The sequence below is a fragment of the Chaetodon trifascialis genome, chromosome 15 (assembly GCF_039877785.1).
Source record: "Chaetodon trifascialis isolate fChaTrf1 chromosome 15, fChaTrf1.hap1, whole genome shotgun sequence".
NCBI lineage: Eukaryota > Metazoa > Chordata > Actinopteri > Chaetodontiformes > Chaetodontidae > Chaetodon > Chaetodon trifascialis.
This window is the reverse complement of record NC_092070.1, coordinates 17,581,820-17,852,136: the sequence shown is the minus strand read 5'-3', so window position 1 is coordinate 17,852,136 and position 270,317 is coordinate 17,581,820. Positions and strand designations below refer to the sequence as shown.

At 42.6% G+C, this 270,317-nt stretch overlaps 19 protein-coding genes across 28 annotated transcripts; 7 read left to right on the top strand and 12 right to left on the bottom strand.

Moving 5' to 3' along the window:
• Positions 1 to 5,235: 5,235 nt before the first annotated feature.
• LOC139343756 (uncharacterized) lies at positions 5,236 to 9,887 on the bottom strand. The gene is made up of 14 exons (XM_070981536.1): positions 9,806 to 9,887; positions 9,293 to 9,399; positions 8,979 to 9,107; positions 8,818 to 8,863; positions 8,673 to 8,720; positions 8,479 to 8,545; positions 8,282 to 8,380; positions 7,851 to 7,934; positions 7,693 to 7,737; positions 7,494 to 7,550; positions 7,352 to 7,408; positions 6,662 to 6,739; positions 6,269 to 6,368; positions 5,236 to 6,158 (listed from the first exon to the last, which is right to left on the bottom strand). Exons 1-14 carry the CDS (start codon positions 9,810 to 9,812, stop codon positions 6,111 to 6,113), a joined length of 972 nt encoding a protein of 323 aa, XP_070837637.1. The 5' UTR covers positions 9,813 to 9,887; the 3' UTR covers positions 5,236 to 6,110.
• A 10,837-nt stretch (positions 9,888 to 20,724) lies between these two features.
• Positions 20,725 to 37,368, bottom strand: ppap2d (phosphatidic acid phosphatase type 2D). The gene is made up of 6 exons (XM_070981807.1): positions 36,522 to 37,368; positions 24,793 to 24,950; positions 24,371 to 24,657; positions 24,175 to 24,232; positions 22,427 to 22,603; positions 20,725 to 22,232 (listed from the first exon to the last, which is right to left on the bottom strand). Exons 1-6 carry the CDS (start codon positions 36,724 to 36,726, stop codon positions 22,128 to 22,130), a joined length of 990 nt encoding a protein of 329 aa, XP_070837908.1. The 5' UTR covers positions 36,727 to 37,368; the 3' UTR covers positions 20,725 to 22,127.
• Positions 37,369 to 48,945: 11,577 nt separating this feature from the next.
• tnfsf14 (TNF superfamily member 14) lies at positions 48,946 to 51,669 on the bottom strand. Its single transcript, XM_070981803.1, has 4 exons — positions 51,440 to 51,669; positions 50,128 to 50,161; positions 49,969 to 50,043; positions 48,946 to 49,760 (listed from the first exon to the last, which is right to left on the bottom strand). Exons 1-4 carry the CDS (start codon positions 51,632 to 51,634, stop codon positions 49,372 to 49,374), a joined length of 693 nt encoding a protein of 230 aa, XP_070837904.1. The 5' UTR covers positions 51,635 to 51,669; the 3' UTR covers positions 48,946 to 49,371.
• Positions 51,670 to 54,148: 2,479 nt separating this feature from the next.
• Positions 54,149 to 58,063, top strand: LOC139343231 (transmembrane emp24 domain-containing protein 1-like). Its single transcript, XM_070980733.1, has 6 exons — positions 54,149 to 54,160; positions 55,530 to 55,537; positions 55,619 to 55,829; positions 57,101 to 57,198; positions 57,555 to 57,741; positions 57,845 to 58,063. Exons 1-6 carry the CDS (start codon positions 54,149 to 54,151, stop codon positions 58,061 to 58,063), a joined length of 735 nt encoding a protein of 244 aa, XP_070836834.1.
• A 3,926-nt stretch (positions 58,064 to 61,989) lies between these two features.
• dnm2a (dynamin 2a) lies at positions 61,990 to 87,769 on the bottom strand. 5 transcript variants are annotated; one of them, XM_070981638.1, is made up of 22 exons: positions 87,301 to 87,596; positions 80,751 to 80,824; positions 80,369 to 80,518; positions 78,957 to 79,160; positions 77,896 to 77,994; positions 77,648 to 77,808; positions 77,404 to 77,546; positions 76,714 to 76,849; positions 76,513 to 76,580; positions 75,705 to 75,843; positions 73,684 to 73,770; positions 71,748 to 71,818; positions 70,801 to 70,854; positions 70,462 to 70,513; positions 69,157 to 69,189; positions 67,024 to 67,134; positions 65,090 to 65,199; positions 64,842 to 64,953; positions 64,519 to 64,683; positions 63,501 to 63,724; positions 63,070 to 63,333; positions 61,990 to 62,763 (listed from the first exon to the last, which is right to left on the bottom strand). In XM_070981638.1, exons 1-22 carry the CDS (start codon positions 87,459 to 87,461, stop codon positions 62,691 to 62,693), a joined length of 2,691 nt encoding a protein of 896 aa, XP_070837739.1. In that variant the 5' UTR covers positions 87,462 to 87,596; the 3' UTR covers positions 61,990 to 62,690. The 5 variants fall into 5 exon arrangements, with proteins under 5 accessions (XP_070837739.1, XP_070837734.1, XP_070837736.1 ...); XM_070981633.1 differs by lacking the exons at positions 69,157 to 69,189; positions 70,801 to 70,854; positions 75,705 to 75,843 and adding exons at positions 69,366 to 69,377; positions 74,888 to 75,026 and having other exon boundaries at positions 87,301 to 87,769; XM_070981635.1 differs by lacking the exons at positions 69,157 to 69,189; positions 70,801 to 70,854 and adding an exon at positions 69,366 to 69,377 and having other exon boundaries at positions 87,301 to 87,595.
• Positions 87,770 to 87,978: 209 nt separating this feature from the next.
• Positions 87,979 to 129,722, top strand: LOC139343816 (queuine tRNA-ribosyltransferase catalytic subunit 1). Of its 3 annotated transcripts, none has more exons than XM_070981629.1 (38): positions 87,979 to 88,283; positions 88,377 to 88,445; positions 88,588 to 88,726; positions 88,840 to 89,034; positions 89,763 to 89,901; positions 90,008 to 90,083; positions 90,191 to 90,300; positions 90,778 to 90,862; positions 94,234 to 94,422; positions 103,978 to 104,057; positions 105,126 to 105,228; positions 105,473 to 105,535; positions 106,386 to 106,434; positions 106,827 to 106,886; positions 107,622 to 107,696; positions 107,910 to 107,993; positions 108,356 to 108,450; positions 109,078 to 109,258; positions 111,960 to 112,124; positions 112,681 to 112,817; positions 113,400 to 113,463; positions 114,504 to 114,612; positions 118,512 to 118,620; positions 118,844 to 118,900; positions 120,148 to 120,300; positions 120,386 to 120,639; positions 121,080 to 121,404; positions 121,495 to 121,600; positions 121,689 to 121,861; positions 122,380 to 122,451; positions 122,608 to 122,742; positions 123,756 to 123,867; positions 124,741 to 124,842; positions 124,949 to 125,032; positions 125,118 to 125,246; positions 126,136 to 126,481; positions 127,836 to 127,920; positions 128,023 to 129,722. In XM_070981629.1, the coding sequence occupies exons 8-38, from the start codon at positions 90,798 to 90,800 to the stop codon at positions 128,138 to 128,140; spliced, it is 3,879 nt and encodes a 1,292-aa protein (XP_070837730.1). In that variant the 5' UTR covers positions 87,979 to 88,283; positions 88,377 to 88,445; positions 88,588 to 88,726; positions 88,840 to 89,034; positions 89,763 to 89,901; positions 90,008 to 90,083; positions 90,191 to 90,300; positions 90,778 to 90,797; the 3' UTR covers positions 128,141 to 129,722. The 3 variants fall into 3 exon arrangements, with proteins under 3 accessions (XP_070837730.1, XP_070837732.1, XP_070837733.1); XM_070981631.1 differs by having other exon boundaries at positions 124,744 to 124,842; positions 128,023 to 129,716; XM_070981632.1 differs by lacking the exons at positions 94,234 to 94,422; positions 103,978 to 104,057; positions 105,126 to 105,228; ... (25 more) ...; positions 127,836 to 127,920; positions 128,023 to 129,722 and adding an exon at positions 92,032 to 92,692 and having other exon boundaries at positions 87,985 to 88,283.
• Positions 129,723 to 130,246: 524 nt separating this feature from the next.
• LOC139343365 (C-signal-like) lies at positions 130,247 to 133,485 on the top strand. The gene is made up of 6 exons (XM_070980991.1): positions 130,247 to 130,503; positions 130,696 to 130,750; positions 130,913 to 131,100; positions 131,243 to 131,404; positions 131,538 to 131,648; positions 133,327 to 133,485. Exons 1-6 carry the CDS (start codon positions 130,360 to 130,362, stop codon positions 133,438 to 133,440), a joined length of 774 nt encoding a protein of 257 aa, XP_070837092.1. The 5' UTR covers positions 130,247 to 130,359; the 3' UTR covers positions 133,441 to 133,485.
• A 10-nt stretch (positions 133,486 to 133,495) lies between these two features.
• LOC139343364 (E3 ubiquitin-protein ligase TRIM35-like) lies at positions 133,496 to 136,262 on the bottom strand. Its single transcript, XM_070980989.1, has 5 exons — positions 135,637 to 136,262; positions 135,345 to 135,440; positions 134,698 to 134,936; positions 134,392 to 134,567; positions 133,496 to 134,191 (listed from the first exon to the last, which is right to left on the bottom strand). The coding sequence occupies exons 1-5, from the start codon at positions 136,174 to 136,176 to the stop codon at positions 133,632 to 133,634; spliced, it is 1,611 nt and encodes a 536-aa protein (XP_070837090.1). The 5' UTR covers positions 136,177 to 136,262; the 3' UTR covers positions 133,496 to 133,631.
• A 696-nt stretch (positions 136,263 to 136,958) lies between these two features.
• On the bottom strand, positions 136,959 to 141,575 carry gipc1 (GIPC PDZ domain containing family, member 1). The gene is made up of 7 exons (XM_070981711.1): positions 141,305 to 141,575; positions 140,283 to 140,845; positions 139,990 to 140,175; positions 139,677 to 139,857; positions 139,165 to 139,277; positions 138,993 to 139,074; positions 136,959 to 138,904 (listed from the first exon to the last, which is right to left on the bottom strand). Exons 2-7 carry the CDS (start codon positions 140,580 to 140,582, stop codon positions 138,753 to 138,755), a joined length of 1,014 nt encoding a protein of 337 aa, XP_070837812.1. The 5' UTR covers positions 140,583 to 140,845; positions 141,305 to 141,575; the 3' UTR covers positions 136,959 to 138,752.
• Positions 141,576 to 143,172: 1,597 nt separating this feature from the next.
• Positions 143,173 to 147,297, bottom strand: dnajb1a (DnaJ heat shock protein family (Hsp40) member B1a). Its single transcript, XM_070980988.1, has 3 exons — positions 146,682 to 147,297; positions 145,368 to 145,948; positions 143,173 to 145,268 (listed from the first exon to the last, which is right to left on the bottom strand). The coding sequence occupies exons 1-3, from the start codon at positions 146,890 to 146,892 to the stop codon at positions 145,038 to 145,040; spliced, it is 1,023 nt and encodes a 340-aa protein (XP_070837089.1). The 5' UTR covers positions 146,893 to 147,297; the 3' UTR covers positions 143,173 to 145,037.
• Positions 147,298 to 149,177: 1,880 nt separating this feature from the next.
• On the top strand, positions 149,178 to 153,963 carry tecra (trans-2,3-enoyl-CoA reductase a). The gene is made up of 11 exons (XM_070981857.1): positions 149,178 to 149,345; positions 150,150 to 150,201; positions 150,305 to 150,349; positions 150,478 to 150,581; positions 151,729 to 151,844; positions 152,083 to 152,188; positions 152,339 to 152,411; positions 152,494 to 152,537; positions 152,658 to 152,715; positions 152,822 to 152,910; positions 153,778 to 153,963. The coding sequence occupies exons 1-11, from the start codon at positions 149,178 to 149,180 to the stop codon at positions 153,949 to 153,951; spliced, it is 1,029 nt and encodes a 342-aa protein (XP_070837958.1). The 3' UTR covers positions 153,952 to 153,963.
• Positions 153,964 to 155,046: 1,083 nt separating this feature from the next.
• samd1a (sterile alpha motif domain containing 1a) lies at positions 155,047 to 162,820 on the bottom strand. Of its 2 annotated transcripts, none has more exons than XM_070981855.1 (7): positions 162,342 to 162,820; positions 159,397 to 159,751; positions 158,875 to 159,014; positions 158,694 to 158,754; positions 157,061 to 157,142; positions 156,695 to 156,809; positions 155,047 to 156,376 (listed from the first exon to the last, which is right to left on the bottom strand). In XM_070981855.1, the coding sequence occupies exons 1-7, from the start codon at positions 162,702 to 162,704 to the stop codon at positions 156,230 to 156,232; spliced, it is 1,263 nt and encodes a 420-aa protein (XP_070837956.1). In that variant the 5' UTR covers positions 162,705 to 162,820; the 3' UTR covers positions 155,047 to 156,229. The 2 variants fall into 2 exon arrangements, with proteins under 2 accessions (XP_070837956.1, XP_070837957.1); XM_070981856.1 differs by having other exon boundaries at positions 158,875 to 159,011; positions 162,342 to 162,798.
• A 1,212-nt stretch (positions 162,821 to 164,032) lies between these two features.
• On the bottom strand, positions 164,033 to 181,058 carry prkacaa (protein kinase, cAMP-dependent, catalytic, alpha, genome duplicate a). Of its 2 annotated transcripts, none has more exons than XM_070980735.1 (10): positions 180,273 to 181,058; positions 172,530 to 172,591; positions 171,953 to 172,081; positions 171,422 to 171,520; positions 171,242 to 171,324; positions 171,033 to 171,159; positions 170,833 to 170,928; positions 170,034 to 170,156; positions 168,159 to 168,323; positions 164,033 to 167,088 (listed from the first exon to the last, which is right to left on the bottom strand). In XM_070980735.1, exons 1-10 carry the CDS (start codon positions 180,316 to 180,318, stop codon positions 166,963 to 166,965), a joined length of 1,056 nt encoding a protein of 351 aa, XP_070836836.1. In that variant the 5' UTR covers positions 180,319 to 181,058; the 3' UTR covers positions 164,033 to 166,962. The 2 variants fall into 2 exon arrangements, with proteins under 2 accessions (XP_070836836.1, XP_070836835.1); XM_070980734.1 differs by lacking the exon at positions 180,273 to 181,058 and adding an exon at positions 175,287 to 175,646.
• Positions 181,059 to 181,726: 668 nt separating this feature from the next.
• Positions 181,727 to 185,600, bottom strand: asf1ba (anti-silencing function 1Ba histone chaperone). Its single transcript, XM_070981183.1, has 4 exons — positions 185,218 to 185,600; positions 184,503 to 184,618; positions 183,162 to 183,338; positions 181,727 to 182,528 (listed from the first exon to the last, which is right to left on the bottom strand). Exons 1-4 carry the CDS (start codon positions 185,324 to 185,326, stop codon positions 182,337 to 182,339), a joined length of 594 nt encoding a protein of 197 aa, XP_070837284.1. The 5' UTR covers positions 185,327 to 185,600; the 3' UTR covers positions 181,727 to 182,336.
• Positions 185,601 to 187,207: 1,607 nt separating this feature from the next.
• On the top strand, positions 187,208 to 190,610 carry crb3a (crumbs homolog 3a). 2 transcript variants are annotated; one of them, XM_070981573.1, is made up of 5 exons: positions 187,208 to 187,428; positions 187,635 to 187,743; positions 188,066 to 188,262; positions 189,466 to 189,512; positions 189,603 to 190,610. In XM_070981573.1, exons 3-5 carry the CDS (start codon positions 188,091 to 188,093, stop codon positions 189,810 to 189,812), a joined length of 429 nt encoding a protein of 142 aa, XP_070837674.1. In that variant the 5' UTR covers positions 187,208 to 187,428; positions 187,635 to 187,743; positions 188,066 to 188,090; the 3' UTR covers positions 189,813 to 190,610. The 2 variants fall into 2 exon arrangements, with proteins under 2 accessions (XP_070837674.1, XP_070837675.1); XM_070981574.1 differs by lacking the exon at positions 187,208 to 187,428 and having other exon boundaries at positions 187,452 to 187,743.
• Positions 190,611 to 191,622: 1,012 nt separating this feature from the next.
• On the bottom strand, positions 191,623 to 194,642 carry tubb4bl (tubulin, beta 4B class IVb-like). Its single transcript, XM_070981372.1, has 4 exons — positions 194,482 to 194,642; positions 193,504 to 193,612; positions 193,104 to 193,214; positions 191,623 to 192,989 (listed from the first exon to the last, which is right to left on the bottom strand). The coding sequence occupies exons 1-4, from the start codon at positions 194,536 to 194,538 to the stop codon at positions 191,932 to 191,934; spliced, it is 1,335 nt and encodes a 444-aa protein (XP_070837473.1). The 5' UTR covers positions 194,539 to 194,642; the 3' UTR covers positions 191,623 to 191,931.
• Positions 194,643 to 196,465: 1,823 nt separating this feature from the next.
• LOC139343822 (nuclear factor 7, brain) lies at positions 196,466 to 198,520 on the top strand. Its single transcript, XM_070981642.1, has 6 exons — positions 196,466 to 196,912; positions 197,160 to 197,255; positions 197,338 to 197,568; positions 197,653 to 197,675; positions 197,746 to 197,864; positions 197,982 to 198,520. The coding sequence occupies exons 1-6, from the start codon at positions 196,520 to 196,522 to the stop codon at positions 198,518 to 198,520; spliced, it is 1,401 nt and encodes a 466-aa protein (XP_070837743.1). The 5' UTR covers positions 196,466 to 196,519.
• A 1,674-nt stretch (positions 198,521 to 200,194) lies between these two features.
• Positions 200,195 to 201,163, bottom strand: LOC139343230 (G-protein coupled receptor 183-like). Its single transcript, XM_070980732.1, has one exon. The coding sequence runs from the start codon at positions 201,161 to 201,163 to the stop codon at positions 200,195 to 200,197; it is 969 nt and encodes a 322-aa protein (XP_070836833.1).
• A 12,664-nt stretch (positions 201,164 to 213,827) lies between these two features.
• On the top strand, positions 213,828 to 249,069 carry gcgra (glucagon receptor a). Its single transcript, XM_070981761.1, has 14 exons — positions 213,828 to 214,102; positions 237,795 to 237,942; positions 238,500 to 238,596; positions 239,844 to 239,951; positions 240,080 to 240,174; positions 240,381 to 240,475; positions 240,855 to 241,047; positions 241,915 to 242,074; positions 242,224 to 242,284; positions 242,916 to 242,985; positions 244,716 to 244,804; positions 244,896 to 245,040; positions 245,859 to 245,900; positions 245,983 to 249,069. The coding sequence occupies exons 2-14, from the start codon at positions 237,889 to 237,891 to the stop codon at positions 246,346 to 246,348; spliced, it is 1,575 nt and encodes a 524-aa protein (XP_070837862.1). The 5' UTR covers positions 213,828 to 214,102; positions 237,795 to 237,888; the 3' UTR covers positions 246,349 to 249,069.
• Positions 249,070 to 270,317: the final 21,248 nt, after the last annotated feature.

Sequence of the window (270,317 nt, the reverse complement as noted above, 5' to 3'; positions counted from 1 at the left end):
CGTGAGACTCCTTTCATCCAGCTGAAATCTGTCTGACCTTTAAAAGAAAAAAAAAAACTGAGAGTTTGCCTTCTTCTACGCTGTATTTATAGGTATTTGTTATTGTTTATTTATCGGTTTTTATGTATGTTTTTGGAATATTTATTCACATTGATTTATTCATAGCTTTTTTTTTTTTTTTTTTTGACGGTCTCCCTCATAAACCTGCACCTAGTGAAAGAGTGGGAAGTGTGGACAGAACGTGAGCAGAAAATAAATGCACCCACTGCAGTGTGACATTTGGCAAGGGCCTGACTGTCCCGCTTCTGAGAGAACCCAAAGGACAGCTTTTAGCTGTGGCTCCTGGGGCTGAAAGAGAGAGAGGGTTAAAGACAGATAAGGGAGAGGGATTACAAGGATTTGCCACCATTTATTCTTGTTATTCAAATCACTAGCGTAAGTAACATTATATGGGCCGTGGAGCACGTTGAGGCTCAGAAAGAAGGCCCTAGTTTCATCACTTGAGCCATAGGGGGAAGATGTGCAATAGTGCTTGGATGGTACATGAGTTGGATTTGCAGCTGACCCTGTGTTTAGACATGAAAAGACAATATGCACATGTATTCTGCTCTGCTGCAGCGCTGGACAATGTGAAGCACGGATCTTACGGCTCAGTGGTGGGGCACCGAACCGAGGCAGCACTCACTGGTCAACTGAGGACAACTGAATGTATTTTAACAAGCAGGACTGAAGATATAACAGTTCACTCCAGGGTGGAAGTGTTAATGGGAAACACAAGACGGCCATCATCATCTTGATCCTCATCATTCTCATCACCATCATCATTAACTCCATCCCTCCCTCACTGTATTTGACATAATGTGCTGCTGCTGATCTCTACGGCTCAGCTGGGACCCGCCCCGGGGAGCAGCGCTGTTTAGACAGACGCTCCCCACGAGAGGAGGAATGTGCGTCACCTTGGGCCTGCTTCTATTTTTTTCCAGCACCTCCCAGCTCCTTTTCTTTTCCTCACTCTCCCCCATCTCATCCACATTTTTAATATCAATCTCAATGGACTCCATTAGTGCAGCACTTCTTTGAGAGTGTTAATTTGTTTTGTCAAAAGCTTTGTTTATCCCAGATTAATATCTCAATAAACAGAGGAGTGCTGTACTGCGGTAAATGATAGTGATTATATAGTTGAAGGTCTGCGGCCCATGCTGTTGGATGGCAGCTCACACAACGGGAGTTTCTCCACCATTCAAAGCCCTCCAAACCTCTGATTACAATAATAACACTGTGGGTGCTAATTTACTGCAGTGAACTCGCCCTCACTCTCTTTGCCGCTCTCCTTTTCTGTCTCTGTCTAGCTGCAAATGTTTAACACACTTCCTATTCCGTGCCGCTGGCGAGTCTGACATGCATGTGCTCCAGTGGTTAGGTGGGAAGCTGTTTAAAAGATGGGATGCCCAACCTTCGACATAGCGCTGTGTCACCCCTGCAGCTTAGTGTCAGTGGAGAGTGAGCTGTGGCACTGTTCAGTCTATCATTAGACAGCAGAGGTCCCAGCAGGCCTACAGTCCGTTTACTTGCAGTTGACCCTTTCACGCACAGACCCCCTTTTTTTTTTTGCTTACCAGAGATTTGTGTGTGGCACATATCACACCAGGAGAGATGTATGGGGAGTGGGGGCAGGATACTGGTGTGTGAGTTCAACAGCAGCAGAGGAGCAGAGGGTCATTATGTCTGCAAAGATGGGCCCAAGAGAGGACAGAGCGGGGACAACATCAGCAGAGATGTCACAGATGTCACAAATTCAGAGGCAGTGAGACAGAGAGAGGGGGCTGCTGGTGAGGCTGTGCAGGGTTGGATCTGGAGATAAGGAGATGGATGCGCTGCTTTGTTTCAGAGGGCTTTCTGTTGGTGGTTTGCAGTCCAGAGGTTATCGCTTCATCGTTGGAATTGATCAAGCCGGCATGTCAGATCTCAAGTTCATTCATAGACTAAAACAAATCTGCCTGTAGAGGAAGAGAGATGATGTGATGCTTCCTTTAAAAAATGTGAAAATGAATCCACTGCCGCATCCGCCGATTAAATCGAGATTTTTAAAGTGCTAGCAAATGCGACAGGATTTTCCTATAGAGATTTTTAAAAAGCAAATATAAACAATGGTAAAGTAGTACTATTTTGTTATTGGTCTCTTGTTACATGTCCACATGACTGCTATACAATGCTTTTAGATTAGTTTTAAGTCTATGTAGGGGTATGGCATAAGCCCAGTGAGGATTTGTGCTGAGTATGTGTCCGTGCAGCTGTGCCAGCAATTCAGCCCATCTTTGATGCACAGGGTGGGACCAACACGGGGAAGGATGGTCTTCTCCAAATGCTAAACCTGTGAAGCCCATAGAGACCCCAAAGTCCAAAACCAAAACAGAACATGTCTTTTGACACACAGGCGTATATGCCAGGAAGACGTGGATCTGCAGTTTACTCTTAACATCCATCCGCAGGATGAATCTGCAGGCATGAGTTTTTGCTTTTTCTTCCTTTTCCACCGCTGGGTGCACTGTCTCTGAGAGTGGGGAGGGGCTGGACTGTGCCTGCATGTGGCTGCACTGGTCTCCATCCCATGATCGTCCATGGGACAGGCCAGGAGATGCTGCCTTAGACATGTCTGTCCATCACCAGAGGTCGAATCGCTGGCTATAGCAGTTATGAATGGGATATTCTGAGTATCAGATAAAAGCTGTTTTAATTAGCTCAGTACAGGAGAACCTGGTCAGTATTGGATATCCTTGAAATGCTTAAATTTATGGGAATAACTTATTGGGTGCTCGTGGTTTTACGTACAGTAGCAGGCTGTAGGCACTGGTAGAAACGACATTGTGCCATGTGGGGTTCTACACAAAACACCATTTCCAGAGCTTTCTGTGACTGTTCTGTGAGGTGGATAATTTATCATGTACCACTGAGACATTTGTAAACTGGGGTTAATATAACACCTTGATTCTGTTTGCTTTGAGAAATGATATTCATATGTTTTCTTTAATTTTATTTTTTTTTCTCATGGTCATTGCTTTGACAGCTGTCTGGGCCAAAGGGGATGATTTTCTGTGAGTGTTTGCGTCATCGCAGGTCAGAGCGACCTTGTATCAGCACATATTAATAAAAAACTATTGAAAATATACACTGGTCACGCTTCAGGGTTTCTCTGGGAACGGACTGAAGGGGCTCAATTGTTGTGTGTGTGTGTGCCTGTGTGTGGTTGTGCAGCATAATTGCTCACACGCTTACGCATGTGCCAGTGTGATAAAAGCCCACAGAAATTATTATGAATCTTTGGCTGTGGCATATGCATATTAACTTCAGTATACTTGCTCGTGATTCAAAGTGAAAATGAAAAGACGTCTTTAAGCACTAATACAGGGGTCATGTTTTATTCATGGGTTGTCCTGCAGGTTACGACAGCATTGTGCTGCTCATCTGTGTACCATGGGAAGCAAGGGACTGAAGCCAAGCGACGCAGCCCCGTCCTGAGTCAGCTCCCCTTTGGACCACACACTGTATGCATATGCAGATTTGACCTGGTGGTTGGGATGATGATTCTGTCAAACACTGGTCTCTATCCAAAGCGTACTGCACAAAATGATCAAAAAGATGCAGAATAAAAGCAAACCATCAGTTCAGGCAGCAGCCCCAACACTCTTCCTTTGGACAGGGACTAGTAAGAGCTTTACACACCGAGGAAGGTTGAGGGCTGGTCCCATGCTAATCTGGAAGAAAAGCAAGGCTCCGTTTCACTACACTGACCCCAAGTCAGTATTACCGAGACAGCTACAGTGATGCTTTCAACCATCTCATACATATCTGTACGTACATGCAGACCTCTGGGCGTACTTGCTCAGCTGGATCCAGTTTTACAAAGCATCAGTCAAGGTTAATTAATCATATGGCGTGGTGTGATCCCTGATGTAATCTTTTAATAACTGCCGTGTGAATACAGCTTACTGACTTTTGAATGTGGCACTGTTTGCTTTCAGCTGTCTGTCAAGCAACAACAGTCGGCGGCCTGTAGTGCACGCTGGAGTAACCGGAGTAAACATTGTGATCAACTAGAGATCAGTTAGGGATAACACACCTGTGTGTTAGGGTTATTGCAGCCCATGTTGCTTCCCTTAAGCCTTCTTATCCCCAACGTGGGGTGATCAGTGTTCGGCTCCCGCTGAGTTTTGTTTCCTGACTGCTTATAATACTGTTGGAGTGTGATTGGTAACTAATTAGCCGATATCTAATTACAATGTGCATCTGAGCATGGAGGATTCATCCATAATTACAGTCTCTCCCACGTGCTTCTTCTCTCCATGTCATACCGTACGCTGTACATGTAAGATGACATGTGATGACTCACCCCCTACCCATCCACCCATCTGCCCAGCCCCTGCCTCGCTCATGTCCCCTCAGTGAAACTCCCTGAGAGGGGCAGCTCTGAGGCCTTGACCATTCAATCACCCTCTTTTCGCCGATGGTACACGAACACTCTCACACACTGACATGCCAAATATGAGCCGCAAACGTCACGCGCTCTCTTCCTGGTACTCAGTCCATGTGAGAGGTAAAAACAGGGGGTTTTTTTCAAGGTCACTGCACATTTAGGGAAGCGAAAATAGAATCACACATTAACCAAGACTCACAGTATCCCCACCAGATCCTAAGAGAAAAAAAGAGTATTCAATTCAGTCCTCTGCGTGTTTGTGTGTAACTGTAATTACCACCATACATCAAACCACAGGGGGAACAAATCTTTTAAGCACTGTAACATACAACACTTAAATTACCAAGAGATGTGTAATGTGTTTTATTTTAATGTACTTTATTGGTTAATAAATCAGAGTAGTACACTAGAATGCAGAGAGCTCAATCCAAACACAGACAATCAACAGTAGTAAGGTGGCTTTCATGTACTGAAACTAAATCATTTTGGTCATAGATACTGTGTGCAAATATTTGATATGCACATGTTTTGCAGGTTTAAGTACAAGTAAGAATCTTGAACTATTGCAGTCTGGAATAACTACACATTAATTGTGTCTGCATCGCACAACAAAAGCAGTAAGAGGTATAATTATGTTGCCTATGTTGGCCCACCTCATTGATGGAGGACTCACGACTGTTTACTGCCCCCTTGTGGTAGTTGATAATGCAGGTGGAGTCTTAATAATGATAATAGTCCGTAGTTCAAAAACTAGGCAGGGAAATACTGGATGGAGTTAAGAATTTATTTCAAATTAATACAGTTCATACAGTACAATTTTAGATTCCTATTATCATTATTACTATATTCAAATTGATTGATTTAAAAGCTATAGCAACGCAACTGAGTGTACAAGCAACAGAAAGAAAACCACAGAATCACAGCAAATGCTGATTGAAAAGCAACCACGCTGACCAATACAGGATAAGATCTGAGAGGGGTGCTGTGATTCAGCTGATACAAACACACATGTGGCTGGATTATGCAGCAATAATGGAGTAAAAAAAGGCAGGCATACTTATAATTCATCAGATAAAAAAACAAAAACAAAAACAAAAACATTAGGTTGAACAAAAAAAAAAGACTAATATGTGTCCTGTTATATTCAGGTATAATATAATATATATACTATATATAACACTTCAAATAATGTGTTTATCAATTCAGTACTGTATGTATTAATACTATATCTATATATATGCACACCTGTTATGCACGTTTGTACATACTCATGTATTAATATTAATACATTCATATTCAGGTGTGTCATGTATGTGGTACTTTTTCTGACATGTCTTCTGACAGGTCCACCCTTCCTTTGGTCAAGTCAAGCACTGAACACTGTGACAAGTGTTTCCCATTGTATTGATCAACATATCTATGATTGCTAACTTGAATTAATATGTTAGCTGATCCATCTGACTGACTGAGAAACAAAAGCATCACGGGATGAAAATGATTAATTTAACAAAAGTGCTGGACTTGATCCCAAAGGAACTGCCAGTAAATGTACCACATACCCAGATATTATTATTATTATTATTATTATCATATCATTACTATTATTATTATCATCATCATTATATGCTATTCTAAGTATTTATTCCTGTGTACAGTTCATGTTGAACGTTGACTCCACGTCAGTGTCCTGCGGCAAACAAAGAAAAATGCTGAATCAAACAAAAACAACATTCTGTAAAAAGAGCGTTTTAACAGAAAAAAAGATAATAAATCATATGTAAAAAGTTTCCCACTTACTGGTGCAGTAGAGCACCTGCTGACCTGGACTGGCTCAAAGTCGCGCTTGTTCACCAATGCGGCGGCTTCAGCTGTCACGTCAGAACCTCGGATGGCAGCTCTGGAGACAGAAACAACAAGGAATAGTAAGAACAACACTTAGCTTATGCTTTATGCTCGCTTTCCAAGCAGACAGCAGACGAGCTCTGAAGCTGAGATTGGCCCTTCAGATTTTGGACGTGGGTGGGTGGGGGTTGGGGGGGGGGGGGGCAGTTCATAGATTTACTCCTGACAGCTGTCCAAACAGCAGCAACAGGCGAAAAGAAACAAGGCATGAAGCAGACTGGAAATTGGAAAGCGACAGAGATTTCTCTTTGGCCACAGTTAAGAGTGACAGAGAGGCGGCAGTCTCACCGCTGATGGAGAAGCATAGCTCGTCCTTCGTCATCATCTTCATCGCAGTCACCATGAGTCCGTCCATTGGGCATTTCCCTGATGAAGGAGAGCAATTCACAGCCGTTATCAGTTAAGAGCAGAGCATAGAAAGAGTACTTCAGGTCATCTCACAAGACGATCAGCCTTGTACGTTCTGACTACTTCTCTCTCTGGTTTCTGCTTTTTTCAATGCCTCTGTTCATTTTGAGGTCAATCTATAGTCATGTGATTTTTGCTAACACTTTAGCTCAAATATTTAAGAGAGAGTAGATTTATCTCTCCCTTAGTTGTGGCTTTTTGTAGAGTTTGAGTTGGCATGCAACATAAATATCTTTATGTTTGTTTTCACTCATTAGTGCTGCTTATTTTTAATCTCACCTGCACATTGATAGACTGCACCTCATCTTTCATCATATCTTATTAGTGTATTTTGTTTTTGTTTTTTTTACATAATTATTAATTCATAATTACATTTGACACAATTAGGCTTACAATAATTATTTCATATTGAAACACTAATGAGATATGATCAACATCACATTCTCACCTCATACACTAAAATAATGCATAGACAAACAATAAACGTGATATAAAAAGGTAAAAAAATTTAAATCTCTTCAACTCTATTTAAGTGTATACTCTTGTGTAAATGTTAGACTACACACTGACCGAGAAACGTCTTTCCCTTTGTTATTGTTGACTCCTCCTGGATCATCCCCCAAGTTCCTGTGGAAGACATATACAATATTTGTTAAATACGTAATTTAAAGAATTGACAATAAACACACTGACAATCTGTCAAAACGCTCACCTGTGCATGGCTCTGTGATTAGTAGCCCTGCTGATCTCGGCAGTACTTGTGTTGCCACTGCAAAACAAACAGAAGTTGAGAATGACGCTGAATCTCTGCTGAGAAATCTCTTTACTTCCTGTCCAGTAAAAGGGACACTCCACCTAAATCTCGACAGGAAAATAGGCTTCAGGGACAAGTGAAAGTAAACAATTCTCACTTTTCAGGCGGCTGGATTTCCTCATCACTCAAGTTGCGGTCCAGACTGAGGGATTAAGCAGGTTTGTCATCAGCCGTACCACAGATTAAAGTCTAGACTTCCAGTTATTAAAAAAAAAAAAGAAAGAAACACTTTGAAGGTTTTGGCTAAAGCCTTACCTGTCAACAAACACACTTTCCAGTGTGTTATCTTGCTCAGTAAAATCCTCATGTGGATCAGGGCCAGATGGTTCTCCACGCAGCCTGCAACCATGAAGAAAGAACGAGGATGTAGACCAGTTATTATATAACACAGATATATAGCACAGATCAGTTATATAATAACTGAATGTCTATTGTCAATGAAGTAAGATCATGTTCACTTGTTTCCAAATCACTTTTTCTCCAGAGCAGCTGAAGAAAATATCTGAAACAAGTTCTGAATTTCAAGCAGGTAATTCTACCAGTGACCAGCTTCCTCCTTTAAAAGTCAGTGGTCAGATATATGTTGATATGGATTATTGAGGAGTGAACTCCATGTAACTTAAAGACAGGAGTGCATTTTTTGTGTGCTCAAATGAACAGTGGCATCTGAAAAAAGTAAGACTGACCCAGCCCCTTCCTGTCCCATCTCTGCCTGGAAAGTCCCCGGTCTTTCGCAAGAGAGCAGTTTTCTGAGCAGAGAAACTGTAGCTGTGCCAAGCTGCGTCCTGACACACAAAACAAACAAAGGTTTCTGAATCCACACAAAACACTGTGTATGTACATGCACAGATGACATTAACAACGGACTGCTGGATACACTCACTTGTAACAAAGCACCCAAATGATTACAAGGACTGCAATGAGCACCACCACACCAAATGATGCACCAACTGCACGACGGAGAATACACAGGCAAACATGTTATCATCAAAAATTAATTTGAGGTATTTTACGGCAAATTCACTGACAGCACTGCCAACAGCTACACAGTTTGACTCAGAAGAAACTTCCACTCACTGATGAGTTTCCAGGGTGTTGGTGAACCACTTGGCAACATTTTGTCTGCTAAAGAGGGAAAAAGGTGGGATAAGTCACGAGTATTTGATACGTATGTGTATATTTATGAGGGTTAACGGTCAAATACCACACCTCATTGCCTCACCTGTAATTTTATAGTCCAAACAGAACTCTCTGACGAAGTCTCTTCCCTGAAAAGCAAAGTCTACATTGTGAGACAGCACCGTAATCTTACACATTTAACATCAAAACAAATCAACTGCTGCTGATTTAATTCAAGTCCATACTGAAATAGAGGGAACTCACATGAGGAACTATGCATTTCACTTTGAGGTCCTTGCAGGCTGTCGTGATGACCGAATACTGGTCCATGCTGCTCACTTCCTTGACAAACTTGAAGGACTGACTGGTAAGCTCCGCGTGAGCAATCACAGTCTGCTGGGATGGAGATTTTTACTTTGATTGACCACAGGCACAACAAAAAACATGGACATGAAACACAGGCATCCGTCGACCTCCATGTCAAACTTGATTCCTTTGACTATGTTCTTCGGACACACATGAGAAAAGTCTACATAACAAAGCGGTCACTGCTACAGTGTTGAACTAATTCAAAATACCTGATCATCATAGACGAAGATCTCGCTCCCCTCAGGTCCCTCGTGTAAGAACTTGAATCCATTAATGGTCTTAATGTCGTTGCAAGAAGTGTTTCTCTGAAAGCACTCTATGGGATGACACAGTGGGGTCGTTAACAAAGTTTTAGGCACCAACACGTACAGAGCAACAGCCGACTATATTGACCCATAACTAATCCGGAAGCAGGGGGTTCGTTCGACTACGGGAGGTCGGTGCTTCGCTCCCTGGCCTCGGCAGTCCAAAGTATCCGTGAGCAAGATACTGAACCCCAAAAACTACTTAAGTGTATTCACTTGTACGTCACTTTGGATAAAAGCGTCTGCCAAATGACTAAATTCAACTGTGTTTCGCATTTACATGAAGACGCATGACACTTCCGGGTTCTTAAACAGAAAAAAGGTAGGAGATAAATACATATTACCAATACTCCAGCTTTTACCCAGTGATTTTCCGACACAAAACACGAGAAAAAAATAGAATTTGACTAATTTTACCGGTCATTTCGTCGAAGAAAAGCAGCGGTCAACTCAGCTGGATCCACTTCCCTTCACTTCCTCTTGGCTCGCGCTACAGTGTGACGGCCGAGGAGCGAGACCTGAAACCTGCCGGCAGGCAGTCACTCGCTCATAATTATGCATAACTGTAAATTTGAATATTATTCAAAATAATTTCACCCCCAAACAGTTGCCATGAACGTGGAAAAGAGCTGTAGGGGCTATTTTGTACCAGGCTGTAAACAACAACAAACAAACAAACAAGCGTCCTTCATCTCAGTATTGCAGTATTTATATATTTTAAATCGCTGCATGTGCTGAACTTGTGCCAAATGCTCCTGATTTGTAGTTTTACGCACCGAACACAAGGGGAGGCCCTCGTCCTACAGGTCAGAGACACATTAAACTGTCTGTGACGACCGTGAGGAGATGCAGAATCACCAGGGTTTTAATTTCAGCCAAGGTGAAATGATAACAAAGAGGAGACAACAAATAGTCTGTCTTACAAATGTGGTTCCATCATGTTCACATTTGTGTTGTGTATATCCTCCTTTATCATCTTTGGAGATGGGTGGTGGACAGATTCCTCCTTCCTGACATATTCTATCCATGAGACAACAGGGGGAAAACAGAGGCCTCTGGGTACTCAAAGAGGCCTCTGTCATTTCCCTTTCTCACACATACACACACACACACACACACACACACACACACACACACACACACACACACACACACACACACACACACACACACAAGTGCAAGGATAAAGCAGAAGCCATCATGGTGCAGCACGCTTCATTTACACTGCATCTTCTCTGGTCCACCGAGAAAACACAGACCATTGTCTGTGTCACTCAATATGGGCCCCTATCTATCTCCTCAGCATCGTTTACTTCCTTCTCTCCATCCCTCCGTCCCTCTCTGCCTCTCCTTTGCTCTTCCCTGTCTCTCTTACGCTGCAGTGGTCCACTAACATAGCAAAAAAAAAAGTGCTTCCAAAACACGCTCTCAAGTTTCCACCTTAAACGTAATTATCACATTGATGTGGGGATAGATAAAGTCACACTGAAGCCAAGCGGATTTACTCATTAGCCAATTTGGTGTGGCTAACCAGTTTAATGTTGCATCATTCTTGATTGATTCGTCACTCCTTGGCAAGACCCTTACTCAAGAAAGATGACAGCATCACAACAGACATGAACGAGAGAGTAAGTGGACTTGGCTCAGCGGCCCTGGTGGGAAGCTGTGTGGAAGTGGACTTGTCCAATCATCTGATCCATTTTCCATGGATATCAAGTGACAGTGGGAGGCTTGGATATGCTATCATCCTTCTCCATATCCACAGAGCCCCTGCATAAACAGAGGAGAGCAGCGATGACGCAGGACAGGCTGAAAGCACACACAAAGCTATGAACACACATGTCCCAGGGCCCACACTCCCACAAACACCATGCGTCTAGTGCTGTAGTCTGAAAGAAGGAGTACATTCCAAACAGTCTAAACAGGACTTTCAGGGTAAATAATTACAATTCTGCTGCTTTTGAGTCCTCTCCCCATCTGTCTCAACTCTTCCATTCTTGTTCCGTTCACAAGTGTGGCGATGAGAGATAAACAGCTCTCTTCCCGTCTCGCTGCCACCCACTCAATCCCTCATTCTCTGTCCATGTGGATGAGGGTAGTACTCTGAGAGTTTCAGAGGTAGACAGACTGGGCTCCGGTATCTGCGAGATTTGTTTGTGAACAAAAGAAGGACGGGGTAAATTAACCCCCATAAAGTTTGCACGGTGTACGAGTATGAACCGGAGTTTAAAACAAAAAGTGGGTGCACCCTTCAGGGCGTGTGAGTTGTGGAGTCAAAGCTGAGGCAAAGCAACACCCTGAGAATCCTGAGTAGCTGTGAGACAATAGTGCTGGCTGCTCAGTGCCCTGCTTGGCTCGAGTTCGCGTAGCTCCTCAACGGTTTCAAAATACACCCGGTAGAAAACCGGCCGCAACCAAAACAGCATGTACAGGCCAGGAGTGACTCTTTTAAGAAAAACAGTATCATGTTCAAACCCTGACAGTGAGTCTTTTGGACTTTCTGTACAGATAACACATATTTTCCTGTTATATTATTCAAGCAGCAAGCAGCGCCGCAGGTCTTTACGAGGCCTTTTCCCTGAACCCCAACCTTAGAAGTGATTGGACCGTGGCTAGGAAAAGCATCGAGTCACCATGGGCGCTTTCAAGTAAAATGGTAATAAGACTAATCCCTCATTCTGAGTGCAAGACCAAAGGAGAGGTGAGTTCAGAGAACGGCAAATCGTGCTGGGACTGTTACAGACACTTTGGTCTGTCCACTTGGCTCAGTGTGAAGCCTGAGACTCCCACTGGCACAGGCTGGATATCACAAAGGGACATCTACACGCTGCCAGCACAGGAAGCACACCGACACCAACACACACTGACATACTCGCTCACATAATGAGGAATATGTACAGAGTAATCACATTCATGTGCGCCTCACCCAGCTCAACACAAACTGTAAACTAATAATACGCAAACATTCAGTCGTGCTGTGGAGGTGTATTGTGCCACTTATTGTACATACCAAAAAATGAACAGCTAATAAAAGTAAATTAGCAAGGCTGAAAGACTATTACTCACGTGTGCTACGAGTGAAGGAGTCATGGGAATATCTGAATATATGAAGTCATGGGGGCCTCACACAATAAAATGTACACCCCCCCTCCCCATCTACCCTTCCTACACACATATTAAAGCCCCTTCCACAGCAACCAACTCTCCTCCTCATTTCCAAAACCACAGCTCCCCTTCACAGAGCTTGGTGAGCCTGGGCACAGCAACCTGATCCTGCTGAGAAAGTCTTTTAAAAGGAAGCAAATAAAACAACCCAATCAAAAACACCTCTCCTCCATAGAGCCAAACATGAAAGATCTGAAAGATTTCTGCTAACGCACGAGCCCCGCCTGAGGGCCTATCGGAGTTTGAATATAAAGACACGGTGAGGCCGCATCGCACGCGGCCACGTCAAAGCCCTGTGCAGTGTAGCGCACAGCAGCTCTTGTTCACATACTGCTGAGGCACATGTTGTGCAATATCACAGAGCAACTTGGACAGCTCTATTAATCTGTTTTCCAGCTCAACCTCCTGAGACGGATCTCTGTCAGAAAACAAACCTCTCTGTTTGAAGCGTGGCCTCCAGTTAAACTTGTTCAACTTCTGCCTCTCTCTGTACGAATCACTCTCCCTCTCACTCCACTTTTCTTCCCATGCCACCTCTCCCTGCCTCACTCTGCTCTTTGCTCTCCTTCACCATCGCTTTCTCCTCTGTGTTTCTTTACTTTACTCTCTTCATTTCTTTCCCCACTGTGATTCGTTGCTGGCACAAGTCTCAGTATTTGGCTCGGCGAACCCAGGGCAAGCGTGTCTTGTTACAACAGTCCAGGCCTTCTGATAAAGCCCTGCATTGTGAAGGATAATCCCTCCGAAACAATCAGGATTTTTATACTCTGCCCTGTGTTATTTCTGTAGCTTCACGCGTAAATATACACACATACAGTACGACTCAACTCACAAACACCACCGTTTGTTCCGACGCACAAACAAGCACACGTACAAGCACTGGCATGCACTGCACACTAAGTGGACTCATGAGAAAGTATGCAAGAAATTCACATTAAATTGCCCATTTGGTTAATTTTGTTTATAAGCTGCTTTCTGTGCAGTCTGCTTTCTATCCTTCACAGCAGAATCCAACACTGCCTCACCTAAAGCTACTGGACTGGACAGGGATTTCTAAATGTGGGATTTGCTGCAGCTCTAATGTCAGCTAAGTCTGAATGTCTATCACTGCCATGTTTTGTCAAGGCAGTCCCCTCTGTAGCTGTGTTACACTTGGCTGAGCCCTATTGTTAAATAAACAGAGCTTTGTGTTTGGTAGTGGTGCAGATCAGTGAGGCAATCAGGCACTCACCTGAAAAATTGGACCAAGGAGAACAGAGCAGGAGAGGAGCGCACTGCAAGAAATGTATAGTTTTATACGCTTAAAACCATCATTAAACCTGTAAAAGTAAAACTCTGCCAACAGGTCATCATCACAGCAGACGTTTTGATGGAAAACACATAACATTAACAACGGCTGCGTGACATTCAGGTGCTCCAGTTCCAAGGTCCTCCCACAACACTGGGCCTACGTTTACAGTTAGGGAAAATGCATATGTTTTCATGCGGTTTTGGAGTATTTTTCATGGAAAACGATCATTTTTAAAAACTCTGGCCAAAGTGGAGATTTGTGAAAACGGCGGTTATGTGTTGGCGTGTAAACAGGGTTAAACGGTGTTTTAGGTTCCGAAACGTCACAACATGTGACTGAAAATACTTAAGGTCATGTGAGCGACCTCGTTTACGCTCGCGCCCATTGGTTTGGCATAGTTATAATCTCAGTCTCAATGGGTCTCAATCTCATTGGAGGCGTCATTAAGGTTATTTGCTCCACCTGTGGTTTTCCTGAAGGCTGACAACTCAATCGATTAGTAGTCCCAAGTTAATGGTATTTAATTGGAATTAAATAATGGTATTTAAGTTGTGAAAACACATTATTTTTTCAATTTGAGACAAGGGTAGTGACAAGTGGATCTTTTTTCTTTCTTTCTTTTTTCTTTTTTTGCAGCGTGGAAGCTCTAGCCAAAGACAGCTGTTCAGTGTCTAGACAGGTAGATACCTCTGTGGTTCCAGGTCTGGGATTGTCTTCCTGTCACTGCCATCATTCCTCTTCTTCCAACAGGAGGTTTCCCTTCACCGCCTTTTTCACTGCCGCCATCATCTGTCACCACGACCAAGGGGAAGGAGGAACATAATTACAAGACAGGAGCAACCATAACTCAACCCCCCAAGGTTAACACTAATAACGATGGTAGCAAGCAGTCGTGACTGTCAGACTAACATTGTTGAACAATTACGCCAAATGACTGTAAACAATGCATCGTAAAAGCTGCTGGAGTCCACCTGTCGGAAAAGCGCCAGGAGAGAGATTATTTATTTTAAGAGCTACCAAGAGAAAACAGTAAAAAAAGGGAAAGACTAGCTTGGGCAACAGATTTAATAATGAGTTATTACTACTTATTAAGGATTATATCTGCTACTTACTGTACTGACTGCCCTCTATCTACCAATTACACAATCTCCCCTTGGCAAGCACTGTTACTGGATCAGCATTACACACAAATTACTCACAAGTTCACCTCATTCATAACCAGGAATTACAGGAATATTGTCAGGTCTCTGCTGTGTGCATGCTTATTAACCTATGGGAACTGAGCTATCATCACACTTACATGCATAAAAGCAAAGATGAATGGATATATATATATATATATATATATATATATATATATATATATATATATATATATATATATATATATATATATATATATACACACACACACAGCAGAAAGAGAGAGGCCTGCACTGTATTTAATGGCTTCCTTGGCTCCAACTACCACATTTCATTGGCTCTCTGATGTACTGCAGCGTTGTAAGCGTGACCTCGGCACCTCGGGTTTTTTTAATTCTCCATGTTATTCCAGCTGGTTCCCAGAGAGGCCTGTAATTAGGAGCACTGCTGCACTGATAGCACCATCCCCACTGTCACAGACACACTCATCTGCATCATGGTCTGGCACATACACCACTATACTGTCCCACACAGTACTGTACTGTAAACTCTTACACACTTACTCTTACACACACATTTATACTCTCAACAACCTCATGCACAGGGTAAATGATTAGAAACATTAGGGCAGATTTGCTATCATTTTAGCAAAACAAGGTGAAAAAAAGACTGTGACTCTTGCAGAGTAGTGGCCACTAGTGGCCATTGCAGAAAATATGAAATTAAATCTCCCTGTATTGTTTTATGTCTGTGATGAAGTGCAAGCTGGTGTCACAGTACCACAAGAAAAGAAAAGTCATCTGTAAATAAACGCAGTGATGTCAGTTATTCAGCAATATCTAAGTAATAATCTAAGTTTGCTTGTGGTAATCATTGGTGTAATGAAGTATCTTTTAGTTAAATAAAAAGTAAAAGTTCAAACACCAGACTGTGAAAATGCTCTGTTACAAGTCAAAGTCCTGCACTGAAAATGTTACTTAAGTGAAAGTGTATAATCAGGGAAATGAACTAGCACTCTTACACTGTTATATATGATTAGATTATTATTACTCATGCATGAATGTAAAAGCAGGTTTTTACAGCTGAAGTTGTGGTGGAGCCATTCCATTTTTTTTTAGCTAGTTGTGTATTAATATGCTGTTTGGTGGTTTGAGTTACAACAAAACATCATATTTTGTAAGCTCCTTGTTTGTTTTGCATGCAAAAATCTTAATTTGCAAATTAACCAAAAAGCTGTCGTGTAATTGTAGTGAAGTAACAAGTTCAGACTTTTCCTCTGAGATGCAGTGGAGTACAAGAAAGTGGCTTAAGTAAAGTACAAGTACCTCAAATTTGTACATAAGTTCAGTGCTTAAGTAAATGTACTTACCACAAAACCCCTGACAGTAATCCGTTGTTTTTCAGTATTGTTACTGTAGAATTATTTCTCCCTGCTCCTCTATGACACTTCATCCTGAGAATTTAAACTGACTACCCTTTCTATCAAACTTCCTTCCTTTTCAATTAAACGCTCACTATAGTTTTTCCACACACACACTCGTTCTCACACTCACGCACTCATCCTCTCGTTTTCTCTCATGCTGAATTTTCCACTGTGTCACACACAGCAATACCGTATTTCACACGCATACACGTAATTGTTTCTCACATAAACTTTCTGTTTTTCATACATCACCGTACTGTCCCCACACACCATTATGTTAATTCACACAACCTTATTGTCTCTCACACAAACACTGTCATTCTTTCGCTTTCTCTTTAATTTCTTTGTCATACTGGGATACATACAGTCCCACTCTTACACACAATAATCCTCTTTTATAAAGGACATCGGTATTTCTCATACAGTCCAGTGTTCTCACATTTATTACAACAGAGTGTGAAACAGTATTAGGGTATAATTGTGTGTGTGTGTGTGTGTGTGTGTGTGTGTGTGTGTGTGTGTGTGTGTGTGTGTGTATTGGGGGGTATAGTACCGTATATGTGTCATTATAATGGTATGTGTAACAGAATTTGTGATTTATGGCCTAAACGACCTCTTAAATGCACACACAGATGTGTATACAGATATGTGCATGCTCACACACAACTGAAAACAGGCATACACTGACAAAATGTTCTATACACATTGCTGTTGCTGTTTGCGCTGAGGTCATCTAAGTATCCATCTAAGTCTATGAGGTTCACTTGAGTAACAGACTGTAGTTTACTGAAGTGATGAATGGGCCGTTTTCATGAATCCACCTGCTTGTATTAACATGGGATGTGTGTCATGTCACTGTTACGTTGCCGCTACATGTGAGTGTGTATTGCAGGAGGCTCGGCTTGTTGACTTTGGAGCCCAGGATCATCCTCCACCTCCACACTGCACTCCTCGTCACTGACACCTCATGTGTCCTGACTTTTGTTTTTATTCCCATGATCTTGTTTTTGCATTCCAGTCTGCCATCAGCAAGTTATGGAACAAACACACACACACACACGCACGCACGCACGCACGCACACACACACACACACACACACACACACACACACACACACGCACACACACAGAAACAGACACACATAACAGACATCTCTCATGCTTCAGGCTGCACAATATAAACAAGGTGGTTTGGTATCTCTATTGACAATGCGTCTTGTCTAGGTCCTGGAAGATAAGCTTGTTTTATTGAAGAATGTTATGTCAAAGTCTAACTTGCTTGTTACGATTCTGAGCCAAATCTTTAACGGCCACTTTTATGGCCACGCTCACTTCTGGCTTGTTTTACAGGTGACAGAGAGAGATGAAGGCCTCAAACGGCTGAAAACGCCTCTTCAACAAAGTAGAGAAGCTGCGGGTAGCTACAGTCACCCAAGCCTAAAACATTAAGCCTGCCACTAGAATAAACATACCACACATTATGGCGCCAGGTCTTATCAGGTAACCTTTTCCATTGCATTGTACTGTTGTAACACCTCCTCACCCTTTCAAAGACAGCTATATGACCTCTAAGATGGTAAATACTGGCTTATGGGTGTGTTTTCTCCTCACTTTGCTGTATGTCATCACCAGCTATAGGAAGCTAGTGTCTTTGAGGAAATGTTCAGCCCTGAGCAGTCATAAAACCTTTGATTGTTCTTGTAAAAAGCTGACAGGAAATTACATTCGTGGAAAACAGTGTGCATCCTGTTTCTATAAATTGATGCTACTCCAAATCTTGTAACAGAGATGTTTCTGAGAATTACTCTTCCAGGGAGGTTTTTCATCAAACTCTCTTACATCTTCACACAGTGACTGACTGAACTTATTAGCAATTCATATGAGCTTCAGAGCAGACTGTGCGGCCTCGGCTGACTAGCACAGTGTGTGTGGTGCAGTACAGAGCAGTGCCTTGATTTGCTAAGTGATGCTATCCTCATCAGATAGCACAATGACACTGTCCTCATCAGATAGTATGCAGACTATCTTTTACATACGTACATATGTGCTGGACTGATAAATGAGGCATGTTCTTACTGCTGTGTATGTGAGGAGGTGCACATACACCACACATATACATTTGGCAGTGACTGAGGCCCTGCTGTCCACCTGGACTTGCTGTCAGTTCTTCACAGATCAGTTTTTTGTCTTTGCTTATTCAATGAGCCAACATGGCTCGGCACATCCTAATCCCTGGAGAGCAGAGAGAGAGAGAAGAAAGGGGAGGCAAGGAAATTTATCTAACCAGGAACATGCAAACTAATGCCTTTCACAGAGTCATATCAAGACACAATGTGCCCACTTGCTGGCCTAATGACTGCAGCTAGTGCATTCACTGACTTTCATTACTATGGGAGATTTGGAAATATGCATAGCAGTGAGGCTGGGGGAGCAAGCATGAACTTGAGCATACTAAAGAGCCCATTAATCCTTTTTAATTCTATTAAGAATTGGACTACAGCTGGATGAGAGGCCAGCAGAGTTCCAGAGACCACGTCTGTAATGCCTTGGAGACCCACAGCGAAAAAGCTCTTACTTAACCAAAAAAAAGAAAAAATCATTTCCGAGGAAATTTCTATTCCTCTTTACGTCTGAATCAATTCACAGCCTTAAGCAGCTTTTACTTAGTAGTAAACAAATACAGGCTGAATTTTGTGAGCGGTGCAGGAAGAGGTATGTTTTGCATCTCCTTAAAAAAAGGCGATTTCATCACTTCAAACAGGGGCAGAGTTTGGTAAGTGGCTGAACAGCTGTACATGCCTCGATGATGTTATCAGTATCAGACAAAAAAACACGTATGACACAAGTGTCCTTTCCTTAGACACGAAGAGATATGCAGGTGAGCTACGTGCCTTCTGCAGCACACTTATCTGCACGTTGATTCGAATCACTACTGTCAAGCATCCGCCCTGCTATTTTTGCACCTGTCCGATTTCACAAAAAAATCATAATCTCATCAAGGAATTCCCCAAAGTTAAGCGCAAGGAAAAGGGAGAAAGTGGGTTTAGTTTTCTTTCATAGCAAAGCGTGTGGACAGTAATGGCTTTCACCTGTTGTGATAAGAGTTCAAATACCCCACACTCTAAATGACAACAGTGCAGGGCTACTGTTCCTACTGTGTGCACAGCCACAGCAGTGTAAATAGTGAGGCCCTTCTGCCTGGACCTCAGTAATCTGAACATACAGAATGTGCCTCTGCTTGTCGACCCCCATTCATTTCCATTAGGGCCAAAGGGTTAGCGAGGAGGACGCCAGTCACAGTGTAAACGAGATGTCATGTTTGACAGGGTGTGTAAGCTCAGCTCAGTGAGGCAGCCAACCTCTCGCTCGGCTCAGTCACACACACGTAAACATGAGACAATAACAAGGAGCGAGGCAGGCACAGATAGACAAGAACCTGTCACACAAGCACAGGCATATACGTTCCTCAGGAATGAAACGTGTCTCCTTAGTTACAGTATTATGAAACAGAGGAGGCCTGAAAACCACGATCACATTCCTTCCCACCCTGACACCCCACGCCCATCACCCTCACTCTCCCATATCTACCACCCCATCTGCTCTGCCAACTGCTCCATTACTCCTTCCCTTCATTACTGGACCACTTTCCGTGCTCGTCTGTCCCCCTTACATCAGCGTTATGCACAAACCCATTACTGAAGCTCGTTCTCTCTCTCTCCTGTTCGCCCTCTCTGTCTGATCTGGGCTGCTTTTTATTCTCCTCCCTCAGCCTGGAAGTGGATCGCAGAGGGAAAAAAAGAAATGAAACAAAAAGCCTCAGACGCCCCAACCTGTATCTGGCTAAGCATCTCCATGGTAGCATGACCCCCTGAAACAGCTCATCATGCTCCACTGCACTCAAAAAGGAGCAGGGAAGGGGCAAAGCGAGGAAGGGGAGAGAGAGAGAGAGAGAGAGAGAGAGAGAGAGAGAGAGAGAGGGCGCTGTAATGAAGGAAACTTGAAGAGCACTGGAGTGGAAGCTTCCGAACACAAGAGGTTAAATCAATTATCATTTCAGTGTTTACCTTTTGTTTCAGTCCAGATTTCACTACCTCCTCACAGAGTCTGGCATCCTGTTTCTAAAACAACTGACTTACAAATGGCTAAATGGCGTATTTTACCAACTCTACTTGTGAGGGGCCAGAGACAACTGAGATGACATAAATATTGTGACATTGAGATGAAGTATGCTTGTGTTTGGTAGCCATCAGAGGGACTGCGGTGCCATTACTTTTCAGTTTGCAGACACTAAAAAATAATGGAGGACAGAAGAAGTTCAAAACATTCCACATTCATTTTATTGGTTTGGTTTTTTTGAGTACAGTGGTTATTTCTGCCTTACTGGCGTTCACAGACAAAACAAACAAATAACAATAACTGTGAAGACAAAAAATATAGCTTTCTGATAATATCTGTGGCTCAGTCTAGTAGTTACAACAGATACAACAGTAACTCTCCGTACCTGATCAACACAAATGTAAATACAAACACTTAACATACACGCAAAAACGGTCCAGAACTGGAACTAATACTTTTGAAATTCTGTGTGGTTTATAAAATGAAATAGCTATTTACATTCAATTTGAATAATTATCATTTCAAGAAACATAGTGTATGAGTCTGACATTAACAAAAATAAACACTGATTATTCAAACTTGTGATAAAATATATAATATTGATTATAATTAGAAGGTTCCATTATGTACGTTCAAGTGCTATTAATAAAGATGCACAGGAGGGCCGCCGGGGTCGCAGCCACGGCGGCTGTCCTGTCAGAGTGGCATAAATCAAGGTGCAGCTCAGAGAGTCCGGGGGCAAAAGTCAAAGGTTACAAAATTCAGTCAAACCTGCACCTCTGAGACACAGTGAAAGTGGTTAGTACAGAAAGGTGGCAGTGACGGGAAAGGGTCAGATTTCTCTCCATCACTACCTTGGTTACACAGAAAGAAAGATAACATTGTCTTACAGCATGAATACTGCTTCTTTTGTTGTCTTGAACAAGTTATTGTTTAGTCATAGTAATGTAGGGCAGTGTGATTAGAGCAGTGGCGCATGAGGCCGCTGAAGGTAAAGCCAGTGCTTGTTCCTTATCACTGCCAGTTCTGTCGCTTGGTACAGAGCTGTCTTTACATCTGAGGTCTGATGGTCTCAGTTCACAGCTGCTGGGTGCTGTTTTCCAAGCTGAGCAGAGGATCAAAAACAAAGAAGAGGCTGGCGTTTTCTCCTCTCTCACCCAAGACCAAAGAGTGAGCACTTCTGCCTTGAAAGCTGACTAAATGCACTGACCAAAAGTCTCCATCACAGAAGAAAACAAGTTCAAACTGGAAACTATCAACATTAGCAGCTTCTAAAAATCCTCTTGAAAAATATACATTTTTATTTTTTTTTTCATATATAAAAAAATATCTGTCTATATCTGTTACTATGCAGTTCTTTTCACTGGACGGGTCTGACTTACAGTCAAGTGTGCTTCTTGTATTTCACGTGTGTGAGTGTGTGAACATGTTAGATTACTCTGTGAATGTGTGTTTGCAATGTGTGCATCAGTATGCCCGAAAGAGCAAACATGTGTTAGATTGTATTCTTTAATCACACCTCTCTCTTAGACTGATTCCCTTTCTCAAAGACTTAAGTTCGTCTCTTATCTTCTGATTCCTGGAACGAGTCCATGTGCCTGCTAACAGACGGTTTGCTGGCTGGACAGTGGACTCTCCAGGGACATGCTGGTGGGAGACAGGTCTGGACGGGCGCAGGGCTTAAACATGGAGGAGATGTAGAAAGCCTGCAGGCACAGCCACAAGACATGTCAGGAAATACACACAGACCACACATGCTGTCAATCATTCACTGCTTATAAATGCCACAAGAGTGAGGACAATCAGGGAGAGAGCCCATTGTTAAAGGTAACTTAGACAACAGAGAGCAGAGAGAAACAAATCCTGCACAAGACAGAGATAACTGTAATTTTGGACATACCACCCAGTACGCAGTGAGCCCTCCTTGGATGAAGCCTGTGAGGACGTCAGTGGGGTGGTGACGGTAGTCTGAAATGCGGGACAGGCCAGTGTAGATGGCGATCATCACTAAGAGGAACTGTATTAATGGACGCAACAGCCGAGCTCCCCGCCACGAAAACCGCGCCTGCAGGTAGAACTGCAAGAAAGAAGGAAAATATTATGTTGTTACTGACTTGGTGACTGCAGTATGCGCAGCATGGTGCCTTTCCAACTTCTATTAAAAAAGGTGGGGCCCTTTTAATGAAGCATCCACTCAGTCTGCTGCCCAGAGGGGAAAGAGACACTTGGCATGAGTCCATTAACACTATCTTAAACCCCATTTCCTCCTTTTGTTCATCCTCATCTCCTGCACCAGCGCTGCTGTGCAGAATGGATGTTTTTGTCTGTAAAAATGGGGTCACGGGGCGAGCGTGATGCAGCTTTAAGAGGAGGCTGGAGGTCTGTCTGGACCCGTCAAACACTGGGGAGCACGTGGCCTACATTCCTGCGGTGAGGCCGACCCTCACCAGGTCCTTCTCTCCCCTCTCCTAACCCAACTGAGAGCAGGTGTCACTGTTCCTGCCTTAAACACTCGCAGCTGGCTGCGGCCCGGGTGGCATGTTGCTACAGGTTGTTTCTTCTCCAGTCTGCTCAAACACTAGCCAGCAGCGAACTTGCAGTCTGTGAGTCTGTGGTTGTGCCTTGCGGTGTGTGTGTTTGGTTGTGCAGAAACAACGGAGTGAGATGTAGGGAAGACAGAAAACAGGAGAAACACGACAGCCTTGTTTTTCTCAGACCACTTCTTCTTCTGCCCTTTTTTTCTTGTTATTCACTCTCCCCCTACTCATCTTTGTCTCTTTCTGCTCAGAGAGGAGCTGCTTTTCTTTTGAACTTCTATAGTGCACTACTGTATTTCTATTCGAGCATCCTCACTCCATCTCATTAATTTTTAATTAGCTGTACACAAAAATATATTGAAGTCACCTCCACCTATAGCTGAAGGGTTAATGGCGGGTAAAACATGAGCAGTAAGGACATTTTTTGTTGAAGAATGTGCTTTTGTCTCCCTCTAACTGTCGTTTCTCTCCCACAATGCTCCCATGACTACTGGGCAGTGCAGTGTGAGAGAAAGGAAGAGAAAGATGAAGGGCTGGGGGAGGCTGGTGGCGAGGGGGGGACCATGAGAGGGTGTCTCTCGCTGAAAGAAGCCTGTCGATCTCTCAGCAGGCATATTCAGCCCTCCACCCCCTCCTCTAAATGAGACCCACAACAAGGCCTCCTCTGTCTGTGTAGTCTCTTCATCTATTCATGTTCCCCGTGGAAAACATTCTCCCTCATTCTCCGACTCTCCCCCCTCTCTCCCCCGTCCTCACTCTCTCTCTATCTCACCAGCTCTTTCAGCTTGAAGCAGGATGCCTTTGGAGAATTGCTGCTCTCAAAGGTCTCCTCCCTCACGATCAGGCAGTGTGAATATATTTAACAGCACGTCTTGGTCTGTGTTTGCGCATGTTTAATTAGCTGATCTAGTTAATAGCTGCACAGTGTTCTTGGCCTCTAGGGATTGGTGTTGTCTCTAATAACTGAAATGAAAGTGAGAGCTGTAATATTTCCCCAACATTGTAAACACAGTACCAAATACTGTAATTACACAACACAAGCTCAGGTGACTGTGAAGGTCACATTCTGTGTCAGTGTGTGTGTGTGTGTGTGTGTGTATGTGTGACTTACTGCCAGATAGAGCATTGTGTACATTGCGAAGGAAGCATGGCCGGAAAAGAAAGACTTCCTGAAAGAGAACATCAGTAAAAGATGCCAAGTGTTACACATGGACTGCCTGAGTCGAGCGGGACACATAACTGACCTTTAGTAAACAAGCTAAATCATTTCTGAGCAAAAGCAGCTCATGCGCACACACACAACTCACCTTGCTTCCTCCACCATCTTCTGATTAGGCTGCCTGCAGGTGACCTGGGACACGTAGCTGCCCGGCGTGCAGTTGATGAACTCATAGGTGATGTTGCAGACGTGCAGGAAGTTGGGTCGCAGGCGTCCCACGCTTAGCTTGGCCATATTGGTGAGAGACTGACCCACGCAGCAACCAAACAGGAAGCTTCCCAGCTCTTTGTACAGGCACGACACGTAGAGGTTTTGAACAAAAGCCCGCGAGTGTACGCCTCGGTAACGTACCCGGTAGCATTCGCCCAGCGCAATCTGAGAGGGAAATAAGACATGAGAAACTGCACAAATACTGGAACACATGCTCCATTACACCACACTACAGTGACGAGTTAAAGAGTTAAAGTTATAACTTACTGGGCAAATACATAACAACAATCACTGTCTTACCGTTATGCCAGTGATGGCTATGCCACCAGCAATGAGTAGGCTGTCGGGGATGGCCTCGCTGTCTACGTAGGGATAGGTGATGCTGGAGTCTCCACAAAAGAAGCCTCGCCTGTACGGAGTCACCGCCTTCAACTCACACGCAAAGAATGGGATGGAGGCTGATGAGATGTAGGGGAGAGGGGAGGGGAAGCAGACAAAAAACAAAAAAATGGCTTGATGAATGTCTGTGAGCATGTGGTCTGTGCGTGAAAGATAAGAGAGAGAGCGAGATATGGAGATACTCGTGTCTCACAGGAGCACGAAGACAGCAGCTTAAAGACTGTCAGTCATCTGGTGGCACGATTTCCAGATTCCCGTTGGATGAAGCGTTCCGCACATAGCTGCATCCACCAGAGGATCAGCGAGAAGGATAGATGACAGACGGACAGACGGGGAGCTGGGCATGACAGTGGAGAATTAAGATGAGGAAGGAGGAGGAAAATATGACAGGGAACGTTACACAGAATGTTTCAGTGTGCCCAGTGTGCCATGAGAGGACAATAAACCCACTGGAGGAAGAGCAAGGTATTGTTTAATAATGACGCCTTGTTCCAGTGAAAAGCAAGCCATCTGATCTAACATTAACAACTGTCCTACATATGCGTTCACTCTGTTTCCTGGTTGGTCACTGAGTACCAGGTAAAAGTTGGTCAAGGTCTGGCATGCTTAAGCAAACACACCTCACACCTGACGGTGAAAGTTCATTGGGTAAAAGTGCAACATTTTAATGATGGCTAAAAGGGAGATGGTGTGTTTGTGTCCCCAGAAACAAGGCCTGAGCTGCACAGCTTTCACTCTGTCCAATAGCCCTGTAAAAGCCTGCCCGGCCAGCTCCATCTCTTTGTCCCCTATCCCATGTCCCCTCGTCACCCGATGGAATGCAGCGAGAACATGGGACTAATCATTAACCTCTGTGCCTCTTCCTGTCATCCCTGGCCTGCTGGTTGGTTGGAACGCGCCCAGGCCAAAACACTGCTCCTGCCAGGGAATCTCTCAGAGTACGTGACTGAGTAGTGCACAGGATACACACTCAAAATCAGGCCAAGAGGAACAAGGCATAAATACACTCAAACCCACAAACAATGGACTGCAAGCATGTCTGTAAGCATGATAAATTAACAATTACTAACTGACAAAGGGCGGGTCATAATTACATGACTTACTATGGGTAACTATGTGCACTTTGAGATTTGTTCCCATCGGCTTTGCTTCAATCTTTGCCATTATTCTGTGTTTTTGCTATCACAGCCATGCAGTCCACTAATAAAACACTCATATCGCTCATTCGGCTTCAGTGAACTGATAAACAAGGATAACAAGGTAAATAATCTATAAAACACATGGAAAGGAAGCTCTTTTGCTGAGCCACACTGCAGTCAAACATGTGTTACTGACCTCTGCACTCAAAGTCATGGTGCCCTAACAGAAAGACGAAACACAGATAAAAGCCAGCCCACTTCCATAGATCTTAGCAGGGGCCTTGGTAAGAAAGTGAGGGAGGGAAACACATTGCAGGCACAGAGCAGAGGCTGAGACGCCAAAGAAGAGAGAGAGAGAGAGAGAGAGAGAGAGAGATAGGAGACACTCTCATCTGACCCTGATCTCACTCATCGCACTCAGTCCCCACGTCAGCAGGCGTCTGCTCACACGCCGACATAAATTCAGCTCTGTCACGTACTGATATACCTCGTACAACGCACACATCCATGTGCAGGTGACAAGCAGGCGCTATCTGTTTGTTTAGACAAAGGAATTCTTCATAATGGATCCATTCATCCGCTACTTTTAAGTTGGGGCGTTGTCTGGTCAGCCTTTAAAACAAATGCCAGTTGAATCTTGTCAAACAATATTAGTGCATTTGGTACATCCTATAGTACAATCCAGAAAAAGAACCCTGCTATTAATTCAGTAGTCAAATTTTATCCTGTGAGAATCTTATAATGTTGAATTTTTTTTGCGCCATAGTTGCATTACAGTACATATCTTTCGGGGTAATAAAAGAAAACTGCTTCCTTGAAGTAATTCTGATTAGTTTATGATGGCTATTAGAGAAACACTTTGGGGATGTCCTTCTTTTTTATCTAAAGCTAGCCTTGGTCTGTTTTATGACAGTTTCCTGGTTCCTTCGTGCCACCTGCATAGTGACCTAATTGTTATCCCGTTATCTGTGTGTGTCATACCTTGGTGGAGACCTGCAGAGATACGGTCTAGTTCGTTTGTTGTTCAAACTGAGTGGGTGTGTGGATTTCCTTTCATTTGGTCATAATGCACTGCACTCATTTTACATACTGTATGTTCGTGGTCACAGTGTGTGTGTGTGCGTGTGTGTGTGTGTGTGTGTGTGTGTGTGTGTGTGTGCCAATATACTAATAACTATAATTAATAATGACATATTGACCACTGAAAATGTAAATTTACAGTCTGTGCAACCACTGCTAGTTCTCATTATGTGACAAGAAAGCAACTTTGTTCATACTGTCTTTTATGCCCAAATGTGGTTAAAGCAATGAAGGCCTGACAGCGTTTTGTAAGCCATTTTCACACAGGCTCGAACGTGCAGCACTTTCTTCTGAAATGTGTTTTTTTGATGGTATTTTGGCGTGTGATCAAATGTTGCAACATACAATACACCATTTGCTTCAGTTTTGTGGCAAATCGAGACATTTTACTGCTTTCTACACCGTCCATTAAAAGGTTTCCTCTGTGTGCTCATCAGATGCCGCAATATGCTCAGGCCTCTCTCAATAATCAATATTTCTAATCAATATTTTGCATTAAGGGAAATCTGTGGTTACAGTAGGAAGATGGACTTCTTAAGGGATCGTTTTCAACTCATATGGGGGACTAATGGGAACCATGAAATGCTGAGCCAGATAGCAACATATTTTATGACCTCAGGCCTGCCAGTACTTATGGCTCGTGTTGTTTTCTCATTTTTGCATGGAGTCCATGGACAGACTTGGAACTAATGGCCATGATCCAAAGATCACTCCACAGTGGCAAAATGTTTGCTTCTCAATAAATCTACCAAATTGACCTCAACCTGAGTTGTGTCAAAAATTCTCAATAATAAAAGATAAATAAAGCAAAAGTTCAAGAAACCACATGCAAAGTTATTCAGTGGCCTTTAAAATCCTATACAAATTACATGCTGCTTTGTAACAGTCAATCTCCATGCTTTACAACTACATTAAAACAGTTTTCACAACAGGACACAAAAACACTCCAGAGACCCTCACATCATCTGTCAGGCAGCTGTGAACAGACCTCTGCACCTGGCCAAGACATGCTCAAAAGAGAGGCAGGCCAGGAAAGCCTGTGAGGGGACCCAGAAGGAGGCGGAGGAGTGGGTCGGCTCACACAAGCAGGCCAAAATGTGCTGCTCGCTGGGCCTGACACTCAAAGCAGGAATGCTTTCAAACAGTCAAAAGGGATAGAAAGAAAGGAGGGTGGGTGGGAGAAGAGAGAGAGGGAGGGAGGGAAGGAGAAGAGGAGGAATGAGAGCAGAGGGGATATGTGCCTCACTCTGAGAAACTCTTCTGGTTCTAATTTACACATCTATGACTGCAGCCCAGAATGAGCTCACTGTGAGAGGAGAACAACAACAACCAAAAGCAAGAAATTAAAAAAGAAAAACCTATGGAGAAAGTGATTAAAGGCGGAGCCCAAAGAAAGAGGACAGATGGTAGCTATCGATCGACATGCTTTACGGTCATGTTGCTAAATATCTGCTGATCAATACAGCGCCAAACTGAAAACTGGGATAAAATGCATAGCCAGGAGGCTAGAAAATTGACAAATGGGGGTGAGGGTAGTAATGCTGGGGTGAGAGAAAACTGGAGGGATGGAGCCAAGAGAGATGCGGCAAGGGTTTCTCTGCAAAGAACAGCAGACGGAGGCGATTAGTGGTGGTTCTGGAATGTGAGGGTCAGAGATCTGGGCTCTGCTGGGACCCGCTCTGTAAACACGACCCCACCTCAACCAGCAGAATACCCCCAACACACATACAGACTCCACACACTCACATACACATAAAAACCACACTGGGATGCAAACAAACCAAAGGCCCAGCCATACAGACCAACATACAACCAAACAAACCAGCAAAAAAACCACAAGCACCTGGAAGGAAAACTAACCAACCAAATAAACCACGGCAGAGCCAAACAATCCTGACGGCACGCATTTAGGCAAAGAGCCCGTCGCAGACCTGAGTGAAGTCCTGTGGATGCTGCTGCTGTTGGACAAACAGCTTGTGTATCCTCATAGATTTGCATGATTCTCTGAAGCTTGAAGCTAAGCTAAGCCACAATAATGGCAATCTGCTTCATCACACACAATAATGTTTGACTGTACAGGCCTCATTCTATGTTTGCCCTTTGACAGAACTGGAGGACAAACAATTAGTGACCTGTCAACACAGGTCCATCTGGCCTGCAGTTCAGGACTGGGCTGGGCCTGGCCTGCAGCCCAGTGTGCTACCGCACCCTTCAGGGGTGGTCCACCCTCGCTGGGCCTCTCACCAGCTTGCATGTGCCAGTGTTTCCCAAGTAAATTTTAAGCTGCTTGTTTACCTTTAAGTCAACCTTGCAAAAAAAAATAATAAGCTGGTGAACTGAAGTGTCGTAATTTGAATCTTTGCAAGCATGATAATCCCTGGTAACAACATTACTAGAAGCAGTGTGACGGCCTCGCTAACACACTCATAAACAGCAGCATGCAGTTGGGCTGGGTGGGTTTGTGTAATTATTTGTGCAGTAATGACTTTAACTGCACAAAGCTGTCTGCATAAGCTAGCCTCGGTCTGTTCTTTCATTTAATCACTATTCAGTTTAAGTGAGGTACTTTCAGGACAAAGCCAAGCCTTTTATGTTTCACCTGATATAAAAAAGGCTTTGTTTGAAGAGGCGGTCCAGGAAGAGAGAGTATGCACCATCACACAGGCTTGAGCGCACAAAGGCACACACACACACACACACACACACACACACACACACGCACACACACACATGCACACACACAGACTGTTGTACTGTCGGGCAGGTAACACTTAAACATGAGGTGAAGTCATTCGCACCGAGGCTGTGATTATGATTGGCAACCATGAACTGCCACAAACCCAATTAAAGCGCTGTGCGTGTATGTCTGTGTGTGAGACTCCTAGAAGGTGGTTCTTCCTGTTCATCCTTGGTGGCCCAAGGATCCAGGTAGTGGAGAGGTGGGATAAGGGTGAGTGGTGCCCCCCTGGCCTGATACACACCCATTTTTTTTTCCACTATTGGTGGGATTATTCTGAGAGACTGCTCTGTTTTGTCTGCCCTGATGGCAGCACAAAGACAGTAATCAGTGAAGAACAAAGGGCTGAGGAGCCACAACAGTCCTGGAACTTTGTTAAACATCCCCCCCGGCCCCTTCTTGCCTTTTAACATTCAGGTAAAATCAGCGATTGATTGAGACTCACAAGTGACACAAACAGGGCATACAAAAAGGCCCAGGTAGATAAAAAGGCAGACAGCGGAAAGTACCTTTTGATGTGCAACATCAGCAAACTCACAAATAAAAGTGTGTGTGAGCTGAAATACAATATTCCTTATGAGCAAGGTGGTTCCAAGTTCCTGCTTTACCTTCCACCAGCACACCAGGGGGGCTCTTGCTTGCCCCCTCCACTGTTACTGTTACCGCTGGCCAGTGGAGACATGCTTCCCACAGCTGCTTCTGTTCTCTCCACACTTCACTGACCTGCTTCCTGGAGCCCGGCTCTGGAGTTCAGGGCATGAGTGGTGAGGTCTGAGGTGGGCTGTCTGTCTGCCTCTCTGATTCAGCAGGAACATAAAGGACCCGCCACTCTGGTATGTACCTTGGAAACTTTAAAGGAGTGCTCTGGTGGTTTTTGCGGTGTGAAGGCAAGGGTGTGCGCAGTGAGGTGAGGGCTTGTCTGCAATGTGAGAACGACGTTGGGTTACGGCTGAGACTCTAGAGGAGATATTTGGCACGCTGCAGCCTAATTGTGGTAACGCTGTCTGCGCACTATAGCAAGAGTCGAAGGCTGCAGGGCTGTTTTGTCAGAGAGTTTTGGTTTGCAGGGAACATACACTTGGAACAACTTCAGAGGGGAGCTTGAGAGGATGGGGGGTGGGGGGGCTCCAGCAGGTGAGATGCGACACAATGATAAAATGGTCCCAATGATGGGATGATGGGTAACCATGCTATGGCGCCAAGGGGGGCTGTCTATGTCTCCCTATGGGGGAACAGACAGAAGAGGACGAGTCATTAGTCCTGACAGACACAAAGGCGGGGCTAAAGGCTGAATTTGGATTCAGGTAGATACTTTGATGGTAAGCCTCTCCAAACCCATTCTAGCTAATGAGCATTGAGGTTTAGAGAACTACACACATCTTTATTCACTCATTACAGCTAATACCTATGGACCACCGTGGGCACTTATGAACCGCCATCAAGGAGAAGATTGCAGCTGCCTCATTAAAAGCACATTCGAAGCTATTTGCTGTCTGAACAGTTCCTATCCTTCTCAGCACTACTTCCTTACTAGGACATGAACAGACAGCTGTGGATAAGATCCCTTAGGCGCCCCTGGGTCTGACCTCTGACCCCTACTGTAGATCCTAAACCCCTTCTCTCTTTCCATGGCCCACTCTACTCTCCCACCCCAGGGCTCTTCACTCACTCGGGCTCTCACTTGCCCCTCAGCCTTCAGGCAACTGAGACATTTCTAAGATCTGAGCTGGCTCTGTTGTGCTAATGGCTGGAGGAAGATGTATTGACAGCAAAATACATGTGCCCACGGAGACTGTCTGAGGACGAGTGCAACTAATGGATTCCTGAACATCCGCAGTGCTGTCAAATGGGAAGGAGATGCATTAATACACTAACGAGAGAGAGTAAGCAAAATCACTTCTTCCACCAGCTAATGATCCGCCTGAGCCATTTTTAATGGCTCTCCATCTGTCAGCCGCAGAGTGACGCCAGTGTGTTCCATAACTTCAGCGTGTGTTTGATCAGGGCCTAAAACATGCAGCAAAACATGACCGGCGAATTTGTCAACAAACAGCACGCACATGGCAGCTGTAGTAGGGTGTCCGCATCAGCAGCCGCGATGACACATACACAAAAACACCCACACCCACACTTTTACTCCTAAGCACGCACACACACATAAATACACACACACACACAGAGGAGACAATTTAATATTCCTGGCCCTATACACACAAACATGCTGTGACGTGTCGGCCTCTTGCTGTCTCACTCACTTGGCAGCTTTCTCTGCCAAAAGAACAGAACCAAGAATCCTCTGTGATAAACCCGCCACCCGCCCAAGACACACAAGCAAACATACGACACACACACGCTCGCACACCTCGCGACATTGCTGGAACACCTTCGGTCCTAAAATAGAGTTTCTCTGAAGAAAAAGGAGGAAAAAAGGGGTCAAAAGCAGAGATAAGCTGGAAAGAGGGAGCCCTTTTAGAATCCAGATCCCTGAGGTAGATACCGGTCCTCTCGTCCCGGCATGCTGCTTCACGTCTGAACAATAACGCGCACGCAGGCACACACACACACACACACACACACACAGACTGATTCATGCTTTCTCTTTTAATAGTATACAAAACCTAGTTGTGTTTTTATGACTGAAATTTATCTAGAATATGAATCTTGTTTTTGTTTTTTGCACTATTCAAGCCCAGACTGACATCTTGTGCATTTCAAGCATGGAACTATTGCTCAATTAACCTCTACAAGAAGGTCAAGCCTAGTGATAACCATAATGTCCCTCTAAGCTATATAAGCTAATAGCGGGCTTTCAAGTGTCACTTCCAATCATTTCCCAATTACTCTCAAGAGAGTCAATAGCTGTCTTTATTGGGGTGTTGACAGAGTAAGGACCACCTGTGCAGAGGGGAAACAGCAGTGCAGGCTGGGAGGCCTGTCCCTGCATGCTCAGCAGATATGACAAACACCCGACGCCTCATGACCTCTGGGTGGCTGGACACCGGATCGTAGATGCAGCCACGGGGCGCAGATTCTGGCGGCTTTCTCCAGGTCAGAAGCCCCTCCCAGCCCCACCAGGAATGCACGCACACACTTAGACACACAAGCAAACACTTGCAATCTGCAGCTAACGTGGAACTTACTGACACTGAGCTGAACCAGAACAATCCATCTCCGTGAAGCATCCCTCATGTGCGTGTTAGAACAGCCCCATTACCAACACTGCCTTGTGTCTGGAGCACAACAATGTTAGACAAGCCAGGTGTTGAGTAAGAGTCTGATCAGGTAACGAGAGTCATAAACCTCATGTTAATTTCCCCAGTATCCACGCATTCCACTGACAGATTAAAGCTCACTCATAATACCACATCACACTAACTTTATGTGGCCTCTTTAAATGTGAAGTAAATGCTAAAGCACGTGGAGAGGCTGCGAAAACCTGAGGTCATTGTGGAATCCCTCTTCAGCTGATAACATAATTAGGATGGGATGCTTCGGGGTAAAATTCCATAGTTATAGCAGTGAATGAGCCCCTTTACGGGATGAACAATGCCAGAGGGTCAACCGTCTGAGGGGATCTGATGATGGCATTTTTAAGGGAAAATTGGGTTAGTCAGAGATAAGAGGGTTGAGCTAAAAGAAGGGCCTGATTCATTTTGCCTAAGTTATGGCATTCACTGCCCACAGATGAGTCAAGGCCAGGCCTCTGCTGATAACTGACTCGATAGTTAACAGGGAAGAGACAGGCAGGATGTAGTCAGACAGATGGGAATCTGGCAGTCATCTAATGAGCTCTATCAGTGACAAGGGGGGATGTAGCAATACATTATATTGTATTATGTCATTCAATTTTGCTCTTATTTCAGAAAACATTGTGTTGATCTGCACGTCAGCACATCTGGTTTTGCACCTAATGGGTCGGGAAGACCACGTTTTTCATGTCAAACTTTAAAACCTTACATTGTTTAATGTTTGAAAATCATAAATTGAAAACATGATCAGCCCATTAAACCAAATCAGGACTTCTGCGATTGTTCCATCCACAGCGAGAAGGTGAATTTGTTTTACTTACTACAAAAGAGTCACAAGACTAACTGACTCTAAATCCTCTCCGCTGTGTCTAGCTTGAGGCTCAGTGACTCAGTCTCAGTGTTGTAATCTACTCAGAGGGGGATAAGAGGGGTCAGGGCACGCAATTTTGTGAGAAAGCAAGTGGCGTGCTCAGTGTGTGTCTTAGGAGGAGAACTGAGAGAGACCATTTCCTCCCTTGTGCTGACTGATGCTGGGTCACTCACCACTTCCTAAGCACGAAACAAAGCTGCTGAGTGGTGTGCAGAATGAGCAGCTAATAGCATACCTGCAGGGGTTAAGAATAACACGGCAATGAAACTAACTGCCTCACACTGTCGTCTTGTCTGCAGGGTCACTTCCAACGCTTTAACTGCCAACAAGACTGAGACCTGTCAGTCTGCCTAGACGGGTTCTGCCTCTCGTGTTTGCTGTTGGTCCGAATAATCACTCACGCAGCATCGATGTTCCCGTCCCCATCATAGTCATGTGAGATGACGACATGAAACTAATGAAACTAGATTTTTCTCTCGCTCTTTGCTAAACATCACAGAGTCCAGCAGCAGGTGGCAAACTGAAACTGGGTTTCGGGTGATTTCATACTATTCCCCAGCAGACTGAAGAGAGGTGGAAAGTAATTACTCAAGTCCTGAAAGAGTCCAGTGTAGTTCTCAGGTACTGGAATTTCCAAAACACCTGTTTGGAACATTCACAGGTAAACAGGTTCATTGGTAACAGGTGACAGTGTCACTGGGTTTGAAAGGAGCATCCTAGAAAGGCTCAGTCGTTAACAAGCAAGGATGGAGCGAGGTTCATCACTTTGTGTACACATGATTATATATGTATTTACTCTTTACACAGTGTCCCTCCTTTTCTGAAATCGGGAGCTGTGCATACCTAGAAGACCGAAAGGTGACTTTTTCTGCCAAGTTCAATCTTACTATTACCATATTTCATGAACTGTGAGGGTGCAATGAGAGAAACTGTGATCATATTAAGTCTTAACTTATAAAACTGAGCCTGCCAAATGTAATGACACTGACGGTGCTCCATATTCAACCAACTCACAATTTGACTTAGTCTTACTGTATCACATAGAGGTCTCTGATATCATACATATGTGCCCACGATGGATAGCGCTAATTGTGATGAATGTGACAATTTTCATGATCTATTTTTAAAGTAAAAACACATAATATTTGCAGTCTTGCTTTTCCTCTGTTGTTGTTCTTGTACTCCTCTGTGTTGATGCTGTCTTTCCCCAATTCTACATTATAAACCCACTTTGTTTTGCACTACTGTTATCAATGCTAACATATGTTATATACTTCTCTCAACTGTGCAATAACACTATTTATCCATATTGGCACCAGTATGTTTAGAAACCTTATATTCTGTGCATAAACATAGACTTAGTATTTCTTAAGTGCAACACAACATATGACATTAGCAGTTTTTTCTCCTAAGAATATTGGCAACAGTACTTTGTGTGGCAGTAAGATTTTTATGGCATTCAGTATTTTTATAATCTGTACATAATGTACAAGTACATAGTTGTTTTTCTACTCTGTATCGTGTACACCTCTTTATCTTGACCCTTTGGTGCCACTGTTTCTGCTTTTTGTAATACTTCCTTGCTGTAATGACTTAATTTCCCCTGTGTAGGATCATCATCATCATCATCTTAAATAATAACTTTAAAACCTCTTGGGTTTTGATTTGAGCAAAAAGTTATCGCACTGTGATAGTACGTACTCTTTAAAACTGTAAATAAGATGTAAAAACAAATGAATGACAGATTACTTCACCATAAAAACAATCATTCCTTGTTCACTGTCAAATGGAATCTATTGGTAATTTCTATGTAATTATAGAGAAAGTCTCTTTCACCACTCCTTTATTCTGTCAGAGGCCCCTGAGTTGTTGCCCACGTGTTGTTACTGATGTTTCTCATTGTCCTTGAGAAAACTGCTGGTTAATGTTATTGAATTCTAAACCTGCACAACCTTCCAGCTACACTGAGTAACCCTGCAGTGAGCGCGGCTGCAGCGCGCAGTGATCAGGGGTAATGTTCGGCACGAGAACACAAGCGCGAGGCATGTTTTTATCCCCAATTCCCACGTTCTTCTCCCGGGAACTTTGGGGGTTACCATGGGAACAGATGAATTCCCGGGACAACTGTGCTCCTGCCAGCTGAGCCCCCCCACCCGCCCTCCCTCCGGCCCCCACGTGCACCGAGGGGGAACGAGCTGAAAGTTTTCTGCCTGTTTGAACAGTTTCCATTTGACTTCTGGAAAAATGCTTTGCAGCTTCGTTAACTTTAACAAATCCCCCTCCGATGTGTGTTTTTTCCAAGCGAAAAGCAGCTTCGTTTAACCTCCTTCTAACCTCTGAAAGGTCTAAAGCTGGTGTTGACATGTGCGTGCCGTCAAAGGGCGAGCTGACAGATATGTGTGGGTTCTTTAAAAATATTAAAAGTTATTGTGGATTCAAAGCTCTCAAATAGTCTGTTTACATTGTACTTGCTCAACTGCAGTCATCCCATAATAACACACAATAACCGTTTGTCTAAGGTCAAAACAATAAAATAAAAATAGGCCTATTCTTACCGACACAAAGACATATTACATCCAAACCGACAAGCATCTTCCTCTTGGTGCAAAACGAGCTTTCCTCAGGTTGGGCGAGGAAATGCTTCCCGGCGCCGTTCTCCTTCCCTTCCCCGGCGCCTCCGCTGTCAGCTAGCCGCAGCTGGAGCTCCGCGTCCCGGGGCAGCGTGTTGCTGTTGGTACCGGTGGAGTTGAACTTCTGCATGTCTTTAGCTAAACCGGTTAATGGCAACTTGTTTGAAAATGAGTTGCAATGAGTCTGTTTTGTCGTAGCTGGTCGGTGAATGATGGAAATTCCCAAACTTTTCAGTCCATCCGTCGTCTCTGCAACAAATCCATGTCAACCAAAGTTTGACAGCAGCGGACCCCGGTCAACTAACCGCCTGTTGAGGTAGGCTAACGTTAGGCGTTTGTCATCAAAACGCAAAGAAAGATGGAAGCTAAATGGAAAAGTGAGGGACCACCAACATCCGAGTCAACTTCAAGTCAGTTCAACCTTTCAGCAAACTTCTTGTGAGTGGGAGCGTGTTGTACTCTGCTCTGAAACGTCCCGAACAGAACAGCGGTCACATTTATGTAAAAGCAACGTCAATATAAAGCGGAAATAGTGGTTTAAACCTTCAAAATAAAGCTCTCTTTAATGACCGTGAGTCTCACCAGGGGTCGAGTAACCGCGAGACATTACTTTTGGTTGGAAAATCGTGTGATTTCCGGTGTTACTCATTTGGCTTAACGCAGCTGCAGTTCTAAAACAAAAAAACAAAAAACGAACAAAATCAATGTGTAAAGCTGAGGCTGGACATCAAAACATGTTCGATCCACATGTCCTGACAGCTGTATCGTGACTGGTCCTCTTCACGGCGATGTGTCCTGTCCCATTAAACAGTCCCACCCATGTGAGCACACGTCCCACCACCCTACCCTTCCCCAAAATAATAACGCAGATTCAGTAAGATTTACGTTTGAAGGAACAACAACAACAACAACAACAACAACATTTTCCACATCGCTTTTTTACTAATAATGCAATAAATCACACAGATTTCTCATTTGTGAATTCATTCCGGCTTAGCTGGACAAAAAAATGTGATCAATTAGCCTTTAGATAATATAATCATATTTATTGCACCATCTATGTCCTCAGACATGCAAGACTGCCTGGCAGTTTGATTTTTCCACACTATTGACTGCTGCTGTTTGACTGTCTGCCAATAGAAAAATACACAGGCACACAAAACTCGATCTATAGACGTGATATAATTCTCTCAGGAAGCTTATGAAACGTTTATGAAATGCATGTTGCCACACAGTTTATCAGATGAATCATTTAGCGGCATATGCCATTTGATTCCTCAGCGCTGATCTACTGTGATATTATTAATGCCTTGCTCACTGAGTGTAGAGAGAGTTTTCCTGCCACCTGGTGTAAAGACAGAAGCACAGCTGCTTCATCTCCTCTCAAAGGTTTCACACTGTTGACGCTTTGGTTGCTCTTGTTTGTTGCACATGAATATAATTAGGGTGGCAACTAATGAGTAATTTCATTGTTGATTAATTTGACAATTATTTGCTCAATTTATCAATGAATTGTTTGGTTTATGAAATGGCAGAGGATAGAAAAACATGCCCGTTATGATTTCTCAGAACCCAAGGTGACAAATGTATAATTTATGTATCATAAGAGGCAAAAAAACAGCACATGGTCTCATTTGAGAAGCTGGGACATATTAATTTTCAGAATTTTCTGCTTTAAAGGTGACTTCAACAATTTAATTGGTCATCAAAATAGTTGCTGGTTGATTTTCTATTGACTCACCAATTAGAGTCATTTAAGCTCTAAATATAATTTTCTCATTTCATATACTTGCAGAGTTACATTTAAAGCTGCTTTTTGTGCATATCTTTGCACAGCCCTTGATTTCACCTGAAATGGAAAATAGATGATTTCTCTCCCACAATAAGGATGATTGGGCCACTATTAAATGAATGAAATCAAATCAAATTCTGCAAATGACCTGGAAAATATAAAAAAGCTTTTTTCCTCCCCCTTAATTTCCTTTTTTCCACTCGTATGCTTCTTTCATTTTTATTTTATGAGCTGTATGTCAATGAGAGGGTGTAGCCCTCCTCCCATAAGGCCAAGCTTTCTTCAAAGCAGTAAAGTTCATTGATTGTCAGTCTTAAATTCTTGGATTTACAGTTCATCTAATAAATCTAAGCCTCGCTGTCTCAGCTCACTTGTCCTTTTCCAAAACTGTAAACTCCATTCTTTCCTGGCATAACTCCCACTGCAATTGCTAATGTGCAAGCAAAAGACACCACAGCTGGTGTACAGCTGCTAAAATGTGCATTGTTGCTTCCACAAATCCCAAATAAGAAAAACAATGTGACAGAGAAAAGAAAAAGGGGGAAGGGGAATTGCTTTTTTTGTTTGTTTTGTTTAGGGAATTTTCCATTTTAAATGTTCACATTGATGTATTTACACTGTCATTTCTAAAAGTGATAGGATAGCAGAGAGGTCCGAATATTAATTTGTAATGCAATATTATCCTTTTTGTCCACTTTTTCTATCATCATAACTATTATCATTATTATTATTATTATTATCTCATGTACAATACATGTTTTGCATGTGTTTATAAGCACCTGTGTGGACATGTGTCTTTACCACAGCAGTATTTTTACCTGTGGCTCATCTTTGTAGAATCCCTCGCTGATGTAATGAAAACTGACAGTGAATGCAACATGTGCTTTAGATTTATACGTGTTACAGTTGTTTATTAACTGTGATCCAAGAGTGACTAAGCATAAAGCATATTGTAAAGAGTTTTCTTTTCTTTAATATCAGGTCTTGTGCATTATTGATTTACATCCACTAGATGGCTGTAAATCTTCATTTAGTGGGCGGAAAATCAGGGAGTAAACATCAAGTGTATCAACAGCAGTTGTTGACAAGTGGTTTTAAAATGGCCTGTCTCATATGGTGTGATAACACTTTGAAAATCTTCACCATCTCTGTGTTTTGTTTTGCATTGCAGTCGCTTCCAGTCTATTCATTTACATGTGGCTGTCATCACCCCCACACGATTTTGATTTTCCTCTGTATTTGACATTATCTGCCGCAGTTTCACAGGTATCCATCCTCACCCACTCCAGTCATATTGGATCAAAGGTATTATGAGTGATTTATAACACCAGACCTCTGACATGAAACTATGATTCATTCAGTGTTGTGCTATTGGCTTTCTCTCCTTTCTTTTCTGTTCTTTAGGAAAGTATTACATCCTCTGAAAATGCAGAACTAAGCTGCATACACTGCCGAAACTATTTAATTTTCCTCTGTATTTCCGTCATGTTTGTCATCACAGGCAAAGAGACATCAGGGATTTCTGACAGTGTTTTAAACGTGCGTGTAAATGCATACTGCTGACTCTCAAAAACTACACTTCTGCTTTTCCCATTCAATTCAAATCATATGTTATGTTGGCCATTATTTAACTAAAATAATATCCTGCTGATCTGCAGTCAACCAACAAGTCTTCAGCCACTGTGGATTAAAGTCAGCACACACGTCTGGGCATGTTGTTTGCTTCATATGTTTATATGCTTATGTGTTACTTGACCACTGCCTGTCAGAAAGGTAACCTACTACAGGTATAGTCATGACTTTGAGTCATTTATTCAGGGTGATGACACATACCTGAACCAAAGCCCATCCTGTTTTGCTGCCATGAAACTTTCCCCAGGCAAAGTACAAACGGAGAAAGTGAAACCACATTTAGTGACCTCAACCAGAATTTAGATGCAAGTGGGAATTTTCAAGAAGCGCAAATAGTAAACAACATATCATGACATTTTGTAGTTCCACTTCCTGATCTCTGATCAGATAAAGGTAATCATGTTGAAATGCTGATTGTTTGATTTAATCTAAATGCGTTATTAACTGGGTATTCTTGATTTAACAGTTGAATTGAGTTGAGTACATGTTTGTACTCTGCGGAATTATGTAATAGTACTGAAACTGATTAGCTTTTACACAGTAGGGAAGTAGAGTAATTCCTTCTGGCGTGTAATGGGTTGTCAAATGTTAATGCTAATGAGCTTCACCCTTTTGTATACTGTATACTTTATTCATTTTCCATTTATTTCCTGGTCTTATTAACCTGCAAAATGTAACATTCTAAGTTAAAAGCTTCGGTAATTTAATGATGAATGAATAAATAGATTCTCGTTGAAGTATTCTAATAAATCCATACTCACACTCTGTACTTTCTCCTGCTCCGGACTAGTTTCGTGTTATCTTATTTTATTCTACCATGTTTGATATAAAGACATAGAAAAAAAGGGAAACTGGGAACAAAAACAGCAAGGCAGTGACTTTCAATTTAACAAGGATAACACCTACACCACCACCACCACCACCACCCAAACGTTCTTCGTAAAGTCAAAGTTCTTCACTCCTTTATTGTCTCCCTGATAATGATTCTTGTTCCTCTTTTTTGTGTGAGTTGTGGTGAGTAGGAGCAGAGGGCCGGCCCCAAGATGCAGATACAATCTGGGCCTGCTGTATTTGCCTGCAGTCACATACAGGGGAAAGTACCAACTGGATTACTCTCTGTTCTATAGATACTCCGGGCACGGCAGAACAAAGTCAGACAGTCAGACCAAAACATCTCATCACATACACACACTGAGCTCAGGAAGCGAACACACGCACTGCTTGGGTGCATAGCAGAGGAAACTCAGGACCTGTACAGTCCTCAGCTCTAACAACTGTCTTCTTGCGCTCCCCAGGCTCAGGCTGCTCTGAGCTCTGCCTCTGGACTAACGATGCCACAGCCTACCCAGCAGTCCCTAATCCATGTCCTCCTGCTGTGGACCACCATTCTTTCCATTATCCAGGCTGTGTTCATCACCCTCTTCTTCACATCTGGACATCGCGGCCTGGTGAGACCTCTTAAAATATCCTCAGATTTACAGATAGCTACAGCATCTCAGGTTCATGACTGATGAGTTACAAATTTTACTTTGTAAACTTGAACAACATTTTCTAGTTTTGAATGAATAGGATCAATGTCAGTACCGGTACATCATAACACCTGTGCAGTACATCTGGTCTTTCTTGTGGTTTTGGTAGTAGCTGGTGCTCACAGATGGTGAGAAAGACACCCCTGCCTGTGGTCTACAGCTGGTTACAGAGTCAAGACTCCCAAACACTGAAAGCTTCTTTAGCAGCTGTCTGATGTTCAGATAGAAAAGTTTCAATTTATATGCCAGCAGTAACACAAAGCAACACAACAAACACAACAGCAGTGAAGCATCACTGGTATCATGTGTAGGAAAAATAAATATAACATTGTAGTTGACTGCTAATGACGTGTTTACTGTTTAAATTTTTCACAGGAGAACGCTTTTGATGGACAATGCGTTCCATCCAAAATATTGATTTAACTCCAAATTTAGCAATGCCTTTTAGAGAACTTGAATGGCGTTACTACACCTACACCCTTTATTCTTTTGTTCTTCAAATCCCTCTTGTAAAATATATTATGAGCGTATCTTTTGCTTCTGTTTCTTTCTCCAGTCTCAGAACAGTAGCCCTGTAGCACAAGAGCGCACAATGCAACCCAAAGCAAACAGTACACCTTCGGTAAGATAACTACAGCTTCTGAGTTTGTGCTTCTCCTGTTGACCTCACTGTGTTGTGTTACATATTCTCTGAACGCGCATGTTCTTGTTGATTAGATGTCCATTTATTGTAACCAGGTTTGGCAGTCCCTATATTCCAGACATAGACCTATAGACCAGGCAGATCTATTTCAGAGCAGTTTTCTTCTGAGTTACTCATGTCAGACAGTCTAACCTCACGTCTTGGAGGAAGCACAGTGACGTCATTGCCACATTCGGGGAAATGCCACTAAACTAATGCGTTGTCTCTTCATTTTCCTTCAGAAGATAGTGATTGGTTTATTCTACTCTCACTTTAAGATGGAGGTGCTAATCTCTCCACCATGTTTAAAAAGCAAACGTCTGTGTAGCTGGTCTGTGCGTCACTGTGGAAACCATGCAATGTTAGAGTTTTCTATATTTTGAGATTAATTGATCTCTTCCTCTTTCAGCCTCCCCCCTCTGACTATGGGCTTCTCTTGGGGAAAGGCCAAATGATCACCTATAAGGCTACTGCAGGTAAAGTTGTCCTATTTTAAGTATTTCCTTTCTCAGAATGTGTGACAAAGACCATACAAATATTTACACAATGAGTCAGGTCACCGCTCACTAGTTGTTGGAAGTACGGATGTTGCTAACGTAATTTCAGCACACTGTTAGGTGATGCATATTTGCTTCATATGAGATTAACACTCAGCTAACACTTTTTCCGGGATTATTGTTTTTTTTTTGTGTCAGTGTTGTTCTTTTGTTAAATAAAAACAATAATAAAAACTAAAGTGGGAAAAAAAACCACTCAGCACAAACTATTCAGAACACAGTTCTAAGAAACAAAACTCTAATAGCAGCTTTCTCTGTCACCCACAGTCAATGGTGAATTTAAATGGGTGGCAAGGAATCCAAGTAACGAACTGGTCTCAGAAGACGGAAAAGATCTGCAAATAAAGAAAGATGGATATTACTTCCTAAGCCTTCAAGTGACACTGAATCCATCTAAGTGTCCGTGTAATGAAACAGTGGGACAGAAGTGCCAGGTCATTCTGAAGTGGAACAACAGCACCTTCCTGGAGGGTGGGATTCACACAAAGACATGCAGCACAGGCCTCCTCGGAAAGGCACTGGTGCTGTCTGGTGGAGGGAAACTGGTGTTCACTGTGCCAAACAATGAAATTAATGAAGCTGAATATCTTACCCATCTGGATATCATCTACATGCAAAAGCCTTAGATGAAGCTCTGATACATCACATGTCTAATTTTTAAATCTTTGGCACGCTCCAGTGCACTTGTCCAGCTCTGGAAACCCCTCTGCAGCAAACCTGCTCAGTTGCATAGATGATAGAGTGTACTTGTTGTTCTCTTGTTACCAAACAGATCTCTGTCTTTGCCTTTGGATCACCAGATCAACAAATCACTTAACTATCTTCCTGCAGTTAAAGTTGACTGAGCCACAGAGAAAGGATGAAAGGGCTGGATTGAACAGACTATCTTTTGCCCACAGGCTGGGTAAAAACCTCTCTCTGTTGCATTCTGGTCTACTTGAAAGAAAAATCCACCCTGAAACAGAATTTGCATGATTCAATTATTTTGGCCAGTAAAGGAAATATACTATATAGCAGCTGAGGATTGGTCTAAGGTTGATGTCATCACTACAGGTCTCTTTCTCTGCAGTGGTGCCTAAGAAAGACTTTTTCCAAACTTAAGATGTGTAATGCTACACGGCTACAATATGAAAAGTTGGATTATTCACATGTTTTTAGTTTTCACAATGAACCAATCTCACCGGATTGTTTAGATTGTATTTCCTCATTGAATGTATTATTCTGAAGTGCCACATCTATTGGCACAACTGTGTTATTTGCACAGCTCTCCTATTATGCTACTTGATTAATTTCTGGTTTTGAACTGTATGAACTATATATTTATGTTGCATTTATTTATTGTTTGGGCCTAAAATACATAAAGTATAAAGGTATCTAATGTATTTAACAAAATTCCATGGACAGGTCAGTGAAATACCATTAAATATATGTCACTGTGTGACAATGAATGTCATTTTGTGGCATACATATATATATTTATATATACAGTCACTGGAATGTATTTACAACTTTCTGTATTGATTATTACAATATTATGTAGCTAGAATTGTACAAGAATGACAATATGGTTTTGTAAGTGTTTAAGAAAAAAGTACAAAAATGTAAATATAACATTTTTTACACATTGTATTGTACAATTATTAAATCTTTTCACAATCTATAATAATTGAAACAAGAATCACTCACAATCACGTGAGCATTCCTTTTCCACGATCTAAATTAAAAATGAAAAGTGAGATGACTTGACAGAACCAACCTCCAAATCTCCTTCACTACTTGGATTACGCATTATGATACGTGAAATCACAACTCAAGGTGGTTTATGCGGAGAGTTTCATGTGTTAAGAGATGTTGAGAGAAATATATGGTTTTGTCGATGATTTTCAGTTGTTTTTAATGCAACGAAGAACACGCCTGATGATGTGTGTACATAATCAATATAATAATAGTAATAATAATAATAATATTAATAACTAGGGCTGTCAATCGATTAAAATATTTATATATCGCGATTAATCTCATGAATGTCATAGTTAACTCGCGATTATTCGCAAATTAATCACACATTTTTATCTATTCTAAATGTCACATTAATAATCATTTTAATTCTCTTATCAACATGGAAAAGTGGATAGGCTTGCTTTGTGCAAATGTTTTTTTTTATTGAAAACAACAACGTATAGTGTTATATTTCACACTACCATTCTCACTTTGAGCAGTCATTCACATTTTTAGTAAAATCTCACACAATTTGACACTGTAAATAAACAGATGACAAAAAAATAAATACTTGATTACAAAAAAGCCCCTTCAACAACCCTTTCTAAGGGATCAAAACAGGGAGATACAAGATAAAGTTACGAAGTGCACATCATTGTAAACTAGGACTCAGCCTATAGTGCCTATATAGCCTATATAGTTAAACCATCGCTTAAACTTTCCTTTCTTAAGTTTCCTTTGAACATACAAGCAGTCAGACTATAAAGCTATTTATTCACCAAAGACTTATCAACCCAACGTCTTATTTCTCTCCAGAATGAATGAACATTACTTGGCTATGGCTGCAGTAAGCTTGTTCTTAGTTGCGGTATCCATATGCCTCTGTCGAAAGCCAGCAATCTTGTTCGCATCCATTTCGGCGTTTCACGCTTGACATCCACACAAATTGGAAGCCTACTCTTTTACAGCTAGCAAGCAGGCAAGACGTTACTAGCAGTGGCCAGAGCATTAATCTTGTGATAAAAAAAAAAAATGACACTGTTAAAATTGCTTTGTTTTAATGTGTTAATAACGCAATATTTTTGACAGCACTAAATAAAACCTAAAACAACAATAAAATATAATAAGAATAAAAGGCAATATTTGAGGTAAACAGACACAGCTAAAAATAAATCAATAAAGATAAGATAAGGAAACAGTCAAAACTTTACTAACGTGTGTGTCCAAATTTATAACAGAGGTTTAAAGAAGACTCGTCAGTGATTCCAAACTCCCCAACAGCAGTGCATGGGGAGTGATTCATACTAAAGTGTGCTTTCAGATGGGACTAAGAGGATGAAACTGAACATAATTTCATCAGGCAGGTTGTTCCAAAGTACAGACACCTTTAGTCTTGAGCCTGGCCTGTGGAACAACCAAAAGTGGCCTTGCCTGAGAATCTAAAGCTGCTTTTTGACTCACAGAGAGTTAAAAGGTCAGCAGTATCGCAGGAGCTAGGCCTTTCTATGTTTTAAAAGTAATTAGTAAATCTTAAAATCAATTCTATGTATCAATTCTATATCTAAGACTGGGGTGATATGGTCTCCATGTTTAGTGTCACTTAACATTGTAGCTGCAGCATTTTGAGCAAGACATGAGATTGACTTTTGACTGAGGCAGATATAGAGAGAGTGGCAATAGTCTAGACAAGATGAAATAAAAGCATCTAATGTATTACCATCTCTAAATCAGTGCGAGAAATAAACATCTTGATCTTTGACACATTTCTGAGTTGAGGGAAACTCTCTTTACTGTCCTCAAAAGTCAGGTCAGGTGTCAAAAATCACTCCTAAATTTCTGTGACATCATTTTTGGATGTAAATGATCTCAAACAGGACTTTTTCAGCTTTGATTTCATTTAACTGAAGATAGTTTCATAACATCTGACATTTAATGTCTTTGAGACAGTTTCTGAGAGTATTAAATCAGTTGGGATCATTTCTTCTTGGGTGTAGATAAAATTGTGTGTCATCAGCATAGTTGATGCTAAGTCTGCTTACAACTTCTAGATCAACAAGATCTAGTATAAGCATGTAAGGGGAAAAGAGGATGGGGCCAAAATTGAGCCTTGCGATACCCCACAGGTAATGTCTGCTGTGTAATTAAACCAACTCAGCACGATTCAAGCACCATATGGAGCTAAACAGAGCAGATGAAATAACGATGAATTAGCACTGTGAGTCATTTTTGAGACCCTGAAGTGAAAGTGAGAGTTCATAAGTTAAAAGTGAGACCCCGTGGATAATGAGTCACTAATGGAAAGATGCAGAGGGGCCCTCCCTACCATATGCTTTTGAAGAATATTCCCTCTTACAGACTCTGGCAAAACAAGTTAAAAATTCTGCACCTCTCACAACCATCCAACATCATATCTACTGACCTAAATCACAATGGAGATACAACACCCAAAAGGCCACTGGAACATGATTAGTCATTAAGGGCAAGACACATATTTTCCAAGTTACTGAGGTTTCATCTGAAAGTTTTTATTTCCAAACCTCAGCCACAGACTGCCATATCAATCACCACTCACTGTATTAGCTGCTGCCACCGCAGCTTTCGATTACACTGAGGAAAGGTCCAAGATGTTTAATCCAAATGCAGACAACACCCACTCTGTCTCATGCATTAAAAGCATCTGCATGGTTTGGCTTGTTCCCTCCCTTGCTTTCCGCTGCCTAATGTCAAGGCAGAGATGGGTATCCACATTAAGAAATGTGACAGCTTCTGTGAAAACCCTCATCACCTCTTTTCATTGTTTCCACCCAAATGTCACTGAGACATGTTTTTAACGTTCACTCTTTGAATAACACACTCTGCTGTTATTTATGAGACTGCCAGTATGTGCCAGTTAGTAATCAACACAGTATAATGAATGAGTTCCCAGAATTCAAGATATGTGACATGATTTTTGCTAAAGAACAACTGTAGAACTGCAGCCACTGGACTTATACCCTGATTAAAAATCACTATCAAATATGTGCAAGCTTAAGATATGAATTTCCTGGATATCTTCATGAAACTCAGCACCAACCATGACCCTGTTCACAGATAATTCATGTCAACACTCCCCTACTACTCTACCTCATTTAAGGTCCAACACAAGGGGACAGCATTTAGCTGTGGACTATGTGCAGTATACAGCGACCACCAAAATGTCGCTCCGGGCATCAAATGTGTCTTCGTTGTTCTTCATGCCGACATTGCTGACAGTATCTTGACACATCGATATCTGACGACACAGCCCAGCTTTTGCCATAGAATATGTTGTTTTCATATAAGTGTGAACAATTAATTTGCGATTGCAGCCAGCGATAGAGTACTCTCATCCCACAGATTCTCTGTAAAAGTCATGTCTAGACAAAAAGTAAAATTGTGAGAGAAAAACCAGCATCATGAGTCCCAACCACACAGATGTTACAGCTCCCCCCTCCCTCGCTACTATTGTCTCTCACACCTCACAGGTCAGCCAGCGCTGGAAGATAGTGACTCACACGTGTTGAGATGCATTCATGAAATTACAAGGAGACTGTATAATCGCCTGAGCCATGGCCACCGATGACTTGACGGATAATATGTTTACTTAAGCATTGAGACTATATATAGTCAAATTCTGAAGTGTAATTAGTTTCAGTTCAGGGTGTTTAACCGATTCGAACAAAACTCATGAAAGCATTCTTGAGGGAAAATGAATTTGAGTTTCACTTAACCTACACACCCACCTTCACTCACACACATGCACACACGGTCCTGCTACAGTACAGTCTTGCTCTCCAGATCTGGGGTTGGAAAGTGAGTCAGGCAATCTGCTGACACCCCCTCCCTCTCAGCGGCCCCCACTACCACTTCCTCCTTAGTTTACTAATATACAACTCTGTGGGTGTTTTCATGAGCGGCTTCTTCGAACAGACAGTGCTGAAGGGAAAGTGCAAGAGTGACTGCATGAGAGATACAAAGGAGGAATAAAAAAAGGCTTCATAACGTGATGAGGCTGAATTTCGGTTTGCACACGCATACTTGTCACCATGGTGGCGAAATATAGATGATCATGTGTAGCATTACATACAGAAAATAAGTCTGCTGATTTGAACACGTAGAATACACAAATTGTCATACAAGTTACACAGCTGTACTGTAAAACTAGTATTACAGCAAAAATAGACTGTAGTTAAAGGTGGTTGTCATGTCAACTCAAAAGTACTGGGCCACTGTGGTATTAAAAAAACCCGTCAACACTTTGTGTCATGTGGTTGGAGTGAGTGGGTGAAACACTGCTACTGAGACCACTCTGCAAAGGCTCCAGAGCAGCGTCACCAGGAAGTGAACACAGCAGCTCACTTCAGCTGCAAGACGGTCTGTGGGAAAGGCCAGAGAAAAACGACACGCAAGACTTTTAAATCAATATTTCTTGATTTCATTGTTTATTTACATTGCATAAATACAGTAGAAGTAAAGCAGTGCTATCATTCATTCTGCCATGGGAGGAACAAATAAATAGTGTGCATGCAGTATGTGTCACAGCAAGAATAAAAAAAAATATGTATGCTTTTAATTTTAGCATTAACATGACATATATGTTTAAAATCTGTTTTTTTAAGGTTGTGACGAAACATTTTGTAACATTCAGAAGATTAAGTTGAAAGTAAGTGCATGTAAGAATATAAAAAGTCCCTGATGCGAAAAGGAGTTTTGTCACCACAGTCCTGACCTTTTGCTGTACAAAGAGAGTCATAAATCCCCGAAAAGATTCTCTAACATTTTGCTTCCACTTTAATTGACGCTTTCCCGAATCTTTCAGTTTCACACTGAAACATCAATGTGATATTTATATCATATATGCACCAAAAATATTCTCAAAGGATCTGTATCGCCTAACTTTTGAGCTATTGCTCACTTTCACAAAAAGGGCATCATCTCTGTGGAGGTGAAACACTCCACCCAGATAGCTGTTGGATCGCATTTTGCTTGATATTTTTTCGGGGTATTCTCTGGACATCAGAAGGGGAATACTTTTCCCAACATACAGTTTAGTTTTCAGTTCAATAGAGTGGTAAAATATTTCGGTGTCCAAGAAGGAAACCTTGGAATAGACATAGTAAAAACCTTCCTTCTGGACTAAAAGACTTCCATTTTTGTAGTCCATCTCATAGAGGAGAGGGTCTGCATCCATGCTCCACGCCATGATGTGTTTTTCATGAACGACATTTTGTCCATCTGAAAAAGAGCGATAATGTGAAGTCCGATTATCTTAGTTGTAATTTATTTTATTTTAACACAGGGTTTAAAAAGAGGAATATACTACAAAGAAGCATTTTGCTCAAACCACGATTACCCACCACACACTTTTATTAGCAATAGACATGGCTATGTATGCAATTTATGTTCTGCCTTGGTAATTAAGGGACATCAACACTAGTCTCACCTGTCAGATGTGCAACTGGTTTGGAAGGGTGAATGACGACACTGGGCCTGGTAGTAGGAGGAGTGATATCTTTACCTGTGTGAGGACCAGATATAAAGTCTCTGATGTGGATTAAGTAATTGAAGATATTCATGAGTGGAGTAAAAAGTGCTGACATACCTGCAATGATCTTAGAGAATGATGCTGAGGTGTCCTGCAATGGAAATAAAATGATTTACCTTTCAGTTGTATTTGTATATTTGTGTTGAGTGCACATGCACATGTGCAACAGATGCAGTCACCATTGGTGGATGTGCGACCAAGTTGTGAAAATAAGATGTAAAAAATTACTCTTAATCTTGTTACGTGTAAGCAAATCTTTACAAAATTCTCAACATAAGAAAATCAGAATTGTGCTTAAGGACCCTTTTTTTGTTTGTTCCTTCGTTTCCATGATGTTATCTCTCTGCAGAACAAGTAAGGCTTACTGGTAATGATCAAAAGGTAGGTCACAATCATGCTACAGGAAATAGACCACTTCCTTTTCTACACTGTCCCTTGTTTTGTCTATACTCTTGTTTGTACAGTTTCATAACAAGAAGCCATGCCCCCCCACCCCCCACCCCAAAAACCCGTGACTGCTGCCCTCACACAGAGCATCAGACGCTGACAGGAAACTGAGTCACAGTGATGCAGAAGAAAAAGTGACCATCCACCATCATGGAACACCAACTCTGCATGGCCCCCGGGAACGTCAATACAGTTCCCTGTAAATGGGCCGGACTTTAATGTACTTCTCCATCTCTACTCCACTCTCTTCCCCATAAAAGTGAAATAATTTCACTGTCAGCAGTTTTTGGAGAGAAAAAAAATCCTTTGGCTGATTGGAGTAAATGTTTGTCTTGTTTCTGCCGTGAGCGTCTGATGCCTTGGCTTCACTGCATATGCATATATTAAAAAGGTAGACAATGGTAACACCTCATGGTTCTTCATTGTATGGTATAATTATTTAATAAAACTCACAATGTTGAAATTTTATAGTTCTTATGTCACTTTCTCAAAATCAGCTCATGAAGCATGCTGTTTTCATGATGTACCTCCATAGTACAAACACTTGCGCATAAAAATATTAAAGTATAGATATGTATGACTCATTTGTTTAAAGAAAATCAGGATGCTGCTGAGAAAACCAGAATAAACCCCATTATGAATACTAACAACCAGTGTTTAAAGGAAAATTAACTGTACTTATGGACAGAAACACAACATGAGAACTTTGGGTTGAGATTGACAGAAAACAAGAAAGAGTAACCTGAAAGTGAGAGAGGAAAAGTGTAAAAGTTGAGCGAGCTCGCATGACGAAAGTGAGATTCTAAGTGGTTCAAAGGGAAATTTAAGGAAACAAAAAAGAAGTGCAGTGACTCTCACTTGACAAGAAATTGTGAAAGGTATTGTAGGTAGGTGCAGACTCAGAGATGGGGTTGATACTCACAGATCCACGTTGGTAGAGACGGTAGATGAAGCAGGCTTCAATGGCCATGCCGCACAACGCCACGCTCACCAGCAGGAAGAGCAGGGTCTGAGCTGCTGTGGCACGTCGTTGCCCCTTGCTCACCCTGGGTGGCACTTGAGGGCAAGGTGCACAGCTGTCCACCACATACACAGAGGGATATCCACCCTCGGCCATACCTACAGTGTTCTGTCTGTAAGTGAAAAAAGATTCAGTGTGGAACTATCCACCAGAAGTTGTCAGAGGTTATTGCCTCAGTGGCACGGAGACAAGTGACAGAGACGTGTGAGATGTGCAGAATGGGTGGGCTCACTCGTGGTTGGTTGAAGTGCGGATGGCTCACGAGTAGTCAGTCAAAGAACTGTTAACACGTGTCACAAAGCATATTACAAGGCTTTCAGAGATGCACCTGTCTGCGTTCAGTAACTGCAAACATCAGAATGAAAGCGCTGTTCACGTGAATGTTTTCAGCGCAGCTGCAGAGCCTGACAGTCGATCAGTTTCGAAGCCTAAAGGTAGAAGGCGACATCACTGAGCCAGAGACCAAGTACAGTGCATTTTTATCTCCCCCTCACACCCTCCCACTTCACTGTTATAGCAATGTTGAAATATCTCCATTCACACTTCCTCTCTTGCATACACTGTCTCTGTGGCTTGTCTTATAGTGTGACAGCAGCAACTATTGACCCAAATTGAGCGTCCAAATCTCAACCAGTTATCATCTGTTATCCATAAAAGTGATGCTTTGATTTGTTGTATGGCCTTTGTTCATACTGTTTCTCACATGGACTCCTCTATTAGATAAGAAGCATCCCTTTAGTTGACATGAAAAGGTCCTACTTCTAGATTTATATGACGTATTATAATATTGTGGGAGCAGAGAAGAAACAGGAGGACACAAGGCCAAATAAACTGAATGATAAGCATGACATTAAAATAAATGACAGAGCTGTTTTACCCCTGAATAGGTTATGTTATGTCTTGTAAGGCATACCATTACATTTACATCCTAATACAATCCAACGATGAAACATAATATTCATCTTTATGTTTTCATTACTGTATAATCATTTGAAAATAAGGATTGTCATGTTTTTGTTACCCTAGAATCCTCTTCTACTGAGTCTGCCATGTTGCGCTGCCATGTGGGCTACAGTAGCCCACAACTGACAAACCAAACACCAAACTCTGGCTCCAGAGACACTTTTTGCATTTTTTCCGTGAGTTTCGGGCCGTAGGTTCTCCTACCCACATTGAAGAAAGAGGAGTGAGGTGATGGGTTTACTATTATTATTCATTTTTTCCAGTTGTATACAGTGTGCCATATTTTTAACCTTAACTTTTTGACCTTTTTGAGAATCACCTCTGTCTCAAAATGTTCTTTTTTACCTGTTCATGCTTACATTTTGTACTTTGACTCAGAGTGAAACCTACTTATATGAAATCTGCATGATCTGTAACTAATCTGCACCTGTACAATATGATAATGTGGTTCTAACACATACAATCTAATCACAGCATCTCATAATGACGTTTAACCTGGATATCAATATTTGTCGGTTGAACTGCAGCAGCCATTACTATTAATTATTTGTGTGTGTCCCCACACACGCAAATGAATGTGTGCACACACACACACACACACACACACACACACACACACACACACACACACACACACACACACACACACACAGAGTCACTTATGGGGACATGAGATACACTTACATTCATTTCTTGGAGACTTACCCTAACCATAAACTCACCCTAAACTTAACTTAAACCTCACTTTATGCTAACCTTAACTTAAACTTAACCTTAGTCTAACCGTAACCTAAGTGTTCACCCTAAAATCTAAAGACTTACATTGTGGAGATTTGCATTTTGTCCCAGTGTGGTCGGCCAGTCCCCACAATGTGACACCACAACATTAGTAATACATGACTGCACACACACACACACACACACACACACACACACACACACACACACACTCACACACACACACACACACACACACACGTGTTACATAGACTTACATTCATTTTTGGGAAACTTACCCTAACCATAACCATAACCATAACCACTGCTTGCCTAACCCTAAACCTGACCCTAACCTTAACCCCAGTCTTCTATCACCCTAACCATAACCACTATTTGGCTATTCCTAACCCTATACCTGACCTAACTAACTTACCTAACCCGTAACCCTATCCTCAGTCTTCACCCTAAAATTTAATGATTTACATTAAGGGGACCTGCATTTTGTCCCCATAAGGCATGTGAGTCCCCACAATGTGACTGTGTAAACAGATTTTTGTCCCCACAACGTGATAAATACCAAGTCACACACACACACAGAGTTAACATTTCCTTCTTTCGATCCAACTTCCCAGCTTCCAGTGTAGACTCTGAGGTTCCAGATGTAAGCCAGTGACACGTTTTTTTTCCAAAGATGAAGATGTGGGCCTCTCCAGTGACTTACGTTGTGCTAAAAATGCTACATATTTTTATTCTCTTACAGTCCCTGTGCTGTTACTGAAGAAATACTCTGAAGAAGATATAAACATATACACAGTATATTCATTTTCAATACATTTAACCTGACGATTAGAGTGAATGGTAAAGACATTCATCTTCATATAGATTTTAACACTGATTCAGTTACTACTATTTTGTCTAACTGGCAACATGGATACCCAGGTAAGTAAAATTCTCTGAAGGCTGAAAACATAGGGTGTGGGAGTTGGGATTTCTCTGTCTTTTTCAGTCAATAGCATACACATTTGTTAAGTTTTTAAAGTTGGTATTGAAATATCTAAGTAAAACAAAATACAACAAAGTAACATGGAGACAGAGATGATCCTTGGGGCACGCCCATATGGTCTTATATGGTTCAGAAACTAGGAAGTTGGTCAGAACTTCTAATGCAATAACATAATTCAATTAGAAGCAACGATTCCAACATTAAATTAAGAGGTTACATGGAAAAGATAGGGCGCCCCGACCCTATCAAAGGCCTCCTGCACATCAAGTGAGACAGAAGCTGCATCTGGTTGTTTCTTTTGATTGTGGAAAATATTTAATGCCTTTCCTACATCTTGAAATCCTTGTCTCCTTCTTATTAATTTATTTTAATATTTTCCAACCAAGCAGGTTGATACAACCTCCAGCCTCTTTGCCAGAGTTGTACTTCCGAAGCATCCATCTCCTCGATCCTAATAAGTCTGTTTAAGCCTCATCAAATTTGCAGCGGCTTTATCAGCAGCGAGATTGTTTCATTGGGTTAATACCTGGACAATTTCTGATCCATTATGCCCTTTTTGAGAATCATCTCTGTCAACCATTTCAATTTTAGACTCAAAAATGTTCATTTTTACCTGTTCATGCTTACATTTTGCACTAATTTGACTTTGAGTGAAACCTACTTATATGAAATTTGTATGATCTGTATCTAATCTGCACCTGTACAATATCATAATGTGGTTCTAACACATACAGTCTAATCATAGCATCTCATAATGACTTCATCATTTCTAAATAAACAACAGGAATCAATGATCAAGTTTACATTAATTCATGCATTAAATGATCACATATCATGGATTATTTATGCATCAGTTAAGCATCCGTATTATACCCTACTTTACCCTATTTATGTCCCACTTACCCATCTCAGGTTCTTCTTGACACATCCATGATATCAAGGCTGTACAGCCTGCTTTTTTCTGCTTTTAACCCATAGCTCCCCCTACAGAATCGAAGAGGACATGACAAGTACAGACTTTGTTAGTCGGAATTAATTTTGTAGAAAAATTAAAAGTAAAAATCTGTCTAAAAGGGGATAATTTTCTTTTTAATCTAAATTTAGCCTCAGTATCTGTACAGGGCTTCAAACTCCAGGTATCATTAGGCTTGATCAGGTACTACATGATAAGCATAGTGCACCTTGTCACAGGTTCACATGTGGCTGCAGTCCAGACCGCAGAGCACTATTGGTCGACACAGACGGTGGCTCCACTTGTTCAGCTTTGATCAAGGAACCTTTAACTGTCCGGCTTTTTTTGTCCAGTCATCAGAGTACGAGAGCAAGCAACTACAGATATATAGTGGAATTGCTTTATTGTGCATGTATGAGAAAGTTGCTCCAAGTCAGTGAAGGTGGACTACATGGACTATACACTGTGAGCAGAGGATGATGAAAGTGTCTGTAGAGCTGTGTTTGCTGGCATGTTTAATTCTGACTGTAGGCTTGACTTTGGGTTGGGGGTCAAACCAAAACATAGAATTTACATTTCTATTACCTGCTGGCAGCACAGAGTGTTTTCACCAAACCACTGCAAAGAGCGACAGCATGGAAGTTGAATATCAGGTAAATTTAATTTCCTCTCTACCTTTCTCTTGTGTCTGTCTGTGCTGGACTGGTACAGTGACAGTGTAATCTTGTGTTTGCTTTGAATAGCTTTATTAAAGTTTGTCTTAACGTCTAGCTGAAAAACAAGTGAACAGGCTTTGGACTTTGGTCTTGCATGCAGAGAGATAACAAAACCACTAAAAGCACTAAAGACACCTGAGACAGGGCAAAGAGGGTGAAAAACTCAGAAAAATACCCCTAGTAATAGCCTCTTAAAACACATTGGAAAAAGACTTAACATGCATCCTGTACCAGCACGAACATGCCTTTACATGATGATGACATTGCAAATACTTATACTAAAATATATAGCTAGCATGATTGATTTCAAATTAATGACAAACACAAAATACATATTTTCACCAGGGTTTTCAAACATAGCACTAAACAGAGCAAGCTTCAAATTCAAAAGCACATTGTTCTCAAGTCTCTTATTCTCTCTCTATCTCTTATTGACATTATGATTTTATGGCCGTGACCTTTGCATTGCTTCACCTCGTTCCATCACACCACAGTTTTCATGCTACTGCTGCACCCTCCTGCAGCTGCAGTCGAGTGTAAAGTCACAGTCTTGGCTGCCTGCCTGCAACGAACTGTGCTTTCTGATCATGGCGTTTTTGTCACTGGAGCTGTTGGCACACAATAGTCCCAGAGGCCTGTATTGTCTTAAATATTCACTTAACAGGCAGTCACAACTACACCTAGTGACCTTTAAGGTTGAAGGCTGCTTCACTGACTGACTCAACGCTTGGAGATAATTGCAGCCAAAGATCATGTACACATTAACAGACTGTGAGTCATTTGTGTGTTTTTCAAAGAATGAAAAATTCTTTAATCAAACCTCTCAGGCTGATGTGTTAAAAAAAAAAAAAAACCCAACACCTTGAGAAAGTCACTGAATCCCTCTCAGCACTGTTGAAGTGTGTCTGACAATGAGCTAGAGAGATGGGACATTAGTGGGTGGTGAAATAGAGAATTTCCCTACACAGATAGCCAAACTGTCCAATTATTAACGCTATGGAATATAATGTGAACTCGGCTGTTGCTCAGCGCACTATCAGGGTTTAATTTGAATTTCAGACAGCCATTGCCCAGATAGTCCAATTAAAGCTTGAGCTGTGAGCTGCAGAGTGAAACAGTGAAGATAACAGTGGAAATGTGACTGAGTTCTGGGTAACAATGACTTGTAGGTTGCATAACTAACCCCAATCCATTTGTTTCTTTTACAGGTGCTGGCTGGGTCGGGTCTGGATGTCGGCTTCACCCTCATCTCACCCAGTGGGTACAGGCTGGTCTCTGACTTTAGGAAATCTGATGGCATTCACATGTGAGGTCACCTCGATGCTCTCCAACAACCACCTTCTGTTTCATGTGATGCTCAGTTGCTGTAGTACTTCTTATCTGTATCGAAATCGATTAACCATAAGCAAGTTTCAGGGCAGGAGTCAGGAGTTAATTCCCCAAAACACATGAAAACCTGCCAAAAAAAAAAGTCTTTATTTCAAATCAGCTCCTACCCTCCTTCTCTAAAGAGCTACTCTGTCCTGTATTATTGCAGTGCAGCAAAAACAAGTGATCACACTATTATTTTGCTGTGTCATTCTAGTGAGCAGTTTCAACCATGATACAAATGAAAGCAAATACCACCTCTTTCCAAAAATTGATATCTTGTTTTTCCTGCAGGGTGGATGCCACAGAGGGTGGAGACTACAGGTTCTGTTTCGACAACAGCTTCAGTAAACTGTCAGAGAAGATGGTGTTCTTTGAGGTGATCATTAATGGTCAGAGCGGCGCAGGTGGAGGCCAAGATGACTGGGCAGACGTGGCTGTGACAGAGAGCATGGTGGAGTACAAACTGCAGGACATCAGGGTGAGAGAGGAACAACGAAGACAGCACTTCAATTATCTGATGTCATTTCTTTTTGATGTGTACACATCCCAGCACTGACTGCCCTTCTCTTCTTCCTCTGCAGGCGACGATGGACTCTGTGTACAGGCATCTGGAGAGGAGCCGCCAGGTCCAGACTGTGCTGCGGGCATATGAGGCGAGGGACCGCTACCTTCTGGAGGACAACCTGTGGAGGGTGTCCTTCTGGTCCTGCCTCAACCTGCTTGTCATGCTCACCGTCGCCGTCACTCAAATCTACACCCTGCGACGGCTGTTTGACGACACCAAGTGGACCCGCTCGTAGCCACAACCAAACTGCTCCATGAAACTCCAGCCCAGAGAGTGCAGCACCGACCTGTATGCTTGACCCAAAACCCTTAACCGACATGTGCCTTGTGAGCTGATTTTAAAGGGGTACTTCACACTTTTGGCAAAGACTGCACTGGGAACTTTTTTACTGCAGCCAAAAAGTGCTGACTTTGATATTTTGTGAAAATGTGAACTCCACATAACACCTGGAAATCACATTTACAGTACTGTACCAACCACACACACATAGTGTATAAAGTATTCATGAATACACACATGCATGAAATTCTGATATTTTTTAATAATGTCATTGGGGAAGGTAGAAGCCACAACTGTTCTCACTGGAATGTTGTTTTATTGAATTTCAGATATATTTCCCATCAACATTTCTAACCCTAAGCTATGTTTTATCAAACCAATAGCCAACACAAACCAAGAAAGTATCAGAAACCTCACCTCCTGAGAATGTACTGTAAAAAAACATTTTTTTTTTTAAACTAAGCCTCAAGCTTAGTATAGAAAGAACCCCACATCTTAAGTCTTTATTGGGATAAAACAACATATAGTCACGCAGTCTTTAAAGTTATCTCCATGATCAATTTCTCCATCTGGAGGTTAAATAGGCAGAAAACTGTGAAGCCTTTCGGCTGAAACATTCACTTCCTTGCCATTAGTTGGACACATTGCAGTCATTTGTTTCATGCAATTTCACTTCCAAAAACATAGAGCGGGCAAAACCTATTGTGCATTTCAATCGCTACCACAATGTTTTCTCACACTGTGTTGAAACTTTCTGCGACGGCTCAGCTTCCTGAGCACTCATTAACATTTTCTGTCATAGATCATAATCCGTGGTCACGCTCCACCGCTTGAAAGGCATTTTTCTTTGTCATCACTGAGCAGACATGCTACAACAACAATAATAATAATATTAAACTTTCTCATGCTGAATAGTCTTTATGATGGCACTATATGTGGTAATTCATTCCATAAAGTTCAATTATACTGTCGCTCAAATTATTGTTTTTGTTCACATACATACTTGACAGTCTTCTGGGAGATTGTAGGCGACAGGAAATATCTGCATTCGATTTATGTCTCACATTAGATTTTACACAACTTGGTTCTGACCATCTGTGGAAATATCAAAATGTGCTGCGTTCAGAAACATTCAGTATTAAGAAAATAACTTGAGCTTGAGGTCTCAATTACTCATGATAAGTTTGTATGTTTTGCTTGTACGTAGGCCTGTAACAGCATTGTTGGAGCTTTTCTTTTTTGTTTTTTAAAGATATATAATTGTTCTGTAGTCCTGCTGTTGTCGTGGATTGAAGTCGTTTCATGTCCACCTCAGGATGGTCAAGGTCACCACTGGTTTCGACGGGGAGCCGGGCGCCTGTTCAGGAAGAATCAGCCAACATTAATCTCTTAACATGGTGACATGCACTCTGACAGGGGATACTACGAGATCCAGTCACCGGAACAGCAAGAGCATTTGTAATGAAGTAACCTGTGCTTGTGAGAAGGCTTTGAGAGATCATCCTCCACTCTCATTGGTGAATATGATTTGACACATAAACCTGGATTAATTCATTAATTAGTGTTACAGCTCAGAGCACAGAGCTGTTTTGAAAGATGCCTGGAAAATGGGATCAGAAGTTTTCTATACATTCAGGGTAAGTGCTATATATCACGACTATAAAAACATCCCCACCACCAGAATAGTTAGGTTTTATTCTTAGAGTGCTGAATCACTTTGAAGGATCTCTTCTTGTTGATAAAAACACATTAAATCTGTGATTCAACGCTGTAAGAGGAAACATCAAAAGCTAGAAGGCAGCTTACATTTAATCAATTCATACACAACAAAAGGCTGTTACTCTGACAATGCGATGATTTGTTCATCACTTTACATTTAATAAAATGTACACGCTTCGAGTTAAGTTCAGTGACCTCTGTTTGAGCAATGCGTCTCTAAAGCAGACAGCCTGCCAGTGGAGGGCTGACATAGGAACACCTGTGGCCTTATGTCAGTCAGTATTGGTTGATATGTAAAAAGCGGAGCTTAGTGAAGAGAGGAGAACCAGGAGGGGCGCTACGTTATCTGAGAGAGAAGAGGAAGTGGATCACACAGGACACAAGGAGACACCAACCACCAGAGCCAGTCCCTTTATTGTACACAACACCTCTTTATTAACTCTCCATTCTAAATCAGCTCATGTTGTTTATTCAAATCAATGAATTGCTACAGAGGCACTTGACAAGGGTTTGCAAACAAAAAGAAAAGAGATTTTCGCAGGTTGGTTTCCAACCCCTTCCACCAGATTCAGAAAGGGGAGGGAAAGAGGAGGGATGCAGGGTACATCTATTAGGCAGAGAGGCAGTATTGCCACAGTCTAATGTATTACAGGGCTTTTACAGTCTGGGCTCCTCGAGGGCAGGCTGAGGTGACAGGCATGAGGGAATTTCAAAAAACTTTGGCCAATAAGAAGTTTTATCTTTTGCATACCAGGGGTCTGTGAGTGATCTAATGTAAAGTGTCTTCAAACTGAAGACTCGGGGCTGTTTTATAAACTTATTTTACTCCTTCTGGCACTGTCACTGAAAGCCAGACCTATAGAGAATTACAGGGGGAAGAAAAAGCACACTGTCTCTAGAGTCTGTGGTTTGGAACGGTTTTGAATTTTTTTACAGTTTCTTCGTCTTGCCAGGTTGGCTAATCAAGCTATCCTCTGTTCCGAGAACAGAGGATAGTCCGGACAGCTTCTCTAGACAGAGCGTGCTTTGATACACCACAATTCCCACCACCTGCTCACCACCACTACCGATCAAACCAAAAACAGAAAACATCCTGCTTGCCCAACGTCACTCCCCGCTTGACCAGTTTTCCCCTAAACATGTTCAAGAAAAGTTGGTTTTAAATGGCCAAATACCAAAGAGCAATCAAAAGATATTCATAATCAAATAATCACAGATGTGTCGACAATGTCCAGCCCCAAGTGCCCTCCCAGCACACAGCTGATCCCTGCAGCAGAACCCCAGATAACAGTCCAGGAGAAGCAGGGGAGCAGAGTTGTACAGAGCTGATACAACCGCACCCAAAAACATCAAATGAAATGACAAATGCCCAGGTTATAAATATTGCATCAGGAGATGACCAATCTCTTTTTCCCTACATGCGAGGCTAATCTAGGAAATGACCGTGTTAGTGCTTCCTTTAATACGACAACTCGAGTTGCATTTTAACACGTTGGGCTTTGATTATAATCAATAGCATGTTGTTGTCATCAACCATGCGATTAAATGAGATATAAGTGCTAACTCCCCAGTATAGGCCAGCTATATACAATATTTTTCATGCACGGAAGCAGAGCTGATAGCAATAATAAATGTCCTGACAACTAAACCCAGAAAGAGATGTGCCAACTCCTAAATGCTTAATACCAACTTCATACTCTAAATCACAGATACAACTTTGTCTACACACCCCACTGCTTCGCCGAGTTTTATCCTCTCTGAGCGGAAACTGTACTGTGTGCTCTGCTTTACATGAATCGGCTAATCCAGAATGAACAAAGCCTACCCGAAGGCTGACAGTCTTATTGGGGTTCAGCTGAGACGAAAGGGATTCAAATTCAAGGCTTTCACGACTTGGCGGAGAGAAAGCATCCGACAGAGACAGACAGCCTTCAGTCGGGCTCTCTTCCCCTCCCGGGTTTTTGTGCATAGTGTTCTGGTAACGGACTACACCATCCTCGTTATGAGTGGCTTGTTGTAAGGCTAGATGGCTAGAAGTGCTTGGATTATAACGGTCAATGTGTCTGACATCTTTTTATCGTGGAAGGACCATTCACAGAGGGAAGGGGGGCGCTGAAGCTACTCTCTCAGTCTCATGCAACCCTGCCCCGTGACTTTTTAAGCTTTGTTTTTTTTTTTCTGCGATTAGGATTCCATTTTTAAAGCTACATTTATGACGTTCATTAAAAAGGACAAAGTCACTCAAATAAAATAACACAAGGAAAAAAAAAGTAATGGACATCACCAAAGTAACGACAGTGATAATAAGCTATTGTTTTTCAGTATGAAATCAGTTAGAAAATGATAATCCAGTAAAACATTAACAACAGGTTAAGTGTGTATATTACAGATCGAGACTCGGGGGGGCCAATCTAAAAAGGGGGGGGGGGGAGAGAGGAAAGCCAGCCTGTAACAGTTAATAAGTTATTAAATGAGCTTCTGCTGGGAACCTTGTCAGAGGGAAAACACCAGTTATTACAATAAAAAAAAGCTCCTGAACTGAATTTGATACATCATCTCGTGCTGATAAAACTTAATTGAATCCTACAGATCAGCTTGGTTTTATTTCATATTACACAATTGCCACAGCAGTCGAATGTAATATTCAAGTGGTTAAGAGCTTTCTCTCGCTCACGTGCACTGATGAAGACGGTATTAGCAGCTTATTACATTGCTTGAAGAGACATATTAATACGGCTGGATGATGCACCTTATGCACCACTATCAGTCGGCCCCTCCCCTTGAACACCCGCCCCTGGCCCTTAGTGTGCAGATACACACACCCGCACACGAACACACACACTTAGGTGGGCTTGGCCACAGGTCTAGTCTAGCAGGGAGGGCTCAGCAGGGCGGATAATGGTGGGTCGGTGAGAAGGAGCGCCTGGGGGTCTTCGGCTGCAATGAGGAGAGAAAATAGAGGAGTGAAACGTGGGACAGTGGAGAAACCAAAACAACCCGACAGAGAGATAAAGGGAGCGTGAGAGAGAAAAAAATATGAGTGAGAGGAGAATGAATGCCAAGAAAAAAATGTTAAACTGGTGGGATGACTGGTGAAAAACGACAAAGGACTCCTGTGACTCTTGAAAACAGAGGATGATGAGATGTTAATGATAAAACATTGTAATTAAAGTGCAAAAAAAAAAAAAATTACTTAATAGACACACACGGTAAAGGTCATCACATCATTACAGAAAGTCGTACCTGGGTACACCGGGTGGGACACGGGCTGGCCGGGAGGGGACCAGAGGGGCTGCACCGAAGGGGTCCAGGTTGCTGTTGTAGGCGTTGATGGGTGGGCCAGGGCGAGAGGGGATTGGTGGTGCACCAAAGGCGGGGGAGGGGTTGAGTGGAGCTCCAAAGGCAGGGGTAGGGTTCATGGGTGGTCCTGGTGTTGTGCCCCGAACAGCGGGTGGACGGCTGGGGGGCGGGGCTGCTGCAGGAGGCGGCCTGCGCTGAGGGGTTGGGCTGAGAGAAGGATATGATCAAATTAAACTGGCGTTCTAATAACAACACCTAAAGTTACCTTAGCTAAACCGAGCTGTTTGAAGCACTGACTATTACGTGCATCTATTATTTCATTCAATACCATATTCTGCAGCTGTTACAACCAAATGTTAGTTATCCCTGATCACCTGACGTCTGGGATCCAGTTGCTATTTACGGGCGGCGGTACCGGGGTGGAGATGGTATTGGCGCTGATGTCACCAATAATGTGCAGTGCCTCCTTGAGTGCGTGATACATGCGCAGCATTTCGTCTCTTCGCTGGGCCTGGTCAGCCGACTCCTCCATGAGGCTGTTCTGGTCCCCAGATGAGTAGAGGTAGGCCAGCAGCTCAGAGTGGATGAAATCCTTTGCCTGAATGGAAGTTAAGATTATTAAAACACAGTTTTGGTGGCAAATTGCAGCGATTAACACTGAGAATTTTAGGACTTGGTGCAGCAGTAGGCAGCAGTGAAATGATTAGAAGGCTCAAGGAGTGAAATGCTAAGTTAAGAAAAGAGGCGACTATTCAACCACAAAACTATTGTCGACTGGAATTATTTGATCTTTAAACAAAAGAAAATCTTTGTAAAGGAGCTGTACAGTGGTGTAAGTGTTTGTTTTGTGTGTGTGTGTGTGTGTGTGTGTGTGTGTGTGTGTGTGTGTGTGTGTGTGTGTGTGTGTAGCTGCTGGCTTGCTGGAAGCCATCAAGTGAGCTCACTAGAATAATAAAACCTAATAAAAAGGAACAGCGAAACAAGTCACAGTGAGCATGCATCATAAATTTTGTTAATGAGTGTCTTCAAGTTTATGACCTCGTGCTAACATGAAATACACGACCACTGTCGCTACTAAAATGAACAAGAAAACTCAACACCATTCTGCAGAGCTCTGTGCTGCAAAGATATTTAGACCTCATTAAAGAGCTCAGATCACAGGTTTATCAAGTGCAAACGCTTCCAAAAAACATGCCGAATTACTGATTACAATTACATTTGACTATTGTGGCGAAGCACACACACCTTCTTTTTCTGCAAATTCTCCACAAGTGAGATACAGTGCACAGTGCTGAGGTAACAGACTCAGACAGTCTGTTCATTTTAAGTCAGTTTCCGAACCTGCAGGCACTCTGTCTGTTCGTGTCTGCTGTTTAAGACTGGTGGACTCACATTGTTGATCATGAGATGCATGATGGTCTTGGGCATGAGGTCTCTGATGGATTTGTTGATGATGCCGATGTACGAATCCACCAGGTTGCGGATGGTTTCCACCTGCCGCTCCAACTGAGGGTCCATGGAGAACGTGTCTGCAGGGGCCGCCTCTTCATTCTCCGTCTAACAACAGCACACACGCACAAAAAGATGCTGTATACTTCTATCATAAACACATCTTCATAGCTGCTCTCTGTAGAAGGAGCTATGATGACACAAATTTATGGCTTTTGTTGAAACAGAAAGCACCACCCACCCACTCACCCACCCACATACTGTACCTGGTCCTTCTCCGGATAAACTCCTGCCCTGAGGAAGGATGCTTTCCAGCTGTCCACATCCTCTTGAGAATCACAGGCCAGTTCTATTTGGCGAAGATCCTTGTACACGTTCCTGTACAGATAAACAAAAGACAAACACATGTGCTTGTGAGAGCGTAGGCCTACACAGTACACAAGGCCATGCAATGCGCACCAAAACTCAAAGATAAGGCACGTGCATTCACAGTCGTCAACTCAACAACCCTGACCTCTGTTCGGTGTTGAAGATTGCGAAGATGTGCTTTGTAGACATAAAGCCCTTCTCAACATCTCTGAGCTTCAGGTTATCGAGTGGCAGCATGTACTTCTTTTCTTTCTCCTAGCACGAGAAAGACAGAAGAAACGTGTATTTCCAACTGCATAGACCTGGAATATACAACGGAAAATAGTTATATTTTCAGAAATTGAGCAATTGTATATATTTTGGTAATGGAGAAGAAAACAGAGGACAGCAGTGCTGACGCTTCTCCACCAATGAGCAGACATGATGGAATGCATTTCCTCTGCGTGGACCACCACCGGGCTGGTGAGATGAGAAATGCATGATGAGGGAGAGGAGGAGGAGAGGAAGAAAAGGAGGAGCGTGAAGGAGCTCTGGGGGGATGGGGTGCCAGCTTTCACTGCTGAGCAGAGACATCTGGAAGCATTTACGTCTGCACTAACACAGAGAGCGGCGCAGGCCCAACAGTTACATCACTCAGAGTTCCACACAATCCCCCGCCCCTACTACACACACACACACACACACACACACACACACACACACACACACACACACACACACACACACACACGCACACACACGCACACACACACGCACACACAAGGCCAGATACTTAACTGCACGTGCAAAGACAAACAAACATACACGAGCGTGAGCGAATTGAACAAACATAAATCATTGGCTTTGGGTGTGTGCAAAAACATGCGCTCGTACAGATACAACCAACTGCCCAAACCCTAAAAGATACAGGACGACTAATGGACAAGCGCCTACACACATGCACACTTGTACACACACAATCACACCCCCCCCTCCGGCCCCCGTAACCCAGTACGATTTCCTGCAAATTCCAAAGTCAGATCCCGGCTGGAACATTTCAGCCCGCCTGCCACGTCAGTTTGCCTCCACCATCCTCCCTCTCTCATTCTCTTTCTTTTCGCTTCTCTGCGTTTTCGCAAAAGGCGACCGACGTGAAAACGCACCATTTCCAGCTGGTGTCCGGGCACACTGAAGCCACTGGACTGGAGTTCATCTTTAGCAGTGAAGTGGTATCTGTAAGGGGTCTTTTTATTTCGCTGGAAGAATGGATACGACTAAGGCCTTGGGAGGAAGATCAAGCGGTGAGTAAGGCGATTAAAATGCTTTCTATGTGCTTAATATCACCACAGACAAACGCTCAATGTACAGCAGTTAAACCAGTTTTTTGAATTAAGTCTAAAATCAAATGATCTTAAAAAAAGATCATTTGATTTTAGATCATGCAAACGTTATACTCAGTATATCGACATGTCCCTTGTACTGAATATTACTCTTCAAGTCCTTGAATGAAACCTTTGAACGGATCTATAATATAAATAAACTGTAGAGCAGCAACTGTGGAGTGTCCGCTTACTGTAGTTATTTAGCTAAGAGGGAATGCATGTTCAACCGTGTATAGATTTATTTACTTGAATCAGTTAATAAGATGAAAAGTCTTGTGGTGTTTCGTCAGCATGGGTCATGATAAATCTGGCTTTTCCATGTATGTGGCTTTTTCATTTGTGCAGTTTTTTCACTGAGGTAATGTTTACTCTGTGTCCTCTGTCCTAGGTCAGCGACCTGCAGCCGCAATGACCTCGGAGTCCTTCCTCCTATCAGAGCCCTCCTCACCCCCCCGCCTGCCCAGTGTTCAGACTACCTGTTCATCAGGCTACAGCTGAACAGTAGTCTGCACATTGGTTAGGCTGGGCTGGGACGCACACACCTCCAGCCACCGTGGGTGATGACACCAAATCTCCATTTGGGATAGTTTATCCCGACAGCGCCAAATTCAGCATCTTCATCTTTATGCATTCCTGTGGTGCTGTGTCATCTTATCTTAGCTAGCCATAACCCTGTGTGTCCAGGGAAAAACAGAATTGGAACAGAAACCCCTCTCACCTCCTCATCTTTGTACCAGGACAGGGACTCAGCGGTTAGGACAAACCAGTACTCCTTGGAGCCTCCCTTCATGATGCTGATGTTGATGGTTAGCCAGCCTTTCCTGATCACCTGCACAGCGAGAAGATGTGGGAGAGAGAAAAGGGTGGTAGGGAGAGAGGGGTACCAGGAGGATGGAGGAAAACAGCTTTGTCAATCAGGCTTATGCACTGGTGACATGAGGGTCCTGTAAGTGTTGCACCATTAATACTGGTATGTGACTGACATTCATAATAAAATCTTACCTGCTTACCTGCTAGGTCCCTGTACATTTGGTTGTCTTTATTTTTTTATGTTGATATTCAACATTTTTGTGTCTGTGAGTGTAATAATACTTCAGAATAGAAGCACAGATTAAATATGAAACTTACTGAGTAAAGAGCATCAAGTGAGCAAAGGACAGTAATGTGTAGTGTGTGTACCATGGATAAATGTAAATAAAAGCATCAAAAGGTTGAAAATACTGAAAATAGATGTAGTGCTTGATCTTATTCACTCAACAGAAAAGAAATCCTTAAACCAACAAACAGGACCAGATGGTGTCCAGACCATACTAGTCCTGACACACAGTCAAAGACCAAAGGTCGACGGCGGTATGTTAGTGTCAGCAGGTCAGTAGAAACTGGACTATGTACTTGTAGTTAAAGAAAAGCAGGGTTAGTGGGGTTAACTGGACTAGGATATATGGGGGGTATGGGGAGAAGTGAGTGCAAGAGATGGGTAAAGGAGGAGAAAACGACAATGATAAAGTCTGGTTTGCTGATTTAGCAAAGTTCGTTGAGGGACAGACGTCTAAACAGCAAAAAAATCTGAAGTGGAGGGATGGAGAGGGAGGAAATGCATCACACTGAGAGGCTGAGTCGAGTGAATCACTGAGGAAAAGAAGCCATGCATTTTGAAGACGCTTTCTTTCCATCTTTTTCAAATAGACTACCATGCAATTCAAGTACAATGTGGGAAACTGCAAAAAGTGCGCTCTTGTGCTAAGGAAAGCTAAGTGGAAATGTCTATTCCAAAGTCTGGTTTGGACCTCTCTCCTGCACTCCCTCTCCATCCAGCAGAGGACTGGAGTGAGTTATGGAAAAAAAAAAAAAAAAAAAAAAGGTTCATTAGCTCCAAAGTGCCAACATAAACATTGGAGAGGAGGCAATTACATAGGAGCTAAACTGGTAGTTTGCCTTGGCGAGGAAATAAAAAGCAAAAAATCTGAAACAAGGAAATCCCCTGTGTTAAAGTCAGTTGGAAACGTTATAACCAAGTTGACGTTAAGAAAGCGGAATGATGAGATGTGAAGGTGTCACAGATGAGATGCAAGAAATGTTCGATCCATTCTTGCAAATGTAAGTGACACATGATTTTTTTTAGTGATTACAATGAAACATGCTGATTTCAATTTGTAACGACATGATGGAATAAAAGTAAAGAGATGTCAAAAAAGGAATTTTGATTTAATTTCTGAAATACATCCCAAAGCCACACCCAGTCACCATATTAAAAAACAGACCAGTTCGACCAGCCCTGAATACAGATATAACTAAAGACTTGGAGACAGGTGGGTTTTTTTTGTAGTAAAGTCAATTTGTAGTTCCAGTAGGAAAGTATTTCAACACGCACTAGAAATGAATGCAAAGAAAATATCAAAGAATGAAAAAGTTCACTGTATTCTGTGTTGCTGATTCGATCACTCCCCGCTCCCTCCCAGTTTTGTTCCCAGTGACGTTCAGGGTGATTCTCACAAGGCAAACTTTTGAGTCACCCTGCATGAGGCAGCAGCAGAGGTATAAACCTGAAGACGTGAGAACTGACGCCGTCCACGGTCAGAGGTGGAAGGTCTGTCCGCTCTTTCTCTGTGCGCCACAATCGGTTGTGGGAGAGTTCACATCTCGTAAAATATTTGGTGCACAAAGGGTAAAATGTTAGTAGCAACCCAGATGTGTACAATTAAAAAGACAATTACTGTCTTGTTAAAATGAAACCAAGAATTAAGAGAGCAAACCTGCCCTGTATTACTGTGAAGACAGTTCCAAATTATTGGTAACTGCGTGCTACTCTCAGAGGTGTAATTGATCAGTTTGATCAGTCTTAAGACTCTACCTTCTCCTCGTGGACCTCTCCCAGTCCGCCGAGCTGCAGAGGGGTAGAACAACCCGTTACGGTGAAATGTATTGACTGTTATCTCACAGCGGTTTGTCTTTTCCACCCTAACCATATTGGCTGACCTGTGTGTGATGGCCTCAGTTCTTCTGCATGGCCTACCCCTGCTGCCCCTGCCAGGGTGTGGTTTAAATCTGTGGGGTACTTACCAGAATCTCACCCTGCAGTAACAGGAAGGGGAGGGGAAATTAAAGCAAAGGTGGGGCAGTATAAAATCATAGCAAAAAGTATGAGACAGCAAGCAAGCAAAGATGAGGGAAAGATAAAAGATGGCAAGCGGACAGTTGGAAGGAGAGAGGGGGAATCAAGAAGTGAGAGAGACGGAATGAAAACGTTCAAGAGGAGGTTGAAAGGAAGAGGGTGAAATGGAGGGAGGACGGGGGGAAGGGAGCAAAAAGATGAGGAAACAGAAAGGAAGAAACCACGAGACAACCACAGGCACATGAAGAGAGGCAGGAGAGAGAGAGAGAGAGAGAGAGAGAGAGAGAGAGAGAGAGAGAGAGAGAGAGAGAGAGAGAGAGAGGGGGAGGGAGAGAGAGAGACAGAGCAAGAGAGTTACATGCAATTAGAATTACTTCAAGTATACCACAATTTGGTTATGTCATATTTGTTGCTCAGTCGATAGGGGTGGGCTCCATGCACATTCTGAATTTCAATACAAAAGATGCTTGCGATGTTAATGGGAAGGCAACAAAACAACCGTCGTAATTCTGTGATTAACTGTTGCTTTGCAGCAGAACAACATGCCTGGGTCACATGCAAACAGCAATTAATAGTAGCCGTGGAAACAAATGCTTGTTTCAGAAAAGCAGGGAAGCAGGGTCTTCTTCACGTTCGCTAAGGCCACTTTCCCCTCACTCAAACTGCAATCTCTAAAGCTGATTAGCAGGGTTATAATGTGTTTCGGGATCTTACAGACACACATTGAAATACAACATATTCAGTGAAATATCAGTCTGAATAGAACAGAAAAGGAAAACAACATTTTGGACAAAGACCAGCCGCTTCAATATGAGGATTAAGAAAGACTGGGACTGGGTACAGTCAGTAGTTAAAGTGATGTACAGTACAGCGGAGGTATCTTTGCTAGTTAGATGGGTCAGGACAGATTACGGGCTCTGGGCTAAGTCATTGCTAGGGTGAGGCATAAAATGGCTGATTAATCAACTGGTAATGGGAGGTGTCATTCAAGGGAGACTGAATCTGGGATTAGTGGAAAGGCCGGAGCTGCGTGGTGAAACGTACCTGGTTGGGTATGGCCCTCTTCTTGTTTGCAGCTGTGTTCCTCTGCTGGGCGCTGTCATTACACAAAGAGGGGCAGAAGAGATCGTAAATATTGAGACTATAAACACTTAACAGCCAAGTCCTGTTATTTCCAATATGAAGAGTCATACATTTTATCGGCTTTAGTCTTTTATGTGAATCAGCTGCCTGGTTTTGGTGTTATCGTCGCTAACATCATACTACTACGCACATACATGAAGGTGAAAGTGGGTTTTGGAGGAATTTGGAGAAAATGGAGGGTCAAGCTGTCTCTCACACACATACTGCTCACACAATCCTACATCCTTTCTGTTCGCCCACCTGTTGTTGCTGTACCCTGGGGTGCTACCATCATCCAGCCTTCTGTAGTCAAGACTGAAAGTGATGTCATGAGAACCGTTAAACAGCCCTAGCTGACCTCTGACACATTACAGCAATCCACTTGCCATGCAGAGGCTGGGCATAAACCCTCACACACACGGGGGACGGGGGGGGCTTGCTTTGTTACTCGGTCAATGGCAGAACCCACACAGAGTAGGAGAGCTTCACTCGACTGCATGCTACTGGAACTGCTGCACAGGGGACTACATGTATTTAACCATGAGCTCTGAGCCGCTTAGAGATATACATCACAAAAACCCTCGCCCCAAAAAAACCACTGAGCGCCTTGCAGTGTGCAAATGAGTTTCCAGTGCACAGCAGCAGCTACAAGTGAAAGCAGTAACACATTAACAGCGCTCTCTACAGTAAGCATTCTTTCTCATGAGTCAAACAGCCTGTGGCAGACTGCCTGTCTGTCAGTCAATCAAGCATGCTTGATTGACTTTGTCTGAAGGGGGAGTAGCATTGATGCATGCAGGGGGAGGGGGGGTAGGTGAGCAACTAATGCGGCCTTTATCATCGCCTCACCCACGGGGAGACACATGCTCTGATGTGGCAGGTTCACTAATTGGCATGCTACATCACACTGATGCACCGCAGCATACAACATGTGGCTAATTATAAGCAACACTTTGATTCAGTAGAAGTGCAGTGGTGGTGATTCTGTTAGCTTCCTGAAACAGCAGCTGGGTTCCACGTGTATTGATGGCTGAGAGTTACAGGGTTGCACCTCCTGTCCTTTATAAATCTACGGAATCACAAGTGCACCGCAGAAAAACAGGCAAGGTGTAGTTAATTGGGATCGCTACGCCTGTGCTGAGACAAGGGTCACCGGCAACAGGCTGTAAGTTGGACTAGACAAGGTGGGGAGGGGGGAGGGTACATACTTAGCAAAGCCAATGAAGTCCTCATGGTTGGTGTTGATGTAGGACAGCTCAATGTCAATCAGCAGCAGAACCTTAATTAAAGGCAGAAAATCATGATTAGATTGGAGAGGTCTCAATTAAACACCACTTGCCTTCCTATATTTCACACCTGTGAACTGAACAACCCCGACAGACATTACATCTAAAGCTAAATTTATGCATAGCTCTACCAATATAATAATGTATACCAATGTCAAGGGGACAGTACATATTTATTTTGTAAACTGCACATGTGGTGGAGTTGAGAATATGATTTCACTGCTACCAAACTTAAACTCTCATTACTCTTGGTTTGATACAGAGTTCATGTCATGTTTCAAAGGCTTCTCTACCCTTAAAACACTGAATTTCTGAAAACAACGCTTAAACTGAAGACAAAATGGTGTTAATCTAATGTTTTATTCACATCTTTGGAAGGAAGAAATACTACAGCTCAAGATTACATGAGACAGAAGTCACAGAGGTTCCATTTATGCCTTTCCCTCTAATGTCTTGGCCTCGTTGAGTGATCAAAGCTGGAAACAAACTGAATAAATTATACAATAACCACTTTTCTACTACGATTCGGAATGACACTTAGCTTTGATGTAATTATGAGAATGGATAAATAAAAGCACAAGTTGGAAAATATGTCTGTCACATTGACGGGAGATTGAGCACTCTACAATAGGCAGATATGAATCTGCCCAAAACAACTTGGTTTCATTTTAACTGATTTGATCAAACCATTGCTTGCAAAAAAGACCTGCAGAACTGAGGCCTAACAATGAAATTGATGCTATCAAACACATTTAAATGTCTTATTCAGTCTTCTCAAGTTTGCAAACCTTATCAGAAGAAGTTTATCAAATATTCTATTTAACAATTGATAATGCACAACTGGTGCTTAAGTTAGCATACGCGCAATATAAAGAAAACATTTTACACTCTGGTTATGCTGTGCTGGCAAGCACACAACTGGCTACATGTTATGCTGTCTATTTTGGCACATTATGCCCTAAAGAGGGAAAACCAATAGAACAGAAGACATGCTACTTTTATAATATCTCAAAATAAATATGTTTTTAAAAGATCTACATACCTTAACAATACAAATCAAACAAATAAAATAACGTCTGTCACTGTGTGGAACTAAATTTCAGCTTGACCTACATTTCATTTGAATGAAAGTGACATTGTGGGAGTTTCCAGCTGGTCCCGGACAAACCCAAGAAATTCTGCTCACATATTATCTGATTATGGACCCTGTTTTCCCATATTTTGTGTCCAAGTGACTAAAGGAGAAAACAAATTTTTTCAGTATTGAACAAAAGCGCTGCAGCCGGCAGCCATGAAACCGGCTGCAATGTAATCCCTGTGGGCATTTGTGCACCATCAGTGTACATCCACCATTTGTTTTTCCCCACTGACACTGAAACAGACTCCATTCACAGAAACAGTCATTTTATTAGTGTAAAATCACGTCACTGAAAAGTGTCTAAAAAATAAACGCAAGAAAACCTTTTTGGTTCATCTTTCCACTGCTCCAACAATGACCATCAACTCTGGACTGGTTGAAATAAACTCTTGGAAAGGCCTGATGTGTTTTTACTGCTCTCCATTGGAAAAAATGCAAAAGCAAAACCTATCTGACGCCTGGACGGGTCACACACAGCATGTTTTTCTGTCCTTATGTCGCAGCTGGAGGACCAGCAGATGCAGAGACGGACAATGCCAGATGACACACTATTACAGCTAACAGTAGGTGTTCATGGATCAGTGGCCAACTTCACCTTATGTTACATCTTTTCCCATTTCCCATACCCCATTTATACAATAATTTGGCAGATCTTGACATCTCAATATAATACTGGATTGTGAGGCACTGGTCCATTTAATTTACAACCTAGCAGCTCACCTGGTCCTTGGTTTTCCCTTCTCTTTCTCTGACATGGGTGGTGACAATCCTCTCAGTCTCCTCTCTCAGTCTGGGGTACGAACTGAGCTGAAAGGCAACACAAAACACAACTGCAGCACTGAACTGAGATACACACACGCGAACACACACATACACACACTTACATGTGAGCTTGAGCTTAGTAAGACTTACCAATACGTATCAGAGAGAAACACGAGTGAGAAGTGAGAATAAGTGTAGAACAAAGAAAAGGGAAAGAGGTAGTCAAGTGACATTTCAGTGTCACACATATCCAAACAACCACAAAGCAACAAACAGACTTTAAGTACACGGTGACTGTCTGCTCTGCAAGGTGATAAAGCCTGTACCATCAGCCAGGGATGACTTCATCAATAAATAATCAACAGTTTGCCACTGTATTAAGCAGCCATTTTTTAGAATATCAACGGATGAAAGCAATTTGAAGACATGTCAACAGACTGAAAATAGTCCTCTCCAGCTGATGGTAGAGTTTTAATAGTTCGTACTATTAATGAAGACTGGATGAGAAGGGAAAGTGACAGAATGGGGTGAGACAGAGGGGAAGGATGGCTGGGTTACTGTGTGCTATGCAGTCATGTCATGGTGCGCAGTGCCTTCCGCTGCCCACAAGATGGCAGAGGAGCACCGTTGCTATGGAAACGCTACCAGTCAAGCTGCCACTGCACCCGTGGGCTATTAGTATCATCTCGTCCCTGACATCACTCGCTTTCCGTCCGGTTCAGCGGAGAGCAGAGCGTCAGTCTGTCATGTGGGTCAGAGAGGCAGCATCGCCAGGCTCTGCGATGATTGACAGACCGGGCGGGGTCTGAGCAGGGAGAGAGGGAGGACGCGATGTGGAGGTGGGGGGTGGGGGGTGGGGGGGATGCTTTGATGAACTGATGCTGAGGTCAAACAGCATGTGGGAACTGACTTGTGGAAGCTGTGCTTAAAATTTCAGACGTGGTTTGGAAGTCAATGCTCAGACTGAATGATATGGAGACTTTGGGAGGGAAGTAGGGGTGGGACAATAGACACATCTGAAGCAGTGGGCATGGATGGTGTAGTAGCAAGGGTGGGGGTGGGGCTGATTTCACTGGGGTGACCATTATACTGGGATGACAGAGATAGATCAGAATCCCTTCTCTTTTCATGCCATCATCCCAGCAGGTGTGTCCCTGGTTACCTTAGCGGCACACTTCATGACGAGTGCGGTGAGCTCGGACACCACAAGGTCCACGCATTTGAGGCTGGGCTCTTTGAGTTTGAGGATCTGCTTTTTGACAATTGCCTCGAAGGCCAGGTCAGGGGTGAAGAGCCCCGTTCTGAAAGGTCATGGGGTCAGATTGCGTTTTGTTGCGGTGGTAGAGAGAGAGAGGGACAGGAAGAGATTAAGGAAAAAGAAAAAGAGGACAGCCAGGAAAAAGAAAGAGAAGAGAGGAAATAAAAAGAGAAAAGGCGTTTGTTTAGTTAGTCATTTCTGGTTGTCGACAGACAAATCAACCAGTGGAGAAGGACAAGCCACAGGTTTTTCACATCCTCTTTCCTGACAAGCCAGTTCCTCTAAAACTAGGTCAATACGGCAGAGTGAGAGACATGTCACCTCCGACTCACAGCCAAATTGCAATTTAAGACCACTTCATGTTTTTTCTGGCTATGTGCACTGAGCTGTGAAACCTGCAGCTTATCCAGGAGAGACCAGAGATGCTCAGAGAGTCCCTCAAACATCTCATATCCACGATGACACGTCACCCGTCACAACACTCCACAACACGACAGCACTGCCTGCACACGGGGCTAATCGGGCTGGGCTGGGCTGAGGGCAAACTGCACACAGTGTGTACTTTTTGAAATGCAATAACCAAACCGGTCAGCAGAGGCTTTTCTAGATATTGTCGTAAGCTGCTGGCTAATGTTCTGCGCCAGGGTACCCTCTGCCACACCCATGGCCACCCCTGCCCCGTGTCTCGGCTGGGTCGGGAGATGCTGGACACCTGCAGTACCTTGTTGGTGCACTGCCTGACTGTGTTGATGAGCTCCTGAATGACCAGATCGATACATTTGAGACAGGGTGTTTTCAGCTTAACGATCTGCTTTTTCACGATGGCCTCAAACGCCAGGTCTGGAGTGAACAGTCCCGTTCTGAGGATGCACAAAGAGACAGAGGCACAGCGACAGACAGATGGGACAGTTAACAGACATGAAGGCCAAAAAAAACAAAAACAAAAAAAACCCACAGATGATTAGGTACACACAAAGACAAACATGCGACTGAAGAGATCTGACGTCATGGACGAAGAGAATGAGACAGAAAACTAAGATACTGTCAGCCCCAACAGAGGGAGCAAAGATAAAGCTCCCACGGCCAGGTGTGAATGTGATTCAGCACACAACGACAAATGAGATGTGGAGCGTATCAGTGAAGAACACGCGACAACATCATCGCAGTGAACACACATGCGTGGAACCCAAAACCTCATGATAATTGAACGCTTCAGCAGAACGAGACAGAAAAGGAGTGTGTGGTGTTGCAGTGATGAGATAAGAGGACTGGAAAAACAGTGAGGGGAAAACTTAACAGAGGAAATACATTTCACATACAACAGGAAACACTTTTCTGAATTGGTGCCTTTAGTTTCTGAAGGCAAGGCTCGATTCTAAAAACTTGGATTACAGCATAATGACAGCTTTGACGAAAGAAGAAAAGCAAAGCAGTGGGTGTTTACACAGAAACAGAATACAGGTGTCTACTGAGCTCTGTGGGGTGCTACTTTGCGAGGCATGGCGGTTTTTTGTCTCAGCTCCACTTGCCTGACTCCGTGGACGTTCTTGATGGCGTGACTGATTTCCCGCCTCAGCTCCTTCTCGTCAAACACAATCTGGGGGACAGGGGAGAGGAGGAGCAGACACCTTCAAAAACCTTAATGCACTTCAATCATTGTGAAGACTCCTGCAGCCAAAACATACTACCAATAACACCCAATGTGTCGCTCCTCTTCACGGCACACTAACCTTGACCAGTTCAAATGGAAAGCGTTCATGGAAGATGCGGTTGATCTTGGCGCCGCCTGACAACTCATTGGTGTCCACCTGGTCCCCGGAGCCCTCAATGCACTTCTCAAAGTCCACGCCAAACTGCTGCACCATCCTGATAAGAGTCAAACACAAAGGATGTCAACTACAGCCAGAGCCTTCCTGGAGAGCCACTGCTAAAAAATACTGTTCCTTAATACCATTTCATCTGTGCAGTGATGCTACGGCTTAAAAATCGAGTTCAAGTAATTTTTATTTGAGGTCCCTCTGTTACATTAACCCACCTCATCTTAGCAGCACTGCCCTTTACTATAAAACGGTGAATGTGAGATGCTTCAGCACAGTTAACCTCAATACAAAGAATTGTTTTCTTTGCTTAATTAGAATGCTATTAATATCACAACCTCTAGGTACAAAATTAATACCATCGTGTTAAAGTAAGTGCAGGATAAATGACCATATAATACAAAAACATACATTTTACAAGTATTGTTCTCTACTGTTGAGACCACTGAGTCATAATATCTGATATATCTGCCCTCAGATGGACTTTCCATGTGTAGTGTGCATTCAATATGGCTGCCACAAGTTACACCACCTCTAAGCTGTCTACTGTAAATGCTACAAGTATACTGCACTGCTATGAAGAGCAATATCAGATGCACTCACTGCAACAAAGCCTTGGTCTTGCGCGTTGGGTCATCTGGACGGAAGTTCTTGTATTCCTCCACCTCCTTCTCCAGGGAGAGGAGCTGACTCTGCAGCTTACTGCGCAGACCAGGCAGGGTGTCCCTGATGTGGTTGGTCAATTGCTAGAGACAGACAGAGGTAGTGCGGATATTACAGAGAATCAATGGCATAGCAGAGAGGAAATAATATTTTACGGGTTAAAAACGAATAACTGATGGCAGACCTGGTTGAGTGCCTTTTGTAGATGTGGTGTTCCCATACGCTCTGCCATATGTCTATAGGCAGGGTGGGAGAGGAAGAACTTCCTCTCTGCACCCAGAGCAGCGCGAATGTCCTTCTTCCCATCGATGTCTTTCTGGCTGCGGTTCACCACACCGATGTAGCCTGCGTGCAACAACACAAGAAGTCACTCTAGAGTCAAAAATAAAGCCTGTGAATGTTGATTTGAGTGACTGTGTGTGCATATGTCACCTCTACGCAGTGGCAGCAGTTTATTTTCAAGGATGTCCTTTGCATCCGTCCCTTCGTCCATCAGGTCCAGTTTTGTTATAACGCCAATGGTGCGCATACCTGCACAAAATTAGAAAGTGTAACTACATCGATTCAAACGGATTTATTCCCTCTGACCATCTGGTTTCCTACAACATGTCAACAAATGACTGACACGCACAACATTTATGGAAGTATTTTTGATCTTTTCTGAGCAGATGCCTGCAGCTAAACAGATTAGGCAGAGACTGAATGACTGACCAGATAGCAGTGGCAGATTAAATGAGGGGTAATGGCTATCATAAGACTCTGTCTAATGTGATTTTTATGTTTCATGGGGTAGCATAAGAAAAAGTGTTGCATTGTGTTCATAGCCCTGCTCTTTTAGGACTTTTCCACTGGCACATTTGGCCGCGCCAAGTAAAACCACAGCACGTTGGTTTGCATTTCCACTGCCAGCTTAAATGCGCCGAGTTGTGCCAAGTTGCACTCGAGATGGACCATCTCCAGAGTCGGACCAAAGCGTGCCAGACAAAGCGGATACTTCATCATCCGGTCTCTGTTTTTCAAGCCAGCGGTACATGCCAAACAACTTAAGTTTCTTATTTAGTAATGAATCATGTTTGTCCCGCCAGAGAAGGCAGCATTTGATTGCCTTTAATTTAGTGGATTTGGTGATCAGTTATTTGTGAATGCACCTGAACAGTGCCTAAAGAAGCTGGATACTGTATACATTTGTGCTTTTTTATTACTGGATGTGGAAATCTTGTCCACCACTGTACTCTGTATGCTACTACTTAATGACCATCTGTGTATGACTTTCACATTGTAGCTGGCTACCAGTGCAATAGTAAAGAGCACTGAAGAGGGCGCTGTTTTTAAACGTCATCATCACAAGAGTTAATGACACCTTTGAGCAGGTGAACACGAGATGCAAATCCCGTCTGCGCTGGTGGGACGCAGACAAGAGTCCAGCCCAGTCAGCACATGTGTGTGGAAAAGGGCTGTTAGACTTCTGAACTACTAAAAAGCGACATGCGTACCCTGTGGGTCCACCTCCTTGGCAATCTTCAGAGCATCCGAGTTGGCCAGGTCAGTGTTGGCAGGGGTGACGGCCAGGATCAGACAGCTCTCCTTGGTGATGAACTGCAGCAGCATGTCCCTGATCTGGTGCTCGATGTCTATGGGCTGGTCTCCAACGGCGACCTTCGTCATTCCCGGAAGGTCGATCAGGGTCAGGTTAAGCACTGAGGCACGTGGACAGAAGTGATAATGATGGGAAATGCAAATACTCAGGATACCTGAGTGCAGAATGCAGCTATACAGCAAAACAAGCCGACATATTTTATTATGATAAAATAAAGAGCACAGTCAAGACCTGCTCAATGTGAAAAGTGCCAAGAGGTAACTTCTGTTATGACTTGTTGCTATATAAATTAAATGAACCTGACATATCTTACTAATGTATCACTCATTTATTGAAGCAATGTGTTTGCATAGCATTCATATTTGTTAACAAAGCAGGGTATCTAGTTTAATTGGAGACATCGCTGATTTGATAGCGCATTTGAATGGAAACCAAGGCCGTGATGGCGTGAGACACATAAATGTTTGTTTCTCAATGACAGTTTTGAGAAACCGCACGGCCCATTCATAGTGTTGTTACGATGTTCTTTTAAATGGTAAGCGAAGGATAATTACAGTCCTGTGTTGTTTAATGTGTCAACTTCATTTTCTACCCTTTTCATTAAAAACACCAACAGACATGAACACGATCCGTCTCAGTTGAACATGTAAAAAGGTGTTTGTGGTGGTGGGGGAGGCTGTCAGCTCGAGTCACTTGACAAGGCAGACTCTTGCTGTTGGAAATGTAGGTCTAATTTATTTTTTACTTCATAAAACACACACCCTCTGAGTTTCATTACTCACAAGTGTTAAGTTCCCGACAGAAATAAAAACGAAAATGTCAAATTTGACATTTGTGAATTCCCTGTGACATCGCCCGCAACGAGATGAATCGATGTCTGCGACAGCCGTTCAGTGACGGGGTAAAAACACATTAGAACATTAAAAAAAGTGTCTTAGCTTTTCAGTGTTTTACTGCAAACCACAAAAGGGGCAGATGTCAGCAGCAAAGAAAACTTTGACATGCTCTGCGCTTCGCATCTGGGGTGTACAATATGAATAAAATATTTCAAGACGGTATAAATAATATTATGATATATATGTTGTTATCTATGGATCTAGCCAAATGTGATGTGAATTAAATACATGATGTCAACCTACTGATTTGGTACAATATTATTACTCTAATTTAATACAACCAGAAATATTCAAATGATATTTCCTGATGGTTGACACATTTATATTGTCTCATTTTATATCTCGTCGTATAATGTGCAAATTTACTTTACATGGGCCAAATAGCACAGTGTGTTATGTATGTGTGCTTTACCGTGTGGGGAGTAAACCCTCAGGTTAATCGGGATGGGAGAGATGCCTTTGTTGGAGCCTGTTATCCTGTCGGTCTCTGCCTCGATTTCCGACCGCACTTCATCGAAGTCCACAAACTTCTTCCCTTTGCAGTGTAGGAATTCAGCATATTCTACACACGGGGTCAAAGGGACGCACACGAGGGGAGGGTGGAGGGAGGGAAAAGGATAAAGAAAAAGAGGGAGCAGGGGAGACAGATAAGGAGAGAATATCAAATTAAAGAGATGAAGGAAGCAAACCGCAGACAGTGAGCTTAGCTTGAGGCACTGTGACAGAGAGGCCATATGCATAGCAGCGATAAAAGGAGACGGGGATGTGGCTATGCACTGGAGCAGCACACTCACCTGCTTTATTGTTGACCAGCTGCAAAATGAGAGGTCTTCGGGTAACAATACCTGATCCACGTGGAAGAAAGTCCCTGAGTGAGAGAGATAGAGAAAAATAAATACCACAATTGTAGGTGGAAAAAAAGGGAAGAAAAAGAAGGAAATCAAAACAAGGGGGGACGATAAACACAGAAAGAGAGAGAGAAAAAAATAAAGGACGATGTTCAATTATTCATTATACTTAATGTCCATTTCCTCACAGCGTGACCTCTGGTAAATTGATGGGCATGGGGAAATTTCACGCCTCCAACTTGTCTCACAACAAATCAAATGTGACAGTCATCTTCTGTCATTATTAGAGCTTCACAGATCAGTTCACGCACACCCACTCTTGCCGTTGCTCTTGCTGTCATGGGGAAAACCAACCTATATTCTACACCTCAGTTCACTTTTAATTTGTGATTTTGAACAAGTCTCTCCTTACGAACAAAACCTGCAGGATGACAGAAGTCCACACGCGGTTAGAGAGGCTGTCTGTCCTGCTCCTCCTAAATCGTTTTCACCTTTGGCTGCTTAACCGTCTCAGCATCAACAGGCCACCAACAAAACATGCCACTCCATGTCATCGGCATCTTGAAGAGCTGATTTCCAACTTGAGGGGAAAGTTTGGAAAAATTGGAAAAGCTCCATGGAAATTCAGTTTGGATTTACCATCGCTTTTTTCATGAGGTCATTTTTTTTTGTTTGTTTTTTGTTCAATTGATGATGTCGCTGAACAATCAAACTGCTCCATTTACAACCTATTTAAAGGACAGGAAAGGCCCATGGTTTCAGCGGGCTACTGTCAGCTTTTGTGTGAGCCCAGACTGTGTCGATAAGAGAGATGTCCCCCATGATAACGCCTTAACCACACTAGCCTGCGCCTTGACTTTGTGCTGTGTGGACATTACAAACTTTATCATGACACTTAATGGTAGTGAACAACCCACAGTAAGTGCTACTGCCTATAGGAAGCATTGAGAGCTTTCTCACAGTTGGCTGTTTGTTCTTCTTAAAGTGACAGGGCACCTGAGGAATTTCTAACCACATAGCCAAAGTTGCTTAGTCAGCCCTCAGACTAGGCTCCTCCACCCAGTCTTCTGCACTCCCCTCCCAATTCTGAAGGCCCCTCTGCTGCTCTGCAAACATACTACATCTGGTGGCAATCACCAGCCTCAGTCCTGGAACGATCATAGCAGAACTGAGCATGTCACTAGCCCACATTCTCCTTTTCCTCCCTATTGCCAGACATACAGGCCTGAGGGGTCTATGGAGGTGCTCATGCTGCCTGCTGACTTCAGACTGGAAGCAATGTGTCAGCTGCAGAACAGGAGAAAAGAGAGGAGCTGCCACACTACATACTGCCCGCTCTTCCTAGACTGTAGTCCTGTGGTGAAACAGTGGGGAATGTTCTGGATGTTCCTTACATCAGCAAAAACCCACAGGTCTGTGGTTCAGCACTGGTGCTGTGTCATGCACATAATGTGGAGCATGCAGCCATTTGTCCACACGGCGGACAGTATAGAAAGCCCTGGATGAGGAACAGGAGCAAGGGAGGGAGGGAGTTTGAGTCAAAGAACAATGTGACTGTAGGCTGAGGGAAAAGATAAGCTAAACAGACTGGACACAGAAAATGGCAGCAAGATGCCACTGAGCTGAGAGGTCACAATAAGTGCACATGTGTGCAACTCTCAATTTTCAGCAGTCAAACACTTCCTCGTTCAGTCAACAAGTGGCCACTGGTCAAAGATTTGCACCAATACAATGAAGCAGCAATTGAGTTTAAAAGACACACAAAGAAAGTGTTTGATCAAAAAATGCTCTTGTGAAAAGACAAAACGCAAGTTCAGAATTTCAGACTTAAACCGGTCAGTCTTCATAGACAGAATGGGATAAATAGCGGTGGCATATTGAAAAGAAGCAAGAGGCCAGAATTACATTATTGATGCGCTGTAAATGATAGACGAAGCCGAGCAGATTGTGTATCATGTCATGCATTATGGATGGCCAAGCAAAGAGCATCAGTCTGTGAGCCTCCCTCCCTCTATAAAAAGAGAAAGCAAAAAGAGAGAGTAGGGCAGGGGGAGGATGGGAGAGCCAACTCCCCTCCCCCTGCCTGCCTGCCTGCCTGCCTGCCTGCCTGCCTGCCTGCCTGCCTGCCTGCCTGCCTGCCTGCCTGAATGCCTGAATGCCTGCCTGCCTGCCTGCCTGCCTGCCTGCCTGCCCCAACAGCCTCTGCCTCTTACAAACTGGCAGAGCAACCGCCACAGCTGATCCTGGTCTTCCTTGAGTCTACAGAGGCCTGGCAGAGCTCGTTTTCAAACATGGAAACCAGTGTGTGAAACTCTGAGGTCATTGTGCGCTCTCACGGGAGGGTGCAGTACACAAAAATGTGTTCGTGGTTTGGTGGGACTTATCCTGTAGGTCTCTGGTGTGGCAAGGAACGTATAATTATGGCTACCCGCATTCCCGCACCACAGTCTGTCACTGTGGGCACCATGAGGAATCACCAGGCAGCAAAGCCTTTTCAAGCACTACCGAAATCCAACTGCTTAGTGGAAAATCCCTTCGCTCTCTGTCACTTGGCTTTCTCACAAGGATGTCCACTGTGTCATACACAAGCATCCAGACTGCTGGACATTTCTGTTGAGATTTCTTTATATATTTATCCATGCCACCATCCTGGAGTAAATTGGCTGCTACGATTAGAAATGGTCGCAATGCATTTACCACCAACGCTCATCAAACAGGTTTTAATGATGCTAAAATGGTCATATTTTGGTAAAGTTGGCCGGGATTTAGAGCGAGGTTGACACATTTAATTTTGTATCAAAAAAAAGACAGTTTTCAAATTAAGATCTAGTATAGCTCTAAACTTTGGACAACTGCTCCACACTTTAAAAACTTGTTTCTCCGTCATCTACTTGCCACAGCTCTGATAACAACCTCCACCCAGGCCAGCTTGCAGTGCTAGATATGACGTCTTTAGTCTCCGCTGGGACAATCACATCACAACACAGCCAAAACAGGAGACACAGGCCTGATCATCATCTCGCAACTGAGATATAATTATGATCCAATAAGGCATGCATGAAATTGTTGACAGGCCAATAAAATAACTCAAATGAATGGAGAGAGGACATATGCTGGCTTTTCTCAGAACAGAACCATCCTGGACTAATTTCATAATGGACATTTGGACTCACAATAGAACTAGCACACTAATAACACTGATAATGGTTCCTTGATAAGTAAACCATGCAATTGAAGCAGCATGTGCAGTACCAAGGCCATGGCCTCACTGGAATGCAGCTATTATGGCTGTTATCAGTTACACCTGCATTATCTTCTTCTTTTAAGTCTCAAACACTCAATATTTGTTACCATTAATGTGCAGCAGATGCAAAGAGAACAACACATAGACAAACACTAAGGTTGGGCATTATGATGGTATATACTGCGCAATGCCCTTTCCATTGCAGAAGCCATCCTTTCTATCCCGTCTCTGCTATATATTTAGGGGAAGATCAAAAATCAGGGCTGGATTCCTGCATGATCTCACATGATCTTGCAGAACCAGCTGCCTCACAAGGTAAAGTAATTTGGGCGGCATGACCGCTTACCACATTCTCACGGGACGTGAGAGCAACACTTGGTGGCGGTAATGCATCTCTAAGCTGGTTTGCCAACTGCTGCAGAAGAAGAGTGACGAGAAAACATGGAGGAGGAGAGCGACATTATAAATATAGAGCAGGAGGCCTCCCCGTGAAGCCAAAATGAGGGAGAACAACTTCTTAGTAAAAGGGTGCAACTTCTGTTCTGTGTTCCAGGTTTTGACTGAATTTACAGGACAATTACTGTAACTTGATGGATACTGTTACCATGATACAAAATTACATGTACAGTGATAGAAAGTTTTGTCCATATCGCCCACCCCTAACACACATGCCTCTACCAAAAAAACAGAAACATTCACAAACACATGAGGTTGTTGAGCCAGAGTGATTCGATTAGCTTCTGTCCAGCAAAGAATGCAGACCAGCCACCCAATGTGATCTGGTCTCCAGTAACAAACTTAGAGCGAACAGAGGGCAAAATCACATCGACAAGATGTGTCAACACAGCGCAGTGAGAAATCTGGAACCCATCTGACCTGCCGGGGTTCAAAATCAGGACAGTGACAACTAAGAGACAGTAACTGCACAGCAATTATGGTCTAATTTCCTTTACTCTATCGGAGCCAGAAATGTAAAGCAGAAACTGAGCAAGGACAGACGTGCCTGTTATGTCAGCTTAACCTTTACCAGCTACAGAGCGTGAAGGAGTAAGTTAAGTCAATCGATTGTGACATCAGCATGGTCACACAGTCTATGATTTGAAAACTGTCTCTCAGCACTAAGTGACTCTATTTCTATTGTCTTTGGCACAAGACAAAGGAAAAGAGGAATTATTCTCATGCCTGGGGACTCAGGGATGAAGCCAGGCTTTCACACACGACATGCCAAGGAAAAACACCTCAGCCACCGGTGAAACCATAGAGCAACAATTACTGACAGCAACAGCACCTCTGCTCAGGATTCAAGTCAGCTGCAACCACAGGCGATTTACAAATACATTACTCTACAGCATGTGTAGTTTTGTTTAACATATGAATGGAAATTTTGATATTGGGTTTGCATATTGCCTGCTCCTGAGCTCAAACAAGCTCTTAGATCAACAATGAGTCACTTCAACATACGCACGCCTGTTTCTATAGTGATATGCAGCACCTCCCCAGGTGCTTTGCGACTGAAGTACGGCTCGACCTTGTAACTAGGTGTTTCACTTCTGCTGTTCCACCTTATCGGTCCTCAGGTTCATCTACACAGCAGCAACAGGCATAGAAAACAGCTGCTGTACGCTATCTTTCAGATAAACAGATAGTAAACACTAAAGTTCACCACTCATATACTTCATAAAAGCATGAGCATTTACGCGCGTCCGCCGTTGCATATCCGCAAGGTGCTTGGGTAACTTTCCAGGACGTGGATTTATGTTAGTCCTCTCAACAGCCGAAAGTGGAAGGCTTGTACACGCAGTGAAATTGAGGTCACCATGAAAAGTCTCATGTTAATTACAGCTGATATGTGGCAAGTGCTCTCACCGTGTAAAGTCCCACTCATCTGAATTAATGTGCACTGAGCGGTAGTCTAATCTGCATGTGTATTCTTGCCTGAGAGCAGTTACGACATGCTCTCGCCAGTGTGTTTATAACCAAAGGCCCGTCTGCATGCCATCTTCATAGCCAATGTACTATCTCCTCTGACTGGCCGGCCTGCATGAGTACGTTTGATTGTGTGATCTCTGTGTGGGTTGGGTTACACACACACACGCACACGCACACACTGAGTGTCTCTCAATGGGGTGGAAACCTGCTAAACAAGCTGCTATAGAACGAGGTTGTTTTGTTTCTTTATCTGCCGGGTGATCTCACTCACAGCTGATGTGGGAGAGGACAACAGGACCAGCCTGTCCAGGCGCACCGTAGTTTGACCTTCACATCATGGAGAATGGAGAAACAGCAAACCTATTTCCTTTATTTTCAGTTTTGTCAGAAACAATTACAAAAGAGGAAGATAGGAAAGGAAGTTGTGTCTGCTACAGACATGCGCTTGTGTTGTTTGAGAAATGGTCTGAATTTTGATGAAAGAGCACTTTGAGGTCAAAAGTGATGCATTATTTAAGAGGCACTGCAAAAATCCACATCTCTCAAGAAAAGAGGTGGCTAGATCGATCTGCCTCTACTGCTTTATTCCACTGGGATTCCCGATAACATGTACTCCCTAGTATGAAAGGATGATCGTACTGATTTCACAGCAATCTCTTATGTGACAAAATATACCTCCAATCAACAGCTGAGAGCTACAGACCAAATAACAATTACTGGTGAATGTAAAGCCTTTAGGACATTCTGGGTGTGGCACAGAAATGTTTACAGGTCTTAGTCATACTCAAAATATCCGGGCATAAAGAAAGAGCCTGATACAAAATACACTTAATGACAGCTTTAGAAGGCATAAATATTGTGCAAAGTATTGGAAATGATTGGAAATATTGGGAACATCGCAGTAAAGAACATACACTATCTGACTTTTCTATAAAACGCCGTTTGAAGTTTGCCTTATTCAAAGTCAGACACCCTACACTTGAGCTCTAAGTGCACAAAACTTTGTAAAAGCATTTTAAAAACAACTAGTTTTCCATGTACAAGGCGTATCTACAGGAACTTGTTTAACCTGCAGCCACTTTAAGGCAGGTTTACGAGTGCGTAACTCAAGTGCGTAACCGTCCGGTCTTGAGTTACGCACTCGTACACCTGACTTCACTGTGCGTTACGCCGTAACTCCATATTGACGTTACGCACAGGTTTGAGTAACTAGCGTATCTTACCTGCTGGACAAACACCGTTTGAGAATGTTAGACCATGCAAGAATCAGTGTAAACTATGAGATAATCGCAATGGGTAACTTAATTAATCACAATCACTCACCTGCCAACAAAATTTTCCAAGACTGAGCTTTTCCCAGCGCTCTGTCCGCCGACCACAGCAATCTGAGGAAGGTCTAAATTGCAACTCTGGCCGATGGAGCTGAAAGCGTCTTGAAGCTTGTTGATGAGGGGAATCAGGTCTTCCATGCCCCGGTTCCCCATGGCTTCGTTAGCTCTGAGAGCTCCTTCAACACAACGCAGACCAGAGACGAATGCTAGCGGCGCTAACTGTATAGATAACGTTAGCTTAGCAGCAAGGTGCTCTCGGGTTACTCTGAAGTGTTGACTTCCGCCGCTTCAAACAGCTCAGGCTTGTATTCACTCTTTGAACACTTGAGCGGTGACCGGCAATGCTACTCACACTAATATCATTTCGTGTTCTTTGAAGCGCATTAACTAAATACTCAATCAGTCGAAACGGACGGAAAACTCGCAAAACAAAACTTCCTCTACACAAACACCATCCGGTCAGGCTAGACGACATCCGATCGAAACCGGTGAGTTTAGACCCGCCTCTTGTCTGTAAAACTACGTAGTTTATTGGCTAATTTTGCTATCCCTCCGCCAAGCTGACATTCTGATTGGATATGTAAAAGGCGTGTTCGTCGCTCTAAACAAAGTTCTCATCCCTGATTGGTCAACGCGTTTGACAATTTCAACCGTTTCATGTCACATGTTCAATGCAACATGGCCGCTATCATAGAGTATGGAGCTGATACGAACACGTTAGAAAACAACCCAAACAACATGTCCTTAAAGAAAACGTTATCTTCAGCGTCTCCCCTCATTCTGCGAATTGTTGCTGAATGTCCGGTGACAAAAGCAAGAGCTTGTGATCTTATATTGCCACACTGCGCCGTCAGCACCCCGGTTTTCATGCCTGTCGGTACGCAGGGAACTCTGAAGGGAATCACTGTGGATCAGCTGGAAGGTCTTGGGTGTCAGATTTGTCTTGGAAACACGTACCACCTGGGCATGAGACCGGTACGCAATCTCAGGATTCATTTGACCTTGATAGTTGCTAACTAACTTCTCTTTTGTAAATGCATTTTCCCACTTCAACTTAACTGCCTACAGGGTCCTGATTTGATCGAGAAAGCCAATGGTTTACATGGGTTCATGAACTGGAAGAGAAATCTTTTAACTGTGAGTTAAGCTTTCCCAAATGAATGAATCACTGATGATGAAAGAGGGGAACGAAGGAGGATATGTTTTATATTCGCATCAGTGCAAGGGGCGGGTAGATCTTTGAGCTGAAGTCTTGTGTTTCACTTTCCTCTGCTTACAGGACAGCGGGGGGTTTCAGATGGTGTCTCTTGTTGAACTCTCAGAGGTCACTGAGGAAGGGGTAAAGTTCAAGTCCCCCTATGATGGCAAAGAGATCCTCCTAAGTCCTGAAAAGTCCATCAGCATACAGAACAGTCTGGGTACCCGAGGAGTAAAATAATTTAAATCAGTATAAAATAACAAAGACTTTGAAATTCCCCTCAGTTTCACAATAGCTCTAAAACCATCTTCCTGTTTCTCTGTCTATTTCCAGGGTCAGACATCATGATGCAGCTGGATGACGTGGTCAGCAGTACCGTGACAGGACCACGGGTGGAGGAGGCAATGCACAGGTCCATTCGGTGGCTGGACCGCTGCATAGCAGCCAATAAGAATCCAGACAAACAGAACCTTTTCGCCATCATCCAGGGAGGGTTGAATGCAGAGCTGCGTAAGACCTGCCTAGATGGTAAAAGATCCTGCTCTATGATGCTTGCATGCATGGAGGACTGATCATATTTGGATAGAGCCTGAGAACATGTTTAAACACTTTGAAAATGTAGTGGCTTAAATTAAACGGGGGGCGAGTCATTCTGGAGAAAGAGTGTTGAAGTTTTTGCACACAGCTCTGGCTCTGTAAATGGGAAACAAACAAAGTGGCTTGGACCGAGTCACACAACACTATTCCTGCAACAGGTGGCGTTCATGCTTGTGCAGACCGAGAAAGGAAGTGGAGACTGGGGGGAACGATTAATCTGGCACGCTAATGTGTAACAGCATTGTGAAGAAGGAGACATGACATTATCATTAATCTTTCTCCAGAGTGACTCAACCCACGTTTAATTAGAAAGCTTACACGTCATTTTTTTCCAATCCATGTGTCCATGAATTTGCTTTTACATACCGATCCGATGAGGAGGCATGTGTGAACCAAACAGATGCTTTGACGTAATAATCTTGTTCAAAGTGTCAGGATGTGAAGAGGAATACAGCAATACAAGATATTTCCCGTCAAAGTTAAAGATCATGAATATTGTGCCAAGATTTTTGGCAGCAGTCTGTACGTTGGCAAGGAAAGCAGACGTGCACCTGCACATGTTAATGTTGAGGTCTAGTTGTAAACCGGCCAGTTTGACAGTGAGACACTGATGATAAGGTTTCAAACTTGTGTTTATTTACCTTATTCCCTTCTGGTAGCAATGACTCAACGCGATGTTCCCGGGTTTGCCATCGGCGGCCTGAGTGGAGGAGAGGAGAAGGATGACTTCTGGCGGATGGTCACACTGAGCACTGATCACCTGCCACGAGAAAAGCCTCGATATCTCATGGGTGTGGGGTACGTTTGCCTGTGTGCTGAGAATATCTCCCGAGAGCTGTGCCGTTAGATGCTTTACGGTTTTATAAGGTGACATAAGAGCATGTGTGACCCTCATGTGCTGCAGGTATGCTGTGGATCTGGTGGTGTGTGTGGCTCTGGGATGTGACATGTTTGACTGCGTGTTCCCTACCCGCACTGCAGTAAGCTCTCTTCACCTCACACACGAATCGCTTTTAAATGGTCATTTAAAACTGACCAAAAACTGATTTTAGCTGTATTTCTGACAGTCGTGTTTCTTTTACCGCAGAGGTTTGGCTCTGCCTTGGTGCCTTGGGGATCTCTCCAAGTAAAACAAAAGCAGTATGCCAAGGACCTCCAGCCCATAGACCCTGACTGCCAATGTCCCACCTGCAAGAGGTAAGTCAAGAACGAGCAAAAGATCATTGCGCAAGCCTGGAGGTTTGGCTCACATGATGATTCTTGTTGTTTTACTCTTGGGTTTTCCAAAGCATTTATCCTCATCAGGACAAATATTGGCATGTATAAAGGACTGTAGTACCCAAGAAGACCACATGTAGGCTTGTTTGCCCACTTCTTTTTGGTCCAACGGAGGGACATGTTGGCGATGCAAAAGAAGCTCAATCCGTGATTTTTGTTTTGTTCTGTGTATTCCAGTGATGTGATTTCTCCGTAATAAAACACCAAAGTAGACTTACAGCTACCTTAAGTGGTTTTGAGCAGACAGTGCAGTTTGGGTGTGTTGTGAGACGAGGATGCTTAAACTGTATGGATCCCCACATACAGTGGGGCGCCCTGGTGTTTAGACATTTTGTACCATGTGATGGACATTACTGGAAGGGAGGTGCAAATAATATTGCCTGTTGTCTGTTTCAGACATAGTCGGGCTTACCTCCATGCTCTGTTCAAGAGTGACACTGCAGCTATGCATCACATCACCATCCATAACATTGCCTACCAGGTCAGTATTGGAAATGTCTGTTAACACTCAACATCATACCACAACTCAAGATTAAATCAAGACTAAATAACAACAAAAACCATTTAAACTCTTAACAAAAAAATAATCTCACCAAAATAGCAATTTTTACATGTTTTAGGTTGAACTCATTTTAACTTTCATTGTCACTGCTGTCATATTCCAGTCAATTAAAGAGAGAGAGAGAATGAATGTCAATCAAAATGCTGCTAAAAGTGCTGTTTCAGTCAAATTCAGACATAATATTGTCTGAGGATGAAATGAATGAACAGTAGATATGACCTGCTCGATAACATGTGTTTTTATTAATGTTCTTTAAAAAAGAAAAGTGAATATAATTAAAAATCTATTTATGTCAGCATAAAAAATATATTTACTCTTTCAGTCAAGCGGCTTTAAATCACTACAGTTCCATGATCATTTATTTTTTCTGATTTCCATGTTCGACACTTACTGCATGTATTGAGTGTCTTTTATCAGTTCATTAGCATCTGTATCTGCAATCCTGTCATGGAGAGATATCAACCGAAGCCACACATTTACATAATGTGTTTCAAAGTCTAATTGCTCCGACAGAAATCTGACAAAAGATGTTGAACTTAGCAAATGCATGTGACGTGAATCAGACGATGTCCTCGCCTCAGTCACGATCGTTTAATGCATCAGCACTCTCTGTATCTCAAAGTGGCACAAACTTGCCTTGATGCTGGCATTATCAAAACGATGGGGAGTCTCCTTCTGACAGATCTGTCCCAAAACATAATGTGCGCCTTAAAAAAGCATAACTGATGATGCCTGATTATGCAACATATTAATTTCTTTGTTTTTATGAGTTTTTTTTCTATTTTCCCATTGAAGCTGCTCTAGCAGGGTGGCTCTGGGATGTCCGTGTCAGTGGGCCTGTTGGGTTGTCACTCTACCACTTTGATCCAGACTGAAATGTCATGACGAATATTTAATTGCTGTGAAATATTCACCTTACCCTAAAATGCTGCCGTGATAAATAGCAGCAAGTAGACATTGGTGCTGTACACACTGACGCTGCTGACCTGCAGCTGACGCGCCGTCTAAAATGCAGAGAAGATGACTTCCCTCTGGAGGTCAATAATCACATTATTTTTCTACAATTCATCAAACATTTCTCTTCGCAGCTCACCCTGATGCGCTCTGTGCGGCAGAGCATCGTGGAAGGCCGATTCCCTGAGTTTATACAGACGTTCATGAAGCGAATGTTTCCTTCTCGTGACCTGTACCCCGGCTGGGCTGTGGACGCTCTCGCCTCCGTCAACGTTACGCTGGAGTAGAACCTGGAAGGCAGCTGTTGTGCTCTAAATGGGGGTCTAAATGTCAAACAGTGACCTAAGGATTTTATATCTTTTAAATGACTCTTTTTACGGGAGATTGTTTTCCACTCTTTGTTTATATTTATACGTGCATTGCCAGCGTTGTTTGGCGATGAGGAAAGTGGCTTTTGATCTGAAGGGATAAAGCCTGATCGTCTTATACAACAACCTGCTTTACTCAGCCTCTGCAAATTGTCCTCAGCGTGCACATTATGATAATGTGAGACTGAATGGGGTTTAAATGAGGTTTGAAACACATGAACTATCTCCTCTGATATGCTCAGACACTTTTTTGTTGTTACCATGGCTACACAGCTCGGCCCACCCACTTGAAATGAAATGTTTTGCCTTCCTGTCAGCCTTTTTTTTTTTTTTTTGTAATTTCTGGTGCCTGAGCGCATTACAGAGACATTTAATTTTTGCCAAAGGCGGAGTATTAATAAATACATTCTGGTGTTAGTTGTCGGCTAAGTGTTTGAACACATCAATGAAACTAGCTCGCTGCAGATTGTGTGCTTGTGTCCTGATGACCACCAGAGGGCGAGATAGACAAAAAACAGAGGCAGACCAACTGTGAAGCAGAGTGATATGCTGTAGAAGTTTCCTAGTAGAGTAAATATCAATCCAGCTGATTACAGTAAGATCAGGCACATGAGCAAAAATGTAGGAGGGCACAAAACACTGAACAGAATGATTCACAAAGCAAAGTCAGCACCCATCTAAGCAATATCAAATCACTCCTATCCATTGTTATTCTTCATCAATTCAATAGGCATTAATCCTTTTTGACCCTCTGAGGGACGGCTTTGTTTGGAGCTTACAGAGGTGCTCGTTTACAAAAGGCGCCATTGTGGGTGATTAATATTAATCATTGGAAGTTAATTTGAATAACACCTGTTGTCTGTGGCTTTGAGTCAACAGTCCTCTTGAGCACCACATTTGAATTTCATTACAGCTTCTGTTATGACCACAGGCTCTACTAGATTAACCCTGTGAGGTGGTGAGTGGCAGGAAAACAAATATCTCCAACAGCAGTGTAGTCACAATACAAATGGTGGGTTCGGTGCATAATAAGAGTAGATTACAAGTGCTTATACTCTTAATTATAAGTGTTTGTTAATGAGTTACAAATAGAGCTAACTAAATATTCATAGAGGGATTTATGCTTTGACAACAGTATAGTGATCTTCTGTATTTGTAAGCATAATAGCTCACTTTTAGAGGAGCCGGTTTTTTAATGTGTATTGTTTTTAAATGTATTACAAGATTATGGTTGTTTGTCACGAGAGGGATGGTTTTTTGTTTGTTTGTTTGTTTTTTTTAGGATATTTCCTGCTGAGCTCAGTTGACAAGGTGTCACGTAATAAATGTGCTCTCATGTATTATATTTCAGCAAGACTGTTCCAAACATGCCATACATGCCTCCTTAGACTGATCCAAGAGATTTACAGCCCCATAATATTCCTAGAAGCCCACTTCAACATAATAAAAAGCTGTAGCGCTCCATGCAGAAATAATAAATGTACATCAATGTTGTTTAGACTCACGAATGAATTGCGCGCAGATCTCCACAGAAGTCTGATAGCTCACGTGTAGCTTATATGTGTGACAGTTTTATTATTTTAGTGTCATTTGTGTAATTGTTGCGTTTTTTTCTTTCTGTCTTTGTTTTGGTTATGCCTGAAATGAAAAGTCGTCGCAACGGTCGATCTACGGTGTAACGGTTGGTTACTCATTTGCAGCCAGTGTGTCCATGCGTAGCTCAGGCAGGGAGGATGCTGGTGTTGAGAGAGACAACCAGTTGCTCTCCAGCTGTCACAGTAAGTGCAGCCTCCCCGACGCACCGACGGATGAACATCCTCGACCTGTTGCCGCGGCGGGAAGAAAAGTAGAGCTGCATTGTGACGGGTGCCCAAACGAAACAAGCTGATTTTTCTGTTAAGCAGGGAAGTGGAAGACGATGCCATGAGGCGTATCAAAGTGTTCGTTATTAATCTCCGTTTTGCATAGCAGAAAGAAGAGGAACGGAGTTGATCTTGGGGGTCCACCTCCTCGGTGTGGAGGTGCGGTTTGCTGTGATATCCGTCTCTGGGCTCTGTGGAGGAGGACCATGGTCGAACTGGAGAAGGAGGTGCTCCCTCTGCCCCCTCGGTACCGGTTCCGAGACCTGTTGCTCGGGGACTGGCAGACCGACGACAGGTAAGGATGCCGCTTGCATCGTTTACGCACGGCGCACTGAATCCGTTGCGCATCTGTGCGCTATGAGAGCATCATACCATCTTGTCTAAAAAGTATTCATTTGTTTTGCGTTTGCATTCCCTCCCTGTGATCTCGTATCTCAGGTGTATGAATGTGTTGGAGTATTCCACTGCCTTCTGTGCAGCTGTTGTTATGGATGCTGCAACAGGTTTACCAGTTGCCCTGTGAGCGCAGAGGCTGCTGCTGCTAATACTGCTCATACAATATTATCCCACAAAAGCAGTCTATTGATTAAACCATATGGGGAAAAAATGCTCAAAAGAGAACAAGAGAGTAAATATTTGCTCAGGAATATTTCATTTATTTTCATGTCATGCAAGTAACGTATCTTACACGCATACATTTGGAACACCAAAAAATCCTTTGCTGTCATAAAGCAGGAAGGAAATGAAGAGCGAGCACGAAAGGCAAACCTACAGTAGCCTCATTATGTTACTCCTCATGCCATGAAGCCCGAGATTTACAATGAACCGTCTGCCACCCGGACAGGCGATTCAAGTGGGTGCTCTCAGTAAATGGCAATTAACCTTTGCTTACACTCCATTTACAGGCCAGTAGATTTCACCTGCTGTATGATATGCATTGCTTAATTTGGATATTTCATTATGCTGTCTAATGGAAAACCTTAACCTCCATTTCATGCATGGTCTCTCTTGCTGCTGGGTGGAAATTAGGACCAAAACACTTTTGGACTTGAGTGGACATCTCATATCGGATAATAGGGAGGTCTTGTTTTTGAAAGCATGGAAGAGATCAATCCAAGTCCAGCCACTGGCCGGCTTCATTATAGAGCCACTGCCGCATGCTGCTATAGAGGCCTGTCAATAATGCTTATCATATCAGTGAGGTGATCTATCCAATAGCATCCAGCATTTTCCATTTTTAGTGATAAATCCTAATGTTAGACTATGTATCTGAATGAAGCCTAAGCAGGCCTGCTTACTCTGGCCGTGCTCTTACGGCTTTCTGTAATTTGTCAGCAATGCCCAAGGACTAATGTTTCCAAACCAGAGTGCAGTGTGACCTCAGTCACCTGATTGCTGAGGTTCAGTAACAGCTGCCTGTTTCTTGGAAGAAACAAAAGGGCTCCAATATAATCCAGGCTCCTCATACTGTAAAAGAGGCCAGGAAAAAAAGAAAACATTTAACAACAACTTGGATAATTTCACCAAATGAATGTAACAGAAACAAAACAGGTGTATAGTGACAGTGTGGTTGTGACTGATGTTGTTGCTTTAGAGAAGCTGCTGAGACAGTTTGAGAGGACTGTGTGCCACAGATGCTGCAATACCCTCTTAACACATGATGTGGATGAGTGCTTTCAGGGATGGTGTCGATCACTTTAAGGGCTCTAGAAGTTACCGAGGTTCAAATTAAACTTGTGTGGGCTGAGCATGTTACATTTGTTTTGTCACAGTGGGAGCTGCGATGTCCAGTGCACACACACTGTTTCACATGGTGGGAAGATCTTAATTATGAGCATTTGTATCTTACAAAGTAGAAATTTAGTCCTTTGTGTCTCTGATGTGTGTAACTGTGTCTGCCTCTCTCTCCCCAAGTGAGTGCGTGTGTCTGAGCATCCGAATGCACGCATGCTTTCATCTACAAAGGACGCTTGCGAGAGAGGGAGAGAGATTGACAGGGGTCAAGATGTTGATCTTGGCACCCTGGCAGTATTAGCCACTATAAAACAGACTGATTAGAAGGAAAGCATGAGCTGTGATTGATAGTGACGGGAAGCTTAATTATGGTGGAATCATGCTGAGTTTGTCTGCCATGGTGCATTAATCTAGGAGTAGCCTTTAATTAACAGCCCCGAAGAGCCAAACAGTCCCATTGGCCCAGGTGCACTGATAGCTCCATACAGTATCGCCGCGTCCCAGCACAAAAATACACTCGCTAATCAAAATGTCAACATGTGTATGCATAACTTATCTCCCTGACACATATGGTTCCACTCTGCTTTAGGAAAACCTACATTACTGAGCCCTATAATCCCCCTTCTGTTGCTCTCTGTGGGACTTCTCCCTGTGCTCCTCTCAGCTTGCATCCGTCTGTGCCTGATTGTGTGTGTCCATACATCGCCCTCTTTTAACATTCACACCCCCTCCATCTCTCTCCTCTGCGTCTTCGCTCTGATTGAAGCGCCATGCTTTTACCCCTTTTCAAGAGGTCTCCTCTGACCCAGTGGAATACATTTTGCTGTGCCCTCTGCAATGCTCTCATGTGAAGCAATGTGCAACGCAGACATTTTAAAGATGGATTAATTTGATAATTTATTTCACACACAGGGATCTCCTGTCCTCCTGATTGTAGTATTACTGACATCTATAGAGCCTCCTTTTTCTCTCTCTGCCTGTAGTCTTTGACAACCCAGTATTGGTTGTATCTATTTTTTGTCAGATTAGAACAAACAGATATTGAATTTGGCTCAGTTTTCTCAGTACAGATTGAAACAAGTCGTCTCTCCAGGGAAGAATTTGAATAGAGGTTCGCTGCTAATAGTTAGCTACCAATTAACAGTGTAGTTTCCATACTCCAAAACTTTAATCAAGGTTGTGTCTGATAATTGATCTGTAAGTGAATGTATGTCCTGCTGTTACAGAACTGTACCAAGGACAGAGACGCAGGAATATTTTAATGACACTGGTCTGATTACACCGATACCGTTTATGTTTTCTGGCAGTGAGTCAGAGGCTTCTGTTTTGAGGAAATGCCAGATGACTAAACAATTAAATACAGGTCTTTTGCAGGCTGATGACAAGGATTTTACCAGTCAACGGAGCTGTCTGTTTTTTTTGCCTAAGATGATATCGAGACCTAAAATGGATGAGTTCTTTTTGGCTGTTTCTTGATCTTCAGCAGTCTTTGACTTTGTGTAAATCTTAGAACAGTCCTGTTAAATTTGGAGGAAGTATGTAAGATAGCTTTCTGTCTGTGTCTATGCTCAGCACTTTTTATGAAAACAAACTTTTCACATTGTTCAAATTCTCAAAAGAGTGAATTCTGGCTTTATGTACAGCAATTACTGAGTCATAAAAGCCCATAAACGCACACGAGTCCCAGCACAACTCCACTTGCATGTATTATTTGTCAGACGTAATATGAAATACAACCGTCTCCATTGCTCGACAACAGAAAGTCTCAGCGGGAGCTTCCCTCAGAGTCCAGGATTATCATACAAATGACAGCCGTTTGTTCTCCCTTTGGCTGTCACTTCCTCCACATCTTCCACATCGCTCTGTCTACTCATGGCCAACCCTTCTCCCCGTGCTTCCACTCCTCTTGCCTCCCTCTTAATTCTTCCAGTCAAGACTTAATCTTGTAAGGCCAGCGTAGAGCATGATCCATCAATATTGTCAATGTTCATACCAGTTTAATGCTTTGGCTTCACAATGAGGTGGACACTGGTGTCCTTTAATGAGCTTTTCAGAGCTGGTGTAAGTTTCTGCCATATTATTTATAAGACAGTTTAGAAAGCTGATAGCTATCTCTATCAAGAATTGTAGAATCATAGATGTATTATGTATCATGACAGCAGAGCCAGAGCTGGCATAAAGGGAAGTTATTAGCAATACAAATGGCTGGTATGATGAGGAGAATCACCCCGTGAGAAGGTGATTTTATCAGATTTGAGGCTGGACGAAAGAGAAGGGGTGATGGGGGAGCATGCAGACCTCATAACTTCTTTCATGACTCATGTGCGTGTCCTCACAGCCACGTGGTTCTGCCAGTAAACAGCTGGAGTGAAGCTAGCTTAAAAACACCCAGTAGCTAATGGAAATTAATTGGAGGGCTCTGCATGGTCGATGGGAAGCTGAGGGCTTAGAGTGGGGTAGGCTAATGAAACCAAAGCATTTGGCCTGACGGAGATCCCTTTCTATTAATTAGAAAAAGCTTATAAAAACAACATCCTAATTAATGTTGGCAAAGAGGAAAGGTTGCCAGTAGGCCTGAGCAGGAGGAAAGGTCCATCTGAGAACAAACACGAGAGCACGGCGGAAGGAAGGAGGACTCATATGCAGTCTGAGCATGATCCTGCTACAAAGAATATTGTGCATATGATCCCCGGTGAGCATGAGCCGGCGCTCTCTTTGTGAAAAGGTTGTGTGAGAAGATATTACCTGAAGGCAACGCGAGAAGTTTAGTTTAGTTTAGTCACAGTTTATTGCGTTTAATTATTCGTTCTTTGCACTCCAGCAAACCCTGTATCCTATTGCAAGAAGTAGGTCATAAAAATATTCATATTACAAGACACATGCTAAATATATGGTAAAGCTTTCTCATTGATATTACCAACGAGTAAACGCCCAAGGATAAAGAGAGAACAGAGTCAGTGCAGGGTGTGTCCCTGGTGGTCATTTGGTCTGATGGTTCTTTTATTTTTGGAGCTTTTTTGCAACCACTGGACGTTAATAAGCTTGGTATTGAATTCCCTAACCAGCCTTTCAGTTAGAAAAGCGCTGTCAACGCTTAAGAGCCTTCCTGCTGTGGATACTAACACAGCCATGGGGCTGACTAGCATGTGTCTGAGCACTTCTGTGTTCTGTTGCTGGAAGACCCCGTGGCATCAGAGTGGGGGCAGGGAGCTGCTGTGCCACACTGTTGCGGGGGATCACAAACACAGTTGTCCGCTGATCGAAGCTCCCCAATTCCCAAAATGTGTTAGCTTAATACACCGCAGGACTTTCTAGCAGCCCCAGAGACACCAGGGACAGGCAGTAGAGATGTTTATTCTCACATTTCACTCCTTTTGTGTCGTCCTCAAAGCAGTGATTTGAAGATGACGTGGGAACAGATTGATATCTCACGTTGATTTGATCAAATGTTAAATGTCTGTGCACATCTGAGGCTAATGTAATCCTAAGAGACAGGGAGATAGAATGTCATTGGATGGCTTTTAATAGTGTTGTGCATCAGTTTAAGCCATATTTTGTTTCATGATAAAGGGATGAAAGGTATGTTTTTCCATGAATTCAACAGTTAAGGGGAATTTAAGACATTGCTGTGTTCTGCAGGTAAACAAAAGAGACCACGTGAATGTGTCAGCGCATCCCCCTCTAAGCAATAAATAGTGAATTATTATTTGAGGAAAGAATGAGGCAAGGCTGGTATACGTCAGGGAGCGGGGGGTGGGGGTGGGGGGGGGGGTGGCTGAGCATTTCCACTGATGATGTATGGAAAGTTTGAATCCATGAGAAGCCAGGCGTTGTTCAGGAAATGACTCTGAGCAACTGCTACAGTTAACACTTACTTACTGTCAGCATACTGTGGGATACATCACACATTTCTTGTAAATGACTGCTGCTGTTTTTTTCCCAGGCTCATGTGGGAGAGAGAGCGATTGTTGGAGGATAGACATACAAATGTATGTAGGCACAGTAGACAAAATAGTAGATAAATCGGTCACGACAGACTGGTTGAATTTTTGTCACACACATTAAAAAGACCAGGAGAGAAAGGGGCTCTTTAAAGGTCTCAGCCATCATTAAGTTATTATGAAAGTACTTGCTTGTTCCATTAAAGTGTTAAAATCAATTTCGTTGCAGCAGAGTGTTTTGGTTTTTTTTTATTTTGACATTCTTTTCGTCTGCGTCTCCAGTCAGCATGAACTGGTACATTGTCAGTGTTAAAAGAAAAATGTGCCTTTTACCACAAGATAACGGATCTTTCCTTGACGCAGATCTTCTCGTTTTTCATTTCTCATGTGCGTGATGGTTGTGTTTCTGGGTCAGGGACAAGCTGTCCTGTCAACCATTGGCCGGATGAAGTAGAGAACACCTTGCCTCTGTTAAGCTGTTAGTGCTGCCCCGTGGTGATGTGCAATTTATTTCCCTCTTGTCATCCCTTTGAGTTTCTCCTGCCTTCATTTGTAGCCTGTATATATTATTATTGTGTGTCACACAAGGATCCCCTATTCACCCATTCATCTCAAGCAGTACAGCATGTTGAAAACAGACTTAATGACAATCAACATGTCCCCATAAAAATGTCATAGAAACAGCTTCTTAAAAAATAGCCTGTACCTGAATTTGTATTCATATTCATGTTGGATCTTTCTCTTTTAACTGTGTGCATTCAGATCCAGCCCTTCTCTGTCCTCACAGCATGTTTTAATATCTATTATGGATTTATTTTTTCCAAACCTTTGCTCCAAATATGAATTTCCCTTTTTGCTCTCTTTCCAGTAATTAAACTGAGTAATCTTTGATGTCATTGATCTTAGCGTGAGGTTCACTGGGCATCATTTTTCACTCAGTTACCTTATTTCTGCCTTTTTCTCTCTTTCACTGGTATGAATACTATTCCTGAGTTGTGTGTGTGGAGGTTGTGATGAGCCAATACTGTGCTGCTGTGCACACATATATTTGGGTTTCTTTAGTCTCCTCAGCTGTGTCATTAGATGGCCAGTGCTGTGTCATTATGGAGCATAGGCATGGGTGGAAGCAGCAGGAAAACAAGGTTCAGCACTCTCTCAAAGATCCTCCTCCGCATGTCCCCCTCTGTCTTTCTGTCCGTCTGTCTGTGTCTATTTATCTGTCTGTATATTCGTCTGCTCTCTGTCTCCCTCTCTTTCTCTTTTTCACACTTCAGCTCTCAGAGTGTACATGCAAATGCACAAATGCAAATTGTCTCCCCAGACTCAGGTTTGAAATGCTTTGCCATGCCCCCTTTCTTCATGTTCTCTTGGTTCCAGCTGTTAAAGCTGCTGTTTTCGCTTATTAAAGCCCATGGGATGATCTTAGATGTTTGAGTCGACGTAATTAGCTTGATCAACCTGTATTTTTAATGAGGAGCAGAGTAGACAGGAAGACAGGGGGACGTCTTTGGGGTTATTATCTCATGGTGAACTTATACAGTATACTAAAATGGCGGTTTCTTAACCCAGCAACGTGTTTTTTTTTTTATTTATTCCCAAATGTTCCAAGCAACAAATACCCTATCATTTATATTCCCTGTGCTTTTTTGGAGGTCGCCTTTGGGGGCCGTGTGTGACTATTGCCCAGAGGAGCAATTGTTTTGTGCTTGTGGGTCTTTTGTTTTGAAATAATGCCCTTTATGAGTTTTTAATGTGTTTTTCTCCCCCATCTTCCCTTTAGATTAAAGATCCCGACTTTCAATCTGTCTCACACCTCAACTCTTTATTGGGCTATATTTCCACTTTATCTTCCGCCCTCTGTTGTACACTGAAGTGGAAAAGCTCTCGCTTAGAGAAACACATCAAGGGCAAAATGACCTCTGAAATTATCCTCCTCTCCTCACAGCTCCTTCTCACAGAGGTTAAAGAGGCTTTTAGGACTTTGATGAATGAAGAGATGCATGGGTAGCTGGATTTAGGAACGCTTGTCAGCGTACGTAAGACAATAACAAACACTCAATAAGATATTGGAGATTTCACAAAGCATAGAACAACACTGTGGTGGTCACACACGGATGTGCAGTGAACTAATGGATTCGGTTGTAAAAGAGAACATTAGCTTGAGCGAAAGCAAGCATTAAAGCTTTTACCATTTTGGTTTGTTATGAGGATGATAACCCGAAACTTGCCACGGTGGAGCTCTTTAGAAGACATGAGCAATGATCTCATTAGAACCAGTAGCACTTAGCTGTGGGAAATGTACATGATCAACATTTAAGTTGTTATTGAATTTCCAACCGCATGTTTTCTCATCGAAAGGGAAAACAATATCCTCATCACTTCTGTCTGCCTTCGTGTTTTAGCTGCCCACAACTTTTCCAGACCTTTGTTGAAAGGATGCAAAAATATCATCCAGCATGGAGGTCCGATTGTCTTTCTATGGTTCTTAGTCTTGAACATCATTCAAATGCAATTACTCAAATTTTGATTAGGACCCAGAAAGAAAATTGTTGTGATTAGCAGTTACATTAATTTAGCATGCATGCTTCCGTTGCATGCATTTTGTTAATTTTCCAACTCTGCTTTTTTATGTGGATGAGTATTAATATTTACCTAAGGAACAGATGATAATGATTCTCTGTGCTTCCACCGTGGTATTGACTGTTTGATTGCTCTGTGCATGACAGAACTCGTGCAGTCATATGGTCAATTAGCTCTGTACAACTCACACGCACAGACGCACACACCCGCAGACATATACACACAAAATGTTTCCTTACTTTCCCCACTGTCTATGACTGCAAATACTGCAGGGCGTCCCATCTCTCCAGCAATTCGTACAAAGTCCTTTTCTAATCAAAAGGTGCAATTACACACCCCTGGGCTTTTGCGAGCCTCTGGAGTTTCGCGTATCTGCGTGTTCCTCTGTTTGCCATCATGTGTGCAGAAGCCTTATTGTTAGCAGGCTGCTCAGGGCAAAGGGAGCCGTCAACAAGTTGCAGCGGGCTATCGGCTCCGATGGCTGAACACACTTCACAAGTACGTGTTTGCTCACATCTGCTCATGTGAGAGGGAGGGAAAAGACAACGAATCCCTTGTTGCCATAGCAACAAAGAGGAAAGTTACCCCCACCCCCAAATGTTGATGGGAAAGTGTGCCGTTGGTTCTGGTCTGTGTGTGTCTGAACATTTGGAGTGCTGCTATAGCGTCACTTTGGAACCCTGGGAAGACCCCAACCCGCCCCTGCCCCCCAACCCCAGCATCTCTTCCTCTTCCCGCAGACAGGAGAATAGATTGCAGTTGTTCTGCTTCCCTTTCATCTGTCTGTGTGTTATGAGGAGACCACCAGCGAGCCGAGCCTGGCATTTTTCATTCTCGACCTGAGTCATCCACTCTTCCCTCCATAGGATGAAAGGATTCTCACCTGAGGTGGCCAGACAGGAAATACAGTCACCTTCAGTCCCGCTGGTTATGCGTCTGTCCACGTGTAAGAGCTGTCTGAAGAATGTCTCTTTGTCATTTTCACCATATCCCCCCATGAGCGTCCATGTCAGATGTGAATGGTCTAATGATCCTAATGATCCTCTTGCAGGTGTGTATTTTAGGCCTGTGTGTGTACAGTAGGTGTGTGTTTGGCTTGTGTCCCTCTAACAGGAGGGTGCCAGAATGGAAAGGGAGAAAGAGCAGTAATTATGGCCTCCCATGTTCAGCAGAAACATCAGAGGGAAGTAATTTGTTGCTTTATATTTAATCAGTGGAGATAACGAGACGGACTGCAGCTGTCTGGGCCTATGGGCAGGCGGACAAGCAGGAACACCATTTCCTCCAAAACCCATTAGTCCTTAATGCTGCCAGACACAGTGTCTTATTTCCATACTTTTCAGTGTTCAAATAATCATTATCACCCTTTTTATCTCCAGTTTGCTCAATTCGTCCACCTTCATTCTTTTCCCTTTTATCTCCCAGCCCGCCACTTGTTTCCTCTCTTCTGTCTCTTGACTTGACCCGACAAAAGAAGTATTTCTTCTCTTCAATCACCTGCTGCATCTCCTGCGTACTCTTCCTCTTTTTTTCTTGCACCCTCCTCATGTCTATATCTCTCTCTGTCTCTGCCCACCTCTCCATCCCTCTCTTAGGGTGCAGGTAGAGTTCTATGTGAATGAGAACACTTTCAAGGAGCGCCTCAAGCTGTTCTTCATCAAAAACCAAAGATCCAGTGAGTTGCCTTTGTTTGGGATCATCCTTTCTAAGTCTGTAATTATTTAGGTGAATTTTTCTGCTGCCTGTTTCTCTTACCACTTGAGTTGTTCTTGTTTTTCGAGTGAAGAGATGTGTTTCTTTTTAGTGTGTGGTGTGGTGCCTTTCTTGCTTTGCATTTCATCACCAGCTGTTCAGTTTGTCCACTCTTTGTGACTGCCTTATATGTTGTGTAGTAATTTTGATGATCTGTGGATTCATTTATAGAAATTTCATACCTTTTATATTTATTTTCCCCTGCATGCATAAAGTTGTTTTATATATATATTCATAAAACCTTAACTTGAGGTAGATACTGGTCTATTTTTATATGTATTATATTATACATATTATATGCATACATTATATGTATATGTAGTATAAAAGTTTCTGCTCATGCTATATATTTTAAAAACAGAAGGTACAATCAACTCCAACAACAAACAAGCAAATGATTATAACAGTCACGTCACCACTGAAGTCTGATAGTAATCCACTGATGAATCACACTCGTTATAATAATCCACAGAAAGATGTTTTATCGTCTCAAATTAGCTGGCAACGTGCTAATCCTCCACGTTTTCTCTGTTATAACTCCAGAAAGACCTATAAGGAAACATGTGTAGAATATTCATTTTGTGTGGTATTGTTATATATTTATTAGTGAACCTGGACAAGCCAGTTGTTGTCAGCCAACCACTGCTGCACATGCTTTAATGAAAAGATGTGATGAATCATGTTTTGGAGAACAATTTCAGGGACTGTTGAACTTTTTGGTAGTGGTGCTAAATGGCTAATAGGATGCTATTAGCTATTTTTTTTGGTGGTTTGTTTTTATGTGTTTTCTAAAACCTTTGTGTTAGGTGCATAGAGCATTACACTACTTCAGAGAATCCAACAGAGCTTGATTGATTTATTTTTATTTTAAAACATGCATAAGGAATATTAAAAGCATTTTAATCACATTGAAAGTTAAATAACATGTGTCTTTAGAAATTCAGCTCCTGATGTTTATTCTTCACTTGATTGCCCTCTTTTTGCATTGCAGGCCTGCGAGTGCGAATGTTTAACTTTGCTCTGAAAGTGCTAAGCTGCCTCCTCTACATTGTCAGAGTTCTACTGGACAACCCGCAAGAGGGACGACAGGACTGGTGAGAGAAATAGGGATAACAGGTGCCTAATGACGTGAAACAGAGTGCGGGGGCCTGATAGCAGGAGCAAGTGCATCAGATCAATAGATAAGAGTGTGTATAGAGTATGGATGGTGGGGGAAGAGAGGGGATGGAGATGCATTCAGGGAAGTAATTTGGACTGAGCTGAGGTCAGTTTTGGTAACAGAAGCTTGACAAGAGGTTACTTTGATTGCTGATTTAGTTTTTTTTCATTGCCCTGTAGCGTGAGCGGAGTCAACTGCACCAAACAAAACACATCGTCCCGCCCTTTGAGTGAGTTTGATTGGTAAGTGTCTAATGAGGAGTGATGGCTTTGGCCTGCAGGCAAGGGCCATGAAACCACACACCCTGGAGGACTGGCATCCCCAACACCGGCCCGCTGGTCGGAAATGTTGTATAACGCAATCAATGCAACTTCACGTAACTGATGCAATTCACAATGCTGATATTGAGCATTACACATCCACATTCATTTGTCACAATCCTACTGAATGGATTACCTGTCAACATAATATGTATGTAGTGCCTGTGTAGCCTAATCAATGGCGATCTAGTGGAGATAAAGCATGTAATCTACAATAGCAGAGAGAGAGTGTACATGGACCTGAGGCTAAGCCATGTCTCCTGCTCAGGGACCGATTGATCTAATTGGTGGCTGGTGACACTGGCTAAGCTCTGGCTCCACATGAATAAGGAGCCTGACAGAGTGAGCTCAGGAAAGGGATGGGCCGCCTCCTGCTCCAGGCAGCAGACTCGTAGAAGCAAATCAGAGCGCAGGCAGGCAAGCAGCCATGATAAGCCCCAGGGTGTCTTTGGCGAAAAAAAAAAAAAAAAAAAAGAAATAATAAGACGAGCCTTTCTCTCACAATAATGCTGTAAATTTCCATTTGACTGTGTGAATATTACTTTTCTCCTACAGTATGAGCACACTGGCACCTGTGCACTGCACTGTTGTTTAATTGTAAAGAGAATAACTCAGTTTTGACATGAGCTGTGCTCGTGGTCCCTGTTGATCATCATTGTGTTCAGCAGATAAGATTTGGAGATTTTGCCTATATTTAGTGGTCTCTCTGTAATTCTCATCCCTTTTTGACACATCGCTCTCCTCTATTCTTTCCTTTTCCTCCACACTGTAGGAAACTGATCATCTGGGTGGATAGACCTCTACCGCTGTGGGCACTGCAGGTCAGATAGATTGGTACACTCCTGTGTAAACAAGGCCTCAGTCTGTTTACACACATATCTGCACATCAGGTTTATCAGCATTCTGCTCACAGCACATGATTTCAGGGCTTAGATACAAGAAATCGCAACATTTTACCTGACACGAGTATTTACACTTGCAGCATGATTAAACATATATATACGCAATCAGACACCAGACCGTCTCTTGCTTCACTTAAACCTGTTGCCTCTGAAGCTCAATCATCAGCACGCCTACTGATTCCACCCACGCTCTTCTCCTCCATCTCTGCGATTCCTAATTTCTCTCTGCCATGGTCTCTCTCTGACTATCTTCACTCCTCTCTGTGTCTGCATCTCTCAATTCCTCTATAACTCTCTCTCTCTCTTTGCAGGTCCTTGTGGCTTTCATCAGCTTTTCAGAAAGTATGTTGCTTGTGTATCTCAGCTACAAGGTGAGTTGCTCGTGGCCCCCAATGACCAATCAGAAGCCTTTTGTGATGTCCGTGGCAATGATGTTTACATGTGCGCCGTGCGTGTGTGGGCGTGCATTCATGCAATATGCTTGAGGGTAGTGTTTGTCCACTTTGCACTCCGCTGTGTATTCACCTTACTAAACTGAAGTTTCCCTTTCTTCCCTGATGCCGCTCCTTTGCTCTTGCATTTGGAAAGCACCTCAGCGGGCCTTGAAGCTTCCTCGGCACCGTCCAGTTATTGACGCATCACAAAGACTTTAGGGGAGGCCCCTGTGTTGCTGTCGTGGGGGGCTAAACCATCAACGGGTTGCTCTGCCTTTGATGTACTTGACACTATAAGCCCATAAAGGGCTCCCTCTGCAGATTACTCTGGATGTTAGAGGCCTTAGCATTTAGAGCTGACTGATTCCTGTGGACATACCCTGTGCCTGTCCACCTACACTAGTCAGATTCAGGTCAGCCATATGTAGGTGGCAAGAGACATAAAAACAGCCATGGCTGACATCTTAATTGAATGGCAAGTGATGCTGCTTTATCTCTCAGAGGGAACAAGGGAGTTTTATAACCCTTACGCATCCAGATCTATTCTATGGTGCACAAGCCAGTCGATTTGTCGCCTTCCACTTTCTGCAATCAGGCCTGTTATGTGGTAATCCCTTAAGGGCACAGTGACAATGGAGATTCCTGACCCCTGTGTGTGGTTTTTGTTTCCAGGGTAACGTTTGGGAACAAGTATTACGTGTCCCCTTCATTCTGGAGATGATCAGCGCTGTTCCCTTCATGATCACTGTGAGTGGAAGGATATGCATTACTGAGCCCTCACAGCACTCAATCACCACAGTCCCATCCATCCTCTTGAACACGTCACATGTTTAACACAGTAGTACAGAAAGGATATTACAACATGCTCATGCCCACGCAACAACCTTTCCGTGCGAGAACATGTCACGAAAAGTACCGTGACAGACTGTCAAGCTGACCAAAGCTTTCTCTTCTTGACAGGTGATTTTGCCCTCCTTCAGAAACCTCTTCATCCCTGTATTTCTCAATTGCTGGCTGGCTAAACACGCTTTGGAGAACATGATAGTGAGTGAAGGACTATCTCACCATCTACTTTTTCCATTACTTTCATCTCAACATCTCTGTTATCTTGCTGGCATGCACTTTAACTTCCACCCTGGGCTTGCTATTGAAGCATTTCACATTCCCTGCCTTCATCCGTCCTTTGACATCCAGCTAACAAAGCTTGCTTCACATTTTTAATAAACTGTCTCCCTCTCTGCTCCATATATTCTTGCACTTTGCCATTTTCATCTCCTTTTTAGTGCATTTCTATATTTCATTCATTTTTTAAATTGTCTTTTTCCTACTCTACATGTTACACTTTAGCAATACAGCACAGGGTTGTTTCCATATAAAATGTCATACCTGTGTCCATCTATCTGCAGAATGATCTCCATAGGGCGATCCAGCGGACGCATTCAGCCATGTTTAACCAGGTGGTGATTCTCATCAGCACGCTGGTCTGTCTCATGTTTACTTGGTGGGTACCCTCGCTGCTGACACTGAGGGAAAAAACAGATTAAAAACAGAGGTATTGAATGGAGGTTGGAGAGGAAGTGAAAGGTGTCACAGTCATGGACAGGGTTAGGAAAGGAGCAGAAAGAGGCTGAGATGGACGAGAGACATAACGCAATAGTGTGATATATGCAGAAAGAAATGAGATGGGAGAGTAAAAAGTGCAGCTCCCAGATCTAAGAGAGGAGGAGAGAGGAAAGACAGACAGCAGAAGGTAATTGTTAACTGTGAGAGGGAGATGGTGCTCTGAAATGACAACTGGCGATTGCCTCAGAGCGGTGGAGGATGTGTCAGCTCCCTACATATCTGCTGTGAAAGCCTGGGCTAACCCAGAAGATCCTACACACAGCATGAATTAACTCTGACCATTTCAGGGTTTGCATTTACCTGTTGAACACAACAATAGGTGCAACATGCACCTATTTACACTATATCTATATATATATATATATATGCAGAGGAGTGAAAGACAGCTCTCTGCATAAAGTGGCCTCCATAGGCACCTAATTAGGCACCTTCACTCAGCATATGAAGTCTCTGAGGGATGCTCACTTACTTTCTCCATCTTTCCCTCCATTCCGACCTCCATCAGTATCTGCGGTATCCAGCACCTCGAACGAGCGGGCAACAACCTGACCCTGTTCGACTCGCTCTACTTCTGCGTGGTCACCTTCTCCACGGTGGGCTTTGGAGATGTCACCCCCCAAATCTGGCCCTCGCAGCTGCTGGTGGTCATCATGATCTTTGTGGCGCTCATTGTGCTTCCCATCCAGGTGAGAAACAACAGCGATAAGCTCTAATGCACTCACAGAAGCTAGATTAAGCAAGAAATGTAATTAGTAATAAAGTCTGAATGTAACAAGCAACCAAAATACCACTATGTAACAGAAAGCTTTAAGCGTGAGTTTTAAGAAGTGATCCAAAAACCTTCATTGATTTGATGGAGTCAGGGAGCTCTGAAGGCAAAAACCCATCTCTACTGTGTCATATTTTATTTTCAATTTAGCTTTTGGAGCCGCCAACTGGGCTCTGCCAGACTGTCTTCCAGTTTATATAGAGGTAGAAAAACCTCAGATATACGTAGCACAGACGTGCTTTTAAAGTGATGAGAAGAATCTTAAAATCATTCCCAAAATTAATTCATGGGATAGCTTTGCAATCTGCAAAAGCAATTTGGTTTTCTTTGTTAAGCTCATTTACAGTTAAGTTGTATCTCCCAAGATTAATAATTCTCGTATCCCCCCTCCTGCACAATAATGCGATGAATGACTCATTGCATCCTACGTACATTTACAACACTATTTTTATTCAGAGAACATCGAGAGTGTCTCCTTTACTCACTCAATTCCCCAAATCCCTGTCCTGTCATTTAACCGCTCTACAGAGGGAACTTCAATAACCATTTACACACACACACACGCACACACGCACACACACACACACGCACACACTGTTTGCACAAGGACTAATAAAAACACCCTGACAAAGCATCAGTTGCATTGGACCCTCATGGTCGTTCCTCATTTTCGTGGAAACCTTTTATTCCTGAGGTAGCTTGCGTTCTTATGTGTCTCCCAAAAGATAAGTGCCAATAGGAGGAATTTCCTCTGTGTGTGTGCTGAAGGTGCAGTAAGAGGAGCGCCTCACACAATACTGCTTGACAATTCACAAATGACTCGGTTTATTGACATTCTTTTTTTTTGTTGTAAACTGGATTTCTTTTTGTGATGCTGCCGCTCATCTTTGGGAGCTTTTCTGTTTTTTAATCGCATCACATAAGCAGTAGGTGTAGGGCTGCATCCTACACACGTCTGATCAACTGGCTCCCACTGTTTTGTTTTTTCCATCAGCTGTGGCTGGGTGGTAGCAAATACCTCCACGAAAACAAAAGACACGAGCACGAAGATGCTTTCGCTGATCTTACACGAGCCGATTCATGAAGAAATGGTGATCTGTGCATCGCCAACGTGGGTGCCATGTCATCCTGCGCGCTCACTCTCCCCATCTTTCATCCATAAATACCCCTTGACATTTAGAAACTGGCCTCCCTTTGCCCCAACCCCCACCCTGTGTGTGTGTATGAGTGAGTGAGTGTGTCTGTCTGTCTGACTCTGAGCCCTGCCATGGCCAGGCTCCACAAGGGGCCACAGAGAGCATCAGGATTCAGCTCCTGCCTTTGTCTTATTGCTGCTTCTATTGGTTTTCCTGTACCTGTCCACAACACACCACAGGACATGTACCTCCTGACAAGTCATTTTGTGTAATTTTCAGCCATAAAAGCATATTGATTTGAAAATAAATTTAAAAAAGACAACAATTTAGGTAATTTCTCTTGTCTGCAATTCAGTTTCACCCGTTTGGAGGCTTGAAACAAATCACAATATTAAAATAGAGGCTTTCTCGTTACATCACAAATCTACCACAATCGGTGCCATCGAGAACTGGCTGTACACAAATGATGGCTGAGGAAAACACGATTGTCGCATGGATGTGTGTGGCCTGATGATGTTTTCCAACATTAACGAGCTGATATTATCTCCACTCGAAACTGATTAAATTTATCTGGGGAAAGATGATTACAGAGAAAAGCAGCAACACAAGTGAATTTGGCAACGTGGTTGAGGTTTATGTTGAGAAACATTTTCAGCCATTCATTAGAACTGTTTTCCTTCGTACACAGGGTGAGAATAAAAGAGAATAAAGAAAACATATATATATTTTACACTGAGCGTTAATGACATTGACAGGTGTATGGAGGGCTTGCACAGAGTGAATGGTAAGTAGCCTCTGACACTAACTGAAGTTGTAACTATAGCTACAGCTGATTATTTTTCTTTTTATTGCTATTTTGTCCAGAACTTCATAAATCAATGCCACATAAGTCTGCTTCAAAATATGATTTGAAAAATACCCCCTGCAACAAAACCATTCTGTAGTTTAATCTGTCACACAAAATATGTCCTTTCACTTTCTGGCAGATAGTCGACAAAGACTAGACGGAGGGAAATTGGTGGCCTGGCTCTGTCCAAAGGTCCAATCCAAAAAAGTGGAACACTGTAAAACTCAAATAAAAGCACTGAAACGTTTTCTGAGCTCTCTCCGTTGCAGGAGGACATTGTTTATCGTAAACATCAGCAATCAGCATCTTTTTGCAGCAGTAATCTGTGCTATGAATAAGCCAATGTGTCCACCCTGCCCTGCCTAGCATATAAAAAAAGAGCAGTTTAGCTCAGGCCTACTGTTATTTCCGTAACCTACCTCCCCTATTAATCTCTGCTATCATGTTCCATTCAACCATCACCCCGTAACAACTCTCCGCTTTTCTTAATTCCCCCAAACACTCTCCATAATCAAACAGAAACACTATACAGTACAAGGCATTGTTTTCATATACCACCTGGCACCTCCCTCTGCTCCAGCTAACTAAATCCACTTTCCATCTGTTGAGTGTGATCTGTGTTGTCCTGAATGCAGTTTGAGCAGCTGGCTTTTCTGTGGATGGAGCGGCAGAAGTCCGGGGGGAACTACAGTCGCTACAGGGCGCAGACGGAGAAACACGTGGTGCTGTGTGTCAGCTGTCTCAAGATTGACCTCCTCATGGACTTCCTCAATGAGTTCTTTGCTCACCCCCGACTACAGGTCTCTCCAAATGGTTTTAAGTAGGACAACAGAGTGCTGGGGAGGGGGACTTGCTCTGTTCGTGTGTTCTCTGTAACCCTCTTGAGGAGCCCGAGCAGCTGAGCTTAAAGATATGGATTAATTCAGCAATAGCACAGATCAAGCTGCTGTCTTATTCCTGTGTGTTTGCATCCATATTTTTACAGTATATCCTAGATGAGTGGTGCATCCTCTTCGATGATACACCAAACATTTAGGACCCTTTGACTTAAATATTATGTTGCCGATGTTAAATTAAATTTGTTAATTTGAGCTCTAACTGCTCTGTCACGTGGTCCTGTTCTTGTAAGAGAGTGTGACACGGACTCAGAAAGCTTGTTTACAAGACAGAGTTTCATGTTAGAGATTTTCTCGCCTGAAATCAAGTCCACACGGTGTGCCAAGCTCATAGTTAGGATTATGGATTGAATGTAATCAGTGAAATATTTCATATATGCTCCTCTGCTGACAAACACATGATCGGCATGACCCCTCTTCAGCCACGATACAAATTCTTTGTGTCTGTTTGTGTGTATAGGACTACTATGTGGTGATCCTTTGCCCAGCAGAGATGGATGTCCAGGTTAGGAGAGTCCTTCATGTCCCTCTGTGGGCCCAGCGAGTCATCTACCTGCAGGGCTCTGCCCTCAAAGACCAAGACCTAATGAGAGCCAAGTGAGTCACTGTGACCAGAAACGTCAGCAAAACAGGAGTCGACAACTATCTGATTTCATGGATGTATTTCGTTACATATGTACAGTACATCTATCACCCGTCTACAAATCCATCAGAAAATAATTCTGCAAAAATCAAGGCCTGAATAAATCCGGAACAGAGCTGAGACACAATGAAATGAAACACATGCATAAGCTGGAGCTCATAATTAATACCTAAATCACCTACAGCCTTGAAGTATCTGCTGTAATTACGGCTTGACTCATATTGCTTATTGTTTACCCTTGGCTTCTGATATTACAGCCACGGCACCTTAGGCTGGCTTTGTCACAGGGAAAGAAAAGGACCAAAAGCCTGTATGTTTAATCTCCCTGTCTCCTCGCCTCCTACTATCTCATCCATAAACGGCGTGGGCTTGAAAGACACATTGGTTTGTTTGTTGTTCTATTGTCCTGCTTTTTCTCTTTTGTCCTCTCCCTCAATAACATGACAACACCCTCTTTCCTGTGTCTCCTCTCCTCAATGCTTCGTCTCTCTCTCTCTCTCTCTCTCTCTCTCTCTCTCTCTCTCTCTCTCTCTCAGGATGGACGATGCTGAGGCCTGCTTCATCCTCAGTAACCGGTTTGAAGTGGACCGCATTGCTGCCGTATGTTCCCCACTGCGCCCCTGTGTCGCCATGACTGCTGAGCATCCATATATAAGACTTAATTGCCTGATAATATGTCTATAAATGTAATTTTTATAAAACCAACACAGGCACACACAAAGAAGCGCACATGCGTACAACAAAAGAAATCAATGAACCGTATCGGTGTGACGTTATAGAGCAGTGCATGTCATCAATAATCAGAATAATTCGGCAGCACAGACCATCCTTTATTTGTCATGCTGTCACAGTTTACCTGTAATTTTGTCACTAAACTTAAAGCTGTTTGTTAGCCATGCTAACACGGCATGCTTCTACAGATGGCGATGTTAGTCAGTCCACCACTTTAATCCAGACTTCAATGTCTCAACAGCTATACGATGGACCACCATGAAGTTTAACACAGACATTCACTGTCCACAGAGGAGGAATCCTCTGTCTTTTGTTGATCCTCTGTTTCATCCAGCGCCACCGCATTGTGTTTCGACAGCTATTGAATGGAATTTGGTACAGGCATTCATCCCCCTTTCAGGATACACTGCAATCACATTGGTGATCCCTTAATTTTTCCTCTAGTACCATCATCAACTTGCAGTTTATGCCAAATTACTAACATTCAGCTGTGCTTAGCAAATGTTGGCATGTAAACACACTAAATTAAAATGGTAAATATGGTCAACATCATTGTGTTAGCAGTGGCCTCACAGAGCATGGCTCTCAAGTCTTGTTTTTCCTTTGACTAAATTTTCATTAGCTGTCTCAGAGCCAGTTTTACTCAGTTCAGCCTTCACGTGTTCTATGCAGTCTCGAATACTTTTCTGTAGAAGAATGTCAGAATTGCATTACTCTGAAATGTTGCAACGGCCCTTCAATTGCTCTGTGCAGTCAGAGGTTTAAGAGGATTATTAGAGAGGAGCTACGATCTGATGCAGCTAATGATGGGCTTCTACTGCAATTTCTCTCTCTGCCGCATTTTCCCTCTCTCTCTATCTTGTTTTCACTCCATCCATCTCACTCCCCTCCGTCTCCAATTTCCTCAGGATCATCAGACCATCCTCCGAGCCTGGGCAGTGAAAGACTTCGCTCCAAATTGCCCCCTCTACGTCCAGATTCTCAAGCCAGAGAACAAGTTCCACGTCAAATTTGCAGGTGGGCAGGGAGTGCGAAATCAAATACACTGGCTGTGAGTTGAGGTGTCAGCTAAAGGTGTGTCTCTGTTTTGTTTGGATGTAGCTACTGTTGCTTGATCACATCAGGATGCAGGAAATAATGGGAAGGCAGACCTGAAAAGAATGCATTTCCCAGGCCAAATGTGGCAGGTGATTTGCTCAGTTTGTGACTGGAATTGTTTTGTCACCCGTCAGGATACATAGCAGTGTGGATGGGTTTTTAGGAAAGCATTTTTATTTGCTGCTTCAGGGTTGCATAGGAAAACACAGGAAAATGAGCTTTCCTGTCTACACTTCATTTCCTGTGCAGTTCATCAGCTGTCGAGTCTCATTTTCTACCTGAGTTTGTCTGCTTGATTTGTGAGCCTGAAAACTATCAGCGTGCCTGTGCAGCAGCTCTCCATCCTCCCAGCTCTGAAGAAGTGCTGGACAGATTGGCTTGGCTTGGCTGTAAGCCCTTTGAGGGTTTCTGTGAGTTTTTGCATTGCCTTTTGGAGAGCGTCCCTTCTTCTCCTGCTTAACAGAAGATGCCAGTCAATCATCTGTGAGTGAAAGAAGAGGAACCAAACTCTCTCTCACTCTTTCCTCTCTCTCACACATCTCTCTGCCTACAGCTCTGGAGAACGTCAAACTCATTTCTAGCTTGCCGCCCTCATCCCAGCTGTCTCTATCAATGATTAATGTTTTGCTTTGCTACCTTCGCAAAGAAAATCCCCTCCTTTTGATGAGTTTTGCTGTTGTGCTAACTTGGCAGGCGTGCTCTCCTGCAGGCAATCCTCCTTTGCCCCTGCAGCGCTGTTTAAACACCTTTAAACACAGCCAGACAGAGGCCTTTGTTATTAGTGGGGAAGGAATTGTCAGGTAGAAAGAAAAATTCATGTTCATCCAAGATAACAACTGTGTTATCAGTTAGCTCTGTGGGGTCTGTGCTGGGAGTCAGAAGCTATAACATGTGTGTGAATTGCTTTGATGTATTATCTTACACTGACATAGTGTTGGACATGTTCAAATATCTTCCTCGCTCATTTTAAAATGTGATTTAGTGTCCTTGAAATAGCCATGCCCACGTTGACGCAACAGCCGTTCAGTGTGGAATAAGAAATCGCCTGCTGGCCTATAGTGAAAAGTAAAATTCCCCTTTAAACACTCAAAACACGAGTTTGAACAAAGCAAAGTGCATAATCAGATGACTACAACGTCCTGAAGTCACCATAGGTGGACTCAGAGAGCGAATAACTGCAGTCACATGGGCATTACTGTAAAGTACGGACGCCATGTTTTGACACCACTTGGAAAACACTCACTAAGTGCTAGTGTGGGAGGCATTAATGAGCAAGAGATGCAAGATTTAATTTGATCCACAGGAATAGCTTAATAACAGCCTGGCGTATATTAGGAAGGATCTGTCGGCATGGTGCTGCAGCAGGGCAGGAAACCCTGAGGCGTTTGAATAACAAAACAGAATTGGGTGCAGAGTGTCGATTGATTATCTCCCTAGTTTATGCTTTGAACAATAATAGCCGGTCGCCCCCCTGAGTTCGGCTCATTGTAGCCGCACGGTGTTGATAGCAGCTGACGCATTCAAACAATAACGGCGTACTGATTTAATTAGCTCCACCGGTGGACCTGTGGTCAGGTTGTAATTGCACTCTTGCAAAGGGTGCAAATAACCACATCTGCACGCACACACATATCTGCACACACAGGATTACTCCTTTAATGCCAGTCTGTGAGAGAAAACAACACGCAGTCTGGGTACATGGGAGATGGTACAAAAATCCAGATCGTCTGTGACAGAACGAGAAAAGAGAGATAGCGTTTGTGTGTGTGTGCTCAGTGTGTCAAGGCTGGTAATTGGTTTCTCTCCTGGTCTGAGTCCAGGGACCTGAAGGATACAGAGCAGGATGGAGGGCTGTGGTGAACGGTAAGCAAAGAAGACGATGTGAAGTGAAGGGATCATGGTGCTGAAGAGAGGTTTAAGAAGGACATTGGAAATTGTATATTGGATTAAAAGACACCAGTTTGGTGTGTGATGACTGTCTGTGCTTTGGCAGTTAGGACTGTCAGAGACAGATAGCGAGAGGAATATGTGTGTAACAGGAGTTAATACTGTTGCTCCACAGATTCACCATCAACGTGTTCGTCTTTTCCTGCGCAGGCTTTAGATGCCCATCGCTCAGTAAAAGCCTCCGCTTCAAAAGAAGTTCACAGGCTGAATAGCAAGAGGCTGTGTGAGCTGCATTATGATGCACTGTTCTCAGCCAAAAGAACATTGGTACTTTAGCAGAAGATCCACCATTGACAGTTTTAATTGTCATGTCTCACACCTGCTCAGCTTCAGGCACACACACAGACATGACTAATTTATTAAAGACTGCGCTTACATCTCAGCTGGCCTCCTGCTACTCAGACTGGCAGCTGATTGAGTCTGATAATTCGTGTCAGGCTCTGACGTGTGTCACTTATTATTTCCTAATACAGAGCACATTGTGCTTTAAGGACCAAGCTCAACATTGTTGGTAAACAAGACGGCGCTAATATGCCTACGTGCCCATCACTGAAGATAAAGCAGTCGAGAATTACAGAGCGGGGGGAAAGGACGCTCTCTGAGCCTGAATCATTGATTGATTTACTACAAACATGAATCACTCCATTGTTTTTTCCTTTCAAAGAGGAGGATGTGTGGCCACAGGTAAACGAGAGGACTGTGGATTAATAAGGCTGTCACTGTATCACTGGCTTATTGCTGGGTCTTCCCATCATCCCCAAACACTGAGCGGTGGGCCACAGGGATGACATAAAATTGATCCCATGGGAGTACACAAGGAATGTGTTGAAGCAGGGGAAAGAGGATGGTGGAGGATCTCTCACACTGCTGTCTGTTTGACTCATTTGTGTTAGACAAATATCAAGCCACAAGACATTTTCCTACATAAAATAGACATTTTTGACGGTGTGTGTGCGTGTGTCTTTTGGTGCTAAGCAGCAGCCATTAACGGTGAAATGTATAATGCATTGCAAGTGTTTGCCGGAGCCACAGAGAGCACAACAGCTTTTATTGAGAATATTTGTCAGGAGAAAGTAGTTCCAGTGAAAAACTGTTATCATTTGGGATCATACTGAGTAACCAGGATTTAGTTTCCAGAAAGACGTGCTGCTATTTAGTTTTTTAGATGTTGTTTTTCAGTTTTTAGAATTTGCGATGGCACATTTAGTCCATTAACTGATAGTCCATTAGCAGAAAATTAACCAACAGTTTTCCTAGTTTCATATCAGTAGAAATGTTAATATTTTGAGCTTCTGGTTTGTTTGGTTGAACAAAAAGTATTTGCAGACAGATTGGAAATGTGATGGGATTTTTTTTTTTGCGTTTCACACTTTATAAACCAAATCATTAGTCACATAATGACACATCAGATATTGATGAGATTTTATCCACTAGCATTAAAATTCAGAGAGTTATATCTCCAAACCTCAGCAGGCACAACTGCAAACAGCATGACTAAATATTGCTTGTGGTAAAGTGAGATAATTTGTGATTTTTATTTGATCTAGCTGAGCATACCCTTTAAAGGATTTAATTATATTTAAACCCTGACCTCTTATGTCACTTACACCTGGATTAATGGGATGTAACATCAACCTTCTCTGCTACTCACACACACACACACACACACACACACACACACACACACACACACACACACACACACACACTGACCGAGGCCAGGGGAGTCTTTTCCAACAGCACATTAATTCACTGCAGTGTTCTTTGGTTCAGAGTTGAACGCTTTATGGAGCACAACTTGAGAGTTTGTGCTCTGCCAAGGCATGTGTGCGCCTCAGTCACTTTGTAGCTCTTGTTTCCTGTGTCTGCAGATCATGTGGTGTGTGAAGAAGAGTTTAAGTATGCCATGCTGGCTTTAAACTGCGTGTGCCCCGGTACCTCGACACTCATCACTCTTTTGATCCACTCCTCCAGAGGACAGTGAGTTCACTTGCTTCCTTTCTACCTGTCCCGCTTTCTGTTTGATTTTTTTTTTAAATCTAAAATATTGAATACATTGTACTGTACAAAGCAAATTGTCACATCGTTTTATTTATGCTTTACACAGCGAGTTCTACAGTAGATGTAATGAATAAGTGGGCTGCTTCTTGTCTCGTCACTGTCACTCAATCTTTGAGGTTTTTTTTGTTTTTTTTTTTCTCAGAACGGCACCCCAAGAGCCCTTCAAGCAACGTGTGGGAGCTTTTCAAGCCCTCAACAGGTAGGATGCATCAGATCTGTATTCACACCCAGGAATTCAGTGGCACATTTGTGCTCAGCGTTCACCCAAATCATCTGTCAACGTCCTTACTTTGCATGCTGTGCTGTGAGTCTGTGTGGAGATTTAGTAAAAGAATAAAAAATATCTTGTCATTTAGAAATTGTGCTTCGAACATTCATTTATGATGATCATTACAGTTAACTTGCGATGCTGAAAATGGCAGTATGTTTTATGGGTTTGAAGTATCTGAATTCAAATACCCAGAATAATGCACAAATCTGTACAATAGAGGCAAAACCTTAACCATGAATAAGTCCTAGTTTTCTTTGGTGGTTCATTCACAACTTTATATTTAGTTTTTTGTTCAGAGGTTTTCAGTTTGTCAAAGGAGTGAGCAGAACCAGAATGTTATCTGGGCAAATTGTTCAGTGCACAAGATTGCAGTTACTTAATTGCTTCTTTTTATCATCATGATTGAATGTAAATAAAGTTGTGCAGCTTTAATTCTGATTCTTTGTTGTTGTGGTTAAAGAGTTGACAGTAGATGTGCTCCAAAAGTAGTCCTTTTTTTCCTACAATAGGGTATCAACACAAAAAACAAACCTGCTGTCAATGTCAAATCAAAGACAAGAACAAGATTTATGTAATTAATGTTTGTATATAATAGACCAATTTTTCAATAATGGATAGGCAAGTGTGTGAAAATACATGTTATATGTCAAAGAAATATGATTCAAATACTCTGTGACTCGTGTCTGACGTGTTCAATGTTCATGTGTTTCATAAGTATGCTCCTATATCTGGTGCCATTTGGATTATTGCCTGTGACAATGCTATTTGCACTTAGTTCCTGTAAACTGCAAATTTGCCATAACACTTGTTTATATAATGCAGTCTTTGTCGCAGGCCACCCACACTCACGCTGCCCCCACAACCTTGCTTTCTTTTATCACCTCTTTAGCCTTCGTGGTTGAAGCCATATCCCCCTGAGAAAAATGTTGTCCACTTAGCTGTGTGAATGTGTACATCTGGCACCTTGTTCAGACAGACTGGGTGTCCTTGTGTACGTCTGTGTGCTGATTGAAGTATTGATCAGCAGCTCTGACAGAGATGTAAGATGTTACCTCTGCAACCTTGAGTGGAAAATCATCTGATGAAGTCCTGGTGCTGAGCTGGGTGCTTTGAGGCATGTGTTTTAAAGGTCAGTCTTTCCCCACATGGCCAATCAATCCTCTTCTCTGTCTCAGGGAGGGCGCTGCATGTTCAGCGGACCAATGGCACCGAACCTACCGGCGTTGCTCTGCCAATGAGGTGCATCACATCCGTCTGGAGGAAAGTAAATTCTTCGGGGAATACCAGGGCAAGAGTTTCACCTTTGCCTCCTTTCATGCTCACAAAAAGTAAGTCATAATGTGAAAAAGCCAAGAAATGAGAGCATGCGTCAACCTGCACAGTTCAGAGCTGACCTCGTCCCTGCGGCTGCAGGTATGGAGTATGTCTGATCGGAGTGCGCAGATTGGACACCACCAACATCTTGCTGAACCCTGGTCCCTGCCACATCATGGGGGCCTCTGACACGTGCTTTTACATCAACATCTCCAAAGAGGAGAACTCAGCTTTCGTCAGAGGCCAGAGGGAGCCATCATGGGGCGGCACAGGAGGAAATGCCAGGGGAGTGCACCAAACCATATACCATGGACTCACCCGCCTGCCAGTCCACAGTATCATCGCCAGCATGGGTCAGTCAGATGGGCACGGCACAGAGACTTTGTAACATTTACACACTGACCTTCTGTTCACAGTTTCTATGGTCAAACATGCAAACCTGTCATTAAACTGTCTTAGACAGCAGCACAGCCACAGCAGTCAGCATTATGCAGTTCTCATATCTGAAACCTATCTGGGTGATTAAAAATATTCATAGCTTTTCCAGTTGTCATGTATCTGATTATAAGTCACACTTGATAAGAGCAACTGCCAAACGAACTGAAATGTCAGATATTGTGGTTTTACAAACGCACCACCTGGTGGACAGCAATGAAACTGTCCAGCTTCCAGGTTTTCAAAGCTCTCACTACAGTGTGCATTATCAGGAATCTGTGCAAACACATGACATGTAGTGTTTGAACAGTTTGATCTCTGCTTGGATAATCACTGTGGCTGCATGGGTATGTTTCAGGCACAGTGGCCATCGACCTGCAGGACTCCAGCGACAGCAGCCCGGAAGGCCAGGAGCAGGGGAGCACTGGGCTGGGCAGCGGAAGAGGAAGCAGGAGCAGCTCCAGGACGGAGATGGGTGGCGCGAACACTTTGGCCCTGCCTGCCATGGGAGACTCAGCCGAGGAGAGGCGGCACAGCATCGCTCCCGTTCTGGAGCTGGTGGATGGTGTCAACAACCCCACCTTTGACCTGCTTGGAGACCAGTCAGAGGACGAGGGAGGGGAAGAGGGCAAGGAAGACAGTGACAAAGATGAGAGCGCCCATTGGTGGGGACGACACTGCGAGTAAGCAATGGAAGATGCTGTTTGAATTTTCCTTCATGGGTACGCTGAAGTGTGAACTTCTTCAGAGGTAATTTTTGGCTTGTGCTGCAGGTGGGTGAAGGGATATCCGCTGAACTCACCATACATTGGCAGCTCGCCCACGCTGTGCCACCTTCTTCAAGAAAAGATGCCTTTCTGCTGCCTGCGCATGGACAAGGTAAGGGATTTAAATGGCTTGCTATCTTTTATTTTTTACAAGTTCACTTTGCACGCTACGCTCCATGGCCACTCTGCTTCTCTCCTAGGCTTGTCACCACACCCTTTTTGAGGATGCACGCTCGTATGGCTTCAAAAACAAATTGATCATCGTCTCTGCAGAGAGTGCTGGGAACGGTCTGTACAACTTCATTGTGCCTCTACGGGCCTACTACCGACCCAGGAAGGAGCTCAACCCCATCGTGCTGCTGCTGGAGAGCATGTAAGGACATATCTCTGTTATTTGGTGTGATATGGTGGCCATGCTTGTGAAACAGCTTCAAACTGAAATAGGTTACATGTTAGCGTTGCTGCAAAATTGCTGCTGTGAGCACAAAAGCTAACCGACAAATCTAGAACACGGCGGTAAAATGGGTTCCTCTTTAAATAACCAGCAGAGGAGAAAAACGGAGCTATTTAAGGTCACGGTAAACATGATTTGTGAAATGCTGAATGCTTTCAGGACAGTGCGCTCCACAATCCTGTGTCATGTTCTGTGGCTGGTACACAAACGCAGTCAGGCCAAATGAGAGTGGAATCCAATAAAAAGGCAATAAATGTTGAGTCACTCCAGTGTAGTGTTGTTATTTTCAGCTTTCTCTGCAGGCAGTCTGGCTGTGTTGTATTTCTCAGGCTGAGTGAGGGGGGTTCTATCTCTGTGGGGACGTTAGCTCTTCATCATGGTCCGTACAAATCTCTGCTGGTGGAAATCTTAAAGTCTTTGTGTTTTGATTGGTTCAGACCTGAAGCAGACTTCCTGGAGGCAATCTGTTGGTTCCCCATGGTGTTCTATACTGTGGGCTCCATTGACAAGTAAGACAGGCCGAAGCCCCTGGCTGATTTAATTTTTTATCGTCCTCTTTCTGATCTTTCACTATTCCCTTAATCTCTGTTCATTTATGTGCTTTTGTGCTTCTCAAATGGCTTAGTTTGCTTTTTGATTTATTCTTGCTGCCCATCTCTCCACAGTTTGGACAGTTTGCTGCGATGTGGAGTGACTTTCGCCAACACCATGGTGGTGGTTGACAAGGAGAGCTCCATGATTGCAGAGGAGGACTACATGGCTGATGCAAAGACCATCGTCAATGTCCAGACCCTCTTTAGGTCTGCTATGCTCAAACTTGCTCTGCAGTCTCACACTATATTAAAGCAGCTCTCAAAAATGAGAAAAAAAGCAACAAAATGGGGAAAATGTTACTTAAAATAAGCAACATTTTATTAAAGTAATTAAGGACATAAAGGCTTGAAACAAGTGAAATGTTCAGACATAAAAACTGCCAGTAAGACGGTAGAGGATAAGACTTGATCCCACACTGGGAAAATGCACTTGTTATAGCATCAAGAATAAAAAGAGGTAGATAAAAGAACACGTAGAACAAATAGACAATTAAAAAAACATTCAAAATAAAATCAACTATGGAGGCTTTCTACATTATATTAAAAAAGAATAAAAAATATTGCATTGAGAAGCAATATTCACAGGATTTTGAAGAAAAATATGAATAATAAAATACAATGTCAAATTTGGGCTATTGCACAGTAAAAATATATAACCACAGTAAAAATATGTAATATTGAAAAGTTGCATAGATGTAATGGATATTAGCTTGTGTTGACTGAAATACGCTACGTTAAATGATGCTGCAGTCAAACAGTCTGGCAGCCGCTGGAATGACGACCTGTGGTGGCATCCCCTCTCACAGAGTGGAGGCAGCAGTCTGATGCTGAAGGAGCTGCTTAAGGCCCCCACTGTCTGATGAAGGGGTTGAGAGGGGTTGTCCACGATTGATGTCAGCTTGGCTAACATCCTCCTCTCATCCACCTCCCTGGTGCTGTCAGGAGGGCAGATCAGGACGGAGCCAGCCGTCATGACCAGCTTGTTCAGTCTTTTTCTGTCCCTGTCAGAGCTGCCACAGCCTCAGCAGACCACTGCATAGAAGACTGCAGATGCCACCACAGCGTCGTAAGAGCTGCTACAGCTAGCTGCCACTCTTGCGTTGCCATCTTGATATATCATGTCAGATAAGAAAAACAGCATATATTATTGATTTAAGATACTACTTAGATTTTTTTTTAACCTTTTATTCGCTCTCTGTCTGTGTGCTTCTTCTCCCCAGACTGTTCCCAGCGCTTAGTATCATCACAGAGCTCACCCACCCAGCCAACATGCGCTTCATGCAGTTCAAGGTCAAAGACCACTACTCTCTGGCCCTGTCCAAACTGGAAAAGGTGAAAACTCCATACCCTCACACCCCCACATTGTTTCTCTTTCATTTCCCTCAACCCAGACTTCAGAGGTCACGATGAAAAAACAATGAGCACTAAGACAGCAGATTGTTCAGCGTTATGAAAACCATCCTTTAGTCTTCTCTGTGGTTTCAGAAACACATTCAATGAATCACTGCTACTGTTGCTTTGTCTTGATGGAAAACTGGAAAATGAAAACTGCTTCTCTCACAACCGCTGTGAAGTTTTGCTGTGAACATTACAGCCTTGTGGTCTTTGTTCTTTTCTCCCCCATTGCTGCTTTCCTTTTTTAATTGCTGTTGTTGTTAGTGTTGCTCTCCCTGTGTCTTAATGAATTCCCCCTCTGGGCATCAATAACATTTATCAACAAATTTGTAAAAGATTAACAGAGAGAATAAAAGATTAACATTAGTGTGAGATAGCTGTTTTTGAAATTTCTAGCAGTGTTGTCTCAGCAGGAAGGATCTGTGGTGGATTTCCAACCTTTTCTTTGTTTGGGCGATGCATGTTTGCATGTGTTTCCTTGAGATTTCCTGGTTTAATCCCACCTCACACATGCACTGGGAACTGCAAATTGGCTGTGAGAATTAATGTTAGTTTGAGCAGTTCAGCCCTGAATACGCTTCCTTCAGCCCAGTTTAAGATGGACTCTATGCTTGACTAAATAAATGAGATTCTGAAGAGAAAAATACGCATGTTTTATCGGTACAGGTCTAATGACGCTCGCAGTGTCTGGATTTGAGAAATGTGCATCACATTAACTCATCTCTACAAAGACCAGTGTGATCAGGAAAGTGTGTGTGTGTGTGTTTGTTTGTTTGTTTGTGTGTGTTTGTTTGATTGTTTGATCTGCAGAAGGAAAGGGAGAAGGGGTCCAATCTGGTGTTCATGTTCCGCCTGCCCTTCGCTGCGGGGAAGGTGTTCAGTGTCAGCATGCTGGACACTCTCCTCTACCAGGTATCTCAAACACACACTCACACACACACACACACAGAACAACAAAAATGAGGCAGAACGCCCAATCTGATCTATTCCTGTTGACTTGTTTGCTGTGTTCTGCCAGTCATTTGTGAAGGACTACATGATCTCCATCACCAGACTGCTGCTGGGTTTAGACTCCATGCCTGGCTCAGGTTTCCTCTGTGCTGTAAGTAGTTAAACGGTAGCTGAATTCAGCCTATTTAGACTGTGAAGTGCCTCTGAGGCTGATTGTGGTGTTATTTGTTTTCTAGATGAAAATCACAGAGGATGACCTGTGGATCCGCACCTACGGCAGGCTCTATCAGAAGCTGTGCTCCTCCAATGGGGACATTCCCATCGGCATCTACCGGACAGAGGCACATAAGCTTCCGGTCTCTGAGGTCAGCCGCTGCTGCTAGTAGTTTTGTGGTCAAAGCGACTGGTTAAAGTCACCAGACTGGCTGGAACAGCTGAGCAAGCCATACTCTAAAGCCTTGCTAACACCCCCCAGAGGCCACAACGTTCATTACATCCCACAATACAAAGAGTTCAAAGACCAAAATACTGATGATTTGGGTATTTTTAAATCCTGCATGTAGCAGAGCTAAAAAAAATATGAAGAGAGGAAAGTATTCATTCAATCCCCCAAGAATTACATTTCCTGGATTGTTATACATAAAGAGGGCTTTTTAAAAATCTAGATGCTTTCTTAAAAAATTAATGTTATTAAAACTCACTGTCCTGCTTTCAGTTACTACAGTGTCATTATTTCTGTCATGTGAAGCATTTCAGTTAACCGGTCATTTGAATAGAGGCATCTCTCCAAATGCAAAGTCAGTGTGGTCATGTTTTAAGACTTATAAAGATACAGCCGGATCTTAGTGACATGTGTATTCATCATGTGAGACAGGTGTCAAGATAGCAAAAAAAAACAACAACAAAAAAACAATTTGCACAGTCAGAAAGACATCTACATATCAGACATGATGCTGTGACAATTTTCCCAATGTGGAACTGATATTAAGAAAAACTAGGACCATGACGATTATGTTGTTTACCCAAAAGATCCTTCATGTGTTGGACTATTCATCATATGCAACAGTGGATCTTCATCATTAATTTCTGGTATGATAAGAAAGTATTAATTCCTCTTCGTATTGAGAAAACAGAGACTGGTGAAGAGCTGATTTAATAAAAAATCTGTGTGATATCAGCATGACAATGCTGCATAAGGAAATTAAAAGTTTGTGTACGTGTGTGTGAATATGCGGTTATGTTTGTGCTTCACAGTCCCAGGTGTCCATCACGGTGGAAGACTATGAGGACACCAGAGAGCCCAGGGAGCCCCTCTTGTCCCGGACCAGTGCTCATCGTAACTCCACCTCCTCGGAGCCCGTCTCCACCTCTTCCCACTCCTCGGACCACCCCCTACTCAGGAGGAAGAGCATGCAGTGGGCCCGACGGCTGAGCAGGAAGGGGGGTCGGGGCTCCAATGCGGCCAAGGGGGGTCCGGGCAGCGCGGCAGAGAGGATCAGCCAGCAGAGACTGACGCTGTTCCGGCGCTCGGAGAGGCAAGAACTCAACGCCCTGGTGCGAACGAGGATGAAACACTTGGGTCTTTCTCCAACTGGATTCAGTGAGTCTGTCTCAGCTCGCGTACAAAAGTGTTCTGCTCTGATTTGAAGATTTGGTTGATTGTAACTGAGTACATTTACTCAAGTACTGCACTTAAGTACAGTTTGGAGGTAGATGTACTTTCATTTCACTTCAGTATTTTAAGCTACTTTATACTTCTAACTACTACTACTGCTATACTATTGTACTACTAAATATTGTACTTTTTACTCCACTACATTTATTAGACAGCGATTGTTACTTCACAAATTAAGATTTCCATAAATAAACAAATGATAAGCTTTTAAATACTGTGGTTTGTTAAAGGGTAAACCAGAGGTGTCAAGGGCTGCAACTAATTATGTTCTAAACTAAAAATGTTCATCCGTGTTTCCTAAAGTCAAAGATGACATCCTCGAATGTCTTGTTATGTCCACAACAAAGATACTCGGTTTACTGTCATAGAGGGAGAAAATATTCATATTTGAGAAGCTGGAATCAGATCATTTGACTTTTTCTCTTTAAAAAATTTCTCAAAACAATTAATTGATTATCAAAATAGTTGCTGCTCACATTTCAGATGTCTATGAGGTAAAATTATTCCATATTTAACAAAAGATTAGGAGAAATTCAAAAAATAAAAACTTGTGTAGGAGAACATTGTTTTTTCTTCTTTCTTACCCCAATAATCATCACATGACCCCTCAAATTTATCTTGGGACCCTTCAGAGGAGCTTGACCCCCATTTGGGAACTGCTGGACTGAGCGACCTAACTGCATATAAAAGCATGTATAACTAGAGGGCATATATGATGTGCAAACCTGCAAGCACAAACCTCAGTATGTGTGTATTGTGTGTGTTTACATTTCCATTGCCACACCTTAGTTTTTTTTATTTTACAGCTGGCTATGCTTTGTCACTATTGAACTTTACTACCATCTACTGGATTTCTGCTAGATTTTAAGATACATGGCATTTAATGCACCATAGCCAAATTCCCAGTCTCACAACAAGAATGAAAAATAATTTGTGTCTTCACTCCAAAATTTCTTTGGCCTGTGGTTCTCTTTTCCACCAAGTTAGATATTTTAAGTACTGTATTTTTATTTAATTAGGACTTGAATGCAGGACCTTCACCTGCAATAAAGTATTTTTACATTACTCTAATCTTACCTCAGTACTTGTTCCACTCCTGTCGTTTACATTCTGTTTGTGTTCATTCCGCTTGTGTCCATTTTTATCAAAGTTTGTCTTCCTGTTTTGTGACTCATGTAACGTAGCCTCTGTTCTGTTTGCACGGATGTTGCACAGCCTGCTGTATATCCTGTGTATGTTTTATTTCCTGCCTCACTCACCTCTTTTCTTCCTGCGTCAGATGGGATGACAGACCAGGGGAACAGACTGTCTTATATCCTCATCAATCCTTCTCCAGACACCAGACTGGAGCTACATGATGTTGTGTGAGTGCACACTGCTGAGTATAATTAATAGCGCTATAAAATGAACACAGCGTGAACTCTCCAAATGTTACAGAATTGGATTTGTCTGTGGCCCATCTGCAGGTACCTTATCAGACCAGACCCCCTCTCTCTGGTACCCAATCAGGGCAGCAACAGGAAGTGCAGCGCCGGGCTCTCAGAAAGCCACAGGTTCGATATGCAGGACAGCACCCATCTGTGAGAGACAGAAAAGACAAATATACTGTCAAAACACTGCCAGAGAGAGGAGACGCAACAACACACCCGCGAGAGAAAAGCAGGAATGAAGGAATGGTGAGATAGAAAGGAGTGCAGCCAGATGGCACACGGCCGTCGCATCTTCTCCACATTTGGTCTCGGTGGACTGAGAGGTGCCGCACATGCATGGACCTTTTCTATCACGATGGGAATGTTTTATTTATGCACCTTCCTATTTTCAAAGCGGAGAACTGTGGACACAAGTGCATTTAATGAAAAACTGTATGTATTTCTATCCGTGTATGTGCATGTTATGTACTGCATCGTGTACGTGCAGCGTGTATGTTGTGTGTACTGTATGTATGTGCGAGTGTGTGAATGGATGCGTGTGTGTGCTTATGGATCAAGAGCAAGACACTGCCAACTTCATCTGGACAGCCAAAGGAAATTTGCTGCCAAATGAAAGTCAAAGGATGATATTTTATTTTATTTTTTTTTTGTGTGTGTGTGTGCGCGTGTATGTGTGTCCTTCTCTATGTTGGCGGTGTGTTTTCTCACACTTAATGTTTGAAGTATTTGAAAGTGGCACTACAGTGCACACACCAGTGATGTTTCCTTTTTTTTTTGTCTTCATAAAGCCTTTTGGAAACTTTACACCTGTTGCTTAAACCGTCAAACACACACACATTCATTTTATGCTCACCAGCAGCGGAGGAATCCAAAGAGCTGTCTCAATAATGGGCATACTATAGGTAGGCAGCCAGCATGCATCATCAGTGCAGGGCATTCGTTCATGTTGACGTCTGAAATATCTTATTGCCTTCAGTTATATGAGTTCTCTTAGAATAAACCAGAAAGTCCCGCTCTCTCTCTCTGCTTCTATCAGTCAGTGTGAGCCGTCCTGCCACCAGCTTGCTTTTGCTGACGTGCATGTTAGAGATGCAGGGGATGGACAAAATAACAGGAACAGATACTACAATATAATGCCATCCAGTATAAAAGCCCTGCAATAAATACGGCCGTTGTGAAGCTTATAATGTAACATTTTTGAGACCGTGTCAGAGAGGTGTTCGCTCAGCTCTCAGTTTTGAAGCCAATTTATGAGCTTTACAGTTCCATATTTGCTGTATTTATTGCACACTGCAATAAATATCCACTTTTCAAGTCACTCGTTTGCTCATTAAGAATTAAACTCTATAGTATAATTAGCTTGCCAGCCAGGAGAAATCTCATTACTCTGAAAACAGATGAAAAATGTGCCAGTGGCGTGGGATCATTCTGCTTGTTTTTTCAGCCTAGTCCACTTATTTTCACAGATTTTCAGTTGTTTAAAGAAACTTGAGATTTGAATCTGTTATATTGAAGTTAATTACTTGTTAGGTCGGACATTTATGCTGTTTGTTTACCAAGGATTTGCAAGCCTCTGTAAATTCTGAATGTGCCGTTTCACATAGAAATGGTGCAGCCATGTTGTGGGAATGCTACCCAGCATCCCTGCCAACACCACTCCTGTAGCTTTAGTGCCAATATAACAGATGAAAAATATGTACATATTAAAGTCCGTCACTATAGCTTGTCAGTGCTTTATTGCTGTTTTGGTGTCAGTTTGTGCAACCAGAATCTCATTTCTCTCATTAATAATTTTAGTCATATGTTCAAACACTTTTATTTCTAATGAATGACTCAGCTGTTGGACACAGTGTGCGGTTTGTTTAGTTTACCAAGCGCACATTCCTGAGCTTGTTTTTGCTTCAATATATCAACATTGTATATGACTCACACTACATGGCTCTAATTCAACTGCTGTAATGTTCCAAAGCTCACAAAGACCACAAAGTGCTGCAGCATGTTGTGCATTAGTTAGTTTATGCATCCGTATGACTCTTCATGTTCACGCTGTTGGGTAAGTTTGTGTGGACAAAATTGAAAGCAGAGCTCTGGTCACTGGACTTTTCCATTACATTCATCACCAGGAAGTCCTTTACTGTGTGTGTATTGCTTTGCCTTTTGAGCTTTCCAAAGCCAACACAATCGACACTCCTCTGAATCTAGTGTATATAAACATTATGACATCATTCATTCAAGCCCTACACGTGCTTTACTTGCTGGACAATATACACTGCTACATGAGAACATGGGTGTGGCCAAGCTAAAGACCAAACACCCAACAAAGGCTTAATATAAGAGCCCGGATGGAGAACTGTGCAAACTGAGGCAGATGAAATGGCAGCGCAACCAGTCAACGTGCTTATCACTGGAGCCAACAGAGGCTTAGGCCTGGAAATGGTTAAGCAAATGATGGAGGCCCATCATCCAGTGAAAAAGCTGTTTGCCTGTTGCAGGGATCCAGATGGACCAACGGCTGAGGTGAGTCTTTGTCTCCTCTGTGCCTCATTGTATTTTTACTTCCTAAATTTTGGACGGAAAAAAAAAGATTTGCAAACCTCAAAGTCGCAGTGATTGATAGGACTGAGAGGAAGCGTGAATCCGAGTGATGGACAGCATGTGGGATTCTTTGCTTCCTCTGGATTCAAACTTTTCTTCTTTGTGTATTGACAGGCCTTGAGAACGCTGGCGAAGAAGCACCCTAACATGGTCGACATCACCCGTCTGGGTATGAGCTCTCTGTTCCTCTGTTACAGTCTATATTAAACTCCCTGTCCTGCTGCCGTGTCCACACCGGCCTTGACTATGAATAGCACCGTGTTGTGATCTTTATCTGACTGTCTGACTATTGACTGCCCCTGGTGCTCCACTGTCTTTCTCCCTCTGTCAGATGCCACTGACCTTAGTAACATAAAGCAGTGCAGCCAACAGGTGGGCTTTGTGGTGGGGACAGAGGGTCTCAACCTGCTGATTAACAACGCAGGGTTCCTGGACAAAAGCATCCTGCAGGAGGCCACTCCGGAGGGCATGCAGAATTCTTTCAACACCAACGTCATGGGCCCTATGTTCATCATTAAAGTAAGGAAATGGGAAAATGTCGTGTTTGAAAGCTTCAATAGTGCATTTTTTTCAGTTAAAAGGAAGGAAATCGGGTGATGCCACCTGCACATTGAACGTTTTGTTTCCTCTTGCTGACTTTCTGGCATGTGGTCATCATCAGGAGTTCCTGCCTCACCTTCGCGTAGCAGCGAAGGCCAGTAAGACGCCAGGGATGTCCAGCAGGAAAGCAGCAGTCGTCTGTATCTCCTCATCACTGGGTTCAGTGGACTCTGTCAAAGCATCATACTCCTCCTTCCCTGCCATCTCCTACCGCATCAGCAAGGCAAGCGACAACCTGCGAACAGGGTGACCTGCGACTCAAAGGCTTCATCTCGCATTTGTCAAGCGACACTGTTCACCCACCGCCTCACCAATCGCCCCGTCCCCTCATTGTCCTCCCTCTTTTCTCCCCTCAGGCTGGTCTGAACATGCTGGCAGCGTGTGCTGCAGAGGAGCTGAAGACGGATGAGATCCTGTTTTCTTTGCTGCACCCTGGCTGGGTGCGCACCGACATGGGTGGAGAGGAGGTGAGTCAGCAGTTTTCACTGACCTCACCGGTCCAGTCATAAAGGAGACAATAAAACAATTGCAGGGGAACCAAAGTCGGCTCTGAATGATGAGTTCACGTCAGCACAATATTAACATCATGTACGATTTCACACACAGTCGTTTTGAGATCTTTTTACAAGTAGGCTTCGTTCGCATCGCAGGTTTTCAGCTCACAGGTTTTGCTCAGAGCTGATTTTTAGGTTAAAGTCCTTGCAGTCCTAATGCGCATCTGATACCACTTTGAGCAAGTAATCCACCTGCAGTAATCCAGATACTCAGAACAACGCCAGAGCTGGATTATCAAGTTTAGACAGGTACCTGTTACAAAACACATCATGAAACTCATTTTTGCAAATCATCGTTATACAGCACAGAATCACGTTCATAAAGTTTTCTTTTACAGATTCAAAACCAGTTCACCAGGATGTAGCAGAACTACTCCCACAGCTGCACACATCTGCCTGACGTGCTCATTCTGCTTTGTGAAGTAACCGCTGGGGGATGCTTACGCAGAAGCATAAACAGAAAAGTTTGGTCAACTTAGATTAAATCTGCTGCAGCCTGCTGGTGTCATCACACAGCTTCAGCGTTTCACTGGCAGGATAACTGCTTTAGACTATTGATCCTTGTAAAACGGAGAGCATTGCCTTGTTTTATTCAAGCATTTAACTTCTTTAAAGTTAGTTTCAAGCCTTTAAAGTGTGCAATTTCTTTTTTTCACCAGGACCCTGAACAGCCATCTCTTCTCATATATTCTTGTATTGATGCATCATTTTAAAGAAGTTTGCAGCACGATTGCAGACGTGCTCCATGCTTTCACTTGCAAACACAGAGTGATCATTTCTGATGAGACTGTTCAGACTGAGGCCACAAATCAGATGTGGATCACATATGAAAGTGATGCAGGTCAGGCCGGCTAATCACGGAAGTTCACGAAAGGTTGTGCTTGCAATTATGAAGTCATGATTTAATTATTTCATTATCTCGAGATAGCAGAGCTCAGTTTCTCACGATCAAGGGTTAATTTATCTTGTTATCTCAAACACACAAAAGGCCATTCCTCCTGCTCTTACTCATAAAGGTTATTAGAGATCAGGAGTGCCATGCCAGCACGCATTAACGGTAGCACATCTGCTTTAAATTGACCACAGTACGTAAGCCATAATGTAAATATCCTCATATCAAATATCTTCTATCTATCTTAACTCTTATCTATCTTATGAAGCGGGTTTCTTGAGATAAGATGATCTCAATATCTCGAGAAGTTGGCCTTCTCCACATAAGGGGATAAATTAACCTGTTACCACATGACAATGAGCTTTATTATCTCGTGATAATTCAATAATTATGATAATTATTTGTCTTTATCATTAATTACTGATAACAGCATTGAATAAATAATTGCAAGCACAACTGTTCTTGGCTTTCGTAGGAAAAGGCAGATTATTTTTATTGTTTTATACTGACACTGAAAAGTTCTAGGTCACATTTGACGGGGGGATAAAGCAGATCTGAACCACTTACATCACTTTGAATGTGACTGAAGCTGTAGAGTCTATAACAGGTCCATCGGTGGAATGGATTAGCTGTCGTTTTCTTAACTCAGTGAGGAGAACTGATCCTTCCTGTTAACTCTGTGTTATTTCCGGCCACCAGGGGGAGATTGACGCTCCGGAGAGTGTGCAGGGGATGCTTGGCGTGATGGCTTCCCTGACGGAGAAGCAGAGCGGAGCCTTCCTGGATTATAAAGGCAAAAACATCCCCTGGTAGCTTCAAACACCCACGCTGTGCTTTTTAAACTGCAGTCAGTCACTAAATGAATAAACCAATACCTGTCAAATGCTTGTATCGTGCTCTTCTTACATACAAACACGCACTGACACCATCTGCTTAAATAACTGAATCACAATGGGTGATTTCTTACATTTGAAAGACTTTAATGCGTCCTCTGTGAGGTCAAATCACCACGAGGCGCTGTTCCACACAGCCACCTTGGCGGGGCAGATCTTAAGCGGGTTGGGGTTGTTGCCGTTGATGTTGGCTCCAGGGCAGAAGAAGGGGTACATCTTCTCAGTGAAGAAGTCGGTGAAGGTGTAGATGGGCATCATGCTGACAGGATTGGAGAAGGCCACCTCTCCGGAGTCGTAGTCCAGCTGCACCCTGACTCGGGTCAGCTCTCCCTCCAGGTGCAGCGGGGTGCTGGGCCTCGTCATGGCCGAGTACTCGCCTTCGTAGTGCGAGATCATCCAGAAGCCGCCCTCGGGACAGCCCGAGATGCGGCCTTTCCTGTCGATGGACTCCTTGACCACGCCGAGCATCCAGTCCGCGTTGCCGCCCACCTCCACCTCCCATGCGTGGCGGCCCGAAGTGAAGCCCTCTGAGCCCAGCACGAACACAAAGTGGCCGAAACGTTCGGGATTGGCCGGCAGCTGCTGGAGGGATCCCCTGTTGGTGACACTGGTCAGGTCTGGGGAGAGGGACAACCACGAGTAGGCAGTGTTGGGGTCCAGGGTGATGGGTGCTGAAAGGGAAAGAGAAAAAACAGATGGTGATTTAATGTACACAAAAATTAATTCCTTTCAAAACTCAACGCACGCCGCTTTGTTTTAAGTCCAAACATTTCAGAAAAGCCTCACTGACGCCTCCATGAAGCGCATATTGACCACATCTGGTCTTCCTCAGGGTCAAACTATTGACTGAACAGTGATAGTGAGCGCTTACTGTACTGAACCAGGTCCACCATCTTCTCCCACACATGGTATTTGAGGGAGCTGACGTGCTTGGCCACATCTATGAGAGCACCTGACACTTTTCCTGGATCCCTCGGCGGGATCTGTGCTCTGTGAGAAGAAAACCACACGCAGGAATCAACATATACTGAACAACCAGTGAGCTGACTGGTAGAAACAGAAGAAGACTAAAAAAAGTTACCTTTTCTTTGTGTTCGCATAATTCTGAAATCGAAAGAGAGAGCATTACGAACTGTGTGCACGATGTGATGAATTCAGAGAGAAATGAATAAAAGACTCTCTTACCTTAAGGAAGAGAGCATCACTGGAAGCAATCTCGTTCTCTATGGCAATGACAGCGTGAGAGAAGGTGAGGATGCCGCTGGTGATGCTCTCCGACTTCTTCCTCACCAGCTCTTTCTTCTCCTCGTCCTCCTGCTGCAGGAAAGCCAGCCGAGCCGCCTCTTCCTTCTGCAGAAACTCCCGCAGCTCCTCGAACTCCTCTTTGATCTGCTTTTCTGTGGCCTGAGTCTGGTTCTAGCACACGTGGACATAAGTGGAATAAGGATTCAGTGAGTGCAAAATAATGCGTCTGATAGCGAGTCGTAGTCTCATCAGCCTCTGTTTAGCTGCATCTCCTCCTTTGGGACTGCCACAATTCAATAAGGGATCATTACCTCTAAGTCTGTATGTTTTAGATTAATTATCCCATCAAAACACTGGCTCAGAACAGGAGCTGGTGCAGTGCACAGCGGCGTCAGATGGATTAAATGCAGAGAAGTTATCTATACACTGTACTGTGTATGACTGTGTTTGTGACTTTGAAGCTGAAACCAGGAGCCTTTCTAACACCTTGGCTGACATGTTTACACACCAACAGCTTCAGTCATGTCAGCGGTCATGCTGGTCCTGTAGCGTCTCAGGGATCTCCGTGTTTATTGATACCTTGATGTGCACAGTTGTGTCATCACACTCCTGCTTGGCTTCATACAGGCAGCGCAGGTTCTTCTTGAGAGGAATCAGCTCTGCCTTCAGCTCTGCCTAAAGGGTGAGTGTTGCACAAGTGTCAGACAGCATGCATCCTGCAATGACGGCTGAAAAAGATCCTCAGGTTGCTCTGACGGTGAGCCTAAAATGTGAAATAGTTCTGAGGTTTCTGACTTTGCACAGCTGCTTTAGTGTAGTTCCACTAATTATTAAAAAGGTGTTAAAAAGCAGTTAAAGAAGAGCACATTACCCTGAGGTCCTGGGCTCCCTCTTCCAGGGGACACACTCGGTGTCCCTGATGTTTCTTGGAGGTGTGACACACACAGCAGAGGACTTCCAAGTCATCCAGACAGAAGAGCTTGAGAACTTCCCCGTGCGTGATGCACTTCACCTCCACCATCCCCGCTTGCTCCTCTGCCCTGCCGGCCCCCGCCCCGGCTGCGCCCGTCCTGCCCTCCTGCTCCCTCAGGAAGGTGTCGGCCACGTTCTTCAGCGCCAGGCTGACCGTGGGCTCCGTCAGGGAGCACTTCCTCCTGCAGATGGGACACTCGCGCCTGGCCTTCTTCTTGTTCCAGAACTGCTGCAGACAGGCTCGGCAGAAGCTGTGGCTGCACTTGAGCACCACGGGGTCTTTGAAGATCTCACAGCAGACAGCACAAGACAGCTCCTCTTCCAGCATGGAGCCCGACCGCGAGGAAGCAGCTCGCGGTCGAAGGGCAGCGGCTACCTTGGGACTCTGGAAGAAGGAAAGTTTTCCGGGCTGAGAGGAAGCACGTGGGCGCAGCGCCATGGCAGGTTCCTGTTGGCGGGAGGCTGCTTTTATGTGTGGCTGCTTGCTGCAGAAAGCGCACCGTTAGAAAGAACTGCTCCCCTCTGAAAGCAGCGAGTCCACCGAACAATCTGGACACAGCTCATGAGCGAGCACGCTTATAGGTCAACAGGGACCTGAAGAACAGGTTTACCTCACTTCTAGTAAATAAAGGACATGTCACCACCCACACCAGGCTTCTACGAAACAGGGCGGACTCCCGCTGAGTCAAAAGACGAGTTTTTATTCTTCACAGAAAAAAAAAAGCAGAAAGTGCTCGGGCAGCCTCTGCTCTATTTTTGAGTGAAGAGAAAAGCACATGCGGGAGCAACCGCAGCAGGACGCTGGTGATGATACAGTAAACAGCTCTCAGAACAGCTGCAGGGATATAAAGCGTTGAACATGAGGCCTGTCGGTGACCCCGCTTAGCTTGACCAGCGCTATCAAGTTCACCACAGTGTGTCTTATTACAGCACCTCTGACGGCCTGCTGACACCCAAAGTGATTTCACCGTCTGCTTAAATGTCGTGTATGTTTCAGGAGGACACAGGAGCGAGAAGAAACACAAACACACAAGTACCCAGGGCTGGAAAACACTCAGCAGGTCACAGCATTGCCTCGTTTTTAACACCAGAAAGCAGCTGAGAGTGGGACAGGCTGATCTTAAGAAACGCCCCAAAGCGGTGTGATGTCTGAATGCAATCCCATCTCCACACTGCAGAGCACTGTGTTGCATTTAGGAAAGACCAAACAGAAGGAAAACGGCCATGTCAATGTTATTATTGCATTATAATTGGACATTGACAACAGTGTAATACAAAGCCATCAAAATAACGTGTTCTTCTCAGTGTTACAGTGTTCTAGCATCAGTTTCATGACATAACCCATTTAGATATTCATTAACTCTGAAGAGTGAAACAAAACTACAAAATAGCTTCATACATTTGGATATACTGAAAAGGTTAACACCAAAAAGTTGTTGTTCTTTTTTTAAGACGTGTTTACTGACGCTGAGTAGTTGGTGCAGCATTGCCTGTTTTTTCGCTCTCACAACACAAGTCACTGCGACGCCTGATGGAAGTCGTTTGGTATCGAGTCTTCATTTTTCAGCACCGTGCACCCGAATGCATACTTCTGACAAAAAAAGTACAAAACAAATTGCATGAAATGAGACGAAATGAAGGCATTTTGTTCTTCACAGATTCCGTTCTTTTTTTTTTTTACACAACTACTCCATTTCATGACCTCCTCTCCTGTAATACTGCCCTCTGTAATGCTGCAAAGCAGTGACGTAGTTCAGAGTCTTCATGTTCCACAAACCTTGTTTTAAAATAGACATCACATCACTTTATATGAAAACACTAGCTATAAAAAAATAAGTCAACACGATCCACAAACCATTCTGCTTCTCATTCTCCTATAATGACCAGAGCTGCAACAGATGGTTATTTTAACTATCGATTAACTATTTAGTCTATAAAATGTCAAAAAAAAATTGTGAAAATTGCTAATTGAAATTTCCCAGAGCCCAAAGCGACATCTTAAAATTGATTCTGTTGTCCAACCAACAGTCCAAAACCCAAAGGCTCTTCTATTTACTATCCTGAAAGACAAAAAAAAACAAAAAAACAGCACATCTTTACATTTAAGAAACTGGAACCAGCAAATGTTTGACTAAACGATTAATCGGTCATCAAAATAGTTGCCGATTAATTGTCTTTCGATCAACTAATCGACCAATCGTTGCAGCTCTATGACCTCTAATAAAAAGGAAATGAACACTGATTTTCTGTAACCCTGTCTGGTGTGTGAAAGTAACACTGGAATGAGCTGCAGTGCGTCGACGGCGAACAAACACTGCTGATGGTTAAGTCAGTGAGCTACACTTTACTACGACCCTTTTGCAACAACGTTTCTTTCTTTCAAAATAAAAGATCATAAAAACAGCAGAATCCATTAGGAAGATAAAAATAGAACAGCACATGCTTGTAAAACTGATCCATGTCAGTAACATCGAGTGGTTCAGGGAGGCCGATGCCTTGGACTGTGCAATAACTGTGCCGCTTACCAGGTGAGGTACAGTGCAATCTGTTCACGTGTTGTTGGTTCACAGCGCAGTGCAACACAGTGCAATGTGGGGGGGGGGGGTAAGTATCAAATATCTACTCTGTGTTAGCCGTCGCCTTTCACTTCTCCCACATTACAGACTTGTGCTGTACTTGCTGCACTGCCAGCAACTACAACAATGACATGCAGGGTCACGTGACGTGGTCAGAGGGAATGCTCGTCAGCGTGCTTGTAGTTTCTGGAAAAAGCCGGAAGACAAATAAAAGCACTTGGGAAGGCATCACAAGTCTTCTTCTCCCATTAACTGGCGTTACACTCTTGGTCTAGGCAGTCTCCCAACAGGGTACACTTGAAATGAAAAATAGTAGGAGTACACGCTGGAATAAAAACAAACTCATGACGGTAGTGTTGTGTTTCCTAGTAGTGCTGAATGTCGTCGGTGTGACGCGCGCACACACACACAAGCTGTTCTGCTCCTTTGGTGTCTGTGGTTACACCCGTCCAACCTTAGCATCGCCAATGGCGCCCCAGACGTCGAAGACAAATTCATCAGGGAAGGCGAAGTCTCCCAGGGTTTCATCTAAAGCCTCGGCAAACTCATCGGGGTTCTTTTTGTCCTTTCCCAGCTCCACCATTGTTGCCGCTGCAGAGACGGAGAGAGGTCAGGGGACACTTAATGAACAGCAGGTGACACGAACTGATTCTGACAGCTGCAGAGGAAGCGCACATACCCAGCTCGCTGTCTCTGATGCCCATGTAGCTCTCAAGCAGGTCATCCACCTTCTCAATAGCCTTTTCCTCGAACGCAGAGGGCTGCAGTGAAGGAAAGCCCACACACAGACTCAGGCTTGTGCAGAATTATGTTAGGACCTGTAAATTGTCCACGGGTGGAAACAAACTCACCAGCTCTTCCACAGTGGCAGGGCCTTTAGAGCGCAGCCGCAGAGTTCCTCTGCCGGTCCCCAGCTGAACCCCTGATGCCGACCTGGACCCTCCAGACCGCTGGCTGATCATATCTGCACGCAGTGATTACACAGAGATCCCTAAGCTCTTCGCACAGACCTAAAAATCTACGCTTCTTACCCCACAACACCGTTTTAGACAAACTCATCTTGCTCTCACAGCACATTTCTGATTATTAGAGCTTCAGCTGTGAGTCAGTACAGTTTGTTTGCATCTGCAGGATCCTTTTCAGGCTGTTTCACATTCTGACTAAAGAAAATAAACCCAAAGAGCACCTACATGATTCAATATGCCACAATATGCTTAACGTGGCCGCTTATTTCATGAAGTCAGGCTTGTGTCAATGAATTTTATGCAATAAGATTTTAGATTAGCATTTATAGCACAGTGAGCTGCACTGAGAACCAAAATATGGAGTACGCAACCTCCACTTTTCCTCCTCCCACACTTACCAAAGGCCTTCAGAGGCTCCACCAGCTTGATGGTGAACTCCTTCCCTTTGGGCAGCTCCTTCAGCATCTTGGCCACCTCATAGTGTCGACATCCGATCAGGCGATGGCCGTTGATCGACTCGATCATATCGCCCACGTTGATGACCTGGATCTGGTGGATGACGCTGCCCTCGCGGATTCTCTGCAACCAGCAGAAGCCAAATATTTAATCCAATACACCACCCAACTCGTCGCTCCCTCCCGACTACACGTAACCTATTCAGTGTTCTGTGCAGCACTTGTTTCCTAACATAGTCCAGGGTCATCCTCTCACCTTGATGAAAGCGTAGCCAGCTCCATTATCAGTGATGGTCAACCCTAGCGCATCCTCTCCTTTGTACACCTCTATTTCCTTTCGCTGTCCTTTAATGTGGGCAAAAATAAAGTCCTCCAGCCCAATTTGACCTCCCAACAGTTTATCCATGTCCACCTTGTGAGTGTTCAGTGTGCAAAACATAACCTGTGGAGGGACACAACAAATAAAATTTAGCATAATGCTTCCTCCCGTGGTGAACTGAAGCAAACCCATTTATCCTCATTCCCATCACAATCAGCAGCGCGGCTCACCTCAGACGGAGGTATCCCAAAGGCCTCACCGATCTTGGCATAGAGCTCCCGCACATTACTGAAGCCCTCGATGCGGCCTGTGGGGCTGCCGTGAGCCAGCTGAGTGTGGAAGATGAGGCGAGGTCGCATGCTGCTTGGTGGAGGCGGCAGGCCTTCAGATGTGGCACCTTCTCCCAGGCCGACAACGCCTCCATCCAGGTCATCCATACCTGCCACATTGAGACCTGAGCGGATAGGCTCCGCTTCCTCATTCTCGACTAACGGGGACGCCTTCTTCCTTCTTCCCAAACCCAGAGGCATGGTAGTTGTGCAGGAAGAGCAGAAGCAGGGGAGGGGAGGAGGATGCTCTGGGAGTTATGCTATGATCCAGGCCAGCATACACCTGTTCAGCCAAAACAGCTGCAGGTGTGTCGGATGTTACTGTCACAGTAACAGGATGGTCCTCCAGACCAGCTTGACAGCTGTCTTAACCAGGTGCTGTACGGATTTAGAAATCCACACATCAGAGCAGCTTACATATCTGGATGTGCCAAGTTCATCCGCCTGCAGTGGGTGGCCATCAACTGTAAAACAGTGAGACAGAAACTCCTCAATTTCCATTACTTTACCAAAGACTGAACATCTCGACTATACCAGCAGCTTTAATGCATCTCCTCTAAGTATGTAATGCTGGTAACATCAGAGTCATGTTTTCATTAGCACTGTCAGCTCTTCTTTTATTAGCTTAGACAAACAGGACATCAAACAGAGCTAACGTTAGCTGCTAGCTGTGAGCCACATTTTCTACAGATCTTTCTCTTCTGGCGACACAAACGCTGTCAACTCTCAGGTGGCTAGCGACTTAGCATGTAGCTGCTGGAAACGGACGCTAGTCAAATAAGTGACTGTTAATTCTTACGGCGTTAAGTCACACCGTGAGTGTTTCAGAAGTGGTCTGAACAGCTGATGTTAGTTAGCTAGCTGAACCATGAAGGCAAAATGCGAGCAGAAGGGAGTAAACATGGCAGGCCAGTCATTCTTACCGGAGCTGGAGTTTTAGCCAACTGTCGTTAGCTCTTCTTGCTAGCTTAGCCTGCTAACGGTGCTGCTGTGAGTTGTTAAAACAAACAAACAAACAAAAACTACACTTGCAGAGAAAGTCCAATATGTCTCACTCCTCTGCTCCTGACAGGCTGACTTGGGCTGGGCAGATTGTGAGATGAGTACAGTATCTGTGTGTCGGTATGCTGCTGTGGATTTAGCTTTCTGCCAGCCCAGCAGGGGTGTAACTATGACGCCTTCAGGTTTCCTCGTAAAACACACATTCCCGGTGGAACTGTTCTAAAGTCTGTGCTTAGTACTTCAGAAAAGGAATGGAGACGGGAAAATATGAGTCATGGCTGTGCTATTTTACGTTTTTTTTGTTTGTTTTTTTATCAGAGGCCCACACAGCCCAGGTTTTGTTTCACAATTACAAGTATTATCGTTACATCAGAGGCAAAAACTGGGCAATGAGATTAATTATGCCTGTCCTGACCGTATTTTTGGGTTAAGTTTTATGTTTAAAATTGTTCGTAAAGTGTTAGCATGCAGCTATGCCTGCATTAAAGCTTGATAGAGTTTAAGTTTGCCATATGAGCGTTGACTGTCGTGACTATACAATGCTATCTGGGAGTCTCGACGCAATAGTTTCATTTTGAAAGTTAGAACGGAAAACTTCGTATGCTATTGTATCGAACTTAACGTTACCAACTTGAGGCAAAGAAAAAAATGATTTTTTTGCTGTAAATTCCTTGTTGACATTTTAAGGTGCTTGCACTGTAAGGTTCGTACTGTAAGAAGGTAATCGATGGAAAAGTGCTCATCATAACTATCCTTTAAAGCTACTTCCTTCATCAAATACATTTTTATTTAGTTTTGACAAAGTAGTGTGTAGTTACTATCACGAGTTTTCCTGCCCTCTGGCGGCCACAGTGTGTCATTACAATAGCACCAGTGTCAAACTAGACACAATAGCATAGCAATGCTTCCAGTTACAGCCTTCAAAAGAAATACAATAATTAAATAGATGTAGTCACGGACCGTGACCACCAGAGGACAGTGTATAAATCCAACCATTACTGAAGCTCATTTGTTTTTGAAAGGGGTACCAGCAGTAGCAAGGTGTTGTCAAGTCACCTGCCTTTTATTTTATATTGCCAGTGAGGTGTTATGAAGTTATATCTTTTCCAGGGGAATGGATGCTAAGCCCTACGACTCAAATGTAAACACACTCGAGGCACAAACTGGATTTATCTTTAGAGTCTAAGTAGCGTTAGCCAAGCTAGCTACCAGGCAAGTTTCATAGGGACTATTTCCTCAGTAGAAAGTAGCTCCTGTGAAAACTGCTCAGTGGATGCGTACTGCTCAGAATAACGAAGGCAGAGTTTAATATTTTTAATACTGTGCCAACTAAGATTCAAAGTCAGATATTTTAAATGGAGTCAAATTTAACCCCAATGTAACTCGTTTTATATTGATGTTAGCCAGATTACGTGTAGCGCCGCAGTACCTCATTGAGACCACCGGAGGGCAGTGAACGCACGTGTTTTTAAATACACTTAACTTTGTATCAAGACAGACACCACAATACCACACTTGCACTTCCGGTAAGAGTTTTCAAAATATATTAATATTAGCTGAGTTTGGAATATTTTGTCTACGACCAAATGTTTGCTCAATCAAGGTAATAATCACTTTAGATGAATGGCCTTTGTTTCAGATAAGGAGTGTATTGCATAAGGATGACTGTGTAACAAAGATGATAAATACAGTGAATGCATCTTCAATAATTTAGACATTTGAAGAAGGTTGGGGACAATTGTTTAATTGCTAAAATGTCCTAAATAACTAAAGCATGTAGGCCATAATTGATCAGACATTTGCCAGTTTTATTTGCCAGTCTCTTTAATGTGGAAATGGAAATCATCACAGCATAGGAAATGTCTATTAAAAAATTTCCTTCACATTAATTCATAAAAGCTTTGTAGTTAAAAATGAAAATATCTTGAATCCAAACCTGAGGAATTTCAAAACAATAAAAATGGGAGCAAAACCAAAATAATGCTAACACCTTTTTCCTTGAAACCAACAACTTTTTTTTTTTTTTAACTAAAAAAATAGCCATTACAGAGATTACACATCTCTACATTCATGTTAAACCACATGTTTTTGTCAATAAGAAACATAAAACTCCAGCAGGAGCAGGATTAAATCATATCAACACCAAAAATACTTAAAATGTGGAAATGAACCAACTTATTTACTACCTTTCGTCATCACTACAGTCAAAGGTGCACAGAGCTGAATATGGCTCAGAGTTCAATGGTTGTTTTAAGATTCCCACTGAAGTGTGAAACAACATATTTCCAGATATTGTACATCTTGGAGTCAGTGCCGTCAGGTATGAGAGATACATGAAGACAGCATAAGCAAACAAAAATATGTTCTGCAGGACTTTAAGTCATAAACTTATCTCAAGCTCTGCAATGTTTAGCCTGGTAGCACACAGATGCACCAGGTTTACACCACGCTGGGAAAAAGGCCAGAAATGAACTCTTTAAGTCAGACAGACAGTGACATCAGAAGAGGAGGAAATGAAACACAAACTGAAGCTGCGCAAACTCAAAGAGCACGAATGAAGTAAAAAGCTTAAGATTTTGGTAGTTAGTCACTCACACATGACAGGACACACACATGCTGTTGACATACTCGAACAGACACACATTTTATAATTACAGAGGGACAATTGTTTGGCACAGGAAGTCTTCCCACAAGTATTTTACACAAGTGATACGCTGTGTACTCGCAGATAAACAAGACACTGTCAAAGTAAACATTATGTGCCAGAGATAGACCAATCGGATTTATTTATCTCCTGATACCTAAACTCAAATATCAGAGTACTGATCAGTACTCTCTCTCTTTCCTAAATATACAATCGGTGTAATGCTGCCTCGCACTGGAATCCGTCTTATATACGGTTACATGATGCTAACTTCCTTCCATTAACATTGTTTTTACTATTTGTTATTTATTTTTAGGAGTTTATGAGATTTTGGCCCTAAACACTGGCAGCCTGCTGTGATTATGAGCGCAGAAACACTGAGCTGACGTCGACAAAGAACGTGTATTTAATGCTGATAGGTCACATCTGGGTGAGCCGCTTCAAGAAGTCAGGACCGGTGCTGGAACCAGTGGATCAGATCAGAGCATCCTCACTTCACACTGTGTTTAAGCCTCAACCAAAATGACGTCCTGCTGCGTCAAGTAGTTATAGCTATGTTCAAGCATGCGTCACTGCACCTGAGGTATCGTTAATTAGCTGGCTGCTACCTTAAACCTGCTGCTCTGAAACCAAACTTACTATATTGTATGTTCAAGTGCAGCAATTTGACTAACTTTAACACTTCAGTTTCTCCTTCCTGCAGCCAAACCAAAACCTAAATTATCACTTGACACCTTTCAGGATTATCTATATACACACTACATACTTTCTATTATTTACTCTTCCTCCTTGAATGGGACCGTGTGGCACACACTTACTTAACACTGTTACTCAACCTCAGCCGAAAGCACAAACAAAACGTAAGTCAGCTGTTCTGTCGGTTTCCAAGTCTTGAGACACTCATTAAACTGACAAGATAAGAAGCTGGAGCCAAATCAGCCCTGAGCCTCAATCGAGAGTGTCACTGGAAGCTTGCTAGATGTCTCTGGGCTAACTTTTATCGTTTCACGTCATGGTGGAAGGACCTGCTTGAGCGCGTCTCGAGTGCTTTGGCCCAGTTTGTCGGGAAATTTGACAGTGAAGTCCAAGATCATGTCGCCTCTCTTCTCGGGGCACTTGGACAGAGGAAGCCCTTCTCCAACGATGCGCTTCTTCATTCCAGGTTTGACAACGTCTCTGGAGGTCACAGTGATGGTCCGGCCGTCCAGAGTCGGGGCGTTGACTGTGCAGCCACACAGCGCCTGCAGAGAAACAGTGGGAAACAAGGTTTGATTATCTGCATCAGCATTTATTTCCCTGAGCATCAAAAGTAAAATTTTCTGACTTCAGCTTTCACTTACGTCTCTGAGGGATATCTTTGCGGGGTAAATTATATCTGAGCCCTCTCTTCTGAACACCGGGTGGGGTTTATCTTTAACTACAAACACCACATCTGCAGGAATGTTGCTGGGGGTTTCGTCTCCTTCCTTAGGAAAGGTGATTTTGGTCCCCTCCTTCCAGCCCCGTTTGATGTCGACTGTTAAAATCTTGTCTTCGTTGCGCATGGTACAGCCGTCTGGGTTCAGCCTCTTGCGGGAAATCTTCATCTTTTTGGTGCAGCCCGAGAAGACCTCCTCGAGGCTCACCTTCAGCTCGTGCACCACGGGCGGGTCCTTCTTTTTCTCGTGCGCTCTGCGAGGGCCTCCGGGATGGGATTTGAAGGGCCGGTGAAACCCACCCATGCCACCCATTCTACCCATGTTAAATGCTCCAAAGGGGTCAATGTCCATATCATCCTCCCCATTCTGGGAGAAGAAATGATCGAAAGGGCTGCGGCCGCCGAAGAACTCTGCAAACATTGCATGAGGGTCTCCGTGGAAGGTGTAGTTGTAGCTTGGACCGCTGTGTCCTCCACCTCCACCACCGGCCGAACCCTTCAGTCCTGAAGCAGAAGAGGACGCACAAACATCAGAGCAAAGCAGGAAACAGAGCTCAAATCGCACAAAAGCATGGCCGCCATTATTAGCCAGCTGTGGGTTATCACATACCAGTGTCTGCGTATACGTTAATCTCTAGTAACCAAATTTCCTAATTATTAACCAGTATCGGTTCAAATGAAGCAGTGAAACTGAACTCTGTAAGTGCACATATTTAAATAACACGTTGACAGCACAGAAAAGTGAAGAGACCATCATATTGAACTTCACCAGCAAATTATTGATACAACAAACCAACAATGAATCAGCTGAGGAAATATTCATTGGTTGCAAGACTAGCAACAAACATGCTGCTCATCCATGTATAGACATGTTTTTTCTCTTTTTAATGCCTGAACCACGAGTGTAAACGGCAACACTAAAGCCTGAAGGCACAAATCTGAGCCTTCTTCAGCTTTTTAAGCCAGAATTAAAATTCCAGTGACTGACAGGACGGGACACGCAAGAACCCGCTGTTTCCAGCAAGTTCTCCAGCTAAACCTATTGTGCGCGCGCGCGCACACGCACACACTTCTTCATTGTGTGGTCGCTGCTGTAGAAAGATGCACCACTGTATGAATTATAATAGAACAGGATCACAAAGTGCACATCTGCTGCAGACTGAAGCATCATAAGTTATATGGAAGTGGTACAAACTATAAAACCACGCGCAGCTTGTGGCCAGAGAGGTTCAGGTACCTTCTTCTCCGAAGCGGTCATAAATGTCTCGTTTCTTAGCATCGCTGAGGACATCATAAGCTTCGGCGATCTCCTTGAATTTATCTTCTGCCCCAGCAGACTTGTTTTTGTCAGGGTGGAAGCGCAGGGCCTGTTTTCTGTACGCCTTTTTTATCTCGTCTTCGGAGGCACCTTTGGCTATTCCCAGCACTTTGTAGTAATCTTTACCCATTACAATGACCGGTCAGTCCTTCTTCCACTTCATAAACACATCGTCAGCGCTGACGGTTCAGTTTATCTTCGGTGTCAACAACGCGTCCGGTGCGTCCAGCGCGTGGGCCAGTTCACGGGCGCCGCCGCTGCTGCAGCTAACGTCCCACCGCTGCGGTCAAGAGCTGAGCTAGCTAACTGTCAAGGTTAGCTTCCCTCACTTGTCACCGTCCGTCACAACTTTCTACTCTTCACCGAGACGAGGAGTAATGACGCCGCTTGACCACCCGACATAAAACACAGTATTCACACAGCAGTGGTCGTGAGTTGCCGCCGAGCTGTGACCCGAGCGAAGAAACTTCTGGAAGAGGCTGATGCTGCTGATGTGTGTCATCACTGCCAAGCCGAGAGGATTCACTCCAACTAACTTCCGGTTTGGTTTGAACGGCAGTAGACGTCAAGAAGTGGCCGGATCTGTCACACACAGCTGCAGCTTCTCTGAATGAAATTTGTCTTGCTTGGATTTCTTAAGTAAATTGTATTGCACCATTTAGCAATGTTTTGATTTTAGTAGACGCGTTGGCTCGTGCTGCTTTTGCTGCCCACTTTTCACTATTGCTGCATTTGGCTCTTGTTTCCTGTAGCTCACGTTACATTTACACAGCGACAAGAACAAGTATAATGGAAGAAATACAGGATTAGGGCAACAAAACTAAACCAAAGTGAGCAAAAATAAATATACAGCTTATGGACAAGCAAGTAGGTATGGAAATATATATATATATATAATATATGCAACGACAATGAACAACAACCAATCAGTATGTACTGTATTCTGAAGACTGTGAACTTAATATACAGGGCTGTAGTATTGTTGGTACTGCAGTCCTTGAGTTTGACTGTTCACTGGATGTACAGTTTGTAAAGTGCTCTGCAGCGCCCACCAAAGGAGACAATGTGAAATTAGTTATGTCCAGAACCAGAGTGTGAGGGTTCTGCAATGGTTTATCCAGCCTGTTTCCAGACTCAGGGGGTGCACAAATGCTGGAGTGTGGAAAGGTTGGAATCAGTTATCTTTTCTTTATATCAGAACTAAACTCCAAAATTTGCATGACACACTATCAACAAAAAAACTGACACTTAATACCTTTTTTAGGACTGAAATTAAACAAGTTTTGATCCATTTCGCATGCCACACAAATACAAAAAAAAAAAAAAAAAAAAAATCACAAAGCCAATTAAGAGATCAGAATAATAATAATATGAAAACATATTTGCGATATTTATTGTCATTTATAGTTTGGGATTAGGTTTAGCACAGGGATTAAAAAAAGATTTTAGAATGCAAACAGAAAAAAAAACGCTGCTTGCTGCTGGCTTGGACGACTCCGGCTGGTTAAAAATAGACCATAGAATACAGATATGCAGTTGGCTACGTGCGATGATGAGTTGACCCTGTGTGACGAAAGGCATCTTTGATCTTCTCCCAATCAGCATTTTCTGTACCCTCCTCCCATCACAAACCCCCAGAAGTATTTTAGAAACGATGTTGTTCATTCAGCACACAAGCCTTGAACCACATGGGCCCTGAAATAAACATGCTTGTCTTTGTTGTGGAGGTCAGAAAGAGAAGAGAATACCAGCCACACAGGTGGTCTGGGGGAGGGGAGGTGCGTTGGCATGTGGAGGTCTTTCATCCCGTGGATCAGGCTTTTAATGGGGCCCATCACTGCATAACCAAGCGAGGAGCAGGGCAGACAGGAGATGTGTCTTATAGGTCTAATGAGAGCACATTGGCATTTGTCACTGGCCAGGGCTGCATGTGGCTTCCCAAGGTTACCAAGCTGGTGCAGAGCAAATCAGGCGACTTATATTTAGCCTTGCAAATGGCGCACTGTGGATTATGTCTTGGGGCTCTCCGGTTTCGTCTTCAGTGCGTTTTGTAGCATGAAGGGGGGCTGTGGATCATGAAGTGGCTGCTATTCAGGTGAGGAGCAGGCTCACTTCAGGTTCTCAGGCCAGCTCTCCTTCCACTTCAACTCACGTTCTCTCCTGCCCGCTCACACTTCATCTGGGGAGGACAAAAAGTGTTTATGGTCTCACATATTTCCGTCACTCTTCTTCTGGAGGTGGAAGGCTATTCGGAGAGTCCAAAAGACACCAAAGACGACACCCTTGAGTTGGACTGACAGCCGTGTGGTGGGTGAGCAGGGGGTTGCTTCCCATACTCGCAGAGGACAACCAGCGTCACTGGACATATCACAGATTATTTCACCAGACCACTGAGGTTGGGGATCAAACACTGTCATGGATGTACTCGCCTTAGAGGCAAAGAATGTCGGTGGACCTGAAAATGAGAAAAAGGCTGCACCGAGACCAAAACCGAAACCTCCCAAAAAGGCCAAAAGGATCGTATACTTTGAGGTGGAGATTGTGGACTTAAAGACTAAAGAGAAACTGCTGCTGCTGGACAAGGTGAGAGCGTGTGTGTGTTGAATGGAGGGTTTCTGATTACTCTCACCTTTTATATTGACCATAATGGTTTTAGAAGATTGATAAGACTTGCTTTAACTACTGCATGATGTATTCTGATCACAGATATTCAAATCCTGTCTAAAAGACACAAAGACTGCTGGAGAACTTGTAGCATGCCATAGATTTTATGATCAATTACTACAGTTTATCACCTCCCACTGGATTCCTTTGAAAGGTTCATGATTTAAAGATGTCTGTCCGCTCTGAAAGTATCACAAGCAGACACAGTAATTACTTTGCAGTGAAGTCAGAGGAAACATGTTTGTTCTATCTCAAGAACTACAGGGTCACTGCCGTGAACAGACAGGTAATTTTGCAGATAATCATCTACTTCACAGGCAGCCCGGTCAAGCGCAGCCATTATCGGTTACGTTTCTGTTGAGCATGGGCTGCAGTTAGGAGGTGAGAATTCCCTCTTCATCTGCCAGGAATTTTCTGTTCAAGCTACAGTACATGCCTGTGCTGCACTGGGCCAACAGGCAGCCAGATACACATGATTAGCAGCTTGTGAAAATGTGTAGCGTCGTGTCCGAAAACATGGGGAATCACGTTGCAGATCAAAACGGCAAATTGAGCGATGGAAATGTCTGTAGTAAAGCCAGTAATCCAGATCACTTCTACTCTTGTATTTTTAGTACTTAGTGTCTTGCCATTGCCTTGTAAAAGCCTAAATGTCAGTCTGCACACTAATGTTGCTGATAAAAATACTGTGAAGTATGGTTTATATTTACATTTTGGTTGCAGGTGGAGCCAACTGCCACTGTTTTGGATATTAAAGCTTTGTTTCACAAATCATGTGAGTAAGTTTAAGGAATTACTGTTCTTTTTCTCCCTGTCTTAATGTTTAATACATGATCTCTGGAGCATGCCAAGAGTAAAGTTCCTCTCCGTTTTGACAGACCCGAAGTGGTATCCAGCCAGACAGTCCCTGCGTTTGGATTCAAGTGCGTCTGCTTTTCACAATAAATTCTGCATTCGTGCAGCTCAGCTGATTGATAGGCGTTGTGATGAAGTTATGTGTTGTTGTCTGGTCTTATCTGGGCTGATGGGTGTGAACTGCCATGTTTCTCAGAGTCAAAGTGTCTGAAGGATGAGGACGTTCTGCAGACACTTCCTGTGGGAACCACAGCCAGCTTTTACTTCACTGACCTCGGACCCCAGCTCACATGGGCAACCGTGAGTCCACATGTGCACAGAGACGCAACATCTGGGGCCAAACAGTAGTGCTGCATGTTTTTGCCAGTTAATGAGCGTTCTGAAAAAAACAACAACAACTGCTGTCTATGTCAAAGAGGCTCCAGCATGCAAGATCTGATCCTTAATTGATTCAGTTCACACGGTCCTTTGCAAGTCCAAGTCAGCCATAACAAACTGTTGCACACACACACACAGTGTTATTCACCAGCTGACTGTTGGGGAAAGAAGCGAGCTTTGATTTGTGCTTAATGGACTAAAACATGCCAAACCTCTGCTATGGTCTTTTAAGATTCTTGTACTTTATATATACACAGACAGCCTCTCACCCACTCAATAACTCTGGAATATAAATATCAACCCACAGTGACAGATAGAGGTGATTTGCTGCGGTTCGTTTTTCTCTCGCCTCTTGCACTGCCTGTCCTCTGTCCTAGGACATATAATCTCACAGCCCCATTTCTCCCAAAGGTGTTTATCCCCCTGACCTCTCTCTCGCCTTTCACTGTGCCACTTTACTCACCCTTGCCCACCCACTCTCCACATTCCCTGTCCTTACCAACCCTGACACAACCCCCAGCACCCTGCCAGGCTTCAGACTAATGCCACAGTGGGTGGAGGAACACGAGCTGCCCCAGCAGAGATCACCAGTAGCTATTGGTCGGGCATGCTGAGCCGGGGCTCTGCTCGAGGAGCTGATTCAGGCATCGATTTCAGTGCCAGCTGTGCAGCTTTGCTTGATCATATCATTTGTGAAAAGCTGCTATTACAAGCTGTCTTAGTGTCTCATTTGTTCAATGGGCACATGTTGAATACTATTATTGTTCCACTGAATGGTTGTCAGTGCCGAGGAGAAGTAGGTTTCTGCTTAAAGGTGGCTTTGACAAGTGGGTTGTAAGAGAAGCCTGAGCCATGCTGGTGTCAGTTGCATGTTTTTGCTTTCCTTTCAGACTGACAAAGTGTTGATCTAACACGGGGAAAAAATTCCAGTTTCAGTGGTTAGTGTGTTTTCTGTTGGAGGAGTGAATTGTTAGCTTTGTCAAAGCTGTCCATTCATTCGTAGCTGCTGCTGCTGCAATCGAGAAAAACAGTGTTTAAAGCATGTCTGTCTGTCCTTTGCTCACTTCAGGTGTTCCTGGCAGAGTGTGCTGGCCCACTGATCATCTACTTAATGTTCTACTTACGCCTTCCCTTCATCTACTCTCCGAAATATGACTTCAGCAGCAGCAAGCACTGGGTCGTACAGTGAGTGTCAGCTTGCTTATGTTTTCAGGGATCTGTTGCGATGTTGCAGCGATGTATCACACAATCCCAGGCTTTGCACAGACGACCCTTAAACATGACAAACACTTGTGAAGCATATTGCTATGGGGATGCTGAGTCAGGGCCAAGTCTGTCAAGTGTAATGAACTGCAGCAGGACAATGTATTAAATCACAGCTAAATATGTATGTGTGTGTGCGTGCGTGTGTGTCCTCTTGCAGCTTGGCCTGCATGTGTCACTCCTTCCACTACATCAAGAGGATTCTGGAGACGATGTTTGTCCATCGTATCTCCCATGGGACCATGCCTCTCAGAAACATATTTAAAGTGCGTGAACTACATAATGTTGGCCTTTGAATGTGATACGCAGTATATTATTATTTTGTATCATGTTCGTAATCCCAGAAATCTGAACCAAATATATGTGGATCCCTGTTTTGACACTTTAACTTATTATAGTCCCTGCTTCTATTCCAGAACTGTGGCTATTACTGGTGCACTGCAGCTTGGATGGCGTATTACATCAACCACCCTCTCTACACCCCACCCTGTAAGTGCACACTGAAATTCTCACGCTAACTCATTAGTCGAAATTGACCTCCATCTTAATCCATTTTCTGACACACTGACAGATTACGGGCAGCAGCAGGTGAATACAGGACTTTATATTTTCTTGGTAAGTTTGAGATCTGTTTAAGTTGTACATTTCTGGCTCAGTACAGGCATCTTCCAGATATTAAACCCAACAATCTATTGTTATATAGATGATCATCTTTGGATGTCTTTATTCCCACAGTTCTGTCAAGTAGGGAATTTTTCCATACACATGGCTCTTCGTAACCTCAAGATACCTGGTGAGCATTTTTTAACAATGCATGTAGTGTTCATTTGCATGTTTACAGCAGCACCTAACAGTATGGGTCAGTTAAATGTTTTGTTTATGTGTACCCATCATCTCAGGTGCCAAAACCAGGAAGATTCCTTACCCAACGAAAAATCCCTTCACCTGGATTTTTTGGCTGGTTTCTTGTCCAAACTACACATATGAGGTAAGCAGATACATGCATGGATTTATTAAAGAAAAATGAGCATAATCATTTTTTAGATGTGTTCCTATGAAGGTGGCGTAGAAGAAATGTTTGGTTTCAGTCAGCTGAGTCGGCGATGCAGTCAGTCACTCAAAAGTTTAGTGAAATGATTTATATGCTTATCACATTAAAGGATATCTTCACAGTTTTCCAAGCCTGTCTCGAAACAATAATCAGATGCTCATGTGGACACTGAAACAGGGTTTTCATTCCTTTCGTTCATGCTGGCCTTTTAAGAAATGCCTTCATAATGTGTCAGTCCTGCACAAAAGCAGATTCCAAAGTTTATATGAAGTTAAAATGTGGCTTCAGCAGTCTGACTTAGCCTTTTTAAAACAATTAAAAAGGTAGAAATCCACTTGATTTGACCAACTCATAGCCTCATATTAGCCTCAGATAAACTCATAGCCTCATTTTGGCACAGAACAAGGCTTGTAAATTTTGTCCCCCATCGCTTAGGTACATTGGAAGCACACCAGGATCTGATCTTTTACTGGCAAGTATTAAAAAGGAGGAATGATTACAGAACACTGGACCTGTTTCAGTATCCACATGAGCACCTTGCTATTGTCTTAAGATACACTTGAAACATTTACTTGTTTTATTAATGTTCTAATGTTATTAGCTGTGTTTTGCATAAATTCCACAACACTGATATACTGAAGGCAACTGCTAACAGTACCTGCAGGTGGTCATTGCAATATAAAATGCACTATTGCTGCCATCTACTGGTTACATCCAACACATGTAGGATAAATATCAATGCCCTGTGTGTGGGGGTGCATGTGTGCGTGTGTGTGTTTGTGTGTGCAAACTTCTTGCTCACAGCTGGGCTCCTGGATCGGCTTCACACTGATGACCCAGTGTGTGCCCGTGGCTTTCTTCACTCTCGTGGCCTTCGTCCAGATGACTGTATGGGCCAAAGGCAAACACCGCAGCTACTTAAAGGAGTTCAGAGATTATCCGACCCTGCGCTCTTCCATACTCCCCTTCATCCTGTAGAGCCTGGCAGAGAAAACAACAGTTGCTACACACATCACACATCCAACCTCTCGCTGATCGGGCCCTTTTGAAGGGGCTGTCCATCCACTGGATGTCAGAAAGTGTGTGCTGAAGTTAACCGCACGGATGGATTTTGGTCATACAGACTCCATCTTTCTTACATGTCACTCCACAACAAGGAGTTAGAGTCACTCTTGAGTGTTGGACTGGCGAATGCAGCCTTCAGAGTCAAATGCAACAAAGTCTTAATTTAATGTTGTATGTCAGTGCTGTTTGGTGTTTAAAAAGTTCACGTTGTTTTCATAGTTTTTGGGAACCTGATCAGTTTAAGTTTCCCACAGAGAAACTAAGAAGTTAATCTGCATTGTCAAACTAGTGTGCAGCCTGGAGCTGACAATGTTGTGGCCTCATGCAGTATTGTATTGATCCCACTGATCCAAGTGACCTTTACACTATGGTAGTGCGAGTTCTGTTTGGATTAGAAATTGTATGGATTCCTGTGTTTTCCATGGGTGAGGGAAAATCTCTTCCCTTTGTCTGTACATGGATCAAGCGTGTTTGTGGTGTAAGAAAAGCAATTGAGAGGAAGGCACGTCTTACAAAAATAGACTTATTCCTTAAACAAGATGTTAATACAGCGCTCAATCAAAAAAGCCCAAGTTTCAGTCATCAAATCACCATCAGTGTGTTATGAATCTCCTGTAAAGTTTCTGTGCATTGTCACATTTTTGCCCACTCAATTATTTCTGCATTAATCTGAAGAGATGCGCAGATACAAACAGACGTTCTATCCGTTCTAATGGTGCTTTCCAAAATTGGATAAGGAGTTTATTCTCCCATTTTCACTAAATGTGCATTTCACATAACACTGCATCGACTGAACCTTGGGATTAAACTAGCTTTAATTTAATTAGATTTTTTAAAAACGTTCAGCTGTACTTTATGCGCGAGAACATTCAGAGTTGAAAAGCTTATGTACACTATTTGATTTAGACTAAATAAGACCGTCACTTGTCCTCACATAAGGCAACGCTGACCTGTTGAGACAATTGTTTTATTAATACGACGAGTGTAATAAACTATCACAAAGCAAGTGACTGAACAGAGAGACTTGAGCTTTATTTGTGACTCTGGAAGAAATGTCAACGTTAGATAAACGTACAGATAAAAAGGGGAGGAGATACATTGGAGATGTAGACGACATCATGGAATGTTTGATCAAAACACAAAGAAACACAGAACAAATCATAACTGGGTGATAACATAAAATATTGCATTTGATCAACATATCTGCTCTGTAAACAGGTGCTGAGCAGCTGTATTGAATTTAAAACAACATATTCAGTATTACAATAACATTTCACAAAGTTTATTACTTTATTTTGTACTGTATGAAAGCAAACTCCATCAGGCTGCACATTCCTGCTCACCTCTATCTGTAATTGTTCCCCAAAATGCAATTGCATTAAAATTGGACCATAGTCAGTTCTATATAAGGTAGAAAAAGAAAGAAAATGCAACATATTGCCTTGCCAGCAGGTAGTAGTATATCAGTTTGGTTATATCTCAGAGTTACAGAGACGCTGAAGACATAATCCAACATCAGCAGCTATTGGTGGCTTGGTAAGTCACGACTCAGACTCTGGCAACATGCAGATATGTAATGTAGATAGTTTCACTCCCCCAGCACTTAAGATGACATTTAATTCAACTCATTATATGAGAAAAGGAAAAATCACAGCAGATTTATGTTTATCTGTGTGACTTTTGGTGTCTGGACAAACAGAAGGTACCATAATAGATACAGCAGGGAGGATCTGTTGATGGTACACTGACGTTTTCTTGTGGACCCAAAACTGTGACAGCACTTTGCTCACAGCACAACGCAGTCACGTCTCTGTGGGTGCATTAGCCCGTAGGTGGTCCACTTGGTGCAAGGCTCAGTCCCCTTCAATTGCGGCATTATCCATCTTTTAAGGTCACTGCTCCTCCGCAGACTGAACGTAGTGGTCTACAGCCTTGGCAATGCGTTCGAACAGCCACACGGGTGAAATGAAAACCTTTTAAAAACCAAAGACTATAATGAGAGGTAGGATGACTGTCTTTCAGTTTCTGGTCATTCTCACAGTGAAAGTTAATTCCACCGCAGCCTTCCCCCTTCACTCACCCTCTACATATTCTGTATATGAAGGTGGGTGGCAGGGTCCAGATGGGAGAGGGCACTGCATGCACGTTTGGGTCAGTGCAGCATTGTCTGTCAGTCATGTGAAACACAACTTCAGAGGTCTTCGAATTCCAGGAAGTGGGTCCTCTGAAGCACCTTCACATGGCGCTCATAGATTTTGAGTGCAGGCCCGAGACGGATAGACAAACCAGTCAACACGTCACTGCGCTGCATTAGAAGGAGGGACTTTCCATCAATTTCCTGATGGGGAGAGAAAATATGTTGCTCAGTCAGTGTCACTTATAGGGCTCTGAAAGGAGTTCTGAATGCTTTATAACTTTTAACGTATCTATTGTCATGTCATTTTCACTGTCCACACTGTACTGAAACCCTAAAATTAAGAAAAAAGGCTGAGACTTTTCTTTACCACGCTGATACTGGCCCCAGCAGACACTACTTTTGGATCAAACAACACACTTCATGTTAACCGCCGCTAAAAATGCGCTGAACAATGGGACACGTGTGGTGTTCAGTGTACACATAGCGCCCTCTGTGGCAGTTGTGTGGTGGTGCGCTGACCTGTGTGCGAAAAGCCACAGCCTGCTCTGGAAAGCCTGCAGCTGAGAAGTAACTGGCCACATCTGCCACAGTCCACTGCAACAAGTTCTGGCTCATCTTCTCCTTCTTCACAGAGCTGGAGGCAGATCAGATGAAAAAGAATCAGAGACACGACCACAGAGTGACCTTCTTCAGCAGGTAATGCCTCGCGTCTTTGCAAGCCTTTAGGGGACCTTCTGTGCGGTTAGTGAAAATTCAAAAATGTGAGTTTGTGCCTAAGAAATATATAGATTGATTATTCAAGAAAATAAATGAAAAATAAAAGCCAAGATAGATTTATGAAACTATTGTAGAGACAGAGAGGGACATGATCTGTTTAATACTCACACTTCATCACATTTACCACCATTCAGGAGACTGTCTTCGGCTGCCGTGAAGGAGGATATATCGACCTTATTCTTTAATGTACCTGTGAAGAAAACGGATGTAAAATTAATACAAATGTTCTGTGAATGTTACTACAATAAAATACTGATTTCATAGATATCACGACAGGCTCTGGGACGCTGCATGTTTGATGATCACTAAAACACAACACAGTCGATTTCACTGGTTTCTATTTAAAGTGTGAGTTTGACAACATGTAGGAGAAACACTTCGGTGGTCTGCCTTGTCCTTGAATTTCTTGTCTGGAGACCACATGCAGCAAAAGCACATGTACCTTTTGGCCTCAACTCATTTAGAAAAACTGAAGTGAGGTACTTCAAGTTCGGTATTATACATGAAAGTGATAATTCAAGGGAAGCTCAGTTCATATGACTCACTATGGCAGCAAAGACAAGGGTTCACATGAGAACCACGGCTCTAACTTTTTCTGACTCTAACTCTAACACTGCATCAATGTGCAAAATTCAGTGAAAATGTAGTTAACAGTAATAATTTTTTTGTAGTTTTAAATGTGCAGAATCACATCCCTCACCCTTAGCGGTGTGATTTTGAACAGACAGCAACAGAGTTGTGAAGAACTGGAAGTGATGCTTTTTCCACGGTACTAATATGCCACACTGACGCCTCTACTGTCACGGTACAGTATGTTTTTCTATTAGAGTTTGTTCACGCTTCAGTACAGTGAATAAGTGTTGATACAGCACCATTACTATACAGTATTAGTCCACTTTCTCAGGAAGCTGGCAGGACTGTCTTCATGCATGTGACGCATGAGAAGGCCCCCATTTTTACAAAGTGTTGCTTCCTCTCGACAAACCATATCCAGGCCCTGCATGAGTACAGTATAAAGTGGCATGGTACTTGTACAGTGGTAAAAATACTTCAGTGTTGTTTATTTCAGTTATGTCATGTTAGCTATTTACTCTGGGGTCTCTTGGCTCAGTTAGCCTGTAACAAATCTCAATAAGCAGGAAAATCTATAACCACTTCTCTTGTATTAAAAGCCAGAAAGTCACATTTCAGAAAAAAAACACTGCAAGCGTCTCACAACACATTGTGCGGGTTGGGATACACAAGCAAGCACGAGGAGGCTAAACCGGGAGACAAACCATGTGTGTCTGAGGTGGTGGATGGGAACCTTTCTCTTGGTAACCTTTCATCAGGTCGAAATGTTTCCCTGCTGATCGGCAAAGTCGTACATAAGAAAATATGAACGGGACCTTCTGCATTCTTAAGAGCAATCTGCAAGCATACTATGCACCAAACTGCTCGTAAAAACTGTAAGTCTGCAGATTTCCACCACTACAAGCCACTGCTGTTAAAAGAGCAGTATTGTAGTAGACCAGTAAGTTTTGAGTGACAGCTTTTAAGACTCAGTGAGCACCACCTGGATGGAAGGTAGCAGGACAAGTTTGTGAAACATCCAAAAAATCTTGAGCAAGCCTCAAGGCAAGTACAAGTCTAGATGGCCACAGAACAGCCAGACGAGTATTAGAAACACAAGCTGTCATTAGTTAATATCCTTAACATGCAAAACAGTTGCAGACGACACAGTAGACAGTATGTTACTCACAATTGTCAGATGGCAAAGATAGTGCTTGTGGTCTGCCATCAGATACATTCTTGGTCTCATCCTGTTGGCCACACAAAGCGGAACAAAACAAGTAAAACATGAAAATTGTAAGTGTGAAGCAAAGAGATCAAAGACATACAGGTGCCGTTTTGTTGAGACAAAAGGAGTACTGGGAAATTACCTGTCCTGCTGCATAGTCTGGTACCAACTGGTCAGACGAAAGGCCGCTATCCTCTGCCTTGCCTCCATCTTCTTTCATCACGTTGTTCTTTAAAGCACCCGGGCTGGTAGTTACAGGGTGGATTGCTGGCTTCGTGGCTGCTGCGAACACAATGAATCACTTGGATTACACGCTCATACAATCCATATTATCACACATGACTTTATTCTCTGTAAATTCTAGTGCTATGTCAAAAATGAATGCAGCTGTTTTTGTATGTGTGTTTTTACCGCTGTAACCAATGGATGACTGCAGCAAGACATTTTTAAGGCATGGAAATACAATGTGTTATTTTTTTTATTTTTCTGTGCCTAGCTTACATTAACTGAGCATTTCTACTGCCAACAACCATGTCAACCATCCAGCTCCCATGCCGTTTCACATCCAATGCAAAACCAGGCATAAAGCTTGCACATGAAACAATATTGAAGCGCTCCATAATGCTGGGTGCGCATATTAGCGTGTGTCTAACAGTGTGAATACCTTTGTCTCTCTGCATTCCTGGGTGCTGGCGCTCCACTGGGCATACAGCAGAATGATAGGCCCAGTCATTGTGTGCGAGGGCCCTGGGGCTGGAGGGGGGCAAGGAGCTGGGCCTCTCACCAGCCTTCTGGAAAGAGACACAGTCCAGACCCGAGCCAGGGCCGCAGCCGAGGCCGGGGCCAGGCCGAGTGCCAGATGGAGAGCAGGGGGCAGAGACAGCCCGCACAGTGGCACAGTGCACGGCGGCATCTTCATATGTGCGGCCAGGAGAGGGTCCGTCCTGCCCATCCCGGCTCTCATCAGCCCCCTCCTCATCGGCATTACTGTCTGTGTCCATTGCCATAGAGGTGTCAGCCTGCAAAGGGAGCAGAGGTGCAACATGTAATTTCCACCCCAATGAATTTTGGAGCTGTAATCTCTAACAATGAATACATGATACAACGCCTAAAAAAATCTAAGGTGGGTGCAGAATTAAACAATACATGAGGTGTGCCTTCATATCTGCTTTGATGAAAGAGGACAATAAGGTTAATACAAAAAATTTAATTCAGTGCCAGAAACGCCGCCATCAACAATTAAGTTCATTATTTGACAACAAGTTAAAGAGCGGGTAAACCCTCCCAGATTATCAGGGATCGCTGTCATGACTGAGTGCTAATTGCAGGCTGAGCGTGTCACATGAAAACACGCTCATACAGATGTCGCAATTTGACCGCTGTGGTGGTAAATTACTGCCTCTGAATGCCTTCGTCCCTTTCCGCGGTGCAGTGTTCACTCCGCAGACAGACTGTGAGCCCCTCCACCGCAAAACGTGTTTCCACTTGAATATAATGTCATCTGATTGCATCTAACTAGTTTTAACATACGCACTCGTCCCTTTCGGTGGGGGGTTTTAGTCAATGGCGCCCTGAGTAAAAAATTACCTTGTGTGCGACTGCGTGTCCAAGACCCAGCAGTCGAGCACAAGAGCGCACTAAAGCCCGCCCCGCTCCTGTGCAAAGAGCCGCTTGTATGGTATTCACCCATCGCACTGCATTTCTCACAACTTTCACCGAGACACGGTCACAAAAACACCCCGGCCCCGCGGATCTCAATCCAGCATGATTTTCATCTCGGCTCACATGAAACAGCCGATGTGCTCGGTGCGTCCCGGTCTGTAGAGGCCTTCTTGATTGATCATACGAACACACGGGAGTGTAGAAAGGGCCGATGGGAGGCGTTTTGGGTTTTTCTCAAATTTCCTCCAAAGTGCGCATGGAGTTGGGAGCCGCGGTAAAGACCTCGCCATTGTGTCTGTGGTCTTTAAAGGAGCGCTTCCCGGGGCCGAGCCACGGTAGAGCCGAGCGGAGATAAAAACCGAGCGTTAACTCGACGTGCAGACCAACGCAGCACACCGATCAGCGCGAGCACCAGCCGCCCCGATTACCAGTCTACTTTGACTTTGCGCCGGGTCAGCGATGTACAGTAGAAGCGACCGAAAAGAAAAGAGTAACGCAAATGAGTCCGTTATCGGACACGTCACTGTCTGAATTTGACACTCGTATTCAGGTAAAACCTGGATAACAAGCCCCGAGAAGCACTCTATTCAAAGTAATCAGTCGTATTCGTTTTTGTAGCGACACACACGCCTTTCAGAGAACAAAGTCAATTTGATCTCAGCTTAACCCAAATCGGATAGAGCATCCGCCAGCTAGCGCTGGACGAACAGTTTGCGGTGGCTTTACGTTAGTTAGGTCTCGCAGTGTGACCGGCTTCTACACATTTCATTACTTTGCAGTGATGTGGCTCCTCTTAAAATACTGTCAACAAATAGTTGCCAGACACAGAGAAGTGATGGCATTACTGTATGGGACGAGTGAGGCCGTAACAACGGCCGACACCAAGCATTAGACGTGACCGGGCTTGGCTGCGTGTCCGACAATGGATCTAGGGGTTCGACTTTATGCACTGCGTCGGCAGTCGTGCATCACTCGAAAAATAGACGCAGTGTGCATAAATGGACCCATTATACCTTTATTGTAAGTACTTTAGCATCGATTATAATCGATTTGGTTGCTGTTATACGGGACAAAACACAGTGATGGCCATATCTTAAAGTCAGACGGAAGGGGGTGAAATCTCGTCACGGGCAAACAAAATATACGTCTGGACATGGTTCTTGTGACATTTAGTCTTTTGCCTGGGATGGTTGTCCACGTTATTCCCCAGGAAAAAACAACAACAAAAAACAATCAACAACCCAACAATGTCCCAACGTCCCCCATCAGGCTCCTACATCCGCGGTGTTTGAGACTTTTTTTTTCCTTTACCCACTCCCACATTTAAAAGCCACTGAGACTGAAAGCCCTTATTTCCAGCCCCGGGTTTCAAAATAAAACCCACATTGACACGCGCGTGTTTTGACGCTATTATTTTGAAAAAATGATTTGTTCGGCTTCCGGGCTACGTCTACGCATCTTTTGCTAGCTTGACAGAGCCCCCCTCCCCTTCGCTCAACGCCGAGTTTGGGGCTTGAAAAGCGCTTTCTGCTGCTGGTAATGGTGGCTCGGCTTGTTACGGACGGGCAGGACGGTGCAACTTTTCCTGTTTTCTTATATCTGCCGATGCATCGCCCGTTTAAAGTGCTTTTCAGCCGGCGCCGTGTAAAATCTGCCATACTCCGACTACACGCGCACCTTCTGTTTTTTTTTTCTGTCTCCACCTCGGTAGCGCTCGAGCGAGGTCCAACCGCCGCTCCCCGTCTGCGGCAGTTTTGGGTGCACTTGCAAATCACTCCCCTCACCACTCCCCGAGTACAGACAAAAAAACGTGTTTTTTTGTTGCAAACCACTCATTAACGTCACCCGTTCTTTGCCTTTATCTCCACCTGTTAATTTGGTGAGATGTGACATGATAATGAGATGTGAGCTCGTTAAACATGCCGCCTTGCATCAACCTCAACATACCTCCAAATCCTCCTCGTCCTGGTCCACAGGACCGAAAGCGCTGTCCCCGTTGCTCAAGTCAGAATGACTGGCTTCTTCCACCGCGCTCCTTCTCGCAGCCGTCGTTAACGTTACATCGTCTTTTTTTCTGCTTCTCCGCTGAACCTTGGCGGCGTTTCTGTACGATATAGAGCCCTTGTAGTTAACTTTCAGCACGGTTTGTTCTTGAATCAGTTTCTCCAGTTCTGCGCAGGTTCGGTCGGGCTCGGACCCGTGTCGTCTCCGGACCATTCGGCAAATCCTCTCCAAGTCCGGCCGGGCTTTTCGCGACCGCAGCGAGTCGATAGTGTCCAGGATCCACTCGCGGTACTTGGATTCAGACATTTTTTTTGCTCGATTGGTTCGCCTTCTCTTTGCTTTTTTTCTTACCTTAGTGCGTCAACCTTGTACGTTACACACGGTGTTTTTCGTGAGCCGCGGTCCGAGCCCAACTGAGAAGCGGAAACCTCGCTGTACGCCTCCTGCGTTTGCGTGTGCGCTTAAGGTGGACCGACGGAGTTGCAGAGAAAAGTTTCACTCGAGAGCAGTTTTAAGGTGGAATTTGAAGACCTGGACGGGAACGAGCGCGCGGACTCGGGCCCATGTGCGACATAATGGGCGCAAAAGGTGGCGTTTTATTTCAGGAGATAGGCAGTGTGATACCAACAACTGTTAAGGTTCAGCCTTTGATGAAGTCGCTGAAGCCTGGTCACGTGGTCCATCCTCTGACTTATCGTTACAACAGAGAGCTGTGCTCACGATCACAGGAGGAAAAAGGCAGCACATTAATAAATCAGTATAGAAAATAAAAATGCTGCTTTATTGAACCTAATGAAGATTTGATTGATTTAAACTTTTCCCGAAATTGTAACTGATTGAGAAGGTTGAGAATTTGAAAAGGTAAACCCACCTAAAACCCGCTGTGTCTCCCAAATAAATGGACTTATAATTCATGGACTGACATTATACAGATATCCTACAAGAAAATCATTTTCTGTTAAGGGTTTGTTTACCTCAGTCATTTGTAAACACAATAAACAGCTCTTGTGAATTCATTGTCATGACAATGAATTCACAAAATGACTTTTCGATTGTGCTTGTAAGTAGCTGTAATTTGTTGTCCAAAAAATGTCTAGCTGGATCTGTGACGTATTTGTCTTAATGTTTTTGTAATGTATATTTCTTGAACTGATTCATTTGTACCTCTTTTGATGTGTCTAATTATTGTCCAATCATCAGTTGACTTCATAACCTTTCATTCTTTAATCGACTTCAATTCTTTGATGGATTTATTCATTATGAGGTCTTTTACTTTATCTTAATTGCTTTCCAACCATCTGGACAGCTCCCTTGGCCCTCCACATATTACTGATGCAGACAGATGAAATCCTAAAAGGAGGTGCACTGAGGACAGGAATACATTTGGAGAGGGGTGCCGAAAGCTGGCTGGTAATTGATCCTGTAGTGTGACAGGATGAACACAACACTGCATTATTCAATTGCACCTGCCTGCCTCTTAAAACACTCACTGCCAAGTGCGATCCTCCGATCCAGCTAACGGGAGCAGCCTCAAACCTGGGAACACCTTCCTTGAGATTTGCATGTCATAAAAAACATTATTTTTACTGTGACATTGTGCAAGGTGAAGAGAACTTACATATCACCCAGACATGTTAGTCTTAACAAGTAAAAGTTTATTGGAATGATACATTTTGCAAAATATTACTTTATGTATATTTTTTTAACATACTCATTGTGTTCTAAGGGTATCTGTCAAGTTCTCCAGAGGGTAAGATAGTTAAGACTGTCAAAGGCAAGGATATACAGTATTGTTTCCCAAAAGGTACAATAGACTACACAATCACTGTACCCAGGTCATGAGGAAAAGATTAATGTATTGTTTTTGCTTTTTTGCTTTTTTTTTTTGAAAATACAATTAGAAAATATGAACGCAAAACATCTCAGATGTAAAAAGTGTCATGACTGAATGAAGTGCGTGTGTGTGTGCCTGTGTGTGCGTGGAAACTTGATGAGAATAGAAGGCAAACACAGGAGAAAAACTCAGAATTAGCACAGAGCAGTTGATAGCGTTTAGTTGATAGAAGAGAATCAAAGACAGCTGACAAGAAGTTTTGCGTGGGAAACAAAATCAATCTAAAAAAAAGCATCGCGGTGGACTCAGTGTCTGAGTGGATCAAGCGGCGTTGCCTTCTACCCACCAACTCTGATTTAGTTATTTGTGAGAACAGAAAAAACAAAGATATTACATGTGCTCTCTTCAAAGCATTACATAGTATTTTAGAAGTTTCAAAGAATTAGCACAAATCAATTAAATAAGAGATCTGAAAGGGTGCGGCATGTGCTTCACTATTCGCAAAAGACCGGACAAGTTGGTTGGTGATCCGCTGCGTTGTTCAACGTGATACTCTAAGAAACGAAAGGTTTAACTGCGATGAGACTGTCGGCTGTGGAAATGCCGATTTGTCAAACGTGTCTCAGGTCCAGGAGATGTCTTGCCGTTGGGTCGCTTTGCCACATGCAAGAAAAACCAAGCTCACCAGAGAAACGTGTATTATACAAAACACACATCATGTTTCCAGACAGCACTGAAACATCTCCATCAGACAAGTCAAGACATTCAAAAGGTATCGTGTGTTTGAGCTCAATTACATTAAGAGACTGGCAAAAGAATTACTCAAGCCTACTGAAATCATTTAGAGTCGAAAAACATTCTCAAAAATGTCATGTTACAAGACTTTATGACAGATCGATGCACATCAAACAATTCACAGAAGCTTTTCAGTGAGATGGACAAAGTCTAGCACCTAGGGCCTTGGGAGGGTGGGGGTGGGGGCAAAAAAAACCCAAAACAAAACAAACAAACATCCTTCATCAAACCAAAACAATGTGTTCAGTCAACAAACCAGCTATAAGATTTGGTCTGCGATTGTCTTGCATCCACAGAAATAAACTTGGCAAAAGGGGACAGCTTCAGGACAGCTTCCTTAGTTTAATTTGTAACATAGAAAGCTCGAAAATGGAAACAAAACACTCCAATCTCAACAGTCCTGAAGATTTGGTTGGACTGCAAATCTATCTGAAGGTGTTACATGTTAGGTATATACAAGAGAAAGGGGAAGAGGGGAAAAAAATACCAAGGTGAGACGCACAAGTTCAGTGACAATTAGCAAACCGTTGCCCTAGAACTGAATAATGAAAAAAGCCCGTAAGAACTTTCCGACACCTTTAACTGGGTCTTGTTCCATCTTCAAAATAGAGCCGCCGAGAGTCCGTTTCAATAGTTCAGCATGTTATCCACGATCTCAGGTACCTCAGCACAAATAAAGCATAATGCTCTGCCATCTCTCTTTAAAAGTGATATTGTACAAAAATAACATGCACACTTTGTTGAAACATTTTGCTACTTTTTTTGAGTATTAAAATCCACCACCGTCATAGTAACATACAGAAAAACTTTGCAATGTTGTCAGTTTGCAAATTTGGCAGAATTTATGTTTGTTTATTTATGAAATCTTAATTCAGTTTCACAGCTATGAGATAATGTTGAAAAAGATGGATATTGTCTATCATTATATATATATATGTATGTATATATATATATATATATATAAATAAACAATATAGTCAGGAGTGTGACCACAATGTTACTTGCTGCTAAATCACAGCTTTTTAAACCCACCCTTGAGCACTAAATAACACATAAGCACAGAGATCGACATAAAAGGACAAAATGATCACCAATAGGATTCTTAAAATGCTCTAATAAATTCAGCTAAGAGAAAGACAGACTTAAATGTAGACCTCATGTTTACATTTCTCCCAGGTCCCCACAAGGAGGGAGACCTAGATGAAGTTTACTGCGATAAATCATTTTCACTGATCAAAGAGGTCACCACTGCTTCAACGGCGAGCAGCGAGTGCATCGTCTACCCAATAATCATGCCACATTGAGCAGACAAAGGCAGGTGCAGAGAGTTTTCAAGCTTTAAACCAAATGGGCACGAGTGATGCCACCATGGCCAAAGCTCTGCACCAATGCTTTCGACACAGTTTTCCAACCAGTTGGCATTGTGATAGGCACATCTGTTGGACTTGGTATTGCTTGGACAGATTCAGGATGAGAGATTGGGGGGGGGGGGGCAAGGGTGACAACATACAACAATCACTCTTTGAGAAGCTTGTAAAGAGCCCGTTCAAAAAGGAGCCTAGCAGATTCAGTACCTTAACAGAAAATCAATGCCTCAACCTGCAAAGACTGAAAACATGTCATTATGCCATCAGAAAGATACAAGTATAGCCGGGCAGCCACAACATATGCCTGTTCTCCTCGAGCCCCTGCCACGAACACAAGAGGGATAAATAAAACGAATAGGGAACAGTTGAGAAACAATCAGAAAAGGCAACACTGCTGGTTCTGTTGGATCTTTCTCCACTTTGCCTACCTTTCCACTGGGGGGGTTTTACATTGTTGTCGTCATTACAAATAAGCAAGTTAGCAGTCCAACCTAGCGCTTCCTTTCTTCGGACCCCCTTTCACTTTCTAAATACCTGTCTCTCTCTCTCCGCTACTAATGGTTGGAATCTAGAACTCAGCAAACTCCTTTGCACACTTCTCTGTGAAGGAGACTCTGATTTCCTCTTCGTCGTAGTCATCGAAGTTGCTTGTGTCACCGGGGCCTTTGCACTTAGGAATAAAGGGAGCTTCCACCTAGAACACACAGGACAGTCAAATCATCAGAATGATGCAGCGTGGTCTGATAGAGAGCATCAAAGCCATGGCGTGCAATATAATTTACTGAACAGCATTGGAGGTTGAAAACAAGACAATTAAAAACACATTTATATTCATTTACAGTAAACAGTAAGACAGGAATGGGAGTAAAATACATTAGATGACCAAGAACTCACGCATGAATACTTGCAACACTAGTGTATTAATCAATCTGTGGTCACACTGCACGGCTAATTGTGTGATCATGTGTCATCATTTGCTTTCCCTCGAGTCAACTTATCTATTTCCAATTCAGCTGGTAATTTCCCGTATTTTCCAGAATGAATTTCAACAACTGCGTGAAAAAACATATGAACTTGCGGCATTCATCTGCACTACGTGTGTGCAGAGGAAACAATATTAACACCAGAGCTAAGAACTCAGGCATTTTTCCTGTTTAAATAAAGACAAAAGAAAGACAAAAAGAGTTCAATTTGTGTGTTTTAAATGTTCTTAGTGTTTCTAGTCCATATCGTTATCAACATTTAACCTTTGTCTGCACGCTGCTGCCACTCCTTACGTGCCTGACTGCCCTACTGTGGGGGCTCACCTCCTCCTGATGAGTCCAAGGTTGGGAAGGGGTCACTTCAACGTGTTCTTTTTATATTTTGTGAAACCCTTTGAAAACTGCAACTATGATTAAGGGTGTTCCACTAATAAACATGGGTTCTTTAGAGATGTGGACCATAAAATGGGGTTCTGTTTGTAAGAGGAAGGACTTAGTTCACTGGCTTTTATGTTAAGAAAAAACTAGAGGGAAACACATGTTGTGTGTCTTTCAGATATTTTTCCAATGGCCTCCAACCTAATATCATCTGAGCAGAGGAAGCACAGATGGTGTGAAATCGCCCGTAGCCACAAATGTAGACTTAAAGACACTTCTCCTGTCTGACATCTCATTAAAGACGTTTTCCTTGGCCGGCATCACTTTTCTTCTGCCCTTCTGGTCTTGAAAAGGCATGTGGGCTCTATTTGTACAACTACTGCATGAAGGGCCGTCCTCTCACCTTCCTCTGGTAGATGGCAATCCAGTCAGTGGTGGCAAACCACTTGTGGCCCTTGATATCATTGACTCCATTCCTGAGGTTGCCAAAGCGCTTGGTCAGGTCCACCTGCAGCAAATTTCTCAACAGATCCTTCAAGTCTGAGCTGAAGTGGGAGGGAAAGCGAACCTGCAAACAGTAAAAGCAGTGTGAGTGTGTGCTCTCAAGACCAGCATTTTACACCCTGTGCTATGTTTTCTTTAATAGACTGCAGGACTCTGGCATCAGTGCGAGCCTGTGAGTGGTGCCTGGTGCTACGAGTGGTACAATCTAAAATGACATTGCGCCCACTGATGTTGAAATTGGATGTGATTTGCCTGGTTGTGACACGTCTGCTTGTTTGCACTTTTTCACTTTCCTTTGACCCCTCTGTCCACAGGATGGCTTACCACTGGCAGTTTTTGCTTTTCTCACCACTGTTGACTAACAACCATGCGCGAAAGCCAGAGATGACGGTCAATTGGGAGATGCTATATCTGCCCTGCCTAATGTTAAAGATCCAAACACGCTTTAAGATGTAGAGAAAATACTCCACTTTGAATAATAATTTGTTTTTGATATGGCTCTTCCACAAAAATAAGTTCAATTATCTTGTTTTTACTTTCCACACTTTCACTGATGGACACAAGATGTCTCCGACTTCACTGACAATCAGTTCTGTGTTTGTGCACTGGAGGCTTTAGGTTTCCACACCACACTTTTGAAAGCTGAATATTGGACCAGAATTGGCTTTCAAATTAGTTGCAATGCCAAAAATCATGCTTGTAGGCCCGCCCTGTAAAACTGGATTGGACACATCTAGTGTCAAACTGCGCACAAACATCATTTTGCACAGTGAAGCTCAAACATTCAACTGCAGAACAAGAAGACCAATCTATTTTTGAGTGAAGGGGGACTTTAACTATCGCGCCATGTTAGGTTCATGTTATGTGAGATCACCAGCACACATGCTTCAAGTTAGAGGACAAACATGCAGGTTTCCTGTAAATAAAAAGATTCAGATTCAAACTTGTTCAACGTTACTTTTGATATTTATGAATTTTGAGTCAAATGCCCCAATTTGATTGGCCAGTGACAAAGAATCTTAAAGTAACGAGTTGTATATCCTTAATGGAAATTTTATTTCCTGAAAAAAAGCAAAACATATCTACAAAGAACAAGCCTAAAAGGAACATTAAAGATTAAAACTTTATTATGACAAAGTCAGAAAAAAATAAAGATTTATGAAGAATAAGTGAGGTGTTTTCATGTCATGTCCGATTAATTAAGAGAAATATAATGAAGCCATAATTTCACCAGAGACTGGTTTCCAGTGCAAGGGGCAGGGGAGCCAATGAGCTAAGAGCAGTACATTTCTCCTGACATTGGTGATGCAATGGTGCAAAGAGGCATTGCATTAAGGTCAGTTAATTAGACACCTCACTAGTCGATAAATGGGGTGTGGATTTCAAGGTTCAAGGTATTTCAGAACGTTATTTACAGCAACACACATTTCTGTGGTTCCTTAGTAAGCATAAATTCCCTTATGGACAATTATCCTTAACTTTTAATCTTTACAGCTGCAAATATTTCACAATAACACCACAGTCCTCTTCATGTATTTAAGACTGTGACAAGCCCATCACCGTTTGAGAGTTTTCACACCAAAGGAAAAAAATGCTTGTATGAATTATAGACTTTTTGAAATAGGTTTTAATTTTCAAACCATAGCTTGCAAACCAACACATCTGTTGAGAGGGAAACAGTGTAGAATTGAGCACTGCGTTGTGCTGGAACAACCAAACTGCGATCAATATTTTTAAAAAGGGGGATTATTTCGGTAGGCGTCTGTAAACTCACCTTCCCTGATACAATCTTCTCGTAAATCTGAATAGGCTGGTCTGCAAAGAAGGGGGGGTAACCAGCAGCCATCTCATATATCAGAACTCCCAGAGCCCACCAGTCCACTGCTTTATTGTAACCCTGGAAAACACAAAGGAAATAAAGGGCGGTCAGATGTGTCCTCAAACAAAAACTCTCACACATTAGAGCGCTGACAGCACAGCAAGCAGTACCACAGTCCTAAAGCTGACAATTAAATGGTTTTCTAAAGCCTCGCTTCCACTGGAAGGACTGGCCCAGCTCGACTCAACTTACTTTTGGTACCAGGTACTTTTCTTGATTTTGTTTTCCAGTGCAGATAATAAACTCTGTAGGTGAGATTCTGAGCTGATTGTCATACCAATGCTGCATGACACTGATGTGACATCATCAGGCACAATGGATATATGAGGGAACACAATGCAAATATGAAGGAATGGTCTTCTATTCTTCGCATGCATACGGATGAGGAGACGACTCTGGTTGCTCTGTGTCAAGTGACAATCCTCTCTGACCAGTCAGTGCTCTGCAGTGTTCTCACTCCACCTTTCAGTATTGGCTCAGCTCGGCCAAAACGTCGACCACGTTGAAAAAAAAGTACCAGGTCCTATCCACAACAAAAACCAGAACGGTTCCAAGCGAGTCAAGCCGAGTCGAGTCGAGCCATACCATGCAGTGGACACGAGGCGTACTGAAGTCCCATGCGGAGCTGAGACCTCCCCTGGTCTTGAGACATACAGATCAGTGCTGTTTATTATGGGCCGGGCTGAGCACTTGCCTTACTGAGGATGATCTCTGGTGCAAGGTACTCTGGGGTCCCGCAAAGCGTCCAGGTCCGGCCCTTCACCCTTTTCGCAAATCCAAAATCTGTTACCTGGGAAACAGAGTGCACAGCTCTGAGCACTGACCACGCACTGCAGGAGCACAGAGACCAGTCAAACATAATTGCTGTCGATGGCTAAGAAAACAAATCCTTGCCTGTATGTAACCCTGCTGGTCGATGAGCAGGTTCTCTGGCTTAAGATCTCGGTAGATGAGATCCAGCGAGTGAAGGTATTCAAAGGTCAGTACAATCTGGGCTGCGTAGAAGCGGGCGTGCGGTTCACTACAAAACAGATCACACACAGTGTTTACAGTCAACCAGTGGTGTGTGGAAAGATTTAGGAGTTAACTAAAAGTCAACTTACCTGAATCTACCGATTCTCCTTAAGTGTGAGAACATCTCGCCCCCGGGTACATACTCCATTATCATATACAGATTACTGTTGTCCTGTGGAGAGATGAGAAGTCTTACTCTGACATGCAAAACACATATACAAAAATTAGGTGAATGTGCATAGACGATAAACAAACTTTTGAATGCATACCTTAAAAGAGTGCTCCAGTCGCACCAGAAAGGGAAAGCTGACAGCTTGCAGGATACGTTTCTCGTTCAGTGTGTGTTCTATCTGCTTCAGCTTCACTACCTAGGGTTTGGGTTAAATAGGTTAGTACAACCACACTAGCATTTGAACGTGAATTCCTCCAACCCCATGCGTGAATTCATCAAAGTCACACATACTCTACTGTAGGAAATTTTAACTTCTCACAGATTACAGACAACTGACATTACACAGGGGACGTCTTCACAATTTGTAAGATCAGGACATTAAATAAATGTACAAGTTTTATACAACATCAGTTTCCACTTTTGCTTTTTTGTAGGAATGGATTATTCTTGTTTCTCCATTTTAAAGTTTACATAGGAAAGTGCGCACTCACTAAAGGTTGCCAAAATCTTGGTATACAAAAGAGACATTATCAATGTGTCAGAAATAAAAACTTGAGTGCCCAACTCAAGCCTTCATTTAAATTTACCAAATAGTATTTCTCTAATATCATTCCTTAAAGTACCATACCTTCTGTTTATCAAGTATTTTCATGGCAAAATGTTGGCCCGTCTCTTTGTGTTTAACCAGCATGACCCGACCAAACGAACCAGTGCCTAAGGTCTTCAAACGGTCAAAGTGGTCCAATGCCGCAGTTTGCTGAGAGGTACAAGAGGGCAACAGTAAGAGTAAAGGATATATAACAACTTCGGCAGCACCATACCATAAAAAGCCCCACTGTATTAGCATGAATGTTTTCATTCTGTTTATTGAGTCTGTATTAGCTGTGCTCTCATGGTTGAAAAAAGTGTGTTTCACATTAGCCCAGCAGAGGGGGCACTGCCCCTCTTAAATAAATAAGACTTAATCTGCTCACGAGCAGGACTGCATCCATAAATCTGCCCACGAGAGCGAACAAGCACGAGAAAACAGCAGTTACATCCATTCAAGATTTACTGTACGATGCATCATCACACTCAGGAGTCTCAACACAAACAAGTACTAAATATTAATGACAATCAGAAAACAACAATGACAGAATTCTAAATCAATGAAACTGATGATGGATTATCAGAACGGGAGGGGTAATTCTCTGTCACTCTCTCACCTGTGCTGGATTCTCCCATTTCTTAAGGAAATCTTCTTTGGCTTTGGCAAGAAACTCCTTCACTGTAATTAGGAACAAAGTGCATATTCATTAGAGAGAGCTCATCTGTTTTAAAAACCACCAAGTCCAGACTTATGGGATTTTGTGTAATAGGTCACCTCATGTAATCACCAAGATCCAGAGAACAGCACAGTTTTGGCATTTTACACTAAAATGTGGAGGCCACAGTGAGATATTCCATCAACTGAGCATGATACACATCATGTGTTCATGAACATAAATGCTGTCCTGCATTCGTCTGTCTTCTCAGCTTGGAATCACTGATAGTGATAGCGAAGTGATGATAAATGAGTAACACCTGGCTGAATTTGTGAGTTCAACTAACATTTATCGAAACACTAATACCGCTCATGCTAATAATTCAAAAGTTGACCCATAGAGTATAACAAATCAATACAAGTTAATTTAAAGTAATGCAAGAAAGCATTGATCAATGTATTTCCCGCTGTTACAATACCACATCTGGACCTAGATTAAGTAAACCTGTATTTGCAAAATCCATCAGCTGGTGTGTCAATTCCCTTCAAGAAATAACTCAAAACAACTCATGAAAGTTCACTGAAAGTACCAATTGGGAGAGTGATATACAAAAAAAAAGAAAGAAGAAGAACTGCGAGGTCAACAATCACTTTATGAATTAATAAATTGAGTATGACACATACTGTGTGCAGGCTATTCCCAAACACAGTCTGTGCAAGACAGATACTAGAGAAAGAGGCCACCACGAGGCTGAAAACAACTGAGGAAACTGCAGGGCTCTGTGGCTGAGACAGGGAACATTATGCGTACAACAACAGTTAACCGGGTGCTTCATAAGTCACAGCTTTATGAGAGAGTGAGAAAGCCACTCATGTGACATCTCAGCTAGTGTTTGCCAGAAGGCATGTGGGAGACTCTGAAACCAAGTGGAAAAATGTTCTATGGTCTAATTAAACAATATCTGACCCTTTTGACCATCATACTAAATGCTGTGCTCCACAAGCCAAACACTGGACATGATCTCCAGTGTGATTTATGGCAGTGCCGGCATCATGATGTCCGGATGCTTTTCTGCAGCATCATCCACAAACATAAAGCCAAAGCTTCACGAGAAGGACTTACTGTAAACAACCTGGAGTGGCCACACCAGAGTTAAAGCCTCAATCCTATCTGGAATTTCTAACATGACTTCGGTACGGCTGTTCAATCATAGCGCCCATGCAGCTTAACATTACCTGAGCAGTTTTGCAAACACACATTGGGCCTGTAGATGCTGGAGGCAGCCACTGCCCCACACCAAAAATCCCATGCTAGTGTATTATAGCCAAAGTTGGATTTGGCCCATTTCTGAGATAATCTGAAAAACAGTATTTTTACACATACTGTCATTACTGTCTGAGATTTGACACTGTTCACCACCATTGTGGAATAATAAATAGATCAGGAATAACAAATTGATCTGTGCCAAGAGAGCAGGATAGCATGAAGCTGCAATGCCTCCAGGTTAAGAGGAAACCTACATCTGGTCTCCAAACACACATGCAACACTGCATACACACACATAGATGCAATTATAGACCGACAGTGATTTGCTTGTGGACAGATTTTGACAGTTTGGCGTACAGTGCCATATGTAGCAGTTCATTTTTCTTGCCCTCATCTTTATGGGACTAATCACAGAGCTCTGTGGGAACATGTAGATAACCCGTCCTTCCTCATTCCTCTTTACCATCTGTGTGCTAGTTTTGAGGACACTAGCTGCCCTAGCTGATGAGGGAGCACAGCTCTATCTACTGTTAGTGTCGGGCACAAGATGGCCGAGGTTGTACTACTGTGGAATAGTTATTTTTTAACTGTGTTTAATTATTACATTTGCATTTTGCATTTTGCGTGCAAGATTTCACAAATATATGACTGAGTTGTAGAAATAATGAATAATGTCATAATATTGAAATACTAACATTTATGCTAACTCCTGAACTGAAAAACAGCAGACACATAAGCATGTTAGGCCTTTCAGGATAATGTGGAACGTCTAACTGCAGGATTAACTGATGCAAAACAAAAGCCTATGGTTCAGCTTAAAGCCAGTAAGTTGTCCATAGTGACCAACTTTTGGATATTGATACTTAATCTAATGGGTTTTTGGATAAGTTCAAACTAGAAAACTATGACGAATATAATGACAATGTTAGAAACAAATAACTCTCTGAACAGAATTTTCTGATGCTCAAATGTTCTCATTTGAGCATCTCTCACCCACAGACACTTAAAAACTCCACAAAAGCTTCATCCTGATCTTGCCAATGTGATTTCCTGCTAATTCTCCAAAGACCAACAGCTCCAACAATAGGATGGGAGAAAGCCAGCAAGAACGGCGAAGACCAAAGTTCGCATAAACATGTCGAGAGCACTGTCGCTCCCACAAGAGAGCAATAGAAGCTGACTGGTCAACAGGGAGAAAACATTTCCCGTGAAAGTTGCTCAACTCCCACTTCCAAGCAGAAAGCCACAAATGGGGATATTCCAGTAATAACTGGGAGCTAGTCAGAGGAAAGATGTGTGCATTTCTGTAAAAGTCATTGGACGGTTAATGGTCAAATCAACCGCCGTCTTTGTTAGATTTTAGGAGGCTTGGCTGCCATGGCGACTATGTTAACTGCAGGTGATCAAGTAAAGCTCAAGACCCGAACTTTCCTGTCACCCCAAATTCCTTACCATCTGGGATGACTATGGGTACCTCTGGTGCTGCACCATCTGCTGAGCGCGAGGATGACTCCCTCTTCCCTGCATGCCTTCTGGAGCTCTTCCTGTCACACATTAGCCCTGCAAAGTCTCCCCAGTTCTTCTTCCTTGGCCTCTTCCTCACAGTCACTGACTCATGACCTATCCTCCCCCTCTGAGAGCACTCTGGTCAGATCAGCAGCCCCACTCATCCACTAAAGCCAGTCCGGTGCCCTTGCCGACAGGGTGTCTTCAGTCTTTCCTGTGACTGTCACTTTGCTGGGGGCCAAGTTCTGAAAGTAGCATCCACATCCAGTGTACAGTCAAATTTAACATGGACAGCAGCAGTGGTCCCGTTACGCTCACACAGATCAATTGGACCCTTGCTTTGGTTTGTATCAATATTTATTCTGTGCACAAAGTACTCTCTGCTGTTCCCTCCCATGTCAGGCACACACACATATACACACACCGAGGTTATATATTGATCTAAACAGGGGCATAATCACCAGGGGGAGGGGCGTAAAACACAAGCTGATATATTTATCCAACCCAGAGAGGAAGTCCTATGGAAAACTAGGCCTAAGTGAAGACCCTTGAGATGAACTAGACACATCTAGATGCAGCTCAAACTTTCCCTAATTAGCAGAACCAATCAGATGTCGCATCTGCAATGAAGAACTTTCAGAGATGATCTGGGTGTTTTCAAAAACATTAAAGTGCCCCTCTCAGGAGATGCTAGCAAAGCAGGAACACATAAACCACAGTGAAACTTTTTCCTCCCTGCCCAAATGCACCAGAGAGCCTGTGTAGTGCCAGTGCTGAATTGATCCTCCAAAAATCAATCCTACATCTCTCCCCTGGGCTTCGCTGGCCCACTCTGACGCAGGAACAGAGGGGTTATATTAGGGCGAGCTGACCGACATTTAACTGTGAAGCGCGCCAAATCAGGTCCCTGTCTACACAAGGACTTGTTCAGATGCACACATTGCCATGTGGTGCATAAACAAAATCAGTCTGGAGGTAAACAGAGATGCACGGAAACTAGGAGGGTGTTTTCATTTGTGTACAAGGGGAGAAATCAATTGTAGTCATTGGCTCAGTACTGACGGTTGATATTTCACTGTGACTACAAGCAGTGACTAACAAAACCACCAATGGGAAGTTACTTTACATCCTACAGTGAGAACTGAATTGGCTCATTAAATTGCTAACCAAGTCAGCAGCAGAGTTGCAGACAACCTTTCATGTTCCCTTCACTTCAATTCAAATGCATGCAGACAAAAGCCTACTTAGCGTTTTTATGTATAACTTACAGTGTATTTTATACTGGGGTATGTGCCTATTAAATTGTAATTTTAGCTTTACACACCTAGTTGGTTCCTCTTCAACTCTGTGTCAGTATGTTTCAATGCTGGGAGGCTAAAAGCTAAGTAGCTACATATAAAGTGGCTATCTGGGACTTGCAATAAAAAAACATTTTCCTGAGTTTCAGTGCCAGATTAGGTACAGGTGGTCTCCTGGGAGTGCTCATCTCTATAGCATGGCATTATAGTATGCTACAGCTGTATTTATTGCAGAGAAAAAGCGATTGCATTACCACTGCCTGCAAATGTGACTGCAGCTTTACGAGACCAACAGACACAAGGGTTACCGCTACGCCCGCTGTTGCTGTGAGAATCCAAAGGAAATTACTGTTCCTTTTCCGATCACTGAACTCCATCCTCTGTTTTGCTTTGGTTGCTGTTGGATTTCGCATCTCGGGATTGGTCCCTGGCAGTGTGCCAGCTTGCCAACTTGCCAGTTCAGTGCTGTAAGCTTATCTGAGGTTGCTGATTGGCATTTCAACAGCGAGGTTCACTGGTAATCAGTGCAGGCTTATAACAAAGCCCCTTTAACTGGAGACAGGAAGTGATGAGCGATCCGAACACAAACCTATCCCTGTTACACAAACCAGCTGCGTGCAGAGCTGGGGCAGGACATGAACCACACAGATATTTATAGATAGAGGGAGTTGCACTTTGACAGGGTGCCACCTCATTATAAGACCAAATTCAAAATGCACAACATTCAATACAACAATCCCTTGCTCAGATGTTTAATTAGTGTGTGAAGCACAGGAAAATATTTTCCAAGCGATTAAGTACTCAAAAAATCAGGTAGACTTCCAAGAGCTCTCCCAGTGCGAAGGACAATGACACAACAGTTTTGTAACAACAGTATGCATGTGTGTTTGGACAGGTTTGTTACACTGCGTAATAGTTTTAAGGCCGATAGTGTTATGCTGTGCAGCATGGTGCCTGACACACACTTCTACAGTAACCGAGAAATGCCTTCCTTTGAATTGTAACTAGAAAACAATAGCCAACAGATCATAGACAAACAACAGGCTACTGTCTGTGTATATTTGTATACATGGATATATGCACACACACGTCTTGGTTGCTAGCCACAGATACCAGTAGAACCAAAATCTGATCTGATATATATATATATATATATATATATATATATATATATATATATATATATATATATATATATATATATATATATGTGTACACACTATCTAGAAAAAACAGCTTGATCATCTGTTAAGCGTATGAGTCTGAGCTCAGCCTGTAACTAGCTAAGCTGGTGGGGCATAGCATGGTCCACGGCTCCATCCCTAACCCATGCTCCTATCCAGCTCCAGAATGAAAACTCACTCCAGCAGCAAGCCTCTAGCTCCTCCTGTGGTTGGTCGTGTCTGCCTTCTCCACTGCCTGTGTCGCCTAGACAGGGCCCAGCTCGATGAAACAGCCTTCCTGCCAGCCTGTGGATAACAGACATCATACAAGGCAGAAGGAAGCCAGTTGACAGCCTGTGCAGAGTCCCAAAACTGCAGTATGTCCAGCGGTTCTATCAAGCAGGAAGTCCAGAATACGGTACCGTCTTACAATATCGTCTTAAAGGCCAAAATTTCAAGCTATCCTGGCAGGCTGTGTTTAGTTTGCACTGTAGTAGAGGCAATGACCAACTGTGCAGAGCCTGGGCTGGACCTTCCTTGCTCCTTCACTTCCTGCTGCAGTTCACAGTGTCTGTTCGCCCTGCTTCCTCCTGTGGACCAGAAATAAGCTTTGTATACTAGTGCAGCAGCTTTCCGCTTGTCTTCTCCAGCCTGGAAAGTTCAGGGGAAACAGACCCTTTGCACCCGAACAAGCTCTGATGACTCTGTTTCCATTTTCCGTAGAATCCAAAGCAAGCTGCCATGTTGTCTTTAATCTCTCGCTGCTCTGTTGAAAGTTACGTTCCTGGGTGTGGGCTCTGGACCCCTGGTCTGCACCTGTCTCTGGGGATCAGGGTGGACCCTCAGCAATCAGGCTGATAAGGACGTGAAGCATGGCGAGTGAACAAACCTCCCACCAGCAGTGCCTTCTCTGTCCCTTCTTCTAACCTCCTATTCTCCAGAAATTTCATTACTTCTTGAGGATTAAAAAAACGAAACTTCTGTGCATCAACACCTAACAGTCGTGAGCCTTGTTACAAGGGTTACCAGTGATGGGTTAATGTTACAGAGGGACTAGGTGCCATTCTTCACACATACTCTCTACCAGCAACAAGGAGCTGACACTCATTTTGCAGATACCCATTCAGACTTTGCACTCTTGAGTGTTATTTATAGGGTCGTGGATAAAAACATAAAATGTTGTCCTCCAAGGCCTTCACTGGGGCCAGTGATCCTGATGGGAAAAAGGAAACCCAGGCACTTGGATTGAGTTACCAAACATTTATATTTAGAAAAACACAACTTTTTTCACTCATTTAGTATTTCACCACCGAGGTTCATACTCAATGAAGATAACTGTCATTTATTTTGTTAGCTTGTACAAATGTGCCCTTATTTCTTTTTTTAATGTTATATGTAATAATATCTAATGTAAAGAAAAAAAAGTTATTGGGAGAAACAGGCCACACAAGAATTGGCAAGAACCAAGCATCGCTTCCTCTCTGTCACATACACAAACATTAGCATGCACTTGCGTGTGTGCGTGCACACACACACATTCAATGACACATACAAGTGCCCTTGTTCTAAATGCTGCTCATCACATGATATTCAAGAGACTCCTCAACTCCCAAGTTTCTGCCTGGAGAGGATCACCCTCATGCATCACATGACCCCATCCTGGTGTCTTTTTCCTTCTCTGATAACAACTAACTCCCCTCTACTCACTTACTGTCAAACCCAGTCTGTGGGACTCAATGCTCAGGTCTGCACTGTATTACACACTGCATCACTTACACAAACAACCTGAAATATGTGCACCCCAACTCTTGCTTCAAATCCCTGCATTTCTTCGAACATGCTCTTATTTTCCCCCAATACACTGGGGAATATATATATATATATATATATTTCCCCCATGAAATAATCATTAAGAGGTGCACAACAAAAATCCTTATCAGGATTTAGGATTTAGTGTTATTGCAGCCTTTCATAATCTTATGAAAGGAGGGAGAAAACACATCTGAAACACATGACCCACAAAGAAACCTATGATTGTTGTATAAGGTCGGTTGTTGTCATCCTCATTGGTACCTCTGAATTTAACCTGGGGCTTTTCATCACGAGCTTTCCCACAAAATCAGCGGGGAGAGTGAATAATATCCTCTGTTGTTCAGCTGAGATGAACATAATGTCACAGTAAAACGGCTTGGCTGAAGTTGTGGATGTGAATGGCCATGGCTATTCGAGGTTGACAATTAAGTAAAGTTAGCATATGTTCATTCACTTCCCCATATGACAATAGGGTGTTGAAAGCAATAGAATACGGTGTCGCTGTCTTTGGGCCTTGATGCCTTATACAGGTGTTATGTTGTACTTTATGTTTCGCTGCCGTTATGGGAAACAGGAAACAACCGACGTTACAGGAAAACGTTCAAACGACAGACAGTGATAAAGCTAGCTGCTACAGCTGCGGGTTAAAGGGTACTCACCGCTCTCCATCTCATTGCCCTTCTTTGCGGTGGGCGTGTTGCCCATGATGGCAGGCTGATGGTGGAGTCCCTGGGCTCGGACTGTCTTCCTTTAAAAGTCGTTGAGTGATGCTACACCGCTAACGCAGTCGCTGGGCTCAATGAAGCTGACAGCTAACTACTAGCTAACAGCTATCATTATTGACTAAGGAGTGTTAATATATTTTAACAAATACCTTTCCTTCGTATGTTTGGAGAAGTCCAACCAAGCGAGTATATCCAAGTGTGCCGTTAACGCTAACGCTTTACGTTAGCTAGGCTAGCACGCAAGCTAACTAGCGGAGATGGCCAATGGATGATAGCTTTGCAGTGTTAGCTCGTCAATTTCCCAAGCGAGCCTCGGGAAATCAAGATGTCACTCGACTGCCGTTTATTTCCAGAGACAGTGTGGTTTATCCAAATCCAGTCCAGAGCATTAGGTAGATCGTCGAAAGTTGTTTCCGTTTATCTAACGAGCAAGCTAGCGTTAGCTTTTAGCGTCCCTAGTAGTCGTATCCTGGCCTGAACTAACCAGGTGATATCTCTATGTAGGCAGGCCTTTTCAGCTGAAACCTGGATAAAGAAAGTGGTGTCCAGGTTATTCGTTTTCTTCTCTGTTGGTTATATCAAGTGGCTACCTCTCCTTTTGATTCCAAACCAGCCATCCAGTGCTATGGATTCCAGGGACCGACCATCTGATAGTCGATTCCTAAGATCAACAGACCCCTTCCATTAATCTTCGGACCGCAAGGGAAACTCCAGTCATCCATCCACCGGGTCCCGCCTCTGACAGGCTCTGATTGGCTCCATACAGAGCCACTCAGTTGACAGACTTTGCATTTCAAGTGCTGATTGGATTAGCATCAATACAGCCAATCATTGCATTGATGCGATTCGTCTGTCAAATAGGTTTGTCCCGCCTCCCGGTCTCGCCAATAACCAATACGCCCATAACTGTGTTTGTTTCTTTTTGCTTTAAATTATAAGATTTTTATATTTGTCAGACTGAGTTTCGTACACAAATCAATTGCAGTTGCGTCTTACAATCATGATCCTACTTGCAGAGCAGTATTTTCCAAAGCCTGGTCTGTAGCCTAGTCACCCCTTTCACTTCACTGATCTGTGATTGGACGTGACGTTAACGCAGGCTATTTTTAGTATAATGTGAAAAATGTAAGGGGATACTCAAATTGAAAATTCAAATTCAAAATTGATATTTGTGTTACAGAGCTGGTACTGTTGTGTTCTAAAGAAAAAATTTCTTCTTTGGACAAGAGTTTTTGGCACAGATGCATTCAAAACTGGTTCATATTACGTATTATGTTTTCCAGCTTCTGTAATTGACATTGAAAAAAAAAAGTGAAACCAAACTGAGGCAAGTAATTGGGAGGAATATAGTTCTCACTGTCACACAGATGTTCATACACAGACACATAACAAATACAATGTTCTTTTATTTGGAACACAACACTGAAAAACAAAAGAAAAGAAAAACATGGAAGAAGTGATATAGCCCACAAAGCCTATTCCAAACTCCAAAATCTAAGTGGGAAAAGGTTTTAAGTGCAAAAGAAATTTTGACACAAACATAATGACAGATTATCAAATTCCTGTACAGCAACATATTGCAATTTATTTGCCTATTGCTTCAGTGCTGAAATCCTCTTAAACAGGTACAAATCAGTTCTGCAACAACAAAAGGAAGAAAGGTGAACCACCCGTCAGCTTTCTGTTCTGTTTCAGTTCAGCTGTATCATTTCATAGTTAACGTTTTCCCTTCCATGAGTTTAACTATGTCAGTATTGCTTTCAACATCATGGCAAGGAACTCCCCAACTATAAGTGATGGTTATACTGGTCAGAGGTTCATTATCTTCCTTGGAACCAACACTGATCTGAAGCCAAGGTCATTTTTGACAAGCTTCAGTTAAATAAGGGCAGCTGTAAGGCAAAGATGTCTGTACATCCACAATAGAATGTCCACAGGCATTTCTTCAAAAATAAGGTCTCGTGCTGTCAGTCATCACCTTCGGGACAGGGCTCGTTTCTATAAGCAGTCCATAGAGTTGTCTGGTAGTAACCCCAACGGTGGGGCCTTGCCTGGGAGACAGGATGGAGGGAGCATGGAGTTTGATGTGGGATCCACATTTTCTGAGTCTTCCATTCGCTCTGCACAGCCTTCCCAGTTTATATGGAATCTGGTAACACGTGGGTTTGATGCCAGAATGTTTCTCTGGAGCTGAAAAAGAAACATGGAAATACAGATAAATACTTTGTAAAGTAAATGCAAATGCAGAAACTGTTTTTCCCTGCTGCCTCCCCACGCTGTTGCTGGCCTCTTTGTGCTGCTGGGTTAGCTTGCTGAACACAGTCTGACACTGCACACCAGACCACTAAATTTTAAAAATAAAATGCCATTCGCTGATATATTCGTCCAATTGCCCAGCCCTAATGTGCACATTGCTGCAATCGACCTGCAATACATCCCACCTCATTTAGCATTTAGACAGAGGTCAAGAAAACCCTTTAGATTAAGCCATCTTAAAAATGTGGCCACTACAAACAAAATCCATTGTCATTACAGCAAACTCAGAGTGGTGTAAAACAGAAATTACTATCCGAATAAAGAACATATATAACATTTTTGCTTAACAAGTTATATATAAGGGAATTTGATAAGATTATTAGTTTTGTTCCAAAGCGAAGCCTCAAAAGAAAGAAAAGCTTAATACAACAAAAACATGTTGTTAAAAAGCTAGGGTGGTGTGGTGTAATTATTATCCAAAAGTACTTTTTCAAACTAGTGAAATAAGCATTAGGCAGTCACATTGGCAACAGAACATATTATTCAGAAATCAACCATTAGTCTGACCTGTGTATAATCTGGCTTGATTGGTGGATTTTCTCGGAGCTCGGGGTCTGTGTATTCGTTGTTCACATAGTAACCAATGCGAATGAACTCCTGGCCACGGTATGTGCAGGTAATCAGCACTACAGTTACACCAACAGCATCACTTTCAGGAATCAATCCAGTGTTTGGAGCATCAGCCTGTTAAAAGAAACAAAACACTAAGATGTGCAAAAACGTAATTTTTTGCAGACATCAATATCAGGAACTTAATCCATCTTCTTGTCAAATGGGGATTATGGAAGCAGGATTGTGATACGATTAATCAAAATCTGTTGGTATGAAAGACAGGCTTGTAAAAATCCAGTCTATTTTGACAATTTATATATCTACAAGTGGATTATAACATGATTATTTAAGTTATATGCCATATTTGTTCAAATAACATAGTTTTACATGGCAGTAGTTTCCATGTGATTTTTATTTGCTTTGCTTTACTAATTCTCCCGACTAGGAATGCACTGATTAGATGGGCACCAATTGAAAATTGATATTTGCTGATCTTTATTACAGACAATTATGATTATAGCTAAGGCAATTACATTTACGACACTCAAAATGTGCTTCCATTGACCATGTCATAATATCTGACTGATCCTGCACCATAAAGGTTTCTAAGGCAGTTTATGAGTCCAAACAGACTTGAGATGATCGTGCTGACCATGTAGGACAAGAGGTTGCTGGAGCTGGCCTGTGTTTGTATGCTATGAATAAAGAGAATTAGAGTTTACTTTGCTAAACTGAAATGGGCTTTTGAAGGAATCTTTTTTTTTACTGTGATTGCATTTCTGTCTGTCTGTCTGTCTGTCTGTCTGTCTGTCTGTCTGTCTGTCTGTCTGTCTGTCTGTCACTCTCTCACTATATGGAAAAATAAACTTGTTACTATCTTCTAGTTGATAAACCATAGAATGGCATTTGTGTACTTCAACATCTTGTCATTTATCAGTTGACATATATCCTGATACCAATATATATCTATAGTCTGGCTCTAGTAGCCATTTTCCTTACATACAGCATTGCTTCCTGTTTTATGGCTGGAAAAACAACTACCCACAGTGTGGCATGACATGAAACAACTGTGGCACTGCATTATTGTCACATGGCCAGATGAACAAGCAGTGAGAATGGTAACTGTAAGGTCTCTTGCTTGTTTGACAGGTGTAAAAGTGTCTGTTTGTAATTTCTGATCTTTCAAACTACTCTGTGGACACATAGAGAGCTGCGTAGGAGAAACAGTGAACTGTTTAAAGGGATACAATTGCTGACTTTGAAAGGTGTAAGAGAATAGAACACAACCGAACATACCTGAAACACAAACATATGTCTCCCAGCAGGTACTGGGCCAACCAAGACGGAGTCCAGGACTTGGTCATACTCTTCACTTTCTGCTGAGCCAACATAGATGATCTTCCATTCCAGATCTATAAACAAAACAAAGAAATCATGTTTTACTATAAAAGACACATTATGAATGTAGTGCTGAGACAATTACTCCATTAACCAATTAGACGCTCAACAGAAAAAATGTCCATTATTACTAATAACAGTGCTTGGGTAAAGCAATAGTTTTGCATTAGCTATCTGCTACTGGTACATATACAATGTACCATATACAATCCTTAAAAAATATTTCACATCACTAACTGAGAAGTAACAAAGGCTAGGATTAACATGAATGGTCTGAGACAAACGCACTGTGGCTGCACCAGCTAACGTTATCACTTTCACCGAAGACTGTAAATAAACATTAGCATATTTAAAGTTTAACGAACCTGACTTACATTTGACAACTTGGAAATGAGTCGACCGCGGGACACACAGTCGTGTGTTGTGTTACGTTACTTAGCTATTACCTTTTACCATTACGTAACCTTTCACATATTTTACGACTTTATGAATTAAGTTAGCATTGCCTAATATAACGTTAGCTAACCTAGCGTTAGCTGTTAGCCATCTCTAATGCACCGATTAGCAACGGCTTACGCTGACAGAATATTGAGTTTTCTACGATGGCACATACCTTCTGGGAGATCCTCCATACACTCAAACGTTATTTCGAACTGAAAGGGATTTCCAAAGGGACTCGGGTTATCTAGAACTGCCACATTCAAAACCTGCACCTTCGCCATTGTTGCTGAAGCGCTAAAAGGGCTAATCAAAAACAAACGTTCAAACCAGTTTCCCGGGGAATGCTTAAAAGCAACGCTGCAACGACACAAGCGGTTAAAAGACTCAGCGGTATGATCTGCCAAGCACCTTTGACTTAACCGACCTAAAGCCTTACTTATACGTCAAAATGCACAATATCCACCTAATTAATGTCCAGTGAAAAGCGTTTTTATTAAATGTTACAATAAATATGCCACTCTCCCGCCGCTCAGTGTCCTACCCAGATTTCACCGCGCCTACGGCAAGCGGTGCGTTCCTGACAGAGCAGCCGCCTCCACCAAAGGAGAGGCAAAGTGCTTCTACCGCCCCTTAGTGGCACGGTTAGAGAGGCCTGAGCTAAACAAAAACTAATTTTCCACATTGCCCACGTAACTGGCAATAATTTCTTTAACCATAAACAAATAACTCCTTTCTTGACCAACCAAAGAGCTAAATCAAGCTGAAAACATTATTGTAACGTGGCCTTGATCTGTCAGCTCTCAAGTCAGTACATATGTTTATGAGTAGTTTACTCTTGCTTTGATAACCAACAGTTAGACATAATTACCCTGGGCTAGGAGTTACAATAAAATAAACTTTGTGGTGTCCCACGCCAGGAAGGCAGACAACAGGCACATTTTACAATATATTCTAATGCAATTAAATACAAGAATCCCACAATATAACTTTGAAAAAATGTTATATTGATGATATATATAAGATTCACAAAGGTATTTTTATTGCAAAACTATCATTGCATGAGATGTTTCCACACCCTGTGTAAATCATATGAATGCTGTCACAGTCGAAGGGACCAGTGACTGAAACAGGCTTTCTTTCATAAAATGTCCACATTGCTTTAAGCAGCTGAAAGGACAGCCATATATACCAGAGACAGGAATGACAGTCATAGGTTGGCGAGTCCTGATTGGAAACTGTCTTCCAGCACACAAAAATATGCCCTCATCTGATCCAGCAGCGACTGGTTAAGAGGATTTTTGAAACACGGGCCTATAAATAACCATAAATAGAAAATACAACCAGGCAGAGGCCTTAAAACTTGCTCATAGCTATTCTGCATTAAAGGCAGTAGTAGATGCTCATGCTGTCATGCCTTACTTGTGGAGAAATTGCATTTTTTAATTGAACCCAGACATCATTTTTTTCCCTTAACTGAATAAAACGCCTTATAACTCATGTAAGGCAGCTCTCCATAATCATTCCCCACTACATTTCTTATGCATTAATGTGGTGTAGGTTACACCATCGCTCCTTTCAGACAGGGTTTTGCAATTAGTGAACTTGGGCTGTCAGACTCATAATCTGTCAGCCCTTATAAATAGAAAACTCGAAAGCACAAAGAAAATTATGACATACGGTGAGACAAACAACACACACACACACACACACACACACACACACACACACACACACACACACACACACACACGGTTTGGTCATATGTGAGCATCCCCACAGACTGACTCACTGCTGTAATATAGGAGTAATTTTCCACAGCACTTTTCAGCTTTTCAAAAACGCCTCACTGTTCTTCACGCACTGTACAAACGAAAACTATCTGACCACCACACATTAGGCCTGAAGCAGCCTACATTTTCCTTGCCCCTCTGCGTCTGAGAAGGGGAGATTAGGTGAGGATTAGTGCCCACTGGACCAGCTGGCCGCCGAATTCATCCTTAAAATATCTCAGGAATGTTGATATCCTTTCTCATGTTGGGTAACATGAAACCTAGTGGAGGCGCTATTGCATGCCACCTTCACACAGGTTGCTAGGTAAAAGCTGGGCACCGAGTACACACATTGTACTCCAGCAGGTTGAGGCAAGTGACAGAAACCTGGCATCATAGAAAAAACAGATCAGTTCAAACAAGTACCAGGAGGTGAATAGGCATGCTGTTGCACAGATGACAATAAAGGTGCTCGATGCAGTCTGTTCTTAGGATTTTTTTTCAGTGGCAACAGGAGAAATCGACTCTGCTCTGCTTCAGTAAACTACGCTTTTCCTCGACTTTGTACAAAGGAGTATCTGTCCGCGCTGCTGCAGGTGGATAACCGCGCTCAGGTAATGTAACACGAAACTGAACCATGTGACCAATGGCGATTTGAAGAGTAGACGGAAAAAAAACTGCTTTACATAAAACACCGACTGGAAGTGCAGTCGAGAATGTAGCACTGTGCTGCCTGGATCACTTCAAGTGTTTCTCGGTAAACACTCTCCGTCGTAAGATGTTACCTGTCATTTTCATTGGACCGAACCATTTGTTGCAGTTTCATTTTTGACAAGGTGAGGCGGAAGTAACATGGTTCACGCGTGAGGAGTCAACCTGTTCGATGTTTCCCGTTTTGCGTCCATCACCTGAAAACAGCCGGATTAAGGGTACGTGTGTTAAATTTACTTTACAACCTTTGTTTTCTTCAATAAAAGCAGCTAAACATGATAATGTTATTGCAAATGAGAGGGGGTGGGCCTTTAAAGCTGTATTGAGGTTTTGTATGAATAGCGTATAATTTTTCTGTGGTCGGGGCAGGTTCCATGGTGATTCAACATCAGGCTGAATGTGTGAGTCAGTGGTTGTATGGTGCTGGCTTCCTGACTCAGCCTCAGATTGAGGATAAAGGACTTTACACAGGGAGTCAAAATGAACTGAAAATTCAAAAAAGGACGGGTCTTTACATGAGTGACAATAATGTGTCTCCAGCTGTTGAGATAAATCCACACAGTGAATGTTGGACCTGATGAAATGGACCCAAGCTGATGCCCCAAAGTCCCAGTCTGCCCTCAGTTGGCTCTGCTGGTCACGGGTAGAGATGGAAGCGTGTCTGGATGTGCTGGCCATACCTGGAGTTGTGGTTGGGAGTGTTTTACTGCTGATACTGAGCAGTAATCCTGCGTGGGGTGAGTCAGTAACCATCCCCTCATCCTCAGCGCTCACACACACAAGACATCCTGTTGACCACTCCTGCACACACACACACAAACACACAAACACACACAGGCGCACACACCATTAAGTCATGCAATGATTAAAAAAAAACCAAAAAACATAGGGGACATTCCAGCAAATCTGAAACATGCACGGGCTTGTGAGCATGTTGTAAGTACACCTGTCTGAGAAATAAATTAAGAAAGGCACTCTGCCGTATGAGTAAGACGTATATTTAGCGTATCAATAATTACATATGGAAAAGAATTTGATTTCACAAGAAATCTGACTTTCTCTGGAGCGTGGCTGCCGTCTTTTGCAGACCCTGCTTTTTGTTATCAAGTTGTACTGTGTCCTTGGAAAGTTTACTATTTACCCAAGTTAATGATTGTCTCAAAGATGATAGGGCAGAGTTTAAGTTTCCACAACAAAGCTATCTAATTAAAGTGATTCCTGCCTTTGTCATGCTTTACACGAGCAAAGCAGCAGTAGATTTTTTTTATTTTTTTTTTTAGCATATTTCAAACAGGAGTGTTGTTCACTCAGTTGACCGTATCGCTGCAGTACACTGCATTCCTGTGCTTCTCCTCCTCCTCAGTCACTCTCTTGGTCAAGTAGTTACCATGTAGTTTCGTGATATCCCTGAGGAGTCACATGGCTAGTCATGGATAACATGGCTGGAAAACAGCAATAGACTGAACAATCTGGCACGCTGCCTCTCGTATTTGTTGCCTTTAAAGTGTGCATTAGGCTAAAAAGCAACTTCTGCTGTGCTGTTGGATTCTTCTTTTTTCTTTGCTTATCTAAAATAATGTTAGCGCTGTATTTAAAAGGAGTTGATGTTAATAAATAACAGTTTTTAAGGCCACAGAGGGTTTACAGCTGCTTCCGGTTAATCATTTAGTTCATCAACAAAAACAATCTCAAGACAGTTTCTTTTTCCTGTAAATTCAACCAGATTACTCTGAGAAACTAGATTACATCACAAGTTGGATACATGCGCTTGCATGCAGTTTACCTGGTTATTCAAAAACCTGTCAGTAACACAACTAAAGTTACCAGCAGGAATGGAGGCCCATATTCAATTGCATGTATTATACACAGACAGGCACTGAAAATTAGTCTGCATTTGCATTGTTACTACAGTATTCCTGATGTTTCTGCTCTTTTTACAGGGGATTATACTACTCTTGGAAGTGAAACCCGTTCTAATAACACTGCTGTGAGTGAAAAACTTTTATCATGACTAGTAAATGATATACAGAAGTATCCAGTGTCACCAGATTGACCTTCCTCTATTTTCCATTTGCAGGGGCCCAACATTGCAGCTATCGTGGCCCCTACAGTCATCCTGGGTGTTCTGGCCATAGGCTTGGCTGTTCTCGCCTGGCTTCTCTGCGTGGTGAAGAAGAAGAGGCAGACTGAAGGGACGTATAGACCCAGTGCTGAGGAGCAGTCTGGTGCAAGCAGTGTGGCTGCACCAGATGCACTAAAGTTACCAAAGGAGGAAAGACTCATTTGACATTTTGCGCTTTGCGTTTGTACAACATCCTGTAAGGACACAGGCTGCAAACATTTGCATGGCGGCGTTCCTGTGCGACAAGGCTCTTTTACCTTTGAGCTGATCAGTGAAAGACAAATCTTCCCAGGTTTCTCAGCAAGCAGTGAACGGTTCCTGCACGAGCTATGAAGGAAAGCACCTGGATGTACGGGTCTAGTGGATTTTAAGGACAATGAACATTTCAAGAACGCTTTGAACATTTCCTCTGCACAAATGAAACAAGAACTGCAGTATTTTATCACCACTAATCATTTTAGTTAAGGTTTTTCTTTCAGTTACCTTAATATAGCATTTACCATGCACCTGTGGTGATTTGATTCAGTCTATTTTGAATTACTGTCACTGGCAAAAATATGATACCAATCTTTTACCTCAAACTTTTGCCTCTGAGAGTCCTGTTGATTCCATTGCATTTAAAATTCAGGCAAATTTTTAGGTTAATAATGAGTGTAATTAAACATCGTATGGCAGTGCAAAAACTCCTGATTTTAGAGAGACTGCTGAATGTTAAAATTAGGTTATACTGGGAAATTTTGTCAAGCAAATCAAGCAGTTGTTTACACTTCAAGTATTACTTCAGTAATTTCATGTCACAAATCAGATCAGCCATGCTGTGCACATTGCATCATAGTCAAGCAGATGTTTTACGGTATCACATGCTTATTTATGCTTTTGTTAAATAAGTAACATGTTTACTATAAAATGTTTGTAAAATAGTTGAATAATTAAAACTTTATAAAGCACTGAAACTATTTAAAGCATCTCTGAGGATGTCATCCTGTTCTTATGTATGAGCTTTGTTTAGAATACACAGTTGCTTAAAGTATTTTTATCTTGACCGGATGCAGGCCCAGTCAAAATAGAATTCTGAGTATGACGCAGAGGAATATTTAATGAAAATGAATATATTCCACATACAACCCCCCCCCAAAAGACACCATAACCATGTATTTGTATGCCACTTCTTACTGGAAGGTGATAAAACAGGGAGTCCTGATAGTCAAGAGAGTGAAAAGTTCAGCTCCTGCAACAAGCTCTCAGACCGTAACTGAGAAAGTCACTCAAACACTGACGCCATTGTTAGTCTCTCTGGGGGAAAAAAGGTTATCTAAAACTGAATGGAAAAAATGTAGAGAGAGTCTAATCTTTTATGTACAGGTACATCAAATGTTCGGAAACTGGAGGAAAGGTGGCCATTGTTATTTAACATTGACTTGACATTGACATTGATTCCAGACTGGAAATAACTCAAAATTCATAGTTATTTTTTGCAGTCACTACTGTCTTAGTTTGGACTTGTAATGAGCTTCAGGCTCCCCTCAAATAAGCTGAATTTACCTGTTTCTTAAAATTGACAACTTATCAAGGCAGGATTTATAAAAGACACACATGGAAGTATTTCACTACTCATAACCACACACTGATAATATTGGATTGGCAGTTACTGGGTCAGAGTTCTGGAGAAGAAAGAAACGTCATATTCAGTGACATCACTGATAAGACAAGCCTATCTACACTTCAGCAGGTACAGCTTATATAAACAGCCCAGGTCTTGCTTTCATAACTTTTCCCTTTTTAGATGAATTGTCCCACAGGTTAGAGGGTTACAGGCTACTAACTATTCAGTATTTATGTAAAGGATTAAACTGAAGAGCAAAAACATGTTTTAACAGATGTCATGAATCATGTTGTTCTTCCCCTTTCAGCACGATGCAGGGCAGACACTGAAGTGCAGTGACATCAATCAATAAAAACTCAGAGGCAGCAAAAGTGGCTTTTTAATAACATTTTAATCATCCTCACTTCACAGTTAAAATCGCTTGCTTTTGAACTCTGCAAGGCAATGATAGAACAGATGCAAATAATTCAGTGCATTCACAACATACAAAAACACATTTCAACCAAGAAACTTCACGAGTACCTGTTAACATCAATGTCTATCACTAGAGCAATTATATAAAGGGGAACAGTTTTTCAGAGTGTGATGATCCATTCAATGCAGGGTGGAGAGGGATGAAAGGGATGGGGATGGTTTATTGGTGAGGTGAAACGAGGTTTGGCAGCTTGGGAGACTGAGGGTTTAGGCAACCTCCTCCTCTCCCTCTTCCTCAAACTCGCCCTCCTCTGCGGTGGCATCCTGGTATTGCTGGTACTCGGACACCAGGTCGTTCATGTTGCTTTCGGCCTCGGTAAACTCCATCTCATCCATGCCCTCACCGGTGTACCAGTGAAGGAAGGCCTTACGGCGGAACATGGCGGTGAACTGTTCAGAGATACGCTTGAACAGCTCCTGAATGGCCGTGCTGTTGCCAATAAAAGTGGCAGCCATCTTGAGGCCACGGGGTGGGATGTCACAGACGGCGGTCTTCACGTTGTTCGGGATCCATTCGACAAAGTAGCTGCTGTTCTTGTTCTGGACATTCAACATCTGCTCATCCACCTCCTTCATGGACATGCGGCCCCTGAACACTGCGGCCACAGTGAGGTAGCGGCCGTGACGTGGGTCGCAGGCAGCCATCATGTTTTTGGCATCGAACATCTGCTGGGTGAGCTCGGGCACAGACAGGGAGCGATACTGTTGGCTGCCCCTGCTGGTGAGGGGGGCGAAGCCTGGCATGAAGAAGTGCAGACGGGGGAAGGGAACCATGTTGACAGCCAGTTTACGGAGGTCAGCGTTGAGCTGGCCAGGGAAACGCAGACAGGTGGTCACCCCGCTCATGGTGGCAGACACCAAATGGTTGAGATCTCCATAAGTGGGGGTGGTGAGCTTGAGAGTGCGGAAGCAGATATCATAGAGAGCTTCATTGTCAATACAGTAGGTCTCATCTGTGTTCTCTACCAGCTGGTGTACAGAGAGAGTAGCATTGTATGGCTCCACCACAGTGTCAGACACCTTGGGAGAAGGCACCACGCTGAAGGTGTTCATGATGCGGTCAGGGTACTCCTCGCGGATCTTGCTGATGAGCAGGGTGCCCATACCAGAGCCAGTACCCCCACCCAGGGAGTGAGTGAGCTGGAAGCCCTGGAGGCAATCGCAGCTCTCAGCCTCTTTCCTCACTACATCCAGGACGGAGTCCACCAGCTCGGCTCCCTCAGTGTAGTGGCCCTTGGCCCAGTTGTTTCCAGCTCCGCTCTGACCTGCAGTCAAGAGAATGGCCGTTCATTGATTTAGGAAACTCAGCAAGTTATTAAGGAATTCAATTCTGATGTGATTACAGGTGAGTGCTTCTTGACTCCATTCACATAGCTTACCAAAAACGAAGTTGTCGGGTCTGAAGATCTGCCCGAAGGGACCGGATCTGACTGAGTCCATCGTACCAGGCTCCAGATCCACCAGGATGGCTCGGGGCACATACTTCCCACCTGAAATCATGTAAAATGGAACAACAATGTCATTCCCTGTGAAATATTATGAGCTTATTGAGCATGAATGTGAATTTCCCTTGGGGATGAATAAAGTATCTATCTATCTATCTATCTATCTATCTATCTATCTATCTATCTATCTATCTATCTATCTATCTATCTATCTATGATGTGTTTGATGTAAAATGCAGATCATTGTGCAGAGTAGGACAGCGGGGGGTGTGAGGAAGGAGAAGAAACTGTGCAGTTTGCTCTGCTGTGTGTCATACCTGAATGTGCAGCTTACCTGTGGCCTCATTGTAATAGACGCTGATCCTGTCGAGCTGCAGGTCGCTGTCACCATGGTAGGTACCGGTGGGATCAATGCCATGCTCATCACTGATCACCTCCCAGAACTGAGAAAAAGTAAAACAAAAATAAGATAATAGTACTATTACTACTAACAATATTTCAATGCACTTGAAGTAGGTAACAGTAACAGGATTCCCAGCAGTCCAAAATAGCATAAAGCCACTTTATAGGAAGCTATTTTTAAACATGCAAAGCTGCAAGACTCTTTAATTCTCTTGTTGAATACACCTTAAATGTGCAGTCTATTAGTCTGAAATGCAGATTGTCTCAGGAGCAATCAGGCAGATGGCAGTAATCTGATAAGTGTTTCCAATGCTATAAGAACACGATGTACTATGAAAGGGTAACAAGCTAGAAAATACCAAATATAATAGCATGCAAATATTTAAAAAAAAACACAATAATTTAAAATCGTTAAACTGAGGACATTTTCAACAGCAATTGGCTTGTAAAGAGTCACAGGTAAAGTAGGTCAGAAAAAATGTGTGTGTGCGTGTGTGTGTGTGTGGGAGGGGCTGATGCTACGGTACCAAAAAACGCTTTTACGTTAGCTTTATTACTGCCGTTATTAGTGGCAACTGTTACAATGGGAGAAAAAAAAGCAAAAGCTAGTTTTGAATGCAATTATTAAATCGAATTTTAAATTTTCGCATAAATCAAAACAAACAAGCACGAATCCTGAGTCCAAAGTAAATCCTGCCCAGAATATCAATGAGCAAATCATCCGTGATGTTTTGTCACTGCACGAAGCTTCCAGCGTCCAGACGCTGCCTGACTGTTAGACTCTTCTAGAAAATTCCTTGAGGATGGATTAGGCGGCTTCACCGAGGAATGAAGCCTGGGAGCGAATGAATGCAAAACCGAACGTAGAAAAAAAAAAAAAAGAAAAAAAAAAAAGGACAAATCAAAATACCTTGGCTCCGATCTGATTTCCGCACTGGCCGGCCTGCAAATGCACAATTTCGCGCATTTTAGACGGATAGATACGAGGACGGTCGGGTAAAAAAAAGATTCCTGAGCGGCAGAGATTCACAGCAAGATGGTTCCTGCGGTCGGGTGTCCCAGATCTGTTACACTGCCTCTAAGACCACCTATTGGACTGAAGCGGTGGCGCAACCTTACGTCATCGCCATGGCAACCAAAGACCGGATGAGAGAGGGAGGAACCAAGAGCCGTGGAGCTGTTGGATAGGAGGCCAGGAGCTGCATCAGTCATCAATAACATCCTCACACACACACACACACACACACACACACACACACACACACACACACACACACACACACACGCACACACACACACACGCACACACACACGCAGTGAGACATAAAGTTCAATTTCCATCACTTTAGGGGACATTAAATTGACTTCATTTCCTGTTTCCTGCATAGCAACACACTTTTACAGCAAGGTCGTTTTAGCAGCACATGCTAATGCATCATTTATCAGGACTGAAAGGACAAAAACATATGAAATGTAGCCTGAAGAGTACATGTACTGATGAAAAGTATCAACGTAGGCCTTTATCCAATAGTATCAAGAACTTTTTGAATTTTTCCAGGATGTGCAGTCATTAAGGGACAAGATGTCAAAAGTGTGCTTTACTTTCTTTAATTAGAGGAGATAATTTTTATCAAGAAGAGGAGACAAATGCTGTCATATACTCATGGTTATATAAGGGGAAAAAAATGCAAAAGGGCAAGTACACGAGATGAAATTTCATAAATATCTGGTGTCCATCAAGTAAAATATGAATAAAACTGGAAACCTTCACAGTTTTTGGGAATAAGTCCATTACAGGATACTTTTAGAATTTTCAAGTCTGTCTTAAAACAGTAAGAATATTCACGAGCGTCTGAAACAGGGTTTTCTTGCTGTAACCTTTCCTCCTAATGTGCTTCAAATATAAGAAATTGGGGACAAAATAATCCACAGGCCTCGTTCTGTGCAGAAGTGTGTTCAAAAGCTTGGAAAAACTTACAGAAATCAAGGACAGGTCTAAAATTAGATTCTTTTAAAAAACTGTAACTTACTTAAATAACAACCTGCAGCCACATGAGTAAATGCAACGCTTGCAAGTAGGCTTGCAGATCAGATGTTCACTGTGTTGTTTCATCTATTTTTGGCTGCTGTGTATTTCACATTGGCACTCTTCATTTATTTTCCTCAATTCCCTAATATTTGAAGATATGCAGCATTAGTACTGTGTGTTATTGAGACAAAACACCAGCTATGTAAAGCACATACATATTAGGCACAGTCACATAAAACATACAGCCAATATTATCAATAACCTGTATGGAGTGCATTCACACATTTTCGTAAGTTCTGCTTAGTAACCTGATGCTTAGGGTAATAAAATCCAGCTAGGGTTAAAAATCTTTCTGACTGAGCAGGTTTAGCCAGTTTGTGTCAAAAGTCACCATCTAAAAGATAGAAACAATAATGTGAGCACAACCACAGCAACAGTGCTACTAAATGCATGACTAGTGTGTGAAGTAATTGTTTTTACCTGATAGCCCCCAGTTTTCAATTGGTAACCATGAGTTAATAAGTAGGTCAGAAAGGTTTTCCTGCATGCAGCCCTGGGCTGTTAACACAAATGTCAACACTGAAACATTTACATTCATGTCCTGAATGATGACATTCCTAACATGCAGCAAGTTACCAGCCACTTTTAAGATATCCAAAACTGGCCAATAGGGCTTTATTTCCTGTTTCCCAGCATTGCTGCATGATTTAAGATACTCCCACAGATGTCATGCACAGGAAAACCAATAGCATTTGCTCCTTCATGTCAAGAACAATAGACAGGCAGTCAGTGTGCTCTGACGCTTTCAGAGGACAAGTTTAACTAGGCACGCGACAGACAGAGGAAACTTTAAGGATTTGAACCTGAGGACTTCTGCTGTTTTAAACTGTGGATTTACTACAGTGCATATGACAATCTAATGATCATGTCACTCCCAGAGGAGGATCTTACATGCCCAATATGCTGTGACATCTTTACGGACCCTGTTTTGCTGTCATGTAGCCACAGCTTCTGCAGGAGCTGTCTGAAGCGCTGCTGGGACAGAGGGATACGTGATTGTCCAGTATGCCGGAAAAAAACCTCCAAGTCCAGTGCTCCCTCCAATTTGGCTCTGAAAAATGTCTGTGAAGCCGTTTTGCAGGTCAGGAGTTCACAGCTGGAGGAAGACAAGATGAACTGTACTCTGCATGGGGAGAAGTTAAAACTGTTCTGTCTGGTTGATAAGCAGCCCATCTGTGTGGTGTGTCAATCTTCCAAACTGCACAAGGCTCATGACTGCTCACCAATAGAAGAGGCCGTGCTGGACTCCAAGGTGGGAGAGATAAACATATCAGTGTGTTTCCAAACTACATTGTAACAACCACCTAAGCTAACTCTGCTGTTTTTGCTAAGCTAAAGTATTTAAGGTAACACCTAAAGGTAGAATGCTGTCCCACAAGTTTGCCCTGATTACTTTCGGTTATGGATCCAGGCTTAAAGTATCCAAAATACACAGAACATGAAAGATAATTATGTTAAGCCATCTGATCTCTGCTGACTGAGGCCTGCTTGATTTTCAGGATGAACTCTCTGTGTCCCTGAAGAGCTTGCAAGAAAAACTGGAAAGTCTCAAAAGAATTCAAACAACCTCTGTGGACATGTTCAAGTATATCAAGGTAAAGCGTGATGAGATGATATTTGGTTTTGAGTGAAAATATCGGGTCATATAAACCCAGAATTTGCAATTACCTCCCTCAGAATCAGGCGCTGGAAACACAGAGACTGATCAAGAGCCAGTTTGAGCAGCTCTATCAAGTCCTCTACCGAGAAGAGTCAGAAAGAATAGCAGCTGTGAAAAAGGAAGAAGAAGAGAAGATTGCAGGGATGAAGGATAAGATGAAAGAACTTTCAGCTGAAATGCTGTCCCTCACTGAGACCATCTCAGCCATACAGGAGCAGCTGAAAGAAGATGATATGGTCTTGCTGAAGGTCTGTGCAGTCCAGTATACATCAACTTTTTAATCACTGTTCCCAAAAAACCTCACCTTGACAGTGAATTTCTCTATCTTTCAGAATTTCAAATCCACTCAGGAAAGGTAGGTCCGTTCACACTCTTTCTTGCTTTGTTGTGTTATTCTCAGTATAAGGTATCTGTTGTTCTCACAGAGGAGAAAGCATTGCACTTGGTTCAGACAACATGTCTGGGTTACTGATTGATGTGACCAAGCATCTTTGCAACCTCAAGTACAGAGTCTGGGAGAAAATGCTGGACCATATTGACTATAGTGAGTACACATGATTGTTATTTTCTTTAGGTTCAGAGGTTGAAAGAGTGGAACTCGCCAACCCATACCCTGTTAAATAAATCATTCTTTCTGTATTGTTCATTTCCTGTGTTTTAGCTCCTGTGACTTTGGACCCAAACACAGCACATCCCTGCCTCATCCTGTCCGACGACCTCACTTCCCTCCACTATTCAAAGCAGCTCGGCTGTTGCCCTGACAACCCGGAGCGCTTCCACATCAGCGCTGAGGTGGTAGGCATGACCGCGCTGGGTTCAGGAAGTCACCACTGGGTCGTGGAAACAGGAAGTAATCAGGACTGGCTCTTGGGCGTGGCCTCTTTGTCTGTACCTAGGAATGCTGAGATCGCCGCTCGGCCTGAGAACGGCTTCTGGACCTTGTGTTTCCGGGATGGAAAGTTCAGGGCGATGACATCGCCGCCCACCTTGCTGACCGTTCCAAGAATGCCAAATCAAGTCAAAGTGCAACTGGATTACAACAAAGGGACAGTGTCTTTTTTAGACCCTGTAGATGAAACACTCATTTATGCATTTACACACACATTCACAGAAGCTTTAATTCCATATTTTTATACACAGTGCGTTCATCCATTGAGAATAATGCCACAGAAGGTACTTGTCACAATGTTGCGTCAATAAGTAGATAGATTATTTATTAATTATATAAGAAAATAATCCTAGTTCTATTTTGATGGATGAGATCAAAGTTAGAAAATGAATAACTGGGATTGGTTGATTGACCAGCTCTAATATAAATTTCTCCCACAGAGGACATGCACAGTAACTTGCAGTTTGTTTTGGTTACTTTTTCTTCTTGAAGGAACAGTCGGACATATGGGGAAATACACTTTTTTCTTTTTTTGAGTTGAATAAGAACATTGATAGCGTTCACATGTCTGTATGATAAACATGAAGCTACAGCCAAGAGACAGTTAGCTTATCTTAGACTGAAAACAGGGAGAAACAGCTAACCTGCCTTTGTCCAAATGTAACAAATCCACATTTCAAAACCTTGTAAGTCATTAATTAACAAGCTATATCTTGTTTGTTTAATCTGAACAAAAACACAGCAGCTTTCCCTGTTTTCAGTCTTTGTGCTAAGCTAAGCTAACTGGCTGCTGGCTCCAACTACATGTTTGCCAGACCACATAAATCTTCACATCAAGTCATTTGTCTCAAGATTGTGAAAGCTCTTGAGCCAAATGTGTGATTTTGGTCTATAGAAAACTGACTTGACATCTAATTGTTAGCAAGAAAATAAATAAGTATATTCCCAGAATATAGAGGTATTCCTTTAAGAGCAATGATCAGATAAGCACATGAATAAACCATTAACAATAACTGTAGCATAAGTGGCCTGTAGGGCTCTTCCAATCATTATTTTTGTCATGCATCCTAAAATGCTTCATTATGGATGCTCTTACTTTATAAGCAAGCTATTAAGTTGGGTTAAAATTCAGGGATGCTTCCTAAATTGCTAATATAAGTGGCTGAATAGGCATTGCTCTCTGTGGTGGAAGAGCGGAGATCACATTTGCATCTGATGGAAATGTTTGAATAAATAGCAAGAAATTTTAGGTTAGTCCATAACTGATTTTTGATGTGCAGAAAGCTCTTTGTTTTGTCTTTCGTTTTATTCTTTTGCACTGTCTGTGACTTACGACCAAAGGAATGATACTGCTTTGCAGGTAGCATATTATGTTGGACTGGGATGAGGCAGATGTTTCTAACCTGCTCAGCGCCGTGCACTGTAAGAAATACACATATCCCATACAAACACACACACACACACACACACACACACACACACACACACACACACACACACACACACACACACACACACACACACACACACACACACACACACAGAGTGTGAAAAGTGAAGTAATAGGTACTCTACACTGGAGGGATCAGACTGCAAAGTACTGTTTATTGGTCTCTTTTGTACACATGGTGGCGCCAAAGACAAAGAAATATTTATTATTCATGGGACACTTTAAACACATAAACTTCATGCTGTTTGTGTAAATCAATGTTCCAGAACATGATCTATTAAAAAACATGAAACTAAAATGTTGACTTTATATGTATTGACTCAATATTGATGCATATCAGGTTTTAGCAATTCTGTTGTTTTTTTTTTTAAGATCACTCACTTTACACAAGAATCTTCAGTTAAAAGACATATTTTGAATATAATGAAATTAAAAACATAAAAACAAAACATGAATTCACAGTTGTGTTTGTCTGTCTCACACTGATCTTCTTTATGGACAAATAGATGAGGTTCAATATGCGTATTGGGTCTTCTTAAACCTGAGCAGGTGGGTTTTGTGCAGGTTGGGCTTTGCTGCTCTCTGCAGAGACACAGGTGCAGCATTTCTTCATGCAGGTGTCTGAGAGGAAAGGCACCTTGTCCAGACGAACAAGATAGACAAGTGGCTGGATGGTGCTGCTGATGTTGAGGAAAGCAAATCCCACTGGCTGCACGTAGCAGCGAAACACAGCAGGGGAGTAGTGGTCCTCAAAAGGAAACAGCGCAACAGGTGGCAAATAGCAATATATAATGATACCAAGGATACAGAGCACTGTCTTGAAGGCCTTCTTCTTTGTAGGGTGCATCTCATCTTTCCCTGCACGATGGGACTTTTTCAGGGCCCACAGGATGCACACATTACACAGAACCATCCACGCGAATGTCGCCAGGATCTCACCTGTGAACACCTTCTCAAAGTTGGGGAGGCCTCCTACAGTCTTGGCTGCTGAGTAGGCAAAGGTGAGGCAGAATACCAGCACTGAAAGGCTTAACCTGTACTTGATGTGTTTAAGCTGCCCAAACTTAACTGGGAAGAGCACAGCCACAAAGCGATCTAAGCAGATACAGGAGAGAAACAGTGGGCCGCTGGTGTCTTTCACACCGTAGGAGAACTTGATCGAGGACCACACCTCCTTGCTCTGCCAGTGATAAAGGTTTAGTAAGCTGATAGGGGCCATTACACCAAAATAGATGTCCATGAACGCCAGACAACCCAGGAATATGTCTGAAGTGGACGGCTCTTTGCGATTGTAGATGAGGATTGCAATGACAAGTAAATTGGCAGGGATTCCCACGACTACATTGATGCACTGCAGGGTGAGGTCAAAGAGAATTCCCTCCACCTGTTGCTCGCACCCATCAAACACACTGAAGGGTTTTATTGTGGCATTGATGGTGGTATTGAGAGGGAGTTGAGTCGGGAGAGAGGTGGAGTTGAATGGTGGAGATACATTTCTCTCCATGATTCTACAACTGCAAAACCAGGACTCTGATGGAAGAAGAATAAGAATAGTGGTGATCACGGTTTCGCATATTTACCATCTTCCGGACAGCACTCACTTACCTACAATGATACAATTTGCAATTAAAGCCAGGTGTTTATCAAGGGGATTTCAGCGTGTTTTCAAGCTCAGTGTCAAGTCAGATATACTGTTGTCATTAGTTTATTCTCTGTAGAGTTAAACCGCAGAGCAAAGCGAGACAGTACTCAGAGAGCGAAAACATGTTGCAAACACCGTCAGGGCTTCTCCGCAGGCGGTTATCTTGTTATTGTATGTGAGTGGACCTTCCTCTGGGAACCGTGACTCCCTCTATGCAGGGACATCTAACTCACTTAAGGGACTCAGACTAAAAGCACCACCCTTTGGTCGTAGAATAAAAGGGCAGCTATTCCTGAAGTAAAATGCCAAGGTTCACATTCGACATGTAGACAATTGCTTAAGCAGGAGCAAGTCAGTGCAAATCTGATAATTTCTTGGAGCTCTTAAAAGCCAGATTCTGATATTTAGCTATTCCTAAAGATAATTTCTGACCAGAAAAAGATGATAATTTGGAAAATAAATGCAATAATGAATGGATTGATGGAATATTTACTGGAGTCAGACATGAAGCAAACCATTATAAGTGTCCTGGGCCTTGAGCTCTGTGTCTTTGGTCCCTACAGGACTCACCATAAACGGAAGCCTTTTAGGCTGTTTTTTTTAACACAAAAGCTGAAAGTCAGGTTGTTTTCTTGGCTATGGGACTATTTACAGCGGCTCTGAGTCTTGAGTCTGATTTGCACAAAGCCTTTGAAATTGTTAGAGTCTTCACAGGCAGTACACCTGAGCTCCCCCTGCTGAATGGACTATTGGAGCCAGAGGCTGTGATTGTTCCTTGCGCTGCCATCAAGGGGCCTATTCTGGTTTAATGAGGACCTTTCTTCTCCTTGCTCCTTCAGTGGATTGTGTTTCTCACCTCCCTCTGCTGTCGGCTCTACCTCAGGCCACACACACTCCTGCGGGACTAATCACACCGACGGAGGAGTGAAGCTCTTTACCAAGAAGATCGTCCCGGGAGATGGAAGACTTAATCAATTGTTTTTTTCTTCAGGCATATCTACTGAAAACTAAATAAGCAAAACAGAATATTAAAGTACTTTGGAGTGTTAAATAAATAGGTGCTGAATACCCTACAGTATAATTAACTGTTTTACTTGTATTCATTAAAAAAGAAGAAGATATTTTCTCTGTTTTGTTAAAAATTTAGAGGCATGTGTAATTAAAGATGGGAATTATTCATTGTACTTGTTGCTGTTTGTAATTGTAAACACAGATTAAAACATATATAACATGTTGCCTGTTACTAAACACCAAAAATGAAAAAAAAAAGTTCTCATCTGTTTTTTTTTCTGATGTTATTTAAAATTTTAAATCATTCAGCTCTTAACAACAAGAATTCAGTAAAACTCAGTTCTTACCATCTTCGCAGCTTTTGTAACACATTTCAATTGACAGCACAGATGTTCTTACTAAAGATTTTAAATGGAAACACTTTTAAGACACTGAAGACACATATACTTATAATTTGCTATCAAATATGATTTTACCATGCATAATAATTTTCGTCTAAATGTGTCCAGTCACATGTCCCGACTTTAACGAGGGATGTGAGACGGCAAAAGCCACTTAAACTAAACTAATCCACATTATTTTGTCCGCAGTCTTTTGCAAGATGGAGTTAACCACTTCTTAATCTTAATACGACAAGTGTATTGTGTTAATCTCACTGAATAATATCAAACTAAATGCCCGACTGCAATTCAACCCTTTGACAGTCCTTCCTCTCTTTTAAAGATTTAAATGCTTTGAATAGAAACAAACTTTATGTTTATGTTTTTACAAAAACAATTGAATATTTTACAAATGTACCCTTGTAGCTTTTTAAGAGTTCAAACAGTACTGCCTTTACTCACCAATGCAGAATATTGTTCTGTGCTGTGCAGTAAGTGTGATGAAGTGTGCGTTTCAAACATCACTTTGTGTTTCAGGGATTAATTTATAAGTTCTGGTTTGACACTGACCAGGAAGGGAGGAGGGAATAGTGACTCTTCCAGTCAAAATCCTTTTTATTGAAACGCCTCCAAGTGCTCTTCGCTGTGTATTAAAAAAAGGGGTCATGTTGGGGGAGCTGGTGCTGCAGATCTGGTGCTGAATTGGAGAGATGGAACGCACTTAAAGTCACTGGGTTAGAAAATGCCTCTTGCTGTTTTGCACCAAAATCTGTACTTTTACTTTTTTTTTCTCTTCTTCTGTAATTAAGCTGCACTCTTACTGTATGACTTTGGCTGTAATATTTCTGTATTGCTGTACTGATATTTTTACTGAAGCAAGAGATCTGAGTACTTCTTTCACCACTGGCAAACTGTGCCAGAGGTTATAGATATGTTTGTTACTCTGTCATTCCCTTGTGTCCTGGGTTGTCAGACTGGGCATGATATGTGGATTCAGGGAGCATCATGGGACCGGTCTGGTAACGCTGTGGGTTTCCTGGAGCGATATGTGTCATCCTCACTCAGCTCTTAATCCTTCCCTCCCATTACTGGAGATGCTGAGCACAGGTGCACGAGCCTAGGAGCAAATGTCACTGGTGTCTAAGCTGTTTTGTTTGTTTATATGACATTTTCATCAGTGTGACACAAATAAAATCATCCTTACTCTGTCTCGCGACGTGTTTAAAAAACCTGAGCAGAGCTAGCAGACTGCCTCAAAAGTGCTCATCACTTAACAACTGGGGGTGGAAAAGGACACTCTTTAAGCCTGTGTGTGAGTATGTGTTAGGGTGTATTGAGATTGATTGTTTTACAGGGTGGTTGATTACATTATAGCCTGTGCTTGGTTGAGTACAGAAGCCAATGTTCTGTTCCCATGTGAGCACAAAGACAAAACTCCTCTTGATTCATTGTCTCGTCAATGTGTAAAAGAGAGAGCGACTCATAGACGAGGACTGTCTGATTTGGTTGCTTTACCTCTTTTTAGTCTGGGGGGGCAGTAGCGGGCTGCTCTTCTTCTGAGATATCTGACAAGGAAAGTATGGTTTCACCAAAAGGGCTTGAGACACATGGCATTATAAAGATAATATAATTTGTCCCCCAGGACAGTCTGAGAGCTGTCAGTCTAATTCCTACAGGTACTGCCAATCAGATGAAACTTTTGTTTTGCACATGTAGTATTAATGCATACCTTTGTAGCAACATTTATGGAAATCCAAAAATTCTTGTCTCCTTGCACCAGCTTTAGTTTTATATAATCCTCTTTTCTATTCTCTTATTTTAGGTTCTGCTCTGTCTTCAGCACATTTTCCTGAGGAGTTTCTGGTCATTTTTTTCCCTCTGCTTAGTCTGTTTGTATCAAAACTCAACATGATCGTCTGGCATCACCAGCAGTGTCCATGTTGCCAGGCTAAGTAGGAACATAGAGCAAGACAGTTTGACGTGAAATAATTACATATACAGTGGAGAATGTGTTTATGAAGAATCGAACAAATGAGGCAAACCACACAAAACTTACGAAATCGGACAAATCTACTTCAATTTAATTAAATCAAGAACAATATGTTTATATAAAAATACTCTGGAGGACTGGACATATTCTGGCATCCACTGCTTCATATAATTATAAGAGAGTTGAGTCACATCTTACAATAAACACATTGTAAAGTCATGCTGTTAAGAAATCCCTTCCTCTTATTTCCTGTCTCAGATGTATTTATGCAAGCAAATGGGCACTGGAGAGGCAGAATACAGAACGGGTATCAGGCAGGATCGGGAATCTGCATATATTTCCCTGCAGGCAGCCAAGAAACCAAAATTAAAATATGAGTAATATGTTAACATAATATAAAATTAATACAAAAGTATAATATATGTTATTGTGCACTGTGCAGAAACCATCCCCACACACTGGATCACCACATAATGAAACCTATTGTTCAGGTGTAGAAAAGAATAAATACATGATAATGCAGTTAAAATGTAATGATAGTAATTATCAACATGTTTGCAAATGTGTTTCACAACCTGCATCGGTCAACATTTCAAACCATATGAGTACTGTATCAGTACTTTCATGAATAAATGTACATGTTTTAAGTCTGCTACAAAAATATCTGGTATGTGTATATATTGTTAACATGAAATACAGTTTCCGCAGTACAGGTGCAGCATGCCTCCAGCCTCATTGGCGTCAAAGAGATGCAGATAACGTCCATCACCCTGCAATACACAACCCACACACACAGGTAAACACACGGACACACAACTTCAACACACACTTCTTCAGCACCACCAACATGTGAAAAGTTTTCACTTGAAATGGATTGGCACAAAGGTTGTGCAGACATGGTCTCCAGAGGATGAATAAGCTGCACCTGAAGCTGTGTTTGGTGCTAATAAGCAAATGTTAGCACGCTAACATCCTAACCTAAAAATGGTGAACATGGTAAACATTATACCTGCAGTTATTAGCATTTAGCTTAAAGCACCACTGTGTCCGAGCACAGCCTCACAGAGCTGCTAGCATGCATGACTGCACTCTTGGTCTGGTTATTAGATCATTACAAATGAAATCATTGTTGTTTTATGACCCACACAGCCATGACTTCTTTTTTAAGTTTTCCTCTGAAAAACAGCAGCGCAGCAGTGAGCACCACCTGAAAGGACAGAACAGAAGACTGCTGCTGAACGCTATGTGGCTCATCCATGGAGCTAAAATCTGTTGTCCAGTGTTTATTGAAACAGTATGCCAAGCAGAAAGGAATCCAAAGACACAAGAGAAAAGAAGACGATAAATGATCTCATATGATCAGATATAAACAATATTACACAGCTTTTCTATTTTTTAGCTGTTTTCTGCTGGTCTCTGTGGTGGTTGTGAGCGTGAAATGGGCTGTGACTGAAACCTACGTGCGTCATGGCAGTCGGGAGAATGAGAGCTGGAATTAGAAATGGTCTGAAACTTTTCTGTAAAAGCACACACCCTGGAGAAACCGTCATCAATCAAAGACCTACTGTTTCAGACGTGTGAAAGTAGAAAACTAAAGCAGAGAGAGAAAGCAGCAGAGACACAGAGAGAAATCAAACAAAATGGACAGGGGAAAGGAATTATGTACAACTAAGTGGCTCAACAAAGGATAGCTTAAACTTGAGCATCCCACCAGCTTTTCACCCATTATTGCAATTATGCCACTCTAAATATTCTGTAATCACCATAATTGTAGCCTCTTAGTCATGGGGAGGCTAATCAACAAACAACCCAGACTTTAATTTAGAAGTTGCTTCTTAATCTTATTATAGTGTGACTTAATGACATGTGTTTTGTGATTCTTAAATCCACTTAGCCGATTCCTGCCAGAGGAACAGAGTCAAGAACTTAAAAGCACAGTAACACTTTATATTACACATACTCACCATTGAAGAGCTGCTTATTAACATGCATATTAGTCGCATCTTGTCTCTTTATTACTAATTATAAAGCACTTACTAATGCTTTATTCTGCAACTAAGAGGCTATTAACTAAGAATTCTTAACATATAAAAAAACATAACATAACCCTAACCCCCAGAAAAGGACATGTGTATTGCATCAGTTCATTACGCAGTAATGTAATTATCGCTATCCTTAATTTCAAAGTGTTTGTGCCTTTATCTGCTCTTTACACCTTTCATGCATAATTACCTTCCCTGGCAGTGTGTGCCTGTTAAGTTAAGCAGCGGCTCAGTTAGACTCAACTGTGTTTGGGTGAGTGATAATTTTAATGTACAGAGTAGATGTTCATGGTTTGAGTCAATACAGTAGCTATGGATTAATTTTGAATACTGTTAAGCTGTTTGTAACTGTTGGGTAATTAGGCATTTGATTGTTTTCATCTTGTACTGAAGACAGGATATACAACAGAGATTTGCAAGCAGCTGGTGATTATCTTTCATAAATACAAATGTGCTTTCCATCTGAGACTCTAATTATTTCCAATCTGTACAATTACAGATCTCCTTCTGCAGACTGGCAGAGTTTGACTGAGTCAAAAATGCTTGAAAATGCTGATATTAGACTGAAACTGAATCCCTGAATCTGCATCAATACATTGTAGAGTAACAAGACAAACCCAGATCAACTCTTGACCTGTGTTGTTTAAAGAAAACAAAACACTTTCATAACACAGCTGAATAAATTATTGGAATTAATTAAACAATAGGGTTATGGTTTACGTTAAAATATCATGTGTGGCGTGCTAACTTTATTTTCAATGCATAAATTATTTGTTTTTGTTTCATTCAGCCCACTTGCAACACACTTTGGAAGCCCACAAAGCAGAAAACCCACATATAGACGACGGAATGTTTGAGCTTGGACATCCAAGATTTTCTGGAAAGAATACATGAGCATCAACAAAGCTCAGTATAACACAAACCAGCCGCGAATACAACAGCATGACGCACATCTATCAGGGTTCAGGACTTTTAAACTGTTAATGTTTCATATTCCCAAACCTATCTAATGTTTTGCTATATATAAATAATTTGGGAGCAGAAATTGCTTTGCAGTTTGTCTGCAACAGACTGTGAGACATACTGAGAAGATTGAAACGTTGTATCATAGGAGCTTTATGAAAAAATGAAATGAAATGTAATGATTCCTAAATGACTGATCTGTTACGGTTATCTATCTCTAAGGCTCATTCCACAGAAACACATGCCACAAAGAGCTTTTTGGATTAATTTGAGACAGGAAATTCTTTGTTTTTTTGTTTTTTTTGGCATTATTTACTGGAGACATAAACGATTAAACCCATAGTTAAGTTATTGAGGGAGATTTGTCTGGTTTGGCTTCTCTATCACATTGCTTTAACATTTTCTTGGATTCACAGGACTCTGTAATGTGAACCATGCAAGAGAGAGGTGAAGGAGGGACAAGAGGGAGTAAAAGAGTGTCTTTGTTTGTTAGAAAATGTGTGAATAGGGAGATAACGGCATCCACCAAATGGCTATTTTTACACTCAGGGACATGGTCCAGCTTTACTATTGTACCTCCATAGTTCACAGGAATAAACACCTGCAGCTGTTCTCAGAATAATTATACACACTGTAGGAGTCGCCCTCTCAGTGCATATAGAGTGAGCATCTATCAAAGAAAAAACATTACTTAGCATTCATGTATAGGTTAGTAAAGGTTATTTCCAGACGGATGCTCTGCAGTGCAGTACAGAAAAACTGGTATGGTAACATTCACTTTATTTTTAACTGAAGTAGATAAATGGGTTAGAGTGAACTTTAAAGGCCCCCAAAACACATTTTCTCATTCACGTTCTTATGGGTGATGTAATCTTACATGAAAACAACATTTTCTGCCATACTTAGATGTTTATTCTGCATGGCAGGTGTCAGTTTTTGTTTGCTCTTTTTAACTGGTTTGAAGTTGGCGGAGATCAGTTGGAAAAAGGTGATGTCACATACACCAATGCACCAATCAGGCTTTAGCAGCGTCTGAAATATAATGTGTGGGTTTGTTTGCTAATGTTGCCAGTCTGCTGTCAATAAAATGCCCTCATATCTGCTTACATTGCAATGCGCTATTAACTATTTATTCTGTTAATAAATTGCTTAGAAATGATAAAAACGTATGCACAACTATGTGTGCAGATCTGAAAGGTACTATTTAAATAATGATGACCCATTGAGGCCTCTCTATCATTTAGCAAAGCTCTTCCGGGTGCCATGAACCCAGCCTTCATTCAGAGAAGGTCCTGTAGCTTCACTTCACCCTGTCGAAGGAGAGTGGATGTCTGATACTCCAGTCTCTGTCCCGGGCTCCCCGGGGGGAATCAGGCTCTGGACAGCTGGCTGTTTGAGGCACCAGGGTGAGAAAAGAGCATGTCTGTACAGCTCAGTCTGAACACCCTGCGGTTACTGCTGATGGAGATCTGGCTGAAGAACACTCAGGCCATCACATGGGTGCAGGCTTGAATGGAAACACACACTGATTGGCTGTTCGAATGTTGCCTCAAGTTTGGGAATGTATGTGTGTTGTTCAATTACGTGTCGCTCCACCACTCACATCACTCAACTCATAGCACTACAGTAGCTCAAGTGCTTCCACTATGGACGCTCTTTCTTTTCAAAGTCAGGCTGGTTAAAGTTAATACGTTTGGTTTGCAGCTTATTTTCTCTCACGTAGCCGCTGAATTAACGAGACCATTATGAAATATGGACTTGCACCGAATCTCCAAAAAGGTACTTACTCCCAGTATGTTCTATTTTTGTATGCGGTCGGTGCTTATACAATATGTTGTATAATACACAGATTTTAAAAATGGCACATTTCATTCAATCAAGACTCACCTGCTGCCACAGTACAGAAGCACCAGCTCTCCACTCAGTATTCGTCGAATTGTCCATTCATCCACGTGGTAACGACTGAGACTCTGAAATATTTCTGCTCTTTTTTCCTCGCCTGCTTGCCTGCCTTCCTGCCTTCTGTCTTTTTGTGTGCGCTCAGGTGCCTTCAACTGTCTCCGTCCATGCCTTGTCTGTCTGCGTCTTTGAAAAGATTGGATCTACATTCGTCTGGCCTACTCCTCCTCAAGTCCTCTTCAAGTTTTGGAAACTCATCAGTTTGCTTCTGTCATCAGTCACCATTAAGGACTTCAACCCTTTTTTGATTTCCTGTCCTCTCCAGGTGTGGCGGTTTGGGTCCTGTGAATTACTAAACTTAATGCTTATGCAAGATATAGATAATGAGGAAGTGTCGCATGACATTGACTGTTGCCTAATGTGACCCACACGTACTGCACATTAATTGCAAATGTAAACCCAGATGATACTGCCCAATCACTGTATGATATGAAGACAAACAAGCCATTATGAGTTGAAAACTGTGCAAGAATTTTTATATGCTGTGCTGCACTGATCTCATTGTCTGTCATGGAAAATACGATCCTGCCAAATGTCAGTTGAATGGCCAGACTGAAAGAGCGTGACCAGACTCTGAAAACAAGCTTGTCTCTGAGGGCCCAGAGGGACCAGATGCCAAGCCACAGCTGACCCAAATACACAACACGCTGCTACGCTCTGCGCTCTCACCTGTTTATTCCCACTGTCAGCTTGCTTTTTCAGACCTTTTCATCTCAGCGCTGACTATTCCCACAACAGTTTGGGCTGAGCTCGCATGTTTGTTTAGTTTATCTTGGCAGTGGGATGTCCAAGTATTAAAATTTGCACTAGCTTTTTATTTTGATGTACCTTGACAACATGGACAGTTGTTTTTTCTTCCATGTCTTTAAATACCACATGAAGTGCACCGTGGTACGTTAGGAGTGTATCAAACTTTTTTAATATGTGACTCAGCTGCATAAAACCTGCTCCGTTATCCTGGCGACTGAGTTTGTTTTTGTAACCTAGCCATGTTCCCAAACTAGACCACATTATAATTGTCTCAACTATACATCCATCATTTACATTACGTTTTGCGGTGGGACTAATCTCTCTCTTCAAATAATAACTTTGCAATGGCTGCAGACAGACGTGTGTGCTATAATGAGGACAGAAAGTGAGGACATGGCAGAGACAGCAGAGAGAAGGGGAGTGAGCCTAGAGGAAGACCAGAACAACACCTTTGTGTCTGTGTGTCTTTTTATGCAACAGAAGCCATATTTTAGTAATTCATGATTACTATATGTGTCTCATTATCAGCATGAATCAAGCTGTGTGTCACTGTTAGCATTATCACAATGGCTCCCTCTGTTGGATGGTCTGGGGACTGCTGCACTCAAATTCCACGCACACCAACCCCCAACCCATGCACACACTCATTTGGTTAATACTGTATGGCTTTTGCTATTATCAGCCAGACCACTCTGACATATGTGATTAAACTTAAAGTTTATTTTGCCCATTTTGGACCCAGAGGAGTTGTTTCAAAGAAGGAGGAATGTGTCTTAGTAATTGGTATTAAATTGTCAAACTTGCCTCCTTATGGAGTGCCTTTATAAAAAAGATACAGATGGTGCCACGAAAAGTAGTTGTTGAACAAGATGCTTTTGTTATTCTAAGTCATATAGAGTCTATAAATAAGCCAGTAGGTTAATTCAGATGCTGCTATTTACAATGTCTCAGGGGACAGGGAGAAGGTGTACATCCGGCTCTTGACTGAACTTTCCATGATTTTCATGTGAACTAGAAACTTCTCAATATAGATGCTATCATAGCATTTTGTGTGACACTGTGGCCTCTGAGAGCTCGAGGCTGTTTTGGCATCACTTCTCAGTCAAGCTGTACTCTTGCACACTTTTCACATCATTTAACAAATTTAAGGAAGGTAAATAGGTTGAAAGCCACACTTCAGATGCATCAAGCATGATGAAAAGATAGAATAATAAAGCATGACATAATGTCTGAATAATCCACTGAGGTTTGGTGTGCAATAAGTAATAAATCTAAAGCTCTTCTGCCATTTATGAAATTTTCAGAAATGGCAGAAGAGCTTGTTCAACAATATCATATTTGAGGGAGAATTCTTGCTTCAGCTCTGCAGAGCTTATTGACACATGCAGAAGGTTATTGAACCCTGTTTGTGGCCAAAGTTCATGTTTATGGGTGTGTGTGAGTGTGTGTTTGTGTGTTTTGTTCAGGGATTTACTGCAACAGCATACAGCCTTGTTTTCATTTGAGTGCCGTTGTGGGATTTTATTCACAGAACGATATGCAGTCAAATTTGTTGCAAGGGGAGGTAATTGATTAGCTGGTTAGGAAATCCAAGAAATTCCCCAGACTGTGAGTGTTAACATACTGTGAGGTTCTGCAGTGGGAAAAATAAAACTTCCCATTCATTCTGAAATGCTGACAGTATTTGATGCATTTTCAGTAGCTCGCTCATGCTAATCCTTTGTGAGCACATCCATCTGACTTTCCACTGCAACACAGTCCACATTTCTTAGACCACATGATGGATTCTCCACTTAAAACATATATTCAGAGTCGGTCAAGATGAACGTCACTGAGGAAGGCACTGATTATTCCAACCTGGCATTTCAGTGGTGATCACAACAAATTCTACCTGTCTAGCAGCAGTAAGGAACTTTTCCTGCCTGAAAGCCCCCTTACAAATGCATTAGTTCTGCTTAGTATAAAAAGTGAAACATCCTTGCAACAAGAAAGCACAGCAGTTTTGCAAAATGACAGCTGACATCAGAGGATAAAGTTCACTCAGCAAGTAAAGTAATTATGAAATCTGAGGGAAGTTTGGAAACCTCCTAAAATATTATATTAATATACTGAAGAAATTTTTAATTAAATGATGCTTTAGTGATGTCAATTAATGAAAACACGGCCAGTACCTATAGGAATATTTCACAAACATTGCCATTAAAGGATGAAAAATACCAAACCAACTCTTCTCAGTCCAGAAATCATTCATTGTTAAAGCAGTAGTTTGATATTTTGAGAAATTCGCTCATGTTCTTGCAGAGAGTTGGCAAGGATTTCTTGCTTGGAGCCCCAAGAGACCCTAGCAACGCCATTTTCTGTATGGTATATATGTAAGCCAGCAGCCTAACTTAGCTCAGCACAAAGACTAGAAACAGGGGGAAACAGCTCACCTGGCTCTGTCCAAAGGTAGTAAAATCCACTTAACAGCACCTCTTCAGCTCATTTACTAGTGTATAAAACAGTTTTTTGCTGTATTATGGTGCACTGTTCTACTTCTTGGTTGCAGGACCAGTAACTTTAGGCTGGTTGTCTGGTGACTGATTCAGCATGTGACCCACTGTAAAATTGCCAGTGTCATTTTTACCATCACAAATGAAATACAATGCATGAATTACTGAATGTTAGAAGTGCTATGCTAGCTGGCTGGCGGTGGCAGTGTAGGCTGTTAACCATTCAGACATGAGTGACCTACAATGTCCATTTTCTATACCCGACCATCCCTTTCGGGGTTGCGGGGGGGCTGGAGCCTATCCCAGCTGTCATTGGGTGGAAGGCGGGGTACACCCTGAACCGGTTGCCAGTCGATTGCAGGGCAACATACAAAGACATACAACCATTCACGCTCACACTCACACCCAAGGATAATTACGAGTCACCAATTAACCCAATGAGCATGTTTTTGGTCTGTGGGAAGAAGCTGGAGTGCCCGAAGAAAACCCACGCATGCACAGGCCCCCGCCCGACCCAGGGATCGAACCGGTGACCTTGCTGTGAGGCACGCGCACTACCTGCTGCACCACCGTGCCGCCCAGCCTACAATGTTTTCATCCAAATCTGGACAAGTAATCTCAAAAAGTCTGACTTTCCCTTCAATGACTATTGTGCATTGCAGTTATTGAGTCCCCTCCATGCATGTGTAGTTAGGTTATATTAAACAAACAAACAAACAAACAAACAAACAAACAAACAAACAAACAAACAAACAAACAAACACCTACAATAAATGTTAAAATAAAGTATGATTATCATAAACACACACACACACACACACACACACACACACACACAGGTCGGCACCCCACTAACCCTGGGTTTAGATACCCCCCACCCCACCCCCGTTACGTCACGCGGGTAGGCCTACAAGGAGCGTAATTTAGCGGCTCGCGCTCACTCAGCCACCGGTGCCAACTGCGACCACAGAGTAAAACCGCCTGCGCTACTTTTTAATGACATTTTCGTTTAAACCCTTTTACTTAGCGCCACACAGCAGAGCAGAGGACTTTTTAACGGAGCTGAACGAATCAGGCGCTAATTTATTTTGAAAGTTGGATTACAGCGGAGCCACTTGCAGTGAGAGGAAATATCATCTGCCAGATGCGGCTCAGAAGATGAGCAGCAGTGAAGTCCAGACTGGGGAAATAAGAGGAATCCCGTGCTGTCAGCGGTAAGCCTTTGCGTGTTCCTTTCATGCAGTCTGATGATGTTTCCACACGCGCTTCAGGTGAACTGAAATGTCCAAACAAATGTGACTTCACAGAGAGATTGAAGATATGTTAACAAGCGTTTTACACTTATTACTGAGAGCCACATTAGTCATTACATGGACTTTGGATTCTTCGTTTGGACTCAGTTTCATTACTGGAATCGTTTTCTGAATTCCAGCAACTGCACTTTAGTGTCACTTATCGCTTCTGTTCAAATGCCGTGTTATCTAAACCATCCTCTATCTGTAATCTGCACTTGGTCTGCTGCCCGGTCTGCAAAGTGTGTTTTAGTTAGGTGGATGTCCAGCTGAATGTGACTCTGTGCTGTGCACGAATACAGTAAAGCACTGTTTACTAAGTTCACGTTTTATATACCGCAAAATGTCTGTTTAACATGCCAGCGTTTTGATTTATGTGGCTCCTAATGAGTTTGGTGAAACACAATTTCTTTAACTGCTTGAATTCCAATCAGTTATGGCTGTATGAAGGAAATATATTTCTTTTAGTAAACAAAACTTGACGCACGTGTCTGCCTCTGTGGAATGTACTCTATTACACAGTAATGTCGTTGCTTAATTAGGAGCAAAAATGAATTAGGCTGCACAGGGATAACACTAAAACCTGCAGCATGGCAGAATGCAGCAAATACTATAAATGCAACGACATTTTGTGATGAAAGGTGAGATTTTTTTTGTATCTTGTAAGTTAACTTGTAATAAATTGAAGTGTTGTTGCATTGCATTCTGTGGTCATGCTTTCAGTGTGTCCATCCTGCGCACTGTATAATGAGATCTCAGACTTCTCCAGCTCAGTCAAACAGAAACAAGCCCAAGATCAGAAGCAATTTGCACTACAGACTGGAAATAATGGACATCTTTAGGATTGTGAGACAAAAACAAACATTGTTTTGAATAATTAATTGAGTTATTTTGCCCTATTTCTATAACGGAATTGTGACTATGTACGCCTCAAGTGACTTTAAACAAATATTTAACATCACAAATAGTTTATTTATTGTTTTAATATTTGATTTTACGATAACTTTGACTTTGCAATTTTAATGTACTGTACCCATGTACTGAGGGCATCCTGTGCTCTATATTAGAAAAATGTTGCGTCTAATCATGTACCAGACAGAATAAACACATCAGTGCTTTTCTGTGTACATTGAAACACTGAATACATAAGAATTTAATTGTTGGGGGAATTAATTGTCTGCGAGTGATTTTGAACCTAATTAGACCCACTTGGGCAGCATCACGCCAGTGAGAGAGCAACATGTGGGCTCCATGTCCCCCGTGCATCTTGTAATCCACTGTACAGAGGGTTGCTAACAAACGTGCCTCCTGTCAGGTAAACACTCCTCACGTAACTAAACAAACATATTCATTATTACCACAACACATCTGCTGCAGTGATAGCAGAGCTTCTTGCTGAGGCAGCGGCATCACCCCTGTGCATACAGGTGCACTCCATGAATGAGTGATGACTGTATGTCGTCTTTTGTGGTAATGTGTAAACATTAGCGGGCCGCACAGGTGCTTCAATGCATACAAAATACTTATTAGTGCAGTTTTGTGATGCTTAAGGGTAATCTCCTGCTTTCTAAGTGCTATTGCAATCAGCAGGGTGAACCTTTCCCAGGTGAGAGTTCTATTATGTATGTGGCTGAAGATACTGAAGGATGATATGACATTAAGGGGTAGCATTTGCTAAGAGGTTACATACACTACATATTTGATCCTTACGTGCATGCTGCACATTGTGCATTTAAAAAGCTCGCCAGCTAAATGACTCAGACTGGATTCGCTTCCAAGGAGCTGAAACTGAAAACAGCGAGTGCTTTCTGATCTTTTCACCCTCCAGAGTCCTATCTGTCAGCACCGTGCTCCATATGAGACAGTTCAGCTCCAGCTCCAGCTCCAACAGTGAAGACAGGCTGCTCCACTGTGTCGTGGCTTTATCAGCTTTGAATAAGCATTCTGTTCCCCTCAGAGTTCATGTGAGAAAAGATGCATTGATATTTAAATCACACCAATCTACTTCCTCTGTGTGTTTAATTTTGTACATCTCAGCTGCGATTTGTCATCAAGGTGTGAGTGTGCTTACGGTGGGCGGTAGGAACCTGGGGCCAAGCTATGCTTGTTGGAAATTTATGTGCATGAAACAGTCACATTAGTTGTTTTATCACATTGCAAACCACTGCTGAGATTTAATGATGTCTTGTGGGGTTGTACATGTACAGTTCTACCAGCAGAGATGACACGTGGCTACAGGTGACTTGCACGCTGTGTCGCACACGGCGACAGCACAAGGGACAGCTAGTCATTAAGGTTTAACTTAAATATATGACTCTATATTGGAGTCAAGTGATTTTAAGAAAAGAAACTTTTACAGCTCAGTAAGGGACTGAATTGGCTGATCCTTATATTATTTCACAAAAAAAGAAGACCCTCACCATGTTTTCTTTGGCTTTTGTCTTGACTTAGAGAAGAATTACAACATCCAGTACACATGTCAAAATAATATATCAGGCTTAAACTGGTGCAGCTTGTTTAATGGTGGTCCCCAGTTTAACCACAGTGCACCTTTTAGAAGCAAGTTAACATCTGATGTCACAATTTATCTACTTGAAAAGTAAGGACATATCAATTAAGGATGAGAAAAATAAACCAAAAAAGTCAGATTACCTCATTAAACAAAGAAAAAATATAATGTCCTCTTCTTTTTCTGAACTACTCTCCTCTCCTAATAATTTTCACACGGTCCCTTCCTTTATACGATTGAGGCTACACTCAGTTATGCTTCCAGACTCCCCATATAATTTTCACACGGTCCCTTATACAAGCAAGAGGCTTCCGGGTCAAATGGACATATACAGTACTTAGTAGTAGTTTAAACTTTCCTTGCTCGCGAACATTTGGCTTGTCCTGTACATCTTTGACCCGTATCTTGCTGATTCGAGTTATCCTGTCCGTATACGTCAGCTTTCTGTCTGTGGTTACTGTGGCTGCTGGGAAAATATGGCGAAGACATTCAGTGAGAGACAAATCAAAGAATGGGAGGACACATGTCAGAATACTGTGCACAGTACGTCGTCACAGTTGATTGCCACTGTTGGTTGCACTGTGGTGTATTTGACACCAATTGCTTTGACATTTTTGATTTATGTTTTCAGGATAGTCTGTCAGTCTAGTATTTAACACTGAAAAGAGAGAAGAAACGTTTTTTATCTAACAGTTGAAAATGTATTTGGGTGGTCTGTGATGGTACATAACTGGCATGCTGTGGGATTGAGGTCAAAGAGAAGTGAACGAAAGGAAGACTTGGCGCTTGAGAGCGGAAGAGAGAGGACAGCCTTAACATATCTCTGCCTTTTGTGGTTTCCTGAGTATGAGCCATCTAACAAGCTGAGAGTGAGAGAGAGAGGGATAGATGAGAAGAGAGCAGCACAGTGGCTTTGCTTGTTTCTTGCTGTATACTTTTCTTTGCCTGTAGCATAGAGAATAGACCTGACAGTGGAAGAGAGAAAGGCACAGACAAGAGACCTACAGATAAAAACAAGTTAAATCTCTGAGAGACTGAGCGAGACAGAAAAGAGACAGAACTAAAGAGAGACAATCAGAAGATCTTCTGCAGGGTGAAGGCCTGTGATGGTGTGAAGCACAGGTGTGAGCAGGAGTGTAGGTGTCACCACCCCGTTAAGTGACCACAGAGGTCGCTTGATGCTGTGCAGGCTCCGATTCAAATGGACCCCCACAATGGGAGGAGGGCTAAGAATAGCTTCAACTACAAAGAGCTGTCACTCTGGATCGTAAGGGTCCGTATGGATACCGCCGCCGGGCTCCACTTAGCCCTGTGTGCCATCCAGCTCATAACACCTTGTCTGTACACACGTACTTAACTGTAAGCTATGCACTCATGAGTAAAGACAAAAAGGACCAGGTGATCAAAAAAAAAAAAAAGAAGACAAAGGGCAGTCATTTTAAAAAGATTTTTTTTTTCATTTTTTTTAATAACCATCCAGAAGGGTCAAAGATATTCAATTTTATCAGCAAGCACATGTTTTAAACACTTACATTAATCATAGGAATAAGTTCAAAACTGGCTTGATTTATCCTGTTCTCAAAATAAATAAATAAAACTGAATTTCATGACTCATTTGAAGCCCAAATGACTTACTGATGACGACATTTTTTGCAGCCACATACAGAACACACATAAACACACACTGTATACGCACAGATACACAGTTGTTATATACACAATTGAACAGGAAGCATCAAAACCGATCCCTTCCTGTTAGCGGCAGGAAACATCTACTGCTTATTGAATAGAAATCGACTCCCATGTTGCTTCGAGCCACAGGTTGATGGGTGATTTTGCTATCCAACTTTCAGGCACGTGCTGGGTTAAACTGATAAGAGTTTATTAAATCTCCCCAGGTACACCTAACAGCGTGCCAGAAGCAGTCATGAAACCTGTCATGAAACCTCTTAGAAACAAGCTCTTCACCTTCAGAGGAAGATCAAATTACCTTTTTGTGTTTATAGAGCAATACACAGATACACTTGCTACAGCAAGAGAAAATTGCTTGTGAAAGTGGAGCACGAGCTCTTTTTATTGAGATATAACGTAAGTGAGGCTGAACGTGTCAGCGTTTCTTCATGGAGTTTACTGTTTCAGCCACGGCTGCCTTGTTGCGTCGTTAGTTTTCTTCTCATTAGTGCGGAGCAGATTGCGTTCTTTTTTCTTTGTTGATGAAACCGTTTCCCTCTCAGCTCATCTGAGCATTGTTCTGATGTGGCTCTCTGACCTCTGGGCAGCATCTGTTGCCTTTCCTCCATGTTCTCCGCTCAGTACCAGAACCAGAATCAGATATGAAGTGCAGCACATTCCGTCACTGACTGTGGCCTGAGTGGCTGCCAGCAGCTTACCTTCCTGCCCCTGTGAACAAATCCAGACAATGTTTTGATGTTGCCTGCTCTGCTGTGGGGAAACGACAAGATTAATCAAACTGACATGCCAGAAGAGAACAGGTTGAATGTTTTCTGCAGCGGTGGTCAAAAGGAATCAGCTCTTGAGCTTAAGCTGTTGTCAAAAAAAGGCGCTGAAAAGTGGTTTCAAAATGTCTTTTAATGTATTTGTGTTTTAGTCTTGCCACAGTCAGAAGACATTGCATCATTTAATTCTTGGTACAGTAAGAGCTTCACTGCATTCCCTCAATCATATCTCTCCTGTTTTTGCTCAATCAGTTCATGAAAGTCCCACCAGGAATAGTATAAGGATTACGAGGTTCAGAGGTGACTGTCTGATAGTTGGAGCTGATGCTGCAAAGGGGATTATAGGGATTCATTTACCCATTACTTTAAATCAATACCTGCTGGCTGTAAATGCTGCTGTCATTAATAATGGCTTTTTAAAATAACCCATCCATCAAAGAGAAATCCTGTTTATTCATTACAGAATAGCTGTTACAGAGAACAAGTTTAGACAGAAGAATTATGGATTATTTTGATTGTTATTAAATCAAGTGTGAACAATTCCTTTCTTCACATGTCAAGTATTATTATTTCTTGAGCACAATACAGTGATGTAGCATTATTTTTAAAAGTCAAGCAGAAGTTAGAATTCTGCACTTGTGTGTTTATCTTGTGCAAATTTGACTGCATGATGATTTTCTTGCCCTAAACAACCATAATACCTCATTGTACATTAGCCATAAGATAGCGAGCAACGACAGATGTGTGTGAACTCAGCACTCACCACAGACTCTGACCTGTTGTTTCCCGTCAGTCTCTCTTCTTTTTGTCCTCTCCTCTCCATACGTTCATGAAGAAAAGTAAATTTCCCTCCAGTCAGCAGTCGATGTGCACGAAGAGACTAATTACATTATGACAGCTGGCAGTAGAGGTCACTGCTGCTGGTCCTTCCCACACAACAGTCCACAAAGCCCCACAATACGTACAGATATTTTTCGCTCAAGTTCAATATTTTCAACTGACGCGAGTAAGAAAAATTAGCATAATTTGCATCATTTGACTTTTTTGTGATTCTATCCTGCAAAAATTGTTGTGTTCATCTCACAATGGAAAGGGGGACATCTAGGTGTGTTAGCTGTCTCTCTTTCATGACTCTAGTTGTAGTGATGCCAAATAACCAGACTGTATATTACTGAGTCTAATCTGGTAGCTACTAACTAACAGTACGACTGTGCCAACCAATAAAAGCTAACGTGGGCCCTCCAGCTGATGAACTACCTGTGTGGCTGCATGAACTGCAGTGATTTTATTAACTATTATTAGAGGGGCATAACAAGGACATTAGACCAATCAAATTACGGTACTGGCATTATTAGTCAAGACGGAAAATTCACTGCTCCAAACTGATTTCTTCTCATTTAAGTTTGACTTAAAAATGTTGTGCTTTGAGCATTGCAGAACACACAGAGCTGATGAGAGTGAAAGAATCTATAATAAAAAACAGAAATGTTTGTAATTATCTTTTCTTTTAAAGTTATAGATTTTGTCTAAATAAAAATCCAAACCGCATTTTGAAGTCCCGATAACTAAACTGTCGACACCACTGATTATATAAAATGAAAAAGACAAGGGAGTCAAAGCCGACGGGAAACAGATGTGGACCAGTAAAAATTTAGAGCTGCCTCCATATGTTTATACTCAAACTTCTTAAGGTCGTTGGTAAATAGCTCTCTGCAGACAATCAATCTGCCCATTAAATTCAATCAGAGCTCACGTTTTGCAGGTGGAGGTCATGACTGGAATTATCTCTGAGGACTCAGATAAGTCATGTTGGCCTGAGAGAAGTCAGTGGGTTGTGATGATGGAAACACATCACTTGTCTTGCTCTAAGATGAATCACACAATCAGGCTCATATGATTACTCACTAATGACCAGCCTACATGCTCCAGTGTTGACTGAACAGGGCCAGTGTGCACATGGCTGTTCAGGGGTGACTGTTGGTCAAGTTGTGGATCAGATTTGAGAGTTTGATAGGTGATAGTTGCATTCTCGCAAACTCAGTGGGGGAGTTGACTTGCCCGTCCTGTGAGAAGTAAATTCCTCTTCAGTACACACATGTCAATGTAGGCTGGAGACAGGAACAAAAAGATTTATGGCAGCAGAATCAATACCAGCAGAGGTACGGGAAAGGATTTGAAAAGATGAAAGAACACAACATGGTTTTGCTTTTCTTTGAACTGCTTTGTAAACCCTGGAGGAGGTAACGGTATTGAGCCATTTTCTGTTTGCTCAGATCTACGCTGGTGAGGCACTAAAAATACCCCCTCCTCCCTTGCAACGTGTGTGGGTCGAGGGTCAAGTGCAGCTCCTTTTGCTCCCCAACACGGCCTATTATCACAGTACAGAGCACAAACAACAGTCGCTTTATCTCAACGACTGCTCAACTGGAAACTGTCGCAACCGTGCCTTTGCCATGGGCTTTGAGTCTCCCATGACCACTTTTCTCCAGCCACACACAAATGACCTGTGAATTCTCATTGTAAGGTGAAATAATTACACAAGTATGAAGGCAGATTGATGTTTAAATCTAACATCATGTGCTTCTGTCACACAGTTCTGTCTCTAATTTCTGTCTAGGAATTTCCCCTCGTGGGACTCATAAAGGAATATTGAATTGAATTGAAACCTTCATCTAGCTTAGAAAATAATGATAATCTTTCTTAAAGTTACAAAGGCTTAGCAGGAATAAAAACCCATAAACAGCAAAATAATGGGTATATCTAAAATGGCAGATAAACCATGTTGTTTTTCCATCTGAAAGAATGGAAAGAATCAAATAAGTTTAGTTTGCTGGAAAATGAGGTCCTCATCCAACAACAATGCTTCTTTTTATACAAAGTGAAGAAATTAAAAAAAAAAAAATAATAATAATATCAAACTCACACAGAAAACTCAAAGGCTAAAATAATCAGTGGTCACATTGCTGGCCAAAGCTTTCACATGAAAATGTAAGGGGGGATTCATAAGGTCTGAACAGGGTCATTGCTCCATCATTTGCTTTAATCACACCTTCCTCACATCTGTGAAGCAAAACAGCCCCGGCACTAAAACATTGCTCATGAAATGGATCATGACTTAAGCATGTTTGTTCGAGGTTTTGTGTTCAAACAAGCTTTAGATCATCACAATCCACCCTGAAAATACGCCATCTTTCCTCTTTCCTCTTGACTTATTTTCCTTCCAGCTTTACCTGGATGGTTGCAGGAGTAACATATGTGAATTGTGATAGAAGATGTATTTTTCTGAACTGTAGAGTGAGTGCAGTTCATGTGTGATGAGCAACAGAAACATGTAGTATCCAAAGGATAAAGGTGCAGACTATTCCCACCACTGGGAGATATACTACAAAGTGCCTTTCCTGAAGCTCATATTCACTGTATCGTGTAATAACTTCAGATCTTGGCTTTACGCACATGAAATGAGAACATATAGGACAGACAACTGGATCTGGATGAAAAACCATTTGTTTTATTGATACAGAAAAGAAAAGAGCATGTGTTGTTTGACATTAGATATAGACTAATATTCACATGTTGCTGTTACTCTTCTCATCTTTTTTAAATACTGGATGTGATATAAAAAACCTTCAATTCCTGAGAGTTAGATGAGACGATTGATACCACTCATACCTGGTCCACAAGTACACAGATTTTTATTTTTTTTTATTTTTAAATTAGCTTTTCCCATTTTCAAAAATACAACTGAAGCACTGTTAAGAGTGTGCCAAACCAACATGCAGCAAGAACTCCAGTCCTAAAGCCTTGTTGGCCAATCAGATGCCTGAAATAAGCAACATCTGGTCGGCTACCTGTAACTAGAAGTCTGAGGCATTCTAGAATTTGTAAGGATGTGACTGAGTCTGTGTCATGTGAGTGATGTATTATGCAGCGGTGACCTCTGTTGTGCATTCTGACACCTCTGTTCCTCAATACAAGTGGAGGAGTAACTGCACATTTATGTCTAAACACGTAAAACGTACTAGCACTATTTGGGGCGGCGTCATTGCACAAAATTGCCTCGTGTAAACAAAGGAGATAATGGCACATGCAGACATGCATGCATGTCAGAGGCCAAAAACTCAGTTTTTCCCCATCTACACGTCAACACTGCAAAGTGTCTGAATATCTTCACCCTGGAAGGAGTTTTCCAAACGTCTGTTTTCAATGACCCATTTAGAAAAATACCTGCGTGTGTGTCGACTAGGCTTTAGATGCATACGGAGTCCGTGCTCTGGCTGCATTAGAAAATGTTACTAATCTTCTCGGCTACTTCTTTGTAAGGGAGTGAAAATTTAGGTAAGTAGGTCATAAACTTCAAAACTTTAAAGTGTCAGCCTTGAAATGTCTTTGTTACGTGATTTTTCAACGTATTTTTATTTTTCTTCACTGACGTTCCAAGCTGATTGCAGTAGTCAGCACTGCTGCAGTGCTGCTCGCTGGTAGTGTTTTAACACATAAATGGTTTGGAAGAAGGGCCAGACATGAATTAAGGCTTTTGAATCGCAGACAGTGTCAGACTAATATCTTCCAGAGGAGCAATTTTGTCTGTCTTTTCAATGAATGAAGGCTTTCTCTTCAGTTTTTGGTTGATTGTTGGTGGGAGTTTAAAAACAACATGTCCTCTTGCGTCACTGAAGATACTGCTGATGTCAGTGTGTTTTTGACCTGAGGGGCTGGATATGGGCCTCCAAACGCTGTGTACACAGCGGGAGACATTGACCTCCATCCCCATGTAACACACACTCACACTCCCTGCTGAGGGCTGTCACAAGAATACAGGAAACACCCACAACGCGAAGTGTTGGTTTTGGTGACTTAATCAACCCTCTGTACAAAAACGTCTGTGAGAAACATTGAAATATTGCTTTCTGCTTTGAAAAAGCAGCAAAAGAAAGCTCTGTGAATGATGTCCCTGTATCGTTTTAATGTGGGAATAGTGCACAGTCTCTCCTGGAAGGCATTCACAGTGCTACATTCAAAGTGACCGAAAAAAACGTACTCAAACCGATTAATCGATTACCAAAACCGTTGTTGGTTTAAATGTTGACAACCAGCAGAGTACAGCAGAGACTGATGGGAATGTCATCACATTCAGCACTTCATCAGGGTCCCTGATGAAGTGTTGCTGGAGTTTTGGAGTCCTCAGACTTTTTTCCCATCTCCATCCCTCTTGGAAGTAGGTTGTGCCAGACATACCTACTTTGCTTTCACATCCCTAGAGCCATGTCAGGGAAACAATAACAGAATGATAAAAACAGTTTGAGAAGGAAGTTGATGTATTAAACCTTCATATTATGCTGATAGCGAAGCATTGTTTAATAATGAGACATGTCAAATCAGCAGTGTTTCTAAAATTTGGTGAACACTCCAGGTGAGGATTTATATGTAAAACAGATAAGACGTATCATCTCATTTGCTGTGTATAAGCTTACAGAACCTAGCATTGTCAAGGCATTTATTTTTCTTTCATGACCCCCCCACCCCTCACTTGACTGACTGGCTGCCTTCTTCTTTTCTGTGTGGTGATTCATACCTGCCACCTCACCTCTAAAGCTCTCTCCTCCTCTCCTTTATAGAGCTGCCATCAACTGAGCTCTCCTCCTCTCGCTGAGCTGCGTTGTCATAACCTAAACATATCGAATATTCATTACACACCAGCACACTGCTGCTATGGACTGTTCCCTCCACAGTTGAGCTCCTGGGGGTCTTTGAAAAGCTCATGACAGCCTCAGACTTTGGCTGTCAGCACTACAGATCTTATTTGCAAACATGACCAAGTGGATGACAGACATTTTTATTCAGTCACCTGTGTTTTAACCCCACCTCTCTGTATGCCCTCTTCTACACTGTTTGGCCTTCATTGGTACACAGTGTAACATCTTGGAAAAGCTTTAAACTAGAAAAATCCATCTACAGCGGTGATACTGTAGTGTCAAATGTGCTTAAATGTGTGTGTCTATGTTAGAAACAATTAGCTTTTTAGGCTTTAGATGTAAAATCAGAATTCTGTTAATGTAAAGGTGGTAAAGGGCGAGTGGACCTGCAGTGAAGTAGTCAGTTAAGGGTCCTCTTAAAGATAGACATACAAGGATGTGTGTATGTGTGTGCATGTGTATATTTGTGTGCTCATCTGTTTTACTGCCTAATTAGTCTCTGTTTGCTGATTACATTACCTCCCTTACATAGCATCTAAATGTTTCTAACAGCTGTGTCTTTGTAGGCTGACACAACTGCAGCCGTGACGCAACTGTATGAAAGCATCTCTGCATCAGCTGTATTACAGCAGACTGTCTATTACACTACCTATACATTACTCTATTTACCAGGTTTTATCTAAAACGTATCAGATTTTATGTGCCTCACGCATCGAAAAGTAGTATTTAAACAAGTATTTAAAGTTATCAAAAATAACAAATAACAGATTTGTTTTTTCACCCACAGGTTTTTGCATAACTGTTTTTCCTCTTGTTTCTTTGACATGCAAAAGCAAATTCTTCAACAAGTTGAAAAAAATGATTTGATCTTTATTGCATTTTATTGTTTTGTCCATGCATTAAAAAGAATATAAAGTGTATTATGGTTTTGGACTGCTGGTCAGATAACACCGGACATTTGAAGACATCTGCTTGGACACTTTTATTCTATTTTCTCACATTTTATAATTGTTATTTGGTGCCTTAGAATGAACTGCATAAAGCCAACTATAGTCACATATTATAGTGGCATGACTGTATTACAGTGGCACAAAAAGCAGATGAACTGTACAGGCTGTCGGAGGCTCTGGATTTATTCTCAACATTCTTGCCTGTTATCACATCTACAGCCTCCGAGCTGCTTTCCTGTCCCCGCTCATGCTGCTGCTCGCTGTTGCATGACATGTTAGTATCATCTTTGCTCATGAATGACTTAAGATTTTGATGCTGCACAGTGCACGTCAGTCCTCCTCAGTGATGAGAGGCAAGATGCTGTATGTTATTTTGTAGCCTATAAACCACATCTCCAGTGCACAGACATGGGGAGTGATAACGCTGTCGGTCTAGCCCGCCTAATTAAATGACTGAATGACAGTTTACGACACAGTCCACATTCATGGATGAGCTCTTTGTTTTGTGTTTGTAGATAACGTCTGTTCCTGCAAACTGGACTTGTGTGGTTAATTCATTCACAAGTGAGGTCAGTCGCAACAAACAAACCCACAGCTCTTCATGGGAGGATAAATGACACTTGAGGCCTATTTCGGTATCTCTGCGGCTCTGAACAGAACAAAAGCGGTCGCATAGCTGCTTTAGGTGCCTCAGACGAGCTTTGTGTGGCGCAGACGGCTCTTTAAGGTTAAACACACTGACCACCTTTGGCTTTCTTGTTACTAACAAGTAGCTCAACAACACAACAGCAACTTGGCTATGCATGAAAAACTCAAAGGAGACACCGCTGGCAAGCTGAAATTATTTTGGGAGCATTACAAAGCACTCGAGGCAAAGTTTACATAATGATGGCTTTAAGCATCTACAGCAAGTGTGTGTTTGTGTGGGTGTGTTGAGGGATGAGCGAGGGAGAGCAGCAGAGCATAATGTGTGTATAACCGAGAAGATGGAGCGGCAGATAAGTTGCTTTGCTTTCTCTGGCAAGTGGTAGTAAGGACTTGTGTTCATTTAGACTGAGGATAACAGATGCTAGGAGGGGGGAAATGGAGTGAGCTAACCCAGAGGAGGAATGGGAGCGATAAAAAAAAGGAAGGGATGTGGGAGCCAAGTGAAATCAAGACAAATCACTTCGATTTACTTTGTATTTCACTGAAGGAATGCGCACATTAAGATTTACAACTTTAAACCACTTGAACGTCTTCTTATGGTTATAGTGCAGGAGGCGATGAAGTCATCATCAACATCCCCTGAGCCAGAATTTGCATTAATACGTTAACACAAGTGCAGCAGGGATCTTCTTTTTCGCTGCTTGGAATAACTTACTGTCAGCTGTGAGGAACACACACACACACACACACACACACACACACACACACACACACACACACACACACACACACACACACACACACATATCACTGTAGTAGCCTGAAGGTTAGAATGTAAGCAACCAGCTGGGAAAATCTTTTGTTGAGCGGAATGTTAATTCATAACCTTTTCCTGGAAATTACAAGATAAGGCTGGTGTTACTTTATCTTTTTGTTATTATCAGCAAATCGTACAAATCCACCAGATTCAACCATGGGTTTAACTTGTTAACAAGCATTCTGTGTCTTATCATACACTTCCAGCATACATGCTATCTAAAAACACACACAATAGCCATAACGCTGTACTTGAAGTAGTCGGCAAACGTGACTAAACGTAATGTTAATACATTACCTTGTCTGTGAACATTTCTGCATGAGTGAAGTCAGCTTATGTTTTCATGATGGCTTTCATGAAGCCCCGAGTGGCAGAAATGACATACTTTGCATTTAAGTGTCACCCGTGCGTACATTTGCTTTTCAGCACTGTGTTTCTGTCATGATAATGAACATCGTCAGAGCTGTTTTTTCCTCTCAGTGCATGAGATTGAAATGCAGATGTTGTCTTGTTTCAGAATAAGCAAAGAAGCCGTCATTGTATCTAAGGACTTTGTCATTCAGCGTGACGCCCTTGCTTTCGTTTTGGATAGCAATTAAGTTCTGGCAGATTTTCCGAGTATACATCAGACTGAGGCCACATAGACAGCACTTGTTAATGGGATAGATTCATTGTTGGATATGAGCCCCTAAGGTTATTTAGTGATAATAATGAAAACAATACCAGCCTTTTCCTTTTTATTCCAGTTGAACCAGCATGCACTTCATAAGTGCTTGTATCATGTCTCTCTTTCCTGCTGCACAGGAGGACATGTGTTGTATGACAGTGACTGTTTTGACAAAAACAGAAGAAGCATACGGAGTCCGTTCACTGGCTGTGCTTATTGTTTACTTGACCTTCTTTACATGAACTGATGTTTTTGTTTTTTTTTTGTCATGAATGTTGATCAGTATTGCAAGTCCATTAATGTTGTACCTGGGTTAGGGTTAATTACCACTTTTCAAATGTTCCCAGTCTGTGCAGCCTCGGAGCTGCAGCCTCTTCCCCTGCAGCTTTTCCCTCGTAAATGATGTCATTTTTTGCTTTTTTTTAGTGGACTGGACTGCCTTGCTAAATAAGATTTAGGTGATTTGGTGTATCTATGTTTGGGTTCCACTGTTCCACGATGCTGTGCAGCTTCGTTGCTGTATAAGACGGGGGGATTACTGCACATAAACACTGCCTGCCAGCATCCATAAGAACTCAGTGTAGAATAAAGCTGCATGGATACAAGGTGGATGAGACATGGTGTAGGGATCACCCAGGCGCTTTCATAATTCAGCAGGTCTATTTGGAGTTACTTCATAAACATTGAATAATACAGGGGCCACTGCTGGAGGTGTGTGTGTGAATTCCTCTGTTCAACATATACAGTACAGCAGATTAAACATGTAAGGGTCAGACACCCTGCACAGGGTTGTTTGTGGGAATATCTCTGAATGTGGCCGCACTGAAAGGAAGTCAAGTAAGTCTTTTTCCCTCTACACTGTATCTGTCTTTATTTGTTTTGTTGCAGAGCCTCGTTTCTCATTTCTGTTTGTGGAATTTCTTACAATCCCAAAAGTCATACAGCACATGCACGACCCAACAGGAGCAGTCTCATTAGCGTAAGAACGAGCTGATGCCAATCTGCGTGTCAAATGTCCTCATGAAAGTGTTGATTGTTCCTCTGTGAAGATCTGCTTTGTGACTCTGTCAAATTATTTTTTTTCTTCCAGCTTTGCATTTGTTTGAATAGTAATGTTATATTTTGCTTGGGCAGAAACTGCATCCAGATACATCAAAATGTTTTTTTCCCTGTCTTTAAGCTCTGCATTTGTTTATTTGCCTTTACAGATCCCCATTGGACCTAATTAGGCAGGTTTATCGTATGGTCTTGTTCTGATAACAGTGTTTGTTTGTCAGATAGTGGCTTCTGTCCCTGAACTTGAGCCCTTATTAGTAGTAACTGAAGTTGTACACTGTCAGTGCATCATAACAAAGCCACTGACAGTCTTATTTAAAGAAAAAGGCGACCAGGACACTCTTGTTTTAGTCCCAATCCTGACTTTTACTGGAATGAAAGCAGGGTCATTCAATCACTCAGCTGTCGGGAAATAGTCATCACTTTAGCTGTTTATCAAGCCACATCCTTTCGCATAAAAGGCTGTTGACACCACAAACTGAACAGCCTCACCATACTCTTTTGGCACAGATAACGCTTTCAGTAAACGGACTGTTTTCTATTTGCAGACAGCTGAATCAGTTTGTTTGACTTGTCACACTACCGTCTAAGTGTTGACAGGTGAAATTGCAGCGTTCACTCCTTGCTCGCATGTTTATACCAATTCTCAGGCAATTGGTGAGAATGTCACAGGGAGATTTATTACTGTGGAAAAACTCTTATTTTGATTCTCGGGAGACAAACTCTGAAATGCTTTACGAGTTTTGTGCTTTATATGCTGTTTCATTTTTGTACAAATATACGGTCATAACTCACTGGGTTGCATTTGTTGCCCTGATGAATTCATGAAGCAGCACCAGACTAGATTTAAACATTGTCAGGAGCTGAATTGGTTCAGGTTGGATGTGATCCCTCATTCTGATGCTCAGACAGTTCAGCATTGTTGTGCTGAGGCCACTGATGGCTTGTGATTATTTACCTATTTGTGCCGGTGGAAGAATTATTCAAATGCTTTACTTGAGTGAAAGCGGCAATGCACTCCTGCATTCGAAATATTTCAGATTTTTACCAATGCATATAAGTATAAGGAGCATTTTAATGTCGTAGCTGGTCTAGCTGGTAGAGTACTTTTCATGGTTGGTTTAATCAATGATATAGTACCGTATTTTAAAAGCGATGAAATGTTTTGCATGTAAACACCTATCGTCTGTCCACACAGGTGTTTTCACTCCTCTTGCATAATTAGACCTCTTGCATAGCAGCGTGAAGATTGATTGACGTCTTCATCATCTATGTGCTGTTTTAAACAATTATGTGCTTGTTTCCCCATCCTCACAGGGCCTTTCGAAGATGCCCCTTTCATTCCCAATCATGATACTATCGCCTGCTACTAACTTACTATAATTACCAAATTCAGAATAAGCATATGTTTACAAAAATCAATGAAGTTGATGAGTTCAAACGCCATATTGTCTTTGTACTGTTTTCAAATGATCACATTCTGTTTTATTTATTTTTTACACAGCATCTCAAATTTCTTGGAATTGGTGCTGTCTCTCAAAATTGTACTTAAGTAAAGAACTGACTTAGTTACTCTGCCTGTGTTGATCTGCGTGCACTGATGTTCTTGGCTTACACACAATGTTTTCCCGTCTGGCTTTGTGTGATGCAAGTTGCCAAACCGCCTGAAATTACCATGGACTGATTTTGTTCTGTCTATACCGAGTTACCAGTTAATTGGGTACACTTGTACCATCAAATCATTGCAGTGTTTTCATCCACTTCCATTTTCATGCATTGGGAGAGACAGAATATCACAAGCGTCTTTCAGTGAGACATGATTCTGGTCCATATTGATTTCTACTTCTGATTCTTGGCATTTACTGGTGTAGATTGTAAAGACATGTATTGGCGCATGATGCCAGTGGTTGAGGCTCCTGCATGGGCCGGCCTCACGGCTGTTGAGAAGTAAATTGCACGTTGAATGTGTAGTTGGAGTGAGTGGTTACACACAGAAGGAAAGAGAGTGCAGCTCAGCACTACGAGCAATAAAAATGATGTAGATATTTCCTCAAGTCCTTTCCCCTGCATCCCTGTGCCAGCTAGGTCAGCGAATATCAGCAAGTACACAGGCACAGACAAAGAAGCAAAGTGCTGCTCTTGTTTGAAGCTTGTACGGAGCTCACAGACAGCATCCACAGGATAGCGGTCCTGGTAATCCTGACTGTAATTAAGCTGTTGTCTCAAAATCAGGTTTTAATCTCAGCCAAGTAATCATTGTTCATTTTTGGGTCGAGGCTATGGTGCAAAACCGTTGGCTTGCTTTATTAGGAGGTGTGATTGTCCTGGTTTGGCTCATTATTGACAATTTCCTAATGAATGAAGAGCACTGTGATGAAGTTCTCCCAGGAGGACACTGATACCTTCATGCAGGGCCTGAAGAATCACCTCTTGAATATATATCAACTAGAATAAGCGGCTGAGGGCAGATGATGTTAAATCTCTTGGATGAGCAAAAATTTATTCAGGGGATGACACCACTCAGTAGGCCAGTTCACATCAGGGACAGTTTGACTATGGCCATACAGTGTAACACACAGGAGACAGGATGGATTCATTTAGGGAATTACTGTATATCACAGCGTCCAGCGTGTTGTCCATATTAAGGGCTGCAAAGCAATAGGATCAAATTATATGTTCAAGCCACAAAACCAGCATGTAAGAATGATGCACCATGTAATTTTGATACAAGAAAAAAAATAGATGCAGCTGCCAGAATACACAATGATCCAACCGTATAGCCAACAGACATGCCAACAGCAAGACGATGAAGTCACTGTTTGTTTTCAATGTTCTTTTCCATCTGTGCCACCCATCGTCTCATACTGTAGCTCCACTGACACTGGACGCTGACATTGACACTAATTTTGTCACCAAGCTACACACTAAGTGGGACATTCCACAGCTGAAATATTGTCTTTTCAGACACCTCGTTGAAATGACCTCAAGCCTAGTTTGGCATTTCTTCACTGCAGTGCAATTTGCTACTTGTGGGCCGACGCATACACAGATACAAATATATCTGCAATGAGCTCATATGATTTATCAGTCTAGTTCAATTCCTAACTTCTTTTCAACATATATGTGTTACAAACGTAGCAGTAACAGTGTAGGATGGTGAGCGTGGTAATCAAAGGCTCCCTGTAGGGTTGCTGTTGCCTCACAGCAGGCACAGACCACAGGTCCTACACACCTCATGAAAGAGTGTATGAACTTCCCACACACGTGTCCATGTGCAACACACAATAAAGCCCCCATACACTCGCATTCAAACAATACAGGTAATTCTCAAACGTTATACAACCGTTTGTCATTGTTTCCCACCCACATGCATCAGATGTGACCTCTGTATAGGAGGTGTGAATGTTTATGAAAAGATGTGAATGTAATGGCGCACCGTAGAGGCTCTGAGCATCCAGCTGCGGGGCCGCTGGAGCTCTGACAGCGGGGCCCAGATGGGACGCACTCTGCTCTCCATCATTGCAACAGGGTCTGTGACAGACATTTTGAGCAGTGCAGAGGTCAGCCACATTCACAGCTGCTGAAATCTGAACCTCTGTTTTTCATGTGTTTTTTGGGCTTAATGCTCTCCACTATGCCGCACACACTGTCGCTCCTGTCATGCCCATGTTTAATCATGGAAACAGTGTGAGATGGATTTTGGAAAATGAAAAGACTTTTTACATATTGATTTGAGGCTGTAAGTATGGTTTGTTTTCCTCCCTGTAGTAAAAACATCTATGGAAACTGGAGCGAGAAGACAGGTGATGGATAATTAAGGACTTTTAAAATGTAGTCACTCGCTTATTCACTGTACTCTGGACAGCGAAATAACAAGAAATGTTTATCCTTCAACAAAAAGTTGCACATTTGACTTGCATATTCACTGAAGTGCAATGTCCCGTTGACTTTTTGGACACAGAACAGGTTTTCACTTCCAAGATTTTTAAAACAACTAAAAATAGTTAGTCTCAAAAAGCCACAGTTATTTTAAAACCAGTGCAGGCAGACTGAAAACATGTTTGTCATGATGCACATTCTGACTTTCAACAAAGCAGTTTTGTACTGCCTGGTAAAAAGACTTTCAGACAAAAAAACAAGCATATATTGCTGTTTTTAAGATATGTTATCTTACTTACCGAATCCCCGGATTGTGTGGACTTGACTCAGACAAAGCTGCTGCGTTTGGCTGAGTCAAGAAGTCTGTGTGGTCATTCTGCAATGTGTGGATACACAGACTGGAGAAAGCAAAGGTTGAGAGTTTTAAATATTCTTTGTCTTTTAATGTCTTTTTATACAGTCAGTTCAAGTAAAACTACCCCAAAAGTCTTGAGCTCTGTCAGATATTGGTGTGTAGCGGTGCATTTCTTACTACTGCAGGAACAGTTACAATACAATATAGTATAGTTGGACTGCATAATGCTTTTCAGCAATCTAAAACGTCGATAGTAAGCATCAGGTCGTAGCAGCACTTTCTCAGAATCAGAGTGCAGCAGCAGCAGCAGCAGCACAGAATCACAGATATTCATTAGTCACACTAGAGGAAACCTTTTACAGAAAAGAAAAACTGGCCTGTGCCAGTAATGATTTGAGTTTAATGCCAAAAGAACTAAAGATTTCCCTGATGCAGCCACTGACTTGTGACGTCAGCCAGAGATTTGCTTCACAGGAGCAGTTTGTGGTGCCTCGCACATTGGCACTTTGGTTAAAGATGAAGATGGATGGCCCTCGCCCTGCATTTCTCAGAATGAAGGGGAAGTGGCAAAGCTCTGGCCTTAATACTTACCATTTTGTTAGAGACTATTGCACACAGTGTGCTGTGTTTGGATGATGCTGGAGGCAGCTGCTGTCAGTGTGTTTAAGACATGTTGACAGGGACAAACACTTGCTGATAGTCTGTGTTCAATGAGCACCTGAGGTAAAGACTTTCAGCTAGAAAAACGTTCCTTGTCCTGTGTCTTTTTGTAACATTTTGATGTGGTTTGTAACTGCAAATCAAACAAAATCACTGGTCTGGTTTTATTGATTGTCTGATGATGTGTCTTTCGGTAAAGTAGGACATCAACAGGAAGCTTTGATCAGGATGAGTTTCCTGGTGAGTCACATCTGAACTGAAACTTTGCTTTGAGATTGAGTTTTGGAGAGAAAGAAGTCAAATAGCTTAGGCTGATGGAGCATTTGCACCGTAACAGATAAGTGTGCTATCTTACTGAAAATCAGGTTAGTCATGCAGCATGCGGTGCCTTGATTTAAGTGATGCTCCGTCTCCTCTGAACTCTGCTTCACCCCATTATCAGATAGTGGGGCTCTCATCCAGCATTGTCATGCTCAGTGTAACATCTGCAGCCCTAAGGTATGAGCATGCCGTGCTTTGCCTTGGCTTATTTAGTCAAGCAGGAAGAATACACAAAGAGGGAGTTTTAGAGTTGTGCTGCATTTGTATTCGCCATCATCTACTTGATTGATGTCTTTGTTTGGTATTTCAGAAACAAAGAGATTAGCCAGTGTTACATCAGTATTAATAAATGCATGTAGGCCTCATCAATGGCAAGGAAAGTTGTGTAGGATGGGAGAGGCGGGAGGGTTCTGCGTTCGGAAAGCTGCATGATAGATTGTTGCTGGGGGACATTTTCTGAACTGGGCAGTTATTGTGTTTTCCAAGAGGTTTGTTTTTAATCCTTGTTGTTCCCCTCTGCCCGCATTCATGTGCGCATACTCCCCCTTTGTAATTTTATTTGTCAGACAGTGTAATCAAATGAAAGGTAAGTACTCTCAAACAAACAGCAGTAATTGTTAGTGGCCATTGTATTGAACCATCCAACATGCTCTTGAACGCAGAGCGGTTTTAATGTTTTTGGGATATTCGGGGCATCTGCGTCATTCATTTGTGATTGTCCATGATTTTTTTTTACACAAATATTAATAAATGAGCGGGCATTGTTAAACTCATCTGTACTTTCAATCAAAGGGAGCTAAATATTTCTCTTAAAGTTCCATCTTTTTAGTTTAGTGTTTGACTAAGCATTGCTAACAAGTCCAAAATTATTGCATTTATCTGAAAAAACTAGCGTCACATCATTTTTCACTCATTGAACACATCCCCAGGCAAAGCATTTTGGCTCAGTAACTTGTTTCAGGATGAAAAACACAAAAGGAAACAGGCCCAAACAACCCAAAAGGTCCCTCTGGCTCTGGCTGTGTGAGTCTCTGCCGTGGATCCACCTCTTGAATCAGATGTGCAACACTAGTGAGAAAAGCTTCAGGTCATTTCCTGGAACAGAGAGCTAGCAGGGCTGAACAACACATGTTCCAGAGGACCTTGATTGGTCTGGACCCACAGAGGGCCAAAGCTCTGGCAGGATATCATAACAGCAGAATAAACAAGCCTAATTAGCATCACACCTTCAAGCATATTAGTTCCACTCCAGCTCCCACCGAATGGCTGATGTGATTGCTATCATCCTACATTAAAGGCATCCAAGCTGACATGTTGTACCTGAGAAATCTGCTCGGATGAAGCACGAGAGACTTACGAACGCATGTCTTCAGGCTTCAGGGTGCGTCTTTAAAAATAATCTCTTGCTCTGGCGTCTTTGTTTTTGTTTTGTTTTTTTTAACAGTGAATGTTACAAGCAGTGAATGCTCATTTAAGGAAAAGCCTTATTTTCAGTTCAGCTTGGGGGCCTTTCGTGATGTTATATCTAAAAATATGCAGTTACAATATGAATCAGAAGCCTTCCACATCTGCAAAATGAGACTGATGAAAATTCAGTCTTCTTCAGTGTGGCATTAGTTGCCTGATTACAGGACATGCTTCACTTCTACACACAACAAACATTGTTTTCATCTAAAAAGAAACTTATGTGCTTATACAGTATATTAGCAGCTCTCTCCACGCTGCTTGGAAACATTACTGCAAGATGTGCTCCTCTCAAGCTCACATGGCAGCTTCACAAATATGTAATGGCCAGTGTTGCAAGTGTTGGGACATAAAAATGGTCTCAGGGGCCAGAAAAGGTTGAGACACCCATTTTTATCTCTATCTTGCTCTCTCACTTTGGCAAACCCTTTCTCTCTTTCGTCATCCCTCCTGCAGGACTCCACCGAGCACTGAGTCTGGTTAATCATTGCTCCTACTTGGTGCTAAGTTGCAGAAAATGGTGCAGGCAGGCCAGTGTGTTAGTTTGTCTATGTGTTTGTGGGAAGGGAGAGAAAGCGAGAGAGGAGGGAAACCCTTGGAAAGCTGTCACACGCTGGCGTAACACTCATGCCGTAAGCAAAAGCATGCGCTCAACCACATCCATATTAACCTCTGCTGTACCTGGACATATGCTTAAATGTCACACACTCACAGAATGAAGCCTGATCCCTTTCTCAGGTAAGAACTGGATCTGTCACACTTACAGTGCAGATGTTTGGTGCTGCAGAGCTGCCCAATCTGGTGTGACTGACATAGTTTGGTAATAGTTTTGTTCATGCAGTCAGTGTAAACTATCGTTCTTGCATGAAGAAAACACGTTGAACTGATGTCCTAATTTTCCCATCTCATTCCAGAGATGCTTCTTTGTTTTGAGCCCCTTCTGTTGCTGTAAAACTCAGTACTTAAAGTGTAACAGCAGCGGAAACACAATTGTGACATGCCTTATGGTGTTAAGGGCACAGGAGTCAGTGCTGTGATCTCAGCTGGACCAGTCCTGACCCGATGTCAGACCAGACAAGAGTAACTCTGATCCCTCAGGCGCCCGCGGCTATCAGTCAGTCTGTACCACAGCTAATGCTAACTGCATCCTGTGGTCATTACACTGAACAGACCATTTAGAAAATATGGCTCTTTAGTTTAGATATTATCTGAAGTCTGACTTCCAGTAGAGCTTTGTAATATGTTGGGCGGACCTTTAGATTGTGACTCCTGGTGGAAGCTTGTTGACATGTTCAGTCAAAATGCAGACTGAAAGCTCGCTTGGAATTAAGGCTTTCTTGAGCACATACATTACATACTGAACATCTGTCACGACACATTGTGCTCTTATCTCTTAAACAAACACCATACCCCCCAGTACACAAAAGAAATTCCAAACACATCAGCATGAGCCCATCCTCCTCCCTGCCACCAGACTAGAACAGAATGGAATCTGAAACGTTTTCGCCAAAAATGTTTCCATGGTCAAGGTGTTTTTTGCAGAAACGTTTCAGATTTCGTTTCGTTCTCCGGCTTCGACCAAATCTCTCGGTGGATTTTGTGGCTTCCATCGACACACAGGTGAGTGACCTCTGGCACACGTGCTCAATCGGAGACTGACATCCTTCAAGATGAAGGTGGACAGCGGCCAACTGTGAGTCACTGAGTGAGCGCAGCTCTGCTGAGCCGCAGCTGTCTCACTGATGGCACAAACAGCATTTCCTGGAGGTTTTTGGCCCTCTGCTTGGTGTTCTGGACAGTCTAATTCTGGGTAGTCCATCCTGCTGCATCAGTCAGTGGTGCATCTTGCTACCCGTGCTTATAAATGAGTGGCCAGGATGGAAATGGGACTGGTCAGGCTCTGAATGGATATCCCCCTCTATATGTTTAACACACAGGTTACACTGACATATTGTCTTAATTTATTTTGTGCTTCTTCTTCTGCATGCCTTCAAATCTTGGTGTAATTGCAGTGTGATAGATTTGACCCAGCCTTTTCCTGTTTTGGTTCTCTTGTTTCGCACGGCCAAGTTGAGCCAAGGTAATAAGTAGTTTGTTTGCAATGAGCTTTGATGGATTGTGTCTCTCTGTGTCATCCAGGCAGTGTGGTGAGCGTAGATAAGCCCCCTTATGAGGTGAAAAGCCTTCCCCGTCCTGCAGTATCCCCACCCAGCACCAACAGCAGGAATAAGGGATGTCACGGCTGTTCCTCCTTTTGGCAATGCTCATTGTCTACTGCAGCATCCAGGTGGGTCCCATGAGCGTGCACGCACACAAAAATGCATCTGTACATACATGTTCACACTTTTTCCCAGAGGTAAACAGCCCCCATGCATCTCTGAACTTCACTGGCCTTTGTCAGTGTGGGGGTGGGGGTTTTCTCAAGCTCTGCAGCCCTGTGAAATAAGCCAGAGAGTTGTGGTGTGGAAGCCTAAATAAACTGTCACTGTTTTGTAATGGCACTAGTGTTATGGTGTACAATATATCAGCCTGTCCATAAAGCAGCAGAAGCCCCCCATACAGACAACACATTAGAGTGGGACACTGCATCATCTGGATGGATTCTGTTCCCATCTTGATGATGGGTTGTTTACAGCTTCTGTATATATGAAGTGAAGTGAAACAAATGAATGCCAGTTCAGCTAATGCACCCGTTTTGCCTTCATGCTTTGTGTGAAGCCCATTCGTTCTCAACATTTTTCTTGCCCATCCACTTACGCTACATCAATTAGCCCACAAATAACAGATGTTCCTGGTGTAAGTTTTTGTTCATTTTTCCCCTTTGGTGCTCCACCATTTCCCCAGGTGTCACCTGCTGCTTCTCTGGATAAGGTGAAGGAGAATTGGAAGCTGTACATGATGGAGTGTGATCACAACAACAGCCGAGAACCACCAAGCACCGGTGAGCTGAACATGCTCATTAATTTTTAATGTTTAAATGTGCAGTAATTAATAAATCTTTCTTGGCCACTTGGGCTGAAACACCACCACTTGGCTCATTATGACCTGTTCGAGTTACAACTTTGTCCATCTGCTGTGTGGTGCTTGGTGGAATGCAGTGGGTTTATCTCTGATAAGCTGCCCGCTAAGCCCAAAAATGAGTCTATGAGAGTGAATCAAGGCAGATAAGTCTCAGGCTGTAAAAGCAAACTGCTATAAGGGTGACATGAACTGCAGAGTTGGGTGATAATTCAAACTCAGTGGGTTTGTCACTAGGAGCGAGACCTTTCAAATAAAAGTATGAGCCATTGTTAAAATAAAAAAAACAAACAAACACTGGCATTACATCACCAATTAATAAACCGTGTGTGCATTAAGGTCGTGTTCTTATGCAGAAAAACAACAAAGTGCAACATTACACTAAGCTATGATGCCTAAATCATCATTGGGGCTCTGACAACATTTCTGAGAAGAGAAATAGAAAGAGATTTTTTTTCTGTGTAATTTGCATTCACATTTGCGAGAACATCAGTATTTACCGTCACCTTGTGGTGCAGTGGCAACTATCTAATGCAGTGGAGCAGGTAATGATTAGGTCGCACGGGCACCAGACTGTGGAGCGGCAGCAATTTCCGCTCCCTGCTCAGCCTATTGTGTAATCACTCTACTTGCAGCCACTCCCAGTTTTCTATTTGCTGCACCACAGTCTCTGCTTTCTGCTCATATGGACAGAGCTTGAGTTCGCTCCACCAACAGTGTTTAACAACACGCTGAATGCTGTTCCTCTGTTGCATTATAGTCTGTTAGCTTTTGGAAAAGAGCCGGAGAACACTGATGCTCCAACTTTCCAAAAAGGCCACACCATGCATACACCCTCTGCAGGAAGGGACATACAGGACACGGGCAGACCACTTTATATACTTGAACTATCTACCTGTCTGTACACTAACAACCGGCACTGTTTACATCCTTTGTTGACAAGATGAAAGCTGTAGTATAGCCAGAAGGTCATCAATGGACGGCTCTACTCTGAAGTCAAGATGAAAGACTATGATGTGTACAGATGCCATAATGACCACCAGCAACCATCACTTTAAAGACATGTTACTGCATTGCCTGATTCAGACCAATCCAGGCCACAGACTTAGAGGGTAAGGGTTGGGATTATACAGAAAAATATCACCCATATTTCATGTTTTTTATCCCCAGGCCTTGTGTGCAACAGGACTTTTGACAATTACGTTTGTTGGCCTGATGGACTCCCCAACACCACTGTCAGTGTGTCGTGTCCGTGGTATCTGCCGTGGCACCATAAAGGTGAGAGACATTAGTAGATGTCATGACACGTTGATGCAACACAACTTAAAATATCCTGCAGATAAAGACAGCTGTCCATGATGACTGAACTTTCCAGTGAATCACAGAGACTATGTATGTGTGTGCAGTTCAGCACGGCATGGTCTATCAGGAATGTGACGCAAACGGCCAGTGGGTGACTTACCAGAATACCAGCGAGTGTGAATCTAGTGATCCGAGTCAGGTAAGAAATGTCTCTCTCATTATTCTGTCTGTAAGGCAGGAGACACCAGGGAAACAAACAAGAGGATACTCATATCTTGTCTGCATGAACTCAGAGCACATACTAGATGCAAAGTTAGAGTTAATACTGAAACACACACGTCACCCCTCTCAATGAAGGAAACAAGTCTTAAGTCCATGTGTTGGCATGTGTTTTTTCGTTTGCAGCAGTACTATGGCCATATTCGAATCATGTACACCGTGGGCTATTCCTTATCCCTGGTGGCGTTGGTGTTAGCGCTTGGCATTCTCATTTTCTTCAGGTAAGAATGACCACCTGACTGCTCCAGTAGATTATGCACCAAACACAGCAGGGAGGGAAAATTATGTTCAAATGAATAGTTAGAAACTTCTGGTGGAGAGTTACAAGAGAAGCGATATCACTCATATATCTGTCCATTAAATATGAAGCTGATTAGACTAGCTGATCACCTGTTTCCAGTAGTTGTCATAAGCCAAGCGAACCAGCTGCTGGCTGGAGCTTCATATTTACTGCAGATATGAGAGCCATCTTCTCACCTAACTCGAGGTAAAAGCTGGATTGCAGTAGCACTTTTTCTCTGAATGAATGAATGAATGAATGAATGAATGAATGAATGAATGAATGGTGAAAAAAGGCCATTGTTGCCTCTCATTCATCAGGAAACTGCACTGCATGAGGAACAACATCCACATGAATCTGTTTGCCTCCTTCATCCTGCGAGCGCTGTCCATCCTCATCAAAGACGCTCTGTTGGAGGCCACAAACATCACATCGCAGGACCTCAGCAGAGACCAGGAGCAAGGGTTCCCCGGAGCGTCTATGCCTCCAGTGGAGCTGCTGGTCAACAATGAGGTCGGTTGTGATCTGCAGCTCAACACTAAGCTATAAGGGCAGTGTTTTACCGTGATCACTAAAGGACTGTACACAGATTGTTAGCAGGTGAGAGTTATGTACTTTTTCCTTTTGCTGAGGGTCGGGCAGTCTGTCGTTTTTGGGAGAGTAGAGGAAAGGCTTTTCATTTTTAACAACTTCAATAAATTAGTAACAAATGATGGTTCTAACATGCACAGTGGGTCATATGACAACAATCCTGTGTCTGTGTCTTTAAATGTCACCTCTACCAAAAATCATTTCCTCCTTGACTACCTTCTGCAGCATAGAAAAGTTGAAAAAGGTTAAATGTGTCACATAAGGTTGATGCATTAAAATGCACATTCAACCAGTTTTTTTTTTATTTTTTTTCCTCAGCAGAATTCTGCACTTTTAAAAGTGTACCATTCAACCTGTCTCCCCGTCCCAGTAAAGCTCTCATTAGCATACTGAATATTTGATAGTGGAGTAAAATAGAAAAAGCATAAAGTACAATATACTGTAAATAAATAAATATGTAAATTGCAAATAGTCACATGTATTGAAAATAAAAATGGTAATCTTGCGAAAGCGTAATTGTAGCCACAAAGATAATTGTAGCAGCTAATTATGTGTAAAAGGCGGGAGGGTCAACGACATGATGTGCAGAGTGCTTGTGCTTGTGTGTTTGCGTTGGGGGGGGGGGTCACAGCTGGCTGAGGCTGGGGTTAAAGTTGCTCCTGTTGTACAACCTCATGGATGAATCCTGACAGTAGCAGGAGCTCCCATCTGCCGCAGTGCTGAATAATGTTAAACATCAGACAGCTTGGTGTTTGTATCTGTTGATTAAACCTCACCGTTGTCCTGCAGACGACGGTTAGCTGTCGCATCGCCGTGGTCATGATGCAGTACAGCATCATGGCCAACAGCTACTGGCTGCTGGTGGAAGGCATCTACCTCCACAACCTCCTGGTCATCACTGTGTTTACAGAGAGGAACTACTTCAAAATCTACCTGTGCATTGGCTGGGGTGAGCTGGCCTGTTGGCTGCGTGTGACTTTGTGTGTGGTGATGTAAGACAATGATGTGCTGTATGATGGTTTTGCATGAAAGGAAATAAAGCGAGGGCAGATAAATGTAAATGGCTGTTACATTTAGACAGCTCTCATTTCTGTGCAGGTACCCCGTTAATTTTCCTTGTGCCCTGGGTGGTGGCTAAATACCTGTATGAAAATCAGGAGTAAGTTTCCACAGCACTCATCCTCTCCCTCTCTTTCTCTATCAGTCCTGAATCTGTAGCCTCTATCAGACAAACATTTTACATCTTAGCTCGTTCATGTTGATCCCACGCTCGAAGCAGCATCATCAGAAAAAAAGCCGGCAGATGGTCTTTCTTCTAAACATATGCATGTTGACACTCGTCAGCTTATGGTCAATTTAACACGTAATTACTACACGAGGAGTTGGCTGCAATTTAACGTTTGTCTTCTGCTGGACGCCAAATATGGAAAATATGTCAGAACGGCAGTTGGGTTAGTTTTTAATATTTCATGTTAATATTCAGTACCCAGACTTTATTATGCAGTCTGTTAGGGTGCAAATCGGGGCGAAGGGGATTTTAAAGCAGGACTTTCTGAACCGTAGACACATTGTGCTCTTATGCAAAGCTTTAAAAACCCATGATGGCGCTGTGTGTGCCGCCTCTGGGGTTTGGCCGTCAGTCTCTCGCATTTCATCAGCCAGGGAGAGGACTGTTTCTACTTTCTACTCTTTCTAACAGTGTCATAAGATGATTCAGTCGTCTTTGAAAGCATGTGAGGTATTTCTGGTCGTCTGTCACTTATCTTTCCTCCAATGCTTTTCTTTTTCAGATGCTGGGAGCAAAATATAAACATGAATTACTGGTGGATCATCCGTTCTCCAATATTGCTGGCAGTTGTGGTAATTTCCCCCTCCTCCCTCTCATTCTGTTGCTGTCTCCTGCTTTGTTTTTACCATTATGCCCCCCCCCCATCATGATATGCTATTTCCTAAATATTTCAATTCACTGTGCCATCTGACTTGTTCATTATAAGTGTATTTGTCCCATAATCTTCATGTTAACCCAGCACTCCCGAATTTGAAGAGCACCATGCACCATACAATATTAAATAAAGCTATTTATTCATGAAGTGCAAAATGTTGTCTGCGCTTTAGGGCAAACACGTGGGAAACATCTTATACAGAAATATGATTTTCCTTGCAATGTGACCTACTACACAGTGTAGCAAACCCCTAGCCGTCCTGTGACCAGGCCCATTACTGTAGGTGAGCTCTGCAAAGGTCAGTGCTGAGCTTTTATGTAAGTTCAATTTGTCATGGCTCTTATTTCAGGCTAGTTACACAGACATCCCGGCATTTTCCATGCATTAATCGTCCTGCTAAGTGGCCTGTATCCCACAGGAATTCCTGTGTTTGAGTTGTCGCAGGGTCGGGAGGGCCGGTTCCCATTTCACTGCTTCCGTCTTTATCTTTATCCCACCAAATTCAAGCTGCACAAGACTACGCTCAGTAGTAAACACTTGTGTGAGGTTGTGTGTGTCTCTGTGTGTGTGTGTGACCGTGTGATTCTGCTTTTGCAAAAAGTCCCTCAAAGATCAAAGTCTATGCACATGTGCATAGATGGAGAAAGCTGCAAAGGTTATATATGAGTTTTCATCACCCTGCAGTTGTGCTTTATATACTGTATATACATTTCTTTTTCCATTTAATTTGAATCATATTTATTTATTATGGCCTTTGGTTAAGATTCCTTTATATACTAATACAAGTTTTACTTAAACCATTCAATAAATGGCCAGACTTCAGATGTAGCTATGCAGTTGAAACTCTACTCAAAGTAGTCCATTCAGGTTGAGTTGAAAATATATGTATTGTTTCATCTTTATTACCGTGTTGCTTGGCTTGTATGTTTTGGTCATTTCATCGATATTACTGAACAAAACGTACTAAAACAGCAAAAACTCTGCTGTGTTTAGAATAATGAGACGCCTGAACAATAACTGCGTGTACAAATTAGGTCCAGCGTCACTTTCCTATTCCAAGCACCTGCAAATTACCGGTAACAACTAAGCTGTGAATAAAAAGGTCACATCATAAGTGATTTTCCTGAGAGGAACACCCACCGATTCTTAAAATGCCAGCTGCTGTGAAAGGGTTCCCTGATAACGATGTGCCTCTGCTGTGTTTAATGATGTTAAAGGGCTGTTTTGCCCTTGGTATGAATCCATGCACACAGCTTTTGTTTTATAATAATAGTGCAAAAAGTCTTCATCTGAGGCTTTTGCCTTTTCTTTCTTTCCTGTGCAGCAGTTTTCATTAGAAATTAATTTCTAATGGACCATTTGTGTGAGTATGCTGTGTCTTCTGGAAAGAAATACTGCTGTTGAGTTTTTTTTAAATGGAATATTTTTGTGAAAATTTCATACACCTCCAACGCATGGGGGCGGCAGCTGAAGTTTCAGCCCAGCAGTTTCTCAACACCTTTGCACATAAAACCAAAACTATCTGCATGACTACACTTCACTATTAGCATATGAGAAAACATGTTTTGGCTGAGGTGACCCTTCAACATCTGTTTGTCGTTCAGTCCAAGCTGTTATCATCAACACCGGCGTCTCTGTCTCTCACAGATCAACTTCCTTATCTTCATCCACATCATCAAAATTCTTGTGTCAAAACTTCGAGCGCACCAAATGAGATACACAGATTACAAATTCAGGTGAGTTCAAACGTTGAAGCAGTTGTTCTCTTTACATTACGTTACTCTCTCCACTTATTCCATGCTTTGTCTCTTGTCCTGTCCGTCTCAGGTTAGCTAAGTCGACCCTAACCCTGATCCCTCTGCTGGGTATCCACCAGGTGGTCTTTATCTTTGTGACAGACGAGTCCACCAAGGCCACCATCGGTCTGCGTCTCACTAAGCTCTTCATAGACCTCTTCTTCTCCTCCTTCCAGGTTGAACTTGAGAAGAACTTGAACCAAAGCATCTGTTTTTATTTTCATGAACAAATAATATTGAAAAATGAATTATATGTTTTGGAAGAGATGCGACAGTTGAGGAACACAGGAGACAAAGGGCTGAGACATGCCGAAACAGGATAAAACGGGATTTCAAAGCACTGTCTTTGTCCTGGAATTTGAGTCAATCTGATCCAGATTAAGTCGCAGATGCACAACTGCAGCTGAATTACGTTGATCACCTAATCAATTCCAAATTTCCAAATTTATGCTGCACAAAATTAACAGTAAACCACAGAAGTTTCATTTTGTCTAAGTGTCATTCCAGGTGTCACTTGTTCAGTGGTCTGTTCAGTAGTTTGTACGTCGAAGTTTCCCATCCCCCAGACAACTGAGAAGTGCTAAATTTACTTGTGTGTCGGGGATGATTTGATTAACACATCTGTGCGGCTAACTGACACAGCCGGTTAGCCGCACAGACAGCACATTAGATTAACATGATGTGCTGTCTGTGCTGCTAACTGGCTGAGTCACTCTTTGACTTGATGACAGTGACCTTTTTGCTCTGGGGACACCGATGACGTGTGTCAACATTACAGCTAACCAACACGGACAGAAGATACTTTAATGTGCATGTTTGCACTCAGTGGTTTAGCCATAAAGCTTCAAATGTGCACCTTTTAACAAAAAAGATGCATACATTAATGTGCAAAATCATCTGCATCTGAGTTGTGTTTTCATGGCTTCAATCAATGTGTGATTGAATATTGCAGCCGTCATGTCGGGGACTGACTCAGTATTGGTTGTCTCCACAGGGTCTCTTGGTGGCCATCTTGTACTGCTTTGTCAACAAAGAAGTGAGTGTCCTCATTTGCACGACGACCCGGACTTTTCGCTCGTGATCACATTGACTGACTTTCTTCTCCATCCTCTCCTCAGGTGCAGTCCGAGATCCTGAAGAAGTGGAAGCGCTGGAAGCTAGGGAGGAATATCGAGGAGGAGTACCGCCACACCTACAGCAATACCCCCAACACGAAGACAGGCAGCCTGTTGAACCACGTCCCCAGACTGCCTCATCTCCCAGACATCGCCAAAACCTCTGCCCCGGTCTGCACCCCGGAGGAGAGGCACATGCTTGTTTCTGGATGCCACAACGGTATGGCCCACAGTAAAGAGGTGGACCGGTGCGCCTCCCCGCTGCATGAGGGAACCATCAGCAACTGTACCCTTGTGGAGGACATCAGCCTTATGGACAAGGTGCAGTGTTATGAAGGTCAGAGAGAGAACGTGGAAAGCCACCTGTAAACGGCGCTGGACACGAGAACTTGATGAAGGTTGGAGGGCATTGAGCTCTCATCTGCCTCTGGCATACTGCCCTGGGTGGCTGTGAAGAGCTGGGCTGGGAGAGTCATCTGTCAGAGCGGTCTTTCCCCAGAGATCACTGTCACTGGGAGACTGAGCAGCACTCAGCCCTCTCCACAGCCAGATAACGAGTGCAGCAGACATCCACGCTGAGACGTCCAATGTGCTGTGAGCCTCGTGTATGGATTTTTGTCAGATACTGATAGAAACTGATGCATGTTGAACAATGCAAAAACAGCATCCGGAGGCAGATAAGCCATATAAAATAATAAGAAAGAAACCCCTGAAACCTCACATAGCAACAATGGAAACAAAACAACAACAAAAAGATGCAGGGTCCTTGCTTGAGCCTCTGCTTTATATGTGATGTGTATTAAATGTGTATTTTGTGGTACTGGAGTTTAAAGACAAACTGGACATTGAACTGCAGAAACAAAAAACAAGTGGCACAAAACAAGATGGTTTGCAACAGAGGAAATGTTTTTCTTTTTTGCTTTGCTCTGATATCTGTAAATGGTTTCCTGGCTATTCTGACTTTGATAACAACGTACAGAAGAAGTTGACTGAACCTCATACAGTGAGGCGACCACAGTGTTGTTCAAGCGGCCCCATCCAGGGCCCACTGGAAATTGGCAGCTGCTCTCCATCCTGGCTTACATATTGACTTTAAAAGAGGTCCAGAGATGTTATGGGGTGAATTATAAATAAGCTAAAATGATCATTGCTTGATGTACTTGTGTTTTACAATAAAAAATACAAAAGCTTCTTTATATAGGTCTAATCCTTGGATACTGCTGAGGGCTACAGTTGTAACTGTGTAAAGGTGTGTTTTCAAGGGGAATAGTTGCAATTCTGTGCCATTAAATCTGTTTTCTTTTCCCCTTGTCATCAAGATGTCTGACTCAGATGCCTTGGCGTAAAGTATGAATTATGAACTATATATACTCAGCTCTTGAGATGAACGCTGATAGTGGAAAACGTGCACTCAAATCAAGGATAAAAACACAAAGCATGAATTGTAAAGCCACACATGCATACAGTATGAGTGCAACGCTGTGAGTCAGGATAACATGTCATCTCTGGAAGAAGGGTGTTTTTGCAATGTTAAATATAGGCTGTCATGCATGCAGATTGTGCAGATTTAGTGAGCTTAAGTATAAATTGTGTGAATCACTCGCTGAGGATTCATGCTATGCAGTGCCATCACATCAGTAGAAATGCCAAACAGTCAAAAAGTCTGCGCTAATGACTGCGTACACTCAGCTACTCCACACACAGTGTTTATTATTCAGCCTTCTGCTGTGTCTGCAGGGGCTGTGGACACTTCGAACAAAAATCTGCACCCTAAAAGTAGAACAAAACCTCTCCGGGAAGCATTCTAGTGACAAAGGAAGCTGAATTCAAAGTGGTACATTTGCTTCTGAAGACATTGCGTTTATTTTTAAAGCCTCCAGCAGAGCATTCATTCATTGTTGAGTTGCTAAACCTTTTGCCAGAACTAACTCAACTTGACTTTGTATGTAAGACTATTTGCACAATGTTAATTTAAAATTGGTAAATACTTTGTGTGTATATAAATGTGTTGATTTATTTGATCGCTGTGAATATATTTCATGATTGTGTCTGTGTGAATGTGTGTACAGGTATATTTTCAGGTGGGTATGAATGTGTGTGGTTTCAGTATTCCATATTTGTTACAGTGAAGTGAGTCATTGGCTGCAGCTGATAAGCGATTGGTTGATATAAAGCAATGCAAATGGCTTCAAATGGAGCACAGATGTCAGAGGTCGCTCTCGAGCATATACAGTATTGCACCACATAACATTCTCAGAAGTCATGCCTATATAAGGCACGAGGAAGATGCAGCACTGTTTTATTATGGAAACTACTCTCAGTGCGACTTCTCAGTGTCATTTCATAGTCCAGAGCTAAATTAGAGCACAGCAGCGACATGTTTGTCATTCAGATAATAGCTCTGTGCGTTTACACTTCAGCCAGGTGCTGGTGTTGAGCTGGTAGAAAAAAAAAAATTGCATGCCGAGGCTATTTTCCATCAGCGTCTGCTGAGGATTGTAATAGAGCAGGTAGATATCCAATACTGAGAGCTGAGCTGGGAGCATGACGCACACACTTGCGCTGCTGTTGCTCAGAGGTGAATTTGCAGTGTTTCTTGTTTTGCAGAGCAGGAGAGGTGCTTCGATACTGACAGTAACAAAGGAATGTTGTGCACCTTGAGTGAAATACTATTCGGTAGAGTATATAAGTATGGTCAATGAGTATAGTGCTAATTTTGTTTCAAGCTAATACATGTATTTTAAGCTGTGACCATAACCGTGTATGTTTTTGAAGCCAGCAGCTTGGGTCACTCCCCTTTCTGGACCAAAGTGGTTCTGTCTGAATGTATTGTTTAGAGGCCCAAATCAGTATGTTCCTTTTTATTTTCGCTTGAAGGTGGTTATGTACAAAGTATCTTTTCTGTGAGGAACAGTCAGGCAACTGACTGTGTTCATGTGTATACAATTCATCATATATTGTGTCCGCTTATCGAACTTTGTCCATATGGTGAAAGAATAAATTACAGTGTATGTGAAAGAGGATTTTAACTTGCTGTGTGTTTTGTATCGGTGGACATTATGTTAAAATAAATAAAGAGAACTCATGTGTAGGTCGGCTTTCTTGGCTTGTTGCTGGTGTAGGCTGCGGTGGCTTGCAGGCTGTCCTGGTTGGCTGAATGCCAGGTTGTCTTATAAGAGAAGTGAGTATTGATTCTACCCTGGGATCTGGTGCTGCTTGTGAGCACACACTGTTCTTTATGGCCAAAATGAACAGTGTGTGCTCACACTGACCTATTAAATCCACCTAGTTTCAACTTACCAGTATCCTTAAGGTGCCAGTATGCTCCATCAGAACTGTGTGTAGGATGGTTGAATAGTTTTGGAAACCCACTCCCCCACACCCCTCCGATGTTGGAATTAGGAAGGCTGCGCCAAACCATTTCTGACATTCACACCCACTTCACACCATGATTGGACAGACATGTGGAGGTGAGAAAAGAAAAAAAAAAAGAATAAAAAATATGAATACCTTCCAGGATAGACTGTCTGAAAATGTGTGCTTATACCCACATTTAGCTGATATGTCCTCCACCTTGTGTTTTGCCCCACCTTTAAGTGTGGGTGTTAGGCGTTCAACTGTCAGCAAGTTTGACATAGTGGTCATAGTTGGAACTGCATGTCATGTGACGCTCACATTAAGATTAAGATTAAGATTAAGATTAAGATTAAGATTAAGATTTACTTTATTAATCACAGCACACACATGCTACAGGGAGGAGGAGACTGTACACACGCCATGCTTTATGTGAAATTATTTTTTCCGCGTTTGACCCATCCTTGGTCTGTCGTTCCTCCACGGCAGACCAGGAGCGGTGGGCTGCCAGCTGCCAGCCGATGCCGGTGCCCGCGCCCGGGGACCCATCCTTCTTCGTCACCGTTGGTCAGGCGGTGATCTTCTTGCATGTTTTTAGTGGGGGTTATTTAAGGAGGAAACCCTGGGTGAACACGGGGAGAACATGCAAACTCCACACAGAAAGGCCCCCTTTTTTCCTCGAGCAGCAGGCACTGAAGACATGGTGGAGGACACGCCACCAACGCCCACAGCGGGATTCGAACCGGGGAGGCGACAGTGTTACCACTTGTGACACCGTGCTACCCAAAGTTGTTCTTGGCCCGTACGGAGATCGAACCCGCGACCTTGGCGTTATTAGCACCATGACTTCTTCCAATACAGCTGATATCTCTCTTTCAGCAGTGTAATGCTCGTTGTAGAGCCAAATGCTTCTAACATGCATTTGCTCATTTGTGCATCAAAATTTGCTGATTAAGTTGAATCATGTTTCTCTAATGTTAGCGACAGATTCAAGCAAAGACTGCGTCCAGTGTGAGTCCCATTCACTGCATCGACGGTGCTGCTCTCAAACTTGGTGGTTTTGGCTTTGAAATATCTGCTTGAGCGTCACAGATCACAGGCCGCATTCACACCCACATCAAAACATGTAATGTAATTAGCATAAAGCCCATTTTAACCCTGTGATGTTAACATGGTCATACTCTGACCCTGCTGAGACGATGCGTGCATCTTGTTAAAGAGTCTCACTTTCAAAAGGCTGATGGACACTTAAATGGCTGTTACACACTACTGTGCTGTATTTTCTTGCCAGAATCTGCAAAGGAGTCGTCTTGACTGCTTCTTCAGCAACATGTGATTAATGCAAGAAAACCAGATGTTTGAACTGAAAATGGTGGTTGAACATTTTTCTGCACACCCACACCAAAATAAGAAGCTGTGTGGACGGAAGAGAGTGACATCCAACGACAGCCGTACATTTTAAAATTACCAAATTTCTGTTGCAATAGCGACCCTGGCCAAAACCAAACAAAATATATCCCTCAAGATTATTTATTTGAAATAACTGGCTCGTCTTTGTTTACTTAAATGTGCAGAATTTTGTTCAGCAGTTCTGGCTTCCTGTAAGAAGAGACCACAGGGGCGTATTTCAGTATGGGACAATTTAACTTTCTCAGGGTATAAGAGGATGGGAAGTGGTCAATGGTTGTAGTATTTATGCTTTCTCCCTGAGGTCTGTCAACTGGCCTTGTGTCCTGATGTGGACAAAGGTTGTGTGTGATTGGACTGTTACTGTCCACCCTCAGCTCTCTTACAGGCTCTCAGGGCGCCTGCGTGGCTCCCTTGCCATCACCACTTCCCAGGACCGTCAGTGTGGCACAGCTGGAGAGGCACAGGGTGAATGCGAATGAATATTTAACATATCTCACCAGGCTACTCAAGTTCTATTATGCTTGAATGCAGTGCGTTACTAAATGAATTAACACTGCAAGGGAATTGTGACATGTGCTTTGGGCTGGAGGAAATGAATATGTCACAAGGGATTGCATCACTGTGTTGGCTTAAAAAAGACTCTGTCCATATGTGACATACAAATTATAAACTGCATTCACGAATGTACAACCCAGATTCTAAAAAAGATGGGTTGCTGTGTAAATGCGATCATTTACAAGTGAACTGTGTTTATCGAGCCCTGTCCCAACTTGTTTGAAATTTGTTGCTGCATTGGATTCAGGATAAGCAGATATTTAGAAGCCATAGCTGTGAATCTGATGAGGTCAAATATTAAATATATTGTCTTTGTACTGTTGTCAGTTGAGCATATGTTAAAAAGGATTAGCTAATTATCACATTCTGTATTATTTGTAATATCGACGGTGGCAGACAAGCCTGTGTTTTTGAATTGCCATTGTTTCTGCAGCATGTTTCTGCAGATGGAAATGTTTTGGGTCGATGCAGTGTGTTTGCCCTTACTGACCACCATAAATATCAGAGCTGTCATATTCTTCATGATGGCTAAATTGGTCACAAGTACAAGCTTTTCAAAACATCTCTCGGTTCTGCAGTTCTGATTTTCCCAGAGCAGGAAATACAATAAAATACCACACTGCCAACATGGAAATGAAGACTGCTCTCACAAAGTGTACATTGCTTCTTGCACAGACCTTGTGTGGAAGAGAGAGGTTCTTCTCCTCCAGCCCCCCTTAAATATGAGGCAGAACACCCACTAATCACCATAACCAGGAGCACCTGAGAGAGAAGAGGAAAAGAGGGGGAGGAAAAACACAACCTGAACCGAGTACAGGGCAAACTCAGTTCAGCTACTCATCACTTCCAAGTCTACAGTGCCATCAATTACCATCCTCTTTAATTGTCATATAATTCCTCTTACCAAGGCAGCTGCCATTAATCACACCATTCCACCCACAATGAGTGAGCGAGCATGGGCACTGCCAGTCTCTGGAGAGGCTCATGCAAACAAAATAAGCCAACAAACAAAAACTTTTTGGACTTTTTTGCATTAGCCAATTTATCATTTTGGAGGCCAGCCAGTGTAAATATACATAACAGAATTTGCTTTATGTTCACATGAATACAGAAGAGATATAAATAATTAAAACCCAAATAAGATGAAAAGTTGCAAAGAAAAACTTGAACAGGCCAAAATTCAGCCTAACAACAACGTCAGGCTAACCTTGTTGCAAGTACATTCAGTATGTAGCCAAATTAATCTGAAAATAACTGCCTCTATTAAATGGACTGTAACGCCAAATGTACCAATTTGTAATTTTAATGTCAGAAACCTTGCAACCCAGTGAGGAGGTGTGGGTGAATTCAAATACTGTCCCCTTCACAATGTGGATCTAAAAATGTTTGTCGCATAATTATAAATGTTTTGTGGCAGTCCACTGGTACAAGAGCATAGCTAGCCTAAACATTTCCTCATGCTTCGAGCGTGGAATGCTGCTCATCTTAATTAGCATAATTGACTCTGTTTCACAGATGGCGGAGGAGAGGAGGGGACATGAGAGGCGAGCAGAGAGATTCATCGGGTTGGTTAATGCATGAGCGTCATCAGTCCGGTTGTTAGAGCTCATTAGCTGCGTTTGAGAGGTCACATTATCGTCTCCCTCAAGCAGAGCAGAATCCCCTGGGTACACACACTGAGGGTCAAAGCAACCCAACTGACCAAAGCTACCACGTCATGTAATATGAAGAAGACCCTCTCAGCTTACGCACGCACACACATACACACACACACACACACACACACACACACACACACACACACACACACACACACACACACACACACACACACACACACACACACGGCTCATCTGAGAGATCCCCCTCACCACGGCCTAATAGTCTGTCAACAGCCCTGCACGGTCTGGTCTCAAGCATGCCAAATTAAATCAACTAAATGTGCAATCAGATTATCACCATCAAACACAGAATAAGTTGAATAAATCCAATATCTCAGACAGTGTGAAGCGCTCAGGCAGAGTGACTGACGTGGCTCTGGGTAAATTCACTGGCCTGGATGGGAGTCTGATAAGCAAAAGCTTCTCTCAGAGGAAGATGAACAGAAGAGCTTTCAGTGCATGTTTCCATTCTGTGCTCAGTGGTACGGCTCAAAATAGCCGGGGGAATAAAAGTCCATTGCCGATATCGCATAGGAGAGATGGCAGTTCAAAATTTCCTTTCAAGGAATATTCTTTCCGGAAATATGCTTATTCACTTACAGGGGGAGAGTTAGATGAGAAGATAGATACCACTATCATGTCTGTATGTTAAGTATGAAACACAACTAGCAGCTGATTAGCTTATTTTAGCACAAAGACTGGAGGCAAGGGAAAGGCAACCAGTGGAAGCTCCTGGAAGTTACCGGTCCCAACCAAGAATGAAATAAATGATGAATAATGAAATAAAATGTCAGTTATTTTAACGATTAAACAAATGAAATATAATGTTTTAACTAGTGACCTTATAGATGTGGACAGTGTACCTTTAGACAGAGCCAGGTTAGCTGTTTACAATCTTTATGCTAAGCTAACCAGCTGTCGACTGCAGCTTTACCGTACAAACAGGACCTCTCATCTCACCCCATCAGAAAGCAAAAAAGCATAAATCTCTAAATGTTCCTCTGCAAAGATGAAATCTCTCAGCTAATCAAAACTTTCAGTCTTAATTCATGTCACATCAGTTTAACAGTCAGAAATGCTTTTTTTCTAGCACTCTGCTTGATTATTATTTCCACAGGAGATTAGAATAAAAATAGACAGCCGGACTCCTCACAATAACTCAAATTAAGATGTAACTGCTATAGTAATAGCCTCTAAAAAGGGCAATGACAGAAAGGCAATTTTACTTTTTCTATAACAGGTTCATTCAACTGCTTTCATCCTGTTATTATTTAAAAGACCCTAAGTCGCTTCTATTATGTGTTGAAAGTGCAAATCCGACCAATTTGTTAATCCATAACTGATGAATGACTTGATAAATTCAACGGTTTGTGCCTGTTAGACACACTGACGTGCCTTAAATTTTGGATAAGATAAACTAATGATGGCGGTCGTGAGATCAAAATAATTAGACATTGACCAAATGTTGATAACGATGCAGAAGGTATTCAGTATGACGTTGCTCACTGTTTTTTGTAATTTAGAAGCACTGTTTTTTAATGCTGTGGCTTTATTGTACATTCAAATTAATGTGCCTTACAGTTACCATAAGTGCATATGTTCCAGCCACACAGGGGTGCTGAACCTTTTTCCTATCAAGCGGCATTTTTTTTTTTTTTTTTAACTTCCATACTAAATTACTGAACACATGTGTCACACTAACCTCTGTGATGGCTGGAACTGCTTCTCTTTGGTGAGACATCTGATGTCCGATGGTAGTGGTGATGATGATGATGACGATGTTACTTGAAGCTGGTTTTCCAGGTTGCGGTCGGTCAGTCTTGAGTCAGCTTTAGTTTCAGCTTCTTAGCCATTGCTCACCACCAAACCTGCCTGCTTAACACTGTCTCTGTCAGAATGCGGTCCTCTGAAAGCTGCTTGTTGGACATTCAAACTCCACTGAAGAGCATTAACTTTATCCAGGCATGTTTGTTCTTGTATCTCATCCAATTGAATGAGTTTCGAGCTGCAATGATGATCGAGATTGACCTTTTTTATCACTGCCAGTGCAGTGCAGACCCACCCTAACCCTAACCCTAACCCTAACCCTAACCCTAACCCTAACCCTAACCCTCCCCACAAACTGTCCATTTCTCTTGGAAAGCGCAACACTCCGCATCTGCTTTTGTTTTGTTGACAGTCACCATGATGCATTGACGTGATATCGCTTGCTCTGTGTGTTGCATTCAGGGACCACTCGCAAAAATGTGAGTTTGCTATTTTATGGTATTTTTTTTATTTCTGAAATTGATGAAGAGAAATTGCTTTGTTGTACTGCCTTGCAGGCCTGATCGCAGGCTGTATTGCAGTGGACCACCAGAGATTTTAATAGTATGAGCCTGAGGAGGTTCATCTAAAACAATTTCTTCATAGAAGCAAATCTGTACCGCTAAGTGGAAAAACTAATATTCAACAAATACCCTATTTGACTAGTGAAAGACAATATGAGAAATGTCTAGAGACAGCCAGGGAAATCCTGAATTGCCCAAAGACAGAATGTGTTGTCACTAAGAGACTCCTCATACAGCACCACTGAGGTTCACTGTGACTCCTCTGTACATAACTTGTCCCCAAGTGAAGTTTGTCCTTGTTTCTTTGTCAGTAAACCACCTCACATCTTCTGTGTTTCATCCGAGTCAGCAACTCAAGCAGTAACATGGAGACAGATTTGTCCCTGTTGGATCTCCATGGAGGCTGCAAGGTGAGGTCAGGTGGAAACTTTTCATCGGCGTAAAAGAAAAAAGGTTTCCCAGTGTTTCTTTCTTCCTGAGAGTTAATCTTCACCTTAAACTTAAGTTGTTTTTTCCATCATTATTCTTCAGCAATGTCCGACTTACTATACAACACCCACACTTGGGAAATGTAATAGAACAAATAAGAATGAAAACATGATTTCACATTATATCGACTCCTGGTTGGAAGATTGAGAACAAACCAGGAGCCTGATACGAGATTTAAACTCATTTCATCATTCACTTAACTCCACAGACTCCCTGTGTTTTCTGTATTTTCATTTGGGCAAAACACTCCATAAAACACGGGTAAAGAAAAACAGATATAGCCCAGGCTGTCATCACTATTCAATAAGTGAGATTTCTGGGTAGTTACTATTGTGTGCTTTACTCTGAATTAAAAAACCCTCTCTGCGGGGAAATTAGTAATTATGGTGCATGGCAAACATCCCAGAGTTTGGGCAGCTGAACTCGTGTTGTTTTTCATGGCTTCTCTGGGGAATGACAGTATCCATAATCGACTGGGCAGCTGAGTTTTTTAGAGAGACTCTTACCACCTCACCTCAGACGGAGCCAGCACCAGACTGCCGAGCCTTTTCAGGGACAGTGTTTAGCTCCCCTCAACCTCTTCATATCAGATTTTCTGAGTTGCACAGTTCTCGCACTTCCTTAAGTTACTCCATCTGCCCTGACCTTGGCTAGCAGTGAATCTGGCTTCATTCTGTGCTGTTTCGTGACTCGCATAGACAAAATTTCCTCTTCGCTCCCAAAGGCTATAAGTTTAACTGCGTGCTTTACTGTCAGGTATATTGAGAAAAATCACGCTATAGTCTGTATGTGCACATATCAAATTTATGTGGTACTAAACCTTTGACCTGTAGTAACTCAAGGATAAAGGAAACACATAAAAACACTCAAAAGCCATAGATCTGGACCATCAGAGAAAGACATCTTATTTTTTAAAAGCTGAAAGTTCCTGTTGGCGATCAATCAATTACTGCTTTAAATGGACCATAATGTGTTTTTCGGAGAAACTCTCAAAGCTTTTCAGAGGAAGCTGAACAATTGTGAGCCTAAAAGCTTGTCAAAAGTGTCATTTGAATGCAGAAACAGATGAAGACGGTTCTGAAATTAGAAAGAAAACATGGCAAGAAATGTCAAGAAGTATTCGAAAAAATCAGTCTTTTAAAATGTTGGTTTTAATCACTCACATTTGACAGATCTGACTTCATTTTACTATGCTACGATGGCTGTGAACTGAACTTACATGTCACTGTTTGTTACTGATTGTCGACAGTAATTTATGTATCCTTTGCAGTTTTGAATGTCGTTTGCACATCCTTTTGTACAACTAACCATAAATGTGTGACAGTTTTCAGACAGACTTCTTGTGCCTTCAGTGTCAAAATAACCATATATACGTTAATTAAATGTCAGATAGTAGTGATGAACATGTGTCTCACAGCTCGTTTTCCATGTTTGGGTCAGTTTTGAACAGACCTGAGTCTTGTGACATCATCATTGTTGGGTATTGAATTTCATCTGTATCGTAACTCATCAAAATTAAGCTGCTCGGCTCAGAATTATCTGGTTTGAATGATTAAAAGCTCTGTATTGGATGTGGAAGCACACGTCATTAGAAGATAAACCCCAAAGTTGAGCAACAACACACTGACTCAAATGGATTTCCTGGCCTACTGAAATCAATAAGCCTCATGACCAGAAGCGGACTGCTTGACATCTGTATGACCTTCTTAATGGGACTCTCTGACCAGACTATGACCTTCTTATTACAGTGTCACATCCGTGGATCCACCCCTCGCCTGAAGGACCAAATGTAACTTCCTGCACACGGTTTCATGACCTCCTCGATGTTCTTTCTTAAGAGTTAGCAACAACATATAATCTGCCTTCGTGGTGCTTAGTGAGACTGTTGAGTATTGAGCGATAGGCTACATTAGCATCACGCTGCTGTGCAACCTGCTGCAGCATCACACTGAAGAAACAGGTCCAGTGAACAGAAGCTGCCAGGAGATTAAAGCTTAAAGCCTGAAGATTAAAGCTGTCTCCCTAGTTCTCTGCACGTTCAGTTACCCAGCAGTGAATCCTGATGTAATACTGAACCCCCCTGGAAGGAGATGTTAATAAACAAACTAACAAGTTAATAGCTACTATTGGGAGCTGGAATGTCTGATCATCTGCAAAAAAGGTGGCTTTAAGTAAAATACAGAAACTTACCTGCTTTGAATTTATGTCTGCTCGTTAATCTTCATCATCTGTACCAAGGTCCATGAGTGCGCTAACTCCCTGGCTGCACCGGGGCAGAGGAGTGTTGCAGACAGTGATAGCCTGACTGAGACACTCTGCAGGCAGTTCATTCGGAGATGTTATATTTCAGATGTTTCAGTCGTGTCTGGTTAAACAGGATGTATTTTCTGCTGTCCTGGGTGGCAGTCACAGATGAGGTAGTGCAGAAACAGGATGGGAAGGGCCAAAGAAGAAGTGATAAGGAAATATGACTTGCTTCATGAGCCCTACAAATCCTAAAGCACAACAAACAGTAAATCATTGAAGATTTACAGTCAAAACACAATACCAGAAGATATCAAAGCTCAATCGGCCTCATTAAGTTGGTTGAAACGTCTGATTTTTGAGTGTGACTATGTATGTTTAGCCTCTACAAGATGTATTTCATTCCTCATAATTTCACCCTTTGTGATACAAACACTAAATGTTTTATCCAAAGTGGGTAATCAAGGCAGATTGTTCTTTGAAAATGGAAAACAAATCATTCATTTCTAAGCCGTTCATTCCGTTCTCTGTGTAATCAATCTAGTATAAGACCCCTGATCACAAAACAAGCTATAGCCTCTCACCACAAAGCCACATCCTCTGACCACAGACTCCTCTCTCAGTGTACAACCCCTCTGTAGTTGGCATCTGCTGTTCGCCTACAAGTCTCTGTGATCTGAGGAATAAGAAAGATTAGTCTGCTCAGGCACTGTTTCATTTCTGATCCCACCTGCAATTTCAGCCAGATAAAGAAGCACTTCACTTTCTCTCAAGCCTACCTGCTCTACCTGTTGAGCATCTCTCAACAGTGATGCACGTCGTCACACGTCTGTGTTCGATCCAGTTGAGAAAATAGAGAAGTGAGTTTGCATTTAGACAGCTCAGTGTTTTCTAAACCACATGTCCTTGAGATGAATGGGCGGACTACAACCAGGCCAATCATGAATTTATTAGTTTGTGTCGTAGATGATGGTAATAACAACTCATCGGAGGTGCCAGATGGTTTGCTACACAGAACCACGAGGGAAGTCATTCATGGAAACTGTTTGGAAAGGGGAAGCGCAAAAAATACTTGGCAGGTGATTGGACGAACCATCTGTCTATTATTGTCTATCAAAATCTAACTTAAAGGACCAGTGTGTGGCGTTTAGAGGCATCTAGTGATGAGGATGCACACTGCGTTTGGTCATTAGTAAACAACACAAACTACAGCTGATGGGAATGTCATTGGTTTTGCAAGTTATTGCTCATAAAGAAAAGAATTGAATGAATGTGTGGATGAAAAGTCAGGGTATTGGGATTGATCCTAATGGCTTTGGTGGACAGACAGACCAACATTGCCATCCATAACGCTGCTAGCATGGTTAAAAACCTAATGCTCTGAATAAATTGGAGGAAACTACTATCTGATGCTGCACTTATATATCTTTAAGTAGAATAATGGATCCCAGAGTGTACATAATGTTTCAAGGGTACTTACAGAAAGCTAAAAAAATTGCCTGAATTACCGACAGAGCCTTTAATGCCAAAAGCACTGATTAAGGATGCAGCACTACTTGTATGGAAGTCAGCCTAATGGGTGAAGCTACAACAGCTGTGACCCTCCAGTACCACATCTCTCACTCTGAGTACTACATCTCTTGATAATGACCTTGCATCCACGTTAAAGTTATGTCTGCTTCATCACTTCATCCCTGCACGTGTCAAAGCTAGAGAAACAAGACAAGCAGGATCCCGGAGTGAAGCAGAGCCAGCGAACTTGCAGCCAGACTGTAAGTGGCCGAAGGCGAATGCGTCTGATGTAAAAAACTAAGCGGAGCAGTGTCTGTTGAAGGGATGTAGTTGTTTACTTCAAGTCTCCTCTTCCATAGGGACCTTTGCTGATTACATCATCCAACAAACCCCACATTTGTTGCTTTTTTTACTCGCTGTCGCTCTGGTGGACTTTTGGATTATTTGCTGCAATAGCTTTTGAGGAGTTCATCAATCGTCAACAGGCAATGGTTTGGTAACTTGGCGTTGAACGAGTAAAGTGCACTTCATCTCCATTGACAGATTCTCATTTGTTACTTCACACTGTACCATTAGACAATCATACACCAGTGTATTGACCGGAACATGCAGCACGATAGAAAGCCTCAGTTTTTGTTGAGGACATTTATGAACAGACATCATGTCTCCTCATTTCCAGAATGCGCCACATTTTTCTTTGTGCTGGATTCATCAATGAGCCCAATACATGGAAAATCCATTTACCATGAAGCATGTGGCAGTCTGTCTGACTGTATATGACTTGGATAACTGTAAGTGTTTAAATAATAATGTTGAGTGTAGGAGCAGCCACCTGGAGACTGTGTTTATTACTTTCAAGGAGTTCATTTCAGAACAACAAGGGGACTATTTATTTTAATGTAAGAGTCCACTCGAGAGAACTTATCCACTGTTTTATGGTGTCTTATTCTTTCAGTGTACCCTGTGACTCTACTGTCCTTGTGAGGTAACAGTCAGCCAAACTCCATTCAAACAACGCAGGAGTCAGGATTCTAGCTCTGTGAATCAGCTAGTTGCTGCCTGCCTTTGTTTGGTGCTGGGCAGGCGGTGGATAGTGGCTTTATTGCTGAAAACGTAAAGCTGATGAGAGAGGTGAGAGTAAATCAAAACTGTAAACCACATCAATGAGTGCTGATTAAAAGACGCTTCAAAGCTCAATAGAGCTGAGAGGAACGGCAGAGTTGGCTGCAGTCAGTAGATCAAATGTTAATCAGATGCTAACGTAATAATATTGATTATAGCAGTTTTTAATCTACACCTTCATTTGCCACAACTCCCCTCCACATCCCCAGACGACAAGTGCAAACATGTCAAGCTCCATTTCATTTATTGTCTCATTTGGTGTAGTCACATTTAATCAGAGCATGTGCAGCTCTGGGGCTGAAAAGAAAACAGTTGCTGCTTGTGGCAGAGAAGAAAAAACACTCCTTATCTCTTTATAATTCATTGCACTAATTCAGTGTTAGTTCCTCCATCATGAAGCCACTACCTAGCAAACAAATAGTCCAAATAATGTGCAAGTCTAATCACATTGAAAGTTAGGCAGAAATAAATCATAGTAGGCTGCATAATTGCTTAGTGTGGAATTTGATTAAAAGCTCATTAACTGGGGTTTCTGTCAGCTCTACAGAGGTCCCTGCTGTGACACCAGGCAGAGTAAGAGCCATGGGAACCAAAGCCACCTTAATGGAAATGCTGAGATATGATACAGTCAGACCACTTGATTGCAGACAGAATCAGGTCACTATTTATGCCTCCCCTCGCTTGGTTATCTTTGGATACTTCCATCCCTGTATGGATGCATGGCATTAATGTCCCGCCCTTAGGTTAAGTGTTTCTAAACTGCACTGCTGAGAGGTGACGAGGCATCCCGAGAGCCTCACAGGCAGTCCTCGGATCTTCTGTTCTGCACACATACACAAATACAGCAGCTTTGTATACACATTATCACTTTGAGCGTCTGCTAGTTTGCCTCTGGAGAATGAAAACTAGTTTGCCTTCCAGAATGAAAATGTAATAGATGGAGCTTCTCATCCCTGATGCTCAGTTGCTTTGCGATTTAAAAAGAAAACAAGAAAAGCCCTCGAGCATAAGAAAGAAGATTGAAAAAAGAGCCAGTAGCCATTCGCTGTAATCCCGACCTGCATGTAAATGTTCTTCGCATGAAATAGTATGTAAGCTTCACAAAGACTAGTGTAGCCTATAATGAAATTATATAAGCCTTTTGTGAAGACAAGAGGGGACCAAAGAATGTCTGCATCTGTCTCATGTCTGCTAACTCTCACCAATCCCTTCTAACAAAGCATCATAACGTGTGACTAAACCATTCCCCAAACTGCAATTTCTCTGCTTATCTTTGCAAAAATGCATTTTCTCAGCATATTGAAGCAGCGTGCATGGGGTTGGAACAATGCTCTGTAGAGTTTCTTTCATTCACGCTCCACAAAAACAAAATAGGAATGAAATATCTGCTCTAAGCTGGAATCATGGGCACAGTGCACTAAAGCTCACTAACTTACAGTAACCAAGAGTTACTTGGCCAAGTGGCACATTAACCACATTAGTCTGTAGTGTTATTCCCACAGGGTAGTGCTGCCTGGATGCTATTAGAGTTAAGGGGAACATTAGCTTCATTTGACAAACACTCTGTTAGTCCTCATAACAACCTCTTCTTGTAAAAGTGAATGCATGCTGCTTGAAAACATGATAACACGTTAAAAAGAAACGTCTGATTTTGCGTTTTAAAATCATACTGAAGGCTAACAGAGCTGTTCTAGCTCTGAACTGCAATGTTTCTTAATTTCAGTGTCTTCTACAATGATGATTCAAGAGGTAAATCTGCCACCATTATTATTGCAAACTGCTTTTGTGCCGTGAGAAAATGGAAACTTGAGCAGGCACAGCACTACTGGGGATAAGAGGGATTGCGTAACTGATGAGGGCCATTTGAGAGGAGTAAATGCAGTGTATCTAAGTTATTTAAGTTTGACAGAGTGATGCTAATTACTCTTTAAAATGACTTCAGGGTGTCTTGCTGTTAAATATGCTCAATGATCCCAAATGTACCATTAACACAATCCAGTGTTGCCTAATTAGAGTTATAGCTTATTAGCGGGAAGACAGTAGCATCATCAGCAGTGACAGACATAAATCGTAAACCACTGCTTATTTTAGAAAAAAACAAAACAACAACCATATAATTACATTTTAATATAGCTGGAAAAACTAAGGCATTAGGAATCGTAATTGAAATGCAAGGAAATAATTTAATTATAAGCAAATGAGAAACAATAAGGGTGTCTGTGTATGGGTGGGGGGTGTCAGGGTGACACCAGCATAGGCAGAAAAAAAAACTGAAGTTCATTCATCAGATTCCCAATTTGCACATTTTCCCTGCATCATCATGATCATCATCATCATTATCATCATTTACTTTTCCCCCAAAGGATCTTGAATGGCAAACTTTAATAAGAGGGGACAGTTGTTCAAACTCTTTGTTTTAATGGCTCAATAAAAATTCTGAACTGTATCTATCAAGTGTAGCAAACATACGGAAAACATCTTTTTAATAGATTCTGTCCTGAAATGCGTCTTCATGATGATGTGAGGAGAGTGACGTCTTCTGCACAGGACAGATAAGAAAGATTCACAATATAAGCCCAAAACACAGTTTGTCTGAGATTGATCTTCGGCTTTGCGGCACTGCCTGTTGGTCTCTGGGCGTCTTGAGTTTCGTTCACAGTCGGGCTGAGAGGGCCGGCCTCTCGTTCTGCTGCATCGCTCTTAGTAATAATTTCTCCTCAAAAGCCCCAACTGCAGTATGTATCTGCTGATCAGCAGAATAACTGGAGCAGAGATTGTACAGATGGTTTCATATAGAGAGTCTCAACTTTCAAGCAGACATATGATTGTACAGTAAGATCAATTTAGTTTGTTTATTCACAAACGTAACAAAACACACAAAAACATTTTTTTTTTTTTTTTTTTAAATTAAGCTGTTGAGATTTTTAAAACTGTGCTTCTCATGTGTGACTTTCCCCATGACAAAGCCATAAAACACTAAGAGATCTTGTAGATGGCACTTGAGACATAGTTATTTCCAATGAAAAGGCAACACTTTCACGGAGTTAGATTAACAAGTGTGTTAAATTTAAACCATAAAAACACCAAGGTTTAGTCTATGAGATGTCCAGGTTCCCATTTGCGTCCGGGTCTCTGCACGTGTTCCTCACTGCTGGTCCTAATCGGCTTGACAGTGTCAGTTCCCACGAATCCTCATCCTGACAAAACAGCCATTTCCTCAGATTCTGCGGTTTCTATATTCCTGACGAAGCTGCCTGAACATGAAAACTGATGTCAAAATAGCTCACAGCCGTGATGGTTTGGCTCTCCAGCGTCTGAGTTTGCAAGACACGTGGGAGTATTGTGATGATGGGAACTAGAAACGGGCAGTTATCTTTGGATGGCAGGTTCTATTAATTCAGTGCTGGCACAGGAACCGGCGTGGGTCACACCTCACTGAGCGTGAGCAGTCCAAGAGGTGTGGAGTGGAAAACGGAGAGTGGGATAATGTCCGGCAGCTGATCAAACATGTACAGAGAGAGGAGAAGAAGAGGGAGAGCAAACAGGTTCTGTCACGGTTAGGCCTGACTGCCAATCCACTTCTTCAACATCTGTCGTCCAGTGGCACATCTGTTCTCCTGACCACAAAGAACAACTGTACATCTCCCCATGTGTGTACATTTGTGCATGTGTAAGTATCTGTTTCTTTTTTCTGTCATTGATATTCCAAAACTAATTGGCTCCATATCATTCCTCAAACTTTAAGGGATCATCCAACTAACCCCAGTTAAGACGTTTTGATGGATGCAGGCTTGACTTGTATCACCAAACAAAATGTTGAATTGGTCTTTTAAATGCTGATATACTGACCATTAATGGGAGAGTCTAAACCTGTTGGGTGACCACAATCACTGGGAATAATTATCTGCTGTTGATGAATATCCACAAAAGGCAAACTGGCCATTGGTTGTTAAGAGATCTTGATGCAACCCTATTCCCTAAGTCCTCCAAACAAAATGCATGGTTTGTTCATGCCCTTCATAACGACATACAGAAGTATTTTCTGCTCAAACGAACACAACTTGAGTAGGTTTAGAAAAAGATCAAGGCTTCGTTCAAACATTATGAATTAATATGTTAATGTTGGGGAAGCATGATCATGGTTCTAATCAGAAATACGTGGTTATGGAACAATTGTGTTCGTGCCTGAAGAAAACACTGACTGCTGCATGGAAACAGGAATCAGTGGTTTCGCCTGTTGAAGTCCAATCTTTTGTTGACTCATCCATCCGCCCCAATTTCCACAGTATGTGGACTTGGTCGCTCCAACTTCCTCTCTTGCTGTAGTCATAATTACTACGGCGCTAGGGGGCTTTGTCACTTGAACGTAAACACATGTTGTTTTGGGGTGTTTGCTGAAACAACTGATACTGGCATTCATTCCTGGAAGACGGCCTCGTCCTGTAGAATATGTTTATATTGTTCTCATTTGTTTTCCCACTCGTGTTGCGGTAACGAACATAATCGCTGCCTGCATGAGGGACATGCTACATTTTTGTACCCCACAGAGGCGAGGCACTGAGTTGGAGAAACCAGCAAGAGTAAGAAAGATTTTGTAAAAAATCCCATCCCCTCCTTTCAGTCCTCCTTCCAGAGCCACATGAACGTGCACTGCATGATTTTAGCTGCAGGATGCGTTCACTGTCATCGTGAGCTGTATCCAACTCTCTCATGTGTCGCTTACATGTAAGAAAACAACTAACATTACCATAATGAACATAAACGACAAACATGGCAGATTCCCCCCAAAACCATATAATTAGTGAGGACGTAGTCATCAACATAAAAATGTTGGATCAGCGTTAAGATGCTATGAGTGTTGCTGTATTGCATGAGCAGATATTGTTGGGTTACATGATGTGGACAGCAAACAGCCTAACAGCCAAATTTATACAAACACATCAGCGAGGCACAAAGATAACCACACGCAAAGCATGCAAAGCCACGAGTTAAACCCACAGAGCGGATGTCTTTCATATTCAGGTCTAACATGTTAACCTTACAGGCATGATCCCGCATGGTGGGCTCACAGTCAGGTTAAATTAGAGCCAGTTCAGGGAGCCGCACAGACATCACAGCAGGGCTAAAATGCTGTGGAAAAAACAGTTATTCAATAATCATTCATGCTACACACTGCAAAAATTCAAAGTGTTTTAGCTTTAAATGATGAGTTGAATGAATGTACTGCATAACTTACTTACAATGGCAGACTTCTCATCATCATTAAAACTTTTTAAAGTCTTTGAGTCTACTTTACTTCTGGAGCAACACGCTTCAAACTGGACCAGCTGCAGCTCTACGTTCTTCATGGCAAAGCAAATCTGTGCGTAACATCTGTCACAGCTTTTGATTCAACTTAATATCTTTTTTTGCAAGTTCAGTTAACTCATGTCTGAGCTAATTATTCAACCCTATTATTGAAAGCACATTGTTGCTTTGGTGTCAGAGCTGCGAGGGAGTTGCTACAGATGAGAGACTTGTTTAATTAAAGAATTGTATACACATACAAAAAATTAATTTCTATGCCTTGTAGGTGTAGAGTGTGAACTTTAAATAACCCACAGTGTACTTTTCTTATGAAATAAGTTTGTTTGCTGATAAATGAAGCAACAGGATTAACTTTGATATCAGTTTTTCTTCTCCTGAATTATTTACATTTTATTGTGTATAAAGAATAAATTAAAACAAAGTGAACCGCCTGCATGTGTTGGCTATGATCTCTTCTGGTAACTGTTTAGTTTTAATGAGGAAAAGAAATCTGCTCCTAGAAACGCTACTACTACTACTACTACTACTACTACTACTACTACTACTACTACTACTACTACTACTACTCTCACAAACAAAACAAGGACAAAAGTTTGTTCAAGTTGTTTCAGACATGCAGTGAAAGATGTCCTCTAAATGCTCTCTGTTCAAATGCAGAAATGAAAAACATCTCATCTTAGAATATTATTTTTAATCAGAAGTATTTTTTTTCTCACATAATGGTCATCTAGCAGTGTCCCTTGTGATTCCCTATATCAAAAATTATTGCCACATACACAAGTGGACCATTTGCAAGCGATTATAATATTATGTACAGAGTACATCATTAGACTAAGGCATAAATTACCGTCTACAACATGCCTCAGAAAGTTGCCAACTTCAGAACAGAATTGCGACCTTTCACTTTTTTCATGAATATCTGAAGAATAGCTCAGGCTTCCTCATCTGCATTTAATTACGTAAAGGTCAACTACCGTATTTTCTGCAGTCCTTATCCTTTCAGCACATGAAAAGTCCTGTCCTACTTTAGGAGTTAAAATGACAATCCCGCACTGTTTTCTCCGGGGGTGTTTCCCCTGGGTGAGCCAGTGTTAAGAGTGCCGGGTGTGCCGTGGCACCAGCACCACCCCTGGTGGGGTGATTGCCCTGTCAGCTGGAGGATCTGTTTTATTATGCACGTTTTAACTTATTTTCATTCAACAGCATGCATGATAACTGATACTGAGGGAATGTGGAGCTATGAGAGGTGCTGCTGAGATGTAATTAATCTTTTGGTCTCGTTGTGCTCTGCCCAGCACCCATTAAAAAACAACACCGGCACCCTGGAGACACTGATAAAAACAGCAGCAGGGCAGCGAGGGCAGCAGAATGATTAGAAGAGAGTCGATGGGCTTTTCCTCTTTCCTTCCGTGGTGTGATTGGAAAGTGGCTTTCACCAACGTGTTTAATGTTCGTCTTATTTGCATAAGAATTCACATGCAGAGCTGCACACTCAATAGCATTTGGAAGCATGTAATGAATGTTGATTTACCAGGCAGACATTTCTGTGTAAGTGCATACTTTAGAATAAAATTTACATTAACCTTGAACTTAATGAGGAAAGTAAAAGTAATTGCATGGCTGAAATTCATCACAAACTTCAAATATATGAATTAATTGCAAATATTTACAACAAATGATCAAACTGTAATGTAGTTTCACTGGTGTCTCCTCTTTTCTAACACAACTAGCCATGCTACTGTAGCGGCTGTGGGTGTCCATACAGCACTGTGTTTGGAGCAAAATGCTAATATTAGCATGCTAACATTTTGACATGATTGTAAATCAGCGGATCACCAAAATTACAACAATTCATGTGTAATTTCTCTTAGAACCATAAATATCAGCCTTGTGTGGTGCTCATCCTCTGGGAACCATGAATGTCTGCAAAAAAATTGAGCTGTCATTGAGAAATTTCAGTCTGAATGAAAGTGGTGGGTGGCCAGACATTGCTGTCCACAGAACCAAACCCCTTGCACGGATAAAAATGTCAGGATTTTCACATTCGTACCAATATGTGATCAATCACAGTGCTGGAAGGAATCTGATGTTTGATTACAGAAAGGTAAGGCACGATGGTGCAGTGGTTAGCACTGTTTCCTCTGGGTGCTCTGGCTTCGTCCCACAGTCCAAAGACTTGCAGGCTAACTGGTGAGTCTAAATTGCCCACAGGTGTGAACAGTTGTTTGTCTTTATGTGTCAGCCCTGCGATAAATTGGTGACCTCTTCAGCGTGCAACAATGTCACCCGGGATCGGCTCCAGCCTCCCGCAACCCTGCGAAGGACAAGCAGTTATAGATAATGGATGAATGTATGATCCTTCTGCACATTAGCGGATGTGTGAGGAAATATATTTCACTGCCCATCTGCCCTCACATGCAGCAATGAAAGGTGACAGTTCCTGCCTGTGGCTCAGCTTGTTCTAACTACACTGGCTGTGGTGCCTGCTGGGAGTCATTATCCGCTGGTAGGTTCAAACACACCATCATTGGATACATTTGTTATGTTGTCAAGACATTAGGGAGCCAAGTGGCACATTCACAACCTTAAGCAGTCCACCAAATGATAAAAGCCACACAGCAGCCTCACACACACTTACATATGCACACAAACAGGCTCTTGTTTATGTTTTTGACATTTTGCACTCATTTCTGTTCAAATGTCTTCCGTGAGAGTGAATCTCAATAGGGATAATTAATCAATTAGAGATTGTAGAGGGTTGTTGTCCTCTGTTGAGTGGGATTAATGGACCCATTTATGTGATGACGAGGCAGTGTTTTCACCGGGGGCTCTGAGTTAGACCCTGCACGTGGACAGAGCTGTGGCATCGATGCATCCGGGTTGCAGTGTTTTAATCTCCACCTTGTTGGCGAGTTGGTTATAATCATGTTTCACTGGCTGCGCCTGATAAGCAGCGTTCCCATTCAGCCCCTGTCATATCTCTCAAGTGTCATTTCTCCAGATCATTTACCTGTTCCATTCTTTCCCCTGAGACGTTTTCATCCGAGAATCACAGGAAATAAAATGCAAATAACCTCAGCGATGAAAGTGGCTGATGTTCAGCCACAAAGGCAATCAAGCCCCTCCATTCCAGCCACTCCTGTATCTGAACGGCTGTCATCAAGAGCCCACGGTGGGAACCATGCACACACAGAGCACGGCACATTCCTTCACCTTTTTTGGCCACATCTGGGTGCAACGCAACACAAAGTGCACCACTGTGGTTAAACTATCAAAATCACTCAAGGCACCGGTGCTGAGTTGCAAACCAAACACAGCCATAAAACAGTCCAGTTAGAACATTTACATGCAAAAAACACAACTTTTACTTGAGATATGCACTTAAGTGGTGGTAGATTACATTAGTCTAAAAAAAAACACCACTTGAGTGAGCGTGACAGAGGAGTATATAAAGCTGACAGTGGTGGAGGAGCTACTCAAACCCTTTACTGTGAAAATGTATAGAGATCAAATATGTGGACTGTATGTTAACGACATTCTGTCTTTGGTTGTGTATGTGTGCTTTTTGATGTGTGTACATGTGCCTTAAAAGGGTGTTAAATGTATGTAATTATAAAGTTCTGTATTTGAAATCCTAATTAGATGAAAGTGCAGAACTATTGTCAGCGAAATATCTAAAGGATCAAAAGCAAAGGTAGTTTTATTGGTACTTAAACTGACCTAATTATTACATATTGCATTATTATATTGTTGATTCTGCTGCATCGGTGTGTAAGTATGTCTTTATGCTGTGCTGTTGTAGCAGGTTGAGGTGAAGCTAGTTTTAACTACTTTGCACAATCAGTCCAGCGGCTCCCAACGTGGGGCTCAGGCCCCTCTGAAGGCTCACGAGATAAATCTGAATGGTCATGAAATGATGAAAGGGGCAGGATACACAATATATTCATATATTCTGTGTTAAATTTTTTCTTCAACCTTTTTTTATTGTGAAATATTAGATCGTTTTACATCTTTGGGCCTGGGACAGTTATTTTAATGAAACCTAAGAATTTACAGACGCTAGATGCAGCCAAAAAGACTGGAAAGCACTGGTTTGATCTTCAACAATGTACTGTATTCTATAAGCTTATTGTAATTATTATTACTTTTGTAAAATCTCAATCTGAGTAAAAAGTACAATATTTCCCTTTGAAAAAATAGAATATTCAAGTACAAGTAACTCAAAATTATACTGAAGTGTAATATCTGGGTGAATTCACTGCTGGTTGCAAACTAATGCTACACTATAATAAGCCATCACTTGGACTATTGCACATCAGCGTGCCCCTCAGAATACAGAGTGCTGAGACCTATT

Excerpts from the sequence above, each read along its gene's own strand:
- LOC139343756 (XM_070981536.1), bottom strand. Across the intron at positions 9,108-9,292 it reads TCTTCGTCTATGATGATCAG|ACTGTGATTGCTCACGCGGA; the intron begins GTATTTTGAATT and ends CCATCCCAGCAG. Across the intron at positions 8,381-8,478 it reads ATTTGGGTGCTTTGTTACAA|GACGCAGCTTGGCACAGCTA; the intron begins GTGAGTGTATCC and ends TTTGTGTGTCAG.
- ppap2d (XM_070981807.1), bottom strand. The coding sequence starts at position 36,726 with ATGCAGAAGTTCAACTCCACCGGTACCAACAGCAACACGCTGCCCCGG. Across the intron at positions 22,604-24,174 it reads ACACAATGCTCTATCTGGCA|TTCTACCTGCAGGCGCGGTT; the intron begins GTAAGTCACACA and ends TCTTTCTTGCAG. Across the intron at positions 22,233-22,426 it reads GGCTCACTGCGTACTGGGTG|GCTTTCTACATCTCCTCCAT; the intron begins GTATGTCCAAAA and ends CTGTGCCTGCAG.
- tnfsf14 (XM_070981803.1), bottom strand. The coding sequence starts at position 51,634 with ATGGCCGAGGGTGGATATCCCTCTGTGTATGTGGTGGACAGCTGTGCA. Across the intron at positions 50,162-51,439 it reads GTCTCTACCAACGTGGATCT|GACACCTCAGCATCATTCTC; the intron begins GTGAGTATCAAC and ends TTTCCATTGCAG. Across the intron at positions 49,761-49,968 it reads ACCAGTTGCACATCTGACAG|ATGGACAAAATGTCGTTCAT; the intron begins GTGAGACTAGTG and ends GCTCTTTTTCAG.
- LOC139343231 (XM_070980733.1), top strand. Across the intron at positions 55,830-57,100 it reads GCATGGAAGTTGAATATCAG|GTGCTGGCTGGGTCGGGTCT; the intron begins GTAAATTTAATT and ends TTTCTTTTACAG. Across the intron at positions 57,742-57,844 it reads ACAAACTGCAGGACATCAGG|GCGACGATGGACTCTGTGTA; the intron begins GTGAGAGAGGAA and ends CTTCCTCTGCAG.
- dnm2a (XM_070981638.1), bottom strand. The coding sequence starts at position 87,461 with ATGGGGAACCGGGGCATGGAAGACCTGATTCCCCTCATCAACAAGCTT. Across the intron at positions 76,850-77,403 it reads AAGACCAAGGCTTTGTTGCA|GATGGTGCAGCAGTTTGGCG; the intron begins GTGAGTGCATCT and ends GACTCTTATCAG. Across the intron at positions 76,581-76,713 it reads TTCCATTTGAACTGGTCAAG|ATTGTGTTTGACGAGAAGGA; the intron begins GTTAGTGTGCCG and ends CCTGTCCCCCAG.
- LOC139343816 (XM_070981629.1), top strand. The coding sequence starts at position 90,798 with ATGCTCTGTTCAAGAGTGACACTGCAGCTATGCATCACATCACCATCC. Across the intron at positions 94,423-103,977 it reads GACTGGCAGACCGACGACAG|GGTGCAGGTAGAGTTCTATG; the intron begins GTAAGGATGCCG and ends TCCCTCTCTTAG. Across the intron at positions 118,621-118,843 it reads ATCCACTCCTCCAGAGGACA|AACGGCACCCCAAGAGCCCT; the intron begins GTGAGTTCACTT and ends TTTTTTTCTCAG.
- LOC139343365 (XM_070980991.1), top strand. The coding sequence starts at position 130,360 with ATGGCAGCGCAACCAGTCAACGTGCTTATCACTGGAGCCAACAGAGGC. Across the intron at positions 130,504-130,695 it reads CAGATGGACCAACGGCTGAG|GCCTTGAGAACGCTGGCGAA; the intron begins GTGAGTCTTTGT and ends GTGTATTGACAG. Across the intron at positions 131,405-131,537 it reads TCTCCTACCGCATCAGCAAG|GCTGGTCTGAACATGCTGGC; the intron begins GCAAGCGACAAC and ends TTCTCCCCTCAG.
- LOC139343364 (XM_070980989.1), bottom strand. The coding sequence starts at position 136,176 with ATGGCGCTGCGCCCACGTGCTTCCTCTCAGCCCGGAAAACTTTCCTTC. Across the intron at positions 135,441-135,636 it reads AGGGAGCCCAGGACCTCAGG|GCAGAGCTGAAGGCAGAGCT; the intron begins GTAATGTGCTCT and ends CTCACCCTTTAG. Across the intron at positions 134,937-135,344 it reads ACACAACTGTGCACATCAAG|AACCAGACTCAGGCCACAGA; the intron begins GTATCAATAAAC and ends CACGTGTGCTAG.
- gipc1 (XM_070981711.1), bottom strand. The coding sequence starts at position 140,582 with ATGCCTCTGGGTTTGGGAAGAAGGAAGAAGGCGTCCCCGTTAGTCGAG. Across the intron at positions 139,858-139,989 it reads CTGGCTACGCTTTCATCAAG|AGAATCCGCGAGGGCAGCGT; the intron begins GTGAGAGGATGA and ends TGCTGGTTGCAG. Across the intron at positions 139,075-139,164 it reads CTGCCACTGTGGAAGAGCTG|CCCTCTGCGTTCGAGGAAAA; the intron begins GTGAGTTTGTTT and ends CCTTCACTGCAG.
- dnajb1a (XM_070980988.1), bottom strand. The coding sequence starts at position 146,892 with ATGGGTAAAGATTACTACAAAGTGCTGGGAATAGCCAAAGGTGCCTCC. Across the intron at positions 145,949-146,681 it reads TGACCGCTTCGGAGAAGAAG|GACTGAAGGGTTCGGCCGGT; the intron begins GTACCTGAACCT and ends CTTCTGCTTCAG. Across the intron at positions 145,269-145,367 it reads CAAAGATATCCCTCAGAGAC|GCGCTGTGTGGCTGCACAGT; the intron begins GTAAGTGAAAGC and ends GTTTCTCTGCAG.
- tecra (XM_070981857.1), top strand. The coding sequence starts at position 149,178 with ATGGATGTACTCGCCTTAGAGGCAAAGAATGTCGGTGGACCTGAAAAT. Across the intron at positions 150,202-150,304 it reads AGCTTTGTTTCACAAATCAT|ACCCGAAGTGGTATCCAGCC; the intron begins GTGAGTAAGTTT and ends CCGTTTTGACAG. Across the intron at positions 152,189-152,338 it reads CTCTCAGAAACATATTTAAA|AACTGTGGCTATTACTGGTG; the intron begins GTGCGTGAACTA and ends CTTCTATTCCAG.
- samd1a (XM_070981855.1), bottom strand. The coding sequence starts at position 162,704 with ATGTCTGAATCCAAGTACCGCGAGTGGATCCTGGACACTATCGACTCG. Across the intron at positions 159,752-162,341 it reads AGGACGAGGAGGATTTGGAG|GCTGACACCTCTATGGCAAT; the intron begins GTATGTTGAGGT and ends CTCCCTTTGCAG. Across the intron at positions 158,755-158,874 it reads CAGACTATGCAGCAGGACAG|GATGAGACCAAGAATGTATC; the intron begins GTAATTTCCCAG and ends TGTGGCCAACAG.
- prkacaa (XM_070980734.1), bottom strand. The coding sequence starts at position 175,389 with ATGTGTGACAGGAAGAGCTCCAGAAGGCATGCAGGGAAGAGGGAGTCA. Across the intron at positions 171,160-171,241 it reads AGGAGAATCGGTAGATTCAG|TGAACCGCACGCCCGCTTCT; the intron begins GTAAGTTGACTT and ends TCTGTTTTGTAG. Across the intron at positions 170,929-171,032 it reads ACCAGCAGGGTTACATACAG|GTAACAGATTTTGGATTTGC; the intron begins GCAAGGATTTGT and ends TCTGTTTCCCAG.
- asf1ba (XM_070981183.1), bottom strand. The coding sequence starts at position 185,326 with ATGGCGAAGGTGCAGGTTTTGAATGTGGCAGTTCTAGATAACCCGAGT. Across the intron at positions 183,339-184,502 it reads GACATATGTTTGTGTTTCAG|GCTGATGCTCCAAACACTGG; the intron begins GTATGTTCGGTT and ends TTCTTTTAACAG. Across the intron at positions 182,529-183,161 it reads TCAAGCCAGATTATACACAG|CTCCAGAGAAACATTCTGGC; the intron begins GTCAGACTAATG and ends TTTCTTTTTCAG.
- crb3a (XM_070981573.1), top strand. The coding sequence starts at position 188,091 with ATGTTGGACCTGATGAAATGGACCCAAGCTGATGCCCCAAAGTCCCAG. Across the intron at positions 188,263-189,465 it reads GAGCAGTAATCCTGCGTGGG|GGGATTATACTACTCTTGGA; the intron begins GTGAGTCAGTAA and ends CTCTTTTTACAG. Across the intron at positions 189,513-189,602 it reads CCCGTTCTAATAACACTGCT|GGGCCCAACATTGCAGCTAT; the intron begins GTGAGTGAAAAA and ends TTCCATTTGCAG.
- tubb4bl (XM_070981372.1), bottom strand. The coding sequence starts at position 194,538 with ATGCGCGAAATTGTGCATTTGCAGGCCGGCCAGTGCGGAAATCAGATC. Across the intron at positions 193,613-194,481 it reads GAAATCAGATCGGAGCCAAG|TTCTGGGAGGTGATCAGTGA; the intron begins GTATTTTGATTT and ends ACTTTTTCTCAG. Across the intron at positions 193,215-193,503 it reads CTATTACAATGAGGCCACAG|GTGGGAAGTATGTGCCCCGA; the intron begins GTAAGCTGCACA and ends ACATGATTTCAG.
- LOC139343822 (XM_070981642.1), top strand. The coding sequence starts at position 196,520 with ATGATCATGTCACTCCCAGAGGAGGATCTTACATGCCCAATATGCTGT. Across the intron at positions 197,256-197,337 it reads ACATGTTCAAGTATATCAAG|AATCAGGCGCTGGAAACACA; the intron begins GTAAAGCGTGAT and ends TACCTCCCTCAG. Across the intron at positions 197,865-197,981 it reads GCTGGACCATATTGACTATA|CTCCTGTGACTTTGGACCCA; the intron begins GTGAGTACACAT and ends CCTGTGTTTTAG.
- LOC139343230 (XM_070980732.1), bottom strand. The coding sequence starts at position 201,163 with ATGGAGAGAAATGTATCTCCACCATTCAACTCCACCTCTCTCCCGACT.
- gcgra (XM_070981761.1), top strand. The coding sequence starts at position 237,889 with ATGTCACGGCTGTTCCTCCTTTTGGCAATGCTCATTGTCTACTGCAGC. Across the intron at positions 238,597-239,843 it reads CCGAGAACCACCAAGCACCG|GCCTTGTGTGCAACAGGACT; the intron begins GTGAGCTGAACA and ends TTTTATCCCCAG. Across the intron at positions 242,986-244,715 it reads CAATATTGCTGGCAGTTGTG|ATCAACTTCCTTATCTTCAT; the intron begins GTAATTTCCCCC and ends TGTCTCTCACAG.